The sequence below is a fragment of the Rhipicephalus sanguineus genome, chromosome 2 (assembly GCF_013339695.2).
Source record: "Rhipicephalus sanguineus isolate Rsan-2018 chromosome 2, BIME_Rsan_1.4, whole genome shotgun sequence".
Lineage (NCBI taxonomy): Eukaryota > Metazoa > Arthropoda > Arachnida > Ixodida > Ixodidae > Rhipicephalus > Rhipicephalus sanguineus.
In genome coordinates, this window is record NC_051177.1 from 179,303,395 (window position 1) to 179,591,752 (window position 288,358).

General features: G+C 45.2%; 1 protein-coding gene, 2 long non-coding RNA genes and 1 pseudogene across 3 annotated transcripts; 2 read left to right on the forward strand and 2 right to left on the reverse strand.

Moving 5' to 3' along the window:
* Positions 1-2,114: 2,114 nt before the first annotated feature.
* Positions 2,115-127,306, reverse strand: LOC119383886 (integrator complex subunit 8; the record flags this gene model as incomplete). The annotated part of the gene is given in 22 exon segments (XM_037652159.2): positions 2,115-2,233; positions 3,256-3,317; positions 6,446-6,505; positions 10,059-10,092; positions 31,261-31,366; positions 52,095-52,179; positions 56,816-56,934; positions 60,212-60,425; positions 62,108-62,215; positions 64,161-64,297; positions 74,114-74,253; positions 79,430-79,494; positions 93,384-93,513; positions 96,401-96,498; positions 97,829-97,963; positions 100,914-101,006; positions 107,781-107,966; positions 114,656-114,716; positions 121,761-121,955; positions 123,858-123,963; positions 124,976-125,122; positions 127,038-127,306. Coding segments are annotated over 22 exon segments (2,524 nt in total), but the record flags the coding sequence as incomplete, so codon positions are not given.
* An 8,415-nt stretch (positions 127,307-135,721) lies between these two features.
* On the forward strand, positions 135,722-137,934 carry LOC119381401 (uncharacterized). Its single transcript, XR_005181429.2, has 3 exons — positions 135,722-135,822; positions 135,902-136,049; positions 137,722-137,934. It is a non-coding gene; the product is annotated as an uncharacterized LOC119381401 (long non-coding RNA).
* Positions 137,935-141,210: 3,276 nt separating this feature from the next.
* Positions 141,211-141,968, reverse strand: LOC125757263 (uncharacterized). Its single transcript, XR_007415190.1, has 3 exons — positions 141,834-141,968; positions 141,551-141,665; positions 141,211-141,402 (listed from the first exon to the last, which is right to left on the reverse strand). It is a non-coding gene; the product is annotated as an uncharacterized LOC125757263 (long non-coding RNA).
* A 22,926-nt stretch (positions 141,969-164,894) lies between these two features.
* LOC119382058 (uncharacterized) lies at positions 164,895-165,879 on the forward strand (annotated as a pseudogene).
* The last annotated feature ends 122,479 nt before the right edge of the window (positions 165,880-288,358 follow it).

Consider the following 288,358-nt stretch of genomic DNA (forward strand, 5'->3'; position numbering starts at 1 on the left):
TACTATTCTCAATACTCCTAAATCTTAGATGAGATGATATCTGAACACAAAAACATGTTGAACACACTAAGTGTGTTTTAGATGTCTGGAAGGTTTGAACGCGCAAACATATGTACATAAAAGCACAAATACTTGAATACAAAACACCTACGTTTCTTCGTGTTACAACCTTAAAGCTTGTTGTAATAGACGAAAGCATACTTGACGAGGTTGCGGCCGCTGATGGAGGTGCGCTGCTTTTGATTGATGATTGTCAATTTTGAAAATGCCCTTTTAAAATCGGAGCTTATTGGGTAAATCCGAATTGTCAAAAATTTTACCGGCTAGTGTTTATTGGAAAACACAGAGCCCTAATCATAAGACTACCTTACATGACGGCGTGTGATTTGTATCTTTTTAGGTTTACTTTATACTGCTACATATAAACAAATACTTCCACAGAAATCAAACATCAATTTAACAAAAATGTTTATCACATAAAATGTTTTTCTAAAATATTCGCTATTAAGAACATTCATGGCTGGTCTCCTAACGTTAATAAACTTTATGTCCACTGCAATACAAAGGCCTCTCTCAGCGATCTCCAGCTTACACTCTCTTGTGTGACCGATTCTATTTTATGTCGGTGAACTTCTTAATTTTGTCATTTTATATAACTTACTGCTATCCTCGGCTGTGTTTCCCATCCCTTGATATCCATTCTGTTGCCCTAACTGACCATTAGTTGTCTGTCCTACGCATTACATGGCCAGCACAAGTCCATTTCTTTTACTTAATGTCAACCAGAATACCAGCAACCCTAGCTTGTTCTCTGACCCATTCTTCTGTCTTCCGATCTCTTGTTGTTATGCCTATCGTTTTCCATTCCATCGCATGCTGTGTGGTCCTTAACTTTCTCCCTAAATCCTTTGTTATCCTCCAACTGGCAATATGCAACGGTAACCAATATTACCAACAATTTGATTTGAAATTGCTGCAAGCTACAATAAAATCTAAACACTTGCATTGTGCATATCCTTGTACATAAGTAAATCAAAATTGAGCCAAGATTTAATCGTGTTGTTAAGTACAAGAAATATTGCACCCCAGTAGTAAAAACTATGCAATAAAAAAAAGAGAAGCTTAGTGTTTCAAAGCCGCACATAAGGCCAAGATCAAAAAGCTCATATCTCATTTAAAACATAAGTCAAACTGAAATGACAAAATGGAATTCCAACAAACATTTTTCTCGAACGGGCTCAGTTAGCAAATCAGGGCTGAAAGTAGCCCGAAACTTGCATTTTGTTAAGTTTGTCATTTTTAGAAAATACCTACAATGTACTAGTGCAAGTATGTTTACTGCAAAGTATAGTTATAAGGTAGTCCAGTGAAATAAATTCAATAAAAAGCCAATTGTAGTTTTGACAGTAAAAGAAACGATTCCTCTGGCAGATCTTCAAAAAGTTGAGACTCTTAAAAGAAGTTTTACCTGCCAAAGTTGCCTATGAAAACCACTTCATATTGAGAACAAATCTGTGGGCAAAGTTGTGCGGCACTACACATCAAAACAACTTTTAGAATGACCTTCTTGCGATACCATGTTCCACATAAGCCAGCAAATTTTTACTGTGCTTCAAGTGGTAAAAAAGATTATTCAGAAATAGACAAATGCAGCTAACTGATACTTACTTGAATGAAAATTATCAACATCACAATAAAATAAGCTAACATCTTACTGCATACACAGGTAAAAAAACACCCTCTCTCCTTCAAAAGGCAGTAATTGTTTACTGTTACAAAAAAAAACATTCAGTTCATTTTTGTGGTAACAGCAAAAAGACTTGTGGTTGCTCATATTTACAATTCTGATACATTTTAGTTACTATTTTTCAAGCAGCAATAGGTCTGACAGAGGTTGTCACTAAAAGGATGGCAAAGCAATATCATGCCTACTGACAGCAAACTCTTTCAGTGAATGAAAAACTACGAATTGAAAAAGTTGGTCTGTTTACTGCACCAACGAGGTATTACATCAAAATTTGTCATCATGGTTTTGCCTTCTGTCTTAGCTGCATCATTTTTTTTATGCCTAAGTACAACAAGGAAGCTGCAACACTAGTGGGCATTGGACATACCATAGGAGAAGTCTGCCAATACTTTGACCCATCCAGCATGGGAGTTGTTTGTAGCCAGGCAGTGCTGTAGCGTAGCATGAAACACATCAGTCGCTGTAGACCGGCAATAGTTTGATGGGCTGCATGCACCAAAAAGAAAGCATTTGTAAGAATCAACAAAGTCGATGAAGCATGAGCAGTCAAAAAGAGAGCCTTAAGTCCAGACAACATGCACGCCTACTGACGAGCACAGGTGTTCATCTGTGTGCCATGCACTTGCTGTGCCTCATGGGAAATGGCAGTTTATAGCCGCAAGAGATGTATGCCGGAGCATGCTCGCTCCCGGCTAGACAGGCCAGACATCTAATAGACATTGCTTTTTATTGAGCTATTGACAGATAATTGAAAAGCACAATCACAATTTGGCAAACATCCATAGACAAGGTGGTGCAGGACAAGGCTGCTCCACAGCAAGAGCATGGCCAGACTGGAGAACACGAGCACAAGTGTTTACACAAGCCTGATCGTGCATGTAGCAAATGTCGCACTGCACACACTACAGTTGTGTGTAGCTGCATCTGCTGCTTAATGCGCGTTGTGGCATGAGCTATCCTTTCACTAATTTGAACATACCTCTGCGGTTGTGGCATGTTTTGATGTGCACAGGCTGTCCCAAACACTCCATGCATGCATAAATGCATAAACACAAGCTTGCATGCAGGCAAACGTATGTGTGGTTTGGCCCTTGAATTAGCTCCTTAAATTAACGACTAGTTGAGTACTTCAAATCATCCCTTAATTCATTTGTGCATAATCTAAGTGCAAAACTAGGTTAAATTATAGTCAGGTTCACTGTGACTGAAGTGCAGCTTTTTAATTAAAAGTTGGAAATCCTGACTGCTTGCCTCTTCAACAATGCAGCTCTTATACGCTAACTTCTCTCAGCACTGCTGCAAACCTTAATAAAACTTGGGGTAGCTATACTGATGTTGTTATAGATTTTTTATTTTAGAAGTGTGCATGCAAATACGTGATAAGAGCAGCTACTCCTTTTTAAATAAAGCATCAATGCCAGCCTGCTCCAAGCAAACTTGTAAACTTGTCACTAACACTAATTATACTGGTCTTCCACATTACTGATCATGCACATGAGAAAGCTCACCTGCTAATCACTGTTGGCCACAGCTGTGGGTACTCTAGGCACACCTCTGACCCAGTCTCCTCCTGTAATACAACTTGTCTTCTGATACCTTCACTTGGAGGTTTTACTCGGCACTATAGTCAGATACAACTTTAGAAGTCCACGGCATTTCCTCCTCAAAGGCATGCACACAAGCCTGCACCAATTGGCGCATAGTCCAGATTGACGTCATGAGCCTGACGGCCAGTGAACTCGCCTTTGGAGAACATAAATGAGTGCACGAGCAGGACTATTTCTTTAGTTGTGGAGGTGATTGGCTGCCGCGCTTCAGGCATCTGGGAGTGGCCTCTCCGGACTTCTGAAGTTGTATCCGACAATGGTTATGTGCAGCTTCAGTTTACCGTTCATTGTCGTTTAAAGGAGTACTGACACAAATTTTCAAAGTTGAGTTTACTCCGTCATATAAATCTCCTGTATACAGAGACGGCTCTGAGCAAGTGTGAAGCTTAGTAAATACTGATAAGGCATTTTATTTTGATATTCAAGTCAATTTTCGCATGGCCCACCCACTGACATAGACACTAGTGTGATGTGAGGCTACAGTGTCGATCCTGGTGCCTTCACGTGAGCCAGTATGGCTAGTTGTGATGACGTCAGGCACCAAAACATACAAAATGACCGCTTGCACATCACCAAAAATATTCGAAATGGCCTCTTGTGCGTCAAGTTATTGAGGTGGTATTTTTCGGGAAAAATCTTTATGATGCCCAGAGGGGGCTTCGAACTTTGCACACAGCAGTGAAACTATGTTATGCAAATTAATTTATACAAAATTACTGCTTTGAGCCATTACTGTGAAACAATTTTTTTCTTAATCAGACGGCACCAGTCTTCTATGACTATGATAGTTTATTGATTTTTGTTTCTAATTTCGTTACTTTTGACCGCCTCAACAACTATTTGTCACATTCCCATATAATAGCACTATTTTTTTTCAGCATGATTGGAGGTGGTCGAAAAATGACCAGGCCCACTTGATATAGAGTGATACATAATATATATAGTAAAAGCTCATTAATTTGACCCTCATTAATTAAAATCGGATAATTCGGACGTGTTTTTGGTCCCGGCCAGCATATACATTGTTTAATGGCATCAAACTCTCGCTAATTCGGTCCTATTTGGCCACAACTTGGTTAATTCAGATGATCCTCGGTGCGCGCCAGGGACCTCAATTATGTGAAGGAAAAGAGCGAAAACGGCGGTCGCGAACAACCCAAACGAGGCGGCACAGTCCGTGTCGCTACTTTCATCAGTCCGTGAACACAGTTTTGTCCTCATGTGGATCCAACACCCATCAGCTTCGTTTTCACTTGACTCAATGTGCACGCAATGTCACTAAGCATGCCAGAAGCTGTTGAAAGTGAAGAGCCTGCAGTCATGGTCCGCATGCTGGCATAAAAATCGCTAGCTACATCACGATGGACAATCAGTTACCGGTCATTTTACCTACAAAAAAACCATCGTCACGCGCACATGGTGTTGTTGGTGGCAGTGGTAATCAGGGAGGGGTGCAGATCATGTTTCGAGCTAATTAAACATGGGAGTCTTGCGCCGTAGTCGCATAGTGAACTAAGCTGCAGGATGACAAATATTGGGGCTTTTGCACTGTTCTTATGCAAAATAAGTGGAGGATTTATGTATTCATCAAGAAAATTGAAGTGCATTGATGTAATAGACACCTGTCTATTGTTTCTTTGATACTTTCGATAATTCGGCGTTCGATTAATTCGGACATTTTTTCCGGTCCCATGAAATCTGAATTAACGAGCTTTTATTGCATACATTTTGCATAAGAGGAGTGTAAAAGACGCAATTTTCATCATTCGTGACTTCTTCACTGTGTGACCACGGCTCAAGACCCCCGTGTCATAAGCCGAAAGGTGTTCTGAACCCATCCTTTATTACATACTGCCACGACCAACACGCGCACATGATGATAATTTTTTTTTTTTGCCGGAAAAATGGCCAGCAACTGATTGTTCGTTCATCACAATGCAGCAAGCGAGTTTTATGCCAGCATGCGGAACGTGGCTGAAGCTTTTGATCTTCAACAGCTTCCACAATGCTTGAGTTTTGTCACATTGCGCGCGCACTGCCTGAAGTCAAAACAAAGCTACTGAGTGCTGCATTTGCTGTGAACGAAACCATGGTTGCCAAAGGCACGATCATAGCGTGCAAGAAGTCCTGAAGGCACACACACAGTCTACGTCCAGAGTTGCAACGAATTTGCTGAGTATAGAATCTGCTGCTGAATAAACATGGCTTGCAAATGCACAATCATCGATGGCGAATAGGCAGTTCTGAAGGCACACAGTGAAAACGAACCTACTGCTTGTGGCAGCTTTGACCCCAGTCGCTATCGACCAATCATAGATAGCGCCCACGCAGTTCACGTGCGCTGAGTAAAATTCAAAGCGAAACAAGTTTCCTGCAGCCGCTGAAGCCTTGGTCGCCAACAACGGATGGAGACCACACCTTTCTGAAGGCCCACGGCTGTTTCGGTTGTTTGTGAATACGTTTTCGCTCCTTTGCATTGCACATTGCACATTTGCGGCACTTCGCGCTTGGCGCGCTCTGAGGGCCGTCCACATTACTGGGTTTCGGCCAAATATGACCAAATTAATGAGTGTTTGATGCCATTAAACAATACATGTGCTTGTCGCGACCCGAGAACACGTTCGAATTATCCCTCCAGGTTCCGCTTAGTGACAGTATACTCTGTGTGTGCGTGTGCATCCACACACACACACACACGCACATGCACACACAAACACACACACACAGATCAGCTGGAGGAGGTCGCTATGCTTCATAAACACTCTCCTCATTGAATATTGCTTAAAATGTCATAAGCAGGCACATTCAATGCCAACTCAAAGGCAGTGAGGTTGAGAGGCCTTTTCTGAAGAAGTCCCTTTCATACAGGAATTGCTTAGTAGCATCATTCAAGCACAGAGATGGAGTGGCACTAAAGGTGGTGCAGCTGTCAGCTTATCGGAGTGAGCTTTCAAGTCAAGGTAAGTTGATAGATACATAGGAGGGTCACTGTTCTATGCAACAGATGTGTAAACTAAGAAATACTATGTTCAGTTTATATTTTCTTGAAACCCAAAGTGATAATAATGCATGTCAGAGGAAAAATACTTACCCTTAAGATATTATATATCCTGGCAAGGCACGACAACAGTATTGTCAAAGCCAAGTTGTCCTTGTTTAGAAACAAGCAAAGAGAAAAGGAGTAAGGAACTAAGCATGTCAACATGTTATCATGAACTAATACTTTAGCCTGCACAGCCATATGCATGCATGCTGTAGTTAGACCTTATGGTGGTCCTTATGGTGGTGTAGTTAGACTTATGGTGGTCACTCTTAAAATAAGCTCTTTCTCAGTACTAACCCTTTATTAATCAACAAAACTTGAAAAAAGCCAATTTCCATTTATAAATGACCTGGTTGCCATGTCAGCTCAGTTATAATGAATTTAAAAAAAAAACAGCAGTGAAGCAGTGCCACAGCCAACAGAAACAGAAAAAAAGATGCCAACACACAGTGTTGATAAAATACAAGTACACATCTGAAAGTTGGTGAAAGAATGTTCGATATAGTAGTTGGGAGGTCATTGACAGACTTCCTTAAATATTTTGCATTTCAAAATGACCTAATTCAAGAGCCAGGCATGCCAGTGCCAGGCAGCTCTAGGCGGGCTGTGTGGCAGCCCGCATGTAGTTCGTCTATCTTTTAATCAAAATTTTTCATCGGCTCTCAATCACCCTCAACACATTTCATGTTTTATGAAATTCTTCCAGAAGCAAAGGTTGACAAATCCAATTCACACTGGATTACTGCATTTACTTGTGTAAGGCCTGCCCTTCCTTTTCAGAACATTTACTGGATGTAGGCCATACATAAGGCAGGCTTATATTCATTGAAGCCTTGAAATGCAAAATAACGCAACCACTGGTGGCAGACCGTATACAGATCTGCAGCTGCCTACTGGTTTCTTTTTGGACACAGGTGAAAACGCCTTAGTGAACGGGCAGTCTGAAAAGCACATTGCAATGTTAAAATAAATTTGGTTGTTTTATAGAGTGCCACTGCACCAGAAAATTAATTGAAATACTTTTGTTAAGTGTTGCACTCCATTAAAAAAAATTTCCTTGAAAGTTTATAATTTCCGAAACGACGCATGCATTTTGCATTGATTCATGCAGCATGACGTAGGTTGCAAATTGTTTTGGAGTGCAGAGACTTCATGATCATTACTAATGCCATCGTCAGTTTAGGCTGTGTTGCATAAACGAGTTGAGAGATTTATTGGATTGATAGCCACAGCTGAGCTTACACCACACTGTTCAGTAAGCAGACGCATAAAATTATTGGTAGGCATTCACAGCAGTTGCCAGCCGGCCATGGGCCCAATTTCCACTTCCCCCACATGGCCATCAGTGCAGCACGTACGCAACGTCATGCCTCATCATTTACGTAGTATGCTGGCTGTGAACTGCACTCTGGTTTACTCAGCCCTAGCATACAAAACTTATGTTAAGACTTCCAAAAAGAAGATAAAAAAATTGGGGGACCCTTAAGCTTCGCCTTTAAGAGTTGAACGCAATAGCGAAATCCGGCCCCTAGTGCGCACTTCAACCACTAAGTGCATACTTATTAATGTGTATTGTTACACACACACACGCACAGACACACCGTGCGTGCGCGCGAATGGTACAGGTTTTAAAGACGATAGTCTTTCTTGGAGAACTTAAACGCAGAAATTTTGGTCTGTCTTTCTGTCTGTCCTTCTGGCTGTCTTTCTGTTTGTCGGCACGTCCCACGATTCAACCACTCGGCCAAAGTTGAACCACTTGCCCAAGGGCCAGCCATCGTGAACAGCTGACTAGGTTCATACTTGTGTACATCGTTGATCAAAAAGCAAACATTACGCATATCTGAGGCGCAACATCACTAGGTAAGCATTAGGCGGTGTGTTCCTTTAACAGAAAATACATAGATACGCAATTTTAAAGACCTTGATGGTATGCGTTTAACGTTGAGACAGTAACGCGTTTATTAAAAGATTGCCACAGCTGAAGCGATCAGCGCTCCAAGCCGAGCAAGCGCGAGCGCCAACAGCCACCGTCTTCGTCTTCTTCTTTCGCAGGCGTTCTTGTCTGCGCCGTACCATGTTACAAATCACTCCCCCGCGGAAAAGGAGCCATCCTGGCGACCTAAGGAACAGGTACAGCTGGTGGGTCATAATGCGGCTTCAGTCGATCGACGTGAACAGTCTCGCGGCCGCGACGACAGCGGCCCGTAGATGACTGAACAGGCTCAATCATATAGTTAACTGGGGATGCTTGACGTAGGACGCGGTAGGGGCCTTCGTACTTAGGCAGTAGCTTTGTGGAAAGGCCAGGAGTGGAGGAGGGAACGCGAAGCCACACCAACGTTCCAGGCGAATACGACTGAGGAGGCAGGTTTTCGTCGTGACGGTCCTTCTGGCCCTACTCGCCCTACAATGTTACAACCCTAGTTTCTTAAGCTGCGCTGAAAATGCGACTGCACTGAAACTTGTCTTCCTCCGTGCCCTCTGCACAAGCTCATGTTGTGTTTCGGTTTCGGTTCAGTATTGCATTGTACGAATGACAGGGGGCGCCGCTCTGGCATTGCTGTTTTACCCAGGCGACATGTAAATAAAAGAGTGTGTGGAGAGTACTCATTGAGTGCGGACGTTTCTTCTCCTTCGGCACATCGCGCCAAACAGCGTGTTCGGGCTGGCCGGCGTCCCCACCGGTCGCGTTGGTCACCGCCGGTCTTCGCCTGCCGCTGCGCCGGGAGTACCAGCCCGCAACACAGCACTCGTGTTTCCCGACGTATTGCCAGATGGCGTCCATATCTCACGCAGCGCCTCTTCTATCGTCTTTAGACGACATTTGCAGCGAAGCACGCAGATACGCGGCTACTTTCTTTTTGATCTAAAGCAAGAGTTGCATGGCCTCCAAGATACACACCGCGCCCTCGCCATCTCGGAGGCCATGAAGAATCTCACAATGCCTCACAGATGGCAGCACATTATCTAGCGTTTGCTGTTTGCTTGATCAACGCCTCCTCTGGAAAGCTGGCATTGGCTTGACATGTTTTCCGCTAGATGGACATAGTTGTCCATTTTTAGACCTGTTTGAAAGTTCGTGTGTCTTTTTAGCGGCGATGGCTGCACTATCCCTGCCTTTTTCGACATAGTTTGATGGCCTCCCAAATTCGCCTACAAATCGCCGAATGGGCTCATTTTCGTCGTGACACCTGTCGAACAAAATGTGTTAAGGAGACTCCTTCCACTACATGGTATTTATGTAGTGTTTTTTTCTGAAGCAGCTGCAAGTAACATCGTGGCTTTGTGGTAGGACACCTGCTTGCCACGCGAACGGCCCCGGTTCGATCCTCAATGGGACCCAAAATTTTATTCTTTATTTTATTTGCTTCTTTCTCGATTTTTCGCTCACGGACAATTTTCGCTCACAACCAACGGTGCCGACACAGACGCCGACGGTGGAATTTCTGCGACACGAGCTCTCTTAACACTATCGCGTTAAAATTGCTTCAGCCTGTGTCACCGAAGTATAACAGGCTTACATAAGCACATAATAGGCATTGACATGTTTGCCTGTTCAGAAAAAAAAAGCCATTTCATTCACTGAGTCAGAGCCAGCAATCTTCATTGTTTTGCATGCTCCACAACAGATTTGTCAGTTGAGGATGAAGCAACTCACCTTTAGCTGCTGAAGAAAAGAATGGAATGTATGCCTAGGAATGAAAAAGAAGCCAGAAAGCATTAAGTATGTCTACCTTCACATTCCCACCACTGTGACAAAAATACAATTTAATTTTATTTATAGTAATAATTACATTGTGACCGCAAGGAAATGTGCTAACAAACATATGCTTATCTTCGTAATACTTTTAGGTTGTATTAGAAAACTAATGCATTGCACAAGGAGAAACCAACAGTACTATAGTACTGTTGGTTTCTCCTTGTGCAATGCCAACTTTATCAGCTATAGCTGATAAAGTTGGTCTTACGCAAGTAGTCTTCTATTTAGAAATTATGGGTTTAAACATCTCCGAGTACCTAAGGGTTATAAGTAGGGCTCCGTGTTTTCGGAGTTTATTTTTCATGAAATTCAGGGGATGTTTTTCGAAGTTTATTTTTTGGTGGAAATTCAACATTTACTGAATTTATTTCTCGTAAATCTCCAATCCTCCGAAATTAAGAGTTTAATTTGGCAATATTCTCAATAATCCAATATCTTAGACGAAATGATATCTGAACACAAAAACGTCAGAACACAAGTATACTTTAGTTGTCTCGAAGGTCTTAACGCACAAACACATATAGTTGAACCCCTGTATAAGAAACACTGATGTAAGAGACGAATGGGTATAAGAGACACCAGTGTGCCTACATTGAAATAAGGGTTGATCACAAAATGCATACGTGGTACCCTGCTTATAAAAGACAACTCATATAAGAGACAAGAATTGCTCCTCGGTGCATGTCTCTTATAAAGGGGTTCAACTGTACTTGAATACAAAACACCTACATTTTTTGCATATTACAACCTTAAATGTAAGCTTGTTGTAATAGACGCAAGCATACTTTATAAGGTCCGTATATTCGATGTCGTCTGGTGCGCCCCACTGCGCCAGACGACATATTGTCACATTTATCCGAAAACACGGAGCCCTAGTTATAAGAGTTGCTGTCGGGCTCTCGTTTCAGATCAACCATCTGGGGTTTTTAACATGCACCTATTGCAGAATACAGTAGTGGAGTAGCCAGAATTTTTTTTAGTTGTATTTATATTGGGGGGGGGGGGGGGGGCTGCAGCTCCAACTCCTCCCAGTGATCAATAATTCCCATCGGTCATCTTGAACACACAAACACATAGATATATACAGTAGACTCTTGTAAACAGAACCTGAAGGAACCAGGCAAATATGTTCTGTTTAACAGGAGGTCCATTTACTAAGAGAATAGGGGCGCAGAATTCATGTCCGAAACCAATCTTACGCAGTAGTTCCATTTGAGCAGCAATCAATTTAATAAGAGATTTACGTTTACTGAGAACACACACACACACACACCATTGTCCGATATTTTACTAGAAAACGAATAACGATGACAGTTTTATTATTTTTTTTTTTGGTCATATCTTGGGCACCACTGAGGTGCAGTGCCACTGGCAACACTATTCATCCCACCAACATTGTTATTATTATTGTTATAGTAACAATAATTTCCGGGGTTTTACATGGCAAAACCATGAACTGGTTATGAGGCACACCATAGTGGGGGACTCTGGATTAATTTTTACCACCTGGGTTCTTTAATGTGCACCTCATCGACATACAGCCGGGAATCAAACCAGCGACCTTGAACTTAGCAATGCGACACCTCAGACTGATAAGCTACCACAGCGGGTGACATTATGAGACACCTGGAAGCTGCCATAGCTGTTTCGCTCTACCTGTAGCAGGAGTTGTGCTGCATGTGGCATCACGAAAACATGGCACATTTGCCTAGAGCATCGGCTGACGAGTCCAAGTGCTATCCACAATTATGCACTTTCCACCAATGCATCAGTTTGGGCAAAACTGTGAACTTTTTTGCAATAAACAAGCATGGCCACGACAAGTGACAACCTGTCCTGGCATACGTCACACCGCGGCAACTACATCACTGGCGCAAGTGCAGCGGCTGCGGTTGGCAAAACATCACCGCTGTCTGCACAGCGTGGTACAGTTGTGTGTGCATGTTTTTTTTTTTTTTTTTGCTTAAACCTCTACAATCACCTTAATGTTTGCAAGATTAGTTATGGTATGTGCTAGAGAGCATATGGGTGGGTATGTTGTAAACAGCGTGACGAAAAATTAGCCATGCGGGCTGGCTGTTCAACTTGGAGAAGTGAATCTATGTGGTGGTCCATGCGAGGAACAGCGGCATCATCTTCAAAAATGATGCCGCATTTGTTGTGGTGTGCAGTGAAAGACAGCGGTGATATTGGCCAACTATTAGGAACAGTGAAATTCGCAATATTGTGTGTGGTGCGCTGTGTGCTTAATGACACATCTTGCTTGCGAAAACACTGGCGCATGTTACGTCTAATAAGGCCAGTAGCAGTGACCGGCTGTCAACCGAACTTCAGGACTTGACAATTTAGTAAAGGTAGAAATGAATTTGACGCAATGAGCTATCCGTGCGTATATCTCTGCGTTGTCTACGCTGTGTGCAGAAAAAGAAATGTTATGCATAAACTCTGGGCTGAGAGGTACGACTGTGCATGAGCTCCCAGCACGTTTTACCATTGCCAAAGCAGTGTGCACGCTTTGCCATGCAGAGTTGCCAGGTCGGAAAGACAAAAAATAGCTAGACAATTCAGAAAATTAGCCAAGAAGAAGCCAACTTGAGCCAAGCGCAGTAAAAGTAGCCAAAAGTAGCCATGCATGTGTGAAAACAACTGTGAGGTACTTATTTAAGTGACTAAATGCAAAAGCCTTTTGGCAAAAATGTAAATAAGTACAACATGAACACTTCAAAATGAGATTTGCCGATATTCAAGCATAAATTGTTCACTTTAGCAATCATTTCATGCAGGACGAAGAAGTTTCTTGCACTGTAGCAAAAATTACTCTCTTCATGCGTTTTGCATGACTATTCTTAAAACAACTAGAAGTAACAGCTTTGTGGTGACAATAAAAATGAGTACCGCATAAGTGTGCACAAAATCGCAGTTGTTGGGTTGATGCATAAATTGTAGTCAATTTCGCAATCATTTCTTGAGCGATGATAAAATTCGAGCAGTTAATATTCCTTAGTCACATTTTAAGATGAAAACTTCAGCGCAAACCAAGACGAACCACAAAGAATAGATGAGACAGAAGTCTAACCTATTCTTTGTGGTCCGCCTTGGTTTGTGCTGAAGTTTCCACTTTAAAAGCTATGTACCAACTAGGCACAACAGAAGTTTTATTGAAGTTCTTTATTCGCAGTTCGTATCTGATCCTAAGAAATGACACAAGCACTTCACTACATATACAATTGCTAATATCAATGAGTGCAGAGAGCCATGGATGCAAAGTGCTTTCGAATGTCTCGCTCACTTCCAATTACAGTTTAGAGTCACATTCAGCGATGGGTGATCTGCAAAATGAGGACCAATGCAACAGTTTTCCTTAAGACCCAGCCACGTATCCAAAAGCCTTTTCATTAGTGCCAAACAAGTGCCAAATTCGATTGTGGGAGCTTTAAACACGCCCTGGAAGCCATTTTTTGACATCGCATATTCGAATGTCAGCGGCTGCCACCTTACCAGACATAGATCATACGATTTAAATCGAGGAAACAAGAAGGTAGCCAAGTAGCCAAGCCACTTTTTCTACCACCACCAGCCTCAACAAGTAGCCGAACTTGGCAACCCTGTCGCTATGCAGAATGCAGAAATCCACTGCAGGTATCTCATTTTATTGGAGACCTCATAAGTCATAATGATAACGGTGGAGGTTGTTGTTTTCCATATTCTTGTTAACTTGCCTTTGCGGCTCAATCTTTATGAAGTGACAATGCACATTACAGGCTTGTGTATCAAAAATAAAACAGTAAAATGTTTTAGCAAACACATTGGAGGTATCAGGTGCAGCGAAGTAACCGTGCAAACGATTATGTATTTAATTAAATCATGATGTTTACAGTGATGCCACTGAGGACTTCTGATATGGAGCAATTTTTGAAGCAGCAAAAATTTCATTTTGAAGCACTTTGGAGCAGCGAAAATTTCCATCTTGGAGCACTTTGGAGCAGGTAATTTTGCATCTGGGAGCATTCTGGAGCAGCTAATTTAACATCCTGAAACACACTCGAGAAGCAAGTTGCATTTACATACAAGCCCCTGAATAATTATTATGGGGCTCTAATGAAGAGCTAGAAATAATTTCTATTCATTGCAAATCTCACGGAGAATATCATCTCAGGAATACTCCATATTCCACTCGATAATGCAAAAATAAGGGCGTCATGCAGTTGAGTGTTCTGGAATTACTTCTTCAGCAATTATTTTTTACACTAACAAATAAACAAAATACTGGATCAATAAAATTGTACTTTATGAAATAACACTCTAAATACATCTATGTGGTGATCAGCAGACGTGATAGGCATACACTGTGACGTACAACAGTGCCTCAATGCTAAAAAGTGACACTGTCCCTAATCCATTCCCGGACTATGAAGATTCCAAGGCGAAAGCTAAGTTTTTTCCCCCATCAATTGTATTGCTGGGTGCAAAATGACGTCACTTAACTAGCCTCAAAAAGCCAACCTTCTCCGACACTCCCTTCCCTCTTTCTGAGGCCCCTCTGTGCTCTAGCAAAAGCATTCTTGCAGTGTCTCCAGACCATCGTTAGAGCACGTGCCGGGGTTGCCTGGAAGATGGAGATCCGCTTCAAGTAGAGCTTCCGCGAAATTGTCCGAAAGTACGTTCAATGGGGGACTACATGATTTAACAAACGTTGTTTTCCTTTTACAGCGAAGCTGTCTATGGCTTGAACATTCCGTTTGTACACCGAAAACCCCGCAATGCCCCCTAAGGAGCAGTGAAAAAAGAAAAAACTCACAGGTTCCCTTATGCATTCGCCTAAGACGGCTCGAAGGCGAAGGCCATCTTCTTCTTTTTCTTCTAACTTTATGTACTGATCCTCCTCCGCTCCCCTCTGGAAGCCTTCTGCACCTATCACGGAGGCAGTGCAAAGTGACAATGTCATGTGATGACGCCATCACATGACGCCACGGTGTATGATGTCCTGATGACGTCACTAGTTTTAACATTATGTGGCATCATGACGACTTCATCATGTGATGATGATTTTTTGCATCACTCGTGTTGACACCGCCGACAGTCAATTTTCGCGTTTGATGAGGCATCTAAGGCTTTCGCATTATTATTGTGTATTGAACATTAACAGCCTGGCCGTTAATAACCTGGCGTTACATACCAAACTGGCCTCCACCATGTCACCTCTCTGCCGTGCGCTAAACAGCTTCGCTCATCATCCACCTCACAGAGTAGAGTGGCTCTACAATTTTTTTTTCCCTTTTTATTGCGATAGCAATTATATGGACACTCTCAACGGCTTTTGCCGTCGCTGTTGGCATAGTCACCGCAATTTCAGTCATTTTCCGTACAAAGTCCAAATTGATAACTTCCCCCTGCGCATTCTATGTTCTACCCGCGAGTAAAAGCTTGCGAGCGCTGGCGACAAACGCGGCTGAAGCAGAGATGAAACGAGCTGGCCGTCTCCGTCGCATGGAGGGCGACAGAGACGGGTAGCTCGTTTCATCGGACACGGCCGTGATGCGCTAACATCATCCCGCGTGTGAGGCCTGCCGTCGATTGCTCATCAAACAGAGAGGAAATGTCCCGCTCGTTTTTCGTAAGGAGCATGAAGGTCCACCAGGGGAGGGAAGGGGGGGGGGGCTGTGTTGCTTGAATGGTGCAGTCGCTGGCGCGCACGATATCTTGAGGCATCAGGAGATGTTTTGTAAAGGACTCGTGACGTAAGCGCTCCCCAACGCCGCTTTTAATGGGCACTACGCCAGCATCTTCCATTATCTGGCAACATTGCACCTCCACCGGAAACGCACGCAAGAATACTTCTTGTTATGCTTGTTTTGCTGACCATTGCTGCTTGCATTGTAGCCATGTTCTAATGCGATACTTTCCGTGGAAGCGCTTGATACTAGGACACTGCTGTGTAGTGTCGGGAAGCTGCATGCGATCTGGCCGTCAGTGCAGGAATACGAGCGCCCCATATGCGTGTGTGTATTTGTGCTGATGGCGTTCAGTGAGCCGCTGTTTACACCGCAGCTGCGCCGTGCCGCCAAAACGCGACAAGATCAACCCATGTATACCGTGAAATCTGTTTGTGCAGCCTTCTGTTGTGTGGTCCACGTCGGACCAATGTTCATCCCCTTTGAGGAGTCGTGCAGAAGGCGCCTGACGACTCATTTGGTTTTGAGGTGCGGGGAGGAATGGTTCATGAAACAGGCACGAGAATGTTACTACGCTAGCGGAAACCACCACTGAGACGCGACCGTGTGAGTGGAGCGCATCCCGGCGAAAATGGAACTTTTGAACCACCCGCACCATTTGCCATCGTAACACCAAGTTCTTTTTTCCATGAATTAAAGAGAAACGTGCAAGCAGCATTTTATTATGTCTTGTAATGACCAGAATATTATTTTTATTATAAGTAATTTGAGTACTAGTGATTAATTGTACTCGAAACCCTTGATGTCATAGAGCTCATTCCAAAATGTCCCACTGGTGGTGCATATTGTGTTCTACATTTACCTTAATTTCTGGATTGGTAGAGCACTGCTGTTCATAATATTGACATTTTAGGCGTTCCTATACACTGACCTTTCACTCTGACATAAATTGTTATTTGCCTTTAGTGTCCCTTTAGGCGAAACTGATTTTTTAGCATCGGCTGCTGACCCTGGAAAGTGAGGGGCGGACGTGTAACATGGCGTAGCCAATTCACAGTGGACGTTCAGATGCCAGGGCCGTCAGTAAAGGGCCCGCTACTGACAGCTGCACATATTAAAACCAAACCGTGGCTGCTCCGACCAAGAGGCATGCTTTTATTAATGAGATGATAGTTTTAAAAAAGCAAGTGAAAAATTCGAATTGGGACCCTAGCACTCACAAGCTCGAAAGGGCAGGGCCTTTTAGGGGGTATTTACCACAAGAGCGATTACAAACCCGGATGTGCTGGTGGAAGGAATTACGAAAAAGCTCTTCTGAATGAAGATCCGTGGATAAAGTACATCTGAGGAAAAGTGCCAACGCGTTCCCACCGTTCAAGTGCTCTTCTATGGACGCGAAGCACGAAAAATTTGATAATGTTCCTTATATCAGAGTGTAGTAGAAGGCGTTTCTAGTACAGTCAACTTATATCTATTGCTAGCGTTCCCAGATTTCATTCCGCAATGTGCAGAAACAGAAGTGACAGACATTTTAGCAGCACGCGTGTATTTATTAGTGATCACTGCTTGAATTACGTGCCGCGCGACGCTTTAAAACAGCTAGCTTCAGTGTTTCTGGAACAGACGACATACACCGATGAATCGTCGCCACACTTTCTCACTACCGATTGGCTTAGACGTGACGAGCCTCTGCACAGAGCGCGTTTTGCCGTCGAGATGGCTTGGACAACAGAAGCTGCGTCCGCACCACGGTGTTAGAATAGGTTAGGTGGAGCGACGGCGCATTGAAATGAGGAGAAATCGGGGACCTCTTTCCCTTTCTTGCCGAAAGGAGGCGCGCGAGGGACGGTGGCCGCCTGGCTATACCCAGCGCAAACCTGACGCTTCTAACATTTGGTGTTTTAGCGTGTTTAGCGATATCGCAAAGCCCTTTGAGGATTGTGTGCTATTGTAATATCATACACATAAGTTAAATATAAAGACTTAGTAGTGTTTTATGCATGACAGTTCGGCATGCGGCGTGAAGCTCATAAACACCACCTTCGGCCTCGGCAACACCGTGGCCTAGGCGATCGTGCCCGCATTTTGTCTACAAAAGTGAATCTGCAGTTGCGTGACGCGTGTTGAATTCCCCCTTCATTTGCCCTCGAAAGATTAATTGATGTATTTGCGGTCAGCATCATATAAAGAGCAGGTATCATGCGTAAGGGGCATTTCGCATTTGAGATTAAGTGACCCTAGAGAATCTTTTACTTTGAACTGCTTATTTGCAAATTCCGTAAACATTTGCGAGAAGACGAATGCTTTATGTAATAGAATAGAATAACTCTATTTAGGTATTTCGGGGCGTGCACTAGCACGTGACGCGCCACTCCCACGTCGGAAAATACAGGATTGAAAGAGAACGCAATAAAGTCGGCGACAGCTTGTAACCGATGGCTACGAAGCCGCTCGTTGATATATTCAAAATAAATACTTGGACAATATAGGTTGTGTAAATAAGGACACGATGAACAAAGACAAGCCATGTCAAATAGGCTAGCATTTGGGTGGCAGGCGTTTCGACTGGCGAACGTATGTGCACGAATGGGGCCTCGTCTGGTTTGGCGTGTTAGTTTTAACAGGTCAGACAGTGACGTCACGGAATATGGTGTCGCTCTCAATTCCTGTCATTCCCGAAAGAAGAAACTGGAAAGCAAATGGTTAGGACGCTGAAAAGGAAACGAGCACGACCATTTCTCGTTTGTGCACATAGAGGCACAAAGTGCCCTGCTCTATGTGCTACTGCAACAAACGGCATGTCTGTGACAAATAACGAGAAGCGCAGTCAGAATGGCACATGGTGAGTCATGATGGATTGGTCGTTAAATGGACGTTAACCTACATTACCACGCGCCAGCCAGCACGTGTAAACGCCGCAAAGGCAGCTGCTTGAATCCATCCGATATGGTGCATGCACAACGCCAAACCCATGAGAGGAATTTCTAATCTATCATTGTCAAATGTGTTGCTGTCTTCTGACAACCATCATTTAGTGAAACGTCAACCCCCGCCCCCTGCCCCCACTTTCTTTTTCGGGAATATTTTTTCTTTTTGACTAACGCAGTTCGGATCCGCCACGGTGGATCAGTGGCTAAGGTGCTCACGGCTGCTGACCCAAAGGTCGCGGGTTCAATCCCGGCCGTGGCGGTCACATTTCGGTGGAGGCAAAATGGTAGAGGCCTGTGTACTGTGCGGTGACACCCCATGGTCGAAATTTCCGGAACCCTCCACTACGGCGTCTCTCATAACAATATTATGGTTTTGGGACGTAAAACACCAGATATTATTATTAACCCAGTTCGTCACGGCAGCGTCACCCAATTTGCCACGGTGGCCTTATTTGTGCACAGGCTAAAATATTTTTGAAATCCGTGTTCACCTGTAAACTCATTGTCACTGTTCGCAGAAGCTATATTTCCTATGTGTTTCCATCTGTTGGCTGCCGCCACTGAATTTTCTTGATGTTGTGCATTTACTTTCAAATCAGAGCGATATGTACGATTACCCTGATAAAGAATGAACGGCCAGCAGTTGAAGAGTTGTCGCAAATGAAGCTTTGTAAGCGATGTGGCCCCCCGTTGAGCGGCTGACCTGAGACCTCGATACACCCAGCGCAGCCTGTCGGAAAAAATGCGAAGCGCGTCTCCGTGTTCGGCGGGGAGGCTGCGCGGCGGAGCGTCGGTACACCTAACCTATTCTAACACTGTGGTCCGCACCGTGCATGGCATCGTGGCTTATTCGGGACGCACACGCGAGCGCTGTTTATTAAGCGGAATAATTCTTGGTCCGTGGTTGTGGCTTTGGCGGCACCAAGACCAAGCTGCACGTGTTTTGGGATTGCCGGTGATAGATGCTCAAAACCGGAGACTGTGGCACAGTTTGGAGCAATTTCCATCGATATTATCAGGATGGTGCAGTAAATACAATTTGGCGCACTTTGGCACAGTTGACACAGGAGTGGAATCACTCTGTTTATACATACAGATAATGCTCAATTAACTATGAGGAACGCTGTAGCGGAGAGCTTAATTAATTTTCACTGTATGGTATATCTTAACCTCAACCTGACGCATGGTTACGTGTATGTGCTTCATATGATTATTATTATCATCATTAGTATTATTCCTCTCTGATCGGCATTTTGTGCCGTGGCTGTGACTCCAATTCGTTACCTTGCGCCTTTTACTTTTAGCTCAAAACCATGGTGCTGCCGATATTGCACATCATTGAAAAGTGCAGTGTATACTATGTCCTGACAACGTGAGGTATGTTCACATCCATGTTATGCAAATATTTCTCCAAACATAAATTATTTAGTGAAACTTACTTCGTTTCAGCACCATACGTGAAAATGTGCAGCATTATCTTTTGAAGGGTATCAGATTTTTTATTATCATTATTATTTTTTTGTGGCTGCACTCATCTACAACGAGGAGTTATCACTAAATCACCAAATGTTTATCCAACATAATCATGTGTTATGGGCAACGCCTCTTCTTCATTGCACCAGTAAAAAGAGGATAGTTGCATTCTAAACCAATTTCTAAATGTTGCACCTTCAGGAAATAGCAATTCTATCGAGGCAACGCAGACATACACAGTGCTTCTGTGCAGAAAGAACTGGGGAGCACAACCTTTGTTTGCCAACCAGCACCCGCTCCGAGGGTGGGGCTTGTGGGTGTGGCACTCGCAGTGACATCACACTGTTTGCAAACAGGAAGAGGTCTATAACCATTGCCTTCATCCCGTACTTCTACTTAGCCACTAGGTGATGCCAGAAGTTTTATATCAAAGCTATGACGCAGCTGTTGCGAACATGGAGAAAGTTTGGAGGAGGTTGGCTTGTGGATGCTAGGCATGCTCCCTCCTAAGTTTTTCGTTCCTACGTGGCTGCGCACAACGGACCACCAGCACAGTATGGCAAGCAGGCATACAGGCCGTGCATTTTCTAAATGTCTCAAATAGCAAGTGCAAATTTCGATAATGGTGAGCACAATTTATTAAGCCGCTTCGTCAAACGTGTCACGCACGTCCGCAGACCACTACTGCTGCACACGTTTTGGACTGTCACTAATTTTGGCTATGACCTCCGAGATTGGGCGGCGCATGCCGTCTCGAAGGCAACGTTTTGGCACATTTAGGCACCAGATCGTGCTTTTTTATCAGATGACACAGAAGATCTCTTTTGGTGAAATTTGGCGCATTTGGCGTAAGAGTAGGAGCACTGCAAAAGTAACCGGAATAGCGCTGTGTTGGGCGGAGCTACCGTAGTACACAATTCTCTCACTAGGTAAGCATCGTGCCACACCTTTCGAGTTCATTACATCTGGTGGATTCTCTCGGGAAGCTTTTCTCTGAGTACAGTGATTTTTTTTTTGTGAAATCAGTTTCCCGCACTCAGCGTTTATTGTGATGGCCACTGAACTGTGTGCGAAGGCGAAATATTGTTTTGGGTGGTAAGAATAGCACCATGACTGGTCACGAGTAACAACCTTGGAGTGCAAGTCTGGGTCACTTTGGAGCCGTTCTTTCAAAGAAGGGCTTGTTTTCTGCTGAAATTTGAGGCAGAAATCCATCAATGACCCTTCTCACCCCAAATATTCTCTTAAAATTGCTGAACCGAGCTCCAAGCTATACCAGATAACTTCTTTAACTCTACAATGGTCCGTCGTCGACCTTCAAGCAGAAGTGCACAAAATTTGATATATTCATCCGTTTGTGAAGATGATGGACACCCAGAATGAGTCTTCTCATGAATTGACATTTCCCCATTTTTTAAAGAAAAAATCGCTCATACCCTTAGGTTTTTCCCATCGCAGTGTCCTTGTAAACAGTGTTTAATATCGCAATAGTTGCCGAGTGATTTTGCCAGAGCAAAAAACAATATTTCACAGCCACCCACTGTTCAATCGGCCATCACTAAAAAAAATGCCGAGCACACGAATCTGATTTCATTAAAAAATCACTGTACACAGACAAAACCTTCCTGGGAGACGCCACCAAATGCAACTTACTTAAAAGGAGTTTCGCGACGCTCACGTAGCGAGAGAATTGTGTACTACGCTCACTCTACCCAGCACAGCACTATTCAGTTACTTTTGGGTACCCCCATCGTCCTAAAATGTTGGATTTGGTGTGTCTTCAGCCTTGGTATTTAGATTGCGATGGTCCATGTAAAAATATAATACAAAGTTTATCACATGGGTTTGTTTGCCAGCCTTCTATTTTCAGCATTATCTCATCTCAGCTTTTTTTGGTAAGATATGAATTTTTAAATTCAGCTTAGCGTAATTTTGTACTGTCACTTCCCAGAACAGTGCAATGGTTGTTTTGCTCCAGACAGTCAGCACACACACCTTGAGGCTCTAACATGAATTTTTTTTTTATTTATAAAGGCTTGAATGAGTCGCCCAAACCTAAAAACTATATGAAATGGTCAAGTGATGCCTTTGGCACACTTGCTGTGAAGTGATCAATATACAAGTGCCGAGGTGCATCAAATAAACCTTCTTTAAGTAGAAGCACAGCCATGATAGTTTTTGTACGTTTATCTGATTTTATGCATCTGTCAGCCCACTGGCTTGCTAAGTGTTGTGGTTTCCAGTTCCGTTTAATTCATATTGTTACGGGGGGGTTAGCGCGTCGGAAAACAGCAAGCACTGTGGACAGGCGAGTAAGATGGTTCTCGAAGGTGGTGGAAAAAACAATAACATCGTCCAGGTAGCAAAGACAGATGGACCACTTCATGCCGCGAAGGAGAGAGTCCATCATGCGCTCGAAAGTCGCGGGAGCATTACACAAGCCAAACGGCATCACCTTAAACTGATAAAGTCCATCAGGGGTCACGAAGGCAGTCTTCTCTCTGTCTTGGTCGTCCACAGCGATCTGCCAGTACCCTGAGCGCAGGTCGATTGACGAGAAATATCTGGCGCCGTGCAGACAATCGAGCGCGTCGTCGATACGCGGGAGAGGATACACATCTTTCGTGGTAATATGGTTCAGATGGCGGTAGTCAACACAGAATCTCCAGCTATTGTCCTTCTTTTTAACAAGGACAACGGGGGAGGACCAGGGGCTGGAAGAGGGTTCGATTATGCCCTTATGAAGCATTTTATCCACCTCCCGTTGTATAATAACACGCTCCGGTGCTGACACACGGTATGGCCGTCTGTGAATGGGTCGAGCGTCACCGGTATCAATGCGATGGGTGACCACGGATGTCTGGCCCAAATTACGGTCGCCGAAGTCAAAGATGTCCTGATAGGAAACGAGGAGGCGGCGGAGAGCAGAGACTTGCTCTGAGGTGAGCTCTTCGGATATCATTGGCGTGAAGCGGTCGCAAGAGGAACGTGAAGCGAACGACGGCATTGAAAAATCTGGTGGCGCATCTGTGGTCAAAGCGGAAACTGTATGGTCGGCCAGTGGTGTCAGATGTGCAAGTGACATGCCGCGAGGAAGCACTTGCGTCGAGAAGCCAAAATTGAGGACGGGAAAAGAAGTTTGATTGGCTGTAACTGTCACCACCGTGTTGGGCAGCGTGACATTGCGCGTCATGGCGACGTCAGGAATCGGGACAGCAACATAATCACCATCGGGTACTGGTGGGAATGGCGAGAGCTGGACTTGAACGGCGGCTTGCGGCGGAAGTCGAAGGAACTCGAGGGATCGTAGACGAGGTGGGCCGGCAGGGGCGGTATCTGAGAACGAAGGGAGTTCTAGCCGAAGAAGTCCTTCAGAGCAGTCGATAAGCGCAGCGTGTGTGGTAAGAAAGTCAATACCAAGGATGAGGTCATGAGGGCAATTTTCTAGTACAGCAAATAGAACTGACGTGTGATGATCAGAAATTGTGATTCGCGCAGTGCACATTCCTAGTACAGCAGGGGTACTCCCATCGGCTATACGGACGGTAGGGGCAATCGCGGGCGTCAGAACTTTTTGGAGGCGGCGGCGGAGGTTTGAGCTCATAACAGATATTTGTGCACCGGTATCAATAAGAGCAGTCACAGGTAAACCATCAACGAGAACTTCAAGAAGGTTACGTCGCTTGTCCGGAGTAATGAGAGGTTTTGCAGTCCAAGTCGTGTATGCAGCGTCACCTCCGGCGGCTGCACCGGCTAGTTTCCCGAGTGGCGGTCAAAGGGAGACCGGGAGCGGCGAGGTTGGGGCGAGCGGGACTGGCGACGCTGGGGCGATGGTGATCGGCTGGTTCGATGTTCTGAAAAACGCTCCGCACTTGTCTCAGCGCGAAAGGACGGAGCATATGGCGCACGTTCGGACCGGGATCCCCAATTGTAGAAGCTTGGTCGAGGTGATGAGGTCCAACGGCTGCGGCAATGGCGGGCAATGTGTCCTATCCGATGGCACGTGAAACATATAGGCCGATCGTCAGGTGTACGCCATTCGGCTGGGTTTCGTCGCGGCGCGGAGGGGAGGGTCGGAGTAGCAGCAGCAACGACTGGAGAAGTCGAGTTTGGAGTAGCATTAGCACTTTGGAGGTTTGGTGAAATGCCCATATTCGCGATCTCTTGGCGCACCACGGCCTGTATTAAGGAAACAGTAGCGAGACTGTTTTCGGTAGTGTTGTCATTGGACATAACAGGAGCCATAGCCTCTAGTTCGCGACGGACAATCCTGGTGACGTTTTCCGGAGCTGGTGGTTGATGTAGCGTTGGTAAATCTTCGCAGGAGGATGTAGCCGCCGTGTTGGGAAGACGGTCAAAGCGGTGAATAATGCGCCTACTTTTTGCCTGTTCGAAGCGACGACATTCTGAAATGACAGACTCCACAGTCGAGCAATCCTTGCACAGCAGAAAATTAAAGGCGTCATCGGCAACTCCCTTTAGTATGTGTCCGACCTTGTCCTCTTCAGGCATGTCCTTGTCTATCTTGCGGCACAAAGCCAACACGTCCTGGATGTACGCGATGTACGGCTCTGTGGAAGTCTGGACACGAGTTGCGAGCTCTTTCTTTGCAGCTGCTTGTCGTCCGATAGGCTTCCCAAATAAATCGCGTAATTTTTGCTTGCAGACATCCCAACTTGTCAACTCTTCTTCATGCGTCTCGTACCAGAGTTTTGCAGTGCCACGCAAGTAGAAGAGGATGTTGGCCAGCATCAGCGTTGGGTCCCAGTGGTTGCTGCTGCTGACGCGCTCATACAGAGCCAGCCAGTCGTCGACGTCCACGCCACTTGTGCCGTTGAATGTGCCAGGATCACGGGGGTGCACCACAACGATCGGCTGTGGGCCTGACGGATCTTGTTCGCACTGGGTCGCTTGGTCCGTCATCGTGGCAGCTGCAACGCGCCGTCCGCTGCGAAGATCCAGTTCCTGGTGCTTTATAGCGAGTCGTACCCAGCACCTCCACCAAAGATGTTACGGGGAAGAAACTATATACGCAGGGTATATTTGACAGCCAAAAGCGTACAACGCTGCCGCAGTCCAAGCGCGTTCCGCTCAGCACTTCGTCGTCGTCGTTCGCTGCCCTTCTCCGCCCGTGACAATATCTTTACAGTTGTGATAGTGCTTGGGTGACATTACAACATGTCTTGGGTGCAACAATATAACTTGAGTCATAATTTGCAGCTTTTTCTGCTAATAAATACAGCTGCTTTCATTGAACAAGTCTTTGAAGCATTCCAAAAAAGTAGGTTTGTGCGAATATTCAAGCATTTCGAATATTCGAACGAATATTACAGTATTCGAATTCGTTTCGACACGAATATAAATCCTGGGAAATTTCGAAGTATTCAAAATGAACGAATAGACATATACAAACCGCATGTAACCCCCTGTAAAGGAGAAATTTGCACTGCTGCGAAGCCCACTTCAAGTTTAAATGAACATACAGTAAAACCTTGTTAGTTCAAAGTCACTGGGACTGTGAAAAATCTAATTAAGCGGGTTTTCGGATGAACCAAACTTACAAAAAACCGGAATGGAAGGAACTTTGAATTACTGGGAGTAATCAGAGGTGGTCGTTTGCTGTTCCTACTAGTTTGCGGCTACAAGGGTTATGTCTTCCGGCAATACCTGGCTCCAACTTTGCCGCTAAACCGGGGAAATGGCGGGCCTCGCTGCTGCCAGCACAAGAAAAAAAAAAAAAAGAGGAAAAAAAAAAAAAAAAACGCCAGGCCTGCGCTGAAACCGCAGCACAGTCACAGCGAAAGCTGGAAGAGCGGCGTTTCAAGAGCCCGTTGTAAGCTCTCTTGGGGCTACAATACAAGTACACTAGAAAGGTACCCACTACACCATAAATCAAATTTTCGTGAAGTTGGGAAGCGCCTACTAAGCCATTATTCGTCATTCTGCGGAGAAGCGAGGCACCAACTACACGTCTGTAAGGGATTATGTGCACTTTTGTTGACGCGACGACTGATGACGATGAAGAATTACGGCTCAGCCCTTTGTAATGGGTTGGAAGCTTTAAACGGCCCACCAGTTATGTAGTTTGCACTGGGTGACGCCCGGTCGCTATTTCCCTCTGCCGTCATGCTGTATAACATACGCTGACGTGGGAGAGAGACGGGGGAGGGTGCGAAGAACTTTACTGAGACCCCGAGGAAATGGATCATGCGCTTATGGGCTTCCTTGGCAACCAATACAAGTGCACTTGCGAGGAACCCACTATGCTATAAATCATTGTAATTTTTGAGAAGTAGGGCAGCAGGCACTGTGCCATTTTTCGTCATTCTACGGAGAGCCGTGCTATCTGCTAAACGCATGCAAGGCATTATGCGCACTTTGTTGATGCTGTGCCTGATGACGACGAAGAATTATGGCAGAGACCTTTGTAATGGGTTGGAAGCAATCAACAACCTACTTGTTGCGCAATTCGCATTGTGTGACGCCTGGTTATAGAATTCGCGTTGTGCGACGCTTGGTGCTTATTTTACTCTTCTACCACGCTATATTGCATATGCTAATGTGCCCCGACACGAAGCCTGTATAGGACATTCTGCAAAGCAGTTTCAACCACCGGCATGGCTCAGAGGTTGAATACTGGGCTCACACGCAGAGGACCCAGGTTCGAACCTCGTTCCATCCTGGAATTTTTTCTTATTTCGTTTTTTTTCTTATTTCGAGCGATACTGGTTACGGACACCGGCGGCGGCGGCGGACAACTACGGCGCCAAAAACGGCCGGTGAAATGATCTCATAACAGCTTCCGCTGTAAAATGGTCTCGTGGTCCACTGAAATGCGCGCCTGCGGAAAAGACGTGCTTCGCTGCAATACAGTGATGACGCGCGGGCAGCATGTCACCTGCTCCTCGCAGCGTCAGCGCGTCATGATGCGACCATTCGTCCATTCTTTCTGGTAAAATAAAGAATTTAATAATGACCAGTGTGACGGAATTCGCGATGTGTTCTGGGTGGAAAAGATGATCATTGAAGTTTTCGAACTGAGTTTTCGAAGTAGGTGTTGCAGGTACTCCGCTAGCAGTGCAAGGGCGCAAATTGCCGGAACAACCGCCATTCGGAGTTTCGCATACATCGCGAGTTCCGTCAGACCGCCCTTTATTAATTTCTCTATTTTCCCGGAAAGACGCTGACGCTGACGTTCAGAGAAGCATGCGTCATGCTGCCCGTGTGTTACCACTGTGTTGCAGTGAAGCACGTCTTTTCCGCAGGCACACATTTCAGCTGACCATGAGACCGCCTTTTGTTTAGTTTTTTTCTTGCGCTGGCAGCAGCGAGGCTGGGATTCTTCACTTGTCACTCATTAGTATCGCTACATTGCACTGCCTTGTGGCTCCTAAGGGCCATCGTTTCTGCGGATTTGCGGCTAAATCGGGATCGGGGAATTGGCACATGGCACCCAAAGTTTTCGAATTAACTGGACTGGTACTGACCACCGCTTCAAATTATCCACTCAAATTTACATTGAAAAATACGGGGCCAAAAATATCCTTCTGATTATGCGGGATTTCGAAATAACAGAGTTTGAATTAATGAGGTTTTACTGTATTACCCTCACATCGATTCATCATTTTTTTTAAGTTTAAAAGCCTGTTATACCGGCTTATATGCTCTAAGTATAGTAAATTTTAAAACGTAACATATTTTACAGGTTATCACTTGCATTCTACTGAAAGTCAAATCCTGCTATTACTCAAAGTTGCTTCCACTTCCCTTTTAACCAAAGAGAATGACATACGCATATGCTTTGTTTCAACTTTAAAAATTTTGCGCTGGTTAGTTGGGTCATGACAAGTATGCTCATTTTTCTTTATAATATGTCATATAAATTATTCGAATTCACTTCGAAATTCGCTTCGACCAAATCATCATTCGCTTCGGACCTAAAATTTACTATTCGCACAAGCCTACAAAAAAGATATCTGCTGCTATAGACTGACATTTTTTTTCTCCAAGTTTCTCTGAAATTGGCACATACAGGCAAACCTTGGTAATACATATACAGTAGAACCCCGCTGATACGTTTTTGAAGGGACCGTAGGAAATAAACGTAACAGACGGGAAACGTAAGAGCCGAAAAACAGGAAAAACGGCAAAATATTTAGTGGTACAGAATTTTATTTCAATTCTTACGAGCAGCACGAAAATTGGCGCGCTCAGCCGCGATCTAGTCGATGGATAGAAACGCGGAGCTTAGGACGGCCTCATCCACAGAAATGTAATCAACGTATGTGATTTTTTTTAACACCAACAGCTGTAGGTATGAAAGAACTAAGCACACGCAATCACGACCGGCGCGGCGAGTCCGACCGCGAACCGCACGCACGACCATGCGAGCTCCAACCAGCTCGAACTCCTCCCGTTCTCCGACAAATAACGATGATGATGAATCTACGCCAACGCGATGGCAGTAGTGAATGCCAATTTCAAAGGCCTTGCTTTCGCAAGCAATTACGTCATACACGCCATGTTTGTGCAATACAAATCTCAAAGGCTACGCTTTTGTCAATAGTAAATGCCAATCTCGAAGGCCTTGCTTTTGCGAGCAGTTACGTCATAGACGCCATCTTTGCAATTTGAATCTCGAAGGCGATGCTTTTGTTTGCATCAATTGAAAGATTCTGTTGCTTGCGCCTCTCATGCGACAATATTACGGTCAAACGAGGCCAAGCTGCGTGAAAATGCACCATGGCCGCTCTCTTTGGTAGTCACTCGGTCGGCTCCGAGCGCACTTCACGACGTATCATACGGGAACGGTCCGACAGTTACGACGTAACAGCGGGGTTCCCAATACATTGTATCCTATGGCAGCTATGCCGGGACCGGCAGAAAACGACGTAACAGCCGGGAAAACGCAGCAGTGAGGAACGTAACAGCGGGGTTCTACTGTACCTATTTTGAACATACTGATGGTTAAAAGTAAAACACAGTTTCAATGAATCCCTCACCAAGTCTCTACATAGGCTAACGTACTCGCAGATCACCATAGTGGCTTGTCCTATGCCTTACAGTTAGTGCGTACCGCAATCACCTTTTGTCACATAAAAGTTAACAATGACCCTCAATTCGTGATGTGGCCGACCCCAAAATACCCTGCAAAAGGTGCTCTGCCATTTTTGGAAAGTGCAAAGACCGGTTGTCTAATGATTCAGGCATTGGCACATTTCTGGCAATGATTTTAGGATAAGCAATGGAAAAACACAAAGGCATGACAGCAGCCACGAACGATCACAACAGTACAACTTATTACTGACAACCCTATCATGATAAATATCTCCAGCTATGTACTCGGCAGCATGTGTGGTGTAGTGCCACCGGCTCTGCTGCAAGTGTTTTTAATAGGCGACAACCTAAACATATTTTAATGCGAAAGCATTACTTGGCTAGGTTGGCGAAAACGTGCACTCGCCGGGCGTCCACAAAATCAGTGTCCGGAGAGTGTGCGACCTCTCCCTCTGGAACTGATTGACACCGCCGGCATGAACAACTGCCGCAGCAACTTGCAGCCATGGATTAGGAGAGGGGGATCTCCACAGCAGAAGGGAAAGTCCTGACTCGAAGGGAGTGCACCACTGTCGATTGGCAAAAGAAACGTTGGCAGAAGGCTCATCGACAAAGCACTCCCTTGATGAGTAGGACTCGGGGGGATGAGTGTGAATTGAAACTTGTATGCTCTACACCCAAGTCACCAAATACGAGAATGGCTGCGAAAGGCAGACATGGGGAACCTGCTCGGCAAATTAACATTATGCACTGGATATCTGAACATGATTGTGTGAAACAGTGCCGTGCTCGATGGACTCACCAACAGAGCATTTGGAAAGCTGCGGTACGTGCAGAAAGTTGTTCGTGGAGGAATAATCAGAGTGTGGCTCAATTGATCCCGGCATCGGGGCACATTGCATGGAGAAAGAGCTAATGATTTAGACTTAATAAACCAGACATTCTATAACACAATCTGGCCTCTCGTATTGCCTCATTCATTATAACACGGCAACTTAGCAAACAGAAACGCTTCCTTGTTCTTGTCTCATAAGAATATGCTTAGAGATCCTCTGCAACATTTTTAATAGATAACAACTGAAACATGCTGCACTGCTGCCTCCTATTATGGGACTGCCAAGTGTGCCGCGGAGATGCGGAGTGTGCGTCACTTGCAGAAACAAAAGCAACTTGCCATTGCCAGGTTGACCCAACAAGATACTCATTGCACCTATGCATGGTCAGGAGCGGAGTGGGTACAAAGAACATTCCCATGGCAAATGTGCCTATATGGTACAGCAAGCACCTGGCATTGATAGCATGAACTTAGTATGTGACGTGCTGCACACAACTGGCTAGGGACGATTAGCTCCCCGCAACAGCAGATACCACGTTTATCTGAAACGGTGCCGGTTTTCGTTCAGTAGCAGATCACTGTGTAGACACGCACACATGCATTAGGGAAGGCCAGGCAAGTCATCCATTCACCCTTCTGCCATATCAGCTGCTGAGTGTTCCCTATCATAGTTTCGAAATGCTCCTTGGCATCGCAACCATACACCATCACAAGGTTGTGTAACAGAGGAGGAATTTTTTCTGTGATTTGGTACTTTAGCCAACATTAACTGTGGAATCGCATTTATTTCTTCGTTGGTAACAGCAACACATGTCAGGAGATGCGAATTAATCCTTGGTGATTACTGCATGCTACCGTTGTGTGTTTATGTAACATTCCTGGCACATACATATTAACAAGGTTTTACTGTAGCCCAGGGACAGTTTGCATTGCACAGAACTATTTAATAGGCATTTTGTATTCAAGCACATGAAAAATGCAATGATGCCACAGTTGCTTTTAGTACATTATAAAGTTACATTCGACGAACATGTCTGTCATTCAAACATGGTGTTTTAACACATAAGATACCCTACCCTATAAATATGCAATTTGGTGTTCTCAAATTGCTCTTTCACCAGACAAAATCTCACCTGCTTAAGGTAGGTGTGGCAGTGTCTCGCTGGGCACCATCTTTGACAGCCCCCGTAGCAGTCCTTTCTTGCTGCTGGCTTTCTGATGTTACAAGCATTGACAGTACTGCATAATGAACATGGAAAGCAATGTTGATTCTAGACTAACTAGTAAAGAAAACATATATAGTGAATGTCAACCACTACTACAACATTTAAACAAACAAGAACATAAACATTTACAAAAAAAAAAAGCTTCGAAATATCAAATAGAACAGCAAGTATTTTTTCCCCTTTAAGTATATAAAAAAGCCAAACAGACGCGACATGATAAAGCACTCTTATTAATGTCTTTCCATACATGCAACGTTTTTCACAGCTGACAGCGCAGTCTAACCGGACCAACAACTGGTCAGAACGTGCGATTAAATCCTGGTGCAAATGAAAAGACCGTGAATTGTAGCGACTGATTTAGGTATTCGTTTAGCGATCAGAGAAGGCTTTATATTTTGAAATCGCATCTGAATGTTACAAAAAAACCAGTATGTCGCGCAGCCTAGCAGAAGAGCCTTGGAGCTGGATTATGGAGTTGTTCACCTTGCTGTACGTAGTCTGATACTTTCATGCACATCAGAATAAGGGCTCAAAATTAGAGTATGCATATTATTATCCATGCCCACTCTGTTCCGTGCCTCTTATATGAGATAAAAGGAGTACACAGAGAAGCAGTGCTGCAATCGCGGCGTCTAGTGGAACACATCGAGCTGTGATGCATGTGTGCACTCCACATGCACGTGCCATGCCTCAACATGTTCCAGTAGAGGCAAGCCTCAGCACACAAACATGAACCGCTGCCATGCTCATTGTCCACTGTTTGTAACATGCATTGTGCGTACGACTTCACATTCACCGCAGAGAGAAAAATTCCGATTATAAATCTTTTACGGTGTTTTCCGCGTTACTATTCCATGATCAGACACTCTGCCCGGTAAGCTTTCCGTAGCACTAAAAATGACAGGTATGATAAAAATTGGTTGTAGGTCCCTTTAAAACAACTACCAAATGGAAGAAACTCTACATGTAGCAAGACACACATTGAGAGCTTAGTTCATTATATATTAACCCTTAGTAGGTTTGCCTATATTTCTGACACGATGATGTAAAACCGGCTTTGGTACGTTGATATTGTTACGGATATATTTAACTTGTTTACAGTATGGAATAGTCCAGCAGTCAAGATGGCGGTTGTGTATCTTCAGAACACTGACACGTCGTCTGCCTCTTCTTCGCACACCTCACCACAGTCATAGCTGCAACCCCGCTACATCGACCTCCGGCGGCGAAAGCACCGACTCGGCGCTTGTTAGCAGGTGGTGGGCGAAAGGTACGGCTTCAGGCGAGCGACGTGGACGACGTTGGAAGACGTAGAGGGCGCCGTATGGTCCAGAGGGGCGATTTCATAGGTGACCTCAATCACCTGGCGTAGCACACGGTAAGGGCCGGAGTACTTGGGCAGAAGTTTTTCGGCCAGGCCAACATGCCGAGACGGAGACCACAGGAGAACGAGGTCACCCGGATTGAAGCGAACGTTCCGGTGGCAACTGTCGTATGTATGTTTCTGGCGGAGTTGCGAGTCCGAAAGGCGTCGATGGGCGATCTGACGGGCCTTTTCGGGTGTGCTAATAGCGTGGCGAGCATATTCGGTGGACAGGTGGGCAGGGGTGGGTACGAGCGTGTCGAACGGCAAGGTCGGTTCTTTTCCATACAAAAGGTAAAAGGGAGAATATCCAGCAGTGTCGTGGCGCGAGCTGTTGTACGCAAAAGTGACAAAGGGTAGCGCAACGTCCCAGTCGCGATGATCAGTCGAGACATACATGGCGAGCATGTCAGTGAGCGTGCGATTCAAACGTTCCGTGAGTCCGTTCGTTTGGGGATGATAGGCCGTCGTAAGCTTGTGCTTGGTTGCACAAGAGCGAAGTAGGTCCTCGATTACCTTGGATAAAAAGTAACGACCTCGGTCCGTGATAAGTTGACGAGGAGCGCCGTGATGTAAGATGACGTCTTGTATCAAAAACTCGGCGACGTCTGTAGCGCAGCTGCTCGGGAGAGGTCTCGTAATGGCAAAACGGGTCGAATAATCCGTAGCGACGGCGACCCATCTGTTACCGTTGTTAGAAAGTGGGAAAGGTCCCAAAAGGTCGAGGCCGACACGAAAAAAAGGCTCAGCAGGTACGTCGATAGGTTGAAGGAGCCCGGCGGGGTGCACAGCTGGCCTTTTCCGGCGTTGGCACGACTCGCAAGAAGCGACATAACGATGTACGGAACGGTAGAGGCCGGGCCAGAAAAAGCGTCGGCAGACACGGTCGTACGTTCTGGCAACACCAAGATGGCCGGCCGTTGGTACATCATGTAGTTGCTGAAGTAGGGTCGAGCGGAGATGAGTGGGTACTACAACTAGTAGTTCTCCCACTGGGCGCATGTTCCGGCGGTATAAAATGCCATCGATGATGACGAACATGCGAAGCGAACTGTCCGTCGAGTCAGTATTCAGGCGGGTGATTAGATCTCGTAGGGACGCGTCACGCTGTTGCTCGTCACCGATGTTGCCGAAAGCGGAGAGCGAGGAAATACAGATGGACGTGTCATCCGTTACGAGGTCTGGATCGTCGACGGGGTACCGAGAAAGGCAGTCGGCGTCTTGGTGTAGACGGCCGGACTTGTAGACCACTGTGTACGTGAATTCCTGGAGGCGCAGAGCCCAACGAGCTAGGCGCCCAGTTGGATCTTTGAGTGCTGAAAGCCAGCATAGAGCGTGGTGGTCTGTGGTAACGGTGAAAGGTCGACCATATAAATAGGGGCGGAATTTACCAACTGCCCATACAAGCGCCAGGCACTCGCGCTCAGTAATAGAGTAATTGCGTTCGGCAGGAGAAAGGAGCCGGCTGGCATACGCAAGAACTCTATCATGACCGGATTGACGCTGGGCTAACACAGCGCCAATGCCGTAACCACTAGCGTCGGTGCGGACCTCGGTTGGAGCGGACGCGTTGAAGTGGGCGAGGATCGGCGGTGTGGTGAGCAGCGTAATGAGGCGGGAAAAAGCACTGGCTTGGTCAGGACCCCACCAAAATGGCACATCCTTCTTGAGAAGGTCAGTGAGGGGGCGGGCAATATCTGCGAAGTTTCTGACGAATCGTCGGAAATATGAGCATAGGTCCACAAAACTGCGAACGTCTTTGGCACAAGTTGGTATGGGAAAATCGAGGACAGCGCGAACTTTGTCGGGATCGGGTCGGATGCCAGATGAGTCGACGAGATGCTCTAGAATAGCAACTTGGCGATGGCCAAAGTGGCACTTCGATGAATTATGTTGTAGCCCAGCCGCACGAAACGCGGAAAGAATAGACGAAAGTCGGTCGAGGTGAGACTCAAAGGAGGGAGCAAATACAATAACGTCGTCCAGGTAACAAAGGCAGATAGACCATTTAAAGCTGCGCAAAAGCGTGTCCATCATCCGCTCGAACGTGGCCGGCGCATTGCACAAACCGAACGGCATGACTCTGAATTGGTAGAGACCGTCTGGCGTTACAAAGGCGGTCTTCTCACGGTCGAGGTCGTCTACGGCGATTTGACAGTAACCAGAGCGTAGGTCTATCGAAGAAAAATAGGTAGCGCCATGAAGGCAGTCCAAGGCGTCATCGATACGAGGAAGCGGGTAGACATCCTTTTTGGTGATCTTGTTTAAATGCCGATAATCCACGCAGAAACGCCAGGTGTTGTCTTTCTTTTTAACTAAGACTACAGGGGAAGCCCACGGACTCGAAGAAGGCTCAATAATGCCTTTTGTGAGCATCTTGTCGACCTCCTGTTGAATAACTTGGCGCTCTGATGGTGAAACTCGGTAAGGACGCCTGTGAATTGGAGCTGCATCACCGGTATCTATGCGGTGCCTGACTTGCGAGGTTTGACCTAAGGGCTTACCGTCAAAGTCAAATATGTCAGAGTAGGTCATAAGGAGATCACTGAGGTCTTTAACTTGAGAGGGCAAAAGGTCTAAGGCAATCATCTTGGTTATGTTGTTGTGCAGTGTAGAAGAGGTGACTGCGTCGAGCCGATGCGGGTTTGGAGAGACGACAGCGGGCAGTTCGGGTGACACCGATGAGATGTAGCACTCGTACGACGGTGACAGAGTAGCGAGAGCAATGCCTTGTGGTAGGACTTGAGGGCTCAATCCGAAGTTCAGAAGAGGAAGGCACGTCTTGTTCGCTGTAATAGTTACAACTGTGTACGGAGAGGAGACGTTGCGGGCCAGTAGAACACTGGGAGAGGGAGAGACCACGTAATCCCCATCCGGTACACTGGGATATGGTTCAACAGCGACGCAAGTTAGGGCTTGTGGTGGCAGACGAACAGCCTCAGCACACGAAAGTTTCGTCTGAACCACCTCCGACACGTCGGCGGACGCAGGCAAGTCAAGTTGTACAACACTGGCCGAGCAGTCAATGACAGCAGAGTGGTCAGACAAGAAATCGAGTCCGAGGATGACGTCATGAGGACAATGAGCGAGAACATGAAACAGAACGGACGTCTGGCGGTCGTAGAACCTCACACGTGCCGTGCACATTCCGAGTACAGCCGGAGTTCCTCCACTAGCGACACGTACAAAGAGGGACTCGGGCGGCGTAAGGACCTTATTTAATCGTGCACGGAGATCAGAGCTCATAACAGAAATATGTGCGCCGGTATCAATGAGGGCAGTAACAGGCAGGCCATCCACTTCCACAGCAAGCAGGTTCTGGTCCGTAGTGAAGGTCAGCAGAGGGTTTTCAGGTCGGGGGTCGAATGCAGCGTCACCTCCGGGAGCTGCATTGCTCAGTTTTCCGAGTATGGGTGTCCAGTAGGGCGAGGCGACGAATGGCGACGGGGCTGAGGTGACCGGGAGCGACGATCGTGTGGGGACGGCGAACGGCTGGAGCGTCGGACCGATGTCGTAGGAGCCTCATTGTATGGTCCACCGTCACGAGCGGGAAACTGCAGGGGCCGGTGGTTGTCGTCACGTCGATAGCCAGAAAACGAGCGAGATGGAAAGGTGCGAGAACGACAGTAGCGGGAGATATGTCCTACACCGTGGCAACGAAAGCAGATCGGCTTGTCGTCCAGCGTTCTCCACTGGGCAGGGTCACGATAGCGGCGAAACATTTCCGGTGCACGAGGAGGCGTTATGGAACTGACACGAGGTTCCGTCAACGAACATACCGGCTGCAGTCCGACATTTGCAAGCTCCTCCCTCACAACCTGCTGGATCAACGAGATCGTTGGTCGAGGATCATCAGATGGCCGCGTCAGGAAAGATGGTGGCGACGCCGCCTCGATTTCTCGGCGCACGATGCGAACTACGCTCTCGTTGGTAGGCGGTTGACCTATGGCGGCTGAAGGTCCTCGCAGGATGATGTAGCGGCCATGTTCGGAAGTCGCACGAAATGCTGGGCAATGCGGCGACTCTTCAGCTCTTCGAACCGGCGGCACTCTTTGATGATGTCGTCCACGGTTGAGCAGTCTTTAGACACAAGTAGATTAAAAGCGTCATCCGCAATTCCCTTGAGCAGATGGCTTAATTTGTCACCCTCTGACATGTTGGCGTCGACACGACGGCAAAGGGCCAGGACGTCGAGGATGTAGGAGACGTATGATTCGGTGGAAGTTTGTGCCCGACAGGAGAGTTCTTTAGAAGCGGCCCGTTGACGTCCGACGGCTCTACCAAATAGGTCGCGAAGCTTCTGTTTACAGGCATCCCAACTTGTTAAGTCAGCTTCATGAGCCTGAAACCACGCGCCTGCTGTTCCGCAGAGATAGAAGTCAACGTTGGCAAGCATCATTGTAGGGTCCCACCTGTAGACCGCTGCAAATCGCTCGTACTTCGCAATCCAGTCATCGACGTCAACGTGGTCGGTGCCGCAGAAGTTACCGGGATCGCGCGGTTGAGTCAATACGACCGGCTGTACCGGCTGTACCGGTTGTACCGGAGTCGCGGTCGAAGCGGCAGCAGCAGAGTTGCTTTCTGTTGACATATTGAGGCCGTCCAGGACACGTCCGCTGCGGAGTTCCGTCTTGCGTAGTACCCAGCACCACCACCAAAATGTTACGGATATATTTAACTTGTTTACAGTATGGAATAGTCCAGCAGTCAAGATGGCGGTTGTGTATCTTCAGAACACCGACACGTCGTCTGCCTCTTCTTCGCACACCTCACCACAGTCATAGCTGCAACCCTGCTACAATATAAACTACAAAGAAATAGTATAAAACAAATTTCATCAAAATCAAGCCAGTAGTTTACTGAAAAAAAGTGGGACACATATGTCCCACTGACTCATGAGAGTGTTTTCAAAAAGTGGGAAAACATTGTCCCACTGTCTCATGACGGCACCATTTTGCGATTTCATCAACGGGTATTTGAGATGGAAACGACCAAAGCAAGTGGCACAAGGTATCGCTTCTCAAGTTGTGCTAAGGAATGTTGTGCAGACCTCATTTTCAGCAGTAGAACACCACCTGCACGTATGCCTCTTGTAAGCCTTCATAGCGCCGTAGTCTGTTCCTGTAAAGCTTACTTCACTGCATGCACAAACCATCTTTTTGTCAATTTGCCTGTCCTTGCTTTGGCTGTCGAAATAGTCGAGTACGGCTGTTGTCCCTGAATATGTGCCTACTTTTCAAGAGTTAAGTGATATCAAGAAAACTATTTCCATGCACGAATATCCGCAATTACGCTGAGGGATGAGCGTGGCAATTTCACATGGAATTGTGTTTCGATGCATTTATCGGTCAAGTTATTGCGCAAATTTACAAAAACACGCGATGACTGGAAGCTAAAATTGCCTCTCTGAAAAACCAGAAAAAGAGGAAATTATCCGGCATTTAGATTGGTAGGTTCTTTCTATCTGAAGAAGAGGAAAATTCAGAACCCATCATAAAAAATTTCTTGAAATTCAACGCCATTTTAACACTACTTCCACACTTTGAAAGCGTGGTAAAAGAATTTTCCTCGGGATTATGAAGACTTGGTTAAGATATGAGTGACTTAGCATTGCGCTAATTGCAATGGGTGATGTGGGAGAAAATTTTTTCCTACAGACAGAAAAGTGGGACGTATGTGTCTCACTGTTGCACAAAGGATTAATGCAGTCAAATCCATATATACTGAGTTATTCTCTACACCAAAAAGCTGTGACGTATCCTTGGAAGTCCCATGAGAAAAATTTAACACTGCATTATGCATACATCAAACTCCTGTTTACCTCCACATTTGAAATGTCAAACACTATGCCATGCGGCACCCCTGTGACTGTGCTTCTAACAGCCCCCAATCACTAATTGTGTCATTGGAAATATTCAAATCCACAAAGAGGCACTGTTTTGGCAGATGCTGCCAAACAAGGCCTTAAATCTGAAAGGCAGTGCGTGAAATGAAGAAAAAATGAGCAAGATACAGTCGAACCTCGATATATCGAACGGCACGGCGATCGCGAAATAGTTCGATATATCCAGAATTCGATATAAAAAATCACGTAAAAAATGCGTCAAGAACTTGTGGAAAACAACCAACGAACCAATCGTGGTGCAGTAAATACTCACTTGAAGATTCAAACAAAGTATTTATTGTGTTGGCTTAAAATACTGAAAAAGAGTAGCCTGCTTTTTGTTGGCAATGGCGTGTTTGACGACTGCGTCCTCAACATAGTCCAGGCGATCCACAAGTGAAAGGCCGGTGCCTTCAATCGCGCTGCAGTGGCGGCGCGTAAGGGCCAAAGCGGCTACGACCTCAGCTGATGTCGGGAGCGGGGCACCATCAGCGCTTGCGGAATCCACCTCGGCAGCGTCTTCATTCGGCTGCTCAGCGGTAGCTTCGGCGACGATCTCTACATCCGTTAGCTCCGCCGTTGTACCAGTGCTGTCGTCACCTCCAACGAAGTCTTCGATGCACATGCTTTGCGGCTCCGCACCAACAAAGCTCTCCAGCTTGCTCCACGTTTCGGCGAGCTCGCTTTCTTCATCTGCGCATGCCAACTCAGCTTCCTCGGATTCTTCCACTGATGCTTCGTCAGTGCGTCCACCGAAGCCCGCATGCCGAAAGCAGTTGGCTATCGTCGACTGCTTGACGTTTTCCCACGACGCCTTGAGCATTTGGATGGCGCCCAAAAGATCGATCTTCAGATCTTGGCCCATCCGGAGTCTTACAAGCAAAATGTCGATCAGCCGACGCTTGTAGATAGACTTAAATGCGCGGATAATGCCCTGGTCCAACGGTTGGAGCTTCGAAGTGGTGTTGTGCGGCAGAAATACCACTTCGATGTTGCTCAGCTGGGCATCGGTGTGGTGTGCCGTGCAGTTATCGACGATAAGGCATACCTTCCGTCCCTGACGCACCAGGTCCGAATCCCACGCCTTCAGCCTGGATTGCTTCCAGTTTTGCTGCAAAAGTCAGGGTCGTCCGTTTCTTCGCGTCTGCAGCCATCGCTACACACACCACAACGCGCGGCAGGCCTAACACACGAGCACAACAACGACCGATGCGACGGATGCCTGGCGATACTATCAGAGAACACCCATACACTTAGAGAAGGGAAACTGTACCTTTGACAGTGCAACGGAAATAAGGGTAGCGGTGGCGTTGTGAACTAAAGTAGCCGACCAAGAGATGGTTGCTTTCTTGACGTAGCTAAGGCATACGACAGTGTCCCACATGAATCCCTATTCCAACGAATGGCAGATGTCGGAATGTCAGAAGTGTGGGTCGGCCTTATGCGACGGCTGTACAAAGATAATTCGGTTATAGCGTGCTTTGACGGAGCCCAGTCCAGACCAGTAATGGTAACACGGGGTCTTAAGCAGGGCTGCCCTCTCTCACCCCTGCTATACATGATTTATGTCTCTGGACTGGAACATAAGCTCCTAGCATCCAGTATCGGCTTCTCATTCACCCACCTGTACGATGGAATGTCTGTGACTTGGAAGCTGCCGGGTTTAGTTTATGCTGACGACCTGGTCTTGCTAGCCGAAAGCCCAACGGACCTGCAACAAATGGTCACCCTCGCTGCGACCCATCTGTACCACCTGGACCTGGCCTTCAATGCAAAGAAGTCTGCTGCGCTACAGTTGTCAGGCTCCTACCCTACTGCCGACATATACCTGCCAGGAGGAGATCAGATACAATGGGCCACTGAATATCGGTACCTCGGGGTGGTATTGAGCACCTCTGGTGACTTGTTGGGGTTGCATGAAGAAAATCTGCGCAAGACTTCGCAGAGAGCAGCAAACGTGCTGCGCCGGAAAAGCTATGGGGATGCAACCGTTTCCTCCTCATCCGCGACTTGTGGAAGGCTGTTCACGTCCCAGGCCTCACATTTGCCAATGCCATACTGTGCCTCAGTGCGACAACCAGGCAGTGGCTGGAGCGTGGCCAACGGGAGGTGGGCCGCATGGCCCTTGGATGCCACGGGCGTGTCGCCATAGAGGCCATTCAGGGTGACCTGGGATGGTCCTCATTTGAGGCGCGCGAGGCGAGAAGTAAGGCTACATACGAAGGACGCCTGCGACTCATGGACGACGAACGGTGGCCCAGGCGACTGTTCAGATATGCGAGCCTAACCGGCACACAAACGCAGTGGTGCAGGCGCCTGGGCAACCTGAAAAGAAAGTTTGGCTTCTCTGCAAAACCTGTGATTGAGGACAAGATGTACAAGTGGGCCCATGCCGTGAAGACGCAGGTGTGTGAGGAGGAGACGGAGCAGTGGCGGCGTGCCATGGAAAATAAATCCACACTGCTCACATACCGCACTCACAAGGCTGACATTGGCACGGAGCCCCTTTATGATAACAGCGGTGGCAGTGCACTCCTTTTTGAGGCACGTGCAGGAGCTCTGCGTACATTGGCATACCGTCGCAGGTTCGACACATCTGTGGACGTGGCCCGGGCCATATGCCGAATATGCGGCGTTGAGGAGGAGACCACAGAACACCTCGTCCTCCGCTGCGCTGACCTGTGCCCGGGCCACGGAGAGGGCACCACTTTCCCGCTGGCACTGGGATTCCGAGGAGATACGGCGAACACAGCGGTGGCCAGAGCCGTCGACGTTACAAAACAGAGATTGGTGGAGTGGTGGCGCAGAACGCGCAAACAATGCCGACGCGCAGACAATGTAGACGTTCAGACAATGTCAATGTAGCCGGTCTGAAAGGAGACACTGGCTGGCTGTTGCAAACGTGACATTTCGTTATGTGTGTGTCTATCACATTTTTTTTTCTTTCTTCCTTTTTTTTTTGGTTAAGGCACTTGACAGCTGCCTACCCGTTACAAAGGGCAGGACCACAATTCATCATCATCATCATCATCAAATGAGTTCTATGCAATATGGCTGCCGTCGCTCGTTTTTGGTTGCTGTGCCGTGCGCTCCGGTCGCCCGTGCTCGTACAAAAGAAATAAATGTATATGCCACGTTTTGTTCACTTACCGAGCCCTGCGAGTGTCGTAATGAATCTTCTGAACTGTCTTTCGTGTGTATTCCGTGCCCCAACTGTGTGAAATGCTACGAAGGTGCGAGGAGACGCCAATGCCTCAACTGGCATTAACGCACACAACACCGGCGATGTGTAAGCCTGATAATGTTTTATTACATATTCATAAATCATTACAAGACAAAGTACACCACTGAGCGTTCACACAAGCAAACAACGCGGTTACATCGTGAAGTAGTGGCTCATAAAGCGCGAACGCACGAGCAAGAAGAGCTACGAAACGTATGTATACGCTCGTGTACACTATAATTATTTCCCTATTTCCTCGTGCCAATTTTATGCAGCCTCTTTGGGACATCACCTGGCCGGTAGCCTTGCGGAGAGAATACGATAGCTTGCAGCGCAAAACTCAGTGGCTGGCAAAACTCGCTTCTCTCGACCTTTTGACTTCAAACCACCCGAATCCGTATTTTCCTTACTACTGGCTTGTTTCTTGACAAGTTTAGCATAGCAGGTAAGGTGCCGCGCTGGTAAATGCGAGGACGTGGGTGTGAATTCCCTCCACGACGGTCGCATTTGTTTTGTTTTATCGCCTAGGAAAACTAGGCGACAAAATGGATGCGGCCGCCGTGACAGATATTTCGAAAGAGCCCCAGGTGGTCAAAACTGATGCGGAGTGCCCACTATGATGCGCGTCATAATCGCATCGTGGTTTCAGCGCGTAATTCTCCAAAAACAATTCATATATTAAATTTCTATGGATTCAAAACTATTTTAACTGGTGGAGCGAACCTATAATAAATTCGCCCTGGAAGAAAAATTATCCAAACGTCTAGTTTCTCTCCGCAGAGGCAATCGGCTAAGTTTTGTCCAAAGAGGCAAGTAATGGCTCGGAGTAGCACAAAATTTGTTTCAGCTTGCAGCTGACCGCAGACAAGCGGGCTGGGAAAATTCCAACCTTTCTTGGTAAAGAGCCCACTTGACAGCACGGCAAGTGTCCAGAAAGTAATAGGTATGGTGTAATCATTCTGTGCGTTCCCACATTGTAAGTAACCAGCTTAATTCACAACACAGATACATAACAAACACTTCATGGTCACAACAATACTGTAGGAAATATCAGTACATTGCTTGTAAACACATGGACAACAACCAAGTCATGAGCTCCTTGGATTGCTTATCCTTTTTGCTTAGAACAATTATAACACAGCAGTGTATGAGCCCAAAAACAATAGTCTTGAACTGCTAAGTCAATTTTTGCAGCAGACTTCCAAGTCTTTGCCTGGCTTAATTCTCTGTTTTTGAATTCCAAATACCAAAGAATCCTAATATGTACAAACTAGGGGTGTGCGAATATTCGAGTGTCGAATTCGAATCAAATAGTACCTAATCGAATAATTCGATTCGACTTTCTAATAGCTAGTATTTGAAGTTTCGAATAATTCGATTTGACTTTCGAATAGGTAGTATTCGAAGTTTCGAATAATTCGACAGGACAAATATCTAAAGCGCAACAAAGGCCGATGGTGCAACTTGGTTAGGGTGGGGTGGCAAAAACTAACGCTAACGTCGTTACACTAGGCCTTCCGTTAAAACTTTCACTGACATTCTGGTTCAAAAGCGAGCGCACGCTCATCTTAAAAGAGATTGTCATTTCCGCACGTAGGAAAACACATGAGAATACTGTCAAGCCCTTCACAACTTTGTTCCCAAAACGCAGGCACGGACTTCTTGCGCAGTTCGGTCGCATATGCTGCAAGCGCCGTGAAACGTCCCGACTTTGACCTGCGAAACCCTCTGTCATTGGCTTTGCTTGTAAAAGTTTGTTCACGCTGGGCAGTCGCCACTGCCACACCGAACCACTCGTTCAGAAACTTCCATCGTTGCGGCACGCAGTTGAAACGCTGCTGTGAATGGGCGCCCGAAGATTTTTGGGCACGGAGCACCCATGGCCATGAAGCACAACGTTACCGTTGTCAGATGAGCCGTATTGCACGACCATGGGGAAAAAACTAGCCACCGTACCCCCCTCTGTTAGTCTTTAGGAGGTTTGGAGTGGCGCTGCTGACTGGAATGGCGGCTCTTCTATCAACATGCTTGCGCGCCCATAGAAACTGAAACAAAAGCCACTCTCGAACAAGTGCGTAATGAAACTGTCGGCACGCCGTAGCACCCCTGATTTGTCCTTTGTCTTGCCGTAACTGGCGGTACACATTTTGTGTAAGTATACTATTCGATATTCGATATTTTTGGCCACTATTCGATTCGATTTGAGGTGAAATTTCACAATTCGCACACCCCTAGTACAAACATTTGCAGAAACAATTTGCGACAGTGAGCACTGCAAAATGGGCCATTAGTCACTTCCATCATAATACGAAGCAGTTTCTCTGACACCCCTCTCAAGTGTGCTACAGCACCTATTTGAACAGAGAATGCTTCTTCCAATTTTCTGACAAAATTGAAAGCTGCTTCTGTGGGCACTGTTAAATTACCTAGAGTCTTGTCCTGCATCTCCACTGCTTTGAACATCATGGAGATTTGGTTTGGTGAAGACAAATCTCGGCTTTTGTCTTTCAAGAGATCCTTGCACTGTAAGCATGGTGCTTTTTTCAGAAATGCTTGTACTAGGTATCCTGACACGTAACAAACTATGTTTGATTCAAGTACATCTGCTGGTTCTTCGGTGTCTGAAAGGTTTGAGCTGAAGGTGTCGGCCACAGTAGGACTTTCTTGATCGAGTCTTAATTTCTTTAGCTCAGTTAGAAGAACAGCCTTATCTGCTTGGCAGTTGCTGCCATCTGAAAGCTTGAAGAGCTTCCCGACAATGATATGCCTGAGACCGGCAGTGAACTGAAATGTGTTTGCAGTCTCGTTACAGCTGTGCTGCTGCCGAATGATCCCAAACAAGTTCTCCAAGGGATCCTGATTCAGACGATGAGCGAGCAAAAACTTGAAGTTATAGGATTCCTGCAGATCTGCCCACAGCATACAAACCGCTTTAATTGTGACCTGCCAGCCCTAAATGGTTCTTGGTTGCCTAGGCTCTTTGAATTTCCAAGATTTAATCCATGCAATCCAAGAATGCAAGAATTCAATGTGCCCTGTAGAAGTATTAATTGTATACCTCATTTTTCTCTCAGCGATCTTTACACAAGAATTGTTAAATGAATCAAACAAGTGATCTATTTTCACAACAAACTCAGCTGTGCTTGTGGCTTCTGGTGGAGAACATTAAATGCTATGAATGCTTCTATTGCCAGATAGACACTGTTGCTGAGCACCCACTTTACTTTCATGTTACCAAATGCACTTTCATAGATGTGCCCTCAGTGAATTTAGGTAGGCATTTTAGTTTCAGGTGATGTGTTGATTCATACAAATCTTAATATGCCCCCAGGAAGCAACTATATCACCAACAGGAATATCATGCTTACTCAGATTATTCCTCATGCATTTCAACAGGTGGGGGACGTCAAAAATGAAGGAAATCTTCTATTTATCATCAATAAAGAAAGGCCTGTCAGGGCTCACACCCAGTGTCCTTGCAATAACGCAATTGCTGCTACCCTGGTCACAAACCAATGCTTTGACGAAGAGGCCACATGCCTTTAGCTCAATGATTGGCTTTTTCAATTATATTAAAAGGGGCCCTGCGTGAACTGTCCCCTCTCTTCTCAAAAAGGCTACTGGCTGTATCCATTTCTTCGCTATCCCAGAGACCACAACTGCTGCAGTGTGCGCTGTGCCATTTGTTCTTTCTCTGGCATTATCAACATATCCATGTATGATGTCTTTCTTAGGGTCATACTGCAGATTTCTTTTTAATGAAATTTTGTCAAAAATTAGGCAGCAAGCTCTGTCTTGAATTTCCCAATTTCTTTTTGCCTTTCCTTTGAATAACTCGAGAATCTGAGGCAGAACTCCTGTCTTTATATTTACGGCCGACAGCCACGTCCTTCAGGACTTTACTGTGGGAAGGCTCAGTACTAGGGGTGTGCGAATATTCGAGTTTCGAATTCGAGTCGAATACTAACTAATCGAATAATTCGATTCGACTTTCGAATAGCTAGTATTCAAACTTTTGAATAATTCGACAGTACGACTATCTAAAACGCGACAAAGGCCACTGGTGCAACTTGGTGAAGGTGGGGTGGCTAAAACTAACGCTAACGTCGTTACAATAGGCCTTTGTTAAAACTTTCACCGATTTCCTGGTTCGAAAATGAGCGCGTGTTTACTTTAGAGGAGGTTATGTTATTTCAGCACGTAAAAAAAAAGAAAGACAAGAAAAGTGGCAAGCCCTTCTCAACTTCACCTCCGGAACGAAGGTACGGACTTTTGAATAGTTCGGTCGCGTATGCCGCAAGTGCCGTAGAACGTCCCGAATTTGGCATGCGAAACCCTTGAGGATTGGCTTCACATGTAAAAATTTGACCACGCTGCACATTCACCACTGCCGTACTGCACCACTCGTTCAGAAACTCCCATCATTCCGGTGCTCAAACAAAACGCTGCTGTGAACGGGCGCCTGAAGATTTTTGGGCCCAGAGCATGGCCATGGAGCACAATAACGTGACCGTTGCCAGATGAGCCGTATTGTACAATTATACGAAAAAAAAAAAAACTAGCTACCGTACCACCACCCTCTGTTGCCCAAGAGGTTAAGAGTGGCACGGCTAATAGGAATGGCAGCTCTTCTATCAACATGGTTGCGCGCCCATAAAACCTGAAGAAAAAAAAAAAAAGAACTCCCGAACAAGCACGTAAGAAACCTGTCACCACACCGTAGCTTTCTTGATTTTTCCTTTCTCTTGCCGTTACTGACAGTGCACGCTTCGATACTATTCGATATTTTCGGCCACTATGCGGCACTATTCAATTCGAGATGAAATTTCACTATTCGCACACCCCTACTTAGTACCTTTGATAGATATTTATATGCCTCTGGGCTTGTAAAGTAAAGACTGAGGGCAAACTGTCTAAGTTGCATCAGCCATCGTCTCCCATGTTTTTTCAGTGGTTGCAGATGCATTTGCACTCTTAGAATTTCCAAAAAGTCCTTCTTTAGGTACCTGCCTGCTTCAAGAAGAAGCTGCGCATGAGATGCAATTGGTTTCTTGGACTTTTTAAGTCTTGCAACAATTTGATGGAGGTGGGAGTTCTCATCGCAGTAGTGCTGAAGTTTCTTCATATCACGTGGAGTGAGCACTTTCCGAGTCCTGGTCCTGGCTCTTGGGGTTCCTGGAAAATCAAAAAGCCACATCACTAATGTTAAGTCTAAGCAAGAGGCTTTAAAACTTACACCTTGGTTAAATGGTTTGCTAAGTTTGGTACACTAGAAACACGTACATTTGTATTTTAATGCAACGTATTATTACCTGGAATTTTGTGTGCATCCTTTACAAAATTTGCAAGCTATGCCCAAATTGAAATACCAGGTCAGGCTAGTGTAAAAGGCTAATTTGGTATCTTTGCATGTTATGAGAACAAAATATACACAGGCAAAATGTATTTTTTGTCACACAGCCACGTATATGACTGGCCAAAAGTAGGCACACACCCAGTGGCAGATAGTAAAACGTTAAAACAAAAGTGCATTTATTTAATGAAAGCATCTATTTAATGTAATGAGCTGTATCATTAACCAGTTGTAGTGCCAATATATATTGGGGACGCATGTGGGAATAATTCCTTTTTGTTTTGTAGAATGAAGACACACTTACTGGAATTACTATGTAATCTTGCATTAATCTTGCTTTAATAAGAGGAACAATACCTACTCTGTGTAGTTGGTGCTGTTGGCAATGGCTCCTGTGCCCCCTAGGATGCTGGCTCTTGTATTGGTGGAGAGATATTGAGGGGCACTGGAAAAGAATGCTGTATATCACTATATAAATTTAAGCAGGAGCAGTGGCATTGTGCTTTATTTTTGGAAAGCTCCCACTTACTGGTCTCACACCTTGATGCTGAGAGTTCTGGAGAGAAGTCGGGGAAATCTTGGTATTCTGAAAGTACACATCATTACATTAATTCTATATCCGCTTTAGAAAAAAGCACATCAGATGAAATACACACTTTCAATCAAGTAAACAATGAAAATTACCATCTATGGAAGCAGCGAAACGAAGCTTCGACACTTGTGACCTAAGAAATATTATTCGCGAAACCACTGCCGTTACAGGGTGGAAGGTACAAAATACTCATCAGGCAAAATTCGTTAAAAATTTAGATTTTATAGTAATCGTGAAACCAAGGAAAATGATAAGAGTTTCTGAACAATCTCGACAGTCCCAACACACACACACCCCTACATTCTGGCGAGATGGGTCTTAGGTCTCAATATCGGTGGAGGGGTATGAGACCCCTAGAGACCGCATTAACTTTAAGCTCCCTTGACTTTAAGGACTGCTGATAATAATCTAAATGTTTCACACAATCTAATCATTCATGAAGAACCCCAAAGCACTTAAACGTTCTCTTTCACCTAATGCGATTACCATTACGTTCAATAATCACCGCTGTTCGCGCCCCTCGCGGATATAAAATCTCTTTTAAAAAACTTGTGCTCGATTATTAGAAACGCTGCACGCATAGCCACTTCAAATTGCCTAGGTGTCCTATTGAAAAATCACGCGCAATCCCTTTAGGTACAGTACACCGAAATCACAAACCAGACGTGTCGCGTGTGCAAGTTACACGGCAATGCAAAGCTAACACTGAACAATATGTGGTTTATGTATTCGTCATTATAGTAATACATTAATGATGTAACAAATGTCAAAGAAACGACGACGGACCATTGAACAAGAGCATAACTGACGCTCCGGCTTACCTGTTTGCGGTGCGGAATCATCAGATCGACTCCATGAAAGCGTCAAACGTACCCCTCGATCTCGATCGCTGCGGCATTCCTAAATTCGCCGGTAAACTGAGTCAGCTACTATTGCTGTAAAGATAAAAGGGCGTCTGCGAACTGAAGCGAAAGGTGCTTCCGCATTTACGTTGCCGCCGAACAATTTGAACGCCAACGGCCACGGAAAAGATGGATACAAATTGGATTTTGGTCCAGTTAGTCATCACTGAAGTCTTAAAACGTTGACACTTCAATTAAAAAGCAGCTATACATATTAAGTCTAAACATAAGTAACTCTCTAGCTATCCAAAGCAAAATAACATGTTTGAATGATTCATTGGCTTGCGCAAAACAATTTCTTAAAGTTGAAAATTTGGGTGGTTTAGCGCCCCTAGCAGGGAAAATGCAAACTAAGATAGCCGACCGCTAAAAGAGGAGCCAGTAGCTCCACTCTGCGCGCATATCGATGGAACTCGCCGCGGTCGATTTTTTCGCCCTCTGTGGCGATCGCTAGAACTTGAGACTTTCCGGGGCCTGATACTATCAAGGAGGAGCTGGTGCAACAAGTGCAGTGCGTCATTGCTGCAAGGCTGCGGCGTGCGTATGCCGCTACGTTCAAGTGGCGCACTCGGCGCCATCGATGTGTGCAGCAGTCGTAAACGCCCACCGCGCTACCGCTATTTTCGAGAGTTGCGGGAAAGCTTGCCGCCTGTCAACGGAGCGCGGCGGGAAAGCTCGCCGCCTGTCAATGGAGCGCGGGCGGTTTGGGGTGGCCGAGTTCGATATATCCATTATACGTCAAACTTCCTTCGAAATAAAAAATTAAAAATGCATGCGATTTCCCACGTGATATAGGAACCGTTCGATATAGGCAATAATTCGATATGTCCGTGTTCGATATATCGAGGTTTGACTGTACGTGTGTCTAAATACGGATTGCTTCCACTGCAAGGCTTTTATTCACACCTGAGATGACTAAGTTGCTTTCATAGGCTTCACTGCACGACAGTCATGTAATGCAGTAGAACATACTAGTAGATGAGGCCATTTGTTATCTGAAAAAGGACCCCCACACCCCACCCTGACTCAAGAACATGAAAAGCCTCCTGGTCTGATACATGCATTCCACAAAAAGGTGCAAATGAAAATAAACAATATGCATTTTGCATGGCCTTGGTGAAACCAATAAATTTCCATTTTTCACGATATTGAAAGACTGTCCAAGAAGTGTGAAGTTTTCAGATAAGCTCCACAAAAGCATATCTGATACTTTAAATTGTCAATATACAGTAAAACCTCGGTGATACGATGATCACGGCTCGTTAGAATTTTGGGATGATACGAATTTTTCTGTGGTCCCGGCCAAGGTCCATTAGCCTGCAATGTATTGAAGTATGGTCGTTGCGAACCGATTTGCACCCTGCGACGTTTGATACGAACGTACGCTAGCGCACAGGTGCGAACAGGTGATGTCTGCGCTGTCACGGAAGACGCAGCAGTCACGCGTGGGCTCGGGCAGGCGCGACCATCAACGGTGCATCGTTGCCTCCGAGATAGTGCGCGCGAATCTTGGAAGCCTTTAGGCACCTTCGCGTTTAGGTTACAGATGACGTTGACATCGCACTTTTTTTTTCCCGACGTGTTGACGCGTGCTCCTGTGCTCGAGGCAGCAGCGTCTTTGTACTGCGTCAACACGTGCCCGCCACGTTGATGCAAGCCATGTCCCCGCAATCAGACATTCTATGAAACAAGACTGAAACTTGGGCTGCGGGTCCGTTATGAAGTCCCATTAAAGGTAGACGAAGAACCCCAAGAGATGAAGCGGACAGTCTTGGCAAAGGAGCTTGGCCTCTATTTATCGTGTGCAAAGTGCTTAAGTCACTTTCGCCGCAGTACTCTGGCATCATGCAGAAAAGTGTAGTAAGATTAGGAAGGGGCTACTAGCGGTCAAGGGGCACAGCACATCTGGCTCATTAATTACACACGCGCGCATGCACCGTATATTTATGAGTACAAGTATGATCGTTGACATCTAAAAACTTTACTGGCAATCATTCAGAGCTGTTCATGACGTCGCTGCGGCCCTGAGAAACACTAAATCAAAACGTATGCCAACTTTCTTTTGTCGCATACTAATTTTCCATGTTTTCTAGTGATACGAATTTTGGGTGATAGGAATATTTTTGGTAACCCCGCGAGATTCGTATCACCGAGGTTTTACTGTATCAAACTAGCTCACGATCTCCTTCGAGTTCAGTATACACATGTCTGACTGTATAAGGTTTAAAAACAGCAGTAATCAGCTAGGTATTATACTACAACACCCCACATAAGTTTCTTAGAAAAAACACGATGAGACCAATGAAACAAACAAAAGCTTACCGGACGGAAACAGAATAAAAATATACAGAGTTTCTACATGATAAAACTTGAAGTTGGCTTATTTAATTGTCACACAAGCCTGTGCTTCTTCTGCATGCCATATATCTCCAGGTTTTATTAGTACCTTTTCTACTTAAAATTCGGAAAATGAATCTGTTATACAATCTCTGGTGTTGAGTTGTAAACAAAAGCATTCAGTCACATCTATAATTTGTTGCCTATACATAGGGCTCCGTGTTTTCGGAGATCATTTTTCTTGAAATTCAGAGTGTGTTTTTCGCAATTTATTTTTTTTAGTAAATTTGGCGTTTATCGGAGTCTATTTCTCGTAAATCCCTAATTCTCCGAACTTCAGTGTTTAATTTTGCGTTATAAGTTGTTGCAGTGTGTACTCATTAATCTTATTTCCAATGAAAATGGCTTGCATTGTTGCTGATAACCTTGTTTCTCAATCCTTTAATTTTTTCACTTGCTGTTTATTTACCTTGTTAATAAGGCTGTTGATGTGCACTGATGTAAACTCGCCAAAATGTACTTTTGCGGGGCCGGAGCTAGTCAAGCTGCTTGTCAGCTTTTTCTCCCAGCCTCCCTCATCTTCTTGATGAAAAATAAAGGAACTATTATTATAATTATTTTCAATACTCCGAAATCTTATATGAAATTATATCTGAACACACTAAGTGTATATTAGATGTCTGGAAGGTTTGAAGGCACAGACACATATACACACAAGCACAAATGATTGAATACAATACAACTACATTTGTTCGTACAACAACCTTAAAGCTTGTTGTAATAGGTGCAAGCATACCTTACAAGGTTGCTGCCGCTGAATAAAGTGCGCTCCGTTCGATTGATGATTCTCAACTTTGCACATACCTTTTGAACGCTGAAAATACCCATTTAAAGTCGGAGTTCATCGAATAAATCTGAATTGTCAAAAATTTTAGCGGTGAGTGTTTATCGGATTTTTTCGAATTTATACAAAAACACAGAGCCCTACCTATATACTGTATAGGGACATTTTCTTTTCACACTTCTGGGCAAGGTGGGAAAAATTAAAGAGGAGAGTGACCGAAATACAATAATCATGAGCACTCACAGAGATCCCAGAGCTCTTGGGCAATAGAACGAGTAAACTTGTTTGAGTAGACATCTTTGCAGACTGCTGCCAATGCCTTGGACAACTGCAAATCAATGTCCTATGTTAGACAACAAGCAGCTTGTACAAATGTAACAAATATGTCGGCTTAAAATTCAGTGCAAGTGCAGGCTTAAATTTATACAACAAATGTTCTTATTCAATTCAGTTAAATTCGAGCTTATTTCCAGCAACTTTCCTGGAAAGAAACGTGAGAAAAAGTAATTCAAAAGCTTGACTAAGCCCATAATCCTCCTAAGGCAGTGAGAAACTAGCATCTAAGAATATACATGAAGTAACAGACGCAAATAGAAAGCACCAGACAGCATTTATAAAGTCGCGAATTTACATAGATATAAAAATGTATCATCTATTCAATACTCTCCTAAGTAGAAGAGAGAAAAAAAAAAGGCAGAGCAATATAAGCATAGGTTACACAATAATATAGCTAACACATAAAAATAAACACAAAGAAATATAAGCGATGGAGAGTAAATAGATAAGCATTACGCAATACTTATGCTCATATTAATATAGTACAGGGATTAAGATTTCTACAATAAATAGAGGATATTCATAATGCTTGGTGCTCTGGCAACACTAGGCGCGCCCGCCATTTTTTGTTGGGCGCCGTCGCGAAATCGTCTGCTAGCGTCTCCATAAGGAGAGCCCACGGAGAGGCTGAGCTGCAGTCATTGCCGAACCTTTCAGACCAAGAAAATGTGGCTGTTTCTTTCGTCATCCAGCGCCGAACGGTCAGCGGACGTCACTGTGCTGCCACAAATCGGGGAGAACTCAATATCGGAGCTTTGTGCACTTAAAAACTCATCCGGACGGCAGCTGCAAGAGGCGCACTGCTTCGCAAAGCTGAACTGTTGCTCTCGAGTGGCATGCGCTTCCGATCTGAGGTAGGTGTTCAAGAAAAGTGTTCGTTGCAGAGGAGGTGTGACTGTCAAAATTCTAAGATAGCCTTGCACTGCAATACATCTCCACTGTATTTCGCACTGTGATTTTATACATGCTTCATAAACACTCGCCAGATATCGACACCACTTTGTTTCTGCGCGACCTGTGCAACGTTGTGCTGCTTTCCTCGGCTCATTTCTTTAACCACAAGTATCTCTACACCCTCTGCAGTAGCGTGTGTTGTAGTATTTTTCGAAATAAACAAGGCCTGGACATGCATGTGCATGAGTGGTGCACCGCAAACTAAACAAAAATACTGATCGCGCGTTTCAACTGTATACAATGAGTGCGGCCCAAGTAATGCTCTTTTACTGCACATTGGTTGTTTATTATGTTTTGTGGTCGTAATTGATCGAACAGATTTAGTATTGTCATTCTGGTTTTCTTGAACACTATACGTGTGCGTTCATTGACATATCTTTTTAATAAATATCGCGCTCTTTGCTTCCGCATGCGATGGAGGCGTGCATAACCGTGCCTCCGAGGTTATGCACGGAGGCGCGCAAGGGCCCACGATCAGCGGAAAGATGAATTCGATGATCTACTGAACAAATAGCTCCATCTACAGTACGGCTTCGTAATTCTTTGCTCCGTGTTCGCAGCGCACGCTGACTGAAGAAAGCGAAAGAAAAATAAAAGGGGAGAGATAAGGTGCTGTAAAGCGAAGGGCAGGCGTGGCATGCAGACTACGTACTTTGGCGTGCACTGCCTTGTGAAGCTTGCAAAGAGATGCCTGTTGGAATCTTTGCGCCGATCGAGTCTCGTGCAGCGGCACTGATTTACCTTGTATGCGCACAGCAGCGTCTGTGGCACTGCCTAAACACGTTTATATACGGAAACCATCGTTTTCGTCGATCTGCAACACCGACATGCTAATGTTGATCAATCATGCTCTCTCGCCCGTGTGCGACATCGGCCGTCTTTTTTAAAATGTGTATATCGTAATATATTGTACTGCAAGCGTAGCTTGTGTTGCAGGCGAACAACTAAATTGCACGGAGAAAATGAGAACTGAGGTTGAAGAGCGCCTTTGTGCGTGCTGGTCATTTCCAAACCAAAGCACAGTGCCGATCTTGTTGACGAGACATGTTCGCGTCTGTACATTCTTTTTCTTCGTACAGGTAACTGATAAATTCGATTAAATATAGTGTTACCTTGTTCCCAGCATTGTCAGGGCTCCCTTGTTGCCTGACAGCGCACGAAGCATTGGCAAGTAATAGCAGAACAAAGATAAAAAAACCAGTAGCTATCACCTGAAAGGCTGCCATATGCAACTGGTTTTGTTTTCGCACCCACCAAAACATGGCAGGATTGAGCTTCTGGGATTGTCGACGGATGGTGCTGCACATTTTGAATATTCCCTATGCAAATGAATAGAACCATGAACAGAAATTAAAGCTTTAAAAATAACCCTTTCCATGGCCAGGACAAGTCTCACTCATCCAGGTGTTTCTTCCAAAGTATGTCAGTGATAAGTTGCACTTATCCATATACAGTCGCTGACATATTTTTCTGATGCTTGATTTTCCAGACAACCCTGATAATTCTACTGTCTTCGCGGCACTAGCATGTAGCCCACAGAGCCAGTATATAAGATCGTCTGATATTTCAAACACTGGAACCCTTTCCCACCAGATTTTTTAGACTTTCTGCCATGACTACAGATCTGAAATCACATTATTCATAGCCATGTCAATTATCTCCACCATGTTATCTAGCAGCCTCGCACCAGCGATCCACTTGTAGCCACAGCAAATAAAGAAGTGTTGTGCTGTTAAGCATACTCAACATATTGTGGTGAACTATACTAAGAATAGAAAGGGGTCACTGTTACAGAACATAGTGCACGTTCCTTAAAGGGACATTAAAGGAAATTATTAAGTTTGGTTAGATTGATCTTTTTTACCTGCGTTGGAGTCTATCACCGCTTTCTGTGCGCCACTAAACCAATTTTTTTTTGCGTCCGGAAAGCCAGTGTAAGTCCCTGGCGCTGCTGCTGAATTTGAATGGCCCGTGCCGAATGGAGGTCTTGACATCACCATCTTGGCTGCCAATTTCTGTGAATCAGCGGATGTCTGAGAGCTCCACTGTCCGTAATATGAAAGCAGCAACCCTGGCTCACTGCACAATTATTTACTGTCACAATTTATGTAATTCAATTTTCATCTGTAAGCCGTAACAGTAATTGAGTAATCAAAATAGAGAATCTGACGTCATTTCAATGAGGTATCCACAGAGCATGACAGAGGGCTCCACTTCAATTTCATCATTTTTTTTGCTTACAAATGCTCTGTTCTGGCCACGATTGGTTATTACACAAGCCTAATCGTTCAATATAGCTCAACTTAATATTTCCCTTTAGTGTCCCTTTAACTACACCTCTGTCTCCCGTAATTGTATGAACACCAAGCTTGAAATGATCATGAACTTACACCTAGGTGCCATCAGCAACAAGACATTTATTGATCGATGGCAGCGCATTTTTACGCCCCCCAAAATATGGGTAAGGTGAGATGGGTAAGAGGGGTAAAGAGATTTCAAAGCAGAGCTCTTTTGTTTTTGTGGCATGTTCCAGGTTTCAATGCTGCACATTCATTGAACTTGGTGCAGAGCAAGCAGCTAGGCGACTTAGTAATCAGTGTCGTACTACACTGGACAACAGTGAAAGCTTTGATGGCGAGTCGTGGTGGCAGAATCAGCTCAGTAATGTCACTTACTCAGTGTGTTGAACCCGAGTTTTTTTTTTTTTCCACATACTGTACGGCCACCATAATGAGCACGTCATCAATGCAGCATCAAACAATAAATGTGATTGCTGGCTCTCAGGATTCGACAAAGTTGAGTTTTTCGTGTTATTTTCAATTTAGTTTTTTCATACTGCCCTATTCGGACATTTCTTGTGGCACCTTTTATGTAAACAAAGGATCAGTCAGCGACTGTGGCATGCATGAAATGTCAAATTTCAATATGCAAAGTACATAGCCGATTTTACTGATTTCATTATATAGAGGTTTAACTGTACATAATTTAAAACGGCATTACTACAAATGTCCTGACAAAAATTAAGTGCTTTCACGTCTATGCAATGCAATCGTCTCCAAACACCAGTTATTTATTGACGGTTTTGCCATTTTGGTGCCGTGAAAATGTTCTGCTGTAAAATGTTCATTTTTGAGCTGCAATAAAATCTTTGTGGCTGTGCTTATCAATAAGGCATTCTTACTAAAATCCCCATATGTTGACCTAAAGGAGCCATGTATTTTTTAAAAAGCAATAATGCTTCTTCATTATGCCAGTAAAAATAGGACGGCTATTTTTTTAGCCAATTTCTACATGACGTAACTTCAGAAAATAGCAATTTCCAGAAACTGCTATCATATCAACACAGACATATGCAATGCTCTTATGCAGGAAGATGCAGCTGGCTGAACTTTTTTTGCCAGTCAGCACCTGCTCCAAGGGTGTGGCACATGCATGGATAACTCGCAGTAATATCGCACTGTTCACAAACAGGGAGAGGTTTATAACTTCTTTAATATGAAATGCATTCAATTCTTCCTGCTTGAAGACATTCACAAAATGATGCTCCTTAATAACAAAAATGTTCCAAAAGCATTTTGCAAAGTCCCTTAATCATGTTGTCTCCTCTTTATACTTTCCTTACTGAACAAACAACTAGAGAATGTTCCTCAGATGAGACAATATCATCAGCTCACCTCAAATACACCCATCGATCCTCGTTGCTGTTTCTCAATCTCCAAGAAGACATCCCACTCAGCCAAGTTTATAAGCAATGTGCAGCACAGTTCAGCCATCTCTTGACATGGTCGATAATCTGAATATAAGAAATAACAGTTGTTAAAGCAAGCTACAATGGCCTGAAATAGTGCTAAAACAAAACTAATACTCTATAACATAGATAACTATTTTAACAAACTTTACATGAGAATTTAATGGTCATTTACAAGCACCTCCTATGCGTCTTGCTATGGAACACTGCAAAAATGCTGTGGAACATATGGCAAGAGATGGAAGAGATGTATACGGAAGTATGGAAGAGATGGGGCAAAATGCAAGAATACCCGACTTACGTGCACGTTAAAGAACTCTAGAACATTAAACTTGAGTCACCTACAGCGTGCCTCACATTCATATTATGGTTGTGGCATGTAAAATCCCAGAAATGATTACACATCAGTGCAAAAATGATAGCTCCCAATAAACTGTCACAGCATACATTCTTTTTTAACATATGCTACAATTTCAGAAAAAATTGGTCCGAAATTCCTTGGGTAAATGCAAATATGAAACCGAAACTGCATTTGCAACAACAAAGTTGGAGCCGGCTTGGCCAGCATCATTGTAAACACAGGATGGCAACCACCATGTATGGCAAATTCGCACAGCATGACAACAATGACACGCCACTTCTAGTCCAATTATAAGTGCACTTTCAAATTATAAGTTACTTTACTTGTTCATCTAATGGCAACAAGTCGTGTCACGTGTTCCTGGTGTTTTGGAGATTTACATGCCTTGCAGGATGAACTTGCAAAGTGGTCAGTATAGCTTGGGCCACCACCCGTTTGTGATGGTTGAGGAGCCATTTAATAAATGTAGAACAGCTAATGTACTAGTTATTGTAAAGAGGACATACCATGTTCTCCATTATAGTCAACTGCTCCCTAAGAGTGACAACAATGGACATAAAGTAAATAGTTTCATTTCCTGAAGCTAAATTTTTCCGCCTCATCTTTTTCTTACTGCCAAAATGAGATAACCTTGCTCTTTTTCTTGCTAGAAAAATTGGGTGTGGTTTAATTTCTACAAAGTTTAGGCCCTTTAATGTCTTTTTTAAGTTAATTTTCCACTCTGGACCCATAAAGAGTGGCAGCATTTTTCATTTGGGGACATGTTACATCGGATCGAATAATGCCACATGAGTTGGCAGCGTACTTTGTTGTTTTTCCTGCCTCTTACTTAAATTGAACCGCTTGATAATCCAACCAATTTCATTGGTTCCTTCAAGGTTATATTAATTAAAGTCGTCTCTATACACAGAAATATGTCTGAAAGAGTTCTATGGTACCACAATACATGAACAATAGGAATATTCAGCAAATACTATAATAACAGAGCTATTTAATGAAAATTTGAAGGTTTTGCCAGTGTATGTTTGTCTACTGAGGTGCTGGCAAGAACAAGAAGGATACAGGAAATTAAAAAGACAAAATTTTAGCTGTAGTTGGGCCCTTCAATTCAGATGTTTAAGATGACATTCCTGACAGGTGTAGAAGAGTATGCCAAAACTTGAGAGGAATGGGGTCAGCTATACTTGAAGAGGCGAGTTGAATCACTTGACAAAATGTATGCAAATGCAGACAAGTTGATCTACCTTAGGCCAACTCCTGACCTAGTCCACTTGCATTGAGTTAACGTAAACAAAAGTGTACTGTAATATTTTGCAGGATGCAGCTTGCTTACGGTGTCCATATTTAAACTGCATAAAAAGAATAATGGAAACTAGAGGGCCTGATTTTTAGCAACAACTATACGCAGAAAAAGTAAGCATTGAACAATTAGAATCACTGAAGGTATCCGTCCCGACAAAACAACACTGCCTGTGACATGCTGTCAAACAAGGTGTTTAATCTGAAGGAAATTACATGCTGTGCAGGAAAAAAATGTTTCGTGACATGAGGTATATGTCTCAAGACATGGATGGCTCCAGTAGCAGAGTTTTATTTGTACTCCAAAATTATAAATTTGCACTAGCTTCACTGCAGCACAGCAATGTAATGCGGTGAGGTGTAATAACAGCGAAAAATAAATGCCGTGCAGTGAAGTCTACTACCTGGGGCCTGTGTCTCTCATATCGGATTATAGATATAGAGAAATATTTTGTAATCCCTTTTTGAAAGGATATATCACCACTGTTATAGGTAGGAGAGTACTCTACTTCAGTTGTTAGCACCAGGATTTGCGCATTGCGCGGCACTTCCACGTATTTCCATCAGAGTTACACAAGATAAATGGCCAACAAGATTTAGACCGAGACTGTGCATCATCTTTTAACCCTTTGCAATCCGTTGTTGGACCCCTCTTAACAACACAACACGGCCACAGTGGTGCATGGTCGGGCACTGTTATACAAGCATTTCCGTAGTCGATTCACACGCGCAGTTTTCTCACTGCATTATTTGCTACCTCCCAAAGAGTAAGTAAATTTCTTATACTTGAGCTTTGCTTTTTTTTTTAGTTTTGGGCCGGAACAAACAGAAGGTGGGTAAAGGTTTCAGACCACAAAGGGTTAAGCTTCTTCAACATATGAAGTGTATCTGTAAATATAGCCTAGTGTATGTACACCTAGGTGATGTGGACATGTGTGACTAGCACTCAGGTGCTAGTCACACACTCCGAGGTTTAAAGGAGCATATATACCCCATAAAGTGGACGGGAGGACGACCGCCGCCGTAGCTCAGTGGCAGAGCATCGGACGTGTTATTCGAAGGTCGCAGGTTCGGTCCCTGCCGACGGCAAGTTATCTTTTCGTCCACTTTCTTCACATTTATATTCTGAATACTACAGATAACACCCCCTATACTTTCCTTGGCATTATTGTCTGTTAGTTCTCATTAATATTGTGTCTAACAAAGAAAAATGAGCCCTTAAGAGGTTCCTAGCACTCAGGTGCATGCTACATAGAGTGACTGTATCACTACCCTTTGAAGGTACCTACCGTGCCCAGTACATTGAGATGCATGCCAGGAAACACTACCCAGGGAGACAGCATTTTGCAACTGCCAAACAGTGGAACAAAGGAGGCTATAGCAAGAAACTAAGCAAAGGTGGCTGGATACCAAGGTCCATATGTCAGTCTTCTTTTGTGGAGGTACTGTATGTCAGCAAACTAGGAGAGAGCTTAGAAGAGGTTAGTAGAGATCTCGGCTGAGGCCATCTGGTATGCAGGCACCTAGAGTCAAAGGGTCAAGCATTTGCATATTCGTCTAGCACATGTTTGCAGCCACTCTGCGTACGTGACAACATAGCAACACACAAGTTAGAACTGCACAACACATACATAGAAAACAGTGATAACAAAAAGTGATCACCTTTGTCAGCCTCAGCATAATATGCAAGTAAGGAGGTACGAGCCAGTTCAATAATATCTGTAGGCTTATGGGCACCGGCTGGTAATGGCAGTGACTCTGCTGCCTGCAGGGCCTCTGTGTAGCGCATCTCGGCCACCAACAGTGCTGCCAGGCCCGGTGGTAGACGCAATTCTGCCTCCACCGCATGGAAGAGCAACAGTGATGGAGCAAACAACTGCATCGGGAGGAGGACAAGTGATGGCATACTAAATAGGTTGGAACTGCACTGAATGGCATATGAGTCAACAGGCTAGGAACTACGTACAGTCGACTCTCAATAATTCAAACTTTCGGTTCATTCAAACAAACCTTAAATTTTTTATTGGCCCACTATGTTTTCAATGTATTTTAAAGCCGCTTAATTCAATCTGCCCCATTGCATAAATTCGATTACTTCAAACTTTTTGCAGAAAATGCCTGCTGCCTTTGTTGCTTTCAGCTGAACATTTCAATTTTTATGTTACTAACAGTCGCAAATAAAGCCGATTGCCTGCCTGCCTACAACATAACCGAACTAGCCAAACCATGCATACCAGCACTTGCATGCTGACTGGCGAAGAAAAACAAAAAGAAAACGAGACGGTCTGGCCTTGGTTTGTCGCATGGCAAACGCTTCTTAAAGTCACCTTCGCCGCAGTACACTGGTGTCATGCAGAAAAGTCCTAAAAGTGGGAAGGGGCTACCAGCTGTCGCGGGAAACAACACATTTTGTACTTTAATTACACACACGTGCGCGTGTTGTATAATGATGAGTACCAGTATGATCACTGGCATCTAAAAACTTTACTGGCAATCATTCAGAGCTGTCTATGATGTTGCTGTGGCGCTGAGAAACAAACATTACAACACTAGTTGGTATGTTGCCCTTGAGTCATATTTATGAGAACTGATAATTCAAACGAAATCCTGAGGTTCCCTCGAGTTTGAAATATTTAGAGTCTATTGCAGTAAAGAAGGAAAAACAGGTTTTGCACGTCAAAGTTAGTGGTTTGTTTCTGAACTAAAGTGTAGGCTCTATAAGTTGTCCGACATAAATCACTAGTATAACACTCTGTTCAACCAACTCTGCTGTCTGCTGCTTTTTATAACATGCTGTAAAAAGTTTCACCAAGCTAAGTTTCACCTCACTGCACTTCATGGTCATATTGCTGTGGACTCCCATGAAAAGCCACGAAAGTTTTTTTACTTCTGTTTCACCTCTCCATGAGTAAACCACTAAAGAACAACTTTCACTAAATCCAAAAAGGTCACCAATGTCTTGCAAATATGCTGATTAAATGCCTTGTTAGTTTTCCCACAGCTGCAAGCCTAGATTAATTTGTATAACAAGGTTCTTGTTCCATCTGTTCTATTTCAAAAATTTAATTCTGGGGTTTTACATGCCAAAAACAAGATTTCATTCAGGCATACCATGGTGGGAAGACTTCCAAGTTACGTTTTACTGCCTTGGGTCCTTCAATGTACACCTAAATCCAAGCATACGGGTGTTAATGCATTTTTCTCATATTTAAATGTAGCCACTGCAGCTGGGATTTGATTCTACAATCTCATGCTTAGCAGCACAGTACCATAGCCACTAAGCCACCACAATAAAACCAATTGTTATGTTAGTTATCTCAAACAGATATAAATTTGTACAATTGGCACAATCCAGCCATGAATGAACTTACATTTATCGTTTGAGCTCGCAAGTGTTGACTCAATTTTGTGGTCTTAAATTTGAAGTTTCCTTTTCTAATAGGGGAACCTACATCAATGGTATCACGAGCTTAGTAGCAAGTTCATAAAAAACTGACTATTTATTTTTGTCCTTTTCCTCTACATAGTAAATGCAGAACCAAAGGTACTAGTAATCACCTTGAGGGAGCGTAACTCCAGGGCTTTTGCCAGATGGACAAACATGCGATCTTGCCACTGCTGTGGGAGGCCCCGATGAAACTGCCGCAAGTTTCTAGTCAGTTGCCACTGTGGAGAAAAAACAATACAGTAAAACCTCGGTGATACGAATCCCGCAGGGTTACCAAAAATATTCGTATCATCCGAAATTCGCATCACCAGAAAACATGGAAAATTAGTATGCGACAAAAGAAAGTTGGCATACGTTTTGATTTAGTGTTTCTCAGGGCCGCAGCAACGTCATGAACGCCTCTGAATGATTGCCAGTAAAGGTTTTAGACGTCAAGGATCATAATTGTACTCGTAGATATACGGTGCATGCGTGCGTGTGTAATTAACGGACCAGATGTGTTGTGCCCCGTGACCGCTGGTAGCCCCTTCCTAATCTTACTACGCTCTTTTGCAAGGCACCAGAGTACTGCGGCGAAAGTGGCTTAAGAAGCCATTTGCACACAATAGATAGAGGCCAAGCTCCTTCACCAAGACCGTCCGCTTCGTCTCTTGGTGTTTTTCTCCACCTTTCATAGGACTTCATAACGGACCCGCAGCCCAAGTTTCAGTCTTGTTTCATAGAACGTCTGATTGCGGGGACATGGCTTGCATCGACGTGTCAGGCACGTGTTAACACAGTACAAAGACGCTGCTGCCTCGAGCACAGGAGCAAGCGTGAACGCGTCGAGAAAAAAAAAGCGGGACGTCAACGTCATCTGTAATCTAAACGCGAAGGCGCATAAAGGCCTCCAAGGTTCGCGCACACTATCTTGGAGGCAACAACGCACCATTGATGGTCGCGCAGAGCGCATGCCCATGCCCGCGAGCGACTGCCACGTCTTCTGCGACAGCGCAGGCAGCACCTCTTCGTGCCTGTGCGCTAACGTACGTTCGTATCAAACGTCACGGGGTGCAAATCGGTTCGCAACAACCGTACTCCAATACATTGCAGGCTAATGGGCCTTGGCCGGGGCCACAGAAAAGTTCGTATCACCCCGAAATTCGTACGAGCCGTAATCGTATCACCGAGGTTTTACTGTACATAAATATGTTGCGGGACACCACTTTCATGTCATTTGTACAATAAATCCAACACCCCCCCTTTTTTTTGTCATGCACATCCAGTCCATTGTATGCACTCAAAATGTGGTTCAAGATACAGTTGCTGCTTGCTAAATAATACAAATAAACAAGAATTTCAATGTAGCTAATATTTTATGAAGAAACAAACCTGACAAGTGCACTGAGAAGACTGAAAGCACACCTTCAGTTTTCCCTCTAGTTGTGGCGACAAAGAAAAAAAAATTCAGTTCTGAATATTACTGTAACTGTAGGGGTGTCTGGATAGTGAAATTTTATAATAGAACATCTAAAAAAAAAAGAATATGAATAGCCAAAGAAGTGCTTCGAAATTAATATAAACATTTTCAGAATTGTGAAGCAACATCAAATACAAATTTTCACAGCGTCTGTTTGATATAAGAAATGTAGATTGACACACACATGTATGTATTTGCCACCTTGTGTATATGATGTGTTATGTCCTGAATAAAGTGGCTTTTGGTTCTGTCAGCTGGAATGAGTTGGGCACCCATTACAGAGTGAGAATACTACGGCTACTTCCCACCTCTGGTGAGAAATTCAGGAGAAGAATCATTTTTAGCCATACCCTCTGCACTTTGCAAACCAGATGTGTTAAGTGCATCAATATTTATTTTCCCCAGATCCCACAATTTATGAAACGGGGTACACATGTGATACTGCAACTTAACCAAGCAATTGTTCTCAACTTATTGTGCTGTTTCATGTGCAAGATTCAACAAAGAAAACTCAGTTAAAATTCACAATCTCAAAAATTACTCCCATTGAGGAGCGAGACAGAGGTGTTATTCAGAAAAAATAAAACTACATTTCAACAGTTTTTTAAGAAAGATTTAAAAAATACCAATGACTACCACACAAAGAGCTTTTTTACAGAAAATACATTCAACAGAACTCACAGAGGAAAAAAATCAGAACATACATGTGAGCACAGTGATGTCAACCGAACAGGAGGTGAAACACCCTGGAAAAATTTGATAAGAGAGACGATCTCTTCTGGGTCATGTGAAGCCACAAGTGCTCTCCCCATCCTTCCTATATTTGTGGCGGGGTTTTCCGCTAAAAAGAAATAAATGAAGAGCTCAATCACACTATCCACATTGCAAACTTAAAAACAGTGAAGAAGAATTATACAGTCAAACCTCGATATATCGAACACGGACATATCGAATTATTGCCTATATCGAACGGTTCCTATATCACGTGGGAAATCGCATGCATTTTTAATTTTTTATTTCGAACGAAGTTTGACGTATAATGGATATATCGAACTCGGCCACCCCAAACCGCCCGCGCTCTGTTGACAGGCGGCGAGCTTTCCCGCCGCGCTCCGTTGACAGGCGGCGAGCTTTCCCGCAACTCTCGAAAATAGCGGTAGCGCGGTGGGCGTTTACGACTGCTGCACACATCGATGGCGCCGAGTGCGCCACTTGAACGTAGCGGCATACGCACGCCGCAGCCTTGCAGCAATGACGCACTGCACTTGTTGCACCAGCTCCTCCTTGATAGTATCGCCAGGCATCCGTCGCATCGGTCGTTGTTGTGCTCGTGTTACAGTGTACTAGAAGGGGCAGTGAAGCGGGCGGCAGCCTCCGCGTGACTCCGGCGGCGTCGCCAGCAGCGGCGGCGCTGCGATCGACCAATCTTGAAGAGGAGCACGCGAAACGTAGCAACCACTGCGACGCTCGCATGTGCTTGGCGCGCGCTGTGTCTGTGGTTCAGATGTTTGCGCGTAAGCACTTCACTTATTTAGTCTGTATTATCTGCTAAGGACCAGAAACTACAAGACAGATTGGTTTTCCCACAGATGCAAACGCATTTTGAGAAAGTACTCGCTGCTTGAATAGAGCCACGCTCTTGAAAACACGGACACTTTCCATCGCAGTTGAGTTTCATTCAAACATTTTCAACCGTTTCAGCAATCAGGATCGAGTTTGTTTAGCTTACAGAACTTGAAAGCGCAGACGAATCTCTGATAGAGAGCGAGTACATTCGGATCTTGGGTAATCGCAATAGGGAAGCCGTGTGAGAGGTAAATAAACGTAGCTAGTCGCCACAACTATGAAAGTAAGTTTAAACTAAAAGTCACTGGTGCGCTCGTTCTCTTGCACATGCCTGAAAAAAAAAAATGAAAAAAAAAATGATCGCGCAAATGAACAGACGTCACGCAGAATCAGCTGGACGTGTTGCTGAACGCTATAATAAAACTTCGTGCACGAATTTGAACAGTCATATACGCCCACAGCAACAATTATAGAAATCATGCCCGAAACACAAGGCAAGCAAGCTGAAAAAGAGGTCTAGCACAGCACTGATGCAAGAAAGCCAAGTGGGAACTTCCTTAAACTGGCAAAGCAGCCGATTTTATTATAGGGACCGCAGGCTTCGGCGAGCAGTTAAACGAGCTACAGCATTCACAAAATGGACACAAGGTCATGGTCCTCTGTAATCTGAATTATATGTCCACAATGCATCACAGACAGCAACGCATCCAGAATAGGAGAACACACACATGAGGCAGTAGGGCACAGAGCATTGATATATGACATTGGTTTTCACACTAATGCAATGAGAGCATTACCATAGTAATGGGTAGAAAAACAACTGAATTACTGTACAAAAGGGAAGCCGCTTGCTTTGATTCAGCAAATCCTCACAGCTGGCAAGGAAAAGCTCAGAAAATCTCAGAAATAACAGCAGGTGAGGAAGGCAAAAGTATAATGCATGCTGAGAGAGTTGCCATGCAGCTAGTTTAGCCTGCTTAGTTTGAGGTGCTTGGCAAAATTGTTTCCTCAGCAGATTGGACTTATTCCCGCCTTTCACAAAAAAGTACAGTAGCATATAGTAACGTAAGACCCATAACTGCGTACTGTTATAGGCTCTTAGCGTGAATTTCGCAGTCGACCTGCAATGGGGAAGCATGATGAACCATGTGCAACACATCCATAACACTCTCGCTATGAAGTTTGCGTCCATTGAATAACGTTCAATAGCAAATAACGTTCCCAATCGCTTCTTCGCTCTGGGTCTGTGGGCGCTTTAAACAACGAAAGCTTCGCCGTTTGTTTGCTTCGAGAGTACGCTGCGCTGCATCCAGGAGCGAAGAAATGATTCAAGTGTTGTTTTTTAGGAGCCATTCGCACATTATAGCATCACACATTGAGAGAAAAGCGGGAGAATCACTTCCAACAAGCGCGTTCCAGCTAAGGAGCGGCAGTACGAGGCACCCGCCTTCAAGATTGGCGACTGCAGCGCCGCCGCTTCGTTCGCCAGCGGCGGCGTCACCTGCCCCTATGGGTCGGTGCCTCCGCCCGCTTCACTGCCCTTTCTAGTACACTGTACTCGTGTGTTAGGCCTGCCGCGCGTTGTGGTGTGTGTAGCGATGGCTGCAGACGCGAAGAAACGGACGACCCTGACTTTTGCAGCAAAACTGGAAGCAATCCAGGCTGAAGGCGTGGGATTCGGACCTGGTGCGTCAGGGACGGAAGGTATGCCTTATCGTCGATAACTGCATGGCACACCACACCGATGCCCAGCTGAGCAACATCGAAGTGGTATTTCTGCCGCCCAACACCACTTCGAAGCTCCAACCGTTGGACCAGGGCATTATCCGCACATTTAAGTCTATCTACAAGCGTCGGCTGATCGACATTTTGCTTGTAAGACTCCGGATGGCCAAGATCTGAAGATCGATCTTTTGGGCGCCATCCAAATGCTCAAGGCGTCGTGGGAAAACGTCAAGCAGTCGACGATAGCCAACTGCTTTCGGCATGCGGGCTTCGGTGGACGCACTGACGAAGCATCATGTGGAAGAATCCGAGGAAGCTGAGTTGGCATGCGCAGATGAAGAAAGCGAGCTCGCCGAAACGTGGAGCAAGCTGGAGAGCTTTGTTGGTGCGGAGCCGCAAAGCATGTGCATCGAAGACTTCGTTGGAGGTGACGACAGCACTGGTACAACGGCGGAGCTAACGGATGTAGAGATCGTCGCCGAAGCTACCGCTGAGCAGCCGAATGAAGACGCTGCCGAGGTGGATTCCGCAAGCGCTGATGGTGCCCCGCTCCCGACATCAGCTGAGGTCGTAGCCGCTTTGGCCCTTACGCGCCGCCACTGCAGCGCGATTGAAGGCACCGGCCTTTCACTTGTGGATCGCCTGGACTATGTTGAGGACGCAGTCGTCAAACACGCCATTGCCAACAAAAAGCAGGCTACTCTTTTTCAGTATTTTAAGCCAACACAATAAATACTTTGTTTGAATCTTCAAGTGAGTATTTACTGCACCACGATTGGTTCGTTGGTTGTTTTCCACAAGTTCTTGACGCATTTTTTACGTGATTTTTTATATCGAATTCTGGATATATCGAACTATTTCGCGATCGCCGTGCCGTTCGATATATCGAGGTTCGACTGTATTAGAAACTGAGACAGTGCTTTATACTGTTTACACATCTGTTACTTATCATTGCACATACAGGGTAGTTCAATTTGCAAAGGTTATCCCACAAAAGTAATACTCGAAAAATTTGCATTGAAGCTGATGAAATATAATTTATCACTGTTAAACTTTTTAAACACTCAAGATAAGTAATATGACCAACAGCGATGCAAAAAGTGAAACATGCCATGCCCTCTAAAGAGGTAGCTTTTTTTTTATAGGTTTTTTGGTTGCCATTGCTGTAAAACAACGTGCAAGCAATGCTTGAGCAGATAAGGCCTGCAACTGCAAAAACACACCACTAGCATGCACTAAAACATATTTTTAAAGGGACCCCAGATGTCTTGGTAGTTGTACGTAAAGGGGAAAATTTGGCAGGGGCGGTTCTTACGAACATTAAAGGCCAACTTTAAGGGCCCATTTCATCAGGCCCCATTTCAAATTTTGGTTACACACTGGAAGTTGTTAAGCGCTGTCCAGGTAGCATTCACCAAAATTTTTCATATCACCTCATCATTGGACAAGTTAGAAGAAATTAAACTGTCATTGTCACCCTGCTGTAATTAATTGGGCATCACTATTAGCATAAACAATCACTTCCATTGCCTTGGCTAGCATCCACAAGCGGTGTTGCTTCCCTGCCTTTTTCCTAGTACTGGAGTCAAGGGACAGTGTCACATTGCCGTGACAAGCTCAGGCTACTTTTTTTTTCTTCTCTCATCGTTTTGTTTCACCACACTTTTCAAGTGGCAGCATTGTACATTCTGCATTACATGATACCTAAGTATTGTCACATGCCGTGGAATGGGACGTTCTAACAAGCAGAGTACTTTGTGCTAGGGCATTTGTGCAGCATGTGACCTTGACTTTCTCGAAGCGTAAATCCCTTGAGAGGAAAGACTTGCAGCCTTCTGCTTGAAATTTCAACTGTCTTCACGCAATGCAGTAATTTCATGCATCGCAGACATGATTGCCACCATGCAATCAAAGCACTACTGCTTGTTAATTTGCAACACCATTACCTGGTAAAGGGCCCTTTAGATGACATGTGTAAACGCTGAAGCTTATATGTATATTCTAATGTTTTCACATCCATGCCTACCAAAGCAACATCCCTCTGTGAATTTTCTTCTCTCCCTACCAATTCTAGACAGAATGGGTGAGTGACGTCGCTTAGGCTAGCAATCTGAAATACTGCTGCACAAACCTCTTTTAATGACATATTTAGGCATATTAACTTACTCTGATTAAAAATAAATTAAAATGCAAATGCAATAAAAATAAATGACTGTCCAAAGCAACGGTGCACTTACAACTCAGAATGTGAGAGATTGTGACAGCTGCTGCTTCTGCATGCGTGCATTTGTGCATGCGCGAATGCATGCATGGGTACGGTGTGGCGTAAAGAGTTCACCCTGAAAAGTTAGGATCTCTGGAAAACTAACTTTATAATCTTCCTCATCCAACATGAAGTTCAGTGCACACTGAGTGTATGCGATCAAAGCTATGATGATGTTATTAAAGGCTGCATGCTAGGATCAGATATCATGATTGCAGAAATCATGGAAACCTTTTCTTGTTCAAGCTAAATATTTGTGCAGCTAGCACCGAGTCTCGCAAGGCTGGGGCAGAGCAGAGCTGGTCGGCACTCGGCTGGTCCTGGCTTGACTAGGCACACACGCATTCACATGCTGATGCACGAAGTGTTCATGTGATCACATTGTAAATTGGCTAGGTATCGATCAGGCTCAATTGGGTATCGCCTGGCAGTCACAGCACCAAGTAGCTTAATTAGCTTAACTGGGCCAATTAGCTTAATTGATATAATTTACATATCCGAGGCTTGGTTTCAATGAGCTTACATCCGAAGTCAACCAGGCTTAATTATAGCTAAATTAGCTTAGTTAGGTTAATTAAGCTCAGTATTAAATATCTTAATTAGGATTAGCTCGGCACCTCTTGCTGAGCCCGGCATGACTAGGCACACCAGAATCTCAACTCGACTCAATTATGACTAATTAGGATTCGACTTAATTAGCATAATTATGCTTAGCTCATTAGGTGTCACCATGCTCAACAAGGCTTAATTAGCCTTGGCTATGATTAATTTGGCTTAGCTAGGCCCAGCTATGCTAAGCGCATGCCGGCATGACTACAATTGCTTGTCTACTTTGTGAGTTGGAAAACGGCGGGCATAACAGCTCTGCTGTAAAATCTGGCTAATGAAATATATTCACACACTGCTTTATGCCACTATATCCTTGTAGAGTGCAGTATTGTTATGGCAGTCTCATGGAACTCTTGCAATATATGGCTGAGCAAGACTAGCGCGTGCATTTGGGCACGCACAGAAGCCAGCTCTGTGTATCAATCCGTGTCTAATAACAAGTGGGAGCCATGGTGCAGCCCTGGGGAAAAAAAATTTTCTTCTCTAGTGAATCTAAGTCATGAGATTGTGCAGACCTTTAGTCTTAGTGGACTGCACCAGCTTTCACAGACATTCCCCCACTTTGTAAGCCTGTCATTGCTCTTGTGATCACGAACATAATTATCATATTACATTTATTACAGAAAACATAACACGAGTGTAAAATAGTGAACGCAAATAAAAGCACAGAAAAAATTTGTTGCATGCCTAGATGTTTTACCCGAACAGTTTTACAGTGAGAGAAAAGAAAAAGTTAACTGGAAGGAGTGGCTAATGCACTTACTTCTTGCCTTTCCACATAAATCAAGCAGCAATAAGCAAAACAAATACAATGCTTCAAATAAAAAAAAAATTTCCAGGTATTTTGACCAAGATAACAATGATGTCTGTTCCTGGTAAAATATCTGGAACCTATATATACACATGCACCTATGTGGAAGCAGATTAATCCTTTAAGGACAAAAGGCAAGCTGAGCTCACCAAGCACATATTTGCAAAAAAGACAAATGATGAGACCAACTTTTCCAGTGCTTTTTTGTCTTTCATGCAGGCCTGAAGATGATTTGAGCTCCTCTGATGCTCTGTGCTTCAAGATAGTGTGTGTGAAAATTGTGCTTGTTTGTATATAATATAACATCAAGTATCACAAGGAGTTGCTGAAGAGTATACCTGAAAGCAGACTTTGTTTAGTTGCTAACTTGCTGGTCATCTCAAACAGACATCATTTGCGATATGTTTGAGCTTTAGATAATCTTGAAAAGAAAAGAAAATGTGGGGAATCTGTGAGTTCAGCCCCTTTGACCGCAAGTGATTTTAAACTAGCTTCGTTACTGGGAAAAAAAAAAAGAAATTGTTTAATATAGTATGCTTCACCTCTCACATGCATAGAGTGTCTTACACTTACCTAGAGGGAAAACTGACGCTGCAAGATATTGTACACATGGGAATACTGGGATATGCTAGATTCAGACTTGGCTTGGATTGGCATCATTCACGAAGAGCCCAGACACCTCGAAGACGCATCTGGCTTCAACGCATTCCTTGCTTCAAAATGGTTGATTTCGTACTGAAGGAGCACGTAGTAACCTATTTCTTTTTTTACCATTGCAGAGAAACGAGTTTTATTTAACTTTGGAAACTTATGTGTTGATGTACAATTTTACGAAGGATAAAAAGTAACGAATGGCCGCTAAACTTGGAAGGCAGACGACAAGGCCAGCGTTCACTCTGTGACTGCTTGTCACGTGTTTCTTCCTTTCGCTGTTTGGTTATGCTGTATAGGTGGGTGCATAGGCATGCGTACAGGGGGGGCACGGGGGGCGGCCGCCCCCCCCTAATCACCTAAAGGGGGGATTGACCCTTCCCGTCACTTAGTAGGGTGGGGGGGCGCTGCGATGAACCTTCGCCCCCCCTGATGGGGAACCTTGCGCACGCCTATGGGTGGGTGTACTTTTATTCTAGAATATAATATGCGTGAATAAGATCCATTTACAAATTTTTTTTTTAAGAGAAGCTTTATTTGTGCAGTCAGATCCGCTTTTTAGCCGAAGCCTCACTCAACACCAGTCAACATAAGCCTCGCAAACACATAAACCGTCATTCCCATCACGGCAACAGCGCCCCCTAAGAAGTTCGCATAGACGGTGGCGCCAGATTTCCCTCTAGGTATTATTATGAGAAACTCTATGCTGAAATGATTCATGCTAAAATGTAAAGATAACGCGTTGATTGCAAGAGCTGATCCTTTTCAAGTGCGAGTGATTTTGAACTGGCATTGGACAACAGTGGCAACAAAGCCCCTCTTCTGTTCAGTGTAAAAAAAATTTTTTATGTTAAAGTTTACCCGTCTGACAACGAAATTTTACATATTATTGCCTTATATGATCATCAGAATCATTTGCATGCAAAGAAAAAATTCTGGCTTTTTTTTTTTTTATATATACAACCATTCTACCATTCTGAATTGCACATTGAACAATTTTCATTTTGAGACACACTGGCAAAGGAAATGTTAGCCCACAATTTAACATCTGGAGAGGGGGGGGGAATACACACACATGCATGCTTCTTTAATATGCCTGCTCTGCCACTATGGTACAGCCAATAAGTTTGCATTGTGAATGCATTACTGAAAAAACACAACCTCGTAATGCAGTCTGCCACGACTTTCAAACATCGCTGGGAGAAATGCACACTACTGTCAAAATTCACAAGAAATGGACACTAATGGTTCTAATGGTTCTAATGTACACCAGCCTATAAGAGCACTTCCCTTGTACATCTGGCAGTGGTAACATATTTGAAACACCAGCATTTCCTCTTTTTCCTTTAGTTTTGCACGGCAAAATATTGTGTTGTGGCTATCTAAGTTCTGATCTCTCCTCTTTAAGACAGTATAAAGACAGTGCCACTGAGTTAATGGAAATATATGTGATCCATGGTACAGTGGCAGCTCCCAAAGCTCAGTTTTTAAAAGAAACGATTGAAACTGGGAAAGGTTGAAAAAAAAAAAGACAAAACAAGAAGGTAAAACCAGGACAAGCACTCATTTCGAACTAAAGTTTATTCTCAAAACCAAGCCATTTTTATTTTTCAACACAAGGAAGGCAAGAAAATAAAAAGAAAGAACAACAACAAAAGAAACACCATGGCGTCTTTAAATCCTCAGAACTACAAAACACATTTACTATATCTCTGCATTGATTAAAAACTAAAAACAAAACAAAATCTGGGGCATGAGCATTGCAAAAAAAAAAGCGAACCAGCTAATGCCTCGTGTGCGTAGCAAATATACTATCATAGTTCACAGCCAAATGACCTATCGAGATAATTCAATTCACTGGTTAGCAGGTTTATCAAAGGTTACCGGCACAGGTGGAAAACACATTCGTGAATGGAAAAAGCCTCATGAAATTCCTTGTTATGGTGCTGGAGAAGAATCTGTTATGGTGCTGGAGGAAAACTGAGCTGCTCTGCAGGTCAGGTGTGCAACCACACTGACAGCAAGATGCGAATAACGTACCCCTCTCAGAGGAGCTGTGGTGCTCTCTAAGCCTGATATTCAAGCACTGACCAGTGTGCCCAATGTATCATGTCCACATGAAAAAGGGATGCAGTAGACACTTTAAAGACACGAAACAAATGAAACGATGGGCATACTATATGCTTGCTGCAATAGGAAGCATGCTTCAGCAACCATTTTTTACATGGATGCATATGCAGAATTGGTCATATGGAGATTCTTGGTGTTGAAAACCACGTCCACATTGTAACAGGAGGCTATTTTTTTTAGCTGATTAGGAAAATCAACTGAGGCATAGCTGTATACATTCCTTCTCTTGTCTACCCTATCCCTTGCCTAACCATCTGCTTTTGCTTTGATGTCCTGTAGGCACTTCAAACTTGTTGCAACACTTCACACAGCTTTTTTTTCACCCGATAAATGTTACACACAGTTTTTGCCAACAGTAAATTTAATATTACCCCACATGACAATGAAACACCTAGAGTTCCCTCCCCACCCGCACACACACAGAAAAAGACGAACAATACTATAAACTTTCACTTTTCTTGTTTCGCACTGTTTCTTGTATTCTATAGACACGTAAAAAGTGGCCCAAATAAGCACTCTAGTGAATTTCAATGGTCCTTGGCTTCAAACAGCAACAGAAAATGTCCATGCAACAGGGCTAATAAGGGTAACAAGTGTTCACCATTAGTGCCCATTAGCAGGGGCGTAGCCAGAAATTTTTTTCATTAGATATTTAGGGTAAATTTCGGGACACGAAAACACAATGTACAGTTCCCTGCCTGATACTTCAAGAAAAGAAAAATTTCTTCTTCCTTTTGCTTCAGTAACCCTTTCTATCTTAAAGAAGTGCTTTAAGATATAATGTTTCCATGCACCAGCTCAGAATTGTTTGGCATCCCAATAATGAGAATGCTAGTGTGCTTACAAAGTAATGGAGCACACACAAAAAAAAGGAAATCAAAGCACAATGCCGGTACACTCACCAGAAAAGAAGATCCTCTCTAGAGGAATCTTTGGTGGTATTTCACCTGGTGGGGTCACCTGATCCAATGGGAAGTACTTTTGCATCACACCAGAGCAGGAAAGTGTTTTGGCTACATCCGCTGAGGCATTGCACAGATATCTGGTAAACAGTGTTAAATTAAATGAAACATTACTTACAAATTGCACATCACAACACAGGCCAGATCAGCCTTTCCGTCTATGAAAATTCATTCAATTCCATTTCAACTTCAATTTTATTTACCAAAAAAACAATATGGAGGACACCTGGGCAAAAAGCTGTCGCAGCAGCTTGACGAAGGCCCAGGGTCCCTCCCTTACATGGCAGCAGCACACATGCCACGTGTCACAAAGTGATTTTACATAGCATTCACAGTGAAAGGTTGTATACATAACAATCAGCATATATCACACATATACGTAAAATGTAACATTGACACTTCGTACATGAATGCAGGGTAATGAGTTGTTATAAGTTATAAAGATAAAAAGTAGTCGCGCAGACATATTTTATTTAACGTGGCTGTGTGTTTGTACGGTTGAGTATGGTTGGAATATTGTGGGTTAAAGATTGCAGGCTGTAGTTGTTTCGGGACCAAGGTACCTTCCATACCTCAGGGTTTCGTGTGTGCTTCGTCTTGTTGTGGGGTTCTACCTTAACGAGTGATGTAAAGTAATTTTGAACATTTTTGGAACACTTGCTGCAGTTAAACTTCTCATGAGTAGTTTTTCTCGTCGTTGTGATTGTGGCCTCAAAATGACAGATATGTGCAGAGCTTGTCTCCCTTACAGTGTGGAGTTGCTACGGTTTACTCCCTGCACACACCTGCGACCTGGAAAGACGAGTACTCGTGCCATTCATACTTCTGCCATCGAAAGAAAACATCACTGGGCCAGCATTCATGTGAGATAGCCCCTTCACGTCCCTCTGGTAGCCCTTGCACTTTAGTTCACCTTGGTCACATTCTGTGTCATCCCTCTCCTTACTTTGTGTAGCCTAACAAGTCTACTACAGAGTCCACCATTTTGGAAAATGCCCCTTTCCATTCCATTCCTTCTCTCACAAGTGTGTGCAAAGGCGTAGGTGCAAACAGCTGCAGTAAAAATTGCCTAAGCACACTAAACTATGTGCAAAAACAGTGACATAATTTCATCCAACATTATACGTGAGTGCATACTGAATTTTGATTAGCACAGTGCCCGTTTAGCTTTGAGAAAGACAGGCCACGTAAAGACCCTTTTCATATAGGGTAGTGACAGCTGCTATCCGACGTTAACTGCAGATTATCGTGGTTGTGGGCTCCAAAGTTGCACCTGACAGTAAAAGCCACTACACTCTCTCTTGGAGCAAATGTTTTAGAGCACGGATGTAGCAGCTTTAGTGAAATGCAGCAGATTACAGCAATTGTAGCAACATTCCCACCACTGCAGTATTTACTGTCTTCATTGCAATCATGACAAGCACTGCCACTGTCCATGGAAACATCCCAGTTAGGTACTTGTTTTGTATAGATTTAGGTTGAAGAAGAAATGCAGGGACAACTACAATATGTCATCCTCTGTATGGTCAATATTGTGTTTTATCTCTTGCATTTAATGGACGACTCCTAACAAATTGCATAGAGGATAGCGGCCAAACCCTGGACTAATTATTTCACTAGTCTGTCCTGTGACGCATGCTACTAACAAGGATTCAGGAAACACATGATGCGACTTGTTACCACTATCTTTACAAGTAAAATAACTTATTGTCTCAATATCCATATCAGACTGAAAGTGCGTGTCGTCGTTGTCATGCCACAGCCGCTGGATGAAAAAGCGCACGGTACAGCCTGCCGCGTCGGGCGGCTTTCTATGGGAGAGCGCGTGTCGGCCCTAGTTGCAGTTGCGGCCGCTGCGGCGCGACGGGGCGGGGAAAGGAAAACGGGTGCCGGCGGCTCCGTTGGGGCAGCAGCCGCAGCAAATTAGTTGGTGGTGGTCACAACAGCAATCTCACTCAGCTGTTCTAAGCGGTTTTTTTCTATCTCATCTATCGCATTCATGACATATCATGCATTCAGTTGAGTCCGTTCGCGTAATCTGGTTAAATAGCCACTTAAATTTCCGTGTACGTGCCGAGCTCCTGGCATTTTTTTTTTTCAGGACCAACTTTTTGCTTTGTGTCTGAAAGAACATTCCACAATGCGCGTAGCAACATTATATGGCGCTGAATGTGTGAAAAAGTGGTTGTTATATTTATGTGCGTGTAATGAATGCATCGTTTGTTATTTTAGCATATTGATTTCCATGACATTTCTTCAGCACGTTTCTGAAAATACTTGACAAGTATTTATTTGAAACATCGGACAATACACGTTCATGTTCTTTATACACAGGAAGTGCATGTAAAAACATACGTTGAATCTTTTTCGTGATGTCTGATACATGATACTGTGCCGAGAAGTAATTCAGCTTCGGATGCTTGATACTAGCGAATTCTACAAATATAGTGACGCATTCCTCGTAACTTTGTTGAAAAGGCTGTGGAAATATATATTCATTAGAAGTGGCTTGCAAATTTCTTGACAGTTCTTAGCAGGGCAATGTCATCAAATTGACGTATATATAAGGCTGATCACTGGAGGCCCATGACGGAGACTGCCAGAAGACAATCACGTTGGCGTGCAACGAAGATTCGCCAGTGCCTGTAGAGCGGTTAACATCAAAGGACCAAAACGAAAGGTTTTATGGCCTGCACAGATTGGAAGTAGACAGGGAAGCCAAAATTTGGGCTCACAAGCTGGAGGCATAACAAAACAATAATTAAAAATAAGAAGAAAACAGAGACGAGTATAAGGAAGCGTTTACCCCCCCCCCCTCCCCCACTTTTTTTTTGTTTACCGTATAGCTGTCAAAAGCGACCCACCTTAACTTTGTCCCTGTGAGTCGCTCGCAATGTGTGTGTTGGCTGCCGCGTATATTTGTTCGAAATGAAATCTTGTCGTCGCCCACCAGCCGCTTTTCTGCACTTTTTGTCTCCGCATGTTTTGCTGAGGTAAGTTTGAGTCCGTGCCCCGTACCGCTAATGACCACAGACAACCCAACTCTCTGAATAAAAGGAATACACGTGCTTTTCATGGCAACCAACATCAGTACCACATGGCATTGCGGGGCAACGCACGCCACCGCAACGCGACAGCGTTCGGAAACAACCGGAACCGATGGCAAAGGTGCCGCGGGCTGAAAGGTGGGAACTAGAAAAAAACGAGAGATAAGCGAAGACGGGAAGGTGGTGTTTGCAACAAGCCGCCGTTTGCAGCTAGCAGGGATGAACCCTGAATTCATAATAAGTAAACTAACTTCTCACATTTTGTCCAGATTTTATGTTTATGTTTACTGTTGAATTCGTTACGCGATCATGAAAACGGCGTAACGGGAAGAGACAAATACTGAAAACCGCAGGAATGCAAGCAGTTGTGTTCGTGTGTTTTTCAGACTTTTCATCACTCTTTCCGTCTGACCGTTTTCATATTAATTAATCTGTAACAGCTCGCCCAATTGTCAGTATTGAAGATGTAGTCACTGAAATTTCAAAGTGATTCGAATCTCCTTCTATGAGATGGTCACACAATAATTATGATAAGCATTATTTCATGGCAGCTGCATGCGATGCCGTATCGTATGTGTACTATAAACATGTTTGGAAGAAGGAAGAAGTTTATCTTATTTTGTGTCAAATAAACAGTGGCCGCTGCAGTTTCTGAGATCACTTTTTCGAAATGAAAATCTGAAGCAGCATACTCAGAGCCAAAATAAATAATTTCGATGCATTAGGAAAGGTGCAGCGCCTCCAGGTTGGTTAGTTGTGGTCTTCTAGGACACCAAAAAAATATGCCCACGCGATTACTTCCGCAAAAAGTGATCGGTGCGCGAAGTTGCATCTTGGGCAAGGCAAGAACAAAAATTCCCAAGCGCTGCAAGAATGTGCAAGAAATATCGGTAATTAACTGATGTGTACACGCTAGATGGATTTTAGGAGAAGATTTCGGGCGTCGCATGAAGACGCACGCGCTCAAGCATAACTGCCGCAAGCGCGCCACGCATGTGATCCCGCGGGCGTCCGCGAAACCCGTCCCCCCCTGGTGGCGCCGCGGCGGTGGTCCGGGAAACTAGGCCCGTCACGCCGGTTTCGGAGCACGCGGCAGGCCGTACCCGTGTGCTTTTTATCCAGCGGCCGTGGTCATGCTATGCGTAAGCTCATTGTGTTGCCATCCATGGTCACTATCTTAGAAATGACACTGGCCAGGCTGGCTCTTAACAGGTTATTGTGTACACGGTTTTGGTTTTGCACTGGAACAGGTTGTTGGGTACACAGTTTTGGTTTTGCGTTGGATTGGACTACTCCTGCAATTTTTGAACAAATATGTTCTCTGTGGGGGAAAAAAAAAGCACACATTGGAGCTACTTAAGCACGCTAATAATTAATTGTGAGCTATTGTTTTCAAGGTACACTTTCTTCGGAAGATCGAAAATATGCAACTTCAAATGTAGATAGCATGTGTTTAACACATTCATGGTACCTTAAGTGCAACCAAAATGAACGCTACTGCTACTAGAGCCACTAATGTGTTCACTACTAGGCCCAGGCAGATGTGAGGTGACCAGCAAAAGGCAATCAAAGAATCAAGATCATGAAAAAATAACGTTCTACAAAAATGTATGGGCACTGTTTATGATCTTGGGTCGAGACTGTATCCATAGATAAATCAAGTTAACCGGGGCTGAATTGATGGAAGTTGACTGATTGTGACACTTCACTTGGTTTCTGCTGCTTTTTTTTCAGCCATTTGCGTTATAATTTTACATGAACACGTCATATTACTATGGATACGTATGCCATTACAAAGAAGCTTAGTAAAGTGGTATGCTTGAAGTCTTTCCAGTGACACTAAGTTGGAACCTAATCCTGAATAACACCACTCACACATTCTATGTAGAATGGGTAGAGGCAAGTGAACAATTTGAAAGAAGTGCTACAGCAATTACAGTTTAAATTATAGCTTACAAGAGCACTTAAAATTGGCTCTTGATGATCCTGCATGCACACATATCTGTCAAAATCATGTCAGCGTCTTTTTAATGTTAGTCTCTGGGACTCAAGTGCTCATGCATAAACATTTTTCAGCTCTTTAACAACTCCGACAAAGCCCCATTACTTCATTATATTATGTTTCATAATAGCAAGGTTCAAATGTTTGCAAACATTCTCAAACAAAGATAAGCAAGGAAAGATGAAAAAGAAAAGCATGCTCACATACCCTACAAAATTCTTCAAAAAGCCCACTTGTTTTTCATTCAGTGTTGGGATAACAGCATTCAGTGCCTGTTAAACACAAAAAACAATAACTGAAAATAACTGTTATTCATAATAACTCAGACAAAAAAGCATAATAATCCAATTACACTTCTTTATTTTTGTCGTTACAAGCCACACAAAAAATAACAATGTCAATGTTATCGACATATGTGTCTATTCATCAACTAATATAAGAATAGGAGTCACTAGTGTGAATAACATAAGAATGGTTGTAATGCTAGACGGTAATTTAGGGTTGCAGTGATGTAGTATGTAAATGGTTAGTAATACGATTCATGTAAAAAGCAAGGAGTATTTTACTGAGGCTTTAAAGCTCTTTTCTTCAAGTGGTGTGGCTAATTGAGTGCTTGTAACAAAGCTCTAACTTATACCTCCAAATATTGTTGCTACCATAGAAATGAATTTTTAAAACATCTACATTCAGCATGTTCAAGTCACCAACATTGCCCACCTCATCACACATAAACATTTTTTTTTTACTTATATATTTAGTCAGCCTAACAAAAATGGTGGCACAGTTTATACTAAGGTCAGATGCCATCTTAAACAAGTTTCAATTTTTTAGAGGTAGGGAGCCACCAAGTTGTTCAAATTTGCTTTTTATTGTGATAGCAATTATATAATATTATAATAATAATATCTGGGGTTTAACGTCCCAAAACCATGATATGATTATGAGGGACACCGTAGTGGAGGGCTCCGAAAATTTCGACCACCTGGGGTTCCTTAACATGCACCTAAATATAAGTACACGGGCCTCAAACATTTTCACCTCCATCGAAGATGCAGCTGCCGCGGCCGGGATTCGATCCCGCGACCTTCGGGTCAGCAGTCGAGCGCCATAACCACTAGACCAACGTGGCGGGGCGATAGCAATTATATGGGCGCTCTCAACAGGTTTTCGCCGTCACCATCGCCATCATGCCCCATATAAAGTCCAATTTGATAACACCCCCCCCCTGCGCTAATTGTATGTTCTACCACGGGTAAAAGCCCACGAGCGGGGACGATGAATGCGGCTGAAGCAGAGATCGAAAGAGCCGGCCCATCTCCGTCGCTCAAAGGGCGCATGCGATAACATTACCCCGCTCAGGAGGCCTGCCGTCGATGCAGAGAAGGAACGCCCCGCCCGTCTTGAACAAGCATGAAAAGATGCAAGGGGGGGGAGGGGAGGGTGTTGCTCGTGCAGCAACTTTGAATTTTGATTCTAAGGGCGCAGTCGCGATCGCTGGCGCGCGCGCTATCTCGGCAGCCATCAGCGAGCAGCTCGTATACCCTTGTAAGTGGTGCGCTCTCAAAGCGACGAGACTATGCAGAAAGCAACGTTACTAGAACAAACTCAGTTTAAAAGCTCCGCCGGAGAGGCGGTCCGCGTGGCGGTCGTGAGAACTAGTGGCGCTGCAGTCACGTCTAGCTCCCGCGGTTGGCGCTTGTTGTGATCGGCGCCGCCGATGTACGAGCGCACGTGGGTTACAGCGTCGTCTGCGCTTTGTTAGCTCGTCATTTTTGCGACTGTTCTTGACCAGGCTTAGCGTCTTGTACGAAGACACGTGCATGATGTACGAAGCGTAACGAGGGCGAACAGATTCACAGTGCGGTATGCCTACTTGCTTTGCGCCGCAACGACGACTCCGCTTCACGACACTTCTTCGGACCTCCAAAAGACCCTACGCCATTCAAGCTTTGCATCGCAAAGATAGAAAGCTTACTGCGAAATGCAAGGTCTGTGATGTTCATTTTGAGAGTGACGACATTGTAAAGCACTATCGTCGTGTCGTTGCGGGACAAGAAGTTTTGATCGCACGTGAAATGTGGGAACTCGCGCCCGGTGCCGTGCCGCGCTTGTTTCCAGCACTTCCACCCCAGATTTCAAAGCCAGAATGTTCGGGTTTTAGGCGCAAATCCCCCCCAAAACGCACGGCGTCCCGCGAAAGCTCAGTGCCCAGTTAGGAGGAGCCGCCAGAAATAGAACAGCAAAACGAAAGGCCGGCGATTACCTATATACGACCGAGACTGAGAGTTGCATCACACTGACATTCGATCAGTTCTCAGCTGTCGCTATGCCTTCAAAGCAGTGGTTTTTCGAGAGATTTTACGACGAGGTATCGAACAAGATGTGCGGAATATTTTACACTCGCCGGCTCGGGAACGGGCTGCTCAGCGCAAAAATTTGAAACGGTACACATAGAAAAGGCGAGGACCAGCGCTGGTCCTCGTCTTTTATATGTGTACCGTGTCAAATTTTTTTGTGCTGAGCAGTTTAATAATTTAATAGCAACTAGCCCAATCCCACACTTTGCTTCGGGAACGGAGACTTACTTGTGCAAAAGATAATTGTAGTTTACGAGCAGTTTAACTGCGTAGTGAACGGCGACAGCACGAAACGCAAACGGCTGTCGTACAGTGTAAGAAGCGCTGCGGGCATGGAACATCTGCTCGGTGAAGTTGAAAAACTGAAGTTGAATACTGATGACTCTTCTGGCGACAGAGTACGCGCGAATAACTGCTCGGTGCTCACACCATGGCCGATCTGTTCGAATTGTTTAAGGCACCGTAGAAGGAGGCGACGTAGAAAGATGAGGCACCGAAAATACAACTATCTGCTGAAAAAATTGCTCAGAGACGACATCTGTTCGATGTAATCGCACACTGAGATTTCATTTACCGAGTTCTCGTAAAATTTTCCGATTTCGGGTCAGTATCTGTTTAGCCGTCGCGAAAACGTGTCTTGTAAACATTGCAAAGCATTGGTGATGTTTTTCGAGAAAGTTGTTTTCAATAAATTGTAGACGACATGAGTATACTGTTTTTCTAGCACGTTTTTGTATCTCGATTAATTACGCTTCTTTGTATACTATAAAGGCTTTTACAAACGTGCTGGGTTGTTCTTGGTCTAGATAAGACGGCAGCGGCTATAATTGTGGTAGTTATAAAAATTACGCTGAAAACCCTCATTCGCTTAGAAACTCCTATGCTTGGAAGTTAAGCGCAATGTAGACAGCTCAAATATTGTCACAGGGACATGACGTCGACGAAGGCAGCAGTCAGCAGGTCTGAGATGAAACTCTTTACATGTGGCCGAACTTGTGGCCGGGAAACTGAAAGTCAAACTACAGCAATACACTGATAGCGGCGAACAGAGCGTCTACCGTCGATCAACTGACAAGCGGTCAAGCGCGTCGGCTTTTATGCAGGCGCTGTTGAACTTTCCAGCGATATCGCTGGTGGCGGCGTTATCTCTCGACAAAGCTGGAACATTCGCGTGCGGCGCGCAATCTTACCAAAACGATCTACTACAATCGCGAAGCTTCTCGAACACTGCTTCGCGGACAGCGTCGAGCGTTGATAACCGTCTTTGCTGGTCAAACCCGAATACATCAAAATAAAACAAGAAGTGGGCGTGGCAATATAGACCGAACATCGATTCTTAGCCAATCAATGAACAACGCACGCGGGCCAATGCGTGCAGACGACCTTATGCATATCCACCTAAGTATCCACTTAACTAGTACAGTAAGAAAGTTGCCGCGAGTAACTGCGCGGCGACCGCAGTGTTATGCCGTGGCAGCAGACGACGCGCCGATAGTAGCGCAAGACGGAACTGCAGCGCCGCTAGTTCTCGCGACCGCCGTTCGGACCACCCTCCTCCGCTGGCGGAGATACGGAGCTTTGAAACTGAGTTTGTTCTAGTAACGTTGGCAGAAAGAGCATCGGCTGTATCCTCTTACACAAGCGTTTTGTAAAGTCACGCGAGATCGGATCCAAAAGAGTTAGCTGCCAGCCTCACTTCGTATAACATTACAATTTGTTGCTACTGCATTCATTGCTTTGCCCTCACGGTGAAATTTGACTTTTTTTTTAATGTTAGGCTATGCATTATAATTTTCTATGAAGTGTGTGTACATTTTGACACAACAGTTTCTGTTGCGCAAAGGAAATACGTACGAGTTTCTCCGAAAAAAAAATCTTGAAGTTACAGATAACTATGTCTAGGTATGGACTTGCTGTTACTTCAAGCCACACTCATGTCGATCACAAATTTCTTTCACCTAACATTCTTTTGCGGAGCTGACTTAAATTTAGTGCTCCTGTGCTTTGAGTTGTCAATATATCTGGCCTCGAGCTGCTATCTCCTGGCCTACTGCTTAGCTCAGATGGCACAGCGACTGTGCTGGAGATATTGGTCCTGGGTATGATGCCTTGTGAAGGACGAATTTTTCTTTGGGCCTGAAGCTTTCCTTCTGAAAAACCCCTGAGGGTTTCCTTTGTACAGCCAAACCCACATATATTGAACTTGCAAGAAAACTGGGATTAGTTCGATATATCATATAACTCGATATAAAACTTTTAATGAATTTACCAAAATTTCTGTGTGCAAGTTGGCTTTAAAGCAACGCACCACAATAATGCATGAAAGGAGGCTTCAGCGCAGGGATCTCTTTTTTTTTCTAGTTTTGATTTTTCCGTGGTTTGTAGTTGGGGGTGCGGATTATATGCAGAACAAAATATTTATGCTGCCATATGCGTAAGATTACATAATCTGGCTATGTATGGCTGCAGTCAATTGCAATTACTGCCGACCTTGTGGAAACTGGCTGCAGTAAACTTTTAATTGATGAATATCGACCAGATTCCTTCAGGTAACACAATCAATCAATGCCACATAATGAATAGCAGTAGCAACAAGAACAAAAAAAAAAAAGCAAACCACGACTGTACGTTGTCATAGAGCACTGTCAAAACTACAAGGTATGCATGCCAAGACAGTAGATAGTTTCAGTACAGTGCAAAAGCAGAAAACAAGGATTTATCATTAGCATTGCATTCTACACATTAAGCATGAGCTGTATGCAAACATAGCTGGGTCTCTTATGCATGTGTGCTTTTTCAGGAATTAAGCATTCAATGCTAATGCCCATAAGGGGAGTCATACTAAGGGCAACATGGCTGTGCCTGTCGAAATTAAGAGCCATCCGCTTAGGATGTATCGAGTCATTGGCCTGCACTGTTCAGCTCAGATGCGGGTCGAAAAATCGCGATTTTTTTCGAAAAAGTTGATTTTGTGTTTTGTTGTGTTTTGTATTCCCCCAAGCCTCCTCTTTAATATATTGTTACAACGAGTTGTGATGAGAGGGTTTTATTTACAGGAGATGGATGATGGTGGTAGCGCGCTGCGGCCTTGCAAAAACCCTTCGTTCTCCTCTTCTTCTCCCTTTCTCTTCTCTGTCTTTCGCATGACCGTTACATTCCCCCGCAAGCAGACGAAGCCCGTAGGGCGAGTCAAGATGGTCAAGGAGGGTAGAACCGTTTGAGGCGAGCAATATGAGTGAGCTGCGTTCCGCTTGATCGTCGACCATTGCTCAGGAGACGAGCTATTACGTAAGTGAGTTGGCTGAGACGGTCCACGACTACAAATGGGCCCGAATATTGTGACAAAAGCTTTTGGCACAATCCACGCTTGCGTTGCGGTGTCCAAAGCAACACCAAATCGCCTTTTTCGAACGATACTTGTTCGTGACGGTCGTCGTACCGCTCCTTCGAACGATGTTGCGAGGCCAGAGTCCGAAGACGAGCTATTCGACGCGCTTCTTCCGCGAGGCACAAGGTCTGCGATACAGAATCGTCATTGTGCAGAATGAAGGGTAAGAAAGTGTCCAGAGGGCTTCGCGGTAACCTGGCGTACAGGAGATAAAATGGGCTAAAGTCCGTTGTTTCGTGTTTCGCCGTGTTGTACGCATAAGTGATAAAAGGCAGCACGTCATCCCAGTTCTTGTGATTGGCGGAAACATGTATGGCAAGCATGTTGGTCAGCGTTCTGTTTGTCCGTTCAACGAGACCATTTGTCTGCGGATGGTACGGTGTTGAATGACGGAACTGTGTAGTGCACATACGAAGTAATTCTTCAACAGCATCAGCAGTGAACTGGCGGCCACGGTCGCTGATAATGACACGCGGTGGGCCATGGCGAAGGACCACGGAGTGCAGCAAGAAGACCGCCACGGAAGCAGCGGTGGAAGAGGGTATGGCTGCTGTTTCCGCATACCGTGTAAGATGGTCCACGCAGACGATTATCCAGCGGTTCCTATGGTTAGATAAAGGAAATGGACCCAAAAGGTCAATTCCTACTTGTTCGAAAGGCGTACTGGGTGGTGTCAATGGCTGAAGGGGGCCTGGCGCTGCGGTGGCAGGTCGCTTGTGACGTTGGCACGTTTCGCAACTAGCGACATAGCGCTTGGTTGTTTCGTACATCTTCGGCCAATAAAAGCGTTCCCGCGTGCGGTGCAGCGTTCGCACGAAGCCGAAATGGCCGGATGTGGCATCGTCATGCATGGCACGTAAAACATCGGAGCGGAGGCTCTCGGGGACAACTAGCAGAAAACGCGCTCCAGGCTTAGAATAGTTAGTCTTGTAGAGCAACTTGTCCCGAACAGTAAAGCGACCGCTGCCGTGGGAAGTACGGGCGGCGACAAAAAGCGGATCGAGGGTGAGATCGTTGCGTTGTTCTTGCTGAAAGTCGGCCGCGTCGGGAAACGTGCTAGTAACTGCAGCGAGACAGTCGTCAAAATTATCAGCATCGCAGTCGGTAGTGGCAAGAGGAATCCGAGAGAGGCAGTCCGCGTCAGCGTGACGACGGCCACTCTTGTATGACACCGTAAAGTCGTATTCCTGAAGGCGCAGCGCCCAACGTGCGAGGCGACCAGAGGGATCACGCAAACCGATCAGCCAGCATAAGGAATGGTGGTCGGTAATTATCTTGAATGGTCGCCCGTAAAGATAACAGCGGAACTTCTGGACGGCGAAAACAGCTGCCAGGCAGTCCTGTTCCGTAACCGTATAATTGCGTTCAGATTTGCTCAGGCAACGGCTGGCGTATGCGACGACATGCTCTGCACCACTGTGACGTTGTACAAGCACTGCTCCTATGCCGATACCACTAGCGTCAGTGTGAACCTCGGGCGAGCAAGATGGATCGAAGTGACGTAAGAGGGGTGCTGACGTTAGTATAAACTTAAGTTGGGAGAATGAGGCGTCGCAGTCTGGTGTCCAGTTGAAGGCTGCGTCCTGTCGCAGGATACTTGTGAGTGGGTAGACGATCTCGGCAAACCGGGGAACAAAACGACGAAAATACGAACATAGGCCGATGAATGAACGAAGTTCTCGTGCAGACTGCGGTGGTTTGAAGGAGCTCACTGCTTCAATCTTACGAGGATCGGGTCTGACGCCATTCTTGTCCACTAAGTGTCCTAGAACCAGTGTTTGACGTTCGCCAAACCGGCATTTCTTGGAATTCAGAACCAGCCCGGCTTTTTCGATGCAGTCGAGGACAAGGCTGAGACGGTTGTTATGTTCTTCAAACGTGCGGCCAAAGATTACAACGTCGTCAAGGTAACACATGCATATCTCCCATTTTAGACCGCGCAGTACTGTGTCCATAAATCTTTCAAAAGTGGCAGGAGCATTGCAAAGGCCAAAAGGCATAACATTAAATTCGAACAGGCCATCTGGAGTCACGAATGCAGTCTTCTCCTTGTCTTCAGGTTCCATAGGTATTTGCCAATAACCCGATCGCAAATCAAGTGTTGAAAAATAAGAAGCGGCGTGCAAGCAATCAATGACGTCGTCAATTCGTGGTAGGGGATAGACATCCTTCTTTGTCACTGCGTTTAGACGCCTGTAATCCACGCAGAATCGCCAGGAACCATCTTTTTTCCGGACAAGGATCACCGGGGCTGCCCACGGGCTGGACGACTCTTGAACGACACCTTTGTTCATCATGTCCTTTACTTGTTCGGCAATGACTTTGCGCTCGGAGGATGACACTCGGTAGGGCTTCTGGCGGATGGGGTGTGCTGAGCCAGTGTCTATTCTATGGCGAGTGCGGGATGACGGTAGCTGAAGTGGCGCATCTCCATGTTCAAAGTCGAATGCAGCCATATGCCGGGAAAGGACCTGTACCAGCGCTTGCCGTTCCGTTGTACTGAGAGCCTTACTGATCATACCGAGCATTAGATCGTGATGACGATTATCGCAAGGAGAGGAAGCTGTGGCGGGGTCCGCAGTTAGTGCTGCTATTGAGCTGCATGAGGCTTCATCGAAGAATGCGATCTTCATACCGCGAGGAAGCACAACCGGCGTGGCAGAACAGTTCAGCGCCCACAATGTTGCGACTCCTTTCGCCATGCACACGACAGAACAGGGCACAAGTATATTCTTTTTAGCACAGTTTATGCTGAGAGGCCCAACTACAAGGTCAACACAAGCAGCATCAACGGCACTTGAAGAGACACGAACAGGTGTCAGGCACCAAGATGGTGCTATCACTTCATCGATCACACTGAGTGTGTTCCTGTCTTCGCCACGTGAACTTTGTTCAGAAAGTGCCGGTATAAATAACTGGTTTAACGATATTTCACCACTGCCACAGTCGACGGAAGCGCCGCATTGCTCAAGAAAATCGATACCAAGAATCACATCGTGCGAACAACGAGGAAGAACCAGTAATTCCGACGCAAACACTTTTCCAGCCAACAAAACACTCACAGCACAAACACCGAGGGGATGAAGCCACTCGCCGCCTACTCCACGAAAGGTAATGGCGTCGGTCCAAGAAAACATAACTTTGTGGCCTAGCCGATTTTTGAAGGCGAGGCTCATCACAGACACAGTCGCCCCAGTATCAACTAAAGCCATCGTCGGTATTCCGTCAATCAACACATTCACTTTGTTTTTTAACATCACAACAGGCAGAGGTATATCTTGCAAAGACCGTCCGGCGACCTCACCTCCATCGGCCGCGGATGCTAGTTTCCCGGCGGCGGAGGGGACGTACGACGCCGAGGGGACGGCGAGCGACGGGATCGGTTAGATGGTGGTGTCAAACTCCGCTCAGAGGCTGGGGAATCGCTGCGTCTAGTCTCGTGCGAAAAACGGTCCCTCGGAAACAAGTCGGCCGTCCGCAGGTCATATGATGTACCGGTTCCTGGTGGCGAGAACATGGGTGGTGTCCTTCGTGATGGGCGGCGTTGACGACAATACCGAGCTATGTGTCCTGTGGAACCGCAGTTGTAGCACACGGGAGGGTCGCGGCTCATGCTGTGCTCGTCGAAACGAATCCTAGGCCGCTGCGGACGACGAGCAAGTTCGTTATCATGCGGGTAACGGGTCTCTGCAGCTCGCTGGAATCCGTCATATCGGTCGTAAGCCGCATCATGGTAATAGGGTCGGTGCTGTCCTTGTGTCAGCGGGACGTAGTCAGGCACAGGGTCTCGAGTATAAAAACGCGGCTGTTCTCGTTGTGCTCGAGCCTGATAGGAAGGGCCTCTATCGTAGAGACGTGGCTGTTGTCGAGGCGTGAGATCGTACTCCTCAATACCCTTCGCCGCTTGATGCGAGGAGAAGGACGCCACGTGTGGCTCGAACTCTAGTGGCAGGTGGGAGTGATGACTACTTGGTTGTGCCGCTTGCGCGTACAGGCTGAGTTCCTCACGGACTATTTGCCGGATCGTTGATGCGAGATCGAGCGGCTGGTTGCTCTCTATGCTTGCAACTGTCGTTACATTGGCTAGCCTGCCAAACTTCGGCGTGATGCGCCTCGTCTTGAGTTGTTCGAAAGTGCGACAGTGCCGAATGACATCGGCGACGGAAGTCAGGGTGTCTTTCGCGATGAGGAAACTGTAAACGTCCTCGGCGATTCCTTTTAGAATGTGTCCAACTTTGTCTTCTTCACTCATTCCAGAGTCCACCATCCTACACAGTTTTATGACTTCCTCAATGTAAGTCGTGCAGGTTTCGCCTGGCACTTGTGCGCGTTGCATGAGCGTCTGTTCTGCTCTCTTCTTTTTCGTCGTGGAGTCACCGAAACGCTCTTTGATTTCAGAAACAAATCTGTCCCACGTCGTTAACTTTTCCTCGTGGTTCTCATACCATACTAACGCAGTGTCTGTTAGGAAGAACACGACGTTCGAAAGCTGGGAAGCGACATCCCACTTGTTGGCGGCACTCACCCGTTTGTAATGGATGAGCCAAGCCTCGACGTCTTCATCCGGCCTTCCGGCGAAGGGACGGGCATCTCGTAGCTGTGGAGCAGAACTGCTCGGCGTAGAAGTTGAGGGGGGCTGTGGTCCGTCGGTGTTGTGGAACATGTCCAGCCCAGATGAGTTCGGTGGGAGTCCAGCAAGGCGACGGCTCCGTCGAAGAACTTGCGGTTCAGCCTCCGTTTTCGGGTGTCGAGTACCCAGCACCTTCCACCACAACTGTTACAACGAGTTGTGATGAGAGGGTTTTATTTACAGGAGATGGATGATGGTGGTAGCGCGCTGCGGCCTTGCAAAAACCCTTCGTTCTCCTCTTCTTCTCCCTTTCTCTTCTCTGTCTTTCGCATGACCGTTACAATATTAAAGAATCAAAGCTGAGAATCAACAAGAAGTTATCAAAAAATGCAATAAAAGCCCTCGCGGTGGCTCGTGAAAGCGTGAATTTACCCAAATTTCATGCATGCGGCATTTGGCTCCGCGGCGTTGCCGGCTCTTGAATTTTCGCGGGCATGTAGGCCTAACCCTCTTCTCCCAGAACCCACTTCGGCAACGCGGCTTTCTTGCTGAAAATACAGGAAAAAAATCGTTTCTCCACCGTAGTTTAGCGTCACGACTGGTCCTTTCAAGTCACGTGGTATGATCGGAGCCACGCGCAGCCGGACGCGAGCGCGCTTTCTTCGTTCTGCTGCTTTTGCCGAGACGTCAACGAACACTACTGCGCAAGTTACTGTTTTTTCTCCGCCATGGATGCCAGCGAGAAACGCGACTTTCGTTCACGGAAGTTCATGACGAGGCACCAGTACAAGGGAAGACGCCCCAAACGCAAGCAGAGAGCTCCGGCGACGGGAGGTGCGTCTGCTGCTAGGCCTAGTCACGTCAACGGCGACGCACCCGATTTGGATTGTTCGAGCTTCATCGGAGCGTCGATGACTTCGTCAGTGCTTCAGAACGAAAGTTAAAGATGTTCGACGACGAAGGCAAGCGCCAGGACGAGCGCGGAAGCACATTTATTTGCGAGATCGACGCGATGCAAAACCTCGTCAGCGGCGCAGTATGCCCTAACTGCGGACGGTGCGAGTTGTCTGTCCGAGAATCGGCAGGAAAACGAAAAGGACTGGCATCGTTTTTGGAACTTTTTTGCCGAAATGACGCATTTACTGCAGCTGTCATTTCGTCCACGTACACGTCAAGTCGCGTATCTCCATGCAATGGAAGTGAGGAGACGTCCGCCCGCGGCAGCGCTCGGGACAGCTTCGCCGTGAACGTGAAGTCGGTGGTCGCAGCGCGCGCGATCGGTGTTGGACACGAGCAGCTTGTGCGGTTTTGTGCGATCCTTTGAGGAGGTGCTTCAGGAACTTGGAGTTCTCCCGTCAAAGGAATTGCTTTCCCTAAGCAAGGATGCCAACAAGAGGCGCATTTCAAGCATGACAGCAAAAGTCACAGCTGAAGCAAGGGCCCATCGCCGCAGTGCAGCAAAAAAGGCCCGGCTGGAGGAGGCGGCTCGCAGGGGCTGTGAGGGTCCTACATATGGCGCTGAGTCATTCTGAGATTGTGAACTCTTTCAAGACAGCCTTGCTTACATTCTCTGTTAATTTGGTGAATGTTAGTTAAATAGTATAGTAATAAATGCATTTTTTAACTTTCAAACATGTTTTTCTCAGTTCTTCGTTTTGCTGCATTTTTAGAGTTTGTGCACTAAAATTTGTGCACTTTATGTAGTCGGATTGTAATGAAATTTGGCATGCTTATAGTTTAACATGTCCTGAATTCAAAGAAACAACTTTCACAGTTTTCCACAAGTATATTCAGCAAGATTATTTCATAAGTTTCTTCCTTGAGAATGGTAAACCTGAAGCTCAGCATTGGAATTTTTTTCTAGGCTAACACACATATGTTACCCTATGTTTTCTTGCTTTATTGAATTCCTCAATTCATTAGGAGCAATATGAGCTATTTTTTTAGTGTTTTTGGTGCTCACTATTGTTGCCTAAGCTTGCACAAAAATGCACTGTTTTCACAAATGCATGGTCTGCAAAAAATTAACCAAATGAGCTATCACAAAAATAAAAGCATATTTGAAAAGAGGAGCTCAAACTCTATAAATGGTGAAAGTTTCATTGAGCTGTGACAAATACTTAAAGAAAAAATTTTCCGAGGAGCATCTCCCCTTTATGCTCGTTTTTGCTTTACATTTGAATAATGATGTTTCGCCAGCTGCCTACTGGTGAAAAAATAGCTCCATTTCTTAGATGTGCTCTAGATTAACGGCGCAGAAGACTTAATTACAGAGTCTGCTAATGTTTGCTGTAGCCATGTCAAGATGGTGTTATTGCTTGTATATCTAGTTTTCCGCTCATTCACCAGTTTCAAACGATATGGCCACAAGTCAGCCAAGATGTGCAATGTTTTCCATGGCAAAACAATCTGGTCATATAGATTTGACTTGTCAGGACTCAGTGTTTTTACATTTACACAGATGGTGCCGTATGTGTTTGCATTAGCGCTAGCATTCAACTCCTTTCTGTTATAATAAAAGAATAGCTTGTACCCTGCAGTGCAATGACATACACACACAAAAAAAAGAGGAAGAAAGGGGATACCCAGGGTGTATACTGGTTTTCGTCACATTGACAGGGGAGGTGGAGGCATGGTGCTGAGCCATGATTCTCTGGGTTGAAGAAGATGGCAACATCATACTTTTTCAATAAATACATTTCTTGGAAGAATGTTTATTAGAGAAATGCACTGCGTGGAAAAGTACAGTGCCATTTTTTTCAACCCCTGTGGAATTATGGCACAGGTTATGCCTCCCCTCCACCTCCCGTCAATGTGTCCAAAACTGGTATACAACCTGGGTGCTCCCGTTCTTTTTCTTACTTTTTTCTTTCTATTTAAGGCCTGTGTTACTCGCTTACTTGTATACAATACCAACCCCCCCCCAAGTTATTGAACCAACCTCACTATCTCAATAGCCCCCTTCACCCCTTTCTTCCCTTTCCATCCTTTGCCCACGTTCTGTCCTCCAGTTCTGAGGTTGGGGGGGGGAGTCAGCAAAGCGCACATTAACATGCTGGTAAAGAAGCCAGTTGCTGCCCTGATCAAGACAAGTCCACTTGTCGAATCAGTGGCTTCAGCACCATTCCCTGTTCAACGATTTTTTCACCATGAGTAGCATATCATGTCAAGTAAAAAACTAAATGAAAGTGCAGCCTGTCAACTGTGTTTTCTTCAAACAACAATGGCACCATGACAACGATTGCAGCTTGCAATACAATGCACTTACAGTAGCAGAAGTGAAGGGAAATCTTTAAAAGTGAGTCGGGCAAGTGTTTGCGATTGAACAGCTATAGCAATCAAAAATGCTTCAAACAAACTTGAGGGAAAAGATCTTTGGAGCGTTTCCTTTTTGTCCCATGAAAAAAAAAAAAGCTATTGCAGGGCTTTTGTGAGTAGCTATATTAGGCAGCCATGATGTTGTGTACACATGAGAGCACATGGAATTATCAAACATATACAGAAGTTGTAAATCACATACGTATGTACTTTCTACATTTGCATATGCAATATTCCTCTCGATGAGTTTACCAGTTGACTTGATTATTCATTCTACTGGAATGATGCAATGAGATCAAACATCAGCAGATCAATATATGTGGCATCATTAATTATACTCAACTATTTTGTGGCCAACTTTGAGTACACACTCAAATGCATTATGAAGTCTTTCTTTCATTAAAATAAATAACTTAAAAATCTGCATCACGCAGCCACCTAGGGTAGACTAAGAGTAAAACAATTTCCAACTATGATACCAAGACAATACAAATAAATGCGTGATTGAGGCGGAGTGGTGTCACTAACCTCACTAAGGAAGATGACGCAGCCCTTGTCAAGGGATGCAAAGTTCACCTGAGCCCCGCATACAAACAGCTCTCCATCGATTACACGGCGCACGCAGTTGCAGAGCGACACCTGTGCAGCCACCTCCGTACTGCAGCCAGCAAAAAAGAAAAAAAAAGGAGCAACATATGCATGGGCTTAATACCTGATGGAAAGAAAAACAAATGACAAAATATGTCATGTAAGGGGGGACATGGTACCTGGGGCAATCTTGTTCATTTTCTGATTAGATTCAATTAAAAAGCACAATATATATGTATTTTTTGTGCTGACTTCAAAAGTGCAGTAATTTTTTCTTTGGCTCAAATAATGAGTGAGATACTAAGTAAATGTTAATTACTATTATTTGGTGAGACAATAGATAACAATAAGCTGGACAGAAAGTTATGTTTAATGCATGAGTGGAAAGCAGAATGAATAAGAATCGAACTGCTGCAAGCAGTTTTCATAATATTATCTGGGGTTTAACGTCCCAAAACCAGGCTATGATTATGAGAGACGCTGTAGTGGAGGGCTCCGGAAATTTCAACCTCCTGGGGTTCTTTAACGTGCACCTAAATCTAAGTACACGGGCCTCAAACATTTTCGCCTTCATCGAAAATGCAGCCGCCGCAGCCGGGATTTGATCCCGCGACCGTCGGGTCAGTAGTCGAGCGCCATAACCACTAGACCATCGTGGCAGTTTTCAAATCCAACAACGAACAATTTAGCAGCCCATTGAAATTTAGTGTTTACAGTACAGCTACTAACGATCAAGAACAAAGGCAGGTTAAAAAATTATAGCAGAAGAAAAGCAAGAATCTGCTTGCAGCATTTCAAGCTTTATGCATTTACCTTCATACAGCAAAAAATGTTACAGCTGTAGCTATTCTAGAGCTTGAGAGATTGTTGCATGAAACAAGCAGGGTGAGTAAAAGCTTGTTTTCAGAAAATGCAAGAAAACAGATAAAGCTCATTTTGAACCACATGTAATAGAACATATTGAAATATTTTTGTTAGATGTTTAGTCACCCCCAGGGACATAACCTGCATGCCTACTGCAGCAGCATACGTCATTCAGAGCAGCATGTCAATAAAAGAGCCAATTTTTTGTGCTTTTTCTCAGTGGAAATATAGCTTGTCTTGGTGATACAAATTGTTGTTGGGGCTGAAATATCAATCCAAGATGTAAGAAATTTGGTCAGCACTTGTGGTAATGGCTGTATGTTACAGAAATACTATATTCAGAAAACTGATTTTTTCCATGATTTTTCATCTCTAAGACCAGTGTCCCCTTAAAGGGACACTAAAGGCAAATATTAAGTCGATGTTGATTGTTGAAATAGTGCTCCAGAAACCTCGTAGTGCTACTTTTGTGCCAAGGAAGTGCTTATTTTGAAATAAAATCACGTTTTAGTGGTCCGCATTGAGTTAGCGCACGTCAAATCACCCGTCAGAAGTCGGTCTTTATCACGTCACTGTTGCCGTGCCCAACGTTGCCCGCCTTTACTGCGCGGCGGCGTGCACCATTTGGGCATCCGGCAACATCACATGCATGCGGAATTTTGTCGAACTTTCTGTCAGAGCGACTTTCACGAGCACGCAAAACACACGCGGCAGTATGCGATACCAAAACTACCACTGAGACTCGAGCACGTGAGCAAAGCAGGGTGCCGGGCGAAGCGCAGTTCGGCGAAAGCGGAACCACTGAACCACGCGCGCCATTCCCCATGGCAACGCCAAAGAGGTTCTTTTTTCCATGAATCAAACAGAAACGAACAAGCAGCGTTTTATTACGTCTCTTGATGCACGGAAGGTTCTTTTTTCATTGCAGCTGGTTTGATTACTAGTGATTAATTGTAGTCGGACTCTCTCACGTCATCGGGATCACTTCCAAAATGGCCCACTCGTGGCGCTCATCGTGCGATACATTTAGCTTAATTTCTCGGTAAGTAGGGCACTGCTGTTGATAATATTGCCGTTTTAAATGTTGTCATACATTGAGCTTTCACTCTGACATAAATTGTTATTTGCCTTTAGTGTCCCTTCAAGTGTTGAGCAAATCATAAAAACGATGCATCCAGGATAGTTTTTCAAGTATACACCATCTGACGGCAAGCCACTCAACCCGTCAAAGACGAGAAGGAACCGAACTTTCCTTAGTCAAGATCAATCATTCAAGTGACAGAAAAGTCACTAAATCAGGATGTGCATCATTTCCATAAAGTATCTTGAAGGGGCCCACTAATGCTATTCAGGCTACCATTTCTAACTCGCGGGTTGTGTAGAGTGAAGGCTGAAGAGATTAATGCAGCAAGAATGGCAGTGATAGGGTTCTGAACTATTCAGCCTAGACACACAGTCCGAAGCTACAGTATTCAGCCTAGACAAATATGAGTAAGATCAAGACTCTCAGAACTGAGAAGCTAAATATAGCTTGAGAATTGCTGTGCACCAGTCAAGCTGTTCAAATGTTCTTCAATTTGTGGTAGTGGAAAACTGTTTGCTACTACAGCTTTGTTTTGCTTTCGAAGGCCTTTGCACATGTGAGTCGAGCCATCTTTTTTCCTGGCTACGACAATGGGTGAAACCCACCCAATTCATGGCAGGTAGCTCGGAGTCATCCTACTACACCATGTAATTCTTGAGTGCCTGGGTCCACTGCATTTATGGAATGGCCGGGTGTCCCTGTAACAACAGCAGCGGTTGCAGCCCCAAAATGCTCATTGTCGTGTATGGTACACAGCAGCCGAAGGCACAGATGAGGAGCGAACTGGTAGCAGCACGTGGGCTCTTAAATCTTAGTCACTAAAATATGTTATATTTTTGCATACTAATTAATACAAAATAAAGGCAACACATCACCCTCTCACTGAGCACGTGCTACCTAAAGGCACCATAGACAGGCGACTGGGATGCCTTACATAACCAGTATGCTGTACAAAAACTAGCTGTAGTCATTCAGTTTGTGCCACAAGAAAATAAAGGGAAAGTGTTACCCGGCTGCAAGTTGGTGGACAACGACTTCAGCAAGTTCCCTTTCCCACAGAGGAATCTCTTGCTTCACATTGTCCTCAAGAAGCACAGATACTGTTGCCTGCAGAGAAAATAACATAGCCTACACATCCACAGAGCACACAACAAAGAACATGATGGCTTCATACACTTGATGGCAAGCTACAAAAATTGAAAAAAAAAAAAAACATCTTTCTGAGCTCACTTACATAATAAAAGTATTTACCCTCTGTCGAGGCGGAAATAATTTGCTGCAAATAAAATGACACTGACGAGGCTAATTAACAAAAAACTCAATAAATTTTTCATTATCGACTTGAGGGCAGTTGTTTATATTAGCAAGTTCAATAAGGCTGAGAGCTGGGCTAGTTGGTGACTGATCATTATACCTATATGATGAAGTAGCGCACTTTGGACGGGGACAAAGGGGACAAGAAGGGCAAGAAGGCTAATAAATTCAGTTGCGAGTGTAGCGAGTGTTGTGTCCTTTTTGTCCCCTTTGTCCCTGTCCAAAGTGCGCTACTTCACTATATAGGTATAATGGTTATATTAGGAAGTGTTAGTATGTACCAATTTATGGCATACCCAATTTTTAGAAATAACGAAACTTGCACGTGATTCGAGATATTCATCATAGAGATTTAAGGGTGAAATAAAAAATGATCACGCCTGGCGCGCATAAAACGCGGCCTCTCTGTTACATAAGACCGGAACTGGACGTGACAAGGAAGTGACAAAATTTGAATCAAGGCACGCCGAAGCAGAATATAGTTGGAAAAATGGGCAAACATTTTCAAATACACAAGTAGACAGCTTATTCTTTGGGTGCAATGTGTGGTGCTTATCTGTTTCTTTAGAGCTGTGCGCAAAAGAAACGCAGTATCAACCTTTCCTGTCTCTGTGGAGCACGGGCACCCACTGCGGTACTTCTTCTTGCAGAGAGGCGACATCGTTTTTCGCTCCCGATTATATAGATTAAGAAAGAAAACATATGCAAACGCGTGAATGCCCTTCAAAAGGCCGACTGGCCACTTTCTACTCATGCCAGTGCCTCTAGTGTCCGCTTTTGTCCCTATATGAAGCTTCAGCAAACATTTCCAGCCCAGAAGAAAAGTATAGAAAAGGCTCTGGCTGTACTTTGACTTTTCATCTATTTTCATGGTGTACATTGTAGAAATACTTTGCACAAACAATCACAGCAGGAACTAAGCACCATGCAATGCCCAAACCTGGTGAGGGCATTTAGGTACCCCACAGCTGGACTCTCATGGCATAAGCCTAAGCTGTCAAGGTTAGCACAACAGCCAACAAAGTGTGAATCCAGTTCTAATTGAATACAAGTACAACATGCATGGCTAATGCTTGACAATGTATGAAATGTAGATTTCTAGTGGTCCAGTGAAAGGGGTCACCTTGCAGTTGCCATGCAAAGTAGCTTTCAGCTTTTCCAGTGGGGACGTGATTTTCTTGGTGGTAGCTGGACGACATGCCACACAGAAGCCCTTTAGTCGCTCCATGTCCAAATGGCATACCAATTTCTTTTTCACCTGTCAAAATAACAAGAACAGTGACGAAGCAGAAGTGGGATTATACGTGCTCAAGCAAAAATACAGAGGCAGTGGCATACTGCAGCGCTGAGCTGCCCCAGGATAACTTACTGCAAGATCTGGTACGGAGTCACGAATTTAGGTCACTGTTGTGCACTGGTTCAACAACAGTTTTTTAGGTCAGCTTTCTTTCTGAACATCTAGATAATTATATAGAGATCGTAGTGGTATAGCTGACAGGTGCAAGCAGAAAAGAAATTTTTTTTTAATTAGTCTTAAAACTTGTTACAGCAGTGGGCTTTACTGAAAAATCTTTCATTTACGGTAAAGTTGCGTTTTCCGATTGCTTTCATTGGGAAGTCATCCTATATTCTTCATAGAGCAAAGAATAACATCTTTCCAAGTTCGGGATCATGGATAGTGAGCTATATGATATCCCGAAACTAGTGGCCACATCCTCTTTCTCACTGATTAAGATCGCTTGCAGACATCAGCCGTGTCGGTGACACCTGTTCACATCTGAAGGATCACTTAAAAGATAAGCGCTCATCATGTTTAGTGCTACTGCCTCTAAGGCTAATCATGCTTGTTACTTGATATGCGGCAGTAACAAAAGCATCGTATCTGCTGCTGACTAACAACACATGCAGCACAGAATATGGAACTACAATGCATGGAGATTATGGAATAGTGCCCGTGCCAGGGTTCCCGTGTGCCACGAATTAGCCGCATGCTCTCCCTCTCCGCTGCTCTGAAGGGGAGGAGAGCCTCGAGTTGCATTCTTTCATGCATCCATTCCCTCCGAAGCCATTGCCGAAAAGCACACTGTTCCGCTTTGGCAGCCACTGTCGAGCCTACGGCTCGCAATTCAAAATATTTGTTCGCAAAAACCACGTGCATGCAGCCGTATGACCACTAGCCCCAGCAGAAGTTTCAATTTACCACCTCAGCCTTCCTCTCTAAACGCACTTCGTTACAGTGAGGTTCAAAATAGATGGTGCTCTATGCAAACAAAGTTGTACAAGTAAAATACTTCATTATATCAAGAATTTCATTATATCGAAGTTTGTTATATTGAAGTTTAACTATAATTAACACACACCAACTCATGTTATCTTCAAATAAATTTTGAAATATCGACAAACAAAATTAGAGCTGTCCTCAAGTCCAAATTTCTGTAACTTTAGATGGCCCATTTCGCTCTCCCATGACATCATAGAGTGACACCGACAGCAGCAGGACAGTAGCGGAAGTTTGTGCATGATGGTTGCCAAGCCTGCTCAACACGTTGACGTTTTCGCCTATGCAATCAGACAACGCAAGGTCTGATATTGGAGACCATGGCGTCACTTCTATGGTTGAAACAGCTTTCATGAAAAGACTGTTGAGATGCTGAGTGCCTGGCATATGATACACCGTTCTCTTAGTCTTAACATATCAACCACGGTTGTGCAAAACTTAAAATGGTTGTAAAACATAATGCCATATCTTTTTCTTCTTTTTTGATGGTACATTCAATCTCCTGCAAACATAAATCATACAACAATACTTTGATTCGAGCAAGTTGGTTAAGCTTGATGGTGTACATGAAATGCGCAAAAAGACAAGGACAAAATTAATGCATCCAGCAGGACGGGTGCCTATGTTGTCGTATGTGTTCCTTTGGTCTTTGTCTTTAGTGCATTTCGTGAACACCATTACGTTTTCAACCAATGATCATAGTGCCCCTCAGTGATGTCACATCTACCTCACAAACTGCATCAATTCGCCATGTCGTCAAGTTGCGATTAATGCTGCCCACCAAGCTTTCTCAAGAGTGCTGCACGGCCCCTATTAAGAGGCAGAAATACAACAGGGGACTGCTATTGTAGAAAAGTGAAAATACTGTTTATGTTGCACATCGTTTAGGTGCCATCAGCATCACTAGTTATTTACAGCAATGATAGCAAAACTACACCTTTCATGAACTTGTGTGCATTTAGAAGACCCTGCACACCACACAGCCATGCTGTAAAACAAAGGTAGCACTTTTGCCTATGGGAACAATACATTTCTAATCCGCAGCTTGCCAAATGGCTAACAGATCTGCACTGCAAGCATGGACAACATATTCAAGGAAGTACCAGGCATCCATAACAACTTGCAATCCATTACTGCAGTTTACATTCGTATACATTCACAGTCAGTTTTGCATTCATGGTCACTTTTAAAATAATTCCATACAACTCAAGGTACAGATGAAGAAATTACAGGAAACTCGGATCTCTGTATTATAATGTCTATAACTGCAGTCTGCCAACTGCTCGAAATGTCCTTGAGACAGCTTCGAAGGTTCACCAAGGCCCGTTTGAGACATGCCAATGATAATTAATGTTAACATGAAAGGTTGGCAGAATGTATGGTGAAGGATTTGCAATATCATCACTGTATGAAAGTATACTCTCTATTTAAACAAAGACATCAACTAGTAATAATGACTGTCCGTCCACACACACACACGCACGCACAAACACACGCACACATGCACGCACACACACGCACAAAAGACCTACAATTAAACCTAAGTGCCTCCTTTGTCCGAAAAGTATTTAGCAATGATCACTCATAATGCATTCTCCAGACTCATCCAGAATAAATCAAGGTCAAAAGACTCAGCTAATGTCTATGCATACATATAACTTCCATTACCCTTTTTAAACAGAATGTCAGCACCTTCCTACCTTGCATGGATGACAAGATCAAAGCTGTCCCAAAAACTCAATGCCTGAGAATCACTGCTACACATATGGAACCTAGTATTTGTGACCTATTAAGACTTGAATCTATAACTAAGGTCAAGGACCACTATACAGTGCTGCTGTCTAAATATGAGCCACACTATGTGAAAGGCCATGAACTCAAAAAAGGATGAATGTTGCCCTTGCTTTACTAGTGCTCCACTGCATCTCACCTTTGGATGGAGGGAGAGAGCAGTTTCAAAAAGCTCCCCAGCCTTTTTGTAATTCTCCTTGTAGAAATGATATGTTCCAAGTTCGTATGACACCTGAAACAGTAATAAGACACTGAAGTAAGGGTAATAAGCTTGGCTAATAGTTGGTTTCTGTGGAAATTCACGTTAACTGCTGCAAGAACAGGGACTGGTTACAGAAGAAAGGGCCAATCATGTGTCTGATGTACTTATAAGATGTTCTCTTCAGTTGTATTCCTTAGCTGAAGGTCTAGCATTTGTCCATTTCACCTGCAACCAGTGTCTACTCTTGCACTAGCAGTAAAGAATTTTAGACAGTGAAGCACATGATACGCTGCAAGCAAGATGGCACAATTATTTACAACTTAAATTCCATGCAATGCGTAAAAAGCCATGAAGTTGGACTGACATGTCCTCTAAATAAAAAAAAAAGTCAGGTATTTCTGTATGTCTAAGGTAAAACAAAGATTTAAAAAAACAATTAAATTTTGAGGCAATAAATGCCAAAACCACAATCTGATAATTAGTTACACCATGGCAGAGGACTCTGAATTGACTCCGACTGCCCAGGATTCTTTAACGTGCACCAGAATCTAAGAACACCTGGACCAGGCAAGGCTGATTCCTCGAATCTATGAAAGAGCCATATCATACTTTGAAGACTTGGTCGCCCATCATGTGATCTATGCACTGTGCTTGTTCATTTGCGCTGCCCCGTCTTGATGAAGGGCCACAAAGAAATACCAGGAGGATGTCAGTACAAAGAATAAGGGGGACAGAGTAGCTAAATTTTTATTAAGAACCACATGATGCTAACAGACAATGAAGCTCAGACAGGCATAAGGTAAAGTAATTGCTTTTATTGAACTATATAATTTAGGCAACTGTAAGAAAGGAAAAGAGAAACTACAGCGGAAGAAAATAATTGACGCCAGTGGGAGCCAAACCAACACATCGTAATGCACGAAATGATTTTGGGCCCACTTTTGTCATCCTTGTCGAGCCACACTATGTGGCTGGACAGGATCCCTGCATTAGCCACCATGTCCCACATTTTCCACCATGTCCACAAGTGATACTAATAGTAAACACTCCCAGGGCTAGATTTACAAGTACACGTAGTGCTGTCTCTAAACATGTACATAAGTACAAAAGAAAGTTGTGTCACTGTCATTGCCTAATTGGTAGAGTACTGCTTGCATCAGGCAGAAGTTGAGAGTTGAGCTTCAACCAGTGGCAAATGTGTAGACCACGACACGCTCATGCACTACACAATGTTAGGACACGTGGTGCAGGGTTGCTTTGAGCTGTAACCATCTTTTCACCAGCATGTCTTTTGTCCATACGAGATCTGTGGACATGTGATTTGTGAAGCACATGGTACAACGCTGAACCTGAACATTGCTCCGCGAAATAGGGGTGAGCCACTTCCTTTCACCACCCCATGCTACATTACATTACGAGCATGCCGTTCAATATTAGGATCTGGAATCAGGCCTCCTTTTTTGCAAGAATAGGACACAGGAACTTTTAAGGGATTCCTGAACCAACCCTCGGGCTTGGTAAAAAGACACATTCAATGAACAGCAAACACTGTTATTAACAGCTCAGCCAAACTTTGTAGTCGCACGCGGCACACAGAGCTTACAAGTGGAGCGCGAAGCTGCCACTTTCTCAAGTGCCCTCTCTTCAAACAGAAGCCCGTTCTCACTCTCTTCGAAGTTGCTGGCAGCCGCTAAATCAAGAGTGGTGTTTAATTCAGTGTTTAAATCAGACATAAATCAAGAATGGCACTTCATTTATGAGACACTTCCGTCACTATTCCATGTTGTGCGTGCCAACACTTTTAAGGTATTCATTGTTTTCATGCATTTGACTTTAAGGTACTTTATGCGCAGTAGAAAAATTAGCTTTGAATCTAAAGTTATGCCTAAAAATTTATGTTCTGTGCTCACAGGCAGACGCTGGCCCTGCATGTAAATTCTGGGATCGGGGTGCAGGCCTCCGTTTCTAGAGAAAAGGACCCAGCTGAATTTTTGTGGGTTCAATCAGAATGTGTTCTCATCACCCCATTTGGAGACCTTTTTGAGGCCTTATGGCTTTGTTGGGACCTGTTGCTTACAAACTGTGAGAGAACACAATTTAAATACTGACTGAGGTCACTCGATCATCACTTGGAAAAGTGTTTCAGGACCCTTTCATGGGGATTTAAACTAAATCCATTCTTATTTGAACGTTTTGGCACTTTGCAATACCAAGTTGGACGTGTCACTTTCAAATCATAAGATTACATGAATTGAATCCTATCTACACATCATCAATGTATATTGAAAACATACTGCATGGAATGTATGAATGCAAAATGCATTTTTGCAATTAAAAGGATACAATTAACAACACCATCTTCCAGTGCTCCAGTTTCCAGGACAAATGGTTTCCATAAAATCCTGCCAACGCTAATGCAGACTGTAAAGTTTGATAAGTAACTTTCTATTACATTAAGTGTGTTGCCACAGAAACCAAATTCTGTGAGAGGTCTCTGAAAATCTCAGCCTGTCATAAGGTATCATGCTTTTTCCATATCAAGGAAGGTCGGGAGGAAGAGCTGTTCCTGAATAAAAATATCACGAATTTTATGCCTTGAAACATACGAGATGATCGATTGTGGATCAACCTTTTCAAAAACTACACTGATATAAGTCTAGCAATTTGTTTGATCCCAGGAAATGTAAGAGCTGATAGTTCATCATCTTTTCAAATGATTCGTAGAGGATGAGTCTTTGCCCTGTTTCAAAGTTGCAAGGAATTACAATATCCTCTTTCCATGACGATGGAATGTATACTGTTGTGCAGTGCCTGCTGCTTATGCAAGCTTTGTGTTTTGCTAAGACTTCGAAAGTTCAATGTAGGTGCTTCATCAAGCACTGAAACTATCAGATAACAAGCATGAGTTTATGGTGTCACAGTGGGGCATGATTTCAAAGGCATAGTCTGCATTTGGAAGAACCTTTTAATACAGAATCGGGCAACAGTGTTGCCACAACATGCAAAAAAAAAATGTATGCAGCAGTGCTACTGTGAGAACTCGTGATTTGAAGCAAATTTCGAAGCAACCGAATTTTTTATTTTGCAGCACAATGAAACAGGTAATATGACAATTTGTAGCATTTTGGAGCACCAAATTTTGCATAGTGGACTGCTTCAGAGCACTTTGAAAGAGCAAGTTGTATTTAGAAACTTTGGAGATAGCAACATAACTTCCTAAGCCAATTTCTTAAATAAATAGAGAATAATGGCTTGACATAGAAGTATATTTCAGAAAATATACAGCATCATCAAATCATTCGCACCATAAATTAAACGATGCACCTTGTATCAAGGCAGCTATGGGCAATCAGATGTTGCGCTCCTTCTCAGAACTGATTCTCCTCCTTAACTTGTAGAACACACAGCCGTCACTAGTGGTGGCCGCACGCTTAATGGTTTGAGCTACACTTCCCCCTGCGTGGCCTCCGCAACAAACTCCAGCTGCGTAGTGGCGCACTGCCAAAGCGGATTGTGGAGGCCATGTAAACATGGTAGAGCTTTGTGCCGCCATGTGCCGAACAGTAGCGGCTGTTCAAATTTTATTGTTCACTACACCGATAATCTGCAAATGGCAAGATGTATGTGGACAAACTGAAGTTATCTTAGAATGACAACCTATAAGTGTAAACATTGCCAATGTGGTGGTGCCTTCGAGGGTGAAGCTATGGCCACAGACACATGGATCCTGGCGATGCTCGGATAGTGAGAGCCCGATGCTCATTGCACGATGAGCTGAAGGCACTCCACTTGCCAGTTGCCTTATGCAACGTCGCAGCCCTACATGTGACCAATTACTAGATTTGCAGCCCAAAACCCAGCTAGGGCAATTGATGGTGTCCGAGAAAAGAAACCTCAAGATAAACACTGTCACACAGCTCACATCAACACGAACAACATTGTATAGTAAAGGCAGATGATGCTCGCTGTCCACCATAGGTCCCCAAGTCTGGTACAGTAGAACTCCGCTGTTACGTTCCTCACTGCTGCGTTTTCCCGGCTGTTACGTCGTTTTCCGCCGGTCCCGGCATAGCACCCATAGGATACAATGTATTGGGAACCCCGCTGTTACGTCGTAACTGTCGGACCGTTCCCGTATGATACGTCGCGAAGTGCGCTCGGAGCCGACCGAGTGACTACCAAAGAGAGCCGCCATGGTGCATTTTCACGCAGCTTGGCCTCGTTTGACCGTAATATTAGCCGCATGAGAGGCGCAAGCAACAGAATATTTCAATTGATGCAAACAAAAGCATTGCCTTCGAGATTCAAATTGCAAAGATGGCGTCTATGACGTAAGTGCTCGCGAAAGCAAGGCCTTCGAGATTGGCATTTACTATTGACAAAAGCATAGCCTTTGAGATTTGTATTGCACAAATATGGCGTGTATGACGTAATTGCTTGCGAAAGCAAGGCCTTCGAGATTGGCATTCACTTCTGCCATCGCGTTGGCGTAGACTCATCATCATCGTTATTTGTCGGAGAGCGGGAGGAGTTCGAGCTGGTTGGAGCTCGCACGGTCGTGCGTGCAGTTCGCGGTCGGACTCGCCGCGCCGGTCGTGATTGCGTGTGCTTAGTTCTTTCATGCCTACAGCTGTTGGTGTTAAAAAAATCACATACGTTGATTACACTTCTGTGGATGAGGCCGTCCTAAGCTCCGCGTTTCTATCCATCGACTAGATCGCGGCTGAGCGCGCCAATTTTCGTGCTGCTTGTAAGAATTGAAATAAAATTCTGTACCACTAAATATTTTGCCGTTTTTCCTGTTTTTCGGCTCTTACGTTTCCCGTCTCTTACGTTTATTTCCTACGGTCCCTTCAAAAACGTATCAGCGGGGTTCTACTGTAGTAAACTGTGATAGTGCATCTCTTTCTATTGCTGCTTTTTCATAAACTAAACAATTTATAAAGTGTTTCAACCATTACGAACAGCATTTGTTCACAATAAGGTTGGAAAAATTGTCAGTGACGTAGATTCGACATCCAATCAGATCAGTTGCTGGTGTAATCGCTTTTCCCCGTTACGTATACAGGGAATGGACAGTTGAAAACTCGTTTGAGTCACTGCGACCTGTAGCGATTTGCAGGTTTAAGGTTTTGCAATAAATTACACAGTTTAAGCAGAGAACTTATATCCGTCTGCAAATGATCCTCAGGACTTGCTCTACCAGCTCAATGCATTTGTACAAAATTGTCGAAACCATTTAAAGGGGTGCTGAAGCACTTTTCTAAGTAATATTCAATTGACCTCAGTATCAAAGTTTATTGCCTCACGATTTGATCGGCGAAAAAATTTCTCGAATTCGTCAAGTATGAGTGGAGTTGCAGGGATTTGTTGTGAGCTGCAAGAGCTTTCTCTCTTCTCAATGAGCGCACTGGAAGCTACACAGGGAGACAAGGGGGAACCAAGTTACGTCACGCGCGTGTCATGAAACGCAATCGTTCTTTGCCCATGTTACTCCAGCGGGCGCAAGTGCCACTACCATATAATTTTAGCACACTATAGAGAGCGTCACTCGGCATGTGGTGGCACCCCATGGCAACAAGCGCATCTGATCCAAACACTCTTGCTTCATGCCAACTATTGGCCAATAGCAGCAATCTTCTGTGCGACGCAAAATCTGGTGTATGATGGCCGTCCGAAGAGTGTGAGTGTTGGCCTCTGCATGATACACAGGCAGGATACACAGGCACTTGAGAAAGTGGGAACTTCCCGCTCCGCTTGCGGGCTCTCCTTGCTGCGCACGACTGTAAGATTTGACTGAGTTGTCCACAGCAGTGCCTGCTTTCCGTTGTATGTATTTTTTTACCAAGAACGAGGGGTGGTTCATCACCCCTTTAAGGGTCCCTTTAATGAGGCTCTACCGTGCAGTAGTATATGGCAATTCCCTAGTAGGGAGTTCCTGCTGAACTTTTCAGTAGAAGGCAATGTGATAGCCGCATCGACCTCCCAGCAGGACGATGGGGTGCAAGATATGTAAAGTTTTCTGTTTTTCCCCCCAAAAAAACCAGGGTGACATTTTAGGGGCACCCAAGTACATGAGAAGTGCAGATTACACTAATAAGTACCATATCTGCCTGAAAAACTTCCTTATGATCATTTTCAGTCATAACACAGATTTTTGCTAAATGCTTCAGATATAATAACCTCACTTTATGACTCCAACGCCATTTAATGGTATAAATATATCCTACAGTTACTAGCTCATAGATACACTGGGAGGCAGGATTAGAACAACACAACAGGCACATCATACCTTACACCGCACGATTTGTACCTGTGCAAATACCATTCAAAGCACAAAAAGATAATTTTTATATCCCTTTCAGGCTCTAATTACGACAGACTATCTATAAATGCGTCATATTTACACAACTTTATTCCAAGGCACTCGATTTTCTATTACCACAAAGAGAATGAGGTAATATATTAATTTGTGCATTTTCAGTAATTAATCTTAGTTAGAGTGTAATTAAAGATTTATCTATCCTGAAGTCAGCCATGTTCTGTGTTTGCTTAAAAATAATTAAATTTCAGGCTCACAATACCTGTGATATCTGTAATTGATTATATTCATTTTGAGCAAAACAGAAATAGGAGGTTCAGTCATCTAAACCTCAATGTATCTTGGTCTTTCTTGGCCACTAGTCAAGACAACTAGCAAACACAACTTGTGTACACAAATGTGGACACAGAGCCACATTTGTGCTGGATATTGAGTCCCGAGTAGCATTTCGAATGAAATTTTTAATGAAAATCTCTACTGACCTGACAGCATACGTCATCAACAGTGGCTACTACACCCTTTTCCAGATTATGTTCAGGGTCTAAAATCTCGGCTTTGACAATAGTAAAACTTTCATATGCAGGAACCCGTATGTTCAACCCGCCTGTTGTCCGGAGAGACAACAACTTTTCCAAGAATGCGACTGCTTCTTCCAATTCCTCTTCACACTGCAAAGATGTAAACAGCAAGCAAAATCAATACTGTAACTCCTGACAAGCTAACAATGTAAACAATTACGTTCTTAATGCGCTGGTAAAAATTAGGGCACAAGGAAGACATCCCCAAACATCAGCTTCAACTATCAATTCTTTTATGCTGCTTTCAAACATATAATCACTTTCACAGTGAGTTGTATACTTTCTGTTTTGTACCATAACAATGTGTAAAATGTAGGCATTTTTGCCCCCCTTTTTTCTATGACAAAACTTCCATAACTATGGACCACTGATGGTTCGTACTTCTCCACATCAACTGCTAAACACCAAAAGCTTACTAGAAAGTACATGTAACATACGTTTATAAAGGTAAAAAATTAGAACCTGGAAGGTCCCCAATATAGTAAATGTTACTTGAAATGTATGTGAAATATGCAAAAGGGACATCAAAGTTCAATGAAGACAACGGCATTCCTCACATCTATATCGTATGACAAAAATTTCATCCAGATCTAAGCGTCGGAAGTATTATTAAAGATTTGGAAAATTAGTGTTTCTAAAAGTTGCATCTCGAGAAAATGCGTTATTTTTTAAGGGGAGACACTGGTCTGAAAACTGCTTGTCTCAATCTTTAGTATTCCTGGCTGAAATTTACACACAATACGTATTTTCAACTGCTGAAAACAAATATGCAATTACTTTTTGTCTATCGTGCACGGATTGTAAGATATTGACTGTTCCATACACTTGCATTCTGCCCAGACTTTTGACAGCTTTCTCACAAAATACCTTTATGAATTTGATATCACTACATCCTATAAAGAACAGAGAGTGCAACATAACCATAACTTAATTTTTAGCTGTATCCATTCAAAAGTTATGGCCTTAACAAGTACACTAATAAGAAATCAGAAACTGTTGCTTAACTTTACTGCTAATTAAATCACAGTTATTAATAATAATGTTGTAATTTCTTGGTTTTCTTGCACTAATAAATGCATAAGCTTTCAAATACCGCAAAAATTATCAAAATCTGACCGCTAGATCAAAAGATACTGTGGGCAACAGCCTATAATGTGATGAAAATTGTGGTTTTGAGAAAATGAGAAAAGAAGTTTAGAAACATGGTGGGCACTTATTTTGAACTGGAAAAGGCCTGAATTGGTGTTCTTAGGATAGTAGAAGCCACCAGGAACATAGTCATCATTATTCTTCTTAGTATGGTTTCTTTTCACTCTGGTCTTGCTGGTGATATGCTGCATTCTTGCAGCTGCCGATATCACTTCCTCCCGAATGCATGAGCAATTCTGAACTTCTAACGACTGCCTGCCATTGCACTGTCATCAGTTAGGCATCTCCGCAAAATGGCGGACAATGCGACGATGCACCACTGTCTAGAAGAAGCATCCTCAAGCATCCAAGATGGAAGGAATTATTTACCCCGTGTGATAGAAATGCACCAATGCTGTGCGAGCACTTTTTTTTTTAAAGCGCAATGGCTTCGCCTCTGCTAGATGAAAAGCGTCCTTGTGCTAGGAACAGCTAATAGAGAAGTGTGTGTTTCAAATGAGACCAAAATGGCTGTGCTACTTAATGTGGTTCCTGCACGGTGCGCTATTGAGTGGGACTTTTTGAGGTGCTTTGGTGAGCGAAAATGGTCATGAAACTGACTTCAAGACCAAATAACTCGACAAGTATGCATTACATGTCTGTAATATTTTGGAAATGACTTTTTAGACCCTTCTAGATTATCAAAAAAAATATTTCAGAAAACTGTTTCTTTTTCAAAATTTTTCCGCCTCCCAAACCAGTGTCTCCCCAAGTTAAAATTGATAATTTATTTACACAGCAAAGACATGCATTTCTGGCATCTCTTGCCCTGTAATAGCTCGGAAAACCGTGGTTATTTTAAGACTGTGGCTAGTCTGAACGACTCGCACGAACCGTTTAGGCAAGTGGCCACAGTGTGCCGGCCAGGGAACTCTAGACAACGTGTACTTTCTGGCTTTTAACAGCCATATTGTGCCATATAAATATGATTTTCCAGTTTAAATTCAGCTTTACTTTTTATTCTCACAAAGGAAGAGAAATTCAACTTGACAAAATTAGTGAAAGCAGTAGATGCAAGCAAGGCATAATGAGGTCTAAGGTCTAAGCACATAATTTGCTCTAAGTCATTTACACTTCATCAATATGCATCACAGTGGCCATTTTTGGTTGCTTCATAATACTCATAGGCCAGCTTTGAAATTGCAGACTACCTCAGGCATGTAACTTTGGAGTGCTAGAAATGTTTACGATAACACCATTGTCACAACTGCTGTGCACAGTAGTATGCCCTGTGTTATACAAAATATTAAGAAACAACACACAACTGAAATTTCATAATTCCATACTTCTAAAATCGCTAAGTACAAACTCTCGCAGGAACAAGTTTATAGTATACAGCGCTTAGAATTATGAGCGAAAAAAGAAACCTTTTTCCATTTATCTGAAGTTTTCACTTCCGTGAAGGTCACAAAAATAGCCAACAATTGTTTCATCTGAAAAACATCAAGCTGCTCGCTCTTACTATGGTTAAATAAAGAAATAAACAGTAATGGTACCAGTAGTGTAGCCAGAAATTTTCTGGGGGGGGGGGGGGGTTCAACCATACTTTATGAATGTTCGTGCGCGTGTTTGTGTGCATGTATATCATCATCATCATCATCATCATCATCAGCCTGTCTACGCCCACTGCAGGGCAAAGGCGTCTCCCATGTTCCGCCAATCAACCCGGTCCTGTGCTTTCTGCTGCCACGTTATACCTGCAAACTTCTTAATTTCATCTACCCACCTAATTTTTTGTCTCCCCCTCACGCGTTTGCCATCCCTTGGAATCCAGTCAGTTACCCTTAATGACCACCGGTTATCCTGCCGACGTGCTACGTGCCCGGCCCATATCCATTTCTTCATCTTGATTTCAAATACGATATCCTTAACCCCCTTTTGTTCCCTGACCCACTCTGCTCTCTTCCTGTCTCTTAAGGTTACACCTATTATTTTCCTTTCCATCGCTCGCTGCGTCGTCCTCAATTTAAGTTGAACCCTCTTTGTAAGTCTCCAGGTTTCTGCTCCGTAGGTAAGTACCGGTAAGATGCAGCTGTTATATACCTTCCTCTTCAGGGATAGTGGTAGATTACCATTCATGATTTGATAATGTTTGCCGAATGAGCCCCAACCCATCCTTATTCTTCTAGTTATTTCACTCTCATGGTTCGGCTCCGCGGTTACTACCTGTCCTAAGTAGACGTACTCCTTTACAACTTCCAGTGTCTCGCCACCTATCGCAAAGCGCTGTTCTCTGCCAAGATTGTTCCACATTACTTTAGTTTTATGCATATTAATTTTCAGACCTACTCTTCTACTTTCCGTATCCAGTTCAGTAATCATGAGCTGTAATTCGTCTCCCGCGTTACTCATCAATGCAATGTCATCAGCGAATCGCAGGTTACTGAGATACTCTCCATTAACTCTTATCCCTAATTCTTCCCAATCTAGGGCCCTGAAAACCTCCTGTAAACACGCGGTGAATAGCATTGGAGAGATCGTGTCTCCCTGTCGTACGCCCTTCTTTATTGGGATTCTGTCGCTTTTTTTTTTTATGAAGGACTATAGTGGCTGTGAATGCGCTGTAGATGTCTTCCATTATGTTTATATAGGCTTCGTCGATGCCCTGATTCCGCAGTGCTTGCATGACTGCTGATGTCTCCACCGAATCAAATGCCTTCTCGTAATCTATGAAGGCTATGTATAGGGTTTGGTTGTATTCCGCGCATTTCTCTATCACCTGATTGATAGTATGAATATGGTCTATTGTTGAGAATCCTGTACGAAATCCTGCCTGGTCCCTTGGTTGATTGAACTCTAATGTCGTATTAATTCTGTTAGCAATTACTTTTGTAAATAGCTTGTAAACAACGGACAGTAAGCTGATGGGCCTGTAATTTTTCAGGTCCTTGACGTCCCCTTTCTTATGGATCAAGATGATGTTGGCATTCTTCCAAGATTCTGGTATCCTCCCTGTCGAGAGACACAGTGCATGTATATATACACATGTAAAACTGAAAAATTTCGGAAGAGGTGAGAAGGGGGGTTGAAACTTTCCAACCCCTCCTGGCTGCGCCACTGAATAGTACAATGTTTCTAATACCATACCTCCTCTTTTGCAACGTTCTGTTCATGACTGAAATGATTGCCAATAATTTTCCATGGCTCTTGAACTAAAAATATGGCAACTGGTGTGAAACATTAACACACACTGGAACACTAATATCTTTGTCTTCATCCATACAACCATAGTCTGTTGCCATGAGCTTCATCAATAATAATTTCAGCAATCTTCTGAGAACAGGTAACATGGGCAACATCTGTGGTCGCTTGTTTCCTGGTGGTGAGAACAAAGCAGCAGTAGAGGCCTCACTGTGAAAAGTTACCTACTCCATAGTGTTGCATTTTACTCTAGGAACATTCTTACTGCCAAGCGAAGTCCTCATGATGCAAACACTGTTACTTCAACATCTTTACCTTCTATTACCATACCCACAATTTCCCGATGAACTGTATTTTCTTCACTACATATTTATAGTAGAGCTGTGCGAATAGCAAAATTTTGGGTGCAAAGCGAATTCGAATATTGAAGTGTGAGTGCGAATCGAATCGAATATTTTTCTAATATTTCTCAAATATTTCTAGAATATTTTTCGAATACTTCGAAGCGAAATTGCAGAAAAAAAAGTTAGATAGGATTTCTAAGCACATTCTTATGAGATAGCAACATGAAAGTGTTTCTTTTTGCTAGGTTGATGAAGCACTGGCGGGGTGGTGTTTCATAGTTGTCTTATCAAGAATGAGGCAATGTAAAGGCCGTATTCTATTTATGTACATGATTTGGTGCAACCGAAGTGTTGCCGACAACACTTTACACGTGATAGGCAAAGATGCCATATCCTTAGCCTCTCCTCCTCTCTCAACTTCTGTGGAAGCCCGACTGATTTGGCGGACAAGGGTGTGCTCCCTTCAAGTCCGGAGTTTCAAATCTGCCTCGTAGACGTTGATATACAAGAACATCTGAAATTTTGGATGCTAAAAAGCTTCGACTTCCGATTTTTCCGACTTCCTGCTCAAATTACAGGTCCAAAACAGCATTGACTGAGCCCTCATCTCTGCCACATCTTTCATCTCCATGTTGGAACCAGCATTTTGTTGAGTTAATAGATTTGCGACCGTAGCGGAGCATGAAAGGCAGCTTTGCCGCAATACGGGGGTGTAATAAGGTGAAGCCTATTGAAAAATCTAGGGACCACATCTAATTGGACGTTGGCTGTCTTGTGGCTAAGTTCAGCCATAACGGAGCTTGAAAGGTAGCTTAGCCGCAATACGAGAGTGTAATGAGGTGAAGCATATTAAAAATCTGAGGGGGTCACTTTCAATCGGACGACTGTATTTGGCCTTGGAGAGTTCGACCATAACGGAGCTTGGAAGGCAGCTTTGACGCAATACGAGAGTGTAATGAGGTGAAGCATATTGAAAATCTGAAGGGGTCACTTTGAATCGGACGCTGACTGTATTTGTTTTTGGGAAGTTCGAATAGTTCGAATAGTAAAATTAGAGTGCGAATCGAATCGAATAGCAAACACTATTCGAAAAATATTCGAAATTTCGAATATTCGCACACCCCTAATTTATAGCATAGCAACCCGCCACGGTGGTTATGGCGCCAGACTGCTGACCCAAAGGTTACGGCATCGAATTCCGGCTGTGGCAGCCACATTCTGATGGAGGTGAAATGCTTGATGCCCGTGTACTTAGATTTAGGTGCACGTTAAAGAACCCCAGGTGGGTGAAATTTCCGGAGCCCTCCACTATGGCGTCCCTCATAATCATATTGTTGTTTTGGGACATAAAACCCCAACAATTATTATTATATTTATAGCATAGCATCACCATTCGACATATTTCTCAGACTTTCCCCATCGTATGTTCCAATGAGGTAGGTGTAGTTTTAAGTTCTTTAAGTTCCATTTGAAGGAAGTTCACAGAAAGGATGGTTCAGTTTAACCCAGGTTTAAAAGGAATGTACCCATAGGCAGCCAACCAAAGTTAATATAAACATTCTGTTTATCTAATTTGACCTTTGCGTGAATGCCAACACCATTTCGTGCTGTATGAAAGCTGGTAAGTGACACGTTTGAACTGCTCAGCATCATTGTTATGCTTTTGCATTTCGAAGACACTGATCACTTGCGTATGAATTCATTGCCGTAAATGTGGGTGTGAACACGTGCTTTCAGACACTTCTGTTATTTTCAGGCACGACAATAAATTAATACGGGAGATTGTAAAATCCTTTCTAAAAAAAAGGCATGTGTCAGCCACCCTTCACTGAATCTATTGGATAGAGAATGCAATCTATTGCAAAAATCTGGTGTCATACCACGGTGAGTGTTTTTTGAGGTATCTGCGCAAGTGCGGGCACATGTTTCCATCTAACAGTGGTTTTCCTTCTCGACTCTTTTTTGTCTTCAATTCAGTTTGAAGTCAGTGCTCATATTATCTGCTCTTTTCCTGTGTCCTCATTCTTTGGCGCTGTGAAGTGATTCGGTCATGTCTTACAAACTCGCCCAAGCTTCCGTTCTTCTAAACAATAAAGTGGCACCCACCTTTTTAGTAATTGTATCGGCCATTTCTGCAGTCACCACAGTTGGGTCCACTTGACCAGGCCTGAATAAAATGGAAAACTGTGTTGCAGTAAGCTGTCATCTCCTAGAATCTGCAGGACTTTGTCAAATGTACAGATAAACAAGTTCAAGCATAAGCAGAGATCAGTATAGTGAAATTACATGACACCAATGTTGTACTGCAACCATTGTGATTCAAAATGCCACTGGAACGCTATAAAGCATAAGGCCTTCCGTTTACCTACGTTGTGGGCCCGATTTAAAATGTACTACCTACTGGCTTCTATTATTATGTTTGTATTTCGTCGTCTGCATCACAACATTCTCTTTACAGTAGTCCAACATATATAAGAACACATTCACCTTACAATAATTTTATTGCATTAAGGTCTTTTAGGAGATCTGTGTCAATAAATGTTGGCACTATTTTAGGACAGTGCTTAATATTTAATACCAAAACTCACAAATGGGGAATATAGTTATTATATTTTTTTATTACTTTCTGTGCAGAGTTTTAAAAGGGCACTGACATAAAATTTCAAGCTCGAGATGTGCCCTTCATTTGATTGCTCGGTATGCATAGGTATTTTTGACCAAATTTCAATGGCGTCCGTCACCTGGAAGTTATTATATTTCGAGAGCAACAGTGCACGAAACCTCAGCACCCGGCGACATCAACATTACTGTGACGTGGTCAGTGTGACACACATCATTCTGAGTGACGATGCACTAGAAGTGAGGGCGTCGACGATCCAAGAGTTCTTATCCTGGCGCTGACTGTCGCCACCGCCTGGAAACGCTCTCATCCCAGCATGGCAGGTCTGGAGGCACACGCTCGCACCTCCTGACTGGCTGTGAGTCTCCTCACTCCTCATGCCTGATTGTCACGCCACTTCGAATGATTTGTCGTGTGCTCGACAGCCAGCATGTCGGGGAAACGTTGTGCGCCGCCTTCGTGTTGTTTGAAGCACGGACACAGTGTGTCGTTTCATTACACGTATGGTACGTGCTAACACGATTACAAGATATCAAGTGGAGTAGGGTATAGATTAATATCATCACTAAAACCTAACCTGCACGTAGCGTTAAGAGAGAATTTTACTTCTTTGCGTTAGCGTAATACCGGATTACTGCAGCTGTAAACGTGAGAGGCCGGATAGGTGGGGCCATCTGGTGGTGCAAAGAAGAACCAGGCAAGCACAGAATTGTTATTGTAGAAACTTAACATGTTCTACTTCTCTGCTGGTGTGCATTTCATAAGCCCCTTTGCATACACCAGAACGGCGTGCACGCTAAAATTCTCTAATTCAGGTTATTGAGACATACCAGCGAGCATTGCTAAAGTGGGCGTCTCCGGGCGCCTCCTCGTCGCTGCTTGAAACTGTGTGCATTTATGAATTGCTGTTTTGCAAAGGGTCTAAGGAAAAATGATTGACGTCCTGATTCGCAGCGATTCCCAGTTCCAGAATGTTGCCTTCATCACCTGTCGACACGGTTGACACGACGACGGCGATGCTGGTGACGACGTGACTGCGTGTGTGCGCCTGGCAGACGAAATACACATGAATCTGACGTCACTTCTTTCTGTGGCCACTTGATCAGATGGGGCACGATCTGGAGGTGACCGTGAGGATGCGCTGCCAGCACTACAAATTGGTGGGCTTGCCACCCATATTGAATCGTGCTAGATGCTGGTCGTATTAATCAATAAAACAGATAGTTATTTGTCCCTCAGCTTCATTTTGAGTCGCAAATCGCTACTAGTAGGTCTATAACTACTCGTGGATACAAAAATTTTTACATGCGTAAATTTGATGTCAGTGCTCCTTTAAGAACAGTTAAATTGTAGGATTCGAATGTTAATCTTATCACTGCATGCAATCAATATACAGTGCCAAATTAGATCCACGGCAGTTAATGCAATAAATTCTAAGTATGCTAAATAATGTAATTATGAACTCAAGAAAATGTCATTAACTTAACAGCAATACAGTAAAACCTCGGTGATACGAATCTCGCGGGGTTACCAAAAATATTCGTATCATCCGAAATTCGTATCACCAGAAAACATGGAAAATTAGTATGCGACAAAAGAAAGTTGGCATACGTTTTGATTAGGGGGGTGCGAATATTCGAAAAGTTCGAATATTCGTCGAATATTACATTCGAAATATTCGTATTCGATTCGAAAATCGTGTATTCGAAAACTTTCGAATATTCGATAACTTCGAATATTCGAAAAATTCGAATATGCGATTCGATTATCATGCATAAAATAACTCGTCTTTCACATTTCTGCTGCGTTCGTATCGCTAAAAACGTTGCCGAGAGGAGCGATACACATCGTTAGTACACGGAGGCACGATATCTGCCTGCGACGAGCGCCCCAATACGTATGATTTATTGCTGGTGCATCTCCGACGTGCAGCGCTGTTGGCGATCATGTAACCGTACATGTTCAATATTATGCGGCCGTAATGTGCCGCACTACCACTCGTTCACTATGCGGGACCACTTCTGAAGAAAGACAGTGACCCACGTGACTGGTGGCGGACTGTTCAGATACCCCAGTCTGGCAAAGCTTTGCCCCATGTAACTTCCTATACCAGCCACTTCTGTTGCAAGCGAGCGTGCCTTTTCAGTGGCAGGGGGGGGGGGGGGGAGGGTTGTCTCTGTTACAAGGGAGCGCCTGCTGCCTGATCATGTTAAGCAACTAATATTTCTTCATGATAACATCTAGTCATTACCTTCATTGTGCCGTGATATTTGCTTGTGTTGTGATGTGCATTGGCTAGCCTGGACATTGTGTTCTGGAGATAGCAGTGTATGTTGTGTTGCCAGTCAGGCTGTTAATGTTTTTTTTTTTCAAATAGCTACATGTGAAATAAAATATTGTTACTGTGGAGGCATTTTCCCTTTGATATTCGATATTCGATTCGATATTCGAAGGTGGATATTCGTATTCGATTCGTATTCGGAAAATTTGATATTCGCACACCCCTAGTTTTGATTTAATGTTTCTCAGGGCCGCAGCGACGCCATGAATAGCTCTGAATGATGGCCAGTAAAGTTTTTTAGATGTCAACGATCATACTTGTACTCGTAAATATACGGTGCATGCACGCGTGCGTAATTAATGAACCAGATAATATAATATCTGGGGTTTAACGTCCCAAAACCATGATATGATTATGAGAGACGCCGTAGTGGAGGGCTCCGGAAATTTCGACCACCTGGGGTTCTTTAACGTGCACCTAAATCTAAGTACACGGGCCTCAAACATTTTCGCCTCCATCGAAAATGCAGCCGCCGCGGCCGGGATTCGATCCCGCGACCTTCGGGTCAGCAGCCGAGCGCCATAACCACTAGACCACCGTGGCGGGGCAATGAACCAGATGTGTTATGCCCCGTAACCGCTAGTAGCCCCTTCCTAATCTTACTACGCTTTTCTGCATGACATCAGAGTACTGCGGCGAAAGTGATTTAACACTTTCGTGACCGCGGAAAAATTGGTTGTTTTTGGCTAGTCTAGGAAATATTTTTTCCCTGACAAAGAATTATAATTGATGCTAAAGTGTAGGGTATCAAATGATAGAAGAAGAATTGGTCTTTCCAACAGTATTAATTTCAAACAACGCTTTTATTTCTAATAAAATAAGAAAATTATCAAACAAAGAAAAATGCATCAAAAAGAAAGAAAGATTCATCAAAACATCAATGCTACTCTGCAAAGGCTAAATATTAAAAAAAATCGAAATACACGTTTTGAGCGCAAAGCCCTCATAGAATAATAGTGGAAATATAAGCGCTGTAAGTACAATGATTATCTACATAAATACAAGAATATAGGCACTAGTGCCTATCATGCCACCGCGCGATGCAGGTTCTCGACGCGGTGAAACAAAGGCCGGCTGCGCATGTTTCGGGAAAAAAAATTTTTTTTCTGTTCAGCTTTCCTAGCATAGTTTGCAGTTCTGGTATTTTTCAATTTTCCTGTGTATTTGTTGAAATGAAGTGTAGCCTGTTCCAAATCTGCAAAAATCCATAATTGTACTCTCATTTGACCTTTTTCTCGCTCATATACTGCCGAATACCATACCGACCTTTACATTTCACCATTTTCTCTTTCACTGAAAGGTTCCGATGGGGTTAAAAGATAGCGTAGAAAAATCGTTCATGTGTTGCAATAGAGAAGAGACGTGGTGAAGCTTCTCGTGGGATGCGACAGTCGTCTTCTTCAGATCAGAGACACTCAAGAAGCCTTGAACCTTTTCCGTGGCATCCCTGACGGTAGACGAAGGCCTGGAAATACGTGTCGACGACCCCAACACCAATGCAAGCGCGGGACTTCAACGATTACCATGTACACATGGAGTGAGACGAACTTGCTCATCTTCTCTTCAGTAACCTCCCTCCATGGACCCGTCCCTCTCACTGTATGTTGGCTTTTCGAAAGTATGCATCCACGCATACTTATCTGTGTGGTTGCATGTCTCTCTGACGACTTCTGCGGTAAAAAACAACATGAAGACGCCGCCGCGCAGCACACCGGAGCGTTGGGTCAAAGTCCGCTCCGCGCCGTCTTCGCGAAGAGAACTGCGCTCTCTCTGCAGCCAGCGCCAAATGCTCCCGCCCGAATGAAGTTAACACCTTGCAGATAAGAGCTGTTATGTTTAGAACACACCGGATACGTTTACATCGACGTGCAGCAGCGATAAATTGACCCGAGGAGAAGACGAAACTTACCGGCGGATAGCTGCTGATGTTCCGGGGAGGTTTGACGCACTTTCCCCGTCCGTACGACTTCGCCTGGCGAATCGAAGTAGTCTTTCGTGTCTGTGCCGCTACCATCATCCAGATATTCCCGCTCATATTAATCGGAATCCGTCGAAATTCGCCGTTTCTGTGGAGCACCCGCGAGCGGCGTCTACGCGAAGTCTGAAGCAACGAGCGCTCACCTACCCGACTGCGAACGAGCTTTAAAAATCTCCCCGCGGTGGAAAAATCAAACTCGCAAACAAAACTGATAAAAAACATGTTATTTTATGCTTTGTATTGCGTTAGCTGTCCAGAACCGCTCAAAGAGTGCCCAAACTTGATCTTGAAGTCATCGATAACATACTATCGATGGGAATAGGCGCGGTCACGAAAGTGTTAAGAAGCGCTTTGCACACGATAGATAGAGGCCAAGCTCCTTCGCCAAGACTGTCCGCTTCGTCTCTTGGGGTCTTCGTCCACCTTTAACGGGACTTCATGACGGACCCGCAGCCCAAGTTTCAGTCTTGTTTCATAGAACGTCTGATTGCGGGGACATGGCTTGCACCGACGTGGCAGGCACGTGTTAACACAGTACAAAGACGCTGCTGCCTCGAGCAGAGGAGCATGCGTCAACGCGTCGTAAAAAAAAAAAAAAAGCGCTGTCAACGTCATCTGTAATCTAAACGCGAAGGCACCTAAAGGCCTCCAAGATTCGCGCGCACTATCTCGGAGGCAACGATGGACCGTTGATGGTCGCGTAACGCGCATGCACGCGCCCGCGCGTGTCTGCCGCGTCTTCCGCGACAGCGCGGGCAGCAGCTGTTTGTACCTGTGCGCTAGCGTACGTTCGTATCAAACGTCGTAGGGTGCAAATCGGTTCGCAACAACCGTACTCCGATACATTGCAGGCTAATGGGCCTTGGCCGGGACCACAGAAAAATTCGTATCACCCGAAAATTCGTACGAGCCGTGATCATATCACCGAGGTTTTACTGTATTTCTGTACTTTGTGCACAGCTCTATGTTTGGCTTCTGCAGTTACTATCGCCATATCTTCTTTCTTATAGGAGATGGAAATATGCAGTGGTCTTAGGCACTTCAAAGTTCTACTAAGTGCTCAAGACAGTTGCACTTCATCACTCAAGCTGTGAAGCACCAAGGATGGTACAGGAACACCATGACACTGCCCAACTAGAATGTAGAACCCTGTGTGCTTTTGGACAAAGGCAGCACACTTCACATTAACATCACAAATTTTACCTTCATAGTTAAATGAAGATAGTAGTAAACAAAAGACAAACATTCAGACATTTCTTGGGGTGTATGTTAACATATTGTATATGAAGGCATCTCATTGATATGATTACGCATAGTATGTTTATTGAGATAATATATTTTATTTATTTTTTTTTTACCCCAGCTTCACGTGGAAGCAATGTGTTTCCATAAGGTTCATGCAATCACGTTTTCATCTGGAACTGGATATTACGAATGTAGAAGGGGTGAATCAGGTAAGAATGAAGAGGTGGTCCTTGTCACCATTCCCGATTTTGATTAAATTTGCTTTAGATGCAAGTTTCGGGCGCAGAACAATGATTTCGAAGTTAGTTTTGCAAAAAAAAAAAAAAGATTGTTTGCTTTTTAAATCAATATAAAAATTTTGCCCACCGAAAACAATTTTCTGCTGATTTCACAATCTTGGAACTTTGAGCGCACTTAGCGAAAAAATACTACAATTCTTGGTCACAATATTTTTTACCGACAAAGAACAAATGAAATGCAACCTTATGAGTATTTTATTTTACTTTGCTGTGGAAGGGACTTTGAGAGAAAAAAAGAATCACAAACATGGTAAACGACTCAAAATACCTGTAATTCAGGAAATTATTGCTGTAGACAAGTTAAACTGAGGATAATAAAACTCTGTGGATATTCACCTTGATATATGTACTTTCTTTTTAGATAACTTTTGTGGCTCTGCCATGTACCGTTATACATTGAAATTGCACTGAAACGTATGTGTGGCAAAATAAATGACCTTGAAACTTACGAGAGTGGATGACATCATGGAAATGTGAAAACGTATTGGTAGGTGCACCTATGCAAGTTCTCTTTGGGTGGAACACTGCTGAGGGCTTATCTTCTTCCTCATGTTGTAACCGGCTATTGTATTTCATAGTTTGTATTGCACGAACAGGTGATCACTTTCGTGTCAAAAGTAAGCCCAGCACATGTAAAACGGTACAGCATGCAAAATGCTGAAGGCTGCTCCTTCATGAAATGACAGATGCTGCACACATCTCTATAAGGCTAGTACAGGTGCACTCACAGCTGAACAGGAATCCCTTTAGCACTCTTAACAGGTATGGAGGAGTGCACAACTGTGCGCACAACCCAGCGAGACTTGATCATGTAGGCAAAGGCTGCATCAGGGTTGCTCAGCCTCTGCTCCTCATTCAGCTCGGAGCAACAAGTTGCTTTCTGGAGCTCTGCAATCAATGTCTGTTGCATTGTCAGTGGCAGCCTGTAAGAGGTAAACATATTTAACAAGCTGGTTCTAGTATACAGTGTAACCTGGATACATTGAGCTATTCACTACATCAAACAGTTATACCTTCTCCTGTAAAATCCTGTGCAAAAATATACCAGTGTGCTATGTATATATGGAACTCTCATTCACTTCCAGGTCTGACATACTGCATGCAAAGTCCCTTTAAGTATGCTCCTCCAAACTGGTCTACGGCCACTACTGTAATTAGAAATATTCAGTTAGATGAAATGGCACTGCTTTGGTAGATGCTATCAAATAGACCATGGACAGTGCAAGCAATGGAGGAAAAATTGGGAAGGTTCATGTTTAAAATATGGATGACTCACGCAGAAGGGCTTTTATTTGCGTGCTATAATGATGCATTTAATTTAGTAAACCTCACCGGAACACAGTTGTGTAGTGTGGTGAAGAACAGCAACAGCAAAGAGAACTGACACACAGAGAGCCATACTCCCTGCAGCCATTCCTTTTCGGAAAAGGGAGTGCCATGGTGCTTCAAGAATGTGAAATATCTTCTAGTCCAGCACGTGCATTGCACAACAAAACTTAGATGACAAATATTAAGTCAGCTTTTATGCCTTCGGTGCAAGTTTACAGCAACGAATCGGTAGACTCCGACTTTCCAGAATCTAATGAGACTGTCCGAGACTTGCGGAGTTTTTAGATAACCTTCGGATATGCATATCTTGTATTTCAAATCACCAATACATTGAACTATTCAGCAATCAAGTTCGATTTATCTGGATTCAAATGTATAACCATGGAAAGACAAGAAGGGAAAGCATGCCACACGTATGACAAGTTTCACAGGCAATACTGTTGGCTTTTTTCACTGGATGATCTGGAGCAGGATTTCTTGCTCCATGGCAGTGAATCCGTTTTTCACTGGACGACGTGGAGTGGGTTCATGCATTCCACTAGTCGTTTTCGAGCAACTATATTCTTTTTCACAGATCAGGTGCAACACTGTGGAAGCTATGCAAGAAGTTCAGTCCGCAGAATGTACAACTCCGTGCGTCTCATGGTCGGGTTTCATCGTTGTAAACAGTTGCGTGAGCTGAGAACGGGGCTCCGAGTGATGCGTCGCAACAGGCTGTTAATGAAATGCCAAAAAACGAAAGCAAATAGATGCTAAGCGATCCAGCTGCATAAGAACAGATGTATAATGGCGTTTGCTCATTTATAAGGCACAAAACATCTTCAATTACTACTCACCGTAAAAACGAAAAGAAAATATTATTATGGGTGGTAAGAACATTGAACTATTTCTTAATGCAAACGCATCTACTGCAAGAATCTCGCTACCCCCACAGCATTGCACCTGATGTGTGAAACGACGTATAGCTCCGCAGCGGATCGCTCTCACTTGCTCCGCCGCAGAGTCACGGATTCAGGCAGAAATAGGACGAGCAGCATACGTAATTTCAGTCATTGTACAAGCAACCTTGGTTGCGCTTTGCAGAAACAACCAGTTGCCATGGAAACATACAAAGCAGAAGCAGGAATAGTTTCCGGAACCAGTTTACGTGATGTGGGCATACAGAACTTCTGGCGTAATCTCACGCTGGGCGTTCCTGCATTCCACTGGCAGGTTCGGCTTGGTGCAATTTGAGTGCTCCCTCCAGGATTTTGGCAGCTGCTTCAGATCTCCCAGTAAAAAACACCATTGTAGCAAACAGAGTGGGTAGTTTTCATAAACCTGAAATGTCCTGCACGTATATTCATACTTGCACACCAATGTAACTAAGTCATTTTATTTGTTCAAAACAAATAAACTGATAATAGGAAGCAGCAGGCTGACCCCACATAATGAAATGTCTATATTGAGCTCCAATGACCATCACAAAAACAAGGCAGTACAACAGCCAGACTTACTTCTGCTCGCAGAGATCCATGTTCCAATGTAGAAAAGCTATTGCTTTCAGGGCCAGCAACTTGAGAGGCAGAGACTTCCGGCTCCCTGGCTCTTCTTCAGGTGAACCTATTATTGTGTGCACATAAGAAAAGCACTTTTGAACAGTGGGAATTAATTTGCATTCATTATAGAGTGCTAATTTTTGCATTAGCATTGTTGTTAAGTGTATCCAATCTACACCAATAATCGTGGTACAAGATGGTGTGCAGAAAACCTAATGTAACATTATTTTGCTAACATAGTGAAATTTCTCAATAAAACATATAAATACACACTAATAATCATGTTTTGAGGTAATGTGCATTGAACTTGGTGTAGGATTGCTTTCCCAGCACAATGAAATTTCTGGATAAAACATCTCCCATTTTTTACATAAATAATTAAACCAAGGATATACATTTGTCATGGTGGACAGCATGTAAAAAAAAGTGGATTTTGAGAAGAGGTGGAGATAGATTCCAAGCCTGCATCTATGTGCAATTTCTTTAATAATTGTTGGGGTTTTACGTTCAAAAACCATGATATGATAAAGAGAGACGCCATAGTGGAGGGCTACAGAAATTTTGACCACCTGGGGTTCTTTAACGTGCACCGAAATCTAAGCACACGGGCCTCTAGCATTTTGCCTCCATTGAATTGCGGCCGCCGTAGCAAAGATACAATCCCACAACCATCGGGTAAGCAGTCACACACCACAGCATGAAGGCACATTCAAACAAAAGTTTAATTTGTGAAACAAGCTGCAAGATTGCTTCAGGACTATTGAGGCTACGAGAAGTAGGACCTTTTCATTTCTAAGCAGCTGCGAACAGCTCTCTGTGAACAGTAACTGTTGCACTTCATCAAAAGACATTAAACAAAGTCAGTAAACTCCACAATACACGTTTAACTTAACTAAATATTTTATACATTAGACAAAGTTAGTAAACTACAAAATACATGTCTAACTAAATATTTTATCTCATCAACGGCAAATGTGGGCATATTGTACTTGTGCAACTAAGCTTTGTGCAAACAAAGAATTCAGCACAGACTTTTTACTCTGAATGAGAAACATTGTAAGAGAAGTGATGCATACAATTTCCTGGTTCATTTGGCGTGCCATCTAGGTTGACCATGCCTTGGAGGCCGTTACCCTGCTGCACAGTGCCTCCATTTGGCCCTTGAGATGGTGGTTCAGTAGCATTTGCCAAAAACTGAATCACAAGCTCGTACGGAGGAGGATCTGTAAAAGTGTATCATATGAACGGCCATTGTGAGAAATGATAATAAAACTATCATGATTGAAAGCTTCTGATAACTCTACTTCAAGGAATAATAAACAAGGCAGTCTATACTAAAATGTGAAAAAAATATTGGACCTTGAGCAACAATACTGCCATGTAACAATTTGCACACTGTCCACAAACTTTTCTAAATAGATCACACTTGCTGGGCAGGCGAGCAACAACCACTGATTTCTACAGTGTTGCCTGGGACCCCAGGCTTCTAGTGTAGCACTCTACACTACCAATGACCGCAATGATCATCCTTTGTTAAGTTGGGCTACTTGCAATATGCCCCCTTGTCAATACAACCTCCATCGATAACTACCACATTCTGCCTACAAGAACCTTGCCCACTAAAATTATATGTCATTCCTGTTATCCGTATGCTGCCAGTCTCAACCATACTAGATGTTACAGTCAGGTTTGAAAGTGCCTGTGTGGCAGAAGTATAGGCTATCTCTTACATTGCTGTTAAATGGCCAGTCTTTATAGTGACTGAAGTCAACCTGAATGGATTATGGATTTCATGAACGTGACCAAACTATGAAATGTGAAGGAATGCTACCTGAGAATTTGACAAGCAGCCACCGTAGTGCGTGGAATGTGATCTGCAGTGGCTCAAGCACATTTAAAAGGGACCTTGGACCACGTATGGCCTCAGGAAAAGATAAATCTTGATGGTTTTTAGCTAGAACTTGATACACCAAACAAAGGGATGTTTTAGTTTGGGTCAGAGAGCGAACTGAATGCCCATTTGGAACTGCTACCATTTCACTTCAAAGCCCGCTTCACTTAACTCCTGTTAGCGCGCTTCAGGTACCGAATTCTCGTGAGAAGTGCAATACTGCTAGACTTCAAGGTTCGAAAACTGTCAAGTGACTGCGGTGAAACTGAAATCACAGCAGCTATATCCCCCGCAAGATGCCAGCTAACGAAAGTATCCGAATTGGTCCGAAAACGCAAGCCCACATAAAAGCAAAGTGAAACCCTTTGCCAGCAATTTTTTTAGGGGTGGGTGGATGCGGTTAGCTCGGAGGTCTAGCGCGTCGGTTCATGACAGGTATCGTTCAGTACAACGAAATTTAGGGGGTTAAGTGCCCTGTATGCCTCCTTCATGGTAGAGCTCCCGCTGCAGTACACCGTTTCAGAACAGTACGTATCATTCACAAGCTAAATATTGGAGCTCACATCATTTTGAAGAAGAGCACTCCCTGAAACCAGCAATGTGGGTACCACAACTGCTTCCCGCCCCATGTTCAAACTTGAAGATGGGCCAGTCAAACCGACGGAAATTCCGAAGTGGACATGACCTGTGGGCTGCATACTGAGCGTTTTTTTTTTTTTTTTGGCTGTTGTTAGGGTTATGTATCGTGGCTTCGCCCTCGCTTCGCGAGTGCGGCCATTTCGCTAACGCTCAATGGCCGGTTGGCAGGGTCACGGTCACGCGCTACTGGCCGCTGTCGCGGCCACGCGCTGTTTAGCCCGCGCAGCCTGCCCCTTCGGGGCAGGCGGAGGCGTACGTAACCCAAGAGCCGCGTCGCGCTTCTCTGGCAACAGACTTCAGCAACACCCGAGACCAAAAAAAGAAAAAAAAAATTGCAGCAGCAGCAAGGTTCGAACCAACGTCCTCGCAGTTCCGAGCACGACACGCTAGCCGCTGCGCCACTGAGGCCAATCGGTTCGGTAGGTCTAACGGGCTGTATTTGTATTGCCACGCTGGACGTAACTTTTAAGACGCGTTATTCTTACGTCCAGACGTAACTGCAACGGCTCATACCATTACGTCTAGACGTAACGCTAGACACTCCCTTTTTGGCTAGCAGAGGCTCATTCTACTTCAACAATGAACTACAGAAATATACATGCGCGTACCTGGTTTTTCCCTGGAGAGGTGCTTTTCAAGTAGGGAATCGTCGAGCAGAAAATCCAGCCATGTAACAACGTGAGAGTTGCTTGGCCTTGAAAACGGCAAAGGATCTTCACTAACTTCCATCATACTGCTGAGTCCTGCTGTTGTGACCCATGCCAGCGGAGGTGCGCTTACCACTCGTATTTTACCGGCCGAGAGAGAGAGAAAGGGCACCGTGAAAAGGGTGGAAAGAGCACTAGAAAAGCAACTCCGTTCGTCTCAATCGCCTCAATAACAACGTTTATTTAGTAGCAGCCATAGAGTTTCATTGTAGCAGCAGCAGTAGTAGTAGTGGGTTGAGGTAAGGAAAAGACGCCAACGACACATTTCTAGCGCGCGGCCATTACGTTTTGTTTTGTTTTAGGTATTTTAGGTGTTCCATGTTGTATGGTATTTTTTTCTCCACAAATCGCGTGTCACACGGATGTTTTCGCAGACGTTTTTAAAAAGATATTGTTGCTTTACTAAAATTTGCCTCTGTTTGCACCTTTTAGACCAAACTCACACCCAGCATAACAGCCGCCAATCTCAAAGGCTATGCTTTTACGTACTGCAAAGCGGAGGCCACGTACCTCTCTACTATTCTAGGCGAGCGTCTAGAAAGCGTACAAAATCCTTTTGTGTTCGACAGCTAGGTTAGAGTGTACTAGAACTGTCGAGTGGCGTGAACGCGCCTCGCCGCCTGATGCCTTCCGCGTCGACCGTAGCGGCGGCGCTGCAGTCGCTCGGTACTGAAGGCGCGCGGCGCCGCGCGCTAGAACTAAAGCCCCTTCATCGCGTCTACTAGCCGGCGGAAAACGCATGGAGGGGCTTTAGCTAGAACGTGCCGCTAGAACTGCTGGACGCGTCAGCGGCACCCGGCTAATCGGCACTGATGTGGCTTTCGTTGCGTGTCTATCATTATTAAGCGTAGGAATTGTCGTCGTACGCCTTTATGGACGAAACTTCAAAGCTTTTAATGGATGCTTGCTTCATATATGCCTTTGAGAGATACTGCAAATCAGTTCTTGTAGCCGAAGTCACTGCTGAAAAGTACACAAAATATAAAAATAAAACCAGGCTGACACCGACCGTGAATATTCACGATCTCAGCGTAATTGAGCCGAACTCATTACTGGGATATTTAGAACAATTACTCTCAATTAACTAGACGCCGAACGACCGCCAGAAGAAAGAGACAGAAGAAACAAAAGGGGCGTGTCTTATTCTGATTTCTTCTGTCTTAATGCTTTCTTCTGGTGTTGATTCGGCGTCTAGTTTATTCAGAGTAACTGAGCTGCTCTAATGGAATTTAACTGTGCTCAGAAAGCTGTGTGCTGATATTGTGCCGAAAGCACACCGAACATTTACCGCGCGCTGGCGAAGCTGCGTGTACGGTGCGTAACTTTACAAATGCGCTGTAAATGTGACTTCGACATTACGAGGGCTCAAAGGTATTGGAACGCAAAGTTAACTCGACCGGTACAAACAACGGTCGTCCTCCGGTGCGTTGCACGGATATTGTTATTAATTGCTAGGCGCCGGGTGGGGAGGGGACCCTAGCAAAAATGCCAATAGGATTTTCTATTGGTCCAATAGAAAATCGCTATTGGTTCTATAGGACATCTATTGGAGCTGTATTGGTTGTATAAGACTTCTATTGGTACCAATATATACCAATAGCCACCACCTATTGGTGTCTTATTGGACCAATAGATGTTGTATGGTCAAATAGGGGCTGCCTTTTGGTGTCTTATTGGACCAATAGAAGTTGTATTGGTCAAATAGGTGCTGCCTATTGGTGACTTATTGGGCCAATAGAAGTTGTATTGGTCAAATAAGTACTTCTATTGGTTTCTTAATGTACTAACAGAAGATGTATAAGGCCAACAAGAGTATTATTGTTCAAACAACTACCGCCTATTGGTAGCTGTTTATAACATCTTATGACTGATTGAGCGCGTCGGACCCGATCCCGATCAAATTTCTTGATCATGATTGGCTATACGCAAGCTGCAGACGGGATCAATTCACTTTTGATAAGTCTGATCCCGATTGAGCTTAATCGTACACCGTGAGACACCGTGTGCAGTTAGCAACTCGCGCGACTAAAAGAGTTATAAAAAGGCTGCGCGTCGACCACGGCGGTACGGTGTCTCCGTACCTGCCGTGCGGTAAACACGCTAAAGAACTTGCGAAGGAATCGACAACACAGACACCACGGAATAATAATAAAGAAACCGCCATGAGATCACAACCGGCATAGAACCAGCCAGGTGACAAAAAAAAAAAAGTGAGACGGTGCGCGGCGTGGCGACGCTGCATGTGTGAACTTTTTTTTTTTTTTACACGTTCCTTGGTTAAGCAGGCTAAGCCATGTGCTAAGCTTTAAGAGAAGCTTTGGATAATATGTAAAGTTTATAACTATTTATGCTAAGCAATATAAGTAGCGCTGTAAATATACAGAAAAACGCGACCGACCGTGCGTTTGGCGCGCCATCCGCGCTCGGCCGATACGAAGACAAGCCCAGCCTGCGGCCAAGCTAAGCCAAAACGTTCTGTGTCTGTCGCCTTAGCGCGCGCTTTGTGTGATCTCGATGCTTCACGTAAGCCTGCTTACACGGTGTTTGCTTTAGTGTGCTTCCGCGACGATAACGTGAAGACTGTGTTCAGCGTGCACCAGATGGAGACGTTCTGAGCCATAAATGTCTTGGATTTCGAACCGATTTCGACTCTCAAAGGTGGCACCAAGATAATGGCAAGACGAGCAACAAGGTTATACTTCAAGGCCCATGTGCTCCGATTGTTTGGTGAGTTGAGTGGGCATGGTTCTTACTCCTATTTAGTATTTATTTGGTATCACCTTTCTTTTTGTATCAACTTGGGACGAAGCCGAAAGATCGGGAAAACAAGTCCCTCGTCCTTTGTCTCCGGTATTTGATGACAGCGAGACCAGCGACGCTCGATTGCAAGTCCACACGCTCTAATAGAAGTTGAATGTTGAGCGCATATATTATTGCAGTTGTTTTGTGTTTGTCAGTATGCACAAAAAAACCGTAGCATGGATTAGAGGTAAAGGACAGGCGCCCTGCTCGTGAGTGTAGTTGGAGTCTCGCAAGCCCTTTGTAAGTATTTACAACGTGCGTGTTGAGCCGAAAACGCGTTTATCGCCTCATAGTAAAACGCTCTAGTCGATGCGGTTTGTGTGTTGTAGTGCGCGCCATCGGCTTATCATACTTGTTCGACATAATGTCACAAGACCACATAAAGGCCACATGACAATTCATTATACAAAATGTGCATAGCATATGTACTACACTGGTGCGATTTATTAATGTTGTTGGCTTAACTGCACAAGCACGTAACATGCAGCACTGGTGTATATCCAACTCATTGCGCCTGACTGCTGTGTTGGGCTTGCAATGATATGGAATCTAGGCTGCCTTTACTACAGTCTTACATATTACTGTTGCCTCATCGTGAATCTACCCTAGCTTAATTTATTTCATGCCATCTTTAAGTTGAGATTTAGTGGCATGCTCTAGGTATGATAGTCGCACCACCATCGTGAAAAAGAGCACGTCACAGATAGTAAGTGATTATGAGTTTGCTGTAATTTAAGGACGAGTTTGCAGTTCATTCTTGGGTACAGCTCAAAAAACACAGGACGCAAGCGTATAAACGGGATAAGGCGCTGCTTAATTTAAAAAAAAATTTGGCCCCTTTCTTTTCCTTCCTTTTTTGCCGCAAAATTTTGCCATATACTGTTTCCTTTCACGCAATAAGCCACAGTTTGGTGTGTAATATTTCACTCAGTTTTTTGCTATTGTTCAGTTCCTGCAACATTGTGAAATGTGCAGTGAATGAAGGTCTAGATCATTTCTCACTGTGCCGCCTACTTTCTATACATTGCTTCAAAGGTAAACTTTAATTAAATATGTGTTACTGTTTCTGATTTCATGGCTCTGTTTACTTCAGAATCTTTCAGGCACTCCCTCGAGTGCGGATGAGGCAGTCCAGAGAAATTGACAACAAGACATAGTTGCCTTGGCAAATAGTCGCCCGCAAGATCGCCAACATCATCAAGGGCCAGAAGAAGCACTTGTAGTTTGATTATGAGAATATATTTGAACATATGCCTAATTCATCCACTGTGATTATCATTGCAGAGGCGCTGCTACATTGTGGGCCTTCTGCATGACAAGACACCCATAAAACACTTGCGCAAGACTAATTCTAATGGGGCTGAGAAGTAGCAAATACAAACTAATACAATGCCAGCAGGCAAATACAGAACCAATATGGCCAATATATTCCTGTCGGCTAATAGAGAACCAATACACCAATATAGTCCAATAGGTGATATAGAACCAATAGCCAAATACAGTTCCAATAGACCTATAGAACCAATAGACCAATAGGTGTCAATAACCCAATAGGCTATTGGTTTTCTATTGGGAATTTTTGCTAGGGGATACTTTACTGTCCGTATATGTGCGTGAACATATATATATATATATATATATATATATATATATATATATATATATATATATATATATATATATATATATATATATAAACATAATATCGCAAAGCATAGAGCACCACCGCCCCTCCTGGCTTCAATTTTGACACTTTGCAGATAAAGCAATGAAATTACAATACAAAACGTTGTCAAAAAGAAGTTTTTTAATGGCATCAATAGAAGATCAGGAAAAGTGCAATATAAGCTGTCCATTGAAAATGAGAACTGGCTGTAATGAATTTAGGCAGAATAACCAGGGCTTAAAGTCAGGGGGGGCCCGGGGGGGCCCGGCCCCCCCTCGGCAGTCCGACGGAGGCACTGCGGCACCCATTTGACAAATGTTGGAGTAGAATTTTTTTAGCAGTAGTGCTTTGTGCGGGGAGATTATACTCTGCAATTTTCCGAATAATGATTTAATCGCGAATGTTTCTTTGACGGGATGTCAGCAAAACAGAAGAAAACAGGTATCGTCGTACTGTTGAATGCAATTCACTAATACACTGAACACCATGGGCAACGCCTCTTGAAACCATATGGGTCACCACCCTGTTCGACAGAGCGTCTTGGCACAGCATACTGTTTCATGAGGCACCTCAGTGTGAAGCTACCTGCTCGTGAATCATGTAATGGTTCACCGGCCTTGGTCTGTTTACTTTGCCACTCAGTTTTCATTCTTTTATTGTGCATGACATGTCTGCTGTAATTGCAGAGACGCATGTATTTTGCTTACTTTATTAGCCAAGTGGTAGTGAAAATGAAATGTAGCATTGACGTGCCTCTGGTTCTGAATCCAGTGTTAATGTCACTTTGAGCTCTCATATGTTTAAGCCGTCACATCCCCAGTTATTTTTGAAAAATCGCTCCCAAAATAATTATTTTAATGCGTGAATGGATTGATACGTTGAATAAATGCCCGGAATACATTCCGAATAATATATGTATTTGTATAGCATTCATAAGCATTTGTTCAGTTCTAGAGACAGTTGGCTTCACTGCACTGTGATCATTGCAAACACCTCTCTTAACGCTTAATCTATAGCATATATATATATACAGTGTAATCTCTGAAGTAACGTAGCTCACACAGGCCAGAACCACCAGTAAAACAAGGTTTATTCCAAAGACCTGCGATCGTCGTCTTCCTCAGTCTACTCAGACCTATGTGCATGCGCCGTGCAGATGCGCTCAGCCGCAGTTCCGCAATTGGCGCAATACAGCACTTCCTTCCCCTAGAGCGTCTGGTGAGAAATTGCACTTCTTTCTAAAACCTGTCCGGAACTCTTCTTTTGCGAGTTGAACGTCTGGGTAGGACAGGGTCTTCCACAGCGCTTGCAGGCTGGTCTGTACCCGCCCCATCGTCTGTTTGTGCGCCGAGTTCTTTTGCGGGTAGTTGTTGTGGCAACGAACCTTCATCGCCGATGTTCGTTTCGCTCTCCCTTGAATGGGTCACGGAGGCTTCTTGCTGCGCTTGCTGAGCTTCCCGAAGTCGCACTTGGTCGACATGTCGTCGCTGTTCTCCTTCTTCCGTATCAACAGGAAGCAGCCGCGGCCCCCGCTGGCCGCCGTCACCGTACCAGGCAGCCATCTCTGTCCACTGCGGTTATACTGCCGTGACCAAACTCGTGTTCCAGGAAGAATCAACCGGGAAGGTGGTGCTGCAGCCTTGACCGTCTCTTTTGTGTCCTCTCGCATCGGGAAATGAGCACTTAGTCTGGTTCTTGGTTGGGCACCTAGCAACATCTCTGCGGGCGATTTGCCGTCCTTTACCGGCGTTACCCTGTACCGAAGCAAGTACGGGCACAACACGTACACCAAGACAAACAAGTGTATACAATGTGCATTATTTCATTCAGTATGCATATGCTGATTGTGCAGACGGCCCTCTAGCACATTGTACGAACGGCGCCATAGGCTGCTCTCGGGCGTCCATACTTACCATTGGGCCCGCCAAGCAAGCTCCCATTGTAACGCGAATTCATTACTCGTCGCCCTGACATCAACGCGACAAGACTTTCGACCACTCAAGAGTCACTGACATACATCTCGCATCTTGCCGCCGCCTGTGACGACTGTCAGCTGCAAGGGCGACCACGTGCTTTGCGGCGAAGCACCAACAAAAAGAAATGCAGGACGCGTTCGGAGGGCCAAATTCAAAAATTATTTTCTTCCTTAAAACAAAAAAATGATTTGATTAGACTTTCTTCATTGCTTAATGATGTAGTCTACTATCAAACGCTGCATGACGAGGATTTTTACTTGGACCGCATCAGTGTGAAAAATACGGTCAAACATGCGACAAATCGCACATATTCTCTAATTTCACAATTTTTTTCGGGAAGATTTGAAGTCTATTTTACCCCTAAACATTTTTGTACTAAAATACACTTTCCTGAAAATCATACTGTTATTTATATTGGTTAGGGAGAGTTCCAGATAGGTCAAGGAAAAATCACGAACTTTGAACATTTTTGCAGTTTTTGAAGATATGTAGCTGGTAGTGAAACACGAAATTTTCGGAATTAATGAATAGGACAACTAAACAGAACCTGCGATGGCGCAAGCGTGGTTTCGAAGCTCAACACACAAAAATGGATTTTATACACATTTTTCTATAAGGCACGGTTTAACAAATACAAGCGAAATTCGAGGGGGCGCCATGGTTGTCAAAATCTTTTTCGAGCAAAAATGTTTTGCTACAGTACTCTATGTCGCACAGGAAAAAGGCGCAAATTTTATCAGCAAAATCTGCGATGTGCGATATACCTGGCTCGCCTTATTGGTATTTTAAGCCCTCAGAGGTCGCATAACTGATGCATCGTAACCGCGGAAGCACGCTGTTGAAACAAGATAGCCTGCCAGCATTAAATAAACAGCGCAAAACTGGAAGAACTCAGCCGTCACTAATATAAATGTTGCGATAGAGTCATTTGTACTCAGGTTACTCATGAAACAGTCGAGCGCATTGAAGCTCATACCCAGTAAACCACGAATGTCCATGGTACGTAGCGGTATAATCCAAACATCTAGGACGAAAGAAGGCGTCTTATTTGCGTCTGAAAGATGTCCAATTTTCGCTTTGCGCAATGTGGACGTCTAAAAGATATACAAAGGCTTATTGTAACGGACGTACAATGCACATGTACGCTGTGTGAACGATGGACGCATTTTGGACGTCAGTGACAGACGGTGCACATTTGTGCTTATTTTTCACAAAACACCGACCTTCAAGGGATTAGAAATAATCAACGAATGTTTCAACGACACTAGATCGGCGCATCCACTGAAGTCTGGCATTAATTCCTCGCGTTAGCTCGCAGAAAAGGATGCAACAAAAGAGAAAGAAAAAGAACGGAATAAATGGGGCGTTTGCTGATAAAAACACCGCTGTCGTCTGCTCCTCAACGCTGCCAAAGGCGCGCGCTGCGTGTTCCCCCACCTCTGGGCGGCTCGCGGTTTTTTTTTTCCCGTCCCTTTTTGGTTTTCCTTTCTGTGTGGCCTCCGACATTAACCGGCGGTGCACGCGCGTGCCAATCTCGGAGGCCATGCTCCCTGCACCATGGTTGTGGCTCTGCGCCGCAAGGTGCCTTGTCTGTCGGTGCGGTATGAGTTGTGCACACTGTACCACCGGTGCATTTCATTTGTGTTATTTTTGTGATGTTATCTGGCCATCCACGGACGCCCGTTCTAACGGGAGAGTGATATTTGTTGATCCCGGCCCACATCTTGAAGCCTACATTTTAAGTCTCAGAGGCTATGCTTACTTCCGTTTGCAACGCAAAATACGTCATGGCCACCATGGTTTGTACAAAAAAGCATTACTTTTGTAAAAACTTAGTACAGTTACTTTGAAATTAAAATTAGCGGCAATACAAAGCATGAATTTGTACGTAACCTTTCCCTAAGTTGTGACCATTGTTGTGACCACTGAGGTTGTGACACGCGTCGACATCGTCCCCATCACCGCCATCGCCATCACGTTTTCTTTCGCACATGTACGCGCATTGCGCATTGCGCACATGTTTGGACCAGTCGTGGTTTGATATTGAGGTTTGGTCCTGCCAGGGCCAACGCTGCCAGCAGCGACGTTTGTCCGCCGCTTTTTATCTGACGTATGTGTACTTACGTTGACCGTTGTTGGGTGTTGTGTGGTGGATGTTCTCTGGCTGTGTCGCGTACAATAAGAACGGTAGAAGAGTTTCTGAACTCCGGTCGCCTCGGCAGTGCGCCATTGGCCAGCAAAGGTACGTTCTCTTATGGTTTCCTTTAGTGAATAAGGCCGTTGTGTAATGCGTGAATGAAGGTTTTTGTTTCTTTTCGCAGTCGCGTTTTCCTAAACCCATAGTTCATACCGTGTCGTCTGGCATGGACGTAGACCACTGTTGGGTGCTGTGTCGCGTACATACAACAAGAACCGTGGAAGAATTTCTGAACCCTGTCCGCCCCGCCAGTAGGCCATTGGCCAGCAAAGGTACGTTCTCTTATGGTTTTCTTTAGTGAATAAGGCCGTTGTGTATTGCGTGAATAAATGTTTTTGTTTATTTTCGCAGTCGCGTTTTCCTAAACGCACAGTTCTGTATCGCCGTGCATGTCTCGGTGATATCGACATCATTACTTCTGCTTCGTTTCCTTAACACTGTAGTTTCCTTGATGTAATGGTTTGTAGCTGCCAGAGTAGCCATGATAAGCTTAGTTTAGCGTGTCCTTTTGTAGTACTGTGCATTTGTTAGCGTTGTTTTTCGTGGTATGTCGCTACTGTAGTTCTGTTTTTATTTGTTTAGCTGTGTGCGCTTGCTTGTTGTCTCTTTCCCTAGCATGCCAAAGCATAGTTGGAATAAGCGCCGTGCTCAAATCAGCCAATGGTGGAACTGTGCACAAACACGCTATGATTTGTGGACTAACACATCATTTGTCGAGAGAAGAGGGAGCAATGTTTAGGTGACTTTGAGAATTTATTGTACAATCCAGGGCCCGTGCTGCGCTATAATATTTGGCTTGTGTGTTCTCGGGAGCCTCGACTACCTATTTGCAGTGCTTTCTGATCATGCTCAAAAAGTGTTGCAGGGCCCCCGTAAGGTAGTGATACCGGCTAGGTGAACTGATTAGCTCCTATATTGAGAATTAGAAAAGGGAAAAGTACAGTTTGCCTTCATGGAATGGGGAAATTCTCTTGCAGTTCATTGCAGTCAGCGATCCAGTTTCTTAATTCGCTCCTGAATACTGCTTGATCACATGCTTATTCAAAGGCTGTTACCCAAACAATCTACACGGACCTCATCGAGGTTGTGTGCAAGCTAGTATTTGGAAATCTGATATATATATATATATATATATATATATATATATATATATATATATATATATATATATATATATATATATTGTCTCGCAGAGAAAACGAGCCCTAAAAGTAATCGTCTGTCCTATATATATATATATATATATATATATATATATATATATATATATATATATATATATATAATCCAACGTTTGCAGCCGTATTTAGTGCATAACACACCTTTCCTTTCATGTTAGCAGTTTTAATAAAAGCAGCGCTTCATTGTTTGCACCTGATTGGGAACTAATGCATCACACACAAGGCTTAGTCGTGTCCAGTATGAATGTTCTCAAGCTTGCAAGAAATGTTCTCAGTCACCATTTAATGATGATGACACCATACTTGACACCCTTGATGGAAGGCCGTTTGTAGCAGGTTTCAGCTTTGTACTTGACTCTTCAGTGCAGTTAATGCCCTGACTCATTTTATCCTGGAGAAAAGACATATTACATTGGATAATATTTAACTTTCACCTCCTCCAGTTAATTACTTAGCTGTCATGTTTTTCAAATAATTTAACCTACTTTTCTTGAAGCAGTGCGCCTTCATGTCAGATTTTTTGGGGGAAAGACCGACAGTCTCTGCGCATCTTAATACTTTTTCAGTTTACGATAGTTTTGGGTGCCCCCTCAAAGTCATAGAATTGGGGCTCCATTGATGTGTTTTGCAAGAGAGCCACTTTATGCATAAAATGGAAAGAGCAATGCGACAAGTTTCTCTGGTTCAAGCAGTTTCATGAACTCTCGAGTCCTTTACTGTACCGGCTTTATTTTTTTTTACCTTCCTTTCTACTTGAATCCAGGCACACAGCGATCGGACTGAGCATATCAAGTAGCCCCTCCTGTGACCCACAAGACCACACTAATTTGGCCAAGGAGCCTGTCTGGACTTATGTTGGGACTGCTGGCAGACAGTGTGTTTTTTCTGGACTTATGTTGGGACTGCTGGTGGACAGTTTCTGTTTTTTATGGACTTATGCTGGGACTGCTGGCAGACAGTTTCGGTTTCAGTCTTCAGCTGGTCCACAGTTCACTTTTATCATACTGCCTCATTTCTTTTTAGTGTATCTGCGTTCTCTAGACATTTAGCCTGTGTTCTTACACGTTGAGAGTACTCTTATGGTTTACAGCATTGCTTTGCTTATAAACTTATGTGATACTGCCTTGTTGCTTTCGACTCATTTCATTCTCTTGTCATTTCGCCAGTATTGAAACACTCTTATGATTGTATGTGCAGTAATCTTTCGAGGCAATGCATTGTACTCATTGTGTGTAACAAAACATTGCAATAGCCTGAGAAGAGTATTGCACATTTGATGTGTTATCAGATGTGTTATGTGCTATATACCTAAAAGGAACAATGTGAGGTATGCAGCGTGCTCTCCATAGAAGGCAGTACAATACAACTGCTCTTTTATGCCGAGACACCTGCACCTACTTCCAAAATCATAAATACTAAAATTTACAAAATAGTGATTCGCAACAGTTACTTTCAGGTTACAACAGTACATATAGCTAGCACTCAAGTGAGCGAAAAGTATTGTGGCCTACAGTCTGCCGAGCGTTCGTTTTTGAGAGCCATAATTAGTGCACCTCACAAGCCGCTAGACGTCATGTGGATGCGAGCTTAAGGAATGAACATCTTTTAATGTACTGATGGGCTAGTTGGTGAGCCATGATTTTCGAATAGGCAGCGCACAAAAGGGCAACAAATACGCACACATAAGACGCAAACACAAGCGCTCACAGCGCTTGTGTTTGTGTCTTTTATGTGTGCGTATTTGTTGCCTCAGTTTTTGTGTGCTGCCTATTCGAAAAACGTCTTTTAAATGTACGGAACATCCAGCCTTAATATCCATACAACGTACTGAGAGCATGATCCGGGTGCATTTTAGATGATCTATAGTACATCCGTGAAATGTCATGTGGAGAAATGTAGATATCCGGAAGATGTACTGAATATCCCGAAACTAGCATTCTATGGATATCTAATGGACATTCATGGTTTACTGGGTACAGAGATCAATGCTCTGGATATATCGTAGAGACTGCCGGCAGAAGAATTGTAGGCTTTCGTCGATGGTTCGTTATTTCTTCGTAGTCAGTGTTCGTAGTCACTTATAGTGTATCGCGGCTCGAAGTGCTGCATGCAAACCGCACAGCAATCAGTGAGCAACTAGATGCATGTGCGCAAAATCCGATTGTCACCTTCTTTGGGGATTGGCAGGCTCCAAGAACAGGGAATATCTGGGCGCAATTTTGGCCTGCGTGCATATTCACTCATGCACCATGGCGCGTAGCAGGCGTTGAGACACCGATTGAAGCTCAGTAATGCATTAAACGCGCTCAAAACGCGCAATTACACGCGTTCGTAGGCTGCGACGAGCGCGCGCCAAATGCAGACACTCTCCCCAGCTTCAGTACAAAGTGACTACAGCGCCGCCGCTACGGTCGCCCGTCGGAGCATCACCCGAGATGCGGCGCGGCCGCTCCGTTCGTTCTACTGCCCCCTTCTAGTACACTGTAGCTAGGTACCTAGGGAGAGAATCTCTAAGGATTTTCGATGGTGGCGCCGTCACATCTTGGCGGGGCTTTCTGGAACGCCTCGCCCGACCGGTGTCGGGAGACATACGTTTCAATAGATGACGTCACTGCTACGTCACGCACGTGTGACGTCACTTGAAGACTTTTTTCCCTAAGTTAGTTTTGACATTTCCCCGTGTCGCCACGGAGTGCCTAGTATGTCACGTGCTTCATGAATTTCGTCCCTTATGTCCTAGTCGTCCTAGTGTCATCTTCACCTCCGCCGGCGCTGTCTCCGCGCACGTGTCACGAAGTGTCGTCGGTGTCGTCAAGTAGCCGCAAAAGTCAATACTCCCATGAAATGCGACGTTTGTGGCGTTGGCCTGTCTTCACTGGAAAAATATGTGGAGCACCACATCGCAGCGCACAAATTCGCCGCCGACTACGTGCAGCAGGCGTTCCACAAAGATAAAGGTGAGTACCCATCCTGTTTTCAGTTTATAGATGTTGGAAAAGACAGTGTCAGTGCATTTTTATCATCTTTTGTGGTGAGGCTGTACAGCACATGACCGTTTCCACGTGCATTCACTGTGCCAGCTAGTTATAATTCGTATGTGCTTGTCGCGTAGAAAAAAAAAAAAAGAAAAGTATGCACAGAGGCACTCGATCACAATTTGCTCGATCACACTGAAAGTACTGCCGCTTGCATCGCTTTTTTTGTTTTCCCTCTAAAAACAAAGCAGAGCAAATATGTCCGGTGGATACATGATGTGTTGAAACAGGTGAGCGCACAAGACAGGGACTTTGTTGCAGCAAAACTGCGCTACTACTGCGCTCTTTCCTGTCTCCCTTCTTTCCTGCTGGTTGCGCAGTAAGGGCGAGTTTACAAGACAGGGACAGTGAAAACGACACATAGAGCGCTACTTCCAACTAACATTTAATGCACTACACTCATCACGTGGTAACATCGAGTGCTTCAGAACAAGACTATCAAAAAAAAAAATTAATTTTTTTTCTTCCGTGCGCTTTTTTTTTCTCGCTAAATATTACAGGCGGTAACGTGCCCATGGAAACAGGGCGACAAAGCGAAAAAACCCTTGATACCATACAGAAGTTTTTGACCGAGCTCATGAATGCGTTCCCAAGCAACATTTTATCCTTGGCAGAATGTCGGCCTGATGTCGCTGGCCAACTGCACTGTCGTTGGCCCAACCTTGGCAACCAATGTAGGGCCGGTCTTGGGGATTGACATTGGCCTCATGTGGGCCTGCGTCGGCACCCGATGTAGGCCCGTCCACCGTGGCCGACGATGCCGAGTGCATGCCGCTCGCGGGTTGACCAAGGCCTGACATCACATAAGCGTCGATTTACCGACGGCCGTGGGTCGGTTGCGGACGTTCCTCGCTAGTATTGCTCTGTTTTTTTTTCTTATTTTTTGTGCGTGTTCTAACAAAACGCATCAATTGTTTTTCTGGTGTGTTGATGCGTGTCGTATTTAATGTGAACGGGCAGTTTATAGAGGCGTTTAACTCTATCTGAATTAATTACGGGCAGAGTGCACATGTAAGACGGAATTAAACGCCTCTAACGGTCTGTACTAACGTGTTAATACGTAACACACAATAACAGAAAGACGTGAATATAAGTTTTCTCTCTTTATATGTTTATTTTGCAATTGTATAGATGCACTAATTTTACATGCAACATTGTTCGCACGGAGCGTTTGCATCAGCCCTTGTGCAACGCAACTGTACAGTCCGTGTGGTCGCTGCATGATAGCGCTGACATATATATAAAACGGACGGCATTCTTGTTGGATCGGCTCCCTTCTTTCGGCCAGTTCTCGTGCTCTTGGCCCTGAACACGTACGCAGATGCGACGTTTTACCGTCGAGATGTGAGAGGGTAAATCGCCACCCTCATCAAGATGTGAGACTTGCATTGTTCTTCTGTCGGAAAAGACTGAAAGAAAGAACAATGAATAATACTCTGAGAAAGGTAGACTATTTACTTCACCAGTTGCACAGTCATGTCGTGTCTAGAAACTCTATTCACACAACTAAACAAAATTATTTTGTCACTGCACAAATAAGAAAAACACTGCACTTACAATAAATGCGAGTGTGCTGAAATTCTGAGAAGTGCTTCAAGCTCCACAGTGCACAAACTTGATAATATGTGGAGACAGGATGGATTGAGGTTTTCATTGTTGGCTCGTAATGTCACTGCAAAACAAATGGAACAATAAATAGATTAATGAGAACACAATCTTACCTTCAAAGCGGCCGCGGGCCAGTCACATATTATGTAGTCGGCATTTACAGCACACTTGCGACCAAATTCAACGTGAAAAGCGATTGCGTGAAACTTTTGTAACCAAGCATGCGTCTTACCAGAATTCTTTTCAGTTGGCGAGACCAGCGCAGCACGCTATCCACACCAGTCCTTGTTGCAGTGTTCCTTAGAGAAAACGGCAAAATAGGTTACGGTCTTACAATAAGATGCCACAAATAAAAAACAAGAAAATCTTGCATATTTGCCCGTCAACGATGTCTTGGGTCCACGGACAAATATAACCACCGTTCGCCTGAACATTTCTTATCTGCCCGCTAGAAGAGACGACCAGATTGACGCATCAATTGCGCAAATAAAATTTGATTTTGTCGCTAGACAAAAGTCACCATACGATACACCGAGGAAATAGAATGTCACTTACGAGTTCGCGTCAAATCCTCGGCAGCGGGAGACGGCCGCGCGCCTCTAGGATCAAGGCAAACGAAATGCTTCTGAGTGCTTGCCCAATGCCCGCCTCTGCGTTCAGGACGTCCTCGCTCGAAAGAGCTACGATTTCGCGGGAAGGGAACTCCCGCACGCCACGGAGCTCGCTTCCCTCCCCAGCGCGGTGACAAAGAAAAAAAAACCGCGAGAGGTCCGAGGTCCGGCGCTCCGCTTGTACGCCCCGCCGCCCTCGGCACATTCCGTTCCTCCTTTCAGGACTTGTCATTCCTTCTAGGAGAGGGATGTGATGAATGCTGCGTGCGCTCTCTCTCCAAAGCAAGACCGCAAGATCCCATTTTACCACTTTTTTTTTTCGGGTTAACGCACGTGTGTCTGGTGACTAGGGCAGCGCAAATGCGTCCAAGAAGCGAATCGAATTTGAATTGAACCGTTTTCGTTGTTAACACAAAATATCGCTGGCACCCTAACATTAAACAAATTAACATGAAAACCATAAACTGAGCATCAAGTACAAATATTAAAACTCTTCAGAGTGTGCGGAATATCGAATTCTGGCTCTGCAAGCGACTTTTACGCTAATTTTGTGTTTATTTGGACATAGATGATATTTTGAAATATTCGTATTAACGCATATGGGCTATTCCCGAAGACCGAATCAAGTATGACGATATTCGATTCTATACTTCAAATGTTTTCATTATATCTGATGTCCTCCCTCTGTCATGCGGCTCGATCAGATCAATCATGTATTTATATTCACGACCGTGCTAAAGCGGTGGACAGTTCGGTGGACAGTTCAAAATCATCGATATTTTAATAGAGCCTAGCGCGCTATAGTATCAGGATCACAATTAAATTTCTGCTAGGTACTCGCATTTATTCCCATTTATTGATGTTGCTCAACCAAATGCTTTGCGTCTAATGCATGCAAAGGCGGGCATTTTCTTGAGCTTCGAGCAGAAACCGTAAACGCTCGGTACACTTGAAAAGCACTCATGTCGTACCACTCTACATTGAGCATATAAGTGCTTCATCATAACAGGTCATCATAAGGCTTGAAAGGTGCTCATGACAATGCGGCGGAGGATTCTCGGCGGCCCGATCGCTAAAGGTTCTGAAGTTTCTTGCGAAACAGGTGAAAAATTTCGACATTTAAATTCCGCATTCTAACCAACTCCGCAATTGTACCCTTTCTTATTCACATACTTAATGTGCACATCAGAAATATTCGGCTGGATTCGGGAAAACTGAGGCACAGCAAACATATAACTTTATTAGCAACAACTTGTAGGTTTGGGCGAGTCGGTTCATGATGCGAAAACTAGAAGCAGTGCTAGTCTAGACAGCGCTAGTCCTGTTGTGTGTGTTCCTATTTTTGTCGTCGTTTTTTTCGCGCTGCTTCTAGTTTTCGCATATAACTTTAGTGCTGGGGTTATTGATTGGAGCAGAACTGCAAATGCGACGTCATTCTTAGACAAATGGACGTGTAACAAGCTACAAGAACGCCAGATCTTAAGATCACTTCGCAATTCAGCTTTTCATGTAATCAGTTAGAGCTTTCGCGCCCCTGAAACACGTATCTGAAATTTTCCATTAAAGTTGTACAGTCCGCGAGAACTCTATTTCGCGCAATTCGTGTGACGAAATTAATATTTTTTTGGTCTCGCTATAAAGCAGCCAAAACCTTTCCGATAGGAGAAAGAATCATTTAATTCATTTTCACTAAAGTTTATTATTAATAGATGGTGTAATGTATATGGTCGGTTACAATCAACGTGCCATTTGCGAACTATTTCAGTCAATTCTATACCGCGGCACAATGGACCATTGTAAAGCCACATTGAACATAAATTCGCGTGATTGCACTTTCTTATCTGTTATGTACTTCCTGGTGGCAAATACGTTGATCTCCAGAGTGTTCAAATCTTGCGATTTCTCAAGGTTATAAAAATATTTTAACGATATTCTCCGATCGAATAATTCTTCACAACGCCGAAGAACTCCAACTTCCATATTGATGTCAATGCATGCGCTCATCATTATGGCCATCGGATGTCTAGTCAGCATCCGATTAATAGCTTAACTTCAGTCAGTTCAGAGCAAAACTCGATGTTATCCCTTAGCCGGAAGTTTCCCTTACGTCTGTGGTTGACGGTCATTGCTGTTTTCCTTATTTGACCAAAGGCCGTCATCGCGTTTGTAGCTACACTACATGACTTATTTCTCAACATAATGCCCAAACGCGCTCGCGCTTGTTAGCTCGAAACCTAAATGTTGAACTTCAAAGTAAAATTGACCAGTGTTCAACTTGTCACTCGATCAGAGACGAATACTTTTCACCACGTCGCGTTATTTTGCTCTGCTTTCGATAACAACGGCGTTAGATTGATGAGCTCTGCTGACAAATCCTCATCACTCTATGCAGCCGATGTAAGGCTGGACAAATATATAAATCAATCTAACGGTGTCGAGCAGTGCACCTGGTCCCATGTGGTGCGTCACCAAGGGACTTGATAATTAAGTTCTCATATGTGTAGAAGCGTACGGTACGCTTACGTTGCGCAGCCTCTACAGTCAGCCACACATATCGTCAACGGCACGTGAAGCGTCTACTATTAGCAATGTAATTTTATTACTTTTGTTTTTCGTTTTGCATGCGAGGCACCGACGACGGCAGATTACCGCGAGGCACTATAGCTATGCATTTGTCTAACGCGTCTTGAAATATAAAGCTACAGCGTCCATAGAATCATAGAAATATAAAGCTACAGCGTCGTTTTAAGCACGTGTTGCTCCCATTGATAATTATCATTATGTGAAATAACGGAACTAGTAAACATTTTATTACCATTCCAACAGAACAGCAGTGCGCGTTGCGCGTTACCCGCCGCAAATGCTCCATTATGCGATTCTTTTATACGTATGAGTCAGAAGATCAGACAAATCCGCGGAATGTTTCTCATGCATTTCCATGCATCATATTCGCTTGCTTATCTTTTGTTTAGTATTTTCAAGACGTATAAAATGATCACCATGCGATTTCTGACTGGCATTATTGCGTATCTTGAGGCAGTGCATCGTTGGGATTCTTTTAACTTCTTTATAATGTAGGTTACGGTGTACCTGCTTTGTCTTTTATTAAAAACAGGGGTTCATTTTTATTTGAAATGCTGTGCTAAAATGATGAATGTCACGAACATATGCAAGGCGACCTCTGACAAAGTGATGGGATAACAGAAACTTTTCAAATAGGCATATCGAGGAATATGAGCTTATTATCTGTAAGAGATAAGGTGTAACTACATTGCACATTAAAGAAAAAGATAAATTCGCGTTAACTTAATTCCAACTTGTTACTACCTAGACGTACACGCGTAAATTTTGACAAACGCAAGTCTTTAGTGGTGCTAGAACACTGTAGTGGTGCTGTTTCGGACATGTGTCCCATTTTCTTGGCGGCTTTAGGCGTGCCTGCAGATGTGCGGCTTCTTCGAAAGAGGAGGCGGCTCCACCATTCTGCCCTTGCGGCGCTAGAAAACGCTGAGAAAGAAAACCGGAGAACAGCGGAAAAAAAGAAGTTTCCCTCTCCCCACCGGGAGCTTCCGGGGCGCGGGCCGCAGTAGCGCATGTTATTTTGCTTCTTTTTTTTAAGTGTGTTTTTCACTCCACGCTCCCTAGCTACACTGTAGAGCAGCGCGCGGTTCCTCTTTGATCTTTCCCGCACTTTTCCACCTTCTGCGTTTTATTTTCCACAGCACGAGTCTTCAGTGGATTGCCATTGCTGTGTGTTCGTTCTAACAATCTTGAAAGAATATTTATTGTTTATTTATTATTCGTGTATTGGTACTAAAATCTTACATTGCGGCCACGCCTTTTGATGAGTTTTTTTCACATAGCATATATGGTATTTCCGTTTGCCTGACTTATCCGTCAGCGAAAGATGAGAACGTTTACTCATTCCATTGCGCAAATTACATGATAAAGGACTAGCTGTTAGAACAAAACATTGCGTCTCTCTATCCACAGGCTGTTTGGGTGCAGCGCTGCTCGGGCAGCACGCAAAAATTTTCATGCTTCATGTTGTCTGTATAAAGACGATGCTTCTTTTAAGTTATACAGAATGGTTTTTAATGGCCGTTTTAGTTCAGAAATGACATAAATGTATTATGTGAGCTCGGTTTAATGCAAGCGGGTGACATTACTTGCATGAAAAAGCAAAATAAATAATCGCCTATCTAAATAAAGTTCATTTATGACCTTCAAATTACACTGCCTTACCTACGTACTGCAACTGACTAACTGTAGCCACTGACTTTGCAATAATTGGAATGAAATCTTACGATTTAATATTTATGCCATCAAATTTGAGGTAGAAATTCACTGTTTGCTTCGGTCACTTTTTTTTTTTTTTGTAAGAATCCGTTTTAAGCATCGAACAATGACAAAAGCCTAGTTTAACGCCCATGTATATAAATACTGTCGCACACTTGGCGAATGATGGTCTCGAAAAACTCTAGATACGCACGCTTGGAGAAACCATGCACGAATGTAATGGCTCGCTATTATTTTTGTTATTTAGTCAATAATGTATTTGGATTGTTCGCACAAATAATCTCTATCACTTGGTGTAATCAGCTCAAGGACCACAAGTATGTTGTGTGTCACAGGTGATTTTTGTAATGTTTAAAAAATCACGCTGTAGGAGTTGTTTACACTTCCTGCAGTGTATTTTATGCTGCCCTAAAATAATACACGCTGTTCGAATTCTCTGCCGGCAACCAAGGCCGGCACGACGTGTTGCCGACTTGTCGCCCCGACAAGCGTTTGGCGCGCTCGGCGTTCACTCGGCCACCAACGGTGGTGCGAATCGTGCAGCCGACCTAGTGCCGACAAGCGTTTGGCGCGCTCGGCGTTCACTTGGCCACCGACGGTGGCGCGAATCGTGCAGCAGATCTAGTGCCGACGTAGCTGGCAGCGCACCTCCGGCCGACCCTTTTCGGATGCCTGGTGGCCAGTGAAGTCGGCTGCCGGCTATTTGCCAGTGATCAGCCAAACGTCGGCAGTCGGCCAGCGTTGCTTGGGTTATCAACGGCAAAAACGGCTGTGATAAATGCGACATGAGATGAACATGGGTTTTAACAAAAAGCAGGTCATCCAAATGAAGAAACAATGATGCGGCTGAACAAAGGAGGCTGTAAAAAGGTATTAAAAATGGCCTTGAAAAGGTTAACACTTAAAAAGTCAGAACAACAATAAAAGTTTTGCAAAAACGCAGACTCTTTCTTCGAGTGTGGCACAGAGGGCATGCTGACACAGCTGGGTCCGAGCTGTTCTGCACATGATGCATCATATATTTCTCGAGCTATGACAGCCTGGTCAAGAAAGGGGGTACAACCGCAAGCTGCACAGTGTAAATACCTTTTGATGACCTCCGCTGTTAAGCCGTACACTTTGTTTCTTCATTTGTATGACCCATTTTTGTTAAAACCCATGTTCATCTCATGTCACATTTATCACCCAGTCGTTTTTGCCGTTGATAGCACATTCGTAAGCTCGGTCAAAAACTTATGCTTCAGAAGTTTTTCAGAAAGAATATCAGTGCACTGAATGAGATGAAGGGTAACTGAAGGACTTAATTTATTTTGTGAAGCAGAGAGAGTGAGGGAGCAAAATAAAACATTTGACATTAATCTATCAGGGGCGTAGCCAGAAATTTTTTTCGGGGGGGGGGGTTCAACCATACCTTATGTATGTTCGTGCGTGCATTTGTATGTGTGCGTGCCTATATACGCAAGCAAAATTGAAAAAATTTGGGGGGTTTTGAACCCCCCCCCCCCCTTGGCTACGCCCCTGTAATCTATGTCTAAGGCCTTTGAACTATTTTCGTTGGTTTAATGTCTCTCTCTGTTGTATTTGTATTACAGAATTCAGTGAATGGAAAGCTCAGGAAGAGGCGAACTGTTGGTTTGTTCTTCACACGGCTCCCAAAAAGCTGGCCAGTGGGGAAACGAGGAGCCACTACTACTAATAGATCAGGAGTGGCTAGGCCAAAGGAAGGTCATGGTAATCGTCGAGAAAAAAGTCAGGGTACCTGCAAGTCCGGTAAGATATGTCTTTCATTTATTACTGTGATGAAGAAGGAGAACACTCAGAGCCCGGCACCTGAAGATATCACCATAAATGTAAAGTACCAAAGAAAGCATTATGGCCATGAGGCAGAAATTCAGCACTTGAGGATGAGTGACAAAGAAAAGGCCAACGGGGTTAACCAACGTAGCAGAGGACCTGGAGCGTGGTGTGCCCATGAAAACCATATTGAATAATATAAGAACATCTGTTGGGGGCATGTAAGCTGAGGCCAGCACATTTGGCAGAACGCATAACTCTGCATAACATCAAACGGCAGTTTCACATTGCTGCTCCTGAACAGTGTCACACCAATGATGCTGTCAGTGTAGATATGTGGGTGAAAGCAATGTAAGACAAAGGTGAAACACTTGTCTGTCTGTATAAGGCACACGGTGCAGTGGACCCAACTGGTACTTTTGGTGCAACAGATTTTGCCCTTGCTTTGATGACAGAGCCACAAAAAGAGCTGTTAGAAGAATTGGGCACGGGCACTGTGTGTCTTGACTCAACACATGGAACTACAGGGTAACAGTTTGAGCTGACCACTCTTCTAGTGCTAGATGAAGTGGGATAAGGTATACCTATAGCCTATTTCATCTGCAACAGGATGAATGAGGAAAACTTGGCAGCTTTTTCAGGTCTCTTGAGTGTGCCATCAACGAAAAAGTGGCAGCTAAGACATTTATGTCTGATGACGCCTCACAATTTTACAAGGCATGGTCGTCAGTTATGGGTGTCCCTCAGCAGAAACTTCTCTGCACCTGGCATGTGGATAGGAATTGGCAGAAGAAGATACGAGTTTGTAGAAAAACAACTGAGGCCAGACGTGTACCACAACGTGCGACTCCTTTTAGAGTTCCTTGACCAGCAAGAATTTGAAAAGTATCTTCAATCATTCCTTGACACTGAGGAAGAAAAAGTGAGGGATTTTCTGAAGTACTTCAAGGACAACTATGCAGTTAGACCTCAAGAGCGGGCCTACTGCTTTAGGACGAGGGCAGGTATCAACACCAACATGCACCTTGAAAGCATGTACAGGACGATGAAGCACAGCATGCTGGAGGGAAAGAAGAATAAGCGTGTTGATAAACTAATTTCTGCACTCATGGACTTGACATATCATTTTTTGATGAAGAGGGCAATCCAGATGATCAAAGGGCAAGAAGTTGAGTGCAGTTGAAAGGTACCACAGATCTGGCACTGAAATGGCAGGTTGTGCCAAATTAAACGAAGACGGCACGTGGACTGTGCCATCTCAGTCTACTAAAGGGCACTCTTATACGGTGACAAAAGTCGGGGATGCTGCTTGCTGTCCATTGAGATGCAATGAATGTGCAGTGTGTGCGCACCTGATACACGTCAAAGTGTGCAAGCACATTCACTGTGTGGTCATTGCTAACACATTGTCAAGCACTGACAATAACGACTATGAGAGCCCACCTGAAACAGTAACTGAAACGAGTCGGGCATTGCACATAGTGCAAGGCATTGCAAAGCTGGAGGCGGCCACAACAGTGCCGAGCCAAAAGTCATGGATCGATCTCGGCCGCGGCGGTCACATTTCGATGGAGGCGAAATGGTAGAAGCCCGTGTACGTACGATGGCAGTGCACGTTAAAGAACACCAGATGGTCTATAGAACACCAGATGGTCAAAATTTCCGGAGCCCTCGACTACAGCGTGCCTTTACCTACCTCGTGGTTTTGGCACGTAAAACCCCAGAAATTGTTATTATTATTGCCAATGATGACCACATGCCTCAACAAATATGAAAAGTACTATGTGTTGATGTTGGCACTGGACCGAGGTTTCCACTAAATATAAAATTTAAGTCACTCATATGTCTCATCTGCTCTATCTGACGCAACTGCTGCTGTAATTAATAATTGACTGGAATGCAAAGTGTTCGATTGGTGAATGTGCTGACCTGCCCATTTCTCACTTATGATTTCTCATTTCAGATATTGTATTGCTGATTGTAGAGGTGTTAAATGACATTGATTTCCCAAAGCTATGGAGGAACCAAACCAGCATTTTAATAAAGCTTTATTGTCAAAGCTTAACCTGGTTGTGTCTTCCTGTGTTGATAATGCATACTTGTGCATGCGGTTTCTGCGCTACATTCATTACAGTAATGCAATGCAGTTTCATTTCAAGCCACGAGGACAGTCAGAATCGATTTAGATCTATTTCTTTCTTTATGAATGCTTAGATTATTATTATTGTTGTTATTATTATTATTATTATTATCATTATTATTATTATTGCAGCGGTATTTGCACACGTTTTCTGGCTACGGCGCGAACCCTTTATTACAGAGGAGAGCTCGACCAACTTCGACATCGTCTGCAATGGCGGATTGTTTATTTGCAATTTGCAGCGTTTGCGCGATGTAAATTGTTCTTTCGCTAGTTTCTTGTACGCGGTAATGTTAACATTAACGCTCGCTATCGAGTTTAGGGTATGTTTTCTCACACATGAAGGAGTGGTGCCTTTTTCACCCGTGGATATTCGTACTCGACTCCGCTCGCCCACCACAGCAGGTGAGGTCATTGGTAAGATACACGTTCCGATGCAACTTCCAATTCAACATTGTGCTTTGTATGAGTGTCATGCTCTGCGCTTTCGATAGGTATCGAGCTCTTTGATCGTTAACTTGCGCTAGATGTGGTATCGAGCCAGCCGAGCTCTGAAAATTCATTTCCGATGATCGGGACACGATCGTGAACGTGCATGAACGCGCGGGTACCACACAAAATATAAGCTAAAGCTGAGCAGCAAATTCAGATGTACTAGGTATTGCCGCGAACAAATATTGCTTTGCTAATGGGCGTCGATGACTGCCCAGCCCCCCCGCCCCCTCTTTTTTTTTGTACATACATGTAAACCGTGATTTCAATTTGACAGCTTTGCTTTGAAGGCGCTTTTAGTGCTATAATGGAAGCGATAGCTTGCTTTTGATGACCTCTACACTGTCAGTGCATCAGGACATTGCATTATTGATAAGACAGAATTGTTCACGTCCAACACCCCTCGCAACGTAAAGCTTTTGAAAATTCTTGCGCTACACTTGCTCGTTTTCACAAAAGGGGGTGTTTTTAGAAGAGTTCAAGCACCCTTGACCTAAAGACGCTGATTTCTTCTTATCAGTGCTAGAGTTACTGAATACGCTACCTAAAGGTAGCATATGCAGTAACTAATCAATGCCAGCCAGCAGCGCACCAATTGAGGGTGTGTTCTGTATAACTTCGTGCAAAAAAAAAGAGAAAAAAATCAGAACTAAACGCACAGTAGAACTTGCTACAACTGAGCTGCAAGTCGGGTTGAACTTTCGATTCAAGTGCGAGCTTTCATTCGACTACATTAAACCCTTTCAGACGCGATCTATGAAGAACTGCCTGTAATTCGTCAGAGTTGCACATTATCTCAAGGGACTCGACGTTGCAACAAAAATATTGTCATGTATGTGCTTTATAGTAACTAATCTTGATTAAACTGCAATTGCATTGAACCTGAAGTCATTCATGTTCTGCTTTTTGCAAAAATAGAATGAAATCTCAGGCTAGAAATATAGTACTAATTTTTCTTTTTTTGGTTATGATCATTTCGAGCAAAGATAAATTATACTTTTTAGGTGACTTGGAAAAAGCGGAACATCAAACATGGTAGTGCCTTCTGCTAATAGTCAATATTTAACAGTACACTGCAAAATGAAGTTGAAAACAGATCTATTATACAGGAGGTTCAATTTATCCACTCTTAAATGTAGCTTGTTCTTTCTTAGCCACTAGTCAACACGACTAGCAAAAACATGTGATGTAGACAGTTGTATACAAAGCGTCTCAAACAGTTATAGAAAGAATGGTGCGCTAAAAGCTGCAGCAAGACAGAGTATGACTTTGCGAAAAAGCAGTCGTAAGTGCTGCCGCTTTAGGTTTACAGGTTGATCCATCCACGGCTTGGATGTAGACCATACTTAGAAACTAACTCGGATGATACCGTTGTCACATGGTGCACTGCTGATCGCAATTAAGCCCAATCAGGGTCAAATTTCTCAACAGTGATTGACTCGTTTCTGCAACTTGCATACAGTAAATAATCACAGTAGAGAAATTCTACCCAGTCAGGTCCCATCGTGATCAAAATTGACAGTATGACACCCATAATACATATTTGTCTGGGAGGCCAACTTTTGGATATACAGGTCTTACTAGAAAAGAAAAACTAGATACATTGTTCGATAGCGGCCTATTAACATGTTGGCTCACGCACTTTTTCAAGCACATTCAAGACGTGGCATGAAACTCTTGCTAAACTCTTCTCACTCAGTTTGTACCAATCAGCTTATTTGCCATGTTATATACAAACAGATGCGGTCACCTATAGTGCACACTATGGGCTCACTTTCTTGAGCTAAATTTTCGTGACGTACAGCCTGACACTTAGAAACACCATGTGGCTCTCTTGTTTGCAGTTCATCCGCCTTGGTGCAGTTGGCCTGCCTTGCAAACTCATAAACGGCATTGTGTGTTGCTGCCATGTCTTCCGTTACTTTCTCTCAGTAGCATGAACGAACTATCCGCACCCGTTTTGTCTGCACTACAACGGAGATGCCTAAACTTCAGCCTATGTTAACCCCCACTGCCTTTCAAGGAACTATGTCAACAATGCCAGCACTATGTGCTGCTGGGCCTCATAACATAAGCTTGCTCAGTGGCACAAACTGTCCATATACTTTTGCCCCACAATGCAACTGTGCCATTCTCAGTTGTCCGTATTGGGAAGCACTCCAGATCTACAAACACTATGATGTGCTGTTGGCTGCTAGAAAATGACTCGTTTATAACAGCGGAGTTTTGCACAACATAGAAAGGGTTATGAATGTAAAAATGGCCATCCACTCCCATTTGTTGCACAAAGCTACGATAAAATTCATATGGATTTCTCATAAAGAACAGCATTTTAGTTGGCGAAAAATTTGACATGGTCCACAGTTTGAACTCGAGAACGACTTTTTTTCGGGGTGGTCGCTCTACCATTTAAGCTAACCAGTATGCAGGTAATCAAAGTGCGAGGGCAAATTCAGTTTGAAGCGCATGGACACTGAATATGACAAATGAGTTCTGTGGTAAGCACAGTAGGTATAAGTAGCTTATAACCAGCTGCAAGTAATGTTTTTTCTTTTAAGTTTGATTTTCATAAATAGATATTAACGCAGAATCTTCTGCTAAAAGCTGCTGCACGTTTCCACAGGACCCATTTGCCACATTCTGTGTGCTTTGACTTTTCAACTAATTGGCCCTTGCACTGCCCATTGCTAGCCTACTGGCTATCTCAGTTGTAGAGAAACAGCCCTGGAAAGGTGTTGGTTCCAGGCTTGAGCCCAGGAACAGTACGAATTTTTTGTCTTCCTTTCTGAGAAATCAGTATGGATTTCCTGGTAGCCTCGTACAAAACAGGTGGATGGCCATTTTTCAATTCAAAATAACTTGTTCTCTACACAGATGATGTATGCGAACACAACTGTGATGCCTTGAATCATGTCTGGACGAGCTGGGCTTGGAGCATGTAGCCAAATGTGATGGTAGGAGCTCCAAGTGAATGTTCTCAAATGTTCATTGTTCCAGTGCTCCCAGAACGAGGAAAAAGCTGGGACACAGCACTGTGTGCCTTGGCTTCTTTCCTCGCACTGTGACATAATGAAGTAATACCAACTAGCCCAGTTCATTGCGCTCTAAAGTGTGTTTAGCTACTTGTGATGCCGTTCAGACCAATCTGCTTGGCACATTCACAGGTAGCAATAGAACAGAGGGCTGCCGAGATAGCAAAGCCATAAATGCAAGGCCTGCGCGTGCACATCTGAGCTTGCAGAGATAGTGTCCTGCATAGGTCACTTGCTTGATGAATGTGCAATAAATGCAATTTTTGGGGCAATAAAGGTGTGATGACATATGCAATTTCTACATTTATTTGCTGCAATACAGAAACGTTCTCGATTTGTTCGAGTAGTGATTAGCATTTATGAAAGATAATTAACGCAAGGTCATGCTATATGTATTACTTTCAATTGAAAGACCCTGTGGCACAATCTTAATTATACAAAAGTAATATACAGCCAGCAGAGTCAACATGCGCCGTACAACTCCTCTCAAGTTTCAAGGAGGCTATCTGGGTAACAGTTGGGAGCATTCGCAACCAGCCGGACAACACATGGGTGGCCCTGAAAAGGGCCGTTTCATGGCAGACAGCATTTGCCAAGTTTCAGTAAGGTTGAAAGTCGAGTGAATTGATGACAGAGCATCTGAACATGTAAAGCAGCGCACAGAACAAAGACACAAGAGGATTAATATGATTCAACAGGACAACTGTTGCACTTGCCACTAGTTTATTCTTTTAAAAAATGTGTATATAGTACATACCCACAAGTGCACCACATGCAACAATGACTTTTGCTCATAACGGTGCTTAAAAACAATTTGAATGTTGTGCACTTGTGCATATGTGTATTACCCCCTCCTTTTTTTCCCTTCAAAATAAGCTAATTGCAAGTGCAGTGGTTGGCCTGTTCAATTGTATTCCTCCTTTCATGTCTTGTTTTTGTGCGCTGCTTCACACATTAAGATGATCTAAAGCAGTCTTGGTTCATGTTGGGAAGGTAGGCGAAGGAATTTGCTGCACTCGCAGGACTTCGTGGCCTTTTATGTTGCAGTGGCTGCACTTCAGCACCCTGTAGCAGACACCCAGCTCGCTGTGTCCATGTGACTTCACTCCAGGTCCGAAGTCACGGGCAAGAGAACTGGCGATGATTTTGGCCAGCTGATCGATCCCTTGGCCTCTGTGCACATGGTACCCATCAAGTGCTAAGAGCGCACGTCGGGGCTCTTTCGAGGAATTGAGAAACCGGTGTTGTAGGAACAAAAAAAAAAATAGTGCAATTAGGAAAAATGTGATGCATTGAGACAAGAAAGAACTTGCAGATCAACTGAAGTCACTAAACAAAAAGAAAGGGAAGTGAACAACATGGGACCACAGCCTACAGTTTCATAAGATAATGGAAAAATTTGGCAACATAACGTGTTGCTGTATGCTGCAATGTGAAAATTTTTCACTGCTAGATGGGGCTCAGCTGGAACTTTTGAAATCAGTACACGCTCCTTTGAATGTTTGCATTGCCCCTGTATATGTGGCTTGCACCAATATCACAGCTTGAAATTACATAGCCATCCACCCCGTGTGTCGGAACGGAACTGAAACCAAAAACAAAAACAAAAAGATATTTTTGGCCGGAACGAAAATAACAAACGTTATCTATTATTTCGTTCCAGAGTGAAACCGAAATATTTTTTATCAGTTTTCAGTTCCCGGGAAAACTTGGTGACCTGGAACAACCGAGGTCATGCAACGTGAGCAATAATACATATGTCAGGGTATAGTGTTAGCGCTTATCTCATGCAAGAATTCCAAAGTAAAGATGTTCAAATTTTATGAAAAATGAAAAGAGTGGCAACCAGAGCTGTTTATATTAATGCAAGTGGACTTTCGTGTGCCAGTCACACTAGTGTGGAGAGGGCATTCTCGGTGCTGAAGTTTGTTTTATCAGAACAGCAGTCTTGCACCCTCGATGACTGGCTGCTCTGAGAAAATGCTCACTCCCTTGACACAAAACATAGAACCTGCTCAGAAAATTCGTAATTCACTCTTGAGAAATTTAAATACAGTAACTTGGAAGGGTGCTAGTTTTGGGGTTCTGTGTGGCTGGCCCAGAAGCCCCTCAGGGACGAGACCAAGACAGACCAGCAACCATCTTTACTCTGCCGAGCCTCGGCCGCAACTGCCCGCTGCCAGTGGCTGCTGAGTGCGAGCTGCGAGCGCACCATCGCTCATCATTCCCTTCTTCCTACGGCCAGCACGCTCGCAGCCACCGCTTCTATACTGCCCCCTCCCCTCCGGTGAAACTGGGGAGGAGGGCGCAGTAGCCGCTATCCTTGGCCACAGCGGACAGCACGTGGCGTGCACGACCACACGTCGGCACGGTTCGTCCACCACGTAACCAAGGTCCCGGCGTTGTCCGTGGCAACTGGGGGCTCCGGGGCTCCGCATCCATTTTCGGGTTAGCAGTCGTCGTGGCAGCCGCCTTGCTGCCACCGTTTGTGGTTGCCTGCTCTTTCCTGTTGCTGACCTCTGGTTCTTCCTTCCTATAAGTGTATAGAAGCGTATAGACAAGTATAAAAGCGGCGACTGCAAGCGCGTCGTCCGTAGAAGAAGAAAACGAACGACGGCACGCTCGCAGCTCGCAGTTGTGGCCGAGACTCGGCGGAGAAAAGATGGTTGCTGGTTTGTCTTGGTCTCCTCCCTGACGGGTTTCTGGGCCAGCCACAGCCACGACACCCCACATAGCTCGCGCTAGTCTGTAGCAATTCGTCGTACAGTTACTTGCGCTCCTCTGAAGAATGCGGGAAGAACGTGTTTTACCCGTCCCACGTTCTTAAGAGGAGCGCAAGTTTACCACAAATCCCATGTTTTTATCGTTACTTTACCTTCAAATTTTCGCATAAAAATAAGAACCGTTACAAAACATTATTTTTTTAGTTCCGGAACAGAAACGGAACCTTTTTCGGTGGAACGAAACTAAAACCGAAACGAAAAACATTTCTTTCCGACACCCTGCATCCACCATTGCAATGAACCACTACTGAAAGCTGACCAACCACCACTGAAGCTATAGTGACAGTACTAGAATATGTACCGTACTTACTCGAATCTAGGCCGCTCTCGATTCTAGGGCGACACTCGAAATTCACAAGGCCAGAAAAAGAAAAAAAACTTAATCATGGTACTCGAATCTAAGCCAACCCCCCACTTTCGCACATTGTTTTTTATAAAAGAACATCAGCTTAGATTCGAGTAAATACGGCACATGCATTTCAGATTCAATTAATGGTTGCCTGCACATTTGTATAATGCCCCAACTGCTTTGACACTAACGCAAGGAAGCAGCAGCCAACGAAAATAAATATGAATATTTCAGCCTGCCATACATGGAGAACACGTGCAAGCGTCCAATGTTCATATGTGAAAGACAACAGTGTTAGAGGAGAGAGCCTGGTGCGGATAATAGAAGAATTTTGACACAGCAAGCCTGTGATGTACACTTCACTACATAGTCAAAAGTCTGATAAAAACTTGTCAGATGGGGAAGGTACCAGATTAACATATTAGAATGCGCCTCAAATTTTTTAAAAGTACATAAAATTGATGCTTCGGGACCACTATGGCCCCATTGCTCACACTAAAAAAAGCATCAGTGGGGCGCCTATGTATAGCCTATGTGCCACAGGGTGCAGGTAGGGCAAATTACCAAATGCACAGCTAGTTCCACATTTTTCCGATTTCATAAAGATTCCATGAGCAAACATGAAGATTACTACTTTGTAGCAGATAGAGTGTATTCAGATAACATCGGTGCATGTCTGTGGACCGCTTTAATTTCGCTGAAAAAAAATATTTTGCTGTATGAGTTCCTAGGGCCACGAAACCAATCTTAGTTTTGCGAAAAAAAAAATATGCCTAGTCAAAAAGATTTGGACGGAAGTCTTCACTCAGCAGAACTGCTTTTGCGAATTTCCCGAAAATACGATTTTGACGAGATCCTACAAAGAAATTATTGCAGCTGCGAGTCAATTTTTCTTGGCTTACTGTGAGTAACGTGCATTTATAAAATGTTATGTTGCAGTTCTGTTGCCCATAACTTATGCAAAAGAAGTTGCAAATACGGCACCCATTGCTCAATAATGCTCTAATTTCAGATTTTTTCACTCCGCGTCTATAATACTCGAAATTTCCCAAATTTTCCAGAGATTTGCCACGCATTAGGTTAACCATTGTGCTAAGTATGATTGCCGAGGATGATGTCAGACGCAAACCATAAATGCATATGGTAAGAAACGTCTCTAAAAATAAAATACTTCGAAATTCAGTTTTAAAAAAAGGCCATCTTCAATTTTCTTTAAACTCCCCAGAATTAAAGCCAAGCACGTGCTCTAACTTAATCTCTAAAAACATGTTGCATTATTTTTGTTAGATAGGAGTTACAAAGCCACCAAAGTGTCCAAATTGACGTCAAGTTCACACACAACCACTTAAAGGGGTGGTGCCATCAAATTTGTGGCTTGTGCATTCTTTGTTGCAAACATTTCTTATTGATCTAGGAAGCATGAGACACACTCCCAAATTCATGTATTCTCTCGAAACTATTTCACATCGCCTTATTTGTATGAACGACTTTCGGTTTCGGTTTCTGGGCGACAAGTTGGACACCGACATCACCGTGTAGGAAGCTAGAACAAGTGCACCCACAAAGTTGTGACACATGCAGTGCTGCATTGTCTGCTCTCGCACACAGATGCAAGCAACCGTCCGGACGCCTTCAAAACTTGCTAAAATCCTCCATCATCCGCAGATGGTCGGCGAGCTTTCAACAATGACCGGTAAAACCCGTTTTGTCTACGTAACCCAACAGCAGCACCACATTAGTGAAAAGATGTTGCGTGGAGTTTTGCACAAAACTCCCCACAGAATGGTACTGCACTGTTAAACGGAACGTCTCAAACAAAGGTGAAAACCACCTAACGTTATGGAAATTGCAAGCAGTATTGAATCCATTGCAAGAGACTCTTGTCTGCTGAGACAGTCATTTCATAACAACTGACCTACCTTCATTTTAGAGACTAAAAACATGAATTCACTTCACAAGTGCAACCAGTACTTGCTGGAAGCAATCCACACTAACCAGCTGCTGAACTCACTGAATATTGGCATGACTCTGCTGCTCACTACCCGAGGCCAGCAAATGCTGCAATGACATTACTGTGCCTATAGTCGGGTACAACTTTAGAAGACAGGAGAGGCCCCGCCCAGATGACCGAAGCGCAGCAGCCAATTGCCTCCGCGACTAAAGAAATAGTCCCGCTAGGCATGTTAGGCATGTTCTCCGTCGGCGGGGTCACCGGCCGTCCGGCTCATGACGTCACCTGAAGTGCGCGCCTATTGGTGGAGGCTCGTATGCATCCGCCTTTGAGGGGAAAATGCCGCTGCCTTCTAAAGTTGTACCCGACTATAGCTAATGAAAGCTGTGATGTTGAGAGGGTTCTTTCAGCTGAGATACAGAGTCGTCCACTTCCACCTTGAACACCGCACCGTGCGGCCAGCACTCCGCGGAGCACCTCTCTTGGTTGCTTGGGTAACTAGCGCGTATGCGCAGTGACAGCTCTAGGCGGAGCCTTCGTCGCGTCGTCTGCTAAAGCGCAGCAGGTCTGCCGAATTGTACTTGCTTTGCGGTGAAGCTAACTTCGCTCTTGCTATGCGCATGCAAATCCAGCATCCGGCACGGTTCAAAAGAAGCGAAGCGACTGCACCTTGTTCCGTCTAGCTTTTGCTGCTAGTGTTTTCTTTCATTTCTGGGTGCGATCTCACAACCAATAAACCTCGGTCCGTGCATGAGTAAACTTTCACAGCCGCGCTTGAACTCCTACAACTAAGCAACTCAGCTCCTTTGAGCCCAGTAGCCAGAATGTTCCCGCTGCTCACGCAAATGTTTTTGATCAGCTTCAAAGCTAGGCGCCGCAAAATTGGCGATAAATGCATGGTAAGGTCTGACATAACAGCTTTAAATGTGCGAATGTTTGGATTGTTACTCGCCTGAAAACAAAAGGATGTGAGCAATTTGCCAATTTCAGAGAAGTTACATTACATTCAGGTGTTATCAGCACTGCTGCCTTCATGCGCTAGCGAATTTAACTCACCAATACGCCGCCCTAATTTGCTACTCATTTGCAACCATGCTTATTCGTACCATTCATGCAGAAAAATGAAGAAGCATTCTAATAGAGTTTTCAGCTGAACTCATATCACGCGATCAGTTCACCAAAGAAGCGCCGCTGACAAATGATTACTTCTGTAAGCAGGCGCTGAATAAAGCTTGACTCCCTTTTTATCGCTAGGTGACCCAAAGCACCGCGTATCGCTTTATATAATTCTTGGCTCAAAACTTTAGCACGAAGCAGAAAGTTTTCCGTGAGCCTTCAATTCACAGCGCAAACTTATATTTTTTTATTGTCGACTTTGTGTCGCCAAACTTTCAGCTGATGAAAACAACCGTGTGAGTAGCGGGAATATTCTAACTGTACGGCACAAAGCATCTGGGTAGCTTAGTTGCGGGAGTGCCAGCCCGGCTTGGCGATCTTACTCATGCACGGGCCAAGGTTTATTACTTTAAGATCGCATGCAGAAAAAGAAAACAGTAGGAGAAAAAGCAGTGCGGAACGAGGCGCAGTCGCTGCGCTTCTCGATTTCCATGAGATTAAGTTACCTTCATCGAAGAGCAAGCGCGATTAGGCGGAGCCACTGCGCTTTAGCAGACGACACGGCGAAGGCACCACCTACAGTTGTCACTGCGCTTGCGTGCCCCAGCCGCCCGCGAGAGACGCTCCACGGAGCGTTGGCTGCACTGTGCGGTGCTCAAGGTGGAAGTGGATGCCTCTGTACATCCAAAGGTGAGACAGCTCTCGAATGAAGACCAACATGCTGCACATGCAAATGGCAATGTACGTTAACAAGGACGCGTAAAAAATCGGTGATCAGCTTTTTGTGAATTAAATGTGTCTTTTCCTAGATGTTATCAAGGCTCTTTACCTTTTGACTTATCAATTTGTGTAAATGTATTTCATGTAGCATTTCTAAACTAAACCTCCCCAAAAACATGCAGTTCAATGATGGTTCCACGAAAAATGTGATTTCTCTCAAATTACCAGCTTGAAAAATAGCACCCAATTTTTGCCCTCTAATTTGAAAAAATATAAAACACAAAAACAAACCACCGTAGTTATGCAATTTGTGTTAGAATGCTTTGGCTTCCTGTGCGACACAATTTGTACAAACCTCACCACCAGACAGGCATAGATGAGACTCTGGCTAAGAACATGTGCAAGGTTGTAACCAAGCTGATCATTGCGCATCATAGCAACAATAAGGCCATCGTCATCACCATGACCAAAAAATAATGAGCCACCGATCAAGACAACAAATGTGTGTGTGTGTACCTTTCATCACATTTACCACCAATCATAACAAGAAACGAGTTCATACATTTGTTCATATTTGTGTGTTATGTGCTAGACAGCTTCACTGGTAACCTGCCTTCACATAATGGAATGGCTCGAAATTTTTATCACAATTTTACGCACCAATTCAGTCATACACACAACACATTGTAAACAGTGGTAGTTTAGCACAATAGCAATAATACACCAGCAAACGAGCAAGGCCTTATCTATAAGAAAGCAACATTGTGCTTATAAAGCCCCTGTTGCTGTGGTTCGTGTTTGTGCACTCAGCATGTATACGCACTGCGCATAAGCACCACGGCTTGACACAGGTTGCCAGTTCCCTTAGTCAGTGATGGCAAAGCCGCCTCTCAGCAATCACTCCTTTTGCCTTATAAAAAGCATAGAATAAAGTGGGGATGCCTAATAATATAGATTGTAATATCAAGCACGAATTATGGTGCATGTAAAGAACAGAAGACTGTACAGCAATCCGAATGGCTCCTTTGCACAGTATGAAGGCCTGTCCACCAGGCTGCACAACAAACCGGTTTTTGCAACATTGAAACACATTTTAAAAATGCAAATCCTGTTGAAACTGCAAAAAGTGTGCTAGATTCTATCACTATAATTTACGGTCCTTCCATTTCCACTAGGATATGATAGCATGTTCTAGCCAATTGTCTGTGTTTCTATCTTAGAATTATTAGTTGTCTGTGTTTCTAACTTAGAATTATTATGTTTAAGCTGTTGCATTAACGTAGACAGAACTTTCAATGGCAAACTTGTAAGGCATATTGGGAAACACCCAATGGCTCTCTATTGATGAATAAAATGCTTTTACAGGGCTCTAAAATTGCCAAAGCTCCGAACGAGTGTGACTATTGGTGTTGAATCCTTCGTCTGAGGCAAGCTTTGAGATTGGGCCAGTTGCTAATCCATCTTCAAGAAAAAGTGTAGGAGTGTACAATAGACAAAGAAGGGAACAAAGACAACCGTTCCCTTCTTTGTCTATTGTACACTGCTGCACTGTTTGTTGACGATGAACTTCGTTTGAGGTTTCTAGTCTCACTGATATAAGTCGTATCAAAGTTCATGCGTGGAATTTTGTAGATTACCCCTGGTAACTTTTATTGCTCCAAGAGGTCTTTAACATGTGTGAGCTGTCATGTTACCTAGTTTTTTGGCATCTGGGAAATTCTCACACAATTAGTGTAAAAAAATCTTGCAAGTGACTCGCTTATTCCCTGCACCATGGGATGGCCACATACTTTTGCTGTTCCCGTTTGTCCTCCCAAAGAATCAAAGTGCTCCTTAGACAAATAGTTTCCAGGAGGTTACCCACAAAATGCGTGAACTGTGACACATCCTACATTAGTGGAACGAAAAGTTCAAACAAACAACAAAACACCATAAAAAGTGCCTTGAGAAAGGCAAGACATGCTCAAACACTGGTGGATAATTATTCATTACTAACCAAGCGATTAATTTGGACACCACTGCTCTAATCGCAATGAAGAAAATCTTTATACATCTGATCTCAAATGTGGTATGTGTGCAACTTACTTTAGCTGTACATGTGTTGACCTACCCAGGATATACACCAGCACCCACTGGCACCTAGGCCATAAATAATCACCCTCTTCGCATTCTTTATTGTGACAAGGGGCCCATAGTGGTTCTGAAACGTTAATTTTAATTGTCGCCTTTTCAAAAGGTGCCTCACATACATGAACCCATTTCGTCGACATGTTTTCATTCATCCACTGAAACAGATCGAGATAGCAGTGACTTGTGGGATTTCATTTATTCAAGGGTAACAAAACTTACCTAACAACGTCATAGTGAGTTGGTTGTCACTGAGAAGATGCGGACACTGGCGGTTTTCTGAATTTGGTATCACCACATACTGATGTTTCAGTCAAACATTTCTTTTCCCATGCCTTGAAAACACTGTCTTACTCTATTAGTGGCCTTCGGTGAGAAAGGCTAGGATGCTTGTGTCACTACCACTGCCATTGTTGATGAACCATTCCACGGACATTGGAATGGTTTATCAAAATTGTCTCTAACATACGAGCCAGCTCATGACGGCACATGCAAGCCATGTATTCTCAAATGCCTCTACTAAAAATGGCACCACGTTGCCTCACTCCGCTAAATCTAAATACTGAAAAGCATCCTCACTGTCCATGTATGTCACCGTCTTAAACAAAGGGCATTAAATTTCAAGGCCTTGTTTTCCACTGTGTATAATGGCCACATGCAAGATCACTAAAAGGTGTGCACGTGCTTAACGTGCATTGTCACCTTCATTTCGGTATTTTCCCTGTATCTCAACATCGTGTGAACGCCTTGTCAATAACAAGTCAGGTATTTCAGATGAACGCATATACACGGGAGAAAATTGCTAGGTGCACTTACAACTAAGTTTTAAAATTCGTTAGAATGCGGTGCGGACGGTACGCATCTACATACCGCTTTAATCGGGTCTGTTGGCAGTGCAGGTTTACCGTGCAGCAATACGGATATGCCATACCGTCGTGGTTGGCATGTCAGTATTTTAACCCCCAAGACCTCTACCGCATCACTTTACCGCAAGCAATGAGCAACTAGCGCGGCTAAAAAGTTCTTAAAAAAAGCTGCGTGCCGACCACGACGGTACGGCATTTCCCTCAGCGGCGCGCACCAGTAGGCAGTCTTAGAATAGCGTACGCTAAGTTAGCGTTAGCGTTTGCGGCCCGCTATTTCCGTCACTTAGCTGGAGCCCGCAAGCGGTTAGCGTACGACGCATGCGCAGTTGCGCGAAAAGCCAACGCAAAGCTTTGCGTACGCTATTCTAAAACTGCCTAGTATGTCAGCGTAAACTTACCTCGGCGTTCAAGATTCGAACACACGGCAGGGGTTTCAGCGTAGCCGTCAGCTTGCGGTTCAGCAAGCGCGTTTTCTTGATCTGGCGCTCCGCATCGGCGTCTTCAGAGCTGGAGAAACGTGACAGCACTTTGAAGACGTATACACCACGGGGGCCACATCGTGCTGCAGTTGCAGAACTAACTTCTAAAATGTAAAGAAAATACAACCTTCAGTGACTGATGCCAAGCATCTGACAATTTCAGAATACGTACCCCTATCATATATCTTGAGGGTCCGCGTTGGCACTGCAAACGTCGTTACCACCAACGTACAAAACGACAGTCTACGCGCTGAAAGTGCATCGCAGAGACTGCCTCAGCCATTCGCACAGCGTCAAAACCACCAAAACTAAATGCGCAGGTCTCGACGGATGTTTTCAAGTGAAGGCGACTCCTGCACATGAATTTAACCTGGCTGTCGCCTATCACCACACCGCGCAAAGAAGGCATAACTCATGGCATCTTCGACAATTCGCACCGGGGCGCATCGGTGCACACCCACCGTCCTCGGTAAACAGAGCGCACCCTGTGTGGCACTTTTTTTGTTGCTCCGAGGTGCTCCGAGAAATTTGGCGGAGCAGCGCTGTGCAATCCCAGAATTCATTGCGTGCCGCGCGCGTTGCAGACGGTTAGCAGACGACGCGGAGCGGTAGGTATGGCGACAGCAAGAAAGCTAGCGCGCCTCGAGTTTTTGGAGGCGGTCTTTTTGTCCAGTTCGTCTGATGATGACGACAGTGAAGATGAAATCTTGCTGAGCTTGGCTATCAGACCCAGCGATGAAACGCCGAAAGTGCGCGATTTCGTGGGGGAAATTGTCAAGCTCTACACTGACATCGACGTGAGTAAATATATATATGTACTCCTTAACAGCGCTGAATTCGTTTTTATTGCGATGTACTTCGGTTCCTTTCAGTTCCGGAAACACTTCCGAGTTCCAAGGGACGTATGCTATAGCCTTATAGCAGACTACGAGAGCTCTCAGTTCTACCCGAAAGCTGAGCGAGGACGTAGGCCGGAAAAGACTCCAGAAGAACATGTTTTGTCGTTCCTGTGGTAATTGTTTTCCTACAGATTTTTTTACGGCATCTGCGTACAATAATCAGCTAAGCAGAGTAACCTTGTGCAGGTTTGCTGGGAATAAAGCTTCTCTTAGGGCCGTTTCCGTGCTGTTTGGCATGGCGGAGAGCACTCTCCATGACATAATCGACCGTGTGGCCAACTTTTTCGACTGCATCAGCACCAGAGTTCATACACTTCCCCGCAACTAAAGAAGAGAAAGTGTTGTCGAGCATCAGGTTCGAGCAGGTAATGGCGTTCGTCATAAACAGTCAGGTCATCTCAAACGTGTGCGTGTGTGTTTTGTAGGGAGTGCCATGTGAAAAGCCGCTCTCTGTCTCTCTCTTTCCACACACACACGAGTTGCAAGGTCCGACATTTAACTTCCCCCTATTCTAGTTTGCAGGCTTTCCCGGAGTGTTGGGGTGCATCGACGGTACTTACGTAGAGACAAGATGCCCAGCCCACAAGATCGCGTCCACGTACACGAACAGACACGACAAGAAATCGTACAATGTACAAGCAATTTGCGACAGCGACAAAAAGTTTGTGGACGTTTTTCTGGGAAATACGGGAAAAACACATGACTCGGAAGCCTTCAAGCGATCTTTTGTAGTGAAAGACTTGCCCGGGATATGTGAGGGAGACCAATTTCATATATTAGGGGATGCGCCTTACCCTTTGTGGGAGTATTTGTTAACGCCGGTCCGCGACTACGGCAACATCACACCAGAGGAGATTGAATACAACTTGCGGCACAGCAAAACAAGAGTGCGCATCGAAAATGCGTTCGGGCTACTCAAGGGACGCTTCGGGCAATTATTGTACCTAGAATTTTGGTCCGTAAAGAGAGCCACATTATTCATACTTGCGTGCTGTGTACTCCATAATTTGTGCATACAAGCAGGCGACACGGAGTTGGTAGATGATGAGGACACTGGCTGCTCACAGAACGACAGTAAACCAAACCCAAGCGATCTTTTCGCCAGCGAGGACCCAAAAAGGGAGAAAGTTCTTCGCCGGTTGGGTGAATTAAAACGTAAAAAAATAGCGCGTCGTTTTAGTCAGGCATAGACGAAAAGTTGGATATGTTGTGGCACAGAACATGACGGCACAGCAACATGACGGACTGTACGCATGGCGCAAAGTCTGTGTTACTTAATCTGTGCACACAGTCTGTGGATTTGTTTTGTGACAACGCTGTCATTTTCGGATTCAGTGATGAAATATCATTGGTCTGCTCTGTTACAGACTGCGGTTATCGATGGCATTTCTCCCTGTGTAACCGTTATTATATAATTAGTTTGTGTAAACAGTTTGTCTCCATTTCTTTGTAGTTTCCCTATATGTATATTGTCTGTGCTTTGTTTTATTGTCTCTTCCTGCTTGAAATTAATTATGTTCTGCCCGCAAAATATGAGCTCAGCGTTGTTTTATTAAACGATCAGTTGACAGTACCGCTTCGTATTGTCTCTTTCTGTGACCAGTGTGCTTTTGCGGTTGCCTTTTCTAATCACCAACTGGCCTGCACCCACACTCTTCTAAGCCACAAAGTGAACTTAATAAGTTCACACGTTTTTGTGTTCGTAAAATTATTTATAAAGGACTGGATGACACGGCAAATCAAGGTAACCTATAAGCGTAGAGGACTTACCAACCGATTTATTTATTTATTTTACACATATACACTGTCGACTGCCTTTTCATTTTCAGGCTTTGTGCAAGAGCAGGTACACGCGAATTGCGCGCACATGTGTCAGCAATACATATATTCCAGTCGACAAAAAAAAAGAACAATACACATGCAAACGTTATATATCACATGGGAAATAAAACAAAATAAGTTGTAATAGAATAGCTCGCTTCCTTGCAAGAATAAATATCCGTATGTACCTGACATTAAGCGTCATTTTTTTCAGCTGCCAGAAAAGACCTGAATAAATCCATCTTTTCTTTGTGCCGGCGTTCCCTCTGTTGCTCACGGTCTTCATGTATCTTCCACATCATTTCGGCTATTGCGTTAGGAGCTCTCTTTCTCGGAGCTGCCGCTTTGGCTACTGCGCTTGCAGTTGCTGCTTTGAACTCTACTCTGCCTGGTCCCCTTAGGAGATCCGGCTTCAGGCTGTCATCGGCAGCCTCTATCTTTCTGAACTCTTCGCTATATTCCTCTTGAACGGGCTCGACGCCAGAGGACCTGTTATGGGCGCGTTGATGGCACTTCCGTTTTTTGACAGTCTTGAATCTGTTCTCGCATTGTTCTGGCGTTTTGGGAAGGCCAAGGGTTTCTTCAATGTCGAAGGATATGACCCTCCACATGGCTTTCTTGTTCTTGAAAAGCTTCATTGGGCCCACACATCTAAGGTACTCGTGATATTTGTCCAGGAGGAGTTTGGTTTCCCCCTCGGTCCATTCGCATGAAGCGTTGTCATTTCTTGCACAATCTGAAAATGTCCAAATAAAGTTGTGTAACTCCAATGAAAAGTACGAAACTACATTGCAAGCGAGCAAGCATCGAATAGGAAATGCGGCGCATGAACCGATGGTAGGTATGAAATTATAATTCTTAATTAATTGCCATTAATTAATGTAAAACATGTGCTACAAGTATTCACCGCTATGTAAGGCATGTGCTAAGGCCATGGAAGAAAAGCGGTTGCCTTTTCATCTTGAAACACGGTGGTTGTCTTACACATTGATAGTGCTCGATAATGATATCCAATTTCGCGTGTATGCAGTTATCGCTCAACACAATTTTGCGGAGAGCCCTCAGCTATCTAGCAGTACGTAGACTACAGGGCTTGAGCGCAGTGGTGTACATGCATATATACGCGTACATTGCAGATAGCGTACATTTTCAACCTGTTCCTCTAAAAAAATAAATAAAAAATAATAAAAGTATTGCATTTCTTGTGCATATATATGCTTTCGCATATAAAAATACTCAGACGAACGTACAGTGACACTCAATGTGAATTGCAACGCGACGTGGCCACCGTTAAATGGGCATACATATACATGCTGTATACCACCGGCAAACGTACGTGAAATTGGCTTTGGAAATACCATAAGACAGTGTTCAGGTCCCCAATTGTTTTCTATGCCGGCGCTACCATGCAGTGTTGAAGCCACTTTGACCTCGGGCAGCATGTTGCAAGTCATATTGGACGGGACTGTACATACAGGGGGGCCAGACGGCAACTTCTCCCGAAATAAAATTCTGAGTACGTACGCCTCTGGCTGGCTGCAGCAGACCCACCCAAGCTTGTGGGTTTAGGGTGGCCTGCAGAACTCGCTCCACCGGTTGACTCGTCGTCACTGTCGAGAAGCACCGGTGGCCCTACCACCGTTGACACATCGGCGCTCACTTGAGAAGCGGACGCCGGACGGACAGCTTCAGGCGCCGGTGCACTGGTGACAACTGCTTCCTTCTTCACATCGAGAACTTGTCGTCTCGACGCCTCAATGAGGGACGTGGCCAGTGTACTTGCTTTTGATGGGTCTGTTTGTCATAATAAAACACAACAGAAGTCACGCGTACGTTGTCGTCTGCTCGTTACTTATCTGCTGCATGCATTGCGAGTACTTTCTCGAGCGGTCAATTACTTACCCGATAGAATTTCATCCAGTTTAGGTTTTGTCATTACAACAGAATATTTTTTGCCGTCAACAATCACGTCTACTGACGCGCTCATCGTGGAGCAGACGATGCAAACCGCCGGCCAGAGCACAGTGGGGCGCACAGTTCAAAGCACGCGCGTCACGCTAGGCGGCGCTAGAAGTGCGCACCGAAACGGTGCGTCTTATCTTCGGTATTAATTCCATTTGCCCCTCCACGGAACCGGGGCCTTTTGCCCCCTTTTGGTTTTGTTGGGGAAGTTCTCGACTGCTCCGGGGCACAATTACCGAAGATGCTATCAAACAAGGCCGGCGACTGCGGTGAGGAGGGTACCGAGTAGAACCTGGTAGAACATAGGCAAGTAAAGGCTGGGGACAAGGCCGAGGAATCGTCGGATCTTTCCCTAGCTACAACAGTACCTGTCTAGGGGCAGGGAGTACCTCCCTATGGGAACGTCAGATCCGGTTTCGCGCCAAACCGGGAGAGCCCCGACTCCGGGGATACGCTTTCGTCGGGAGAGTATTTCGGCCGCGCGTTAAAAAAGTCACGTGGTACACAGAGCTGCTCCGCGCGCGGTGGTCGCGGTTGCCTAGGCGACGAAGACGCGGCCGCGGCGGCACTCCGACCGTCGTTGGGTTCTGCGGCAGTGCCATGCTTCCTTTGGTATTACAACGTATTCAGTGGGCATTGCGATGAAGCAGTAACTGCATGAGCTGCACGTCACAGCGCACAAATGCAACATTCAAGGGTAAAATTTAGCACAGCTTCACTGACTTGGCGTCGCGAAGACTGATGAAACTGCAGAGCTGGTGCCTTTTCCTTGGCTTTGGGGTGCGTTTTTTACTAAGTACTATTTTAGCTGTCGATACAGCGATGATAATATGACGCCGCTAAACGGTGCGTGAGCTCCTGCTTTGGCCACTCGCAAGCCAGGATCGAATTCCCTTCGTTGCTGGGCGGCCGACGTCTCTCTTCCCGATGAGTTTTGTCGTGCAGTTGCCGCGACACGTCTCTCTCACTCGAAACTCGGGGTCGGCCCGTCATCGTTGGGCCCATATGCTCTAGCGAATTCCCATCATATTTCTCGCCGCGCCGCTTCTTCTCCCGAAGACAGAACCTTGTTCGTACTCGTCATACTCGTCGCCGAACGTCGTAATGCTCTGCGCCGACAGTGCACGCTTTTGTACTGCTTTGTTCACTCAGAATTTATTCTTGCAGCAACAACGAAATGAAACAATGTTAGTGCTGTTAAATCAAGGTGTGCGGCCTTAGGTAGGGGGCACTCTTGTAAGCTCAGTGCGAGCAGTCCGGCCGCATTAGAATTAACACCACAATTAAATCACGATATGCAACACGTACGAACTGACGGTCGGATGTCAACAACAAGCATGCACGCTAGCAATAAACAAAGATAATGAAGATGTGCGTCTATCCTAGCCTCTCCTAACTCCATCGCACAGTAGTCAGGGGACACCAAGCCAAGCTTTTTACTTTGCCGAAATAACATAACACTACCGCAGAAGTGGAGCGCATACTATCGATACGATGGCCGGAGCCACTGCGTCTACGCGTCTCCGTCTCTCCGTCTCGCCTGGCAACGGCCAGACCCTCGCCAGAGAGCCGCACCGGCCGCACCTTTTTAACGCGCTGCGGAAATTCGCAATGCCCACGAACTATAGGTGGCGCGCCGTGCTTTTCAAGGTGGCGCCAGGAGGAGGGTCAACCCGTTTGCTAGCATAGGAACAGATATAGGACGTGCAGACGTACGGCCCGTGCCACTTTCACCGGATAAAGTCATGAGCTGCGCTGAAATGGATATGAGACTAAAATACTTTCCCAAACCATGGAAAGTGCTAAGTACTCGCCACCTAATTATTTGCTGCGAAGTGAAAGGTTATATTTCAGCTCCGTTACCGTGCATAACGATGCTTTGCGAAATCCTGTGCGTGCTACATAAACCTGTATGAACTAGAATTGACGTATGAGCTGAACGGCACTCCGAGGTAGTACGTACCGAGCCTGCCTGACGGATTTGCCGCAGTAGTAGGCCGCCAGCGAGTAGCGCCATCGCTACTGCGCGTGATGATGGCTTGCAAACATAAAAGTGTTCTGTGATAATACCCCGTCGTCATTACTTGTGCAGTCGAAAACGCGGAGTTACGTCTTCAATGGAACACAAGCATTTAACATGCCATTCAGTAGCGCTTGTGTCACAGCCATGCTGAGACTCTAGCCGTGTGTACTTCACTCGCATGTTGCAGGTTCGATCAGCACGATCGAAACATGAATATCGAAAAGAATAAACACGTATGCTTTTCGCAACGTCGAAGAAGTTCGCCGAGAGGCGTGGATTGTGGCCGTGACTGCACGTTCCATCGCTCTAACCATTTCGCTTCGTTGGTCGAGCTCGAGCGTGTTGGCGGCATGCGGCGCTCCGTAATATCCACATCATAGGCGGAGACTACGGGGGGGCTCGGGGGCTCGAGCCCCCCCCCCCCCCCGAACGTTCCCAGGGGGGGCGTAGCCCCCACCGGAGCACAGAGAGGTGGATCCTGATATGTAGTTCAGAAGTGTAATCGTGAGGTGCAGAATCGTCTCAGCAAAGCGTCTCAGCAAAGCTGACAAACGTCGGGCTCTCTATAAACTTGGCTGGAGCCGTTTGAACCTCCTAAAACTACTTTCCCATTCAGCACTAACACATGTCCTTCTCTTTCCTTCCTTTCGTTTACCCCCCCCCCCTCTCTCTCTCTCTCTGTGCAAGAGGGAACTTACAATGAGGCTTGGCTTTCCTGCAGTATGTTTTAAAAGCCTTGAGGCTGATTTCCCACCTTCGCATGGAATGTGGAGAGTGAACACGCTTAGAGCGAGAAAAAGTCTGGGAACAAGAGGTTTTGTGGGAAAATATTCCTGCTGGAAACTTACAGGTGTTTGCAAAGTGTGCGCCGGGGACGTGCGAGGCGATTTGCGAAGTAGTTGGAATTGTTCCGATTCTGTTAAGATTGTGGAAGTTGAAATGGCTCCAGCCACAGTTTGAAGAAAGCCCGACGTTTCGGGACCGATTCGGTCCCTTCCTCAAAGGGTGACTGAGTTGGTCATGGAAGCATCGCCACGTCTTGTTCTCTCACCACGGCACCGGCTTTCCCTTTCTCTCACGTTTAAGCGAGCGGTTCACGTTTCCAGGTGTGTGCTGAATATGCCAAGACTCGAGCAAGAGCCTTCTTCCCGGATTCATTTCTGTTTCTAGAACAGAATCGCCGTCAAAGTCGATTTTATGGTCGTGCTTATCACGGTGCTCTGCAAGAGCGCTGCGCTGCGCTTCCATCTTCCTGACGTCGTTCTTGTGTTGGCGTATTCTCTCCTGGAAACACTTGCACCGTAAATGTGATAATACACCCTGCTCCCTCGCACGCTTTATGCATTAATTGTGGCGCACAGCACCAGAGCAGCATGCCGCCAAAAACATTGGTCACGCTTTCCAAGCTCTTGTTGTTTCTAGATTCCAGTGCACATGAACTAGCTGTGAAATGAGCCTAATTAAAGCGGGAACCCTAAAGAAAAAAAAAACGCATTTCGGCTGCCGGCTTCCCGTCGTCAGAGCAAGGTTCCGTGAAGCAAGGTGGCATCAAGTTTTCCTACTTAGCACTTCACAACGACTGCAGTGCCCGTGCCTCCAGTGATGGGCCTCGTGCACAATAACACTAAAGAGATACAGGAAGTATAACTGTAATGACAAATTGTCGTATTACGATCACATTCATGCCATTCTTACTGTGAACTGAGCTTTAAACAAGCGAGAAAATAACGAAAAACTGAATGATATTTGCTAACGTCCCTTCAAGCTTTTCGTAGGGATAACAGACGCAGTCCGGTCGAGAGCTATTCATCGTGATGTCTCCCTCATTCGTTTTTATTTTGCTTCTGCCTGTGAGTGGGGTGGTAATAATTCAGGGACCAGGTGTAGTCTGACCCCGGTGATGTTGACGTCGTTTATACGAGCGCGCTTCGCAGCGATTCTGCGTCGAATTTCACGCGTGTTCTGATGCTATGCCGCAGAGAACTATGGGGCTTCTATGGTTTTGATCACATGGCACATTTCTCCTCACTAGCACCCTCTCACCTGCTCTTCGGATGTGTGCCGCATTCCACGGGCGGATTGAGTGGCCCTGCGTGGCCCTGCCGGGTCTCTCCTCACTTCACGCCGCCTTTGCTCCAGTTCTCCAAACGGAAATCGCCATTAATAAAAACTCAAAATGAAAAAACCAGCAGATCCCACACAATGTGGGAATCGATGTAATGCGAAGCAGCCAGCAAAGAGCTGCATACGTCGTCTTGTTTGTCATTGAGACAATCGAAGTCATTCATGTCGTGACATCTAGTTCACTATATATCGCAAGTTTGTCATGAATGCATGCATGTACAATCTGGTATATGCCATGCTAGTGAAACGTATATTCTGGTATATATATACGATGCGTGATCTGCTATTTATGTTCGTCACGCACTCCTGCCACGCCATACAAATTGTGGTATATATCCAGTTGAGAAAACGGCCGTAAGCGCACAATGAGCGTGGCGTCTAAATCATGCCCTACATGTCATGCATGTCATGATTTGCATGTTGCCACCTGTTATTTATGTTCTTCACACAGTCACGTCACGCCATACCAATTTTAGTGCATATCAAGTTAGCGAAACGGCCGCGAGCGCACCATGAGCGTGGCACGCAAGTCATGCTGTACATGACATGCGTGTCATGATTTTCATATTAACTCCTGTAATTTATGTTCGTCACACAGTCATATCGCGCAATACCAATTTTGGTGTATGCCAAGCTAGCGAAACGGTCGCCAGAGCACCAAGACTGTGGCATGTAAATCATGTCGTTCATGACGTGCATGTCATGATTTTCATGTTATGACCTGTCATTTATGTTCGTCCTACAGTCATGTTACGCTATACCAATTTTGGTGTACATCCTATTAACGAAACGGCCTGGAGGGTACAAAATAGATAGATAGATAGATAGATAGATAGATAGATAGATAGATAGATAGATAGATAGATAGATAGATAGATAGATAGATAGATAGATAGATAGATAGATAGATAGATAGATAGATAGATAGATAGATAGATAGATTCGTGGCGCCTCTGCTCGAGTTCTCCAAAAGGAAATCGCCATTAATAAAAACGCACAATGAAATACGTGTGTACATAAACAGCGTTTGGCAACTGGACGCCTCGCATGCCTTCGATGAAAGCGAGGCTTCGCTTTCCGTCGTTTGGAGCCAGGCTTCGTACGCAGGAAGAGCTGGCACCGCCGCAAGAGCACGGGGGTCATTGCACACTCACTGAAATGCCATCCTGCTTTTACGGTGAGATATTCGCTGCGAGGTTCAAAGTCTACAAACACATCCATCGCGGCAATCGCGAAAGCCGCGGCCATTTGCACGCGTGGTGTGTGGTGGCGCTTTATAATTCGCTGAGAGCAATCAGATTCGTGACGACACCGCTTGAGGACCGAGTCTGGGGCGGGAGGCCTGCTTGTTTTTTGAGGAATACCTGGGAGTTTGTGAGCGAGAGTGTGCATCAAGTAATTGTTTGTGTACGAACTTTTGGTTGTTGTTGACATGGACAATCAGGAGCCCTGAGTGTGTTAGTTAGTATATAGGCCCTCCTACTTATATTGGCACATGCTCTTGGAGGCGTGGTCTTTGTGTAATGAAATTAAAGTGTTTGGTGTTCTTGCCAACTTGGGGGTCGATCTATAGAAGCTAGAAACGAGGGTCAGTCGACCGAACGAGAGCGGTCGAGGAGACATTCGTATGTTAAATATTTAGCTAAGTGCATTGAGGCATTTCTTAGCTCCACAGGCATTGAGTATTGCGTCTCCGGATTGAACACGATATCCTAGCGTCAGGCCAGAACCAATCGCTACGCAAGGCTCCATTCCTGCAAACCCCGAGTCCAAACCGCTGCTCACTCGTCCAGAGCTTGTCACCACGACGAGGGACGTCTTCGCAACAGAACTCCTGCCCAACTGTGAGTATTTTTACGTACGTTATTGTTTTCCGCACGGAGTATTGCCACTACGCTAGCACCAGCTGATGAGTGCATAGAGGCGCTTTATTCTCGGAAAAATTATAAAGGGTGTCCCAGCTATCACGCAGCACGACTTCCAAAAAGGAACGGCGTTACGTGAAGCAAACCTAGTACACATTGTTCCAACTTCCTAGTACACTGGAGCAGCCACTACTAATTTTTCGTTAATTATAATTAAGGAGTCATAATTATATTTGTAACTCCAGCAAAAGGGAGAGTTGGGCTAGTTGGTTTGCGTTCATATTGAAACAGCGCAAAAGACGAGTGCACAGAAAGACTAGACAACACAAGCGCTTTGTAACTCCATAATTATAAAAATGTCAATGAGGCATATGTGGGCATGTTTAAATGACATCTAACTCTGCTACTTTGAACAACGTCGCATTATTTCCTGTTGATAAAGAAAGCCCGCGAAATCTGAAAAATGCCACGTTCTGACGAAGCAACCGCGGATCCGGCTGCCGTACGACCGTAACGGCGCGCTGGACGTCGGATCGGACGCAAATTGTATCGTATCGTGTCTCCTGCTTTGCTATCACCGCGATCGATTAGGCTGTCTCGCGTTGTTCACAGCGCAGTACCGGTTAACGGCTTCCCACTTGTAGGTGCTCGACGTGTGCGAAGTGAGGGTTATGCAGTTGATCGAGTTAGAGCGTTGTTGTGATTGAATCGTATAATACGTGCGGTTGCCGTAATCTGACACGTATGCCCACATAGTATGTTGACGCCACGACCACAGAAGTGAACTTCAACATCTTGAAATGCGTGTAGCGCGGTGTGGCGGAGTGCGTGGGCGTCAAGCACCTTGTGTACGCGCCGCATCGTAGCGAGTTCGAATCTCGGCCTGCTACCTTTTCTTTCGTGTTTTCTTTTCTTAGAATAGGTTGTTTGCACCCTACTCTGCCCAAAACAGCAGCCTACGCGGTAGGCACGGCCCGCGCAGCACGATGCGAAAAAAAAAAACGCTTCCGTGAGTTCGTACGTGTTCTTACATTGAACATAACACGCCGAACCGTAAATAACAAAAAAAAGGAAAAAACGAGTGCATGCGGCAACAAAAACACTTTGATTAAAGACAGAGCCAGTAACGCCCCCCCCCCCCTTTCCTTTTAAATCGACGGAAAGCTGGAAAGCTGTTGCCTCGATCAAGAGCGGAAAGTTTTATTTTAGACCTAGCTGCTATCCATTGTTATTATTCTTTCGTTTCGTGGTGGGGCAAAGGCTCGCTGTTTTTCGAGAGATTTGTGGATGTACCCATACAATTTGAAGATATTCGTCAGAATTCGCGGGATCGAGTCTCCCAAAAAATCGGGATAATCACTTGGCGTGGTGCCAGGCCTTGTCCACCGCACTGAAAGGGAAATGTTTATGATTAAATCTCGAAAGCTACGATTGTTGCAGTTCACCGCACTGAAAGGGATATGTTTATGATTAAATCTCGAAAGCTATGTTTGTTGCAGTTACTGCAACCAACAAGCTGGCATAAGTGACTGTTGACAGCACTGGAGATTGTTGCCTGTGCTGTGAGCAGCAGTGAATTTGGGCATGTGCTCTGTTTAAATTTCTCTCTTTCAGTGTCTCAATATTTCGATCCTATCCTTATCTTTCTAGTTCCCTTCCTCCAGACTCAGTGTAGATGAGCAAAAAGGATTTTTGTGCTCATTAACTTGTTTACTTGATTATCACATCTCTCTATGCAATTCTGTACTAGTTGCGTGCCTCCAGAAGCTTCTAATCGAGTCAAGCAGAACTAGAAGCAAGGATGAGGAGCATGTTGGTGCAAGCCAAAGTAGCTGCAGGCGCATATCACTTTTGCCGTATTGTCCTTATATCTTTGTGATATAATATATGCTGCTATGCACACATAAAGTCCTCATGGGGTCTTCATATTCATATGTAGTACAGGAACATGTTTCCCGCAAGACTTAATTTGTTGAACTGCATGCAACAACCATTTTCACCTTTACTTTCATAGTACAGATAACATATTGAGCTCATCTGTATTAGTAAATTTTAAAATGGCCGATGTTATTAGAGAGACAGTTTAATTTATGAGCCACAGAAGACACAAATATGCCGGATAGGCACTTTGTAGTTAAGGCCAGTTGCATAACCAGGGCAGTGGCGTAAATCATAGAGAGGTCAGGGGGGTCCTACCCCCCTTGTATTCAGGCTCTACACCCCTTCCAAGTGCCTCCCCCCCTTGAGATTTATCCTTGAAATATCATATTTCAAAGGTAAATATGTCAATTAAGCAATTCAATTGCTTGACAGATAAGCATAGTGCACTCTCCCAAAAATCAACTCTGAAATCTGAAACCCTTCCAGTGAGTAGAAACAAAGTACTACAAGAGGGAAAGCTGTTTTTGGTTTCAAAAGACACTGTAGATGATGCTTTCTGACATGATATGGGTGATTATTCTGACGTGCCGAAAATGTTTATTATTCTGGCCTTTGAAGTGCAATGTAAAGAATCCCCAATCAGCTACCGTTATTTATTTATGTACACGATTGGGTAGAAGATACTGACAACAAAGTGTGAGTTCGATTTCTCAAATATAATAGCGTTATTAAAAAAATCTCTGGTTAATATAAACACGCTTTACAAGAATGATTCCATGGGTGAATCGCGGGATACTAACAGGATATACGGTTGGAGGTGAAGTTAAACAAAAGTATTTCCTTTACATGTTACAGTAAAAAAGCGCTAGCATTTTCATTGGATGGTTTAACCCAAATGACATATCAGCTATACCATATAGCTGACGTATGCTACAGCCAGTGGCGGATCCAGAGGGGGGGGGGGGCGATCGCCCCCTCAAAGCCTGTATCAGCCCCCCCTCCCATGCCTGCAGTGCCTGTCGCCCCCCTCCTTTAGCAAGTTGCTTCGGTTACCATTACACAAAAGGGGAAAGAGAATCTTGTCCCCGCCCTCTACCTCTCTCCTCATCCCTACCCTACCACTCCCCACAACAAAAACACCACAACAAAAAGAAGAGCCTGACGGCCACTTCAGTAGTTCAGGCACAACACTGAAATATGTCACAAAAACATACCTTTAACGCCTTTGTTGCACGAGAACGTTAGGAGTGTACGCAAATGCTGGAAGTACCGATGAACAAGAAAGCCATGACGCATATCTGGCTCATATTCCATGCACTGACAGAAGAAAAGTGCTAGGATCTTCAACAATGGCTTCGGTACATCTCTTGAATGTGCCCTCAAGAATGCTGAAGCCAAGTGGACGAGACATGACTGCAGACTGCAGCGCCACAAGTTGAACACATTAACCACCAACCACGAATCCATGCTAGAGTGGATGCCGCAAGGAATCCTGAACACCTAACGCCACTGGCTCTAACTCATCATTCCCGAAACCTCGAACAACATAAGATTCTGCTGACAAACTGCCGTCCCTCACCAAGTGGTGAAACAAGGTTACCCCGCCCAGCTTGAACCACCTCATCGTAAGGTGGTTCAATTTTTTTGGCTTCCATGCTTATAACACTGTCTCGCCGAACTCCCCGCTCTAAGCTCACCATGTTCATCATGGCTGGGAGTGTGTTGTAATTAAACAAGAAAGAGGACATTGGCGGGAGCGCGCACACACAGTATTTTTCGAATAAACAAGCAATAGCCTCCATGGTCATTTCTGACTGGCTTTCGCATCTGTCCCTTCCATTATACTCACGTTGATATTCTAATGTTTTTGCACTAAGCAAAAGGCGCGAAAGACTAATAAATTAAGAAAACAATAAAGTATGCGCGCAAGCTTTCAGAAGGCTTTTCATTATTGCAGCACTTACTTTCTTATTGCAGCACAATGTGCTAGAAATAAAGCACTAAAATGGTCCTCCAATGACATTGTACGTCTTTTATATAGAAATATTTATAGTACTGTGTTCATGCTATCTTTCCACATGTGTGGAAAGAGCCAGCTTGCTTCAGTAAAGTGAGGCTTAGATGCTGACTTGCTGAATGAAGATCAATGTGCTCTCTTGTATAGTCACTCTCAGACTCGGCTCGCACATTCATCGATTTATACAGCCTTTGTTACTACCTAATGCTGTTCCTTGCTGTAAATAAGTTTTTAGATATGAGAAGTAACAACACTATCCTCTCTTGAAAGAGTGCTAGCAATATTTGAAACCATGAATATAGCTGTCAGCAACAAACTCAGTTTGTTGTACTAAAGCTTCTGGGAATCTGCATAGCATTATTGTAGTGTGCTGGAGTTAACGTGAGAAAGAACCAATTGAGCAGCACTTGAGCAATTAAGGCAACAGTGAAGTCGAAGAGACCTCATACTAGTGAATTTTCCCATCAGCAAGTAGAGGAAGAGCTACTACATGTGAATATGCTGTGCACACAGTAAGCTTTTTGGCTTCTATAGCTGTGCTAAACCAGTTTCAGAGTTGCTGTGTGACCAAAAATGCCTCTGAAATTGTTTGGAGTACTGTACGTCTGACATGTGGCAGGCTTCACAGCATTTGTCACATTATAAGATATCAAGGACAAAATGCTTAAACACTGCTTTTTGCTGTTCATGGGCACAAGTATCATCTTAATCTTTCATTTTTTCAAATGTGGCTTTACCTTCAGTGCTTATGATGTGGGTCAGTTGGGAAGACGAGCCCGACTTAGGACCATGAGCTTGTTGAAGTATACAACTAAAACAAAGCTCAAGGTGTGTGAGCATGCCATCTTTTATGCCGACTGATAAAAAATGTAGTGCCTGAACCTTCTTTGTGTGAGAACTGGTTGCAGGGATCAAGCGAAAACACAAAGTTGCACTTTCTTTTCAAAGCCGCTGAAAGAGTGCCACTGAAGGCCACAGCAAATTAAAATAACTTCCTCACTCTTATTGTGGCACTCAAGAGCTAGCACATTTGCAAACCCCTCCACAACATAGATTTACTCAATGGTATGAGATATAACTTAAAGCAATGATTCAATAATTTTTATAGCTATCATAACAAAAGTGTCACAAACACAATTGTGGGTTAGGCATTTTTTCTCACACCCAAATGATTATTTCAAGATACCAAATGTGGTGCATAAACGAAATACAGAAAGAAAGATTTTCCAGAATCTTGAAGAGCTGATGCCGTAAAGATTTTTTCACTGGCTTTACTCAAAACAGGTGAACATGCAGTTTTAACCATACCTCCTGCAGAATGTTAGTGATTCTATGAAGTAGGATATTTTCACTCTTTCAGGCCATTTGTGTACTAATGATGACATCCACATAATAGTGAAACATCTGTTTTGTTTCCATGACATATTTGAGTAAAGGTTACTCAAAAGAAAAGTTTTGTGAAGTGAGCGCAGCATGTCACAGATGACGGACGGTTTTCATCCTGCATCATTTCATTAAGATATGTGCAGCACTCAAGTTCACTGCTCACATATGTGTCCTTCTTCCTGTGTGCTGTCACTGTAGGTCAGAGCTTCTTCATGATGTCATGTATACGAGATGTGTAGTCACCAGCAGGAATATGGGCTTGGTGTTGGTCAGTCTCAAAGAACTTAATAACTGGGCAGACCTACAGTCATGCTGTAAACAGGTTTTACAGTGTTTCAGCCAATATGTCTGCCTTGAATGTCATGCGTATATGTTCCACTCCATTGCTCATTGGGTGGTAGGTCGTGGTCGAATATTATAGGCTCAATTTGGCTTTCTGTCTCTGTTTTGATGGAGGACGACATGCCAATTTAAAGGGACACAGCCAGCGGCTGACAAAAGTGGGAGCAACAGTTGCAGCTGTAATGTCTGGAGTCAGAATATATTCCATGCAACACTTGAAACATGCAGTCAACACGAGCCAACAAGTTTGGCTTTGGTAGGGTGGCAATGGCACGATGAGGTCCACAAAAATGTGGTTGAATCAAGTGTTTGGGCCTGCAAACATATCCAAGAATGTCACAGCGTGACTGAATCTTGAAGTGCTGCAAAGCGATCAACACTCACGAGTCTGCTGGTGGAACACCCACGTGATGCTACGTCATATGAAATCTACCGTGAAAAACTTTTGGATTGCCCAGATACTTGGGTGTGAAAGATTCTCTAGTGGTGTGAATTCTTAATGATGATTGCAAGCAGGGGCGTAGCCAGAAATTTTTTTCGGGGGGGGGGGGGTTCAACCATACATTATGTATGTTCGTGCGTGTGTTTGTATGTGTGCATGTATATATATGCAAGCAAAACTGAAAAATTTCGGGGGGGGGGGTTTGAACCCCCCCAACCCCCCCTTGGCTACGCCCCTGATTGCAAGTGGGCATAAATGATCAAGGCTTGTGTCACAACATGTGTCACAACAAGCGTCTCCTGTTCCTGGCAAAGGAAACCACTGAAATTCTAGCAACGTTGAAGCTTATAATTCTTGTACGTGCCAGAATTCCTTGTCATCGTGTCAAGCAGTTGCCACTTTTTTGAGGTCTATTCCTCTGAGACCTGCAGGTGACAGCATTAGTTGGGCAACGTGTCAGGGCATCAGTGACAATGTTGTCAGCTCCCTTGGTGTGGCTAATGTCTGTACTGAATTTTGATATGTACAACATCTGCTGCAGTTTGCGGGTAGTGTGGACACCACCGTTGCGATTGAGGAACTTTAATGGCATACATGAGATGTGGACTCATGTATTTCATGACAAAGAACTCACTTCCTTACACATGTAATGATGAAAATATTCTACTGCTGCTTCAGTCTTCACCCAAAAGTGCTGTAATCTCAGTGGTTGTCAATTTTCAGGAAAAGGAAGCGATTGGGTGCCTGCACTTCTTAGATGAGTTGTTGAAGCACATCGAGCACCTAAAGCTGCATCCAAGATGTCAATGATGATGCATAGTACGTGGAACTCTCATTTGATGTTAGGGGATCCATGGTGTCACCAAGGTGTCTCTCGATCCCTGAAAGGCTGCTCGGGCGTGCTTGGTCCAGGGGAGCTCAATAGCAGCACTTCTGTGTATCAACGGCTGGAAGTGGAGAGGATGTAGAATGGCCCAGTGCCAAGGTACAAAATGGTGGTAGTAGTTCACAAGACAAAGGGACTCGCAGAGCTGACAAATTAGTATTCAGAGATGGGAACTTTTCAACAGCCATGACTCTGTGTGGGTGTGGTTTAATACTGGAGACGCCGAGACGAGATGAAATGGCCAGGAAAGGTAAGCTTGTTGATGCCAAATACATCTATGTTGACAAATGCTCCAGGCTTGGCCAGATGCTGGATCACAGATTGCAGATGTGAATTGGGCTCATTTGATGAACTGCTTGCAAGGAGTGAGTTGTTGAGGTAGCATGAAAGACGTCGAGGCTGTGTAAAACGCTGAAATGTCCATCTGGAGTTTCTCGTGCCGAATGGCATGAAGGAACTCAAACTGACAGAAGGGTACGTGTCACTATCAGCATGTTCAGGATGTCTTCTGGAGCCACAAGGATTTGATGGTAGGACCGTACGAGACCAATTTGGGAGAAAATTGTTGCACCATGTAGTTTGGCTGTGACATCACGAGAATGTGAGGTGCACTGAGTAATGATCGGGCATGGTTGCTTGTTTCAACTATATGGCTCAATTGGTGTTGCTGCCAGGCCGTCAGCCTCCTGGTTTAGGCTTCAGAACCATTTGCAGAGCAACACCAACACACAGAACACGTTGGGCTGCAGGTGAAAGTCAGTGAAAAATCTGAAAATCTATATATTTGAGATGGCTGCCTCAAAAAAATTTTTTTTAACTGCAGCCCAAAACCCTCCTTCCAATACAATTTATCAGTTCCGTGGTCCCGCCAAACCGTCCAAATTTGTATTTTTCTCTGTCTTTTTGTCAGGGACCATATTTCATACTAAGTTAATTTTGATTTGGTAATGACAATATGACACCGCGGTAAAATGGATAAAACGGTGATGATGTAGTGCGCAAGAACGTTGCAACGAAAAGCAGCAAAAACACAGTAGTAATCTGACATATCTTGCACCAGGCCCGTAGCCGGAGGGGGAATTTGGTGAAGTATGTGTTTTTACCAAAAGTAAACAATAAAAATTGGTGTTTTTCTCAGATAGTCAACGTTTTCAGCAAGTCCCCCCCCCCCTCCCCCCGAAAAAAATTCCTCCATGGCTACGGGCCTGTCTTGCACATATCCAGGGTCTTCCTCATCGGTTAAGCTGTCAAAAAAACGTAATCTTGTTAAGGCTAAGCTAACAGAGAAGGCTGCGGGCGTGAGTAGGTGGGCTGTTATGGAAATGCGCGTTCCTTAAACCGTGGATGCTTGGTCGTTGTTGTTTACAAGCTGCCTCTCGTTTGTACGCAGGGCGAAGTGTATTAGTGCATGTGATATTAGAAGTACGTACACACGCCATGTGACCAACTAGGTCGCTTTGTCAAGGGCGCAGCCAGAATTATTTCGGGGTGAGGCGTTCAACCCCACCTGATGGCAACGCCTTAGCAGATTGTTCGCCTCTTTATACGACCGTCGTTCTCATGGCTTTTAACACATATGTCGAGTTCAAGATGACTGCAGCTGCGTAAGTCAAACATCCGGAGCTTCAGCATGATGAAACAAAATATATGCTGCATTCTCGCGCCACCAGTCTTGATTTACACGTGACTGCTTCGATTGCCTGCGTTTTCTTTTTGTTGAACATTCTTTGTAACGGTGTCTTGATCGTGATCGGGCCAATCCGGATCGAATTTCTTTATTGCGATCGACAATGGTCGCTGCTACACGGTCCAAAATAATCCGGGTTGTGTTTGGTGCAGACGCCAGTCAAATCGCGTTCTGGTAATCAGTAATCCCGACGCGCCGATCTAGACCGTCTTGATCCCACCGCTATCAAAAGAGCCCTGTGACACCTGTATTTAGCACATTCGTGGTTCGCTTGTTTTGTCAGCTGGCGCTATATGAAACGTTTTAATTTCGTGTTATTTTTATAAAATTCTATTTGAGACTCAGCGCGCCGTTCGGTTGCTGCCCTGTGCCATCATACCAACTCGCCCAGCTGAGCGACAAGCGGGTTTGATTTTTGCTGGTTGATTGCACCATCGCAGCCTTTCTTCTGACTGCTAAATGCGGCTAAATAGCACTTTTGTTAGAGAGACATGAAGGCCTCTTTGCTTTTGTTATGTGTGGATACTCCTCTGGCTACATGTCGGGATATTTCTGATATTTCGGCGACCTTTCTTCACGAAGACCTGGCAACCCTGCTTGTGTCATCCGGGAACTCCGGGAAATTCGTCCGGCGCATCAGCAACAGCAACTCGGCTGCCGTTAACTTGTGAGTATAAGTTATTGTTCTTCCCTACGAGTGTTTTCTTGTTGTTCACGTGCATCTTAATGAACTGGTCACCATTGTGCGCGAGTGTTCGGCTAGTTAGTAGGGCGAACAGTTGCGGCTAAGCCATCAGTCGCGTACGTGCGATCGGAATTTATTTCATCCGAGTGATCGATCTTTGTTATGTCGAGCGGAGGGTACACAGTAGGGCGCTCTATTGAGGGATTTCATGTGCAACTTGCGTAATCGTAACTTGCAACTTGCGTAAACGCACAGTTAGATGACAACAGCCTATGTTCCTGCCTCTGTCTCGGGGATCGTTTACAAAAGTGCCACAAAATTAGTGAGCCTCTCGCGCAAGAAATTTCGGCGTAACACTTTCGACAGTGCAGTGAAGAATGCCGTGTGCATTCGATGTGAACAGTGAAGAACCTGAAAAACAAACGTAACTGACTCTTTTGGTGTTCACTGTGGTCAAACGGTACATTTTGACCCTTGTGATTGGTGCGAAAAAGTGGTGTCGCAATGCACCACCACGCTTCGGCCTAGTGTTCTTCAAATTTTACTGATCATGAGTTCATGCGCTGGCTGCGTTCTCATATTAAAGGACCCCTGACAGCAAAATTTTTGTTGGTGACTTTTTTACTGTAATTTGTAACTTTGGGTCTGGTAATCCCTAAGTTAAATCGTAAATGCTCTAGCGTATCGTATAACTAATTCTAGCGTAGTTAATTGTGACTATTTTAGCGTCACTTCAAAACGCCCGCCTAAAAACCACAAGAAACTAGCGACCCATGCGGGGAGCGTCAAAGACCACGTGCACTCAAGCTGTGGTGACGTAGAAAGCGCGGTTTTCAAATCGGGGTCCCGCGCGCGGTAGAGATTGAAAGTATGTGGGTGCCTCGGTGTGGGTTAAACCTGTTACGCGCGTGACCCCTCACGAAAACTACCTCGAGAGCAGCCCGACAACAAAGCGAGAGGGGTGCGGAACAATAGGCCTCGCCGGGTGCCAGTCGTCGTATTGTGCATGTGCGCCCCGCAAACGCACGCCGCACGCTTCGACACAGCAAAGAGAGTGAAAGCATGGCTGGCAGTCGGCTCCAAACACACTCAGAGATCGTCGACGTCATTGTTACTAGCGTATCGTCACTCAGGATGATTTTTGTGCAATGTATCACACCGAACACGTAGCACTAGTGTCGATGTTGCAGGGCAGCCGATTTTTTGTTTTTTCTCCTACGCTGTTTGACATCGAATTAAAATAACTTCCACGCGACGGATGCCGTTCAAATTTGGCCAAGAAGACCTATGCATACCAAGCGATCGAATGATGGGCACATCTCGATCTTGAAATTTGATGTCAGTGCTCCTTTAAGGGCGCAGGGTAAGCTCTATATTTCCTGTGCATCTTTTAACAAGTTGAAGAACCGTTTTCTAAGTAACTAAAAGAAGTATCACCTTAATGTGTGTATATTTTCTTAAAAAAAGTTGCGTTCTTTTAAGTGTAGAAGCTTAATCAAAATCCGACTAAATGCACTATTTTTCTAAAAATGTTCTTCAGCCAGAAAAAGCGACTTTCTCAGAAAAGAACGAGTACACAAAATATACATAAATGGATACACGTCCCAAATAGCAAGGAAAAAAAATTTTCATCTTTTAAGAATTTTGCCCTACACTGTGGTAGCACAGTGAACCTCAGTACACAAGAACGAGGAGAATGCTTTTTTATGCTGTTCTTTCTTTAGTCAAATCTTCCCTGGCAGTAAGCTGGCACACATTCTTGTGTCACCATCTTCCCTGTGCTGCTGCCTTAATATTTTCAATTCTGATCATGCTCACCACCTTGTGCTATGTTTTCCCTCTAAGAGACTAGTAGTATGAGCCACGTGCTACAATATACATGCTTGTCACTAAGGCAAATTTTATCTGCTCACATGCCAAACTTGGGCAGTGGATCGACAGTGTGAGCCAAATGGTGCATGCGCATAGCAGAGCACGTGTAGCACCCTTTTGCAAAACTACATCTTTTCTGTACATCTAAAGCTCTGCCAACTACTGGAATCTGCTGTGACCTCAGCACGGTAATTATGTGCAGCACGGCCCATTGCAGCATGTGGCAGTTCTGTGTGGTAGGTCAGTACGCTAGACAGGGTTTGCGTGACTTGCCAGCTGCATCAGATATAATGTGCAGCGACGTTTAATAGTTCTGTGACAAGTAATGAGGTGGTTTACATCAATACGAGTAAATAAAAGTGGCACCTAACATTTGTATCAATTTGCTATGAAAGGTGGGCTTGCTTACTTTTTTTTTTTCATTGCTTCATAAGTGCAACACTTCTTTTCAGTTTGTTGCAAAAATTCACTGGTGTCAAATGTGAGGAATAAAATATAAAATTGCCAGTCACGATTTTCCCAAATGCTTATATTTGCTTTGTCTGTCAGCTTCATGTGGCTTTAATAACAGAAACCAAGACCCTCAGTTCCTCATTCACAAAGAACATTTGTGTTTTACCAGAACACTGCTAAAGTTTGTGCTTTAAAAAAAAAAGTAAAGGTCCACAAAGTGATGCATGTGACTTCCAAGTTTGGTGGGAGAAGTTTGTGTGGTGTGCTGCTGCTTGTACCCACGCCTTCATGGGCACAATAAATTCTATGGGATCATAACCTGTGCGGGTTGCAATGATTCAGCGTCAAATGGCAACACACGACCAAAGATAATTGGTCTGTGAGTGACCTGAAGTCCTGGACTTGGTGATAAGCGATTGCGGGTCACTTTCTGAGCAGATGCAGTCGCTGCGCTGTATTTCACAGTGGCAACACTGAAAACGCGACAGCCGTCTTCGTGCTGCTGAAATTACTCCTTCACTTCTTTATTATGGTCTATCACTTGCACTGAAGTTACCTGTACTGCAGGTGGCTCATTTTCTTGATAGCCATCGAATGAAAGCTTAGCACGATCTACAGCCATGGCTCGCACCTCCTTGTCTGTCTGTTGCTCGGCGTTGACAACATGACTGTCAATTGTGACTAAGTCAGGGAAGCTCTCTGCTTGAATGCCTCCTTGAATCAAAGCCACACTGACTGGTCCTACGGCTCATCATTCAGGTCGAACAGTTCCTCGCTGTCAGGGTTGTTGTCTTTCCTGAAACTGGCCTTCTCAAGCAGTTCTTATCAAAGAACCCCTGACATCAAAACTGAAACTTCAACATGTTTGTGTTGTTTGATTGTCCTGTATACATGGGCACTTGTGACCAATTATTAGTGGTGTACATTGCCTTTAAGGTATTTTAATTTGGTTTTAGAGTAAGCGTGAGTGCTCATATTACTTGGCAGCGCCTCGCGACATTGCCACTCTTTGTGACGTTCCACTAGTGAAGCGAGTATAGTCGATGCCACAGGATATTTGCAGGGCGTACACAATACCATGACTGGCAGCCGGCATGGGCCTTTTTTACTCACTCCTCTCGCTTTGTTGTCGGGCTGCTCTCAAGGCAGTTATGGCTGCTTAGGCCAGGAATGCTTTTCTTTTTCGTGAGGGGGCACACGCTTAACAGGCATAACTCATACCAAAGCAACCACATTGTTTCATTCCTTACCGTGTGCGAAGCGCCGATTTGAAAACTGCACTTTCAATGTCACCACAGCTTGGGCACACGTGACCTTAGGTGCTCCCCCACGGTCAGGCACTAGAGTCAGATACAACTTTAGAAGTCAGTGGCATTTCCTCCTCAAAGGCGGATGAACACAAGCCTGCACCAGTGGGCGCACTCGGGACTGACGTCATGAGCAGGACGGCCAGTGGCTCCGCCTTCGGAGAACATCCGCGCGTGCATGAGCAGGACTGTTTCTTTAGTCGCAGAGGCGATCGGCTGCCGCGCTTCAGTCGTCTGGGTGGAGTTTCTCCTATCTTCTCAAGTTGTATCCATCTATAGTTGCTTACGATTTTAGGCAGCCATTTCAAAGTGACGCTAAAATGGTCACAATTAACTATGCCAGGATTAATTATATGATACGTTGTAGCATTTCTGATTGAATATCAGGATTACCAGACACAAAGCTGCAAATTGCTGTAAAAAGTCTCAAACAAAAATTTTGCTGTCAGGGGTCCTTTAACACCTATTTTCAGCTTTTTCAAGATGCCTGCCAACACTTTGATAGGAATTCTTTTGAATTCCCGATTCCTTTGCATGTCGAAGAGTTTGGCTACAGGCACTCAACAAGGTGTATGCGGTAGGTAGCTTTCATAGAGGGCACGATAGCTTGATCATTTGGGAGGAGTACTGATGTCGTATTTGGGGGAAAGTAAGCCAGCTTAATTGCTTCTAGAAAGGCTAGATTCCTGTGACTTGAGTACCCGTTCAAAAAGAAGAGCACTAGCTTCTGCGTCATCTCTTGCCTACCAAAGTACAGCAGCCAGGTGTTTAAAGGGACACAAGAGAGAGAATGAATTGGTTTAGATTAATAAAGTGTGCTCGGAGAACTCTTGTGTAGTTTATTTCACCACCATAGGTTTATTATTAGAGGAGAAAACCAAGTTCAAAGTTTCATTTTTAAATTTCGCACCGAACTTTGTAATTCGTGACGTAAAAGGTTTCAAAGAGCATTCAACGTATTTTGGCGCCACTGGCTCGACGAAATTTCCACAAACTCGTTATGTCAAGTCTCTGGCCCCCTCAGAGGACAATGTGCTTCGATTTAACCGATTAGGAACTACGTAGGCCCAAGCAGGCACCGTCAAAAATATGTGACGTCACGGCAAATGGTGCGGGAATTCCAAGGTGGCTTCACCACCTGTATTTTATTTTTGCGCGTTTTCTCGCTTATTAAGCGTCTTCTTGCAGCAAGCGTGGTGTTTTTGGTATCGTGGAAGACTACTTTACTAATGCGAGAAAAATCGTTTTGCTCTTTAGTGTCCCTTTAAAAGGTTTTTGTTTATCCATGCCTTTGTGTTGGCAGTGCAGTCAACTGTCCCATTTATGTGCTGCTAGGTGGGAGGCTGCTTGTACTTCCCAGTAAACAGCAGTTTTTTTTCATGTGCCGTCCATAAGGCAACGAAGTAACCTGGTCGAACCCTTCTTGGAGCACTTCTGTGACAGTGGTTGCCTGAAGGAGTGCGAGGTTTCACCTAAAATGAAGTCCACTTTTATCGGCAATAAGCACACCTTTATCCTTGTGCCTCACAAGAAGCATCGGAAGCTAATTTGCTTTCCACTCTGGCACAGCATCCACACTGGTGTTGTCGCATTCACCTCAGGTTTGCAAGAATTTCACTCCATCCCTCGCCTCGCAAAGTTACAGCAATCTTTGGATGATTGTGACACCACTGTGTCTGGGGACCTTAGCTAGTTATTCCACTTACTTCCTCAACAATTCTCCGTTCATTGGAATGTTGTAAGCTTATGCATCTTGGAGCCACATCAGAAGTCCTGAATCAACTTTTAGGTATGCTGCGTAACGGAGCCTGAAGCGCATTGGACGAATTTTCTGCGAGACTTGCCTGTAGCAATTCCTTTGCTCTTCGTAGTTGAATTCTCGGCCTGCTTTGACAGTCCCATCGTTCCTGCGACATCCGCCTGCTTTCCTTGTCACACAGCTCTGTTAAGGATCTTCATTCTGTCGCTCAGTGAAACTTGCTCATTTTCTGGAGGCCACTGTATGAGCAGTTGCGGTCTGCAGCTGACCAGCACAGGAAAACAATGCCAAAATGGCGTTAAGCTACAACACATCACGTGAAAACTGGCTTGGCTAGAGGCTCGGCTAAAAGTTGCCCAGTTGCGAGCAGTGATTTAACCTTGCCATGGTTTAACCCTTTCAGAATCAGTGACATAAATATACAGCACTGTTGTGGGTTTGAAAAACACGTTAGTTTTCCAACTCTTTCTTTTTTTAGCCCAGCAAGTGCTGTCATCTTGTGAGGATACAAGACTTTTTTCTCTTGTGCTGTTGACCTTTCGTTTGCATTTGTAGGCTTGGTTAGGCCAGTGTGTTGGCTATAGCTCGGATGTCCGTGCTAGTGCACAGTGGCCAGTTTCATTTTGTCTGTTGGGTGGTTTCTATTCGTCGTGCACACGAAAACTGATATCTCCAAATGCAGATCATTTTTTAGCGAACCAAAAGCACTTTGATCGTATCTATCTATGAACTCACTCATAAGCCGACTCACTCAGACTGGCTCATACTCCGATCAAGCCATGAGTCTGAGTACGGGCGAGTAACATTTTGGCAAGTCTGAGCTGGAGCGAGTGCGGGTGCGAAAAATTTTGGCGAGTTTGAGTCTGAGTGAGCCGTAAGCACAAGATATATTTCTTGAGTGAGTCTGAGTGAGCACCACTTTTTTGCCAAGCTATGCTTGACACAAACCAAAATTTGCATGGGAGGACAGTGTATGACGAACACTATTAACAGGTCATGACATGAATAGCGTGATATGCTTGTCGCATGCGTCATGAAACCCTTTCCCTCAGTCATGTGTGACGCACACTCGTATACCACAGCCCATAGAATGTGGTTATGAGTCACAAGCTATTCAGTCTGCATCAACCCAGTAATGGCAGTGACACATTCTGGAAATCTTAATGTGATAGTGTTGAAGAACCTGCGTGGCAGGAAATCTGGTGGTGGCGTGGGCAGCTAAACCAGTGAGCGAAAAATTATATCTACACAAAGAATAAAAATTATGTTTCAAACTGGAATCGACCCCTGGCATTCTGTCTGGCAGTCAAGTATTCTATCATGGATCCATGCCAGTGCTCAGAACTGCATCGAAAAAAACCCTTTACAGGCGTCGTTTAGGGGCAGCATTAATCATGGTTGCAGTGTTGGCTATCCGTTTGCATAACAATGGAATAAACATTACATGCGAAGTCCTATGACTCTAGAGGCTATAGTCAACTGTTGCGCGACCCCGGAGGTCTACGTGAACAACTGCTTCTTATGATAAGCACATCACGGCGCATGAAGTTCGTGTCGATAAAATTGACATCTGTCATAAAATTGACTACGCTGGCACCCTATGGGTGCCAGCGTAGTCGACGTGACTGGTAAGCCCCCAATATACTGATAACTACTGAAAGTGCACAAGGACGTCGTCCACCTCTCAACATTTTGCTCAAAGCATAAAAAAAGTGGCATAGGCTGCAACTCGCCTACTGCTTCGCATGACGTCAACTTCCAGAGCGTGAGGGATCTGTCGGAATTCTGGTTCATCGGGTTGTCATTTCAGCAGCTCACAGCCAAACGCTCGTATGCATACAGACGATGCTGCCATGCTTGTGCATTTTCTTTAAGATTCATTAAAATTGATTGCCTCCCTGTAGCAACAAGGTGAATAGTTACCAGAATTTGCCGACTCATTTGGTTTTTCTGACAGGCGCATGACCATAGCACTTTCTTGTTTACGCTCACATACCCTGCGATTACAGTGTGGATGTGCACAATGGTCCCTCTTCTGCAAACAAGTCAAGCACTAATTTGTTTGATTCTGGCTACAGCCAAATTGCAATCATTTTCATTAGATGTTAGCCGTAGAGACCAGAATTGGCTAACCAGTTAAAAATTGAAATCTGACCGAGGAGCATCTTCTCAGAAGTGTGCAGGGCATGACGATTCTGACTAGGCCATGGGTGACAGTAATCTGGTGCACACATTTTTTCGAAGCCCGTGGAACATGTTTGTCAAGAAACATTGCATCTGTACCAATGAAAAATATTTTTTCTCACTTTGTGGTCATTTTCAAAACTAAGGCTAGTTTATTTCAAAAGAAGTCGGACTGTGAAGATTGTAAATCTGCAATAAAAGAAAATGTGACTGTGGTTTCACATTTGGTAAAAAAAGTGACCGTCAAAGGGCAAAGCGAGCAGATATTGGCACGGTCAAGTTTATCGACAGCCCCTGTCGCTGCAGCAAAAGTATGTTTTACAACCTAAAGGCAAAAAAAAAATATCTACTTTTGTTCGCTGTAGTTGATAGTTCATCCTAACGTGTTTTTTTAAGAGCGAATTAATTTGCATGAAGTAGGCTGACCAAACTGAGGTTGTAGTATACAGTCAGTTATATCTGAAAGTCTGTTGTATGCCTGTTTGTTGTAATGAGAGCTTATCCTGTATTTACAATTTTTATCATGCAGCACCACATTCGTGAGGCACCACAATCATATAGAAACAAGCATGTGCCTACTAGTGCCCTAAATTCCACCCAGCTAATCACGCTCGCACTATGGAAGTGTGATTACAGAATGTTTCAGCCTCGGTTATATTGCAATTAGTACCTATGGCTGGGCCAAAGTGCAACACTGATCACGGAAGAGGGAAGACCCACAATCGCAACAGCAGATGCCACGATGGCCCTGCACGGCATTGTGCGCATTATTGTGGTGCTCACATAGCTGTTCACTTAAGTTGCTGCCTGTTTGCCCCACATATGTTTCTTGCATGTAAGTGGAATTAAAATACCATTCATACTGTGCAGGAAGGAGAAAAGCGTGTGCAGTGGTGGGCGTAAAGCAAGTTGAAATAGCAGAGAAACGTGCAACCTCTGAAGAGAACATGTATTGACCAAAGCAGACTGGTCATGAAAGAGAAAAGGTTGGTCTCTTAGCACAGGCGAAGACACCTTGAGGTCGATGCGAAAGCCAAGACAATGCGCTGCTTGATACGTTTGGTATCATGTTAGGTTTGGTTTGACGGACTGTTTCACATGTAAGCATCTCTGTTGTTGAGAAAGGCCAGCTGAATCACTTTCAGGAAGTCTTTTCAGCCTCCGTTGCAGCCACGCTGCCTTCGACTGCTGACATGAGTGCCACTGTTTTGTTAGTTAGCTTCCTTAAGTGAGTTGTTCGATCTCGTTTCTTAGTGGCCACATTTAGTGGGATAACTGCGATTAGGCTTTCCGTCTAACTGGATTTAACTACGGTTTAAGGGAACTGAGGTTTGTCGTAACTGAGGTTATCGTGCCTGTGTAACCATGGTATCAAAACTGTGCAATATAACAAAAAACGCCGACCAAGGTAAAGTACACAAAAATTAAAAAGACGACGTTTCGGCTCCCCACACGGGAGCCTTGTTCACAATGACAGAAAACGGCGTAGTGCGCTCTTCTTATGCTCGTGTCATCACGTGTTGCAGACACCACGCATACACGGGGGGGAATGTCCCGATATTTCTGTTGAGTGTGTGCGCAGTAGTCTGAATGGCCAAAGATTCTATGTGCAATCGCGGAAACAACTTTCTTTCTGTGGCAATGATGCAAGCGTTATCCCAGTTGATATCGTGTCCAGTAGACGCAACATGCTCGGCGAGGGCATTAGAAGCCGCTTTCTTGTTCTTTACGTCATTAAAACGTTCCCGCAGCCTTCTTTTGTAGTCACCTGTTTCGCCAATATATACATATTCACAGTCTTCGCAAGGAATTTTATACACTACACCGGGAAAGTCATCGCTGTCCAACTTATCCTTGACATTTGTGAGACAGCCTCTGAGCTTGTGTGCCGGAACGAGAGCCACTTGGACGTTGTAGCCGCGCGAAACCCGAGCTAGAGCTTCACTGAAGCCTGGGACGTAAGGCACCGATGCGCGTTTTCTCGCAGAGATTGTGCGAGATTGAGCTGGGCGTTGCAGCTGTCGCTGCACCGATTTCATGAATGAAGGCGGGCATCCGCAAGCAGCCAGCTCCCGTCGAACGGTCTCCACATCTTCTAGTGCGTCTTCTTGCTTAGAGCAAATCCGCCTAGCGCGCTGAACAAGTGTTGACACCAGTGAACGTTTATGGCAGGTGGGGTGCACAGAATGAAAGCTCAGGAAATGACCAGTATGTGTAACTTTTCTGTAAACGCTGAATTTCAGGCAGCTACCATCTCGTTTCTGTAAACGCTGAATGTCAGGCAGCTACCAAGGAACGGAAGGCATCCATCTGATTATTCTTCCACAGTAAATTGTATCGCGGCCTCAATAAAATTTAGTCGTTTTAAGAATCGTGGCAGGGCATCCCGGTGCAAAATACAAAAACAATCATTACAAAACAATTTGGGCTCCCCCGCCCAAAACTTTTCTTCGATATGTGGATGATTGTCTCGCATAATCTCTGCAAGAAAACGCGCATCGGTGCCTTACGTCCCAGGCTTCAGTGAAGCTCTAGCTCGGGTTTTGCGCGGCTACGACGTCCAAGTGGCTCTCGTTCCGGCACACAAGCTCAGAGGCCGTCTCACAAATGTCAAGGATAAGTTGGACAGCGAAGACTGTGAATATGTATATATTGGCGAAACAGGTAACTACAAAAGAAGGCTGCGGGAACGTTTTATTGACGTAAAGAACAAGAAAGCAGCTTCTAATGCCCTCGCCGGGCATGTTGCGTCTACTGGACACGATATCAACTGGGATAACGCTTGCATCATTGCCACGGAAAGAAAGTTGTTTCCGCGATTGCACATGGAATCTTTGGCCATTCAGACTACTGCGCATACACTCAACAGGAATATCGGGACATTCCCCCCCGTGTATGTGCGATGTCTGCAACACATGATGACACGTGCATAAGAAGAGCGCACTACGCCGTTTTCTGTCATTGTGAACAAGGCTCCAGTGTGGGGAACCGAAACGTCGTCTTTTTAATTTTTGTGTATTTTACCTTGGTTGGCGTTTTTTGTTATATTGCACCATGTTTGTCCTCGACCAGACGGGATTCCGTCGGACTCTTGACTATGGTATCAAAATGCTGCGTTTGTGGCAACCAGCTGGTGTGAAGTTAGTTGGCATGAGCCACTGCCCTTTCACTATGGTTTGCAAGAAGTCTGAAAGAAATCTGAGAAGTAGCACATGGTGTAGGCAACATGATCTGTTTCACAGACAGTAAGCAACAAAATTCGCAGATCCCACGCGTTGTGGGAATCGGTTTCATGCGAAGCAGTCAGTGAGTACTTCTATGCTGAACTTTATGGCTTTGAGCCAAGCGTTACGAGGTGGATCGACGTGTTTTTGTAAGTGTAGTAGCTGTGTGCACATTGTGGGCTTACCAGGCACGTCGACAACACTGGAATTTAAAGGGTAACTTATGGTGCGAAGTAGCCCTCGCGTTAGAGTACATACATCAGTATTATCGAAAGTAAGTGCACTTTATGGTGCAGTCATGCGAATATCATACGCAACTTTGGTAATGTATTTCTCCGGGGTCGAGCAATTCTTCAATATAGCTTGCTGAATCATAGGAATACAAATGTAATGTTTATTAGACTGCTATAAAAGCGGAGCCAACATTGGAACCACAGACGTTAATCTGATGTGACACCTCTATCGTAGGAGTACATATGTAGTGTTTATTGCTTTCTTGTAAAATTATACATCCAGCACCACAACCACAATTGACGTTGCACCGACATTACGCCTGCATAGGCTGTTTTTTTTAACCAATTTATAGACATGGGGCGTGGCTCTGTGGTAGAATACCTGATTGCCACACAGAATGCTTAGGTTCGATTCCTGCTGGGATCCTAATTTTATTACTTCCATTCGTCAGGTCAACACTGCCGATGTCAGTTTTTCTTAACGTTCTCGCATTTAAATTACTAATGTCTGTTCTCGCGGTTCCTGGGTATATATAAACTGTCAATCACCTGTGGCGCATACCCGTACACCGCTGCCCGTGGTAAACGGGCATGTGCCACAGGTGTCTGGAGGAAAGGGTTTGACGACGTACACGACAGGATTTTCACATTATTGTGACCCGACAGTCATATTTGTCAAATCTTCTTACCCTCCCATGCCAATTATGGTGTACACCAAGTTAAGGAGGCAATCATGAGAGCACCCAGACGTAGGTGGCTAGCTAGACAGCTAGCTAGCTAGCTAGACACACAGATAGACATGTACATAAAAATGCTCAAAGTGCCATAGGTTCGCGAAGAAGTGCCTCACATTTAAAAAGCTGCTTAAAAGTGATATGGCAAACGAAATCCGCAATGAAGAAACACCTCTAGATTCAGTTGGGCATGTTGGTACATACTGAGCATGTGCAGCACAATGAAACGAAGACAAGAGAAGACACACAAACGACATAGAGTGGCGCTGTGTTGGTACATAATGGAAAAATACTGCAGCAAAAAAAATAATAAATAAAAGACAAGAGGACAAGCACGAGTGCTGAACTTCTGAATTTTATACGGTATTATTGTTCATACGCCGTCTAATTGAGGTGTCATCACCTGCCCATGTGTAAATAAACAAGCTTTTTGTGTATGTGACAGAGGCCATGATTAGGAATGCTTCAGATTCTATGATTTCTCATGTCGTACAAGTTTTGCTCTTCTTATAGGAGTATTGACATGATTTTCAGGCATCATAAAAGGGATATTTTTCATTCCCTTGGCATGTAATATTAAGGCCCTCCAAACTAAACATTGGAGGCCGGAAACATGTATTTTATAATATTTTAGTTTATATAAAGAGCTCCTAAACCACTCCGAGTTCAGAGAAAAGGGAGTGGTTTGTTTCTTGCCTTCACTATCTCGCCCTTCCTACTGGCGATATCTCCTCGCCACATATTTCTTCATAAAGCATGCGTACAACGTCAGCACTAGGCGTTGAGCTTATAAGGATCTCACGCTTGTCGGCTACACTCTGTTATGTTCACTTGTGCAGGCAGAAATGTAGAAAAGTAAGTGAAATCAGTTGATCACACACGATAATCATGCAAGACAAAGGAAGCATGGGTGGGCTACTGCATGGCAAAGCAGGGTAGGAGACAATTCACAACTGATATTTCTCGTATATAGACCAGTTGAGAGTATGTACCCTAATGATGTCACGTGAATCACCATTCTGGCGTCACGAAGTGTGCCAGAAAGATGAGAAACGCAAAGAGAGAATAATGCGCTTGTTTTTTTGTGTTTTCAGAGGCTGTTTAGGGGCCCTTTAATGTCACCACGATAGGCGTTAGGATGACAAGTCAACTCAGTTTGCTGTGTTTGCGAACTCTGCATCCTGCATGTGGCCAAAATCGCTCTCAGAGTTGATAAACAAATTCACTCATCATTCCTTACGTGAGACTGATGGCAGACGATAGACTGTAGCTGCTGCTATACTCGGGGACAACTTTTCTTGGCAGTGCTGTGTATGCTACCGAACCTAAACGCATGACTGCTAGCACGCCAGGAAATAGTACATAACTTTATTGATAATTCTCCCATTAGCCTTGCGCCAACGAATACTATTTTGTAATAGATGAGCGCAAATGGACGGGAGACAAGAAGACAAGACGACTACACGAGCGCTCGTGTAGTCGTCTTGTCTTCTTGTGTCCCATCCATTTGCACTCAATCTATTACAGAATGAACCAACACGCCCAACAGAGCATTTTATTAGAATGCTGTTTTATTTATTATGAGACTAAAAGAGTCATAGGTAATATTATTGCTCACTTTACAAAAATTCCTTCTTTTTTTGATTTCTTGGAAGCACTACTTATTCTGCACACCCTTGTGCATCGCAAACTATTTCTCAGAAAAAAATATACCCAAAACATGACACTGAAATATACACTGAGCAATTGAAATGTCTCTTCGTTTCACATTTTTCATGTATATGTTTTTGTAAAGGCACTAACGCTGTGAGCAAGCAAAACATAAACTGGAATTTGCCTTCATTTTCCTGTGCTGCCCTCTGTTTTTTGGTAGGGGCTGGAACGGCCACTATCGCCAGAATGAAAGCCTCAGAGATCAAGACGCATTTTGCAAGTTTTCCGCATTATGTGACATAATGAAAAAACAAAGCAGATTGAAATCGACTGCAAGCTGCGTAATACTAGCGGAGTACCATGAATATGCGGTAGCCTCGCCTCGGTAGCCTTTGCTTGACTGCCAAGATAAGCTGTCTTCGAGTATTGTACATCGCGAGTTGCTGTCCCCACATGACCTAGACCTACGCCAGACTGTGTTAACATGTCGCTGTGAAACCGCCCCCTCGATATCGAAACAGAGTGATTTTTTAAGGCAGCGCTATTAAAACTATACTCAATGCATTTCGAGGCACCACTATATATACTCTAGGGTTCTCGACACCAGTGTTTTTGTTTTTAGAGCACCAATGAAAAATTTCTAAAATTCGTGTGACTACTCTTTCAACGACAAGTGTTTTCAAAGTTGGTGAGCAGTCCTTACAAGTTACACAGTGGTGAGCCAGAAAACGAAACCTTCACGCACATTTTTTATGTTTGCATGGTCCTTGAACCTATCATTGATGCATGTCCCAGTTTGGCCAGTGTACACTTTTCTACATCTTAGAGAAGTCTGGTACACTACCCCTCTTGCACACTGTGCAAGAGGGGTAGTGCCTGGGCTTTATGCCGCAGACACATTGCTTGCTTGTTTGCTTGCTGCTGGGTCGATCATTCTGCTGAGATAAGATAGCCTGTAGTGTGTATTGACTTTCACATCATACCAATGTTTTCATTTGTGATCCGCAGGTTTTAAACGTGAAAGCAAAAAGGTGTTGGTTATGCTCAAAGATTAATGGGCTTACTTGACCTTGTGCACGAAGTCCTAGTTAATGGCCGGATCAGATTTTTAGATATGTGGCTTCATTTCAAAGGTGTTGGTGCCTGCTGGTGCTTTGAGACGCACGCTAGCAAACCAGTTTCGCTTTTCAAGCCTGCCCACTCCATGCTTTAAAGGAGCTGTTGCCCCATTGTGCCTAAAGAACACTCTTGGCAAATGTTGCCCGCACTGTATCTTAGTAGCGCTCAACCTTCAAACTGAAAGGCTGCTCAGTGCTCGGTATTTCCAGCATCTCATTTCATTTGCAGAGGGCATTCTCAAAAATACTTGCATTGATTCAAAGCCTTTGTTTTGTTGAAGATAGGCTTGCAGCTGCACTGTGTGCGGTCCGATGCCAAGTGTCCCGGTGACTGAAGCATCTCTGTCGCATATTTACGCCCTCTTCACCTACTTGTATGTCAAAAGCAGTGCTGGCAAAGTAGAAATGGACACGGGCGAAATCACACAGATTCAATGCTTAGTGTGTGTAGTTTTGTCCTGTGTCTGTTTCTTTGCAGCGCTGCTTTTTAAGTATAAGTAAGGTATTCAAACTAGCCCCAACACAAGCTCTTCGGCCTGTTTACCCTGTGCGGGAATTGAACCCGCACCCTCGAGCTTAGCTGCGCGATGCCTCATGTGCCAGGCTACCTCAGCGGGTAATTTTCAAGACACTTTGCTTGGGTTAGAGAACAGAAAGATGCACGATTTATGATAGTTGGTGATTTTAATGTACCAGACAAGCACTGACAAATGTTCTGCAGTTACTCTTAGTGAGCAGCCACACGGTACAGCTTGTACGTAAATGTATTACATGAGCAGCTGTGGTGGTGGTGTTTGTCTTGTTACTCAGGGTTGCATTGTAGGCTTTTTTATAGCAGTGTAATAAACTTTACATATGTACTCCTATGACTCGGCAAGCTATAGTCAAGTGTTCCTCGTCCCAGCAAGAATGCGTCAACGAATGCTCTTTGTGATATGCACATCAGCACACCGTAGCGTGCACTTCGTTTTGATGAAACCGATGTCTGTGCTCACTTTGAAGCATAAGCTACTGTTTAGGTGCTGTTTGGTCGATGTGCCTCGTAAAACCACGATATGCCCAAACTCTCTTTACAAAAAGCCGATCCACCTCTTAAAATTTAGCTCAAACCAAAAATGTGGCCTAGGCAGCTACACGCTGACTGCTTGCTTTCTGACAGGTTTTTCTTCATCATTTTCTTTTCTGCAGCTGCATGAGCTACATAGCTTGGAGAAGTTAAATGTTTCCCTACGTTAATTTTTATTTTTTTTATCACTGTTTTCTAGAAAAGACTAAAACAGAAAATGTCTAAATGTTCACACGTACACACCAAGGGCTGGAGATGACGGTTGAAATGCCAGATGGAGATAGCCTCCAATTTTCAGACATCGAGTTTATGCGCAGAGCAGCTAACAGTTGGGAGCGTAAAAAGAGGAGGAAAACAAGTTTTCTCCCATGCGATTCAGTGCATTTAAAAGCATAAAAAAGAACAATTTCCGCTCAATAACAACCAAGCCCTCAGAAAGTCTAGTCGCTTTAGGATCTAATGTAGACTGTAGTGGCAAGTCACGAAGCTTAAGGGCAGTGGGAACACTGTCACTTGTAATGCTCGTGGCTGAAAAAGTTTGAAGTTTAGGTAACGTAAAAAAAAAATTCGGCAGATCCCACGTACCATGGGATTCGATGTTATGCGAAGCATGCGCGGGATGGTGACTGTGGCGTAATTTTTCACGTTGTGCCAAACGTTACGGAATGGCGCTAGAGAAATGTGGAAGTTGTATATGCACACTCATATGTTGAAGAGTTGCATATGTATTATAAAACCAGTTGTTTACAGTTCCGTAAGGATGCCAACAGCGACATGGGTGTTATCAACACCACACGCGGTAAGCTGATATGTATTGCTTATATTCGTCGATACTGGATAGCGCGGATCCAAACAGGACAAAGAAGGAAGACAGATGCATGGGACAGGCGTTACTAGTATCTAAGCTTCATTCAGGAAAGTTTCCTTAGATATACACACAGCCGAGTGGCTCGTGCAGGCGCACTGCGCGTACGTTACAGTCACAGTTGCAGTTGTTACATTTGTTATGCTTACACTTGCCCGTTAAGACGGAGAACGCAAGCACGCACGGAGAAGGAACGCACGAGCGCACGCACGGACCCGTGTACATGTGTGGAAGGGTTCTTGATAGTTCTTGAACAAGGTCATCATCACCGTGATCAGTGAGCCCCAGCAGCTGGAACGGACTTGTTATTCGGATCCGTTCGTGATCGTGGCTACGAGGGATCTAAGTGCAGTGAAGTGCGAGCTATAGTACAGCTGGTGGAAATCCTGGATGCCTTTTACGATTAAATTATCTATGATGACTCCTGTCCTGGACGTGGCAGCGAGGTATCTGGATGCCCTGTCCACGTCCAAGCCGTCTTTTACGCAGTATAAGGAGCAGGCGTTGTTGGGTCTTCACAAATCAATGTTGAAGCCACCAATAATGATGAGAGGCCTGGTTCTCTCGGGAGATTTTTTGTAGGAAGCATTGATCCAGGTTTTTGCGTAATCCACGTGTCCCACGTTGCGGACCACGTGGGTGAGTGGATGGTGGTTGAGCGTCTTCCAGGGCCGTTCTATCTTCAGCTTCCTCACTTTCCTTGCGTCCGCCGCGGTGGTGTAGCGGTTACGGTGCTTGGCTGCTGACCCGAAGGTCGCGGGTTCGATCCCGGCCGCGGCGGTCAATTTCGATGGAGGCAAAATGCTAGATGCCCGTGCACTGTGCGATCTCGGTACACGCTAAAGAATACCAGATGGCCAAAATTTCCGGAGCCCTTCGCTATGGGGTTTCTCATAATCATGTCATGGTTTTGGGACATAAAAGCCCAGCAATTATTATTATTATCACTTTAAGTGATTGTCAATGTGTATGTGTTCGCGGTTACTGTGTTGGTTGAGACTCAGTATCACCTGTGGCACATACCCGCAAAACATGAACTCTGGTATGCGGGTATGTGCCACACGTGACTGAGAGAAAGGGTTTCATGACGTACGCGACGGGTATTTTGCATTATTCATGATTTGACGAGTGGATCGTGTTCGTTATACAGTAATCCCCTGCTATGCCAAGTTTGGTATATTACAAGTTATGGAGACGACCTGGAGAGCGCCCAGACGTAGGCGGCTAGATAGATAGATAGATACGTAGATAGAAACGGCCAAAGTGCCTGAGGTTCGCTAAGAAATGCTTCGCATTTAAAATCAGTACAGAGGATGGTGAACATAAAACGAAGGTAACTGCGATACGTTATGTGCATAAAATCTCATGACCTCAAAATGATTAATGAAAGGCGTGGAGCAAAAGTGGTTTTTTTAAGTCCTTGAGAGTTGAAAGGATTGTGCAGACAAGAACGAAGATAAATACGCAAGAAAAAGAAAAATGTATCGTAAAGCATGCATAATGTATGGAATTTCACAGCGTGGAATACGGGACGAAACACTTGAAGAAGCACACACGGACAGCGCTGACTCTCATCCGAGGGTTATTGCACACGACACATGCGCAAGAAAAATTGTTGATGAGCAAAAGAAAGGAAAAACAAGAAGAACCTCAATCTGTTTACCGTCTGTGCGTGGCTTTCAGGAATTGAACTTCATTATCACTAAAGGGACAATAAAGGCAAATAACAATTTATGTGAGCGTGAAAGCTCAATGTATGACAACGTCTAAAACGGCAGTATTACCAACAGCAGTGCCCTACTTACCGAGAAATTAAGCTAAATGTATCACACGATGAGTGCCACGAGCGGCACATTTTCAGAATGATCCCGATGACGTGTGAGAGCCTGCCTACAATTAATCACTAGTAATAAAACTAGCAGGAATAAAAAAGAACCTTCCGTGCATCAAGAGACATATTAAAATGCTGTGTTCCCTTCTCTTTGATCCATGGTAAAAAGATCCTCTTTGGCGTTGCCATGGGGAACGGCGCGCGTGGTTCAAAGGTTCCGTTTTCGCCGAACTGCGCTTCGCCTGGTGCCCTGCTTCGCTCACGCGGTCACGTCTCAGTGGTAGTTTCGGTATCACATACTGTCGCGTGTGTTTTGCGCGCTCGTGAAAGTCGCTCTGACAGAAAATTCGACAAAATGCCGCATGCATGTGATGTTGCCGGATGACCGAATGGTGCGCACCGCCAGTGCACGCCGCCGCGCAGTAAAGGTGGGCAGCGTTGGCCACGGCAGCAGTGACGTGTGAAAGACTGATTTCAGGCGAGTGGTTTGAAGTGCGCTAACGCGATGCAGACCACTAAAACGTGATTTTATTTCAAAATAAGCACTTCCTTGGCATAAAAGTAGCACTGCGAGGTTTCTGGATCGCTATTTCAACAATCAACGTCAACTTAATATTTGCCTTTAGTGTCCCTTTAAGGTGATAGAAGGCTGGCTGATACACTGCTCCCTATATTTGTTAATGTTACTGTGCCTATCTATCACTTCCGTCCGGTTGAACAGGGGCTTGCATTGATGCTGTGTGCAATGAGCTACCAAGTTTGATAATCGGTCATTCTTTTCGCAATTTCTCTGGTGCTCCCGTAATCTAACATTTGTGCACCTACCAGTCCTGACCGATATAACTACTGCCGCTTGACAGAGGGATCTTGTATACTGCTTCTGTAGCACACGGAATGAAGGTGCTTCTGTGTTTCACACCACATTCACCTTTCTTTTTGGTTTTGCCTTCTGCCCTGCGCTTAACACGCGTGCAAATGCTGCCCAGCTTCTTGGGAGCCGTAAAAACCACCTTCACATCATATCTGGATGCTACATTCTTAAGGTTATGCACCATCTTGTGAACGTAGGGCAGCGGGGTGATGGGGCTTTCATTAACTTCCCCTCGGTCCTCGCGTTTACTGGATTGTTTGGTCCATCTCGCCACCTTCTCACAGGATCTAGTGACCAAATAATCCAGAAACCCTACTTTTTGCAACCTCTGGATCTCTGCATGAACACTGCTCTGCACCGTGTGTACACATGACTTGGACACGGCCACCCGTACCAAAGATGCAGCCAACCCATCTTCAATCACTTTGGAATGAGCTGATCTGTAAGGCAATAGAGGTTTTTGCGACCTGGGCACGTAATGCCAGCACACATGCTCCGGGTAAAAAGTTAGCCTTAGGTCTAAAAATTGAAAGGATTGATTCCTGTGGCAGTTCTCTTGTAAAGTTAAGTCCACTTTCGCTCTACTTTAAATATCTTGAGAATATCTCCCATCCTTTTGTTGACATCGTTCCCTTCACAAAGGACTAGATAATCGTCTATGTACCGAAATACTTTGACCGTCAACCATCTGATCTGTCCTGAGTCATCCTGTCAACACTGAGAGCGGAAGTGGACTTAACTTTACGACAGAACTGCCACAGGAATTAATCCTTAGGTTTTTAGACCTAAGGCTAACTTTTTACCCTGAGCATGTGTGCTGGCAGTACGTGCCCAGGTCGCAGAAACCCCTATTGACTTACACATCACCTCATTCCAAAGTGATTAAAGATGGGTTGGCTGCATCTTTGGTACAGGTAGCCGTGTCCAAGTCATGTGTACACACGGTGCAGAGCAGTGTTCATGCTGAGATCCAGAGGTTGCAAAAAGCAGGGTTTCTGGATTATTTGGTCACTAGATCCTGTGAGAACGTGGCGAGATGGATCAAACAGCGCTTGTTTGTGTACGTGTCTCTCAGTCCTCAGTCCGGGTCGCGCTGCCCTCAGCAAACGATGCCCTCAGCAAACAATCCAGTAAACGCGAGGACCGAGGGAAAGATAATGAAAGCCGCATCGCCCCACTGCCCTACGTTCACAAGATGGTGCATAACCTTAAGAATGTAGCATCCAGATATGATTTTTTACGGCTCCCAAGAAGTTGGGCAGCATTTGCGCGCATTTAAGCGCAGGGCAGAAGGCAAATCAAAAAGAAAGGTCAATGCGATGTGAAACACAGAAGCACCTTCATTCCGTGTGCTACAGAAGTAGTATACAAGATCCCTCTGTTATGCGGCAGTAGTTATATCGGTCAGACTGGTAGCTGCGCAATGTTAGATTACGGGAGCACCAGAAGAAATGCGAAAAGAATGACCGATTATCAAACTTGGTAGCCCATTGCACACAGCATCAATGCAAGGCACTGTTCAACAAGACGGAAGTGATAGACAGGCACAGTAAACATGAACAAAAGACTTATCCTAGAGGCGTACCACATTAACAAATATAGGGAGCAGTGTATCAGCCAGCCTTCTATCACCTTAAGTGATAAAGAAGTTCAATTCCTGAAAGCCATGCACAGACGGTAACAGATTGAGGTTCTTCTGGTCTTTCCTTCTTTTGCTCATCAGTAATTTTTCATGCGCATGTGTCGTGTGCAATAAACCTTAATTGAGAGTCAGCGCTGTCCGTGTGTGCTTCTTCAAGTGTTTTCGTCCCGTATTCCACGCTGTGCAATTCCATACATATGAATCAAGACCAACTAGCCCGATTCCGTTTTGTTGTCTGTAATAAGCATGCAGATAGATATTTGAAATGTGCCTGCAACATTGTCTAGAATACCCTTTCATGCATAGAAAGTTGCTCCTAGGGAGGCAGGCTGATCTACATAATTGTTTGTGACATTGTGAGGCTCGAACATTTTTCCCAAATGTGGTCATTGATGATTGACATTTTTTATTGTGCATTGCAAATATTTAGGGTGACTTAAATAAAATTACTCAAGTTTTTCTTTAGAGTGACTATAAAGTGGCAATATTTTCCATAGGTACAGGCAGTCTTGGACAGTAAATAGTTACTAGTAATGCATTACTGCTAACTAGTTACTTTTTTCAGTAACTTGTAACTGTAACTAGTTACTTTTAAGTTAGAGGAAGTTGTAACTGTAACGGTATTTGCCGTTACAGTTACTTCTGTCTTTATGAAAAATATCCAACAGCAACACTTGTTAAAGGCCTTTCGCTTTTTCTAACTTTCTTCTTTACCATATCCTTTCCACCTCTCAACTTTCCTGAATAGGGTGCCCCTCGCAGTATAGGAGAGGGGGTCACTAGGAGAATTATCTTCCCTGTAGAAGACCGAGGTCAGAGGTCAGTCATTAGCGCAACATGAAATCATGTTGGCAACCGAACAGCTGCTAAGCTGACGTCCATTTTTTTTTCCGCATATATATCGCCTTTGTCACTTGAGCATCTAGCTCTGTTCTTGGTGCACAGGTGAAGCATTAGGACGCCTAGTTTACAGTCTCCTTCGTCTGAGGCTCTGAGCTAATCGTGTTTGACAGGTGGCTAGAAAGCAGCCGAACGCCAAACGGCTAAGAGCCAGAAATACCATGAACTAGCGAAGCGATTTTTAAAAGCTTCTTTGGAACTGATTGTAGAATGTTACCTCCGACTTATAACACAGCAATTATTAAAAAGATGACAGACCTTTCACCTCCTATGCAGGTGGCATCCTCAGTATACACTGGCAACAACAAAAAAAAATATTGAGCCGAGGTCAACCACTCCGCTAGTCACGCATGTCCTTGTAAATGTCTAGTGGGTGGGGGGGGCCGCAGTTGTTTTGCAAGCCTATGTGCAACGGCGAATGAACCACGATTCCAGAAGTTCTTTCCCCCCACCCTTCATTCACAAACCAGCATCGTCGCATTGTTTAGGTCAAAGCTATGCCCTGTCATCCAGCAGTGTTCAACAAGCTCCATCTTAAACGCATTGAATGGGTGTTTAGCAACATTCCGTTGTGTTCTTTAGGCCTCGTTAATCCTTTCCTGCATGTTTCGCCGATGTGTCGGAATCCCCGCATCGTGCTTTTGGATGACATCCCCATGATCGTCCGCAGGTGGGTGGTGTTTAAATTTCGCGAACACATGTCCTAATAAACGGAAGGGCGCGATAATACGGTACAAAGAAGAAGATGGACACGGGACGACGCGTCGTCCCGTGTCCATCTTCTTCTTTGTGTACCGTATTATCGCGCCCTTACGTTTATGAACCAACACCAACTCGCCCAACTTTTTACCTTACATGCCTAAGGTATAGTAACGGGGCTTAAGAACAGTTTGTATGCCCAGTGGACGCGAAGTTCTCCGAACAGAGTCTGCCACATCTAAACATACGGAACAGACACAATGCATGTTGTCTCCACTAGTGATGCACTCCCCGTTGCACTTCGCATGCGCTTCTTACTGCCGTCGTTCCACTACGTTTTCCACTTCAAGATGAGGCAAATGATTGCTTGTTGTGAGGCCCAATTAGGTTTCCGTTGTCTACGTTTTTGCCACGTGCAATTTGACTACGCGCATGCCTTCATACGTTATTAAATAAATTCTATCATTTGATTGTGATCTATTATTTTATACAGTAACAGAAAAGTAACAACGTTACTTTTTGCAGTAACTGTAAGTGTAACAGGTTGCCTTTCAAAACTGTAACTGTTACAGAGTTACTTTTTGGCTTAGCTAGCTGTAGCTGTAACACTGTTACTTTACTGCTAACGTGCCCATGACTGGGTTCTGGTACATTGCTTATTCAGGAGCAATAAAATTAAGAAACCTATGTATTAATGAAAACTTGTTTATCGGAATAAATATGTTTCATAGGCTAATAAAAATGTGCACTCCAAGACACCAAACATGCAGGCATGGTAGCATTTGTGTGCAACGGCATTGTTTTTGCAGTACTATAGTCACCTGTGAATGTCTGAAATCTCATCCCTGTAAGCACTAAACAAGCTAGGTCAGGTGATTTGGTTACAAGTCTGATTAGACATGAGCTTTTGCTAGCGCAACAAACAGAAAACTGCCTGCGAGACAAAACCAAACTTGTCACTGTGCACATGCGCAAGCAATAGCCGATGTGGCGGCCTAACTAGACCTTGGAGTAGAAACGAAAGGTAACATTGCGACAAAAAAAAAATCCTGCTTCTCCATAAGTTGACAGCACTTGCTTGGCAAAAGTAATATTGAAGTGGCATGTTTTTCAAGCACACACAGCACCATACATGTACGGCAGTGATCATTTGGCACTTGTTGGTGCTGCTGTACATATACGGCATTGACTCTTCAAGGGTAAACAGAACATACATAAGTGAAAGGAATGCTCCAGTTGCCAGGATGCTTGTGATCACACTGCACACGATGCAGCTGCAAGCCTCTCAACGAAACCAAGGTCTTGGATCGATGCAGGTCTCAAAAAGCACGTAAAATTTCGGAGGTTTATTTAATGCAAAAGGAATGACTTGGGGAAACTGCGGCAGCACACCTTCCATGGCATTAGGAGATACTACATAAGATTCATAGAGGAGCCTTGCATCGAGCCACAAGTGTCAATGCAAAAATGTAGTTTGCATTGATTCTTTCATCTCGTGTTCTTGTATTTGCTGATCAGTCATCCTGTTGTGTATTGATGTGTGCACAGTGAATAACGCAGAGTTGAAAGTTCGTGCACTTGTGTGCATTCTGTTGTCCTTTGTGTAAATGTATAGAGCCATGAGCAATAGCTACAGGGTTGTTCATCAGGCTTGCAACACCGTAAGGCACGTTTCCAAATCATGAAGCCCTTGTGTCCACTTGTAAATTAATCACGCAAGCTTGTTTCAACGAACTTTAATTGAAACCTACTGCCAATTATTTTGTGCTGTGGCAGATTTTATTTTAACAAGGACTGTTGAAGTAGCTGTTCATTTCTTTTTAAATGGACATGTGGCATTTGTTCTTGATAGTGCAATACAACTTCTGCAGTCGTCGTTTTTTCGTTGTCTTATCTTGCATGTGTGTTCTACAGCAGTGCTTAAATACTTATTTTATGGTCTTTATTTCTATTCTTGTATGCAGGTGTCTGTGAAAAAGGAAAAAATCTGCCAGAAGCACCGCACTCCATCAAAAAGTGGCTGCCAAAGTCTGTTGACCTGAATGGAGGCATGGAGAGGCACTTCACAGACGCATTCATAGTGTAGCAGCCCAATCACTGATTTCAGGACCCTGGCCAGCCCCACCATGATTACCTCATCCCCTGCTGCTGCTTGTGAGGTTCCGGCCAGCCAGTAGTCATCAGCACCCTGTCCCTGCAGCCCTGGCCAGCCCTATGCCCATGGAGCCTTGCCGGGCTCCCCTACTTTTGGCTGTGTTGCTTAATTAACTACAGTAACTTGAAAAACTGCACTGGAAAATAAATGGTCTGGCTTGTACTTTTATAAATAAAGTTTTTCTAAAATGCCTTCTAGCATTCTCATTTATAAATTGCTTGTGTGCAGGATATCGCATCCAGCAGTTATTTTAGTCAATGCTTTTTTAGCTATTTGATGGAACAACATAGGGGGCACTTGCAGCAAGACAGAGAAGGAATACGTGGAGAAAGCTGGCAGGTGAACTGGACTCGTGCAGTTGATGACCTACGTGTGGGGAGGGGAAGGGTAATGCAAGCAAAAAAGGCAATGAGTAGACGATTTAGAAGCATGGTGCAGTGCGTTAGACACTGGGGGCATGCAATAGTACTGTCGCCTTCAAGTAAAATTGCACCGCAGAGCTTGTACGGGGCTGCTGAGTCTACCAGGCCAAGTTCTCGATGCGTATTGTAGCCTACTAGCAAAAGATGCCCAGTAGCAAAAGGTCCATATTAATAATGTTTCATATCGGCAAGCCACTGGTAGCCAATATTCGTCGTGCTGCGAACATCGGCTTAATGCTGGCATTTTATTGGCTGTAACATGGCCCTGGAACGGCCTGATGCTGGGACCACAAATCGGCAACGACGTTGGCGATACGACGGCCCACTTGCCGGCATATCGACAGCGGGCCCGGTGTTGGCTGCATATCGGCAAAACAACGGGCAGGACGTCGGCCCAACGCCGGCATGAACACCGGCCCGACGTCGAAGAAGTTGCACTTGACCGAAATGCCGACGTCAGCCCAATGTCGGTGCCCGATGTATTGACAACGTTGGACCGAGATTGGACCAACGCCGGCGTGCTGCTGGGGAGGAGTAAAGGGGACACTACACACCGCTTTCCCGTTCAACCCCCACCCGAGCTGGGAAAAAATAGGAGGGCAGGAACGACACCATATAAATTCGTGAGTCATTTATAATCTCATAACTCTACACAGCGAGCTCAATTTGGTTTCTATAAATATAATCGACTGAACTTGGTCTTCTTAGAAGACTTTATTAGAGGGCTCTAAGGTAAAGAAATTGACACTCGCATTATCCTGAAGACTTTGCGAAGCACCTTGCTTTGTCAGCCACAAGGTATGCTTTAATAAGTGAGGATTGAAGTACTACAGTCATAGCAGATTCTTCATACTCATCGTATTTGCAACTCCGAACTGAGACTGCGAAGCTTGCAGATGATGATGATGATAGGGGGTTTTGTGGCGCAAGGGCCATGGGTGGCCAAAAGAGCGCCATGGATATGCTCAGATGAAGTACAGGTTAAATGTGGCTTGTACTTTCTAAACTTGGCAGGGTTCTGTTTGGTGTCACAGAAGTCTGGCAACTTGGGTCAGTGGCGCCCCAGTGATACCACAAGGGCGCACACGGACGCTGGCACGGACGCGTGCATAGTTGCCGGCAGTTTTTCCCTGTTGCTCAGTGAAGGCCCTCTGCGCCCTTCGGGCGCGGAAACCTAATCGTGGCTTCACCCTCGCTTCGCGGAGTGCGGCCATTTCGCTAACGCTCAAGTGGCCGGTTGGCAGGGTCGGTCACGCGCTACTGGCCGCTATCGCGGCCACGCGCTGTTTAGCCCGCGCGCCTGCCCCTTCGAGGCAGGCCGTGCGTCCGTGCCCGTGTCACTGGGGCGCACGTAACCCACGAGCCGCTTAGCCGCTTCTCAGTATTTTGCCAGCGTCCGTGGTGGCTCCAAGTTGCCAGGATTTCTGTGACACCAAACGGAACCCTGCCCTAAACTTGACGGTAATATTTCCAAAATGTTATTAAACAGTGCAGTGTTTCGCAGTATAGGTCGGCCCAGCCTGCACAATCTGTTGTGCAGAATCTTCCTTGATTCAAAACAGATTGAAAAGGAAATCATCTAAATATCTCTATGAATGTAAAAAATCACGTGAAGTTCAGGGAAAATGTCAGTTCCCCCCTCCCCCTCTCTCTCTCTCTCTCTCTCTCTCTCTCTATATATAATATATCACATATATATATATATATATATATATATATATATATATATATATATATATATACCTATATATATTATCTATATATATATAGCCAAGGGGCGGTACACCGGGCCCTGGCCTCTCTCCCGGCCTCCCAAACCCGGCCGGCCTCCCAAACCTCAGCATCCCACGAGGAAAACCTCGTGGGATGCTGAGCGCTAAATGACACTCGACCACACTCACCTGCCCGGACCCTATGTCGGATCAAGGACGTATGTTTTATGTTGGCCTATTCATGTAAATACGACTAACGAACAATGACACCGAAGAAAGCAAAGGGAATATTATGATTTCATTTACTTATTGAAATATAGAAATGACTGTGTGAAGGGAAGTTGTGCTCTAAACACAACGTGCCGAAAGTGGTATCCGAATCGACGTGGTCACAAAACACGAAGAATTAACAGAGTCCTTCAATACTTTTACTGGTCATGAAGCTTCGCCGTAACTCTGTGGGGGAGCTTTGTGCGCTGTTAACCTCCCTTCCTTCTCCCTTTCGTGTTTCCTTCCTTCCTTTGTGCGCTGCAAGCGGCGGCCGCGGCGCGGCGCTGTGGTCAGTCTGTTGGCATCGGGCAGACGGCAGCGAAGGCGACTGCCGGTGTCAGTGCAAAATATCTTGGCGAGTCAGCGCGCAGTTTTCACCGTACGCCCTGTATTGTGCCTAGTGTGCTGTGACTGAGGGTCGGAAAGGCTGCCGCGTACCTGCTGCGTACGCTGGATTCGATCAGAATACTAGGCAAATGACTAAAAAGGTGTCGGTTCTCTGGCTGCCTAGAGACAACGAACGGCGGGAAATGTGGAAGCGCTGCCATACCACGACGAGAAACCGGTGGTTTCACATTTGACTGCCCGCATGTGCGTGTCTGCGAAAAGCACTTCGATCCGAGTGACATTGTTCGCGCGCACCAATGGCTAGTCGGAGGTGATGCTGTCACGTTGCAGTGCGATGTTCCGAAATTTTTGCCGGCACGCTGTGCCGAGGATTTTTGACGGCTTCCAGGCCTATTTGTCTAGCGCAAAAACGTCCAGGGCTCGCCCGCCTGCACAACCAAAACGCAAAAGATGCAATCAAGGTGTGTGCTGTGCATGTGTATCAGAGCAAACATCTGAACTAAATAAAAATATTTGTTGAGAGTGCCGGTATCATAAGGTTTGAATTTGGTGAAGCAATGAAGAATTCGTAACCGTCGTGCAAACAAGCCTGGTTCTGACACGCTAATTGTAGATGTAGTCAACACCTGATGAAGACCGAGACGCTTACGAATGCCGGAAACAAGGAAAATAATTGAGATGAAGTCGCAACTGAAGAGCGAAAAAAACTCACAGGCTCTCTTAAGCATTCGCCTTGGAATAATCGAATGGTTAAGGCCATCTTCTTCTTCTGCAGTCGATTATTGATCTTCCCCCGCCTCCCTCCGAAGCTATCTGCACCTAAGGTGGTTCTGCACTGCCTCTGGGATAGGAGGCATTGCAAGGTTTCTGCACCTTGCCTGTTTTTACACCGTCTGCGTGATCGGTCCAACGCAAAGCGACAACGTTTGTGATGACGTCATCTTGTTACGCCACGTTACGTGAAGTCATGATGACATCACAAATTTTGGCGATCTGTAACGTCATCTGGTGACGTCATCACGTGATGATTTTTTGCACTACTCGTGTTGACGCCGCCTACGTGGGACGGCGCCGGCGCCGACTGTCAATTTTCGCGTTTGATGAGGCATCTAAGGCTTCCGCCTTAAAAACCGTAAAGAAGCACTGCGAAAACTACGCAGTATTGCATGAGCGACCGTACTTTAAACGCGGCACGGCGCCATAGTGATAAACCAACGCAAAACAAAACACAAAACCAGGGAAAAGCCGCATAAAGTACTCCTTGGTGCTCCTCAATTGCTAAATTCAGAGCTGTGATTCACTCAAACTGACTGTTGGTTCGATAAATACGAGGCTACTTTAAGATATCATCGTATACAAACACCAGGTGTATAGACTGAAAGATTTGATATGCGCGTTCAAGAGTTGCAGCCACTGTACTTCAGCGATGCACTAAGATCCGCCGAAGCCCTTGAAGTACTCTAGATCATCCACGGATTTCCACTTGTTGCTTTGAGAAAACGGAGAAACATGCTTTTTATAGCGGTAGTACATCGCACAGCGGAGGCAGCATGCGTTTGTTGCCGACGAATTTCGTGCTCCAAGGCCTCATTCGACGCTAAATTGCACTGTATTAGAGCTTCCTCGAATCTACCTGAAGGTAATACTGCTCAGAAGATATAGTCAACGTTCACGGGCACATTTAATCACGGTTTTCAGTTCCGATGCGTGCCGTAGAACTGCAGCGCCGGCTCCGCACCGATGCCCCACACGGGCGGGGGCGACCCCTAGCGGCTGCTCCTGTCGCTATATGAAACCTTCGCTGAAACTTCATGAACAGTAAAAGTATTGATGGACTCTGGAACTACTGATCCTACCACTTCACTACTGTGCCGTCCTATTTGCCGTCCACTTTCTTAGGTGCTACGCAAACTGCATTGTTGTGAAGATGAAGGTATGGGGTGATATAACCTATTTCCTCCCCGCTCCCACCCCCTGCCCTCTATTGCCGAACTTTCCTGATGATAAGACCCGCTATCGCAACAGAATATTGTTACGTGGAAATTACAACACTGAGTCAGTAGCAAGCCACAACACAGCTCACAACAGAACGTCGACCTCTTCACCTGTTTTTTTCAGATCCCTCTTCATAGTATATCCCACTATGCACTGTTAACGTCGGGTCAAAACCACGCAACACAACCCCCGGCGCGGAAAGCGCCGGACCCGGCGCGTCTGTGGGGCCGCAGCAGAAATAGGGTGTTAACGCTTGAGCCTTGATACGTGGACGACATCACGGAATAACAGAGGAGAAGAGTTTGCGGGATTCTCCGGGACAATTTCGTACGTAACGTCTGTCACTTGTCGAAGCACGCAGTAGTGGGCCCGTGCAACGAGAAAGTAGCTTCTCAAGAGGCTGGCATGTCGCGTTGGGGACCAGAGAAGAACGAGGGAACCCGTTGGAAGACGTTGGTCACGATGCCGTTCGTCGTAACGGCGCTTCTGTGTTTCTCGAGAAGCCGTCAATCTGTTGCGGGCAAGCGACGGCGAGGTCAGCGGCGGGGCAATAGCGTCGCGTGCGTATTTCGCGGTCGACTCTGCCGCAGCTAGAAGGATGGCATCCAATGACAACGTTGGTTCGCGTCCAAACAAGGGTACAACGGTGAGTATCCAGCTGTGTCCTGCCGGGAGGAGTTCTCGCGAACGTCACGTGTGGCATTGCAAGGACCCAGTCAGACGGTCGGTCGACACGTATTTCGAAAGCAGGTCTGCGAGGTCCCAGTTTAAAGCGCTTCCGTAAGCCCGTTTCCTAGGGGTGGTACGACGTCGTGAGCTTATGCTGGTTGAGCAGGAACGCGGAGATCATCAAGCAATTGAGAAATGAAACTACGGCCTCGGTCTGTCCGCAATTGTACGTGGGGCACCGTGCACGAAAATAGATCCCGAAGTAAAAAAATCAGCGACATGTCTGTAGCACAGCTGGTGGGCAGGTGGTCTCGCGTGATTGCTAAGCGGGCCGCGTGTCGGTAGTTACGGCAACCCACGTGTTTCCTCGAGTGATGTTGGAAAGGAACCGAGAAGGTCCAAACCGACTCGGAAGAAGGGCTCCGGTGGGATGTCCGATAGGCTGAAGATACCCGGCAGGAAGTCCCGACGGCTTCTTGCAGCGCGACAATTCTTGCAGGCGTTGACATAACGCCGACAGAGCGTGCAAGGCCAGGCCAGTAGAAGCGGCGGCGCACACGGTCATACGTGCGAGAAACGCCATGGACCGGCGGTTGGGGCGTCTGAAACTCGCGGAGGACTGTGGAGCGCAGGTGCTTTGGTACGACGGGCAACAGATATGGACCGGTGGGTGACAAATTACGCCGATATAAGGTATCTCTGAAGGCGAACATGCGTACAGAGGCGTTGTGTGGGAGGATTGCAGCCGGTTGTATTGTTCGACTTATATGCGGACCCCGGCGCTGCTCGTCGCCGAGGCGAAGCAGCTGGGATAGGGAAAATACGCAGTCGATGGAGTCAGAGCTCGTAGATTCCCAGCCAGCCACAGCGTAGCGTGGTAAGCAATCCGCATGTTGGTGCAGTTTTCCACTCTTGTACACTACGTGTAGCTATACTCCCTGCGAGCGGAGTGCCCAGGCAAGCGAGACGACCTGTGGGATTTTTCAAAGGAGGCGAGCCAACAAAGGGCATGATGGTCGGTGAGCGCTGTAAATGGTCGGCTGTATAAGTAGCGTGAAAGTCCGCAAACTGCTCTCACGAGAGCTGAGGAATTCGGCGTTCTGTGATTGAATATTTCGTTCCTAGTGACAGCTGCCTGCTGGCATAAGCTATCACGTGATTCTGCCAATGTTGTCCTGGCCAATACAGGGCCGATTCCGTAACCACTGGCGTCAGTGCGGACTCGGTGGTGGTGCTGAAGGGTCGATGTGGGCCAGAACAGGGGAAGATGTGAGCAGTATGACGAGCTTGGAGAAAGCTGCTGCTTCCGAGGGACCCTAGTTAAAGGGCGTGTCTTCTTTGAGCAGGTCTCTGAGAGGTTTAAAAATTTCGGCGGAGTCTAAAAAAGCGCCGAAAGTGGGAACAGAGCCCCGCAAAGCTGCGAACATCTTTGGCGTTTGTGGGCACAGGGAAGTCCTTCACGGCTCGAACAGTTTCCGGATCAGGCTGTACGCCAGAGGCATCAACAATATGCCAAAGATCATAATGCGCCGGCGGCCGAACCGGCACTTGAAGTTCGGTGAGACGGAACACTTCAAGAATTGCTGAGAGTCTCGCAAAGGGAGTTTCGAACGTGGACGAAAACACAATTACGTCGTCTAAATAACACAAACACGTAGACCACTTGAATTCGTGTAGCAGGGAGTCCATCATTCGTTCGAATGTCGCTGGGGCATTAGATAGGCCGAAAGGCATGACCTTGAACTGATAGATGCCATCCGGTGTTACAAAGGCCGTCTTCTCTCGGTCCACGGATCCACAGCGATCTGCCAACATCCGGGACGAAGGTCGATGGAAGCAAAGTATGCGGAACCATGTAGACAATGAAGGGCGTCGTCAATTCGCGGTAAAGGGTAGGCGTCTTTCCTTGTGATGTTGTTGAGGTGGCGATCCACACAAAAGCGCCACGATCCGTCCTTTTTTTTAACTAACACTACTGAAGACGCCCAGGGACTGGAGGACGGTTCTATAATGTCCTTCGCTAGCATCTTGTTTACTTTCTGTTGGATAACGCTCCGCTCAGACGCAGACAGTCTGTAGGAGCGGCGGTGAACGGGGTTGGTATCACCTCTGTGCATGCGATGCTGGACAATGGACGTCTGCCCTAGAGGTTGGTCGCCGAAATAAAAAATGTCCTGGTAGGACCTGGGAACGCTCTGGAGGGCTTCAATGTGTTCAGGCGGAAGGTCAGTGGCGATTATGTTTAAAATTTGACGGCTGCCACCATTTGTTATCGGTGGTGTCTGCTGCGTAGGAACAACGGCATCCAAGGCGAAAGTTTCGACTTGTGAATCTAGTAGCGAACAAAGGTGGGCTACGGAAATTCCTTGTGGGAGCACTTGATTTGAGAAGCCGAAATTTACAAATGGTACCCAGGTTCTGTTAACCGTGATTCTGAGAACCGTATAGTGAACAGCAACAATGCGTAAGCAGCCATCGGGAAGAGGCGCAGTGTAGTAGTCGCCGTCTGGCACAGCTGGTGAGCATAACGTATCGACGTACGTAACAGTTTGCGGGGGCAGATGAATAAGGTCGCTGCAATGTAATCGGCAAGAGGGTTGGTACGGGGAGTCACTGAGTTGCGGCAGTTCATTGCGGAGCACACCGGCGGAGCACTCAATACGTGCAGAAGTGGCGGCCGGAAAATCCAGCCCAAGTATCAGGTCGTAGGGCATGTGGCAAGAACAGTAAACAGGACGACCACTTGATGACCGGCAACGGTAAGCTGAGCTGTACACATCCAAACGACAGGAACTGTGCCGCCATCCGCGACATGTACCATACTGGTCAAGGGTGGCTTGAGAATCTTCTTCATGCGACGACGAAATCGGGATAGAAGGAGCAGAGGGCCAGTGGCTGCGAACGAGCAATGTGGCCGGCTCAACCACAGCGAAAGCAGGTCGACTTATCAACTGCTGCTCGCCATTCAGACGGGTTCCTGGAACGAAGAGGGTTCTGACGGCGGCGTCTTGTCTCTACAGAGGCTATGGAGGCATCAGTATTGTTCATGGCACATACAGTGGAACACAGACCCAGGTTAGCAAATTCCTGGTGGACAACGGCCAGCATGAGGGAGACAGCGGGGGTCGGTTTCTCGGACAGCGTCGGTTTAGTGGCTGCCGGGCACACGGCCTCGAGTTCGCGTCGGACGATGCGCGTCACTTCTTCAGCTGTGGCCGGCTGAAAAAGGGCTCCTTCGCAAGGAGGCGTTGTAGCGGTGTTGGGGAGACGATGGAACTGGTGCGGAATGCGCCCACTCTTCGCTTGCTCCAGACGGCTACATTCCTTAACTGCGGCGTTTATGGTCGTGACGTTGGTAAAGACGCAGTGCGTACAAAGCTGACCCGTCCACTGATCCCTATCGAGCGCGGTCGCTCTCTCGTGATAGTGCGACCGCGCTCGGCAGCTCAAAGTACACAGTTTCTGCGGGAGCCACGCAGCCTTCCCACTGGGGCTCCCCATGGGCTTTTGGCGTGAGCACACCGTGGGCGCAACGGAAGGTGGCCTGGCGTTTATTCCCCGCTTGAGTCGCGAACGCCCCGCTGCCCTCGCAAGCTTTCACTCGCACATACAACATACGACGCGTGTGGAGATGTTATCGCCCTACACAATCTAACGGTGGCGGTAAAAATTCACCTGGACTGCTAGCGCGATAATAGAGTAGACGCCCACAGCTTCGAAAAATGAGGACGGGCTTCTGCACAAGTGGCGGCGCTTGTGAAAGTGGTAACTCCTCGCTAAATATGTGCCGCGTACGACAAAATTTCGTTGAGCTGTTCACAGAAAGCAAACATACTGGCGCCACTCAACGGTAACGCTATTGGTCTCGAGATCGAACAGAGTCGGCACCTACCGGCGAAAGGACGAAACCCGGAAGTGTGGGTGCTGGTAGCCCGTCGCCGCTCCAGCAGCAGTGTGTGTTGTGTTTGTTGTTCGAAAATTCACGATGGAAAGTAACGGGGATGTTTCGGTCGACATTAAGCAAACTCATTTTATTTTTCAATTTATAATGGCAGTTCGTAAAGTCAATAGATTGTTTCAGTAGCGATGCGAAAACCATTTTTATTGCGACCGCACCGCACACTTTTGTCGCCTTCCAGCGTGTTGTCAGGCAAACATTTGTAATTTTATGCCACAGTGCCGTTGCCTCCGAGCACAATTCTGACTCATGTTGGGCGCTGTGTTACGCGTATCGTCAACGGTGACAAAGATGTTTCGGCGTGCCACAGCATTTAATTCAGTGTAGCCTAACCTACGTCTTGCTCTGACGGCCCCGTACATGTTGTCACAATCGTGATGGAGCCTTCCGGCTGAGGAAAAACCCGCAAAGTCTGCCTCAACTCGAACTGCTTATGCCCTGCAGGGTACTTTTAAATCTCACGTTCTTCGGATATGGTTTTATCGCACCTTGCGAGGCAGCTTCTGCTAATCAAATATATGCTGCGAGGGACGTTAGCTTTGGCAGTATATGAGGTCTGAATAATTTCAGGAATAATCCATTGAAAAGATTCAGAGAATAAATATATTGACATGTGGTCGTGACTTTGACGAAGGCATCAGTCGGCGTGTTCAAGACTCAACTTTTTAGTTGGGTGAACTTGAGCGTGGAAAATGAAAAGATAACGTGCAAGTGATTCAGACTGTAAACCGATAGCTGCGGGAACAGTTGTCGGTCGTCGAGTAATCTGATCATCGGCGGAGCGCGTCGTCTTTTATAAAGCAGTCGTCGAACCTTCCCACGTTATCGCTCGTGCTCACGTAATATCCAGAATAAACTTGACTATTCGCGTCCTCTGCGTAATCTTAAGTTCCTACAGAATGATCTCAAATAATCGCGAAGCTTCCCAAGTATTGCTGTGGGGTCCTGCGCCGTGCGTTGCTAACAGTTTTTGTGGCTGAAACCCAAATGCATCAAAATATAAAGTTCATAAACGCGCGTGGCAACGCCCCCTTCTGAAAAAGCATCACGGCCTTGCTTGAAGAGGAAAAAGTGCATGCAATACGCAAGAGCATTAATAAAGTAGGCAAAGATTAGAGTCCTCAGGTTCCTTAACGCTCACAAAACGGTTTAAGGGCACCACATGCATGACCTCGGGGCGTTCCCGGTGCCGCTGAGAGTTCGTGATGCCGTCGGGGACAACTCGTAGTCAAGTGCGCCGAGATGTCGAAGTACCCTGTATAGTCTGAAGAACACCGTGGTCTGAAGTATCGTCGAAGAAGGTTCTCGCTATGGTCGTGGACGGCGTATTGGCGTCCAGACCCACATACGTCGCGGGGTTATTATTCCATGTGACGCCGTCGGAGATTGCAGTGACAGCTGTTGTTCTTTTGCTGGTTCTTGATGCGCAGACGGGCGAGCTGTCTGGCTTCTTCGGCGCGCTTAAAGTAGACGGTGACGTCGAGGATTTCTTCGTCGATGATGTTAGGTAGCATGGCGTCGAGCGTCATTGCCGGGTTCCTTCCGTAGATCAACTTTAAGGCGTCATCTGCGTCGTTTCTTGCACGGCCGTGTTGTATGCGAAATGTCACGTACGGAAGGATGGCACCCCACGTCTTGTGCGTGGCTTCTCGGTTCTCGAACCATGTTCGAGCGGTGTTTTCCAAGCCGAAATAACCGCGCCGTAGTTTGTCGTCATCGGTTGAGTCGTTTGAAAATCGCGATGTGATCGTGACTTTCAAGTCAGCTTTCAGGGTCTTCGAGTGATGACCCGCGGAAGGTTGGTGGCTCGCTGGGTTGATGTAGCCGGATCGATGTAGGGGCCACTGGGTTGGTCATCGTTGTAATCGATGTCGATGTCACGGTCTTGGGCCGCTTGGTGGTTCGGAAAGCAGCCCGTACACTGGCTGTACCACCTTCTGCCTGCGGCTAGTTCGACTACCCGGGTTAGCGATTCAGACCTCTTCGCGGCTTGGGCTTCAGTCAGCACTTTGCGGGCGTCCGGGTCATGAACGAAGCAGCACCTAACCAATACCACGTGGTCGTGATGTTGACGAAGGCAGCAGTCGGCGTTTGAAGACTGAACTTTTCATTAGGGCGAGCTTGTGCCCGGAAAATGAAGGTTAAGTACTACAAGCGATTCACACTGTAAAATGATAGCGGCGTTAGCAGTAGTCGGCCGACAAGTAATCTTATCATCGGCGAAGCGCGTCGTCTTTTATAAAGCAGTCGTACAGCCTTCCAGCGTTATTGCTGGTGTTCGCGTAAGCTCTCGAATAAACTTGACTATTCGCGTCCCGTGCGTAGTCTCACAAAATGCTCTCAAACAACCGCGAAGCTTCCCATGCATTGCGGCGCGGTCTGCACCGAGCGTAGCTAACCGTTTTTTTGTGGCTCAAACGCGAGTACATCAAAAGAGTTTTGGTAAACGCGCGTGGCAATATAAACATGAGCAGTGAATCTCGCTCGCGCATATTCAGTCATCGCTTACATGGTCCGTCTATTTCTGACTCGCGAAACGACATTCTTTTGCTCGTTACGTGATCAAGCACAAGGACGACGAGTTTCAGGGCTCATATTTATACTTTGAGACACTGAGAAAGCTTCTCGTACCTGAACAAGCGTGACGGAAAACGTGAAAACGACATAAATGCTCAGTGAAAATCGTTTAAAAAGACTCTCAGATAACGCGAATAAACCTTGCATTCACTGCGACGGTGTCGCATGAAGGGTGTAGAAAGAGTTGCACGATTCGAGACTCGATTTATTTACTTGCAGAAGTACATAAAAGCCTAAGCAAATCACGTCTGGGAGCCCTGGCCAAGCCGCCACGATCTTTCGCGGACTGCAACGACGTTCACGCACGTAGTGCGCAGCAACTACGCATACAACAAATATTGATGCGGAAATGGCAGCGTAAGACTGTGAAACGTGTTATCGTATTTGACGGAGCATCAGCACTTTTCGTCAACGAACGCTCAAACCCATCGTGGTCGGCGTGATCGCTGCGCACCATAAAGGCGCCTTTTAGTACCGACACCGAAAAGCCACTCTCTGCAATCTTCCGCGTCGCCGGGATAGGAATAAAAGCATATCTCTGGGCCTGTATAGTACGTTTGGCCCTGCACAAACGAACGAAACCACCCCGTGGAAATTCAAACGTTTCCTACAGCTACGGAGCGCAGAATGACGATATACAAGCAGTGGCCCCGTACACTTCCACACACCGCGCGGATGACGCATCAACACTAACGGGACCACCATGCTGCCCCGTATAGGTCGATCTTGGGGGCAACATGCGCAGCACACCTGCACATGTTGAATTGCAAGGTAAACTTTATCTAACTAAAGACTCACGAATATGTGGTAAACAGGTTACACGGTCTCTCGGCAGGTGAATTCCAGATTCCTTTCTTTCACTCCCAACAGGTACAGCGACGCAGCCTTGGAGCGCATCTGCAAGCGCCATGCCGAGCTCCTCGAAGACCTTGCGGAGCTCGTGGAGGTCCGCGTGGCTGAAAATCGGTGGTATGGCGCATCGCCATCTGCGAAGAACCGACAGCTTGGACGCGTACATGCGCATCACGGACGTCGTCAAGGAGCGAGTCGTGTGCCATCCTCGTGACGACGGACGCATCCAGCTGGACGACCTGGGCGAAGACTGCTGGGAGATGGTCAGGCGGTTCCTGATGCTCGATGATGTCGAAGAGGCCGTCATTCACCCAGAAAAACCGTTCAGCCATTCCAGCAGCAATGATATGACCAATTTTTTAATCCGAATAAATAGGTGAACCGTTGGCATCACGCGAGTAAAACAATGAAAAAAAAAATCCTGCAGAAATACGCGTTCTGGGAATCAATTTGCTGCAATGCAGTCACCCAGTAGCTGCCGTTGACGCATTTTCGGCTCTCAGCAAAGCGTTACAAGGTGGATAGAAGTCCTCCTGTAAAGTGAGTACTTGTGTGCATATCGTGGGCTTACCAGTCACATCGACTACACTGGCAGTAGCTTATGGTCCGATGCAACGTCGCCACTCATGTTATGGGCACATGTGTTAGTTTTACCGAACCAAAGTGCACACTACGATGTGCTTATGTGCAAAATCATAAGCAGCATCCGTTGCGTATTCCTGCGAGGACGAGCAACGCTTGCAGAGTCATAAAAGTGCAGTGCCGTCCATTCTTGCGCAAAGCGCGCGAGCAGCCGACAATGATCTGGAAAGCGACACATTGCGGCGTTTGTGGCATCTCACGCAGTGTACCAAAGAGATTATGCGGCCTAGTAAGAGACATGCAGACTTACTTTGCAGGCGTGGCAATGTTCAAAAGTGTTCTCGTTTAACCAAATATGCACTCGACCTCGGGGCAGTTGCAGCATATTGATGCCAAAGAATGGCGCGTTTAGGCTGACAACACGTGCATGACTCTTTCACGATATACGATGCTATAGCTTTCTGGCTGTTCGGAGATAAGTGGTCACATGGAAAAACGATAGCATTGGGCAAAGCCCGCAAAACGAAGGTGCTTACCAACCTCATTACTGTTTTAAATCAGCGTGCACAGATAATCTCAATTCATGCACAGATCATCTCAATTAGGCAGCTCATGTTCCTAAGCGCACAATGTCAGATCCTGCAACCGCTGCAATGCGTCGCCCGCAACGCAAAGCCATCGAGGGGTAGCTCACTTGTGGAAGGGAAATAACTACCGATTAAAGAATCGGAAGATAGTGAATTGCATAAGCACGGATAATATTGAATTTGGTAATGGGGCCCTAATCATCCCATTAGGGGACATGAATGCCCATAGACATGACTTTGAAAGATATACAGACACAAATGAGAAGTTAGTGCTGGATCTATGTGACCGACATAGTCTTGAGATAGTAATTACACCCGGGGCACAAGTCTTATGGATGATCACGTGGGAAGTCGAAAAGAGGCAATGAAACATTGAATATTGTCTCACGACAGAGGGAATTTATGACATACTGAGAGATATGAGAATACACGAGCAAGGGATTAGCAGCTTGGGCAGTGATCATAAAAGCATAAGAATAAAAATGAGATGCAAAACTGGAAATGATAGCATAGAATTCAAGTGTGGAAGCAGGTATTTAAATAAAAAAATTAGAAATATAGCCGCAAGAGCCGAGGAAGAAGTAGGCAAAATACTACACTGGGAGCAATTGCATGTTGTGAATAATGAACTAAGCAAAGAGATGCTTAAGTTTGTTAGAAAGGAAGTAGATCGCGAGAAACCTCGTGGAATAAAGAAATTCGAGAAGCGACGGAAAAGTGACGTGAAGCATCACGGGAGCGTAACAGGCAAAAAAGGCAAAGCTGCCACAGGCCGAAGTCATAAAAAAGATGGAAAATATATTTAGTGAAAGAAATTTATTGCACAGATATTGCTCGAAGCAAAGATTAAAGGTGAAAGTGATCGTTGGGTGCAAGAGATCCACGAGTAAAAGAAGGTCGCGCTTAGGGTATTTTGAGGCCACATAAGATACCAGGTAGGAAGTCTGTCACAATGTAACGGCATATTGTAGAAGAAGGATGAAACCAATTGAAGGGTACGAGGCGCTAAGTTACATCCGAAAGGTAACAGCCGATTCGTTTAAAAAGAACTCCCAGGGAAATTTCCGGTAAACGCATGAAGGAGGACGCAACCGAGGAAGAACCTGACAATTTCAAATGGAATAAGGCAGAATGAAACATCCAAAGCGCATTGCCCGGGTTTAGATGGTGTTCCCGTCACTCTCATTTACGAACTAAGACACAGCAGTAAAGATGCACATTTAAAAGCCGTAGAAAAATGCTTACAGGACAGGCAAATACCAGACAGTTGCACAAAGGCAAGGCAGAGAAAGGCAACATTCGCTCGTACAGACCGCTGACCGTTACATCGGTACTATACAGGTTGACGATGCAGGCAATAAAATCAGAAATAGAAAAATGGGCATACTTCACAATATTTCGGGGGAACTCAAGAAGCAATTTCGAATCATCAGGCGGTTAGGCGACAACCTATTGGTTCTTACGCAGTATAGAAATATCTAAAATAAAAAAAAACGTGGCGTTCATACGTGGCTTCTCTCGATATCACTGGGGCGTAGGATAACGTTGATCAGGAAATCTCATGGGATATATTGACGGAAGTTCGCATAGGCGAGGGAAAGGGCCCCATCTGACCGCGTGGTCACACAAAACGGTGACGCGAGTTTCAGCTGTCATTCGGTCTGCTAGGCGCGCACGTGTAGTCATGTCTTCGTCATCACCATCGTCGTCACCGCCGTCACCGCCGTCATCAGTGCCGACAAGTGATGAAGAAAATACTGAGGTATTGGAAATCACTGCGATTCGCGACGTCGCGAATCATTCTCACTTCGATCCTCTGCAAAAAGCAATTCTGAAGTACTACACTGTACTTTTCCACAAATTACATTTGAACAAAAAAATTCAGATTTACTTTGGTCCTTCCGAGATGAAATTAACCCATTAAATTGGGATGATGTGTTGTCGTCTTCTTCCTGACATAGCGTGCAACACTTTAATAGAGGTCTTATGCTCATATATAAAAAATACTTCCCGTACGAAAACCTTGAAAAAACCTAAACGTGCACGTAAACCATGAATAACGACTTCCATCCTTAAAATGATAAATGCAAGAAATAGACTTTATAATGTATTCCTTACAGGACAGGACCCAGCTGCTTCCAAGGCTTTCAATGTGCACCGAAATAATTCAACGGATCTGTAGCGACCATTCAAACGCAACTACTATTTCCCTATGTTTGATGGCGTGATAAACGCGAAAGAGATGTTGAACAGATTAAATGATGTAATATCTGCAAGGCAACAGGGACAACTGCATTGATGAACTTGCAGTATGCAATAACGTATACCGGGCCCGTAGCCAGAAAGCTTTTTCGGGGCGGTGGGGGGAAGGGGGGGCACATGCTGAAAACTTTGACTAGTAGTAGTAGTAGTAGTAGTAGTAGTAGTAGTAGTATCTTTGTTTATTTCTTGTAATACAAGAAAAAGGAACAGAGGCAAAAGGCGTTTCATACGCCTGACAAAGGCCTCTGTACCTGAAATTCGCAACACATACACATTCCTTGTACATATGTACAATCGAAAAAAGTTTTGACGCATCATATAACCACATGATCGCTAACAAAGGAATACTGCAATCAACACAAGCAACACATGCCATGCTTAAGATACTGCAGATACGCAAGTCTTACGCACATGAAAAAAACAAGAACAGAAAACTCGATGCATCGTGTAGCCACGTGAACAATAATAATAATAAAAATTCGGCAGATCCCACGTACCATGGGAGTCGGTGTGATGCGAAGCATGTGGTGGGAAGGTGACTGTGGCGTAATTTTTTTTGCTGAGCGACACGTTACAAAATGACGCTAAAGATTTGTATAAATTTTATACGCAACCATATATGTTGAAGAGCCACATATGTGTTATATAACCAGTTGTTTACAGTTGGGTAAACGCAGGCAACGGCAACGTGGGCATTATACAGACACCAGAAGCGGTAAGCTGATATGTAGTGCTTATACTTGCCCTTATGATAGAGAACGCACGCACGTTTCACGAACCGTGTGCATGTGTGGAAGAACGTTCTTGACAGTTCTTGAACAAGGTCATCATATCCGTGATCAGTGAGCACCAGCAGCTGGTCATGACTTGTTATCGGATCAGGTCGTGATCGCGGTGACGAGGGGTACATGTGCAGTGAAGTATGAGGTATAGTACAGCTGTTGGAAATCGTGGATGCATCGGTCATTTCGTCGACAAATTGTCTGTGGATAGAGCCGGCGACATGTTGGAATCTGAAGTCACCCTTAGCGTTGGTGAGGTATAGGCCGTCGAGGCTGCTAGGCCTGGATAGTGCTACGTAGACCAACATCAGTGGATGGCGGTTGTCGTATTAGTAGACTACCTGGGCGTATTTGGCCTACGTAACCTAGTCTACAAAGCCTCTATCAATCAATCTGGCATTATCCTCGGTGAGTATGACGCCATCGCCCAGCCTCGTGAGGAATGAAGAGGACACTGCGTCGTTCTGGCGGACTAAGTGCACTTTACGGTGCGATGATGTGGATATCATATGTAACTTTCAATAATATATTCCTTCGGGGTCGAGCAATGCTTCAATATAGCTTGCTGAATCATAGGAATACAAACGTAATGTTTACTAGACTGCTATAAACTGTCAATCACCTGTGGCGCATACCCACGCACCGCGGCCCGTGGTAAGCGGGTATGTGCCACACGTGTCTGGAGGAAAGGGTTTGACGACGTACGCGACAGGATTTTCACTTTATTCATGTCATGACCTGACAGTCGTATTCGTCAAATCATGTTTACCCTCCCATGCCAATTTTGGTCTGCACCAAGTTAAGGAGGCGATCATGAGAGCCCCCAGACGTAGGCGGCTAGATAGATAGATACGTAGATAGAAACGCTCAAAGTGCCAGAGGTTCGCTAAGAAATGCTTCGCATTTAATAAGTGCCAGAGGTTCGCTAAGAAGTGCTCGCATTTAAAAAGTATAGCCTTTCCTCCAGACACGTGTGGCACATACCCGCTTACCACGGGCCGCGGTGCATGGGTATGCGCCACAGGTGATTGACAGTTTATATCTACCCAGGAACGGCGAGAACAGACATTAAATGCGAGAGCGTTAAGAAAAACCGACATCGGCAGCGTTGACCCAACGAATGGAAATAATGAAAATTAGGATCCCAGCAGGAATCGAACCCAAAATTCTGCGTGGCAATCGGATATTCTACCACAGAGCCGCGCCAGGTCTATAAACTGGTTTGGAAAAACAGCCTCTGCAGGCGTAATATCGGTGCAACGTCAGTTGTGGTTGTGGTGCTTGCTATCTAATTTTACAAGAAAGCAATAAACACTATATATGATACTCCTACGATGCGTATACTCCTACGATACAGACGTCATATCACATTAACGTCTATGGTTCCAATGTTAGCTCCGCTTTTATAGCAGTCTAATAAACATTACATTTGTATCCCTATGATTCAGCGAGCTATATTCAAGCATTGCTCGACTCCGGAGGAATACATTAAGAAAGTTACGTATGGTATTCACATCATCGCACCGTAAAGTGCACTTAGCCCGCCGAAACGACGCAGTGTCCTCTTCATTTCTTACGAGGCTGGGCGATGGCCACATGCTGACCGAGGATGATGTCAGATTGATTGACAGCCGCTTTGTCGACTAGACTACGTAGGCCACATACGCCCAGGTAGTCTACGAATACGACAAGCGCCATCCACTGATGTTGGTCTACGTAGCACTATCCAGGCCTACCAGCCTCGACGGCCCATACCTCACCAACGCGAAGGGTGACTTCAGATTCCAACATGTCACCGGCTCTATCTATAAACAATTTGTCGACCAAATGACCGAGGCATCCACGATTTCCAACGGCTGTACTATACCTCATACTTCACTATACATTGACCCCTCGTCACCGCGATCACGACCTGATCCGATAACAAGTCATGACCAGCTGCTGGTGCTCACTGATCACGGGGATGATGACCTTGTTCAAGAACTGCCAGGAACGTCTTCCACACGTGCACACGGGTTCGTGAAACGTGCGTGCGTTCTCTATCACAAGGGACAAGTATAAGCACTATATACCAGCTTACGGCTTCTGGTGTTGGTATAATACCCACGTTGCCGTTGTCAGCGTTACCCAACTGTAAACAACTGGTTATATAACACATATGCGGCTCTTCAACATATATGTGTGCGTATAAAATTTATACAAATCTTTAGCGTCATTTTGTAACGTTTCGCTCAGTAAAAAAAATTACACCACAGTCACCTTCCCACCGCATGCTTCGCATCACATCGACTCCCACGGTACGTGGGATCTGCCCAATTTTTTATTTAAAACACGTACTTCACCAAAATTTCGGGGGGGGGGGGTCCCTCTTCCTGGCTGACTAAAGGCCTGATGTATACAAAGGAACCGAACTGACTAATAAATTTAATAAGCATTTTACTACTCTAGTAAATAGTACATACGATGTCGAAAGTCTGAACTGTATACCTGCCCCTGTCTACACAGAATTCTCTATTTACCACGCCAACAAAATAATATGAGGTAATTAGTATATTTAGACGATTTAAAGCAAAGAAGAGTGAAACATTGATGGCTTAAAACTATAACGTATTATTTTCGTTATTGATCTCCTTAGTCCGTATTTGACACACATGTATAATCTCGCTTTGAGTACAGGTACTCTTCTTCAGCGCATGAAAAGCGCCAAGGTAACTGTAATATATAAGGGGGGAGAGAAAATAATTTGGGTAATTACAGGGCAATCTCAATACTGCCAGTGTTCTGAAAGGGTCTAGAAAAGATTATTTTTATAAGCCTGTCGAGGGTTTTCGACGAACATCAGAATATAACACCATCACAGTTCGGTTTGAAGCCTGGCTTCTCAACCCAATGTGCCCTGCTTCACTAAAAGGAATTAATAATAAAAACAAAAAAAGCAAAATATTAACGTTAGGTGTTCTTATAGAATTCTCCAAGGCCTTCGATACCATAAACCATGTCATATTACTGAAAATGTTGAAATGTTATGGGACGCGTTAACTTTAATTGAAAGTTATCTGACTGATCGGCACCAACGTGTGCCAATGATGAAGGAACTATCCGCACAATAAAAAATAAGACATGGCGCACCACAGTGTAGTATACTCGGCCCACTTTTGTTTATTATTTTTATAAACGGCATTAAAAGAGTAGACACTTCAGTAGAATATGTTATTTATGCAGATGACGCAAGCTTGCGTTTTTCTAGAAGAAACATTGATAACATCATATCATCAGCAAATGATACATTAGGCAGACTGTACGCTTGGACAGTAAAAAAACTATTTACGAATAAACTGTTCTAAAACTAAAGGTGTTATGTTCCGAGCCAAATCTACACCATGTCCTATGCTTAATTCATTATACTTAAATAATGTCAAAATAGAATTCTCGTCCTTCGCAAAGACGCTAGGAGTTGTGTTTCACAAACACATGTCTTGGGAGCATTACACCAATTACATAAGGAATATACTTTGTAGAGTAGTGGGAATCCTAAAAAAATGTCAAAGAATATTGCCAGACCTGCAAAAACTTATTATATTTAATGCTCTATTCACTCCCCATTTCTGCTACTGCCGTTTAGTTGGGGGTACCGGAACTAAAAAATCATTAGATACCTTAGTCATACCAGAACTAAAAAAGCAATACGTTCCGTTTCAGGTATTCCATACAATGCACATAGTCTGAATCTTTTGCAGGATTTCAGATCTTAAAAGTTGAAATTTCCTTGAATACTGTCATCCTAACAACATTCCGATCAGAACTAATCCGAACAGCCGCTACATACGTACATTAGCAAACTTAACTCTAAATCCTTTTACACGTTCAACGAAACACACTGTTCAATGGTACACTCGACGGCCGCGTAAAAACTGTGGAACAGAGCTACTACAGTACTAAACAAATTGAAACTAACAGATTGCAATTTACCATTAATGCCTAAATATTCAATTTTAAATATAGTGTCTTTGAATGTATCGCCTTGTGGTGGAAATACCACATCTTGAGTGTTTGTTTTTGATTTTGGCATTGTGAGTTTCAAATGCTTGCCTTAACTAAAATTCTTTCTATACCGCATGTTACTGCCATTGTGATGGGATCGCCGGGTTAGTCAAGCTACAGATACTGCAGCTTTTACCCTGCTGTACTCACCATAAATGGTACAATTTTTCCTTGTTGTTCTTGGTCTTGTTATGAATATCAATTATGGTGAAATAAACCAAATCTCAAACCTCAAAACCTCGACGCCGGTCCGAGTAACGACGAGTAGGTGCCTGTAGACGCACGCTTGGCCCGTGCTAGCTGGCAAGCCCACAGAACAGTAGGAAACGTTGTGAACAGGACAGGGGCTCCTATCGTGCATGAAAGTAAGCGGTCCGGTGGCTAACAACAACACACGATTTATTCAACGATTTATTCAAGGTGAAATACGGCCGCACTTCTCAAAACACCATTCGCGTCTGCCCTCGCCTTCTTTTATCCCTCCCCCAACACACACACACACACCACACACACACACACACACACACACACACACACACACACACACACACACACACACACACACACAACACACACACACACACACACACACACACACACACACACACACACACACACACACACACACACACACACACACACACACACACACGCTGTCGGACACTCACCGGTCTCGTCCCTAGCCAGGCATCCATGCTGGCGCGTTTCGCCTTGTCACCATCAAGCTCTAACATGACATGACAAGAACTTTATTGGAGTCCTGAGGAACTGATATTTAGGGTAGCCGGAGGCCCCCCATATCGAGTGGGTGGCTCCCCCCACGATGGGACCGGCAGTCGAAGTCCCGTCGCGATGTCGCGGGCCCTCTGGACGGCCTGTTGGCCTGTTGAGTGTGAAGACTGCTCCTCTTCAGGGATTCCTCCCATTGTTCCTTCGTGATGGGTGGAGAGGCATTAAGGGCTGGGCACAGCCAGAGCATGTGATCCAAAGAACATTAGTCATGGCCCAAAGAACAGCACATTTTCCCGGGTGTGTAAGGCCAGCGCCCGAGGAGGCGTTGGTAAAGACCAACGTTCAATGCATCGCGGAGACGCGTGGAGACGCAAATTGCATGCGCAGTCCTACCTGGAAGCTTTTATAAACCAACGTTGCAGCTGTCCGCGACAAAGACATTCCTTCTTGAGGTTCTTCAAATGCCACTGGTGTAAGTCGCGCACAACTGTTTCACGACATGCTGGCACATAACGCAGTTGAGATCGTCGCTCCCACTTATCACAGGCTGACGAGCACACGACCATTCATTCGAAGCGGCGCGGCAAAGACGCGGGACTTGGAGACAACCAACCCAGACAATCGAAGTGAAGCGCTGCCAGGCATCGCTGCTAGTCGGCACCACGATGAGAACACCGAGATCGCTGACGTTATCGTTACTAGTGCATCGTGATTCAGCGCCTGGAGTCCACTGACCACGTCATAATACTATCGATGTCGCAGGGTGCTGAACGCACCGTCGAGCTTTCGTATGCTTTTCGCCCTCGAAATAAAATAACTTCTACGTAACGCACGCAATTCATACTACGCTCAAAAAACTTTTGCATACCAAGCTATCGAGTGAAGGCTGCTTCTCGAGCTTGAAATTTTACGTAATCGCTCTTTTAACTGGCAAATAAGGAACAAATCGGAAATCAAACGGACTCGCGCTAGAACAGAAAGCCAGAAGGGAACTACCAAGAACAAGTAAACAACAAACGAAAGTGTCAGGTAAAGATTTCTAGTACCGTTCTTTGAATTAGCTCTTGCAAAGTTATAGAGGAAGATATGGCAAACTCTTACTCATTTCTACCTTCCTCGGTGGAGCAGAACTCCCGAAGCTGACGCAGCCGCTTACACTTGGAGAAGAGAAGAAAATGTCTTGCACTGCCTCGCCATGATTGTGCTTCTGCTCAAGGATGGAGTCCCCTTAGGTAGTTCAACAACTAGACTTTACGTACACGTATAAACATGGATATAGGCAGTTACTTATTTACAATGGAACTGTCGCAATGTAACTTCGCAGAACCATGCGACCAAAGCGTTCGCGAGGAGCCAGGTTTCGACTTCTTGGTCGTTCGTCCCCGATCTCATGGCAAATCATGTCATCCTAGAGCCAATGAGGCCAACTGGAACTTGGCCCTTTTTGCTGACAATATTTTACTTTTTGCTTGGCTCTTTTTGCTGACAAGCGACGAGAAGATGATGGTGATAAATGAACTTTTATTGAGACCAAACTATATTGGTGGTGCACGCATGCACCAGACGGGGTGGTTCCCTAGTTACGGGAACCATATGAGAAGACTGGCATCACACACCAAGAGATGCCGATAGCCTCCGCCATCCAGGGAAAGGAAGGAAAACAAGAAAGAGGAAGTTTGACCAGTTTAGCATAACCGTTAGGCTACCCTGCACAGGGGAGAGGGATTGGGCATATTAAAAGAAGAGTAAAGAAAGAGAGAGGGAGCACGCACACACACCATGTCACAGAGCAGAGCGGCAGTCTTGTGCGGTATGCGGCATCACTACGAGTCTACAGCCGCTCGTGGAAATCTGCTGTCCTTAGAAATTTTGACAATGCCTTGGTTGCTTGAATTCTCGACGACTTTTCGGGAAGACATTGGACGATAGTTACCAGCGGCATCGGTCTGTTGCCAATGCGAGCGAGAGCAATTGCGAGTCATTGTCTCTGGACAGCGTGGACGGGGCAGTCGCAGAACATATGTTGCAAAGTCTCCTGGGTACCGCAGATGTCGCAAAGAGCCTTGTTGGCCATCCCTACACGAAACGAAAATGACTTTGTGAAAGCCACGCTTAGCCATAACCGGCATAGCAGAATGGCTTCTCTTCGGCGGAGTGCAGTTGGTATTGAAACCGTACCAACGCGTTCAGGTGGTGTGCCGATAGTTTTGGCTACTTGTTGTATTCAGTGTGGCGTGCGCAATGTTCTTTGCGATCATTCGAGGCATGGCAGCAGCATCAGACCTTGAAAGGGGTATAGCCTTTTCCTTGTCGCCTTGCAAAGCTGACCGAGCAGCATTCTCGGCAGGTTCAATCAATCAATCAAGGAGAATTTTATTGCATCATAATATGAAAAATGCGTACAGAAATATTTGGACCCATAGCCTAAACGGCTAGTGATGGGTCCAGTACAAAAAAAGGTTATAAGAATTAGCCGTCTTGTGCAGAAAAAGAAACAAAAGCGAAAGTATCATTCATAAGCGAAAAGTATTATACAGATTCAAGGAATCATACTAAAAAACAACGAATACATAACTGTCATGAACACAAAAATATACATAAGCCTACGTTGCCTATCACGCCGCAGTGACTTGGCAACCACTGAAATGTCACTTGGCGTCCTTTCTCACATTACGTTTGAATCAGGTGTCTGATATCGAACACCAGTTTTTCGTACGGTCCATGCCGCATGGCCCATAACAGAGATTGTAGGGCTGCTCTGAAACCGCTGAATATCAACCATCGCTGCGGTTGTTCGCGATTAACAACACAAAGTGCAGCGCGAAGAAATGGTGTGAAAAAGGCAGCGGAATGCACACCCTCTGCAAAATTCTGCCGAAGAATTTAACAGGAACAGACAAGATTATGCCACACACGAACATTCATGCTCAGAAATCGTTGAACTCAGCATCGTCGTGTACACACTGCACCAAATTACGATTAAGAATTATTGGCTAACTGACAAACCTGGACTACGAAAAAAAAATCTTTATACCATATATTTCACCCAAGGTCGTAAAAAAATTTCTTCAATGAAGCGAGCATGAAGACCATATAGGAATAAACTGAAAATTCCGCAGAAGAAAAGCTAAATGCAGGGCCTCGTTATTGTGTGACACAGTAACCACCATCTTTACTACATACGCTAGTTACAGAGATGAAACCGGTGCGAAAATACGCACCATGAGAGCCGCACACGCATATATTCAGTCGAGACAGTATATCGCCGTATGACCGTGCTACGCAATTCCTCAGGTTTCACAGCATTGGAGCTGCATTGGTTTTTTTTTCTTTCCATATTTATTCGCGAAATGCCAACTTTTGACCTATTGAATCACATGATAATTTGGTCGACGTCGATGCTTATGGAACGGCTCAAAGGTTGTCCGGGTGAGTGACGACCTCTTCGACGTCGTCGAGCATCAGGAACCGCCTGACCATCTGCCAGCAGACTTCGCCCAGGTCGTCCAGCTGCACGCGTCCGTCTTCACGTGGATGGCACACGACCCGTTCCTTGACGACGCCCGTGATGCGCATGTACTCGTCCAAGCTGGCGGTTTTTTGCAGATGGCGATGCGCCATACCTGCTATTTCAGCCACGCTGACCTCCACGAGCTCCGCAAGGTCTTCCAGCAGCTCGGCATGGCGCTTGCAGATGCGCTCCAAGGCTGCGGCGCTGTACCTGTCGGGAGTGAAAGAAACGAATCTGCAGTTCAGTTGCCGAGACCCCGTGGAACTTTTTTAGCACATATTCGTGAGTCTAGTTTTCTATTTTTCAATTCGTCATGCGCGCGTAGCGTGCGCTGCGCATATCTTTGAACCTGCAACCTTCAGATCCGAAGGTTGCAAGTTCGGTCCCTGCAGGCGGCAAGTTGTCTTTTCGATCACTTTACTTCCTTCACATCTATATCAAAATTATTGCAATACACTTCAAAAAGTACAATTAACGTCCCCTATGCCTGCCTTGGCTTCATTATCTGCTGATTTTCATTAACGCTTTGTCCATGTGTTTCATACGCGCTGCCATATGCCAGCATAAAAAAATTTAACACGCCAGTACGTCTTAATGAATTAATTTTGGTTGCCGCAAGTGGTCCCAAACCGCGCAAAGTTCGTGTGAAGCGCCGAGTTCTAACAGCGCAGATCTCGTGCTCATCAGTGCGCGTGACGAGTTGCATACGCGTTCTTAATAACGAGGACAGCGAACTGCACCTCGTCAAACAAAGGGATTAGATTAAACCGGGCGGTTGAAAAAAAAATCCACGCGTATCCACGAAGTGAAGGATGATGAGTGGACGAAACTCTGGGTATCGTTCGGTAACCGTGAATCTCCCGTTTGTCGTTTTCGCCGTTTTGCCGCCGCTTCACGCGCCCTCGCCTCTGGAGTAGTAGCTTGTCGTCGTTGTTCCCGTTGAGCCGCCGCATGCCGCGCCTTACGTTCGCTTTCATCCGTGACAGAAAGAGAATGTATGGTCTGGAACGCGCTTACATACGCATTTGCACCGCAGCGTCCTCTCGTGTACTTAAAGTGACATAAAGAGTCGATGACAAAGCTCGGTCCCAAGGTCCATAATGTGTGCGTTCAAGTCGCCGACTAGTATAGAGGGTTTTTGCTTGTAGGTGTTGTGTCAAAATACGATTGCTGTTCGTCTACTGCAAACCTTTTTTTGGTTCACCTACACACATATATTTGGTTTCGACTATGGCAATGGTTTTTTAAACCACCATGACAGCGGACAGTGAGCGTCGAGGACAAAGCTAGGTCCTAAGGTCTATAATTTCTACGTTGAAATCGCCGACTAGTATAAAGGGTTTGTGCTTCTAGGTATTTTAGATTGTTCGGTCACAATTATGATACGCAATTGTGCACTGCAGCGCCCCTAGCGCACTCCATGCAAAGCTAAGACACGCCGTCGCCTCGCCGGACACGGGACATGCCTCGACCTAAGGTGCTTTGCCCCTAAAACAACTTTTAGGGCAGAAAATGCACAAGGTCATTAACACATTTTTAAAGTTTGAATAATATGCTTCCCATCACGGACTCCGATCTTGCGCCTATAGGATAATATTCAACGGTGAGGTTGAACCACAACCGCAATCGCGACCAGATTTCCAGATGCTACCGAGCTGACAAGCAAATAATCATCACAAATGAAGCAAAAAAAAAAAAAAGCGGCGCGACTTTCACGAAGAAGCCCAAAATAAGCGAACATTTAATGAATTTCCCATTCATAAAATATTTTTAATTATAAAACATCCGACAGATCCCACGCACTGTGGGAATAGATGTAATGCGAAGAAGCCAGCAAAGAGCTGCATATATCGCCTTGTTTGTCTTTGGGGCAAATGAAGTCATTCACGTCATGACATCTAGTTCACTGTATTTCGCATGTTTGTCATGCATTCATGCATGTACAGTCTTTAATATAATGAACCGTATATTCTGGTAGATGCAGTGCATGATCTGTCGTTTTATGTTCGTCACGCACTTACGTCATGCCAGACCAGTTTTGGTGTGTATCCAGTTAACAAAACGGCTGGAGCACCCCAAGACAGTATCATAGAAATCGTGCCGTACATGACATGCATGTTATGATTTGCGTGTTAGGATCGGCCATTTAGATGTTCTTCATACAGTCGCGTCACGCAAGACCGGTTTGGCGTATATCAAGCTAGAGAACCGGCCGTGAGCGCACCATGAGAGTGGCATATAAATATGCTGCATATGAAATGCATGTCATGATTGTCATGTCAGCCACCTGCCATTAGTGTTCATCAAGCTAGGGAAACTGCTGCGAGCGCGCCATAAGCGTGGCATGTAAATCATGCTGTACATGAAATGCATGTCATGATTGTCGTGTTACCAGCAGCCATTTGTGTTCATCATACAGTCGCGTCGCGCAATGCCAATGTTGGTGTATGTCAAGCTAGCGAAACGGCCGCGAGCACACCATGAGCGGGGTATGTAAATCATGCCCTACACGACATGCATGTCATGACTGTCATATGTTACTAGCTTTCATTTATGTTTGTCGTACAGTCAGGCCATGCAATACCAATTTTGATGTATAGCAAGCAAGCAAACCGCCGCTAACGTGTCATGAGCATGGCATGTAAGTCATGCCCTACACGACATGCATGTCATGATTTTCGTGTTACCACCTCCCATTTATATTCATCATACAGTCACGTCATCAAATACCAGTTTAGGGGTATACCAAGCTAGTTAACCGGCCACGAGCGCACCATGAGCGTGGCATGTAAATCATGCTGCACATGAAATTCATGTCATAATTTTTCACGTACCCCCTGTCACTTATGTTCGTCATACAGTCACGTCACAAAATACCAATGTTGGTGTATGTCAAGCTTGCGAAACGGCCGCGAGTAGACCATGAGCGTGGGCATGTAAATCATGACCTACACGATATCCATGTCATGAAGGTCATGTAACTGCCCGTCATTTATATTCATCGTGCAGTCATGTCACACAATACCAATTTTCGTTCATATCAAGCTAGCGAAACGGCCGCGAGCGCACCGCGAGCAAGGCATGTAAATCATGTCCTACACGCCATGCATATCATGATTGTCATGTTATCACCTGTCATTTATGTCCTTCGTATCGTCACGTCATGCAATACCAATTTTGATATATATCAAGCTAGCAAAACGGCCGCGAGCGCACTATGAGCATGACATGTAAATCATGCCCTACACGACACGCATGTCATGATTTTCATGTTACCACCTGTTATTTGTATTCGTCATACGGTCACGTCACAATATACCAGTTTAGGTGTATACCAAGCTAGCGAACCGCCCGCGAGCGCACCATGAGCATGGCATGTAAATGATGCTTCCATGAAACGCTTCTTATGATTGGGATGTCACCACCTGCCCCTTATGCCCGTCGTATAGTCACGTCACGCGATACCAATTTGTATGTGTACCAAGCTAGCGAAACGGCCGCGAGCGCACCATGAGCATGGCATGTAAATCAGTTGTACATGACATGCATGTCATGATTTTCATGTTAACACCAGTGATTTATGTTCTTTTACAGTCACGTCACGCAATACCAGACTTCAAGATAGCGAAACGGCCGCAAGCGCACCATGAGCGGGGTATCGATATCATAGCGTACATGTCATGCACGTCATGCGACCTTCGAATAACGCGTCCGATGCTCTACCACTGAGCTACGGCGGCGGTCATCTCCCCGTCCACTTTATAGAATATATGTGGATTGAAACTTAGGAGTGTCAGTCAGCGCCAGTTGCAGCCATGGCGGCGAGTGTGGAACACTCTTTTTTCTGCCTTTTCAGCGTCACGTAGCACGTGATCTATATACGAGCAGGCAGCTGACCAATAATCCCTCGCATACCACCTGAAGGCATCACGTCTGCCAGAACCAGACCCTCGCTATGAATGAAGGAAAGAAGATTACTTTTAAGGGCTCGTTTTTGTTTGTTAGACACAATATTAATGAGAACTAACAGACAGCAATGCCAAGGAAAGTATAGGAGGTGTTATTTGTAGTAATTAGAATATAAATGTGAAGAAAATAAAGTGGACGAAAAGAGAACTTGCCGCCGGCAGGGACCGAATCTGCGACCTTCGAATAACGCGAATAAAGTGGACGGGGAGATGACCGCCGCCGTAGTTCAGTGGTAGAGCATCGGACGCGTTATTCGAAGGTCGCAGGTTCGGTCCCTGCCGGCGGCAAGTTATCTTTTCGTCCACTTTACTTTCTTCACATTTATATTCTAATTACTACAAATAACACCTCCTATACTTTCCTTGGCATTGCTGTCGGTTAGTTCTCATCAATATTGTGTCTAACAAAGAAAAACTAGGCCTTAAAAGTAATCTTCTTTCCTTCATGTCATGCATGTCATGATTTTCATGTTACCACCTGTCATTTATGTTCGCCATACAGAAATGTTTCGTCGTACCAGTTTTGGTATATATCCATATAATTAAACGGTCGCGAGCGCCCCGAGACCATGTCATGTAAATCATCGTGTACATGACATGCGTGTCATGATTTGCACGATAGAAGCTGTCGCTTGTGTTTGTCATACAATACTGTCACGCCATACCAATGTGGGATATATCAAGCTAACGAAACGGCCGCAAGAGTACTAAGACTGTGGCATGTAAATCATGCCGTTCATGACATGCAGTCATGATTTTCAGGTTATGACCTATGGTTTATGTTCGTCATACGGTCATGTTGTGCCATACTAATTTTGGTATACGTCCCATTAACGAAACGGCCAGGAGAGCACAAAGTCGTAGGCGGCTAGATAGATAGATAGATAGATACGCTCAAAATCGTAGAAGTTCCCTAAGAAATGCTTGGCATTAAAAAAAAAACATGTGAAGAGCATTTGCAGAACAACATTTGTAACATATAGCACACTTGTACAAAAACAGATACATACATTTTCAACTCATAGCATTTGCACCATAATAATTATAAGGAAACATATTTGCAAGGAAACACAGTCAAGACAGAAACGCTAATAACCTATACAGTTTGAGCAAAATGTGTATCAAGACCAAGCTCAAAATCAAAGTATTCGTTTGCACCACATCATTCGGTAATTTATTCCACGTTTTAATAGCATCAGGAAAGAAGGAAAAGCGGAAACAGCCTGTTCGAACCATTACTGGTTGTAGGAATGTACTGCGCGTTGTTCTTGGAAACCTTTTGTGAAAGTGTGTCAGATAATCGTCCTTGTTTATTTTCACCTCTGCATGTAATATCTGAAAAAATAGCTTCAATCGCTTTTTCTGCCTTCTTAATTCCAGTGATTTCTATATACATACTTTACATTTTCAGTGTACCGAATTTTCTTCTTTCGATATTTGGAGCAGATAAGCGAGCTGACAATCTTTGAATTCGTTCTAATTTCTTTTTAAGTCGTTTTGATGTGGGCTCCCACAGCGCTAGCAATTCCAATCGCGGGCGATATACGTCTTGGTGCAAGCAGCTTGACATCTTTCGTTGCTCGACTTCATTGCCTTCGCAGGAAACAACTTTTGATAATGCTGATTGTAATGTTTTCGACATGGGCACGTTCATCGCAATTTATCTGTTATAGTTACTACGCCGAAGTACTTAAATACATGCTTTCACCAGCATATTCTCACAATAGTATATTAAACGAATCACGTTCTTGTTCGTTGTCTGTGCGTAAGTGGATTTTTTAAAGTTAATGTTCCAAACCATTTAGAACACCATGAGCTTAAAGTTTGTAGGCACTGATTGATTTTAGATTGATTGTCTCTGTGTGATACCGACAATAGATTAGGCAGTCGTCTGCAAATAGCCTAATTTTTACAGGTGGTTGGACAACTGTTCAAATATGATCTATGTACAAAAGGAAAAGTAGTGGCCCCATAGATCCTTGAGGCACTCCCAGAATAAACCTCCCGATTTCCCGACATAGTATCTTCCCAACTCTAACGCCTGGTTCGCGATTGCCTCAGATAAGCTCCGATCCATTTGAGAACCATCTCACTTATACCGACATTACGAAGCTTTAAAAGCAGTTACGTGCGCAATTCTGTCGAAAGCTTTTGCAAATCGGTGCATATAACATGATTTGCATACAGACAACTACACAATATACAAGTCATGAAATGTTTGATCAATTGTGTTACGTTTAAAGGCCACTGCGAAATCCTGCTGAAGGGACATTTTGTTCAAATAATGCCTAATATTTTTGCCATTATGTTCGAATATTTTGTACAACATTGACGTGAGAGACACAAGGTCTATAATTGTTCAATGTTTTGTCTATCCCCTCTTCAAAAATTGGGAAGAGACAACACATTGGCTCTTCGCGAATCTTGAGGTAACGAGTGGCATTTTAAGGACTTTTCAGAAATATTCATGGTAGTACGACAGCCACCTCCGCCATATCGTCGCAAAATTCATTCGCTATCCGTCATATACCTTCTCGGCTAATTTTATATCATGTTCCTGAAGTTGTCAATGTATTCGCGGATTCATATCTTCTTCGTTCTCCTTATCCTTACAGCAAACCGACTGAAAAATGTACTGAGTCTTTCAAGTTTATCCGACTTCTCCGTGATTCTTCCTTTCGATCCACAATCTTTCATTCCTTAATTGGCTTCTTCAAAAACAGCCAGAACTTACGCGGCGAGTCTGAGAAAGTTAGTGAGGCTGTTATTAAAGAAACGTTCCTTGGATTGCGCAATCTCTGTTTTCATTTTTTTAGCACGTATATTCTATCGCGCCCTTTTAGTTTTTGCGCAATCTTCTTACTTTACGCTTCATGTGAATTTTTTCCTCCACTTATCCATGGATTTCTTCGTTTTAACGTTGCCAGAGCTGTTCAACGGACTCAAGTGTTGATGCGATCTGAAATTCGCCGAGTGACTTTCTAAAAAGTCAAAGATTGTCTTATCATCCACACCCGTAGTCTTAACATGTGCATAAACGAGGGCGCTTCGCTCGAACGCCGGTTCAAAAAACACGTCAACTGCAACCTTCTGTGGTCGATATACCGTCCCAACTGATACTGCATAATCAGCCACTTTCTTGATACGAAAACAAGTCCAACAGTGACCGTGACGTAGGCATAACTCTTGTACAATCTTTTACGATTTGTGTGAGGTTAGAAAAACATTGGCTACAATAACTTCTCAGCACTACGGGTCTCCATGTGACCCTTGAAACTTGCCCAGTTCATATGCGGCAAATCAAAGTCCCATCATTATCAGCCGTGCGTTTTCATTGACCGTATCACATAGAAACATATTTAATTGTTCTAAAAACTCGGGTGGACTTCCACGAGGTCTGAGACGGCTCCAAAAGGATACTATAGTTAGCTAATTCACCCTTCACTCACTGTTCTGTTAAGTGGCAATTTACTTTTATTGCCGCTATGGTGTTTTTAATTATCACCGCCCACCCACCGCTTCGGTGCCCTGTTCCATCGAAAAATCCTGTATCCCGGTGGTAAGATCAGCTATCTGTTATAGCATTATCAGCTATGTCTCCGTTGACACCACCACATGGGGACTGTATGCAATCAACAAGAATTCCAAATCTGTTACTTACTTTATTACAATGCTTCGCGAGATTTATACGGAACACACGGCGACGGCGAAGGTGTTCCTGGAGTTTCCATCTAGTTGCTATCACAATAAAACGAAAATAAAGACAGGCGCTAGGCAGTCGTTAAACACATCATAAATGTTATAACTGCGTCGCATGGCTCCATGTCTCCACGCGTGTTCATGTCGTGTGCTTCACGTCTAATACCTAAGTGTCGATTGCCGACGGAGCCCGTTCTAACGGAAGATGCTCTTCGCGAAGAATGTTCGGGATGTAACGTACTTATTATCTAATGATAACATTGAATATTGTCGCAGTTACGTTGGAATATGAACCAGTTATACCGTTATCTACTATAACTTAAGTGCGCTACCCATAGCATTCCTTAATGGTAACAAGTACGTTACTAATTACCGAACAAAAGCAAAATTTTACCGCCAACACTGGTTTGATGTATGACGTACCTGTATACGTCAGTAGCCTTCGAGAACGCAGCCGCGCCGCCAGGAGCCGAGTTTCTGCGCGTTGCCTCGACGATGCGAACACTTTCTAGATGCGTTTCTTCCCTTCTTCGTCCAGCCGCCTTGCAGGACGACACCGAGAAGCGTGTGGTTGCCCATGATGCCGATTGATAGGTGTTGAGAAAAGCGCTTAGGTCATCATGCCGCAGGCAACCGAAGGTGAGCTTCCTGATGTCGTGTTCTCACTACTGCTTCCACTATGCTCTCCGCGTCCCTGTCGCTCATGTCCGCTTACGCGGATGTTAGATCCTTATGCTGTTGTTCCTCGACAGAGACTGCACGATGAGCGTCCACACACGCGTCCGATACTCCGATACGCATCGAATGCCGTGCTCAGTTGGAGCTCCCGCAACCTGACGTAGGTTGCACATACTCTGCCAGAGCCGACGACACGGCTAGCTGCCTCTCGGTAATATCTAGATCAGACACGTTACGTGACTCAATCCAGCAGCTGACGCAGTGCAGTGGCTTTCACGTCTTCGCGCACCCCAAAGGCGAAGTATATTCCAGAAAACATCTTGCACTTCAAGAGGTCTGCGTTGTCCTTGACAAAGTAGAGCCCGCATGACACCTTCTCGTGAACACCGCTGTCTGCTAGTGTGCGGCACACGTGAGTGAATCGGTTATAATTTGCCCTGTCAGGGAGTATATAAACCTTCTTCAAACGGTGCTTTGACGAAAGTATGTCGCTGAAGCGAACCCACTGCTGTGTATTCCATATTCGACAAGGAATCGACAGTTCTTCGAGTGCCTCGTTTTTCCTGAGCGCCTCGAGCCAGGTATCATAACCGATGTTATGAACTGGGGCAACTTCTTCGCAGATGGATATTAAGGCAAAGCTCTTTACGACAGTGTTCTCACTGAGGATTCCGGCAACGAGCTGTATACTCTCCGCATTGCCCGTAAATGTAGAGATGGTTACCTTGGATATTGTTCTGTTGTGCAAGATGCCTTCAAGGACTGCAATTTCGGTCTTCTCACTCTTGTCCATGAACCTCAATGATGTCAGCGAAGAAGAGGACATCAAGTACTGGGAGAGTTCTCCACGGCAGGATTCGGGAACCAACCGTCCATCGAGCGTTAGGTCCTTCAAAATGCCACTTTCCGTGAGAGACACCAGTAAGTGCTTGGTCGCCTGCTCTTCCATGCTTATGCCTGAGAGGCTAAGGCTAACCAGGAAGGGCGATGCTCGCACGAGAGCTGCGAGTGCAGTTGGAAACTCGGCGCAGGAGTCACTGGATGACGCGCACTCCAGTTCCAGTTCCTCGAGGCTGGTTAAAGATGGTATGACCGCGCATATACATTGGGGCAGCGGTAAACCACAACTGAGCCTCAGTTTCTTCAGACACGAGTGCGGAAGTGCGTCGCAAAGAGGCGACGTGTAGTTGTCGAAATGAAACGGCGTGACGTGAAGAGATGTCACGCATTTATGGTGTTTCAGCAGGCTGTGCATAAAGCCGTAAGCTGTGCTCTGCCGCATCTGGAAATCCGGCGCTTCTGGCAGTAAGAGGTAGGAATAGTCGATGCTGACGAGAGCGAGCTGTCCAAGAGCTCCTGGTATTTCTTGGAGCTGCATCCTCGCTGGAAATAGCTGTCCGTTCCAAGTCGTGAGCTGTCTGACAACGTGACAAGGTCTTTCGTGTGTCCCCGTGCACGGACTGCTGTGGTCGAGGGCGGCGGCCCTTAAGCAGCTGGTGGTGCCCTCTAAGTACGCCGACTGGTTAGCGTAAGACACCGTTGCGCCTTCAACTTGTGGCATGTCAGCGTTACCATCCATTATTTTTCGGCCTGCAAAAGATAAATGAAGGGTCAATGCATAAGTCATTGACTTGGATCCTTCCAAAGAATGTGAATTTTCACGTCGGGCGGAACAAGGGCATGGCTTCGCCGGATCAGCCGAAACTTCAATACGTTTAAATAATAATAATAATAATAATAATAATAATAATATAATAATAATAATAATAATAATAATAATAATAATAATAATAATTTGGTATAAGTTCATTTTACTGCATTTTTTATTTGAACCTACTTCCCTGGTTCTCGACACAGCTATGGGAAACGTGCAGCACCTACAGGTGGCACAACAGTAAACTGCACCAAATAAGGTCCCTGTTTTTCAAAAGTAGCGCAAACCATTGTACAAAAAGGAGAGGGAGAATTTTCTCCCCGCTCTCTACGCCTCTCTTTTCTTCGCCCTTTAGCACTCCCCTATTGGACCAGACCCGACACGTGACCAGTTATCCCCGATGAATCCTCCGCCTCTTGCGCTGTCGCCGGAACACGACGCCATTATTGGGCGTAGAAACCCCACCGCACGTGTGCGCTGTACGTGAGCGCAGGCTTCTCACAGCTTTTTACAGTTTGCAAGACGCCATCGGCTGCAGCGAGATGCCAACTTGTTGCGCTGTTGGCTGCTATAACAGCATTGCCAAGGTTGGCAAGCTTTATTCTGTTCCTTGTTGAAAGAAAAACCTGAAATGGCGAACGATGTGGCTCCATCGTGTCGATAGAAAGAACTTCGATTTGCGCGATTTGTTGCTTATAAAACGCAGATATGATGGCTAAGGTGCCGCCCAACCACAAACTATTTTACTACACACCTTACGTACGAACATCTGTGTGAATCTGCGCCCAAAATGTGTTTCCAAGCAAGTACAAGCAAACGCTTCGACGCGCCGCATGCAGGCCAGGCACGCCTTGTGAGTCTCGCCCGATAATGGCGGCCGAGAGTGACGGGCGAGAAGGAAACGGCGCTGAGAGGAGGAGTTTGCCCTACCTTTAAAGAATGGAGGGACCTTAGCACCAGTGCGCCGCCAGCGCCACGCGTGGCCACTTGCGGCCACTTCCATTGGCGCGCTAGGAATCGTTATCTCTCCGCCTGCTACGCCCGCATTGCATGGAATTGTGCGCGAAGGCGACGTATTTGATAACACGGGTAGGCTTTCGGAAAGTTAGCAGTGCAGGATTCTTTTGGGGCCTCAAACGAAGAGAAAGGACATAAATGATACGGAATCAATCATATTTTCGATGTGACAGAAAGCGGGCATGCGACAGAGTGTTTTGAGAGGGCTATTCGTGCGGCCGGCCCGCGTAAACCTCGAAGCATAGGCCATCACCATCGATGTTTGTATGCGTTATTTCTTGTAATTTTCCTGCTTATTGTTGAGTGAACGATGGCATTTGTGTGTGACATGTGTTAGGCAACCCTTAGAAATGGGCGCAGGTAAAACGTACGATCGCCGAACAACACGTGTTGCAATTAGTAATTGGTGGCAGTTGCGCGAATGTTTTCTGTGTTGGTGTTCAGCTCCGCTTGTAGACGTTGCTCGGGCTGCATGAGTCCTTGAGTAACTTTGTCACCTGCCAGCTTTGCACGTGATACCTTAGGTGTCCCGTAGCGCAACAGAAGGGCGTGGCGCGGCTTCGCTCGCACGCACAGTGATCTTAAGGGCAATGACAGTATAAGGGGAATAAAATTTAAAATTCTCGCGGTCCGCGGCGCATTTTGCGAGGCATGCGGGTCTTCCTCCTTACTGCTCCTGTTTACGAACTATGCAGTCTGCGAACTGCGCCGCTAGCAGCCGCAGCGTATGAGGGAGAATTGTTGCATCTGTCGATGGCTTTCCGCCAATGAAATGCAGACTGAAGATTCGAGATCACTTTGCCAGCTGCCACTCGGTTCCGTTAGCACTGTAAAATATCAGTTAACTTGCGTGGAGCGTAAATTCACAGCGAACTATAGCTACAGCATGTACTTTACAAATATGTCCGCGGGACCACTTACTGTACGCGGCGTACACTAGTACAGCGTTCCCGCCGGTTTCTGAAGCATGGTCATGGCGGAAAACTGAAAAAAGTTCCAAGTTCGTAGTTCTTATAGTTATTGGCAGAATTTACGACACACCAATTCATACGCGATACTGCGAAGCACCGCTAACAACTTGACACAGTTCGGCTCATGGGTGGGCTGCTGCACGGAGCTCGCCAGTCGCTTTCGTTCACTCCCACACCGCGGCGCCACCGGCTCAGTGCACGTTTCCTATACGCTCGTCCTCCTCCTTCCCCTCCTCCTGTCACTGTGATCGGCAACAGAATTGTGGTCAATAAGCATATTAGAGGAATCCTATACGGGAGAGCGTGCTTCCTACTTAGCTGATTAGCTATGAACAAAGCGCATTGTGTGCTAAGATGCGCGTATTTGATTTACCCGGTACCATATTAGAACATAGCTTCCCTTAAACTGGACGGTATATGACAGCGCTCCACCTGCGTGCGCCGTCGTCATGCGAGTTCATGCTGCCGGACAGATCTGCGACCCAACGCCACGTGCATGAAGCGAGACAACTGCGCCGTCGTGTGGATGCCGCATGTGTATCAAGTCTGTTCTCGCAAAATGTGGAGCAGCCAGAAAGGGGGAGGAGGTTAAATGTCGGATTAAATTAATGCATTTTTTGTATGTATGTATGTATGTATGTATGTATGTATGTATGTATGTATGTATGTATGTATGTATGCGGTCGACGCGGCCACCTGGGATGCCGAAGAACGAAGCAATGGGTGCAAGCCGGAAAGGTGGCTCCGAGGCAGCCGAAAGGACGCAGCCGGGCGCCCAGCGAAGGACCAACTAACTTTGTGACGATGAGTTTCCTTCTAGGGTGCCTCCATGCCAGCGCCACCGCTTACAGGGTGGAGCCTAGTGATGCAGAGCTATCGGTAAATTCACTATCGATAGCGTAAGCAAACTATCGATAATACTACTGTCTACAAGCTATCGATAGTGCAATCCGTAGTACCATTAATATTACTAGCGATATTACTGCCACGCGTGTTTATTGCTTTGTTTTGATATATTGGGGTTCCACCCACAAAGACTTAGCAACGTTTCACGCAGACCGCGCCGTAATATTGAGAAGCTTTACGATTGCTTGAGATCATTGTGTTAAGATTACGCGCCGGACGCGAATAGTACAGTTTATTCGAGATCTTACGCGAGCACAAGTGATAACGCTGGAAGGTTCGAAGACTGATGCGTAAAAGACGACGCGTTCCACCGATTATCAGATTATTCGACGGCCGACGACTGTACTCGCATCTATCAGTGCAGCTATCAGTATCGTTTGTATCTTGAGTTTTGATTTTCTGGGCACAAGTTCGCCCAAATAAAGAGCTCCGTATTTCTCGGTCTTGCTGCAGCGTTTCTCACCGTCACAAACACATGACAATACTATCGATTGTGGTGTGAACAACGATGATGTTGTGGGCCGGCCATATTGCCAAAATATTTGCGATAGCCTACTATTTATTAGCTTCGCTTAATTTGTGAGCAATTTTCGGCGAGAGACAAATTATTTCCGCAGTACAGAAACCTCGGTGATACGATCACAGCTCATACGAATTTCGGGGTGATACGAATTTTTCGTTGGTCCCGGCCAAAGCCCATTGGCCTGCAATGTAATGGATTACGGTTGTTGCGAACCGATTTTCACCCAGCGACGTTTGATACGAACGTACGCTACTCCCCAGGTACGAAGAGGTGCTGTCCGCGCTGTCGCGGAAGACGCGCCAAGCACGTGCGAGCGCGGAAACGCAAGCGTGTGCATGCGCGCCGCACCGCCAAATCGTCAGAATCACGGCGTAAGAAAAAACACTTTTCTTACGGTTAGTATAAACCTTCAGAGACGCGTCACGGCCTCCGAGATTGTGTTCGCGAATCCTTGAGGTTCTTATGTGCCTCCGTGTGCCTTCGCGTTTAGATTACAGATGACATTAGCGCCATGCTTTTTTTTTCTAACGCGTCGACGCGAGCTGCTGTCGTTGTACTGTGTTCATACGTGCCTGCCTCGCGCATCAGACATCATATGAAAGGTGGACGAGGACCGAAAGAAGGCGAGGAAGGCCTTGGCGAAGGAGTCAGGCCTCACAACGTCATCATGCGCGACCGTTGAGGTCGCACTTGTGCGGGCATGGTCGTAAATCTCCCAAAAACATCCCCAGCACCTCCGTGATAACAAAATCATAACACATGACCGTGGTTCTGTAATTTTGTGGCCTTGATCCATCGCGTCAAAGCGCTTCTTTTGTTACTTTCGCTGCAGTACTCCGGTGTCATGCAAAAAGACACCAGGCCTGCGCTGAAACCGCAGCACAGTCACAGCGAAAGCTGGAAGAGCGGCGTTTCTAGAGCCCGTTAAGCTCTCTTGGGGCTACAATACAAGTACACTAGAAAGGTACCCACTACGCCACAAATTAAAATTTTTGTGAAGTTCGGAAGCACCCACTAAGCCATTATTCGTCATTCTATGGAGAAGCGAGGCACCAGCTACACGTCTGTAAGGCATTATGCGCACTTTGTTGATGTGACGACTGATGACGATGAAGAATTATGGCTCAGCCCTTTGTAATGGGTTGGAATCTTTAAACGGCGCACCAGTTATGTAATTTGCATTGGGTGACGGCCGGTCGCTATTTCCCTCTCCCGTCATGCTGTATACGTTGACGTGGAAGAGAGACGGGGGGGGGGCGAAGAACTTTATTGAGACCGCGAGGTAATGGATCATGCGCTTATGGGCTTCCTTGGCAACCAATACAAGTGCACTTGCGAGGAACCCACTACGCTATAAATCATTGTAATCTTACTGAGACCCGAGGAAGTGCATCATGCGCTTATGGGCTTCCTTGGCAACCAATGCAAGTGCACTTGCGAGGAACCCACTACGCTATAAATAATTGTAATTTTTTAGAAGTAGGGCAGAAGGCACTGTGCCATTTTTCGTCATTCTACAGAGAGCGTTGGCACCTGCTAAACGCATGTAAGGGATTATGCGCACTTTGTTGATTCTGCGCCTGATGACGGCGAAGAATTATGGCAGAGCCCTTTTGTAATGGGTTGGAAGCATTCAACAACCTACTCGTGGCGCAGTTCGCAATTGTTTGACGCCTGGTTACAGAATTCGCGTTGTGCGACGCTTGGTGCTTATTTTAATCTTCTACCACGCTATATTGCATATGCTAATGTGGTTCCTTCCCGACATGAAGCCTGTATAGGATCTTTTTGCAAAGCAGTTTCAAGCACCGGCATGGCTCAGAGGTTGAATACTGGGCTCCCACGCAGAGGGCCCAGGTTCGAACCTCGTCCCATCCTGGAATTTTTTTCTTATTTGGTTTTTTTTCTTATTTCGAGCGATACTGGTTACGGACACCGGCGGCGGCGGCGGCGGCGGACAACTACGGCGCCAAAAACGGCCGGAGAAATGATCTCATAACAGCTTTCGCTGTAAAAAAAAACATACTAAGAATTGGAAGGGGCTAATGCTGATGCAAGTCGCAATTGTTGTCCCTTTGCCTCGGATCGATGACGCCCTCGACTGCCTCCATGGCGCCCAATACTTTTCATCTATCGACCTTCGGTCCGGCTATTGGCAAATTTCCGTCGACCCCATGGACCGCGAAAAAACCGCCTTCGTTACGCCCGATGGTCTCTACCAGTTCAAGGTCATGCCGTTTGGACTTTGCAATGCCCCGGCAACTTTCGAACGCATGATAGACTCTCTGCTCCGAGGATATAAGTGGTCCATCTGTTTATGTTACTTAGACGATGTTATCGTCTATTCGCCTACGTTTGACAGCCACCTCACACGTCTGTCTGCCGTTCTGGATGTTTTTCGACGAGCCGCTCTCCAGTTAATTCGGCAAAGTGCCGTTTCGGATGGCGCGAAATCACCATACTCGGTCACCTTGTGAGTGCTGCTGGTGTCCAACCGGACCCCGACAAAGTGCCAGCAGTGCAAGAATTCCCTATGCCATGCTAAACCAAGGACGTCCGCAGTTTCGTAGGATTATGTTCCTATTTTCGTCGCTTTATCCGCAACTTCGCTGACATCGCTCGCCCACTTACTGATCTTTTAAAAAAGGACGTTCCCTTCACATGGGGCGCCGAGCAAGCAAACTCTTTTTCTGCCCTTATCCATCTGCTGACTACACCGCCAATACTGGCCCATTTCGACCCTGCGTCGCATACAGAGCTTCGGACCAATGCCAGTGGCCATGGAATCGGGGCGGTTCTCGGCCAACGACAGCACGGCAAGGATCGAGTATTTGCTTACGCCAGCCGTCTTCTTTCGCCCGCCGAATGGAAGTTCTCCATCACTGAGCGTGAATGCCTGGCTTTAGTGTGGGCCGTGACCAAATTCAGGCCCTACCTGTATGGCCGAACTTTTTCCGTGGTCACGGACCACCACGCTCTCTGCTGGCTCTCATCACTGAAGGACCCGTCGGGACGTCTCGGTCGCTGGGCACTCCGTCTCCAGGAATATTCGTTTGTGGTTCATTACAAGTCGGGGGCGACTGCACACAGACGCAGACTGTTTGTCCGTCATCCAGTTGAAGCGCCCGACCTAACTGACCTTGACTCGGACCCCTGCGTGCTCTCCATCCGCGCTTTGGTTGACATCGCCACCGAACAGCGACGGGACCCATCGTTACTGGCCATCATCGCCCGTCTAACGTCCCCATCACCAGACCCTTCTGTTCGCCTGTTCGAACTGCACGACAACATTTTGTACCGTCGTAGGTTCAACGCCGATGGCCCGGAACTACTTCTTGTGCTACCTCGCCATCTACGCGACAGTGTTCTGCAACAACTCCATGATGTATCGACAGCCGGCCACCTTGGTGTCTCTCGTACATACGACCGCGTGCGACGTCGCTTTTTCTGGCCCGGCATGTACCGCACTGTGGTTCGCTACGTCGCTTCTTGTGACCACTGCCAACGCCGAAAGCGCCCCTCTGTGCTGCCTTCTGGCCACCTACACCCCATTGACATACCTACGGAGCCATTCTTCCGTGTTGGACTGACCTACTAGGCCCTTTTCCCACGTCTACCTCGGGCAATAAATGGGTTGCTGTCGCCACCGATTACGCCACACGCTTTGCCATCACACGAGCACTACCTACAAGTTGCGCCACCGCGTCGCTGACTTTCTGTTGTACGACGTCATTCTACATCATGGGGCTCCTCGGCAGCTACTTACTGATCGAGGGCGTACTTCCTGTCACGTGTCATGGATGACATCCTCCGTGCCTGCTCCACACAGCACAAGCTCACCACAGCTTATCATCCACAGACGAACGGATGACCGAGCGTCTCAACCGCACGCTTACTCAGATGCTCTCTATGTACGTTTCGTCAGATCACCGCGACTGGGACAACGCACTCCCATTTGTCACCCTTGCTTATAACTCTTCACGACATGACCAGCTGGTTATTCCCCGTTCTATTTGCTATTTGGCCGACATCCAGCGTTACCGTTCGACACTCTGCTTCCTTCGTCCAGACCCTCGTCTGCTGCATACGCCGGCGACGTCCTTGTTCGAGCCCATGCAGCTCGTCAGCTTGCCCGTGACCGACTGTCTTGTCGCAAGAACACCAAAAATATCGTTATGATCGCCGACATCGAAGCGTTCACTTCACACCGGGATTTCTGGTACTCCTCTGGTAACCATGCCGCCAGGTCGGCTTATCAGAGAAGCTTCTCTGCCGTTACAATGGCCCCTATAAGTACTCCGCCAACTCAGCGACGTGAACTATGAGAACGCAACCCTGGACACAGCCTCTTCGACTCCTCAATCCAGACGAATGTTGTGCACGTTATCCCGACTGAAACCGTATTGCTCTGCTAGATCTTCGTCGCCATAACAAGCGCCGCGACGGCGCTTCCGCCGCGGGAGAGTGATGTTACGGTGCGACATGGGCTCTCCGAAGATAAAGAAGACGAGAAAACGTGAAGCGCTTGCGCGTGGTGCTCATCAGCCATATTGTATTGGCTGCCGATTCACTGCCATAAATATCTATGAAATCTACATCTCGCCTCCGTCCAATATTTCATTTATTTTCAAATCGTAAAACGCAATAGAAATTTGAAGCTGCGCAGTTCCACCACATGTAACGGCTTCCTTTTCGCTAGAGCTGAACAGTTTGACGTAATGGTCATGTGTTAGCAAAGCACTCTGGCGAACAACACAAGCATGCCAACTTTCTTGCCCTACAGCGTGCGCCTCCAGCTCCACTGTGTAAACCAAGTTTATTCTAGAACGAGTTCGCGCTGTTGGTTTTATGCTATTGATAGTACCATCGAATTTACAATCAATAGCGCTATCGATAGTATTTTTTACCATCGATAGTTCGATAGTGAGACAGCTATCAATAGTATCGATAGCACCATCGATAGTTCTGCATCACTAGTGGAGCCACCTTTTGAGCCGCCCCACGGCGCCGCTTCTTCACGGAGAACCACGATGGTTCGAAAGTGTCAGGTGGAGTGCACTGGCTATCGAGGCGACGGTGCTGTAAACGAGTCGGTGTCTCAGTTATTACATCAGTTTTTTGACCAAACGCTACTGCAGGTTTTTTGATCACGTAAATTGTGTTATTCATGTCATGATACACATGACGTGTACGTCATGAGCATTCATGTCGGCACCTGTCGTTCATGTTCGAAATACATTGGTATAATCTGATGTCTATTTTAGTATATATGAATGTAATCAAACGACCAAAACATCATCGCGATGACGTCTTGTCATGTAGGACATGACGTACGTGAGAAGCATCATGTCATTGCATTGGTGTCATGAGTTATATTTAATATTGGCCATGCCCTAATGTCACGTCATGACAACTTGATTTACATCAAGGTAATGAGAAGTCCGCGAGAGAACCAAGACCATGCACTTCTTGTATAACCTTTGTCCATGAAGTTCCGAGACTGATTTATTTTCTTCTCTCGAAATAGTTAAAACAACTCTTGGTGCGTATGTGTAGCGCCATCTTCTCGGCTAACCTGAGCTGTTAATTGCTGAGTCAGCTGCTAGATGGCAATACATGTAGAAAATGCGTTGTCACTAATTGTCTGCGCATTCTGCTGTGAGTGAATATGGAGAGATGGACATCCACCTCGAGCAACGTGTAAACATAAAATTCTGTGTGAAGCTTGGCAAGACAGCCACACAGACGTATGAGCTCCTTCATGACGCTTACGGCAACTAGACATCATCGCGGGCGCGAGTTTTCGAGTGGCACAAGGGGTTCGTTTCGGGGAGAACTTCGGTAAAAGACCACACAAGGCAGGGCGCCCCGCAACCTCACGGAATGAAAAGCACGTGGCTCGGTTCAGGGAGGTCGTACAGCAAGACCGCACCATTACAATCCGCGTGCCATTGGATGCTCTCGACATTAGTAAGACTACATGCCGCCAAATTTTTGTGAGAACTTGGGGAAACGAAAGCTGAATGCCAGACTTGTGCGCACTCCCTCACATGAGACCAGTAGGACACGCGGGCCTCAGTGAGCGCTGATTTGCTCTCCGAGGCAGAGAAGGATGCTGCTTTCGTCGACAGCACCATTGCCGAAGACGAAACGTGCTGTTTTCAATACGATCCTCAAACAAAGAAGCAGAGCGCCGAATGGGCATCTGGGCAATGGAGCCTTCTCCACGATAACGCAAGGCAGCACTACTGCTCTCAGCGTGAGAAAATTTCTCGCCAAGCACAGCATTACTGTACTTCCTCATCCGCCATACTCGCCTGACTTCTCCCCATGCAATTTTTTCCTGTTCCTCGTGTGAAGAGAGTCCTAAAAGGTCGCTCGATGGGAGGTCATTCAAGACGCCACGACAAAGGAGGCGGGACAGCCCTGCCAAAAGAGCGTTTGCCAACGTTTTCCAAGACCCAAAGAAGCGTTGGAAGCTGTGTATAGACTGCAAGCGAGACTACTTCGAAGGGGTGCTGCACAAATGATTTTAATGTTAAAGCGAATTTTTTAATGGACACAGTCTCGGAACTTTACGGAGAAAGATATATCATGGGCATACATGTCATCCTATACATCTCAAGACCTATATTTATGTTTGTCCACACATGTCATGCCATGCCAATCGCGGTGTATATCAAGTTAATTAAACGGCTGTGAAACACACCAAGACCGTGTCAGACACAACAGTAATTAGAACTAGCAGACAAGAAAGCCAAGGAACGTGTAGGGGATGTTATTTGTAGTAATTATGATGTAAATGTGAAGAAACTAAAGTGGAGGAAAAAATAACTATGCTGCCGGCAGGGACCGAACCTGCGACCTTCGAATAACGCGTCCACCGCTCTACCACTGAGCTACGGCGGCGGTCATCCCCATGCCCACTTATGGGGTATATATGTGCATTAACTTAGGAGTGTTAGTCAGCGCAGCTAGTAGCCATGACGGCGAGTGTGGAACACTTTTCTGCCTGCTGGCGTCACGAAGTGAGGGACTAGTGGTCAGCTGCCAGCTGGTAAAAATATCGCGTGCTTCGTGACTCCAGCAGGCAGAAAAAAGTGTTCCACACTCGCCGTCATGGCTACTAGTGGCGCTGACTAACACTCCTAGGTTTAAATGCACATATATAATCCATAAAGTGGACGGGAGGATGACGGCCGCTGTAGCTCAGTAGAGAGCGTCGGACGCGTTATTCGAAAGTCGCAGGTTCAGTCCCCTGCCGACGGCAAGTTCTCTTTCGTCCCCTTTAATTCTTCACATTCACATCAAAGTTACTACAAAGAACATCCACTATACGTTCTTCGGCTTTTTTGTCTGTTAGGTCTAATAATGTTGTGTCTAGCATAGAAAAAAACACGCCTTTATAATTCCCTTTCTTTCGTTAAGACCGTGTCATGTAATTCATGAAGTACGGTGCCATGCTCTTATGTTATGACCTGTCATTTGTGTTCTTTATACACACATGCCATGCGCTTGCCCCTTGCTGTGTATACCAATTTAATGAAGCAGCTGCGAGAACACCAAGACCTTGTCATGTATATGATGAGGTATATGGCACGACAGTCATGTTATATGACCTATCGTATACATTCCTCATAAGCTAATGTCATGTGATGCCAATGACGGCATATATCAAGTTAATGAAACCACCGCTAGAGCACCATGATCGGGTCATGTATAATGACGTACATGACAAGAATGAAATGATTTTCATGTCAGAATTAATTTTTTATGTGCATCCGACGTTCCTGTAGTACCATGTCAATATTGGAGTACGGTCAGGTAATGAAACGGCCGCGAGAACTCGAAGAGTGGCGGCCATATAGATAGCTAGACAGATACGCGCAAAATGACTTGGTTCGCCGGAAATGTGATAATAAAAGCCTCTCGTACTGTTTCCCAACCTTATATGTAGTACAAGCAGTACCGTGAGGAGGTTTAACGGGAGCCCAATTTCCGAGCATTTATTGAAAGCGCTCCAATGATGCCGGGCAGTGCGAGCGAACGGGAGCGGTGGACCCAAGATGGCGCCCGCAAAAACTGTGTTCGCACCACGGTGCGATTGGCACCCTGTAGCGGAGGAGGCGGGGCGCACCGAGGTGTCCCATTTTATGCAGTGGTAATTGCTGCCCCCTGAAGGCCAGGAAGCTGGTTTCGAAACCAAAACCGAAGCCCACCATACAAATCATGCTCGCCCTTTTTTTTTAGGCTAGGATATATGCGGCAACATTACACAATAGCGGTGACTGTGATACGCAATGGATAATACAATGTCTAAATTGTACTTGACAATGATGAATTTTTTTTGTAGGACAACTTTGTAGGACATTATGCAGCACTGCAGAAATGTGGACAGAGTATTTATGATCTTTATACATATAATGGTAGAGATAATAGCATGATAACATTAATGCTTATCTCCCCCTCCCCGTTTGCGAGAAAATTAAGGTAGTCGGCACTTTTTAAAGAAGACACACGACAAGAAAAAAAGCAATGCAACTGCAACCCAAGGAGGATACATAGAACTTGATGGAGTGGAAGCCGCCTATGCGCTCCTATTGGGGAGAGTGAAGCCGCGCCGAGCGCGCGGCGGCCATCTGCGAGTGGCAGAAAATAGCCAAGCGCTGCCGCACGCATGCTTCTTCGCGCTTCGATGAAGTTGCTGGTGTTTGTAAAGCATGAAATCAAGTAGCTCTGGTTCCAAACATTTATTTCCGACTTGTAAGCAGCCAAGTGACATCTATAGAAGTGAATTCACCTGCACAGGCATTAGTTAGCGACGCTTAATATCAGACTCACTGTGAAAAACATGATGAGCGCTGCTCTACTGGTGATTGAAGGTAATCGCCCTTGACAGAGGTGGTCTCACCTTATTATTGATCCATTCTCGGTTTCGTTCTTTCGCCTCCCACCTCTGCACTTCCGTTTAATTAAATGTGCAACTCACCTGAGTGCAGGGCTGTGATGCACTGCTCACATGTAGTTGTACGAACTTTTCGAGCATTGGAGCCTGCTATGTATTATGATTTATTATTTACAGTATACTGCGGTCATGAAGGACCATGCACGCACCCCGAAGACCGGCAAAAGCAGAGAGGCTTTCGGGTCAGTATCGGCCTGCAGGGCTGGTGATCTGCGCATGTCACGAGCGTTCTTTTTGCATCTGCTATGGCAACAGTAGTGCTGCATTAAAGACGGATACAATGTCTTGGGAGTAGTTTCCTGAACTATAACTCCCGTCTGAACCAATAGGTGCTTGTATACAGCCATAGGCTGTGCTGCAGCTGTTGCAATGTTATGTCTGCCTCATCCACGTATTAACCCAAAGAGATTTCTGCATGGTATTGGACTGATTTTGTGTGTCAGCAAGTACTTCAGCTAATCCTGGCCCAAACCCTCGTCAAGTATTATTTCGGTGATTGCCGTATGCATATCAAAAAGCCAATAAATCCAGTTTTCTTTTTTTCAGTTCTTCTGTCACTGAACTTCCTGCCGGATCTGTCAGCCCATTTACGTATGCTCGAGTCTTAGAAAAAAAAGAAACGGCTTCTAGCAAGCAGTCAAAGCAATCAGGCGCGAAGTGCACTGAGCATATAGGCAATCTTTGTCTTTCGCATTCCACGTTACAGGGTGAACGGCCCTCATCCCACAGCTCCGCACTGTGGGATCTTTAGGAAACCTCTCAAAAATATCACGGCTATTATTTGTTGCACGCTCATACGCGTCAGTAACGCGCGCGGAATGGCTGAAATCGAAGACGTTTTCGTGCACTTACGGGCAGAATGGGAGGCCACAACCTTTCTTCAGCCTGTTTGCACATCCATAAGCGGCACAATAGGCAACCATCGTCAAAACATTGGTGTTTACATGCCCACAGCGTCAAATAACGAACGCAAACAGCAAGCGCGCCGACGGCGTGGAGCGCGCTTTCTGCCTCTGGCAAAATGGGCGACGGCCGGCTTCACTCGACGAGCGCCCGCTCCACTGCAGCAAATTCTACGTATCCTCCTTGCTGCAAACACAGTGCAACCACTTAGGGTGTCGGAACGAAGTGTTCTTGATTTCGTTTTTAGTTTCGTACTACCGAAGGAAGTTTCGTTTCGTTTCCGTGCCGGAACGAAAAAAAAGATGTTCCATAACGACTCGTAAGAGTTCTCATTTCCATAAAAATATTTGAAATAATGTAACGACAAAAACGTAATATTTAATTTTTCTCACTGGTGAATTTAGAATTTTGAGCAGGGCTGAAGGCTTTTCGTCAAGAGAGTGAGCATGATCTCATAAGCAGTACGCCATCGAGACCCGATATTCGAGACCGCTGGTCTGATAAAACAAACTTTAGCGCCAAAAATGCTGTTAACACGCTTGCCTGTGTGGCTGGCACACCAAGGGCCACTGGCGTTAATACTACAGCACCGGTTGCCGCTCTTTTCGTTCTTCCCAAGATTTCAACGCCTCTTTACTTTGGAATCACTGTCTGAGATATGCGCTAATATTCTCTCCTGAGATATGTACTAATGCTCACGTTGCATGACCTCGTCGTTCTGGACTGCCAACATTTACCCTGAATCGAAAAGCGATAAAAAATATTTCGGTTTCACTCCGAAACAAAATGATAGATGACGTTTCGGGTACGATCTTGTTCCTGTCAAAAATATCGTTTCTTTATTTTCGCTTTTCGCGACCTTGCCGTTCCGACCAGCGTTGCCAATGGTGGCTACTTTTCGCCAAATTGGCGAATTTGAGAGGCCCGTGGCGACCAAAAATTATGAATGGCGACAGGGCGAATTTTTGGCGATTTTCGGCTTAGGTCTCTACTGAGTTATGCATCCTAACTCAGTTTTTTCCAAAGAATGAGCGGCAACATTCTCTGTATTTTCTTGGTTTTAGACCCACAAGTAGAATGTGTACATTACGCGTCATTCCGTATGTCCGTCCTGTAACTCGTGTGTATCCCCTCAATTTCATCTAGATGCAGGAGGTACTGGAATGTCCCCCAGCTAAATTCCTAGAAAAATGTAAGTCAGCGGACTGCCTTGCAAACCACGAGGGGGCAGTGTTTGACTATAAGTTGATGGCTTTAGGTGCTTCAAGCTTCTCAAAAGTCTCGCTTCTGAAGGGGCTAGACGACGGGTTGGCCGCGTGCTCCGACCATTTGTTCCGCCAAAGCTCCAACTGTTCTGAATAGCTTGGCGACTTATTCACTGCTGCAGTATCCCCAATTCAGCTGGTAAAGACTGTTTCGGAATAGCGAAGAGAGGCGGATACTCGGCTATTTCTGCAATAAAAAAATATTTATTGAGGCATTTTCCACTGTTCTCGGTGAGCGTGTGCAATGAAACAATTGCTATATAACATTTACATTGTCTCTCTGTTCATTAACAACGCATCGGATTGACGCGTGTAGATATAATTGACTATAAGAAAGGGTCGGTGGCGTCCGGTATCATATTAGTTCGCACTGAAAGGTGTAGACTCACTAATGATCGGTTCCCGTAGACTTCTGGTGTGTTACTTTCAATAACCTTTTAATCCTTTTAATTCATATAAGGGTGCGTAAAGCTGTCTACAAAAAACGCTTTCACGGTTTCTGCCCGAGGTTTACCACACTTTTACCTTTGAAACGAGCGGATAGGGCTGGAAGGATATCATGAGCGTTTCATTCATTCCCCTTGCGCAACCACGCACATCTTGCGTCTTGTCGGAGAGCAGCACCATGCACTCCCATGGTGAAGCGGGCAATACGACTGACATTGAGAAACGTCAATATAATTTAGGGGCTTGGATGGTACTGTATTCTACGGGGCTATATGTGAGGGGAAACTTTTATTACTCTAGGTATGCCGCACACATCTAGAATGGCGACCTTTTGGCGAAATTTGTAAAAAAATGGCGACTTTTGGCGACTTCTTGCTCGTCGTTTGGCGACATTTACTCGAAAGTCAGTGGCAACCCTGGTTCCGACCCACTGCACATACACATGCACGGTACAAATTAGCACAGTGCACCAGGACAAATCAGGACTATGAAAGCTAACTACACTTCGCTTCGCAACACTTGGCATCAAGGACAACAATCCTTGAACCATGCCATAGTTTCGCGGAATCTCTTTGAACCGCGCAGTACTTGATGCGAAGGAGAAAGTACCCTTTCAGGAGCCGATACTGGCTCAGATAAGGCACTTAAGTCTTCAGGCTCGTTAAAGCGCTCGCTGGGTGCGTAGACGTAGAGCAAGATATGGACGAGTCCGAGTAGTCACTTAAAGGAGGCCTGCAACACACTTTCAGCATGGTCAGAAAACGCTCCCAATCTTTATAGCGCAACATGCGGCCTGGAATTTACAATTAATTCTCAAAGTCAGCTAAAAATCGTCCCCTCTTCTCTCGACAGATGATGTCATAGACCCAAATGACCACGACATAAAACTAGGACCATTGACTGATTTGAGCATTGTGAGCTACATAATCACTACGGCCGCCGCGGGATGCCGCTACGTGCCTGCGCACGTACTCGCGATCACACTGAAAGCAAGCCGCGCATTCGAAGAAAAAAAAAGGGAATGTAGTCAAGGTCATGACGGGCGCTGACGAACGGACGCGTCATTTCGCTCCCTTGTCATCCCCCTCACTTCGTAGCTTTCAGCGCGCTCGCTGGTACGAGAGGAGAAAGAAGGCACTTGAAGCGTGCGACAAGTCCCTCTAACTCCGCTCGTACGTCACGGCTTCTAAACATTTTGCGGCAATCGATTCGTGAGGTAAAAAGCTCTTTCAATGAAACCATTCAATGATTACTTGGAAAAGTATTGCAGAGCCCCTTAAACACTTCTCTCGAGTATCGCGAAGCGAACACTTATCAGTAGCAGCATTTGAGCACGATGGCTCAGAAACATGTCCAATAATAGTTGACGAAGAAAACACATCTTGACTGGATACAACAACAAGTTCTTTATAAAATGCGGGCATGGCGCCTTGTGGCTCACTTAGGCGTCCAATGAACGAAAAAGACCCGGATTTTATCCGGGCACCGCATCCGGACAGTGAATTAGTGCCAGAACAACATTTTTCACAGCATAAGTTTCCACATTAATTGCACGCACCTTAAACATTGCAGAAATATTGACATGCTCACAGCACAGGAGTCAAGGGTATGCTCGCGTTTACCTCGGACAGTGAAGAAACGAATCATGGAACTGATCGCGCTTTTCTGACGTAGATCCCCGATTATCATAGACAACCAGTTACTATACTGTCGGTAATAAAATACTAGCAACTATGGTACAAGAGCTGTAAGCTGAGTAACAAAACTGTAGCTGATGCGAGGTAGAACCAGTGCAAGGAGAAACGTTACGGCACGCATTCACCCGATACCATCTAACACCGCGCCCGAGACACAAGAGTATCGCAGTTCGGACGGCTCACCCTTATGCAGAGCCAGTAGCCTCTAGCCGGGTAAGTCAATCAGGTATCTCGTGGAAGCCGGAACGGGCGCCGACGCAACTTGGTTGTCACTCGTAGAGCGTCCGGTCGACAATCACCGTCGATACGCAGAGTTCTTAACCCCACTTAGCTCGGGCCTGGACAGCTGGCTACATTCAAACGGCACGTCAGAAGGCGGTGGAACACTGTAAAGTGAGCGCAAGAAAGCGTCTTGCCCATGATGAAATGCACAACGCTTGAATTGCACCCTATCCCAGAAGAGAACTGCCTTCGTTTCTAACAAAAAACTTAACCGGAGTATACTTGCCTTAGTACTGTAAGGTCGCGTTAAAAAAAAAAAAAGTTGCTGATCACTTGCATGCACCTTAAACAGTTCTTATTGACCTTAAACAATTCCTTAAACGTTGCTAATGCACCTGAAAAAAATTCTGAATGACGAGCTGGGACTCATCAACTGCCCTCGGGGAAGTCACAAACATTCAGAAGGGACACGACGGCTTCGGTGTCAATCAGCATGCTAATAACTACTTCGTTGGGGCCAAAGGCATGCACACAGGGGAGGCGGGGGGGAGGGGGGGGGGGGGACGGCCGCCCGCGGGACCCTATCGCGGGGTGCGTGAGCAGGCAACGCCCTTTTATTGAAATGTTCTGCTTGAAACATTCCATCGCTATGTTTATTTAATTCAGGGGAACATATGCGTCCGCTTATGAAACATTACAGGAAAAAACGACTTGTATGCACTTTCCGAAGCATTGCAACAGCTCACTCAAAAAAAGGAACTCCTGATTATTACGAATTGTCATAGGTAGATTTGCGTTTCTCTCTTAGGTGAAGCAGTGAGTGACGCAGGCACGTATCTGAGGAGGACGCCCAGAGGTCTTGGGTGTGGCTTCCTCCTAAATACAACTTTTCCTCTATCTATCCGCTCCCCTGCGGTGTTCCTGATGATAATGTTTTCATAAAGATCACCTTGCTGCCCTCCCCCCTCTCAAGAGAATACGTTCTGACTGCAAGACTGGATGCACATTCTTGTCAAGAACTGGAAACAAATATCAGTATACGTGTTGTTGAAACCTCACAAATGCAAGCGCCTGTGACAAAAGTGTGAAATGATCTGTCCAGCGGCTTAACACGTTTATTGCAATTTCATTAGCTACCAGGAAGGGGTTATTTATAAATGAAGAACCCTCCTTGTGAGAGGTTTACGCGACAACCTAAATGCCAGAGACCTGTCGCTTGACTCCCATTTGCCTCATTTTCCCCCAGCCCTTGGCGAGAGACATTATTTAGCCACGCTCCTCAACGCTGTAGGCCGCAGGGAAACTCGTGATATTTCACAGTCGCGTATTTTCTCGCATTTGTGTTGCAGAGCGATACGCAGCACCGCACCGTAGGAAAGGCTGGCTGCCACACAAGATCCCACTCAAGAACCCTAGCCAAGCCCCGCCACGGTGGCCTAGTGTTTATGGCGCTCGACTGCTGACCCGAAGGTCGCGGGATCGAATCCCGGCCGTGGCGGGTGCATTTTCGCTGGGGGCGAATATGTTTGAGGCCGGTGTACTTAGATTTAGGTGCACGTTAAAGAACCCCAGGTGGTTGAAATTTCCAGAGCCCTCCACTACGGCGTCTCTCATAATCATATCGTGGTTTTGGGACGTGAAACCCCAGATAATATTATTATTAAGAACCCTAGAGAAGCGCGGGAAACAAGAAGAAAACTTGCTCATGCACACGACCGCAGGAAAAAGCAAACGAACAACCGTAAATCACAAGGCAACCACTTTTTGGCACTAACCGACGCGTATACCTTGTGTCCCCGAACAGTAGCGTCCGCATCAAACACAGCGGCGGTAACTGTCGACCCAGCCGAGACGCACTCGCTAATGGACGGCGACACGACGCAGCAGGCCGCACTTTTTTTAAAGACGATAGTCTTTCTTGGGGACCTTAAACGCAGAAATTTTGGTCTGTCTTTCTGTCTTTCTGTTTGTCGGCACGTCCCTCGATTCAGCCACTCGGCCAAAGTTGAACCACTTGCCCAAGGGCCAGCCTTCTTGAACTGGTACAGCTGTTCATACTTGTGAACGTTGTCGATCAAAAAGTAAATATTATGCATATCTGAGGTGCAACATCACTAGGCAAGTATTAGGTGGCGTGTTCCTTTAATAGAAAATGCATACATACGTAATTTTAAGGACCCTAGTTTCTTAAGCTGCGCTGAAAATGCATAGAATGGAAGCTTGAGCGAGTTGGTATGCGTTCATCTTTGTTTAAACAGCGCTCACTAGACGACGACGAAGTAAAGAAGGCACAGCACAGGCGCTGCCTGTCCTGTGCCTTCTTTCCCTTCGTCGTCGTCTAGTGAGCGCTGATCCCTAACGCCAACGAACTTGCACACTTCCGGGCGCGAGGTCTCACCCGCCGCGCCGGAAGTGGGCACTCGGAGGCCGAGAGAGGGCAGTGGCAACGGGACCCTCTCCTCACATTTAACGAGGTGTGTAAGCACTACCAACTGGGTCGTCGGAAGTTTCCGCTTCCACACCGAGACCTAAACAGACCACAGGCAATCACCTTGCGAATGCTACAGACGGCGACGTATCCGTCTCCGTTTATACAATCTAAATTCATAGAAGGCATCAGCCCGGGCTGTCCGCGTTGCGGACATCCCAGGTGCACTCTTCAGCACATGCTGTGGCAGTGCCACGACTTGCGCGGTGGCTCAGGGTCTCCCTCCACGGAGGAAGACTGGCTCCGACTTCTCACTAGCTCCGCCAAGGAAGAGCAGCTCAGGGCTGTCCAGAGAGCCCGCGAAGTCGCCGAGAGTCTCAACCTCCCGGCTCCATCGTGGGTGCGGCCCGCGGACGTTACCCCCTGACGGGGCATTCGTCTTCTCAGGACCAAATAAAGTTCTTTGTCTGTCTGTCTGTCTGTTCAACAAAGCTGAAAATGCGACTGCGCTGAAATTTGCCTTCCTCCGTACCCTTCGCACGAGCTCATTGTTGTGTTTCGGTTTCGGTTCTGTATTGCACTGTACGAATGCCATGGGTTGGTGTTGAAAAACTTTAGTTTTGAGAAGGCCAAGAAGGTGAAAAAAATATTTAAAAAATGAAAAAGCAGCGTTGTGGGCGGCCTTCAGGCTGCCGGTTGTGGGCGCCGCTCTGGCGTTCCTGTTTTACCCAGGCGACGTGTAAATAAAAGAGTGTGTGGAGAGTACTCGTTAAGTGCGGACGTTTCTCTGCTTCAGCGCTTCGCGCCAAACCGCGTTTTTTGTTGTTGTTGAGCGGCCTTGTCTTACACTGGCTCAGGCAACGTTCTCCGCATGGCGCTAGGTTATGTCAGCAATTTCTTTTTTGTTATGGCAATATCAAATCGATGTGAACACCGAGCATTGTGATGCGCTGCCAAAACTATTGGCTTTATGTTGCAGCAATAAAAGAAAAGACGGACGCCGAGCATCGCTGGTGCCTTATTCGTACAAATGATATATGGCCTGTTCCCAAATGATACGGATCGACTTGCCACAGGTATGACAATCACGTGAAGGAACCTACGATGCTGCAAAACATTGCTGGCAATGCCATAGGCCCATTTGATCGAGGCGTGTTACATGATAGCTGGGAACTGCTGTTATATTACCGAAGAGTTGTACTTTATCTTGTGGAAAGCTCGACCTTTATACAAATCACTCCGAAAATGTCGACTCACCCGTATGCTTCACCGATGACCGTAGTGCGCATCGGGTCGCTTACCGAGTGCAGCTCCAACTTGTTCTTGTTCTTGTTCACCTGCAACTTTGGCTCACACCCACTGTGGGGGATTGGCCAAGACTTGAGTGGTTTTATAAATGTTATAATTCTTTAGAGGGGAGGTTACAAAATAGAAAATTATAAATTTGATATGAAATTTTGACACTTGATCAAATATGAAAAATAAATAAAGAAATAACAATAATGAAATAAAATAAATCAATGCCCGAATACTTTAACTATATACATGAGTTGACACAGAAGAATAGTAATATAGATTATCTAGTTAGCCGATTGGTTTCATTGAGGTAATCCCTCACAGCCACGCAAACGTTCGCATTGGAGAACCCAGAAATAGAGGCTCCAAAAGACAAAAGCACAGGCACAGATAAATTCATTCCAATAGCCCGTAAAGGCCTTTCCAAATGGGTTTTTCGTGCTGTAGTATATCGCCTGCAGGTCAGAAAGAAATGATCAATTGTTTCCAGCTCACCACAGAATGCGCACAGTGGAGAACTTCTTGACGTGTCATTAGACATAATATTTAAGACGATAATGATAATGATTCGTTCAACAAGGGCACAGACGCACTGCATACGGCATGATCTGAGTGCCATTGTGAAAAAAAGAATGGTAGACTAAAATATCGAAGAAAGTGTCACTAAATAAAACAAAATATGGTGTAATCAGGCTTGGGAGGAGGTGACGAAATGAGAAAGGATTGATAATTATCCGAAGACATTTATTTATTTGAGTTCTGACCAGCGCCGGTGTCGACTGTGAGAGCAAGGCACGAGGCCGGAGCACGAGCAGAGCTCCGAAGCCAAGCGCTGCATTCCTCTTCTACGAACGCCTTCATCTTTATAGTATAATACCCCTGACACACGGGCACTCTAAAGTCCTTTAGACTAGGGGACATCTTCCGGAAAGGCGTTCAGGCGCAGTGACACACGAGAAAGGAGTAACTCCTTTCTGGCAAAGGTTCTTTTCCGAAAAGCAGATCCCGCATCTACTTTTCGGGCAGTAAGGGAGTACTCTCGCACACAGTGTGCAGAGCTGATCAATAGAAGAAAGCGTGTCACAACGCTAGGTTGCCCCGTGATTTCTTCCCCTAGAGAAAATGTGTTCATTTTCAGTGGTGAAGCGATTTGTTAAACAGTAAATGTTTACAGTAGCTATACTCTCGCACGCCCACATCACGTCACTGGCGCCGCCACGTTGGTGTTGACAGTGGCACAGTGCGGGCTGTCGCCGGTTGTCAAACCCACACGTTGTGTGTCGTCGCGTGCGTCACGCTTGTGTTCCTTGTGTTTACAGTAGCTATACTCTCGCACGCCCGCATCACGTCACTGGCGCCGCCACGTTGGTGTCTTCAATGTGTGTTGTCATCACTGTGCCTGCAAAACCCGATCTGCAAGGTCAACTCGCTTATCAAGGAACACGCGACTCCACGCTACCTGCGAGTGCGTTGCAAGGGACGCTCATCGGCGTGCTTGCCGTACGCGGTCCACGTCCCACAAGAACGCTTAGCGAGAAGCGCGTCGGGTGTGCGCTGGCTTCGGTCGCCTCTGTTGTATGCATTTGTTCGCTCTTGTAATGTGAAGGCGCGTCTCTGCGCTCTTTTGTAAAGACTCTGGCGAGTAGTCGTTTGACTTTCGCCTGCGCTGCTGTAATCTAACCATCAAGAAATCCGAGAGCAACAAGCGTCAGGATTACCGCAACTCTTCCTTTATCGCTATCGCTAATTACTCCGCTAATCCATCACGTGATCACAGTTGTGTGAATAACGCTATGAATAAAACGCGGCACGCCGGCACTGACACAAACGTGAGAAAGGACGGCAAGAACGTGGGTACCAAACACCGACTGTTCATAGTTGCAAAACAAATCGAGGTCGCTGCTAAAATGCAAAAAAAGAAAAATATATACGAACGTGAGCAATATTATCAGCCGTCAAACATTAAAAACAAACGTTTTCGAGTTCTGGTCGCGCTAAAAGTGATCTACATGCGTAGCTTTTTTAAAAATACATCGCTCGCAGAAGGAGCGCCATTTATTTTCAGCGTTCTTCTGAGGAACCACCTGAAGCACTAGTCCGGTGCCGTGTGTCATCGGCGCAACTCCTTTCTGAAAATGGTCCCTTTGGGCGACAAAAGTGGTTTACTTCAAAGCACGTTACTTTTGTCCGTGTGTCAGGGGCATAATAGTACTTATGGTGTATTCAGCTCGCTAAACTAAAAAAATAGATATTCGACTCCTAATAATATTATCGTGAATTTATTGCTTTCTGTTTGAATTGTATAGGACACATGGCACCACAATTTCATATTCGAGATGTTTGTGTTGATCCCTTAGCTTACATGTACAGGGTACCCCGTAGGCGTGCGAACGGAGGGGGGGGGGGGGGGCGTCCCCCTAGTCATCTGAAGGGGGCGCCAATTCTGCCCCATAACGTTACTCAGTCGGACCTTTCACGCCATTTTTCAATGCGCAGGATTATGGCTACGCATGTTGTTTTACGACAATGGCAACCAAAGAATCCTGATGTTGTGTTCAAAGAACTGCTTACATCGCACGTTTACCCAGGAAAGCCGGGGACCAATGACAAGTCTATGTGAAAAGCACGTCATCGCTTCTTTCTCATTTTCTTGCGATCGCAATTATATGGACAGTCTCGGCTGGTTTTTGCCGTCGCCGTAGCAGCCGTTATGGACCGTATATATATATATATATATATATATATATATATATATATATATATATATATATATATATATATATATATATATATATATATATATATATATATGTGAAAGAAAAATAATTCAGAAATACTTTCCGACGCGCGGAATCGAACGGCTGACCTCTCGCTCCAAAGTTAGACGGCTAGGCCACGAAGAGTACCGTCTTTCAGCATGCTAACGGCGAGCTATTTATTTACACCTTTTACTTCAGCGTGCTTTCTTACTCACCAGCGAGATGGTGCGAAGTGCGCGCGAGGCGCGCTTTAAAGGTCGTCGCCCCGCTCCTGCGAACGCCAATGCTCTTCGCCCTACAGGGTGTGGTCGCCTTCGTGCGCTTATCTCGAGGAAAGAAGGTGGGGGGCGGCGGTGGGTGGAGCGGAGGGTTGTATGTCTTGTGCTTTCCCCGCGATGTCCGCGCTGAAGTCACTGAGCGTACGAAGGTCACTTCGCTCGCTGCAGCGGCCGCGTTTGCGAAGGGAGCGCGCTGTTCAAACAGAAAGAAGTAAGAACTGCGACATTTAGTTCGCGCTCGTCTTGTGTATACCTGTTCGTTCGTTTCGTGCGTCCTGCTTTATGTTTCAGCAGTGGGCTTCAAGTATCGAGCTGTGACGCATGATAGTTAGCGCTCGTCCTGTGTGCGTTCTTTTCGTGCGTCCTTTGGACTCGAGCGACGCGTTGGCAATTTCGAACTGCTTTCCGTTCTTCGCGTTACATTCCAATTTGTTGCTATCGCATTCATTGCTTCGTCGTTGTGGCAAAATTGACATTTTTCGCATCCATGGCGAAGCTTGGATGCTTTCGGACGGCACCAACGGGGAGGGCGTTGTGGTCAAACTTGCCCCCCCCCCCGCGCCTTGAGGCAGAATTCTGGGCACGCCTCTGACTACCCCATCCAACCTTAGTCAGAGTTTAGAAAATGTCATTACGCGCTCTATGACGACGCGAGCAAATGCATGTTGCTGAGTGCTGCATTGAGTAGGTCAGGCTATTTTTCGTGTTGCTTAATTGCTTCCTAATTTGGCAGGACTAATTAACCGATTCGTAAACCAACGAAGATGAGCGAAAAATTCAATGAGAAAGTTGTAGATGGGCTTAAAAAACGTGTGATTGGACAGTTTCTAACTTTCCATTGCTAATTGGTAAATATGTCGAACTAGCAACGAAAAAGTTTGGCAGATCGCACGCCTTGTGGGAATCGGTTTCATGCGAAGCAATCAGCGAGACTATGCCGCATTTTTTCGCTATGAGCCAAGCGTTACAACGTCGATTGACGTGTTTTTGTAAGCGTTGTGTGCACATCGTGGCCTTACCAGGCACGTCGACCACAGTGGCGTTTAAAGGGTAACTTTTCATCTGACGTAACGTCAGCACTCCCTTTAGAGCACAGACGTGAGTATTATCGAAACGAAGTGCACTTTAGGGTGCGCTGATGTGAATATCATACGTAACTTTCGTTAGCGAATTCCTCCGAGGTCGAGCAGCGCTTGTATATAGCTTGCTGAATCATACGAATACAAATGTAATGTTTATTAGACTTCTATGAAAGTGGAGCCAACACTGGAACCACAGTTGACGTTAAAGGGACCGACAAATGGCCAGAACGTGGAATTATATCCTGGTATAAATGAAAAGTCAGTAAAATATAGTGACAGATTCCAGCATCCTTTTAGCGTTGTGAGTAGGATTTATATTTTTAAATCACGTGTAAAAGTAACAAAAACCGGTATGTCGCGCAGCCTAGCGGAAGAGCCTTGAAGCTTGATTATGAAGTCGATCACTTTGCTGTACGTAGTCTGATGCTGTCATGCGTGCCATAATTAGTCCCCAAAGTTAGAGTATGCATATTATTATCCAGCCCCGCTCAATTCTGTGCTGCTTATGGGGGAAAAGGAGCTGCACGGTGAGAAGCGGCGCTGCCTTCGTGGCCGCCAGTGGCCATGTCGAGCCGCGGCGCATGCGCGCAGAGTGCACGCATGCGCAGTAACTCACCGCGCTCGAACACTACCCGCTCTCGCGCTCACTGTTTGCAGCATATGTTGTCTCGTGCGTACATGACTTCATATTAGCCGCATATGGAAAAATTCGGATTACAGATGTTTCGAGGCGTTTTCCACGTTGCCATTCCGTGATTAGACACTCTGACCGGTGAGCTTTCCGTTGCGCTGGAGAAAATAGGTACCGTAAAAATTGGTTGTCGGTCCCTATAACTCGGTGTGACGCCTGCATATGACTGTATACTCATGACATATGTTGGCCCGGCACATGCTTGCAAGGCCAACAGATGTCACGTTTATTGCCCGAGTTCTCCGCAGAATGACGAATAATGGCATAGTGGGTGCTGCCCTATATACTCCACAAAAATTACGATGATTTACACGTAGTGGGTGCCTTGCAAATGTACTTGTATTGGCCCAACTGAGTTTACAACGGGCTCTAGAGAGGCCGCTTTTCTAGCTTTCGCTGTGACTGTGCTGCATCTTCGCAGCAGTCCTGGCGATCTTTTTTTTCTCATGGTACGCGATAGCGGTTACGGACACCGGCGGCGGCGGCGGGCAACTACGTCACCGGAATAGGCAAGGGTACCAATGTGGGCTTGTTGGTTCATCATAAACTGGCATTTAGCATAGCGCATAGCATAGCGTTCTTCTTCTTTGTCCGTGTGTCTTCCCGCGCTATGCTAAATACCGGAATAGGCTGTTGTTAGGATCTGATAACAGCTTTCACTGTAAGATATTGAGTACATAACAAGCCAGCCGTTGGCTGGGTCATTTCGCCGCAACTTGTCTCGCGCTCCATCCACAATAAGGTTACTGCTTGATAAAGCATTGCTAATGCCAAAACTAGAGTATGCTACAGCTATATGGGGCCCCTCTCACGACAACCTAATTCAGTCTACCAAACTAATAAAAAAAACTTGTAGTTTTATTCTTCGGAATTACAACTGAACGGCGAGTGCATCTTCAAGGATGTCACGTCTGAGCCATGAGTTACTGCCTACACGCCGTAAAATTTCACGTTTATCATTTTTTTCATAAACTATATCACCATCCTACTCTACATCCAGAATTAATATGACGACCATATTACTTATTTCACTGCATTTACCATGAGCACAAAGAATTTCTGCGTGTGACGCGACATATTTTTAGAATTATTTATACCTCGAACGCCATATGAATGGAACGACCTTCCCGCTGTTATTGTTTGTATTTTTAATGACGAGAAGTTCCGAAAAGGATTAGCTAACCATGTTACGCAACAGACACTTGTATGAACCAGTGTTACCTGCCCATTTATATGCACTATATTATGGCGCGCTGTTATTGCTACACCTGTCATGCTCATCATGCCATGTCAAAAGTGCCTGTAGTCTTGTTCCGACGCTGTATCTTACATATCCGGCTAATATTGTATAAGCAATTAACCCGCATTACTTTACTTCCTCGCTGTACAGCGTATTTGACATACTCGGCTAACATTGTATGATTAGCAAGCATTGTACTAGTGGCGGATTATGTTAACCTTGTTATTTATGGCTTCTTTTCAACTGTTGCTTCTTTACCGCACTCCCCTCTCCAACGTCGAAAGGCCTCGAGGGTAAAATAAATTAATAAAATAGATTAATGGTGCTACGTGTAACGATACTCCTATAATTTGTACTGTTCAAAGGTGTACAACGAATATCAGGCATTAAACTTGGGCGTTTTGCAGTGGATGTCTGAGAGAGCTATCAAAATTCGCGGACTATACTGTACGCAACATTGAGTCCAGATGGCGCTGGTTGCTTTACCGGAACGATGTTTATTATCAGACTATGGTGATGACTTAGAGGTTACGTGAGCACAATTTCTTTAGGAACAAGCACATAAGTAAAGATGACGCTTTTCACCGTGAGCGAATGATGAAATATTTCACAAGCAAAGGTATCGATGAAGTTTGCCGTTTGCCGTTCCCTTTAGAAGCTTTGGACAGTCGCTTATACTAGAAACATATGTGCATGTAAGAATGTACAGCGTATGTCATACAATTTAATATATTGAATTCATTGGCGCAATGACTTGAGATAAGGGAACACTGTTGAGTGTATAATGAACAACGTCATATTACATTCGACAGAAAACTGCCAAAAAGAAAGAATTCTTGAAATGTTTGAAAGTCAGAACTTGGTCCTTTGTATCTTTTTGGATTTCACAAAAGCGTTTGATCTTATTAACCACAACATACTAATTAAAAAATTGGAGCACTATGGCATTCTAGGAAAAGCTCGTCGCTTATTTCATCCTATCTGCAACATTGTTCACAGTTTGTCATAGTTAATGGTCACTCTTCTTCAATTAAACCAGTCAATGTAGGTGTACCACAGGGGAGCATTCTCGGTCCTTTTCTCTTTATTCTTTATATTAACGACATTGTTAACATTGATGCTACGCCGAAACATATACTACATGCTGATGATACTAGCCTCTTTTTCGCTGGCTCGGATTTTGCATGTCTCTCGGATCGAGCAAATGAAGCACTTTATTCCATTCACTCGTGGGCTACTAATGATGAACTAAAGCTAAACATCAGCAAAACTAAGGCTGTTTTGTTTCACCCGCGAAACAAATGCTGTGCAGCCCCCCGATTTGTGCTCAACAATTCTGAAATAGAAGTTGTGAATAGTTTCAAAACGCTAGGCGTATTTTTCTCGAGTAACTTGTCCTGGGATAATCACATTAATTACTTGCTGAAAAATCTGTCAAAAGTAATTGACCTCATGCGTCGACATTGCTTTACGCTACCTCTTTCAATTAACAATAATTTATACAATGCTCTATTTTCCTCTACTCTGACCTATGGCGCACTGGTCTGGGGGACAACAAAAGAAAATATAAAAAGAACTTCTCTTACATCAAAAGCGTGCAATACGCATAGTTTCAACGCTCCATACCGAAGTCACACACAGGGCATATTCGAAAAGCTTAAAATTGTAAGCGTACAAAACATTTACAATTTCATATTACTTCGGTAACACAAGCTGGAAACAAAAAAGAAAATTTCCCTTGTAAAAACATAGGCGAAATTGACAAAAAATGACCCTGCATACCACACACGCCATCCTGAGATATGGAAAGTTCGAAAATGCCGCACGACTTATGGAAAGCAAATGGTCAGGTACACATTACCTACATTACTAAATGAACTTGCCAGATATGGTACGGACGTAGCTTTAATGGCTTTTAATGGGTTACGCAATATGTATGTGCAACTGCGATTGTTTCTTTTTCTTCAATGTACTACATATGTTTGTTACTCTGATTTGAAATTTAGCGAATTTACAGTAGTTTTGATATGTACAGAATAAATATATCAATTAATAAGAATTTTAATCTAGAAAAGTTCTTGTTCTGATGTGTATATATGGCTTTTCCTTTATTGATGCCATTACGTACTTCCTTAGTGCTTTTTCTTCATTTATGTGTTGCTTTCTACCTCTATTGTTGTAATTTCACAGCACTCTATGCCATAGTCTGGTGCACGGATCTAGTCAAGCCTTTTCAGGCTTTTTGTCCGTGCACCAAACATCTCTCAGATATTGAATAAAATTGAATTGAATCTGCGTCGGTGTCAATGCCTGGACAATATTTTTTTTTTCAATAGTTTACTCGCGTAATGCCATCGGCTCAGTTAGTAAATCGGAGAAGAATTTTGTCCACGTCGTTGCTCATGTCGAGGCTCAACGGCATTCCGTGTGAGCGACGTCCTCTTCGACGTCATCGAGCATCAGGTACCGCCTGACCATCTCCCAGCAGTCTTCATTGAGGTCGTCCAGCTGCATGCGTCCGTCATCACGTGGATGGCACACGACTCGTTCTTTGACGACGCTCGTGATCCGCATGTACTCGTCCAAGCTGGCGGTCCTTTTCAGGTGGCCACGCGCCAGACCTCCGATTTCAGCTGCGCTGACATCAGCAAGCTCTGCAAGGTCTTCAAGCAGCTCGCCATGGAGCTTGCAGATGCGCTCCAACGCTGCGCTGCTATACCTGTTAGGAGTGAAAGAATGTGCGATTCACTTGCCGAGGAGCATGTTTACCGAACTCGTGAGCGTTTATTTGAAAGAACAACATACATAATATTCTGGAGTTTTTATTTTTTTCATCAGGTGTTGTGCGCGTGGTGCGCATTGCCTTCGATCCTGATTGTAAACTATCGGGAGTGATTCCGTTGCTGTAGTGATGCTGGATGCATGAGGGTGGCTCCAGGATTTTTTCATTCTGTGTGGGCAGCTATAATCGAGATGTCTTTGATGGGGCAGGGGCACCTCTGAAGCAAATAGCTGTGCTATTAGCATTCTGGTGCTTTGTGGTAGATGCAAGGGGACAGTGCCCCTGTAAATTGCAAAAGCTGACAGCCTCATCAGCGGACATTATATAGACTAACCCTTAGGCCACCGTGCACAAGGGCGGTGGTGTAACGTCTGAGACTGGTAAAGTCCGAGCTTTCTACTCAAGACATGCATACGTATTTACATGGCTCGTTCTCTGGGCACAACGGGAACAAAAAGCGCTAGTCGCGGGACGATGACAGAACGACGACAGACATACTGATGTCACTGTGATGTCTGTCGTTCTATCACCGTCCCATGTGTTAAGCTGTTTCTGCCCCTTGTAAGGATGCACCCACCAGCCCAGTTAGGTGCACTCGGGCAGTTCACTCGGTGACGACGCACGAAGCACGCCGACGCTCAATTATGGCTCTAACACCTGCTCACTCGATGCCTGACGGTGCTCCCTTCTTCCACGTATACATCGGTACTGCCGCACTCACGGAACAGAAACAGCACAGGCCAGTGCTACTACATGAAAAACTCAGAACTTCAAAACACGCGATGCACACTGAAATGAGGAATGCAACAAATGCAATACCGATGCTACACCTGGAATCCCCTCATATACAGACGACTGCGCACACGCTGAACAGGAGTGATGGGACGCTTCCGACAATGTACTCTCGCTGTTTACGTCACGTACATGGCGCACTTAAATACGCTGTACCATCCTTATGGCTTTTACTGTGAACAAGGCTGCCGTATGGGGGGCCAAAACGTCATGTAAACTTTGTTCCTTTAAAAAGGAAAACAGGCTCCCGTATGGGAGCCGAAACGTCAAGTAAACTTTGGTCCTATTTTAGTCTGTGTATCTTTTCGCGTTTACAAAATGCAAATACCATCAATTGAGTTCAATATAACTTATACAAAGATAGTGGCGGGTTAATGCACACTTAAAAAAGTACGATTCATTGAGAATTATAATAAATTTCATGAATAGAAGTGTGAGATAAGCCATATTTGTTTAGAAAAGAAGGCAAGATATATTTCTAGTTTGAAAATCGAAGTTAGTACGCGGGTGAGGCACATATATGTATTCGTGGTGTCGAATGGCGACATAGCGAATGGTGGTGTGGAGGTGAGCGACTTCAGGTTAAAACAAATATATGCTGTACTCAATCTGTTATTTGTATTGCTGGTAAGTACGATGATGCTATATGTCAGATAGGGAGAGCCATTCGCTTTCTGAGTACGGCAATTTAATGCGCATAAGTAAGAAAGTGGACGGGAAAAAGGGTGGCGCGGTGGTCAGTCGGTAGGATGAGCACGACTACGGGGAATGGCAAGACGTGTAGCGAGATGCCATTATCGGCGGTAAGCGGTGTTCAGGCCACTCTCATTACTCTTTGCTTTGTCATTTCTATACTACAATAAGTAAGACAAGTAATTGCCCCTATGCTTTCTTTAGTTTCTGTTGTCCATCAATTAGTCATGAACATGCCAACATACAATAAAAACCAACTAAAATAGTGGAATGCCGTCTCTTCAAGAAGCTCAAACTACACAAAATAGTAAAGCTTAGTTATAAAAAATTGACTTAAAAGGAAACATGGCCACAGGTGGGATACGAACCCACGTCAAATATCTTAGTGAAGCCTTTCTTGCCGAGCGTGCTTGGCCAAAATTACTAGTTACACAATGCATACCTGTCCAATTCAGTAGTCTTCGTGAATGCAGCGGCAACCGCCAGCAGGCCCATGTTTCTGCGCGTTGCCTCGTAGATGGCGAAAACCTTCTTCGATGCGTCCGGCCATCCTTGGTCCAGCCGACCCTCGAGAACGATGTCAAGAAGTGTATGGTTGTCCGTGATGCCGAGCGACAGGCGACTGACGAAAGCGCGCAGACTTGTCACGGTGCTGTCTCCGAAGGTGAGCTTTCTGATATTCCTGCTGGCGTTGACAGCGTCCGCTATGCTCTCCACGTCCCTATCGCTCATGCTGTCTACGTAGAAGACGAGTTCCTTTAAGCTGTTGTTCCTGGCCAGAGACTCCATGATGACCCTCCACCACTCGTCCGAAAAGTCGAAGTCGTCGGCGAATCCCATGCTCACTTCGAGTTCCCTCAGCACTGACGTAGACTGCACGTACTCCGCCAGAGCCGACGACACGGCTAAGTTGTCTCTCGGAATCTCTAGTACAAGCGAAGTCACGTGAACGCAATCCGGTAGCTGAAGCAAGGCGGCGGTTTTCACGTCTTCGTGCACATCTCCGACGAGGAACAGTCCTGAAAACATCTTGCATTTCAGCAGGTCTATGTTGTCTTCGGCGAAGTAGACCCCGCAGGACACCTTATCGTGGACGCCGCTGTCTTCTAATGTGTGGCACACGTGCGTCAGGAGGTTATGATTTGTGCTGTCAGAGAATACATAAACCTTCTTCAAATGGTGCTTCGACGAGAGTACGTCATGGAAGCGAGTCCACTGCTGTGGATTCCATATTTGATAAGGAATTGAGAGTTCTTCGAGTGCCTCGTTTTTCTCAAGTGCCTCGATCCAGGTTTCGTAAGCGGTGTTATGAATTACGGAGACATCTTCGTAAATGGACCGTATGACAAGGCTGCTGATAATAGTGTTCTCGCCGATGATCCTGGCAACGAGCTGTATGCTCTCTATACCACCCGTAAACGTTGTGATGACTACCTTGGACAATGTTTTGTTGTGCAAGATACCTTCAAGCACTGCAGTTTCGGTCTTCTCGCTGTCAGCCGTGAAAATGAATGATGTCAACGAAGGGGCGAACATCAAGTATTTGCGGAGCTCCTCTCGGCAGGTTTCGGGGACAAGTGATCCTCGGAGAGTTAGCTCTTTTAAAATGTCACTTTGCATGAGGCACGAGAGCAAGTTGTTGGTGGCGTGTTCTTCCATGCTTGTGCCATGGAATCCGAGGACGACCAGAGATGGCGAAGTTCGCACCAGTGCTGCAAGTGCGTTTGGAAACTCTGCGCAGCATACACCAAAGAACGAGCACTCCAGTTCTTCGAGACTGGTTAGAGACGGTATGGTCGCACATATGCTCTCACGTATCGGGCAACACCAAAACTGGAGCCTCAGTTTCTTGAGACGCGAGTAAGGAAGTACGTCGCAAAGAAGCGATGTACAGTTCTCGAAATGGAATGGTGTGACGCTAAGAACTGCAATGCATTGATGGAATTTCAAAAGGCGGTGCAGCAAACAGGCGCCCAGCTTTGACTGGACATCCTGCGGTTCCGGCAGATGCATGCCCGAATCTGCTACGCTCACTAAAGCGAGCTGTCCGCGCGCTCCTGGTATTTCTCGCAATTGCATTCTCGCGAAAAACAACACTTCGTTGAAAGCCGCCAGATGTCGGACAATGTGGCAAGGTCTGTCGTGTGTCTCCGAGCATGAACAGGGGTATTTGAAGACAGCTGCCGTGAAGCAGCCGGTGATGCCCTCGAGGTCAGCCCATTGGCCAGCGTAAGATGTGAGTGCGCCTTCTTCTAAGGGCAAGTCAGCGTTGCCATCCATTTTCTTCGACCTGCAAGAGTTCAATTAAATAATTTGCCACTACTCTTGACTGGAACCACTGTTTACTGTTAAATAAGAAATCCAGTGTAGCGATCAAAATGTCATAATATGTGTCGTTTACTTTAATGTCAGGCAAAATTGAGCTTCACATAGGATAACGTGGCGACAACGGCATGACTTACGCGGGGAATTCGAAACGTGAGCTTCTGTAACATCCTGATTTGGGTCTACGTTCGTTTTATGGCTCTTATAATGGTAACCTACTTCCTCGAACGGACATAATAACACTGAATAAGTGATTTCAGAGGGCGAATAATACTAATGGTTAGGACGATGCACATTTAGAACAAGCAATGCGCTGAAGACGGTAACGTAGGCAGAGTGGCGTTCAGGACATTCCTATGCACTCGCCCACATCGTCGACCTCCTCCTCCCAGTGTGATCAGTAAAAGATTCGTGGCCAAGAAGGCCACGAGCGGAACCATGAACATCAAATCGTCTCGCCTACTTAGCTGAAGAACTGTGACTTGAACTGCACTGCGCAGGGTTGCGAGGTCAAAAAGACAAAAACCAGACAATCAGAAAAGCCAGCCAAAAAGTAGTCAACTTTTGCCATGGGGACTAAATAGCCAAAATTAGCCACGCGTGTGTGAAAACAACTTCGAACTTTTTATTTAAATAACTAAATAGCAAAACCTTTCGGCGAAAATATAAATATGTACTATATGAACACTACAGTATCCGAACTCTTGAGATTCACGCATAAATTATTGAATCTAGCAATCATCTTGCGCAGGTTTAAGAAGTGTTTGCATTGTTGCAAAAATGATACTCTCCTCACACATCTTTCGTCACTTCTTCAGAAGGACTAGAAGTACAAAAGCGCGGACTAATGGGCTAGTTGGTAGTACATAATTCAGACAATAGCGCAAAGAATCACAGAGACGGCGTCTCGTCTTGCTCTTTCGCCGTGTGTGTTATTTTTTGCGCAATTGTATCATTTAGAAACTAGAAGTAACGACAATAAAAATGAGCATACGGCATGAGTGCGCTCAAGATTCTAGTTGCTGGCATGGAAGCATAAATTGTAGTTGCTTTCGCAATCATTACTTACGTGATGACGAAGCCTGAGCAAGTTAATATTGCCGAGTCGCAGTCCGTACCTAATCCTCACAGATGAAACAAGTAGTTCGTCGGATATCCGATGTCTAATGTTCATGATGCCGAGCGCCCTAGATGTTCCTGTTTACTTCCAATAGCGGTTTAAAGTCGCGTGAAACAATAGGTGGTCTGTAAAATGAGGCCCCAATCAATATGTTCCCCCGAGTCCCAGCAACGTATCCAAAGGCATTTCCTGTTGTTTTCCCGTGAGGCCCGCTTGACTGGCAGGCTATAAACGTGCAGCTTTTTTATATATTTATTTTACAATCCCCATCATTGACCCTTACCTCTGCTTAAGCGACCGAGCCATCCTCTTTATTAAAGCTCGTGGTACAATCAGGGTGCCAAAATGCAATATTGGCAGCTGGAAACACGCATTGGCTTCCATGTTCTTGCACCAAATACACGTACGCCAGAGACTGCGACGTAATCAAGTATAGATAGTTTCACTCTAATCGAGGGAACGAGAAAGAAGCCCAAAACTGGCCAAGCAGTCAAGACGTTCTTTCTCCCGCCACCGGCCTTTTGCGCTAAGTACTAAATGCACTAAGCTGGCGCTAAGTAGCCAGACCTGGCAACCCTGGTGCTGTGTTCTTAAATGTATGATTAACTGAAGGCGTCATATGAAGGAACCGTGTCTCTAAGTGTTTCGCGATAGACGTCAGACTCTGGAGTTTCCAAGATGTGTGGCGCCACCTGTCGGAGAAGTATTGAGTAGTGCATAGACCGACTCTCTCGCACAGTTTGCTATGGGACCAGGTGCAACTAGCGAGTGCGAAACAACGATTGAGCTTAATATCGGGTGTGTTTGCGCATTTAGCACTCAGAACGAGAGCTGTGAATTGCTCTCCGCTAGTCGGACGCGCCACCGAGCCGTCGTAAAGTGCTTGCTAGATCACTCGCCTGAACGACGGCGAAAACAGCAGCAGACGAGAGCCCTCCGCACGCTACGAAGAAACTCCGCAAAAGACGCACTGTTGCGTTGTGAATTGCCACGGACGTAAAAGACTGAATAACAACGTTCAGTTTTATCGATTTCCATAGTTGTCGTACGAAGAAGAAAGGCGAGAGCGCTGGATACGGGCCGTTGCGAGCGTGTTGGGTAAGCGAAGTACCCGCGTTCTCCACAGCCGGTGGCATGAATGTGTGGCTCTGCTGTTGTTTTGCGTAGCCCTGATGCAAAACCGTGGTAACCTTGACTATGAAGCTCAGCAGAGGCTCTGACCGCGGTGCTTGTCGTGTAACACGAAGTGAGCAGCTAGAGGCAGACTGGAGACGCGTGATACGCACACCGCGACGAGTTGGTGGTCACAACACAGCATCGCGGACGTACGTACGTTTTGAAGGCTCAGATTTCTGGTTCTAACTAGCTAACACCACGTGCGTCATACAAGTAAATCGCAGAATGTTGGTCGTGAACCCCTTCAGGTTTGTTTCGCCCGTGTCCTCCGCGGTTGCCGTAGCTATCTCGGAGGCCACGGTTTTGCCTTTGGTTGTACCCCGCGAAAGTGGGCACACACATATCCCCATTTGCAGTACATACAAACGGAAGACGACCATCAAGAGACCATTTGAGGATGCGTAATAAAACACTCCAATGCACAGGAAGCGAGGGATGAATTAAGGGAGTATGCAACTGAAAAGGCGAAAATCGCCGGAGCCGTTCGCCCCTGATGAACCGAGTTTTGCACCACTGATCGTAAGATGCATAGCTAAGTAAATTGATCGTGTATGTAGGTACTTTATCGCTGTGGCGTACGTATATACCCGATTTTACGCATTTAGGCGCTAAAGAACGGATGTTGGAGGGCTTGCCTCGAACTCGGTGTCGTGTGATGCTCGCTTGTACTTGCGAGTTGCAGCGCGCGGGAATAACTAAAACTTATTTTGCATTGTACTCGCAGTTCGCTTTGATCAGCTTCCTTTGTTTCTGAAGCGTGGATTGGCGGAAGAAGCTTTCCAGGTCCTTGATTTTCAGGAAACCGCGCCTCGACACCAACGAAAGAGGAGGGTTATATTGCGGCCTATGCACATTCGCTTGCGGGCGGCTCTCTTTGCACTACCCAGTTAGTGCCAGGGCTACGATGAGGGCGCTGGTGGCGGTGTTTTTCGCAGCGCCGCCTGGGCAGAGTCTGACGTCTATAGCCTGTTGCCCTTTGACCTACGTTGTAAAATGAAACTCCAATCTTGATGTTCCTTAGATGCAAATGACATATGTAGTATAAATGCCAGAGGTGTACCGATTCACAAGCCGCCGTTGTGAGAGTCACTTGACTCTCAAGGCGGAAATGCTTGCTGGCAATGTCATAGGCACGGTTCACCGAGGAGGAGGGGAGTATTGTTAGTCGCAGTCGTATCTAGACTTGCGAGGTACGCAGAGAATTGGCCCACGCGCTGTGCCATCGAACTCTGTCACATTATAGCAGTAAACTTACGTTTACTTAGCGACATGCCGTACTATAACTTGCGGGAAGCTCGATCTACATACCAGTGTCTCCGAAAATTTTGACTCACCGCTGAGTTTTACCGATGAACTTAGTAGGCCTTCGGTCGCTCACCGAGTGCAGCTGCAAGGCCTTGATGTGTCATTCCACAGAAGGGTGAAGACGATGATGATAATGATTCATTAAACAATGGCACAGACCCACTACATATAGCGCGATGCGGCTGGTATTGTGAAAAAATATTGTAGACGAGCATATCGAAGTAAGTGACAGCAATTAAAATAAAATTTACTGTAATCAACCTTGTGAGAAGGAGCTGAAATGAAAATGAATTGATACTTATGAAATATAATTGTTTGTTTGGGTTCAGACCAGCGCCGGTGCCGACAGTGACACCGGAGCACGAGGAATGCTCGGAAGCCAATGCGCTGCATGGTGATGGCGACCCACCAGCGTTTTATTGTGATGTCAATTATATGCACACTCTCGACGGGTTTTTCCCGTCGCCGTAATGTGCGGTATCAAGTCCAAATTGATAATATCCCCCCGCGCATCGTATGTTCTACCGCAGTAAAAGCGCGCGAGCGGGGGCGTTGAACGCGGCTGAAGCAGCGATCAAACGAGTCGGCTCATCTACGCCGCTCGGAGGGCGCATGCGATAACATCACCCCGCTCGGGAAGCCTGCCGTCGAAGCAGATAGGAAACGGCCCGCCTGTATTGAACGAGCTTGAAAAGTCGCGAGTGGGGGCGATGTTATCGTAAACGGGGTTGGTCGTATACCCCGTTTTACGTGCTGCACTCTGAAAGCGAAGACACTGTGCGGAAAGAGCATCTCTCACTGGAGCGGCGGTATTCTCTTTCACCCGCGTTCTGTAGAGATCGGATCCAAAAGAGTTAACTGCCAGCCTCACTTCGTATAACATTACACTTTGTTGCTATCGCATTCATTGCTTCGCACTTGCGGTGAAACTGTGACTTTTTTCTTCTTTAGAAAAATAATATTTGTGGTATAGCCAATGGACAATTTTTGAAACATGCAGCGCCACACTTTCCCCTAGTGGCGAATTTTATCGAGATTATGAAGCGGCCAGCAAACTTTCCTAGAAATGTGAAGGTGTCGTGCAGAATGTAAATTTTTTTGCGACTTTGTAGTCTATCTTCTGAGATGGTCGGTTGGCACACGCGAGGCGTTACTGTTTGGGCAAGAATTTCTGGATGATGTTAAGGGCTTCAGCCAGCGGCAGGAGCGCAAGCAAGGTGATCAACGAGTCTGTTATCTCGCAGACTGTGCCTTACCGCAATACAAACACGAAATTAGGCATATCGCAGCGCACTGATCGCAGAAAAACGTAATGAAACAGCCTCTCAAATGCGAAGCATTTTTTAGCGAACCAGAGGCACTTTGACCGTTGCTATCGATCTGTCTATCTGTCTAGCCGCCTACGTCTTGGTGCTCTTGCGTTCGTCCTTAAGTACGTACCAATAGACCCTTTTCGAAAAAGGGCGCCCCTAGCGCCGCGCACGCAAACTACAGTCTGCCGTCATTGTGAGGGCACCGCAGCAGACGACGCAGGCTTCGGCAACGTGCCAATGCGTGACATTTCAGCACCACCGAATCGTGAACTGTATCAACGTTTTTCGTAGAGACGGCGTGCTGCAATTGTGCAGACGTGCTGCGTTCCCATGTGCCACCATCGAGGATATCGCGACGAGAACAGCGATAAGGTACGCGATAAAACTTGAACAACAAACGCACGTGCTCTCTCTCCGTACGTGGTGTCAAACGGACGTGCGGAAGGACGCCGTTTTGTAAACGCGCTACAAAAACGGACGTGCTTATTTCACAGCGCCATGTGTAGCCTTGCTTTTACGAATGAATAGTCTTCTCCCGAGTGCCTGCATGCGGTGAATTACGATAGATTGTTTGTGCAGAAATACTGCGAGGGTTCGTAAGGCCAGCCAGAAAATAAAAATGAAGTTGCGTACCGTTCATTTAGTAAGACAGTACTCGCATATCGTAAGCCACTTGTCAACATTTTTTAGCACATACAAACAGGGGCGTAGGCAGAAATATTTTTCGGGGGGGGGGAGGGGGGGGCACCACCTTGATCTGAAGTGTGGGGGCCGGGCAGGCAGATGCGGTCGAGTGTCATTTTGTGCTCTGTGTGCCATGGCAAAAAAAATTCGGGGAGGGGGGGGGGGGGCACGGGCCCGGTGTTCCCCTCCCCCCCCCCCACTGGCTACGCCACTGCATACAAATATACATATAGAGAAAAGAACTGGTCATCTCGGCTTCATCTCGAATCTATCACGATCCAGACAACGGCGCACACACTCAATCGAAATGACGGAAACTTTCCACACGCCTACACACGTTGCTTACGTCACATTTTATAACATACATAACCGGACCGCTCACACAGTCATTTTTCACTTGTGAACAAGGCTCCCGTACGGGGGCCGAAACGTCGTGCTTTTATTTACTTTTAATCGTGGTCAGAGTGTTGTTTTAATTGTCTCCACAAATATACCCAACGCGGGGCGTCCGGAAAATAGTTGCGTGGTGCGGCTTGCGGCAGACCTGCAGGAATTTCACCGGTTGCGGTCGCATAGTTCCGCGACAGCGACGTCCTTCCTTTCCTTCGCTGAGAAGTTTGTAGCTTCGGCGAGCCTTTTTTTGTGGTCCGGGCGCGCACGCGAGTTGGCTGTGGTCACGGTCCCGCACCCGCGGCAGTCGAGCCAAACTGCTCCTCCAACCCGTTGAAGGGTACAAAATGTTGCTAATTGTGCATCGGAAGCACCTCAGAAAGACCAACGGAGATTACTAAGAGCTCGTTCAAGCACGCAAACGGTGAGATTTCAGCGGATGACACGGAGAACTAGGCGCCAACACAAACATCACAGCACTCACGCATTTGACGGCTCGCTTTTCATGCCCTCACGATGGCGCTGGCTATCCCACGCTCCTTTGCGAAGCGAAACTGACGAAAAGCCCACCGTCAGGTGGCGTATTTATGAAAAGGGTCTATATTGTCAAAGGAGGGCACGAGTACATGACGAACAGGACTCAAAGGTGATGACATCAGTAACGACTTCCTGTCGCATACGTTTTGAATCCTTTCCACGAGTCACGTGTGGCACATACCCGCATATCGGTGCGCATGGTATGCGTTATCTGATACTGGTGGTTCACAGTTCATATCAGGGACAGCGGTAATGGACTTTGGAAAATTTAACGCGAGAGCGTTAACCGAGGTTAACAAGCCCGTGTCGCACAAAATCCTTTGCCGGTGATGGCAGCCTCTTCGATGAGCGAGAAATCCCGATGGAAATAAGCAATAACATTCGCGGCTCCAGCCATAACCGAAGCCAGGTATTCTGCATGGCAGTTAGGTAATCTATCACAGAGCCACGCCAGCGATTCAAACTGGTTTAGAAGAACACCCTATAGAAGCGCCATGTCGGGGTAACGCCAATGTGTTGGTTATCCACGTTTACAACAATGTGATAAGCAGTACGCATGTAATCCTGTGACAGTGCAAGGTATAGTCGAGTGTTACTCAAGTTCGGCGACAAAGCTGCTCAATATTGCGCAGAGCATCGCACCGTAATGTGCACTTCGTTGCGACGAATCTGACGTATGTGCTGGAACGTGATTTACACTGCTTTGCCGAGCCATGAGCTATCCTTTGGGCGCCAGTGTAGTCGACGCGCCTAGTAATCCCACGATATGCACACAACTACTCAGTTTACGCAGCGATGTCAATCCACTTTTTAAAATTTTGCACAAAGAAAAAAAAAGCAGCATAGGCTGCTACTCGCCAAGTGCTTCGCGTGAAATCGATTTCCACAGTGCGGTAGGATCTGCCGACTTTTGAGAGTGGAGCTGCTTATGTCGGCGATCTGTCGCAATTCTCGAAGCGAAAACTATCATCATCTTGAACCGGCACGTGCTATCTTCGTCCTCTTCTTCCTCTACTTCATCTTCTGCGTCGCTCCCAGAACACGCACGCCGATTAGTCCGGCGTGAGATTGAATAACTCTGATTTGTGAGAGAACGAGCGCAGAGAGAGGGAGAGAGAGAAGAGGCATGCAGAGAGAAAGGAAGAGAAAGAGAGAAATTCTTTGAGAAAAAATTTCTTGACGAGGCGGAATTCGAACACGCGTACCTGCGATCCCAAGGGGAGCACAACATATCCTTGTATAGTATAAGTATAGTGTACCAGATGGTGGGATAGAGAATTGACGGTGAGGAGGAGATATGTTAGGGTGAGGAGAAAGGATAAGGGGAGGAAGAAAGTAAAGCATAGCATAGAATGAGAAATATAGGAATAGAAAGAAAGGAAAGAAAGACAGAAAGATAGCGAATGAAAGAGAGAGAGAAATAAATAGAGAGAGACGGAGATAGAAAAAAAACGCAGCGATAAATATAGAGAAAAAGAGAAAGAAAAAGTCAGGAAAGAGAAAGAAGTCGACTGACAGAGAAAGAAAGAGAAATAAACAATGGCAAAAAAGAAAAAAGAAGAAGCCAAACTTAGCCATCTACGCAACAAACTTATCTCCCCGCCTCCGTATGTATCGCCCAAACTAGACCATATTTATAAGGTCGGCATGCCGTCATATCAGATCTAACGCCTTCTGGCAATCATTTGTACCGCGCATTTTGAGTGAAATCGCCTTCCTGTTCGGCTGTCACCGTCGCTGATCACCAGTTATTCAAGAACGTCGTTCAACATGCATCTACGAACGTCGCAGCGATAATTGTATGTCTACGTGTCACTTGTTTCTGTATACTTTATTCAATTATATGGCAGTCTCGGCTGGTTTTTGCCGCCACCGTCATGAACCGTATATGTATAAGTATGCATATATATATATATATATATATATATATATATATATAATATATATATATATATAAAAGTCCCAAAGAAAAATAATTCACAGAAATGCTTCGAAGCGCGGGATCGAACCAGCGACCTCTCGATCCGAAGCGCGTGGCGCTAACCACTACGCCACGAAACGAAGATCGTCCACGTAGCTAACGGCGAGCGTTATATACACACCCTCTGCCGATGGCAGGACTCAGAGACGCCAGGCGCTTATAAGCGTTTCTTCATTACCAGCGAGATGGCGCGAGGAGCGCAACGGGCGCATTTAAAAGTCGTCGGCCAGTTCGCTTGCTTCTTCTAATATCTGCGCAGGGAGAACCTTGTCCTTGCGCTGCCTGCTCGCGCGGTAGGTAGTTCCTGCCGCGGGGCAGGTGTGTAGCAGCGCATCCATCACGGACCGCTTTTATTGCTATCACATCCATTGCTTCGCCCTTGCGGCGAAACTGCGACTTTTTTTGGTTTGCCTTATTTACTCCTATTGCAGGTATTAACAGGTGTTTGCTTGTAACCACTTCCCTGCATAATGCCGTATGGCCCTGAGGGTATATTGAATAAATAAATAAACAATTTGGGAAAGGGTATGAAAGAGGGAGGTGAGAGGATAAAAGCATAGCCAAGCGAGGACCAGCTAGGTGACCACCAGATCTGCTGCGGCCCAGCCTTGCGCGACTGAGCGCAAGCTGCGCTAATTGTTAACTTCTGAGCTCTTTAAGGCGGCCGTTAGTCTGTGAGCCGCGAACATAAAATTATCTTTGTCATGTACCGGCACCCGCTTTCTTCGTCCTCGTCTACGTCGTCACGGTCTTCATCTTCTGCTTCGCTCCCAGAACACGTGCGCCGATTTCTCCAGCGCGGGATGCAACAACTCTCATGGGCGAGACAGCGAGTACAGAGAGAGAGACAGAGAGAAATAGAGGGAAATGAAGATAGATAAATTTTTGGCTAAAAATTATAGGGAGGGGCGAAGCATGCAGGGAAGGGTGTTTCAGCTCCACTAACGTGAAACCTGTGGAAGGGCGAAGCGTGCAGTGTGCACCGATGTTTCTCACAGCAAAATCACTGCTAATGGGCAATGAGAGACAGAAGACAGAATGACACAGAGACCCGCAGTCCGCTTTTAATTAGCGTGTAGGCTGCGAATCTTTATTGTTCAATTACGCACAAGAGAAATCTCCCACCGGCACTACATTGCAGGTCAAGATCGAGTGCCTATATATACGGGGAGGCCGGTGAGCGGTTGTGCAGCGCGAACAGCCGGTTTTTTTAAATCAAGAAACTCGCTAGCAGACGCTGCCTTCGTCGGCCTTGTCTCTCGCGGGCGAGGGCGCGTTCTCGTTCCTCGCGATCTGGTAGTTCAGCGTTCATCGCAGAGAGAGAGAGTTTCCATAGTCAACGCGCGCTGTTCGCTCTCTCTCGCCACACGGCGATCGCTGTGGCGGGTGACGCCCTCTCTTGCGCTCAAGCTAGTGGACCGTTCCGACAGCAGACGACAATGCACTGTGCACACCGACACGCGGAGACCCTAAGGTGCTTCGCCCCTAAAAATATCTTCGTGAGGCGAAATTTGAACTCGCATAACCGCGATCCGAAGGCGAGTGCCTTAACCACTCTGCTATCCGGGCACGCTTGCAGAGCACAGCATAGCCTTGTATAGTATAGTATAGCAAGTGGGTGAAAAAGGGAAGTGAGTGTGAGGAGGAGGGTAAGAGGAGTGGAGAGAGTAAAGTATAGCATAGAACGAAATAGCAAGAGAGAGATTCAAAGAAAGAGAGTGAAAGAAAGAGGAAGCCAGAAATACACAGAGATAGAGAAAAAGAAAGGAAGAAAGAGAAATAGACAGGAAGAATGGTTGATATACCGAGAAAGTGAAAGCAGTAGATAGAGAGAGAGGGGGGAAGAAAGAAACCAATAGAGGAAGAAAGAAATAAAGAAATAGCAAAACTTAGCAAAACAGCAACAGCCAGGAATACCTAGGCGCCCATCAGCTCCGCTGTCATTATAGCATTGCGCCTCCACTGCAGGCTGCACAATTTTTTCTTGAAAAATAAAACAGTTAACTGTATTGAGTGTAATAATCAAGAATTCGAACCATATATATACTTGAAGGTCTTATGCGAATTTTTTTCACTTCGAATGTCAGTGCATACGCATAGAGGAACAGTATCGCCTTCGTTAGTGGAGTCCACGAACTCGTTGGGGGTATGACAGTCAGGTATGACACTGAGCCAGTTTCATACCTGATTATCGGACCGGCGTGGCACTGGACACTGCACACTGGGAACATTGCACACTGGGTACACTGTACACTGGGCATACTGCACGCTGGGTACACTGGCACAATTGAGACAGCGCATGCATTACATACATATTGAGCATAC